The 223,080-nt window shown below is 40.3% G+C and overlaps 11 protein-coding genes and 1 long non-coding RNA gene across 22 annotated transcripts; 6 read left to right on the forward strand and 6 right to left on the reverse strand.

The window, feature by feature from the left end:
- Positions 1 to 15,741: 15,741 nt before the first annotated feature.
- ccdc30 (coiled-coil domain containing 30) lies at positions 15,742 to 29,518 on the reverse strand. Of its 4 annotated transcripts, none has more exons than XM_026154238.1 (28): positions 29,426 to 29,518; positions 28,506 to 28,705; positions 27,658 to 27,840; positions 27,348 to 27,468; positions 26,964 to 27,154; positions 26,661 to 26,741; positions 26,496 to 26,570; positions 25,731 to 25,887; positions 25,403 to 25,474; positions 24,233 to 24,348; positions 24,016 to 24,119; positions 23,732 to 23,924; positions 22,611 to 22,709; positions 22,278 to 22,406; positions 21,948 to 22,085; positions 20,793 to 20,971; positions 20,282 to 20,549; positions 20,072 to 20,176; positions 19,523 to 19,693; positions 18,847 to 19,056; positions 18,289 to 18,446; positions 18,015 to 18,180; positions 17,401 to 17,522; positions 17,154 to 17,295; positions 16,896 to 17,032; positions 16,467 to 16,584; positions 16,184 to 16,248; positions 15,742 to 16,088 (listed from the first exon to the last, which is right to left on the reverse strand). In XM_026154238.1, the coding sequence occupies exons 2-28, from the start codon at positions 28,518 to 28,520 to the stop codon at positions 15,878 to 15,880; spliced, it is 3,726 nt and encodes a 1,241-aa protein (XP_026010023.1). In that variant the 5' UTR covers positions 28,521 to 28,705; positions 29,426 to 29,518; the 3' UTR covers positions 15,742 to 15,877. The 4 variants fall into 4 exon arrangements, with proteins under 4 accessions (XP_026010023.1, XP_026010024.1, XP_026010025.1 ...); XM_026154239.1 differs by lacking the exon at positions 29,426 to 29,518 and adding an exon at positions 29,251 to 29,400; XM_026154240.1 differs by lacking the exon at positions 26,496 to 26,570.
- Positions 29,519 to 34,326: 4,808 nt separating this feature from the next.
- LOC113013382 (waprin-Phi1-like) lies at positions 34,327 to 47,519 on the forward strand. Its single transcript, XM_026154242.1, has 6 exons — positions 34,327 to 34,554; positions 34,896 to 35,033; positions 35,228 to 35,368; positions 35,864 to 36,004; positions 37,771 to 37,908; positions 47,231 to 47,519. The coding sequence occupies exons 1-6, from the start codon at positions 34,443 to 34,445 to the stop codon at positions 47,251 to 47,253; spliced, it is 693 nt and encodes a 230-aa protein (XP_026010027.1). The 5' UTR covers positions 34,327 to 34,442; the 3' UTR covers positions 47,254 to 47,519.
- A 9,094-nt stretch (positions 47,520 to 56,613) lies between these two features.
- Positions 56,614 to 66,718, forward strand: LOC113013383 (WAP four-disulfide core domain protein 3-like). The gene is made up of 9 exons (XM_026154243.1): positions 56,614 to 56,756; positions 57,471 to 57,584; positions 57,761 to 57,898; positions 59,249 to 59,386; positions 60,828 to 60,965; positions 61,540 to 61,653; positions 62,763 to 62,900; positions 66,170 to 66,307; positions 66,406 to 66,718. Exons 1-9 carry the CDS (start codon positions 56,651 to 56,653, stop codon positions 66,537 to 66,539), a joined length of 1,158 nt encoding a protein of 385 aa, XP_026010028.1. The 5' UTR covers positions 56,614 to 56,650; the 3' UTR covers positions 66,540 to 66,718.
- A 2,896-nt stretch (positions 66,719 to 69,614) lies between these two features.
- Positions 69,615 to 82,050, reverse strand: pigt (phosphatidylinositol glycan anchor biosynthesis, class T). The gene is made up of 11 exons (XM_026153802.1): positions 81,594 to 82,050; positions 80,915 to 81,092; positions 79,901 to 80,028; positions 77,381 to 77,481; positions 77,062 to 77,236; positions 76,867 to 76,964; positions 76,484 to 76,640; positions 76,084 to 76,284; positions 71,078 to 71,243; positions 70,864 to 70,947; positions 69,615 to 70,728 (listed from the first exon to the last, which is right to left on the reverse strand). Exons 1-11 carry the CDS (start codon positions 81,985 to 81,987, stop codon positions 70,479 to 70,481), a joined length of 1,932 nt encoding a protein of 643 aa, XP_026009587.1. The 5' UTR covers positions 81,988 to 82,050; the 3' UTR covers positions 69,615 to 70,478.
- Positions 82,051 to 82,822: 772 nt separating this feature from the next.
- On the forward strand, positions 82,823 to 116,977 carry phactr3a (phosphatase and actin regulator 3a). Of its 2 annotated transcripts, none has more exons than XM_026153803.1 (12): positions 82,823 to 83,123; positions 104,666 to 104,830; positions 106,331 to 106,498; positions 107,318 to 107,533; positions 109,723 to 109,951; positions 110,198 to 110,448; positions 110,838 to 110,991; positions 114,933 to 114,988; positions 115,170 to 115,231; positions 115,331 to 115,471; positions 115,796 to 115,872; positions 116,323 to 116,977. In XM_026153803.1, the coding sequence occupies exons 1-12, from the start codon at positions 83,021 to 83,023 to the stop codon at positions 116,336 to 116,338; spliced, it is 1,638 nt and encodes a 545-aa protein (XP_026009588.1). In that variant the 5' UTR covers positions 82,823 to 83,020; the 3' UTR covers positions 116,339 to 116,977. The 2 variants fall into 2 exon arrangements, with proteins under 2 accessions (XP_026009588.1, XP_026009589.1); XM_026153804.1 differs by having other exon boundaries at positions 107,321 to 107,533.
- A 56-nt stretch (positions 116,978 to 117,033) lies between these two features.
- On the reverse strand, positions 117,034 to 134,426 carry sycp2 (synaptonemal complex protein 2). 4 transcript variants are annotated; one of them, XM_026155073.1, is made up of 47 exons: positions 134,299 to 134,426; positions 133,844 to 133,902; positions 133,599 to 133,739; positions 133,382 to 133,513; positions 133,190 to 133,294; positions 133,074 to 133,098; positions 132,774 to 132,859; positions 132,583 to 132,677; positions 132,415 to 132,449; positions 132,187 to 132,329; positions 132,010 to 132,062; positions 131,723 to 131,768; positions 131,416 to 131,514; positions 131,227 to 131,287; positions 130,957 to 131,105; positions 130,692 to 130,745; positions 130,227 to 130,313; positions 129,373 to 129,469; positions 128,907 to 128,953; positions 128,605 to 128,655; positions 128,085 to 128,148; positions 127,918 to 127,963; positions 127,722 to 127,801; positions 127,163 to 127,563; positions 126,922 to 127,049; positions 126,804 to 126,840; positions 126,600 to 126,664; positions 126,465 to 126,510; positions 126,321 to 126,355; positions 126,162 to 126,219; positions 125,912 to 126,077; positions 125,730 to 125,794; positions 125,457 to 125,645; positions 124,876 to 124,998; positions 124,668 to 124,784; positions 123,977 to 124,118; positions 122,403 to 122,689; positions 121,008 to 121,292; positions 120,829 to 120,880; positions 120,540 to 120,668; positions 119,913 to 120,088; positions 119,613 to 119,707; positions 119,061 to 119,160; positions 118,847 to 118,905; positions 118,059 to 118,137; positions 117,713 to 117,769; positions 117,034 to 117,496 (listed from the first exon to the last, which is right to left on the reverse strand). In XM_026155073.1, exons 2-47 carry the CDS (start codon positions 133,865 to 133,867, stop codon positions 117,440 to 117,442), a joined length of 4,668 nt encoding a protein of 1,555 aa, XP_026010858.1. In that variant the 5' UTR covers positions 133,868 to 133,902; positions 134,299 to 134,426; the 3' UTR covers positions 117,034 to 117,439. The 4 variants fall into 4 exon arrangements, with proteins under 4 accessions (XP_026010858.1, XP_026010859.1, XP_026010856.1 ...); XM_026155074.1 differs by having other exon boundaries at positions 125,912 to 126,074; positions 126,804 to 126,843; XM_026155071.1 differs by having other exon boundaries at positions 126,804 to 126,843.
- Positions 134,427 to 135,835: 1,409 nt separating this feature from the next.
- ppp1r3da (protein phosphatase 1, regulatory subunit 3Da) lies at positions 135,836 to 138,333 on the reverse strand. The gene is made up of 2 exons (XM_026154541.1): positions 138,010 to 138,333; positions 135,836 to 137,770 (listed from the first exon to the last, which is right to left on the reverse strand). The coding sequence occupies exon 2, from the start codon at positions 137,740 to 137,742 to the stop codon at positions 136,849 to 136,851; it is 894 nt and encodes a 297-aa protein (XP_026010326.1). The 5' UTR covers positions 137,743 to 137,770; positions 138,010 to 138,333; the 3' UTR covers positions 135,836 to 136,848.
- Positions 138,334 to 138,461: 128 nt separating this feature from the next.
- fam217ba (family with sequence similarity 217 member Ba) lies at positions 138,462 to 142,346 on the forward strand. Its single transcript, XM_026154539.1, has 4 exons — positions 138,462 to 139,000; positions 139,114 to 139,213; positions 139,360 to 139,424; positions 139,515 to 142,346. Exons 1-4 carry the CDS (start codon positions 138,894 to 138,896, stop codon positions 140,947 to 140,949), a joined length of 1,707 nt encoding a protein of 568 aa, XP_026010324.1. The 5' UTR covers positions 138,462 to 138,893; the 3' UTR covers positions 140,950 to 142,346.
- A 74-nt stretch (positions 142,347 to 142,420) lies between these two features.
- ttll9 (tubulin tyrosine ligase-like family, member 9) lies at positions 142,421 to 146,486 on the reverse strand. Its single transcript, XM_026154540.1, has 14 exons — positions 146,289 to 146,486; positions 145,833 to 145,864; positions 145,670 to 145,765; positions 145,404 to 145,515; positions 145,122 to 145,307; positions 144,913 to 144,981; positions 144,740 to 144,830; positions 144,542 to 144,582; positions 144,369 to 144,456; positions 144,049 to 144,107; positions 143,732 to 143,928; positions 143,217 to 143,330; positions 142,883 to 143,007; positions 142,421 to 142,790 (listed from the first exon to the last, which is right to left on the reverse strand). Exons 1-14 carry the CDS (start codon positions 146,301 to 146,303, stop codon positions 142,720 to 142,722), a joined length of 1,296 nt encoding a protein of 431 aa, XP_026010325.1. The 5' UTR covers positions 146,304 to 146,486; the 3' UTR covers positions 142,421 to 142,719.
- An 11,875-nt stretch (positions 146,487 to 158,361) lies between these two features.
- On the forward strand, positions 158,362 to 167,611 carry edn3b (endothelin 3b). Its single transcript, XM_026155079.1, has 4 exons — positions 158,362 to 158,761; positions 158,890 to 159,094; positions 162,076 to 162,228; positions 164,008 to 167,611. Exons 1-4 carry the CDS (start codon positions 158,692 to 158,694, stop codon positions 164,060 to 164,062), a joined length of 483 nt encoding a protein of 160 aa, XP_026010864.1. The 5' UTR covers positions 158,362 to 158,691; the 3' UTR covers positions 164,063 to 167,611.
- A 6,772-nt stretch (positions 167,612 to 174,383) lies between these two features.
- On the reverse strand, positions 174,384 to 178,918 carry LOC113013087 (uncharacterized). The gene is made up of 3 exons (XR_003270788.1): positions 178,872 to 178,918; positions 175,048 to 175,916; positions 174,384 to 174,947 (listed from the first exon to the last, which is right to left on the reverse strand). It is a non-coding gene; the product is annotated as an uncharacterized LOC113013087 (long non-coding RNA).
- LOC113013086 (band 4.1-like protein 1) lies at positions 175,925 to 221,677 on the forward strand. 4 transcript variants are annotated; one of them, XM_026153688.1, is made up of 24 exons: positions 175,925 to 179,111; positions 194,762 to 194,850; positions 195,133 to 195,282; positions 203,706 to 203,810; positions 204,741 to 204,783; positions 204,934 to 205,009; positions 205,276 to 205,494; positions 205,604 to 205,691; positions 205,787 to 205,939; positions 207,056 to 207,153; positions 209,814 to 209,989; positions 210,248 to 210,474; positions 211,098 to 211,136; positions 212,232 to 212,261; positions 212,687 to 212,842; positions 213,205 to 214,272; positions 215,449 to 215,499; positions 215,904 to 216,302; positions 217,192 to 217,413; positions 217,502 to 217,561; positions 217,743 to 217,832; positions 217,948 to 218,028; positions 218,873 to 218,989; positions 219,098 to 221,677. In XM_026153688.1, the coding sequence occupies exons 2-24, from the start codon at positions 194,779 to 194,781 to the stop codon at positions 219,101 to 219,103; spliced, it is 3,726 nt and encodes a 1,241-aa protein (XP_026009473.1). In that variant the 5' UTR covers positions 175,925 to 179,111; positions 194,762 to 194,778; the 3' UTR covers positions 219,104 to 221,677. The 4 variants fall into 4 exon arrangements, with proteins under 4 accessions (XP_026009473.1, XP_026009474.1, XP_026009475.1 ...); XM_026153689.1 differs by lacking the exon at positions 212,232 to 212,261; XM_026153691.1 differs by lacking the exon at positions 213,205 to 214,272 and having other exon boundaries at positions 178,460 to 179,111.
- Positions 221,678 to 223,080: the final 1,403 nt, after the last annotated feature.

Raw genomic sequence — 223,080 nt, forward strand, 5'->3', positions numbered from 1 at the left:
TGATGCTTTTGTCAAATATATGTTACTTAAAAATATGGCAAAAATGAGTGAAAGAAAAGAATTGTATGCCTAGTTAATTTCCTGCTTTTAAAGCTGACATCACTGAAAATGGGTACATATGAAAAACAAATAACATTTTGAATTGATAATTATCTTTTATAAATAATAAGTAAATGCCTGAACTCATTGCACGATGTCTTCTCTTTTGGTCATGTTTGTTAAAATTATTACCAGCATGGGGCAGTCTTGCCAGGGTGGGCCACTGTTGGGTTCCAGCATTTTTTCCTGGGTGGGGGTCAGTGCCCCCCCTGGCCCCCAGCTTGAAGGTGCCCCTGAAGCAAAATTCAGTAACCATAAGTAACCTTGACCTACAAAAAATTCCTCTGAGGAACCACCCACTAAACAGGAAGCACATGGTTGTACAGTGTGCCCTTAGAAACTTGATGATGATGATTCAAATGATCCAAATCTAAAGAGTTTGTGTTTTTTTCCCCTAGCAGCGGGGTTACGGTATTTTTATTTTTACACTAACTTTCAATTTTAATATTCAGTTTAAATTATAGTGTACCCTACTGGCAAAAGTTCTAAACTTTGCTGTAGCCGCTGATTGCATTCATGTAAAACATAGCACAGCAAATTATGAATTTTTAACCATGAAGCAGAAAAATTATGTCAGGGTCTAGATACTCTTGAAACTGGGAACATGCACCATTAAGCATAAAGTTGTGGTTGCAATACAGCGCACATTATTCACATTGTCCGTGCTTGGTGATCATTTCAGCCTACACACATCAATACTCAGTCACTGTCACAGTACCCCCCTACAGTTAACAGGAAGTCATCTGATTTGACTGTGGATGACATGCCTCAAAGGACCCGGCCACAATTGAATCTTGGCCGTGCAGGGACATTGCCTTGATTTGCTCATTCGATCATCTGACTTAGTAGGCAAACATATTACACCTCTGTGTAACATTGATAAAAGCCCAAGCCTGAAGACATCTACATGACCCCCCCACCCACCCTGCCTGCTACTAGCTGTGTAGCACCCTAGCACAAAAGGTAAAAGGGCCCGATCATAGCTGCGTGCCATTTTTACTTTTTTTCTGAGCATGTAGCTGAATCCTTGCTGATTAAATTCTACCATAAATGCTTCTGCTCAATGAAATGCAAGCAATTAAAGTAAAAGCCTGATCAAATGGTGGCTCACCGTCAGTCAAATAAGGTGACATGTAATTGAAAATGCTGCCGTTCTCTTGCTCTCTACTGCCCCTGTAATATGAATCCGTTTAAAAACAGATCAAGTTTCCCTACTGCAGGGGAGTAGATGATACTTAATCAACTAATTGACACAACAAAGACCTTTTCAAATGTGTGCGTTCAGTAACATCTGGTCCTTCTCATGTTTAAGGCTAAATTATTTACCAGCCATAGAATTCAGTGTTTGGCATCCAAACTAGTAACAACTCAACATTTCAGCTACTGATGTGAGTGTCAGGCAGCAAAGGTTAAAAGGTTAAACTGAAGTAAACCAAAGTAAAGACCCTGGTAGTACAGCTGATGTAAAATACAACTTCACTTTGTAAGTGTGATAATAAACATGCTGGCACCTTCTGCAAAACTGATCTTTGCGACAAAAAGAAGAAAAGGCCAAAGACTTCGTTTCATTGATCGGCTATAGTATTAAACGTTATTACTCGTCAGGCTTTGCAGATCAAAGGTAATTATTCATAATTCACCTTTCCAAAATCCGTTGGTGTCGCTCTGCACTACAACAGGAGCAAAGAACACAGAATACAATTTAATGGATTACCATTTTTCCTGTGCTTTATGACACAATGACACAATTACCTTAAAGCTTATTTTCAAGGCGGGCAAAAGAGGATTGGGTGACAGAAAAATAAGGCGAGTAATACTCCCAGCTGCATTTAACTCTGACAAACTTACAGGCTCAAGGCATTAACTGTTACCTACTCGTTTGTGTCGTGCTGCAGAGAGTGGGAAGGGCCTTGCATGCTGTAGCTACAGGTCATTGTTGGCCCACAGATGAACTAAGTGACAATAATTGAGTTAAGAGGGGAAACAAATGATGTCACGAGCGCATGAAGTGGAACGAGTCGACTGATTTATTTTTCAAAACAATACATGCCAAAGCAAATCAGTTTTATTAGGAGGTATACGGGGGTGGGGAGTCAAACTGTAGCTTTAATTCACTCAGCTTCAGTGTAGCTCCAGCATAAGCAAAAAGTTTCTTTATGCGTGATTGTAGGAGGGCAAAGATTGCAAAATGAGAGAGTGAATACTTAAGAGGCAGGAATATGATTATCTGTGACTTTTACTTAAGCATGGCAGTATTATCTGCACATCTTTTAAAAACAAAGGTATTTTTTTATGCCAAGCATGCTCTTTTAGAATATTACATTCTATTATTGTATTGTTACTGATGCCTTAACATTAATCAGGTCCAGATGTTTTTCTATTAATTAATCAATAAATACAGATAAATACGCCTTCCTTGGAATTAGTTAAAGTGTTCTTGAGCTGTAGTTCTCCAGGTTTCCTTTGGAAGTGCTTTTTCACTCTTTTGACCATTTCAATGGGAATGTTTTTTGAATGAATCACTCAAGTATAAAAAAGGCACCTAGCTTAAGGGTTAAACCAGCATTGTGTCAACACATAACAGATAAATTAGCATAAAATTAACTCTAAATTCTACTTTTAGGCTGTTACTACCATTTGTAAAATGCATTATTTGTTCCCCACAGAAAGTGCCGAAGATTACACAGTTTGACAAGCATCAGCGAGTATTTTTGGAAATATTTTTGAATCCCAAAGAGCTCTTAGATGAAAACTTGGCCTATCTCAGCAAGTGCATCCTTAAAAAATACAATGAAACTGGACAATTGGAAGACAATAGAACACATTGCAGGCCATCTCCTGTTCACTGAAGCCTCATCAGAAATGATCTCAAGGTGGCTGTCAAGAAGCCATTCTTAAGGAAGGAAACAATGAGAAACAGTTGTGGTACTGGATGGTAAATTAGCAACAGGTCTTATGGAGTGATGAATCCAAATTAGTATGTATATGGAGGAGGTCAGGAGAGAAGTACAACAGTGTGTGTCTACAACCATCATCATTGTAAAACACGGCGGAGGCTCTGTCATGGTTAGTAGTTGCATTTCAGCCAGTGGTGTTGAGGATCTTGTCAAAAATAAAGAGATTGTGAATGCAGCAAAGTTAGATTTCGATCCACCATGCAGTACCACCTGGAAAGCATCTGATTGACAATGGCTTAATTTTTCAGCATGTCAGTAATCCCGAAACAAATACCATATATCTGGACTGAAAAAAAAACAACCAAACATAATGGTAGACTGTCTCCATCAGTCATAGATTGAACTCATGACAGAAGTCATTTTGACAGAGAACAAAACAAAAGGCAGTAAATATCCAAAGAAGAGCTTTGAATGTCTTTCAGGAAGCCCGAAGAACTATTCCTGAAGACTACTTAAAGAAATTACATGAAAGTTTACCTAAGAAAGTTCAGGCTGTGTTGAAGAATGAAGGTGGTTATGCCAAATACTGACTTCTAAGCTTAGTATTTAGTATTTATTTATTTATTGTCATTGTCAAGAACAATGAAATTGCGTTTGGGGCTTCCATACAACCCAAAAAAAAAAGAAAAAAAAAAAAAAAGAAAAAAAGAAGAAAATAATAAATACCCCTTAAAACCCAAGTGTACATATTTAACCCAGTGTGACTCCAATGCAATAAGACAATCCTTAGCAATAATGTTCGTAGAAATTCAGACAAAGACCTGAGAAACATGACAAAATACAACAATGCAACCCATTCAATATTATTGTACTGTGAGATATGATATCAGATATGATAGTTATCTATTTAAGAAAGAGGGGGGGGGGGGCAGGAGTGGGAAGAGAATAAAGATATGATGCACCAATGCAGACCAGTTCATTGCTATTAAGAAGTTGGATATGGTTATTGTCCGTGAGAGGGGGGCAGAGAGTTCAGGAGCCTCACAGCCTGTGGATACAGGCTGTTGGCCAGTCTGGATGTTCTGGCCTGTATAGACCTGTACCTTCTCCCTGAGGGCAGCAGATGGAAAAGGTGGCGCGCAGGGTGATGTTGGTCCCGCAGGATACTGTGCACCCTCCTCAGACAGCGAGTGGGGAAGATATTACTGATCTCTGGCAGACTTGTTCCAATAATTCTGCCAGCTTCTTTCACCACCCGCTGGAGTGCTTGCTGATCGGCCTTGGTGCAGCTGGGGAACCACACTAGAAATCCATACGTCAGAACGCTGCTGATGGCACAGTTGTAGAAGTTCAACATCAGAGATCTGGGAATGTGTGCGCTCCGCAGTCTCCTCAGGTAGTAGAGGCGCTGTTGGGCCTTCCGTACAACTGAGGTGATATGGTTGCCCCAGGACAGGTCCTCGGTCACAGTTACCCCCAAGAATTTAAAACTGCTCACCCTCTCCACCGCCTCACTGCCAATGAAGAGAGGCAGATGGTTGTTATGACCCCTCTTCCGGAAATCTACAATGATCTCCTTGGTCTTTTTGGTGTTTAAGACCAAGTTATTGTCGTGGCACCATGACTCTAGTTGTTGCACCTCTGTCCTAAAGTTTGTCTCATCATTGTTGGATATAAGTCCGAGCACTGTAGTGTCATCTGCAAACTTAACAATGAGATTGGACGCGCAGGAGGAAATACAGTCATGGGTGAAGAGAGTGTATAGCAGAGGGCTCAGAACACACCCCTGAGGGGCACCGGTGTTGACCACAAGGGTGGAAGAGGTGTTCTTACCCACTCTGACACTCTGTCTACGGTTAGTGAGGAAGTCCACAATCCAGTTGCACAGAGAGGAGTTAAGTCCCAGTTGGTGGAGTTTGGGACGGAGTTTGTATGGCCGGATGGTATTAAAAGCCGAGCTGTAGTCTACAAAGAGGAGCCGTGCATAGGTGTTCCTGTGTTCCAAGTGCTTCAGTAATGTGTGCAGCACTGTGGCGATCGCATCCTCGGTTGACCGGTTCTCCCTGTATGCAAACTGGTGCGAGTCCAGGGATGGTGGAAAAGCAGCTCTGATGTGTTTAATGACCAGTCTCTCCAGGCATTTGGCGGGAATGGGGGTGAGTGCCACAGGTCTGAAATCGTTCAGACATGTGACATTTGACTGTTTTGGGATGGGAACGATGGTTGCTGCTTTGAAACAGGATGGTACCAGTGAACAGGACAACGAGGTGTTATATATAGAGGTGAAGACGTCCGCCAGGTCCGCAGCACAGTCTTTTAGCACCCGGCCCAGCACTCCATCCGGCCCGGCCGCCTTCCTGGTGTTAATGCTCCGGAACACACGCCTCAGCTCATGAGTGCTCAGGACCGGAGCAGGGTCGGTTGAGGGGAGAGGGGACAGGACAGGGTCGGTGTTCTCCCTGTCAAAACGGGCATAAAAGAGATTTAGATCCTCAGCCAGAGTAGAACTGTCGGCTGAGGGTGATGGTGTTCTCCTTTTGTAGTCCGTGATAGCCCTGATGCCCTCCCAGACCTGCCTTGGGTTTGTGTTGTTGGGTTTGTGTTGTTCTCAAAGCTTCTTAGCTTCTTACAATGTTTCCATGTATTTATTTATTTATTTATTTATTTATTTAATTCCATTTATGTTTGCACATGTTTCAAAAAAAAAAAATGCTGCACCTATTTCCAGTTTTCCTAGCAAGACTTTTGCTCAAGACTTTTGCACAGTGTGGTATATTATCCTATCTTCCCTGCATCACTAAGTCTGATTCTGGTAACTGTGCTGAGATTAACTTAGTTTACTTCATATACTGTGTGTTTTCATGGTGATCAGACAACGTGACCGCTGTTTCAGGAAATACAACAGACACAGTGCACACTCTTTCTAAATACACTAATATACAGCACAGGTTGATGGTGTCACAACATCATCTGAAAGAAGAGCACTAATGATGTGAAATAGGACTGAAGGACATTTTGAGTTGTTGACATTCAGCTGCAGGAAACTCAGTCCACTCCAGCGATGGGGGGAAAAAACAGAGGAATGATTAAAGTGATAAAGGTTCTGTCTGCTCTTGTGCTTTATCTGACTGATAACTTCACAGAAGAGATACTAATTGCGCTCAGGATGAAAGTGGCCACAATTATATCCATATAATGGCACAGATGCATCCATTTCAAAGAGAGGTTGCAACTTCATATGAAGTTTGGCTGATGAAGCGCGAGTGTAGGGCTTTTTGTTCCTGCATGTTTACATTTGACTGTTTGAGATTTCACATGCAACTATTTTGGTTTTATGAATTTGTATGCAACAATGATTTAATTTAGGTCATTGACGCTGTTTCTATATATGCCTGTAACGATCTAAAAAGCCTATCAACTTTTGGGATTTTGCACATCTGGGATTAAAAAAAAAAAACGAATGAAAATTTTGAAATATATTTTGAAAGGTCAACTGCTACACGTCAGTCATGGTTGTTTTCACAGCTGAAGGGGATGTTTACCTTCCAACATCAGTTTAAACCGGATCTAATCACTTCTGTTGAAATTTTAGGCTGCACCACATTAAAAAAAAAGAAGCTATTGCCCCAGTTTTAGTGCGTCAACAGTCACAGGCATGCTGCAGTGGTAACTACTGTGAAAAGTTTTCCTGTCTGTAGGAGTGCGGTAAGGCTCTTCTTGTACTCAGGTAAAATATGACTCACAATCCCAGATGACTCATGTGGTGAGCTGAAGTCACACCAAGGTTTGCAATATACAGGATGGGTATAGTTTTGACAAGATTGGAGCTTCTTCCTTTTGTTCTACTTTTTAACTCTTGTCTGGGGGATGGCTGTGTTGGGTGGTGTGTGTGTGTGTGTGTGTGTGTGTGTGTGTGTGTGTGTGTGTGTGTGTGTGTGTGTGTGTGTGTGTGTGTGTAAGACTCGCTTATCTCTGGAAAAGCTTGATATGAATAACTGTGCAGAAGAAACTAGAAAGTCTGTTAAATATGCATTTAACAGCAACAAGAAATACAGACAGTTAAACTAGCTTAAAGGGATATTGTAGCTTTAGATATCACAGCAAATGATGCGCTGTGAATGCACCCCAAATGCCTGGGGCCAGCACAGTGACTAATGCATTTAGCTGTGATTAAACAGGCTATACTGTATATGTAATGTGAAAACTGGTCACATTTTCCAAGAAATAAAAGGAAAAACATGGGGGAAAAGGGTAGTTATATAACTAATATTTATAACTATTATTTTGGGTCTACTTAAAAAAAAAATTGATGTATTCTCTTTAAAATTCATCAAATAGCTCACACCATTTAAAATGCTCCTACTTACTCTTACTTTTGTTTTCAGGGCAGGGTGTTACAGGAAAAGGGCGATACACTAACTTGTTATTTACTTGTTATTGTGGACTAAGCTGTTTCCATTGTTTGTCACAATGCAATCATACAGAAGAACAAAGGGATGCCATCTAAAACAGGCTTGAGCTCAGGAAAATGTACGGCCAGCACAAAAGGTACCCTAATTGTGTGCTGCAGCTAAACACACACACAAATATGTGAGCACACGCCACAATTTAAAAAGAAATGAATGCATTAGTGTTTCTTTGCACTTTTCAAACGCTGCAGTTTCTGGGTCACAGCAGGGGGAAGAAAAGAGCCGTGTATAACTGCATTTAATACAGTAAATTTATAATTTTTCATGGACACATGCATACCCTGTAAAAGCATTGCATTGTGGTGTCAAAAACACCCTATGCCACCCTATGGCTTATTACTCACAAGCCATCTCTGTGTGCAACGGTTTGTTACAATTCAGATTTGGTAACTGAATATCAGATAGCCGCAAATACATGACACTTCTTCTGTTCTTTTAAAAGGAACTATAAATGCTCATTCTATTTGAGATGATGTTACACTTCTTCACAGAAGCAGAAGTTGGAAGTTCTGGTCAGTCTCATATTCCCATGAGCACGAGCAGAAAGGACATCAGATCCCAGCGTTGACACTGGATTCTCTCACTGATGTTTACGAGGTAACGGAAACAATCCCGATGCCATAGTTGTAGAAACTCATTCCTTCTGTGTTTTCGGGTCAGTGGCTTTCATTAAATGTAATGGGGTGGCAGTAAATTATGAATGAAGAACCACTCTGTGGGCGAAGAGGATGATGCAGATTATTCATCCCTGCTTCCTTCGATGCCACTTCTCAGCAGAGGGATTTCACGCCAAAGGGATGAGGACTGTATTACTCAGTAGTGTAAAGTAAGTAGATTACAGGCTGCAGACAGCGACTGGTATCACCATCTGGATTATGGTGCGGATCAGGGGGTCCCCAAACTTTTTTATAATGTCAAAGACTACTATCGATATACGGTGGATTCAATCTTCAGTTGTTTAATCTGAAAAAACTTCTCCTGAGGGCTTTCTTTTAGTCACTGTTGAATCACTAATGTGTGTGTATTTCAAATGTATTTATGTAACTTTTGATCTTTGACCGAATATATTTTGGGGGGTTTTCTTTTAAGACAGGCTTCTGATCAAAGTGACGGTTCAGTTTATAGAAAAACGGGAAGGCTACATGGATGCTCGGCTTTGCTTAAAGATGATGATAATAATGATGCGTGGGTGGAGGAACTGAAACAGCCTGGGAGTGATGGCGATGGAGAGAACAATCAGACGGACAGAGGATCCTGAACTTCACCATTACTTCCTTCCTCCTTACTTCCTCTGTTTGCCATGACTACAAGCGAGCTTAGCATGAGAATAAATGTTTTTAATTTACTTTTAAAACACAGCCGTGCCTGGCAGTTTGTGGGCCCTAGGCTAAATATCAGCAGCGTGGCAGGGAAGAATGATTGCTGCTGATCATGCAGTATGCAGGCTGCTGATGACTTTATCGGAACAGATCAAGTTATGGATGATTAATTTAGAAACTGAATCAATGCTTGCCGTTGGCTTCATTGGAGGCCTTGCTGACCTTACAAACCTTCATTATGTAGTGCGAGGCGACATGCTAAAGCCAATTCCCCCCTTCCCAGCATCCTCGCTTTTTAGCAAATTATCTTGGAATTTCCTTTAATTTCCTAGATGAACTATGCTTCCTTTTTCATTTGACTTTATTTACCTTTGTCCAGCTTACTGAAGTCACATGTGTCTGTCCCAATTCCCGATCTCATGATTATAAAATGTTATCAGTGAGCAGCCAGCTGCGCACGACCCGGATAGGAAACACTGATGTGATCTTGAGTGTTAAAAAGATACCATACTGTTTCCTGTCTGCTGTCTGGCAGAGGTATAGGTGGAGAGCAAACCACATGCAGAAGGAGAGAAGAGTAGGGAGGGGCCCCTAGAGGAGAAATGAGGTTGGGCTCTGACGAGGAGGAATAGTGAAAAGAGAGGAAGAGAAGGGGGGAAGCAGAGGGTGGGGTAAAGAGGAAAGGGGTGGATTGAGAGGAAGGAGGAGAAAAGAGGGGAACCGATATTGGGGGGAAAAAGGTAAGGTGAGGAGGGGGAGAAGGGTGCTTAGAGGGGTCTAACTCTGGCATAAAAGTAAATTCAAATACATTATTCATGGATCTCTGTGTCAAAATATCATTTACGTGTGCTGTGTTGACTCATGGCTCGTAAAATGAGAAGGACATGAAAAGAAAGAAAAGGAGGAAGGAAATAAACAACTCAGGAGGCTTTCTCTATTCTTGGCCAGAAATAAAGAAAAATAATAATAATAATAAAAGGAACCTCAGTGCAGTCGCCTCAACTTATTAGGCATCAATAATTTATCGTACCCTTTGTTTACTATTCTTTATCCATGTAATAAGCAGCACCCCTTGTCAGCTGAAGTCTCAAATGTGTTGTCAGAGTTTCTAGGTTTGAAAGGGACGTTGTATTTGCGAATGTTGCATAAACAATATAAAGAAGAATAAAATAATATTATTTAGGACTGTAAAACTTGGCAAACGAAGCCACGGATTTGTGAGGGTGGCAATTTTAAAATCAACCATACTCGCCCTCTCAATACATTTTTGAGTCTTCAATCATCTGATTAAAATATGGGCCAGCTGTTTGTGAGGTTTGTTTTTTTTTTTCTTCCCCCCACATTTTAATTTTCTGGATTTCCTGTATAATGAGTGCTGCTGCTGCTGCTACTGTAACCATCATCAACCTTCCAGTTGATACAGTACACCAACACCACAGCAGCCCCTACAGGTACACAGCGGCGCTGCCATCAGCTCCAGTCAGGTTTAATTACAGTAATAGAGGTTTCCAAACTGCAGGTTGATTGCAAGATAAATTCAAAAGGTCACGAGACGATTAACGGGATAGGGAAGCAGACAAAACGTTTATACTGCGCAAAATTAAATTCATGATTCCGGGCGCTTCTATTAATCTTTGCTTGTGAATTACTGGCTAATTTTACCTCTTTAGACATCTAAAAATAAGATGGGCAGGGCAGGAAAATAAACTTGCACATTAAAATAAAAAATAGAAAAGAAAAAATCTCTTTGTAGGTCGTGAATGACGTACGACCAAAACAATGGGCCACAAATACTTTGTTGTAAAGGTTTTAAAAAAAAGAAGCTACGATCTTGTTTTGGTGATTAAGTGTAAAGGAGAAAAATCCAAGAACAACTGGGCTTCGTTTTCTGTGTGGAGAATAAATACAACCTTGTATTCTGATTTAATAGAATGAAAATGAATAAAACAATGTTCCACAGACTTTTCCTCTGATTTCTTCTCTTCTTACCCCAGGTTTTCGTACACATGTGTGCCTATACACACACACACACATATATATGTATATACATACACATACAATATATATATATATGTGTGTGTATGGGGGGATGTGGGTGTATCCACTGACGGTAGGGGCACATATGACCTGCTCCACTTTTATTTTGATTTATAAGGCTAGTAGAGAGCATCATCACAGAATCGCTTCATCTTCTCTCCTTTATTACACCACATTTGTTTTCATTTTACTCCCAAGGCCTGGCTGAATACATTACAGATATCCCATGGGGCCGTGGGGGCCAGCATCTTCACCACAGGAGACAATGGGATGACGGGAAGGGATTTGCGAGCATGCTTCATCATTACAGGCATTAGTATTATTTTGACTTCAAAACACTATCTGAGGGATTATCATTATTCTTGGTATTAGCACAGCAAGCGGACACGTGGGTCAAACACATTGATCGTAATAAGAAAAGTAATTATTTGTCAAGCCTGCTGGCAATAATTGGAGACATTAGTGTCAGGTGTCCGTCAGAGAGGCCAGCGCTAAAGAGCTAAATTCTGTTTCTAATCAGAAAATGATGCTTTACATGCTCACCTGAAATTTCCCCTTTCATTTGGAGCTCTTCAGTGTGTGCTTTTACCTGACTTTTTGGTGAGTCAGGGTCCAACCCCTCACACCCCACAACCCCCAATTCTTCTCGCTCATTCAAGACTTTTCTTCTTCTTCTTTTTTTAAGCCCGGGGGTAAAGTGGGAGACAAAATCTGATTCACTGGGAGTGGGACATTACAGTGGAGATAATATGGCAATTGGGTTTAGCATAGAGAGGTCAATGGCAGGTTAATGCACAATGCAATACATCATTCAGTAGCAGATCTTAGAGGGGAGGGGCCTAGAGGTCAAGAGGTGGCTCCGAGTCTTGTTTTGGGGCACAAGAGCACAAGATGAGTTGAATTATGTCCATTTATCACGTTTGTCATTTGATTTTGTCATGATGCTGGAGAAAGGAAACCTAGGTTGTACAAGCTTTTTATATCTTTGTTACAACATCAACATTTTCTTTAATAGTTCATGAAACAGGTCCATATTTAATTTCAGAAAGCTAGACATCCTTAAAAAAATAAAAAAATAAAATCCCCCCTGTCCACGTTGTGCATATATCAATTTGCTGTTGTTCATAGCTACATGGCCACATCTATAAGCCTGTGTTTGAGGACAGTAGAAAAGGAATAATACGGCCATAAACGTGGGCAGATGACCTTATTTGAAGCTCTCACAACTCCAGTCATCACCACCGTCACCTGCTCGATTACAGTCGCACCGAACCATCTTTTTTTCCACCTCATTCACACGTTCAACATTCACAGCCAGCAGTGAAACTGATAGCATCTACATCATTTCAAGGACATACAATAACACCCACCAGCCAAGCCTTGTTACATGAATACATAGAGGAAAGGTTTCCAGCAACACTATTCCATGATTGAATTCCCAAGGACGAGAGGAAGAGGGAATAAAAGGGGAAGCAATGGAGATGAAAGAAGGTTCGGATGGCTGAGAATGCAAAGTGAAACATACCTCAATTTTCTTTTAATAAAACCAATTTATGAAAATATTTATTTCTAATCTTGTTTATGGGTTTGAAACATGCATGTGCAAAAGTATTCAGCATACAAACCTTTCAAACTGTCCAGTATTCCACACAACATTTGAAACCAGCTGACAGTAAGAACAAATGTCAGATCTTGAAAAGCCCACCGATGAAATCCCACTGGCTACTAAGCTTGCTATAGGCATGACGGCTGGACATGTAAATTGCACGGCCTTTCCACTCCTGGGGGTAAAATTAGTCCTCTCTACTCACTGCACCCCGTATAATAACCCATATATAATATCTCTCCTTGTTTGAGGATTCAGGGGATGCCTGTCAATCATCTCAAAGGAACACAGAATATATTTACATAGTTATACCACAGTGTAGCATCTCAGAGACACTGACAAGAAATATTGTCTGAATAATGCCATTTTTATGAACAAGATTTATGAGACTATCAGATTTCCTAATTTTGATCTAAACATTAAAGCAATCTAATGAAACACTTAATCTTGGCTATTGTTAGGAAGTGATCCATCTTAAGCAGCAATTATGTTTCTCTAATAAACTTATTTGACTGGAGGATGATTTAAAAAAAAAAGGTTTCGTTTGCTGAGATCCTCGAATGGAGATAGCCACCCAGAGGATAAAAGAGGTACTACAGTTCATGCATGTCTATTACTCTAATACCAAACTATTCCTGTGCATGTCTGCCTGCACTGCCATGCACTTTAAGGAATCACTATTACTTTAAAAGCATTTGTCAAAACCTTTATCAGCATATTTCATATCAACACTGAGGTTCTTTTTCCTATTAAGTAAACCAGTTATGACAGATCCTTTCTTTAACTGTTATTACAGCCCATCTGTGGCCTGCAGGATGCTCACCAGCTACTAAGGCTTCCTGTTTACAGCCCTCTTCCTGTTACTGCGATGGCCGAAATGTCACTAAAACCGCTGACAGAGCTGCTGACACAAGAGCCTCGCTATATAATACTTAGTTAAAACACTTTGGGAAGCATTTCACATCATTTAGGTTGTGCTTGTTAATACTTTATTTAACATTAATGCTCCTTTTATTTGTACTTTTTAGATCATTTATTTAGATCAGATTGTTCATTTGATTTTAGTTTCAACTACTTTTTCTTTTTTTCAGTTTCATTTTTATTGTGTAACATGCATTTCGGTATCTGTTTAGTGCTATTTGGAGGAAAGATTTAAGAACTTAAAACAGGTATTGCAATACAGTTTATTCACTATCATGTCAACATAAAACCTCCACACATGCATAATACTAAATAGGATTCTGTGCATTTTATTTATATATATTTTTTTTTAAGGGAAAGAGTTTTGAAAAGGACCACACCCACCCTAAACAGTAACTTTAGAACTCTTTCATCCAAACAATAAAAATATAAAATTATTATTTTGTTCTCATTTACAAAACTGAGTTCAAAACATATCATAATTTAAGGATTATGACAGAATTTCTTCTCCAATGATAAAACGACAAACAGCTTTAAATTGATTTGAATGGAAAATTTCCAAGAGACCCTCTTAAAGTTATTTCTATATCTTTATAAATTATAAAAATACTGGCATCTGCCAGTGCTACCCCCTCAGCCTCCTAGTAGACACACCTATTATATTTCAAAATCCTACATCGCCTTGTTCTCAAGTTTTTGCAATCACAAGATTTTCAGAACACTTGACCTCTGACCTTTAAGGGGGAAGATACTGAGATTCAACGATTTTCTAGTAGATACACCTATGGTATCAATTTGATACCATACTTCGCCTTGTTGTCGAGTTACAGCAAAAAAACATAAAGCAAACCACAATAAAAAATCCAAATATGATTGATATGCTTTTTGAGTTTTTTTTTCCTGTTTTTGGTTTTTACACTGATACCCACACAGATGAGAAGTGTGAAATGCATAATATGCAGTTATAATAATATTGTTGCTCAACGAGGATTTAAAGCTAATGCATGTCAGGCAACAATTACAGTGAAAACTCTCCTGAGCAACTTTATTAAAAAGCAGATGGTAATAGCAGTAATTTCATTCTAAAATATTTCATATATTTTCATTCATTACAAATACAAAAAAACAACTCCAGAGATGTTAAACTCAATGTTATCAGTGTAAAATTAAAGCAGCTTTGCATCCTTCGCTAAGTCACAACAGTGCACATTGAGATGTAGGGGAAATAAAAAAAACAAACAAAAAGCATTGTTTATTTATCAGTCTTTATTTATGAAAATAGCTTTTTTTAAAAATGCATTTGTACAAATACAACAGGAGTGAAAGTTTCTTATTGACTACATCTCATTGTTCCCATGTCGTTTTTGTTATCAGATGTATTCACACTTCGTCATTTCAGGCACGTTGAAGACAAAACCAAAGACACTGTATAACGGTGGATACAAAACCTGTATTTAATACCATGTGCAAATGGCTAAAGTCTTACTGCTGATCGTCTTTGTGACTAAAGCACAAATACCTTAAACAGCGGGTCCTTGGAGAACAGAAAAAAAGTGTAAAAAAAGAGGAAAAAAATGCCTGGAATTGTGTGACTTTGCAGACTAAAATAAAACTATAAATAGTAAATAAAGCACTGATTGTAGCAAGTACTCATCTCTGAACAGAGTCCAGTATTTACTTTCAGTGTATGGCAATCTCTTATTAAACGAAAAAGTGAGTCCGCCTTGTCTATCTTGAGTCTGTCTTTATGGTTGATATGAAATGAGTACGATTTTTTTACATTTGTAAAAATGCTTATTCTTTTTAAAATGTCTTTGAAACATTCATTACTATCACCTCTGTGCCTTTGGTAGAGACTAGAGGAATCAATGTGGAAGAGAGACTCGGGTATCCCTGATGGTTGGTGTGTGGAGAAAAGTGTCCGGGCACCATCCACCAGCACACGCTCGCACTCACCGGCATCAGAACACTGCCATGGTTAAATTTAATTGGGGAAAATGCATACCTTTAATATCCCACACTTTCCCCAAATGTAAACACGAGTTAAACATCTTGTAAAGTGCTCAGTTTAAACTAGTACCATTCAAATATTCCTCATGAAGAGACATTCACTGCATTAGCATGAAAAGCACTAATGTGATTTTAAATATTTAGACGGCTTAAGATTTTTTTACAAAATCGATTCACTTCTTCAGCTACCAAGTCAAATCTCCTTTTAGATAATGCCCCTTGAAAATATGTAATAAAAATATCGTATTGACACTAGCACAGGCATTTTTTGTTTTTTTACAAACCCCCCAAATTTTCCCTCGTCCAAAATCTGACTTGATATATACACATGTACCTCCCAGCCAAAGAAGAACCTGCTAACACATCAAACGTAGACACCGTCCTGAGCAGAAATGTAGTGGAAGCTCCCTTTCATTATTACTCTTTTAACAAGGATAATTTGGATTCTATATATAATATATATTCATTACTTCTACACAGATTTTTCCCTGTAGATGAAGACAGACATCGTACCATTTCTTATACCGGGTCACTGCTTTTAGAGCTCTCCTCCGCCCCTTTGGCAGAGGCTAGAGGAATCAATGGGGAAGTGAGATTCAGGTATCCCTGCTCTGAAGGTTGGTGTATGGTGAAAGGTGTCCGGGTGCCATCTGCCAGCACACCATCGTCCACCTTCACCCGACAGATTGCATCCAGGACGCCCAGTTTGTTACCAGAACCTGACGTCAAACTGATGACAAACCACAGATGATATGAAAATTGCCCAAATTACAAATATCAATCAATATTTTAGGTCAGCAAGCTGTTCTCTTAAAGTTGTCTTACCTTAGTGCAGACGTATGTAGGATGCTGTCAGTGAGAGCATCAGTGGGAAGCATTTTTCTGGCATTCTGTTGATCATTTAAAATGTATTAGCAAGCATGCCAACATATTTTTTTTAATACAGTGAGATGAGAAACATTTTTACAGTTTTTTTATTCTTCTTTTATTAAAAAAAACAAAAAAACAAAACAAAAAACACCAGTCATTTAGTGAAATGGCAATCCTGTCATTTTTAATATGAGTATAGAAAAATATTGCAACAACATAAAGATGTATAAAGAGCTACCTCCATGCTGTAGAGTGACTGGACATTCCTCAGAGCACGCTCTAAAGAACTGACTTGATTGGAGAGTTTCAAGGTTTCGTCCTGCAGTTGTTTGTTTTCCACTTCTAAGAGGTTAACCCTTGAACACAATAATGTTCACAGCATTCACTCACAACTTCACAATAATTTTTCCAACATATTCTTCACATCTTTAGTTACAAAAACATTCAGGCTAACAACTAAAAAACATGATTCTGTTGTGTTAAATACTAAATATAAAGCTTTCCAACCATCTCAATATATGTACAAGTAAATGTGATTTCTTAGCACTGCATTATGCAACTAATGAAGTTAACAAATAGTATTTTATACTTCTGGTTGAAATAATTAAAAGAGTAATATTCATACTGTTCTGCATCATGTACATGTGTAAACAGTGACTGAGGATACCTATATTGGACTGTTGAGGCGGTCTTCGTGGCCTTGCTGCCCATCTCCTCGGCCTCAATTATCTTCTGCACCAGTTCTCTCTTCTCCTCCAAAAGCTTCTCATTGACTTCCATCACTAACTGGATCCTCTCTTTGTCCTATCACAATTCAGAAGACAAGAGAAAAATGAATGAAAACAGATTTTGAAGAACACTTTTCTACAGTGCTTCACATCTCTTCAGGAATATTTAGGAGTCAGCATTCTGCTTCATGTGTGACCTTCTGAGAAAGCATGGAAGCAAGCTCGAGATCATTCTCCAGTTTCTGGATGGTGCTGTCTCTCTGTTCGGTTGACTTTAGAAACACCAGCTTAGCCTGACGCAGTTTGGTCTTGTGTTGACTCTGTTTTTCATTGTACTTTCTGGTTGGTGGAGCAGAGGCGATTGAGAGCAAGAAAGGCAAAAGGTTAATGTAACCTAATTACCATTTACTTTATTTTATATTATGGTTGTTAGATGCATCTAACCTGACATGCACGTCGAGTTGGAGGAGAACCTGCTGCAGCTCATCCTGCAGTCCTTTACAATCCTGCTGACTGGCCAACAGCTCCTCCTGCAGCTTTTGACGTGACGCCTGGCTGTCCTTTCCCTACAGAACATATACATTTCAACAGATATTACAAGTGCATAAAATGTACAATCGTGTTAAACACAGTGAAGCGCTGACAGCAAACTTCTTGCAATATGATAGATTTTTTTTGTATATCTGTCAGCAATTAAGCAATCTTAAATAATGTACTTAATAGGTTAAATGTGCCCTGTATAGCAGCTTACTGTCAAAACTGAGTACGCATTCCTCTGAAAAACTTTCTGGTTTGCAGCAAAGGATTGAAATCTTAGCTCGAAAACAGAGGAAGTGACAGAAGATACATACTGCGCAAACAATGTTTGATTTGGGCTGTCAGCAGGGCGCCTTAAAAAACAAACAAACAAGACACTTAATAACACACTCCTTTTAAGGCGTGTAGCAAACTTGGAATGGGTGTATGTTTTGACTGTCACTTTTCAGGGAAAACTTTCAGTTCAATGAGACCTCAAGTGCCACAGCAGATCTTAGGAAGCACGGTACACCATTCCTCACCTCCTCTCTAGCATTGCTAAGCTCAGCCTCCAGGACGGATAGACGGGTGTCCAGCTGCTGGACACGGTGGCTGAGCTCTGCATTTGTCCTGGTCAATGAGGCCTCCTTATGCCTCAAGGAGCGAACCTGTTGCTGCAGCTCCTCCTCGCGCTGTTCTAACAGCTTCCTGAGAGGAGACCGGAAGAAGAAGAAGAAAAAAAAAAAGACTATTCAAAGCTCTTAAAAAGCAGGTGAAGAAAAAGGACAGTGTCAGCTGTGCTGCACTTTGTGGAACCTGGTGATGTGCTCTTCCTGCTGCTGGGCTCTCAGAGCTAACAAGGCGTCAGATAGATCCCTGCTTTCCCTCTCCAAGCGGTTGGTCTCGCCTGCACGAGCTTCCTCCACACGCAGCTGGTGCTGGACAGACTTAAGCTGCTGTTGTAGTTCCAGGACCTTCCAAACCACAACAGAACCACAGGTTTTGCTCAAAAACACAAGCTCCTAACTTTACACCCATCAACAAAATATGTCAGGATTTCCTTATGATGTCAAACAAACAAAAAATACTCCACAATGTTCGCAAATAATGTTGACTGCAACCGCTTCTTCATCTTACTCAATGTTCAGAAAAGCATTAACTTCATTTGCTTAGGACCAAAACATGTCATAGACTGGATATTCCATTAAGCGCTCAGTATGGTGTCACTGGTTATTTCACTGATAAGAACAACTACAGCAAGAATAACATAACTGTTGAATAAAACCACTTGGAGCCTTTAATAACAGTTGACACACTGACAAACCAGGCGATCCAGATTTCACACCGGACTAGAGTCTTTACAGTTATGCTAACCTTCTTGTCAGCAGCGATGAGTCGTGCCCTCTCAGCCTGGAGGTCCCCCTGCAGACTAGTAGTGGCATTGCGGTTTGCGGAGCTACGAGCCAGTTCCAGCTCCAATTGCCTGATTTTCTGCTGCTGATGTTCACACTCGGCCGCCTGACCAGTGACTTTCTGCTCCATCTGTACCAGCTTTGTCTGGACCTGCTTCACTTCTGCACTAAGCTGAGAAAACATGTGGGAGGACAGCAGATGTAAAAAAACAAACAAACAAAAAAAAGATGTTGAGTGTTCATTTACATGTTGATTGCAGTTACACATTTGTTCATAAGTTAATATAAGTATCTAGTAGCTCAAGTGAGGGTTGTCCACACAGAAAGTGATCTGCATGTCGCGCATCACCTTGCTGCTGATGGTTGGTTGATAACGAAGATTTCAGGTTATGATCGCCCAAGTAACACTCCTATGTAGTTACCAGTTTCATATGTCAATCTACAGTATTATTTGCTAACACAGTAGTCACTTCATTTGTGGTTATTTTTCCCATCATCACTTTAAAATCATCCAGCGGTCTTTGGCCGTCATGTTGCTGTGAATCGCTTCCTATTTAGACATCTCTTAACAGTGGAATGAAGATGAGGAAGTGCTAAGTAAATTAAGTGATAAACCGAGGGTTTCAGGGAATACTCACCTTGAGTTTTTCCTGATCCAGCAGCGTGTTGTGTCTCTTCAGGTCCAAGTTCTTCTCTTTCTCATAGCGTAACTCTTTCTCCGCTGAGGTAAACAGGCTCTGGGCCCTCTGCAGGTCTTGCTTCATTTGTTTAGCTTCTTCTGTCTTCTGCTTCAGCACCGAATCTTGGGACTAAAGATGGACACTGTTGTCAGTGTTCATGTTTATGCTGATTTAGCAAATGAACAGAGATAGTCAACTTCTGTAATTTTAATGGAACATTAGTGAAAGAAGGCCATCTGAAGCTTCTGTGTTAATGATGAAAATAATTACAACATTATTACTTTTATCATTATTAATACTACAATACAAAAGAGAGGTAGACTGCCATAAAATTCCGGCTTTCTGTCTTTCAGTAAGATTGCTGAAGTTGCTAATTAATAAGAATATTAAGATGTCAGCTGCTTAAAGCATAAAGGCTAATGCAGCTGCTACAGTATGACAATTATAGCAATAAAGAGCCAGTTACATAATAAACCTACAGAATAGATTTTTGTTTTTCATATGTACCTTAATATGTGCCTGGGCTTCATTGACCTGAGCCTCGAGGGCCATTTTGTGCTCAAGACCCTGCTGCCGCTCCTTCTCTAGCTTATTCTGTAGATCACTCAGCTCCTGCCCCAAAGAAGGCAGTGAAAACATTTATATCCATCTTCTATAGTTCTGGCATAAGAAATACCCCATTTACCCTAACCCACCTAAAGAAACCAATCCAGTTACCTGAGCCACGCACTCTTCTCTGCGGTTTTCCACTGGACTGACTCTAGGTTCAAAATGAGCTATGTGCAGTTCAGGCTTCTGGCTGCTGCCAAGCACTTCCTTCGTGGTGGATAGTTGGTCTTGGTGCCACTGAAGCTGCTTAACGAGGCGCTGGATCTCCAGCTCCAATCTCTCCTGTTTGCCCTCTGCTGCTAGCTTCTCCTGAACACTAGAGCTTAGCCTGGCCTGTAGCTCTGCAGTCTGCATCCGCTCAGAAGCCATCTCATCTCTGGGAAATATTCACATATATGCAAAGTAAGTAAGCTACAATGTTCCAGTCTTATCTCATCACTGACTATGAAAAAAGGTACAAGTAACAACTGAGGCAGTGATATCAGTTCTCATCCAACAATGATCCACTTCAATCCACATCTCATAAATACCATACATGTACTATATATTATTTGAATTTCCCAAATATGCAATGAATAAAATATCTTATCTTATTGTAGGACTGGAACTAAAAAACAACCTCAGGCTGTTGTGTGCTGTCTGGAGGCTGCTAAGTTCAGCAGTAAGCCGGTCAGCTTGTTCCTGCAGCTGGCTGACGTGTAGCATGTTTTCCTTCATCTCTTCTTGGGTCTGCTTACTGTCTTTGTAGCACTGCAGCTCTCCCTGGAGTCTGCTATAGGCACGCTCCATCTGGGAGACCTGACAGCCACAGAGTTAAAGACAGTAAGGTGATGAGAAACTCAAGTTGGGGGGTGTAAATGTCAAACTAATGCATGCTATAAATTCATACTGACATATTTATACTGACACGTAATGTACAGCCCTGCACGAAAGTCTTGTAAAATAAGTACATTATTTGGAGAATAGTTAATAAATGTACTTCTAATTTTCAGTGTCAGAAATACCTTATGTTAATGCTAAGAGTCTGAAGTTTGTTTAATATGCTATAATTTTGTATTACCTAATAATCATGAACCAGTCAATTTGAAGCTGGAAAATCTTTTGTTTCATATGATAACCAGTGGAATTCTAGTCAAGAAATGTTCTCTTTTTAATAGAGTAAATACAAAGAACACAAATATCAGTTTGTTATTTTATCATATGCATAATAGCCTGCATATACAGTGGTTATCATCCTGCAAGGGTGTAAAGAGCTAGTTCATAAAGTCAGATTTGAAAGAGAAGGGTGTCTTTCAGAAATCCCAAAGCCGCTTCAAGTTTCTCTGTTTATGCTTCCAAATTTTCTCCTTCATTTCTTGCCCCCAATGAATGTCCCATATATCCATAATCATAAATAAAACTTGAATAATTAAATAAAGAAATCTCCAGTCTCTCTGTAGTGCTTTTTAAAATTTCTGTCCATTCACCACTTAAACACAGTGAAGACGCCTACAAACTTAACAGCACACTTGCACTTGAGCTTTTTGATTTTATCTGGGATTTATTAGACTCATTGGTAAACTTATTTAATTAATTAGGAGTCAAGATATTTTAGTATTATACACACACCTGTTTTCATATACTCTAAAGCTGTATTGTGTGCAAGGTATTTTTACTTTTTAAACCATTTACACCAAAGGCCTATTTCTGCCAAAATGTTTCTAGTCTATAACCATTTTCCTCTGAAGAAAGACTGTGACCGTTTCATTATGTTTAAAATGAAAAATTAACAAACCTTTTCTTCCAGAAGTGTTTTTTCCACCTTGACTTGAGTGAGACTCTTGATGAGTGTTTTCCCCTGTTGGCATTCTATATGAAGGCTGTTGTTCTCAAGTCTCAGTTTGTTTCGCTCTCGCTCACTTATCTGCAAAGCCTTTGGTGTAAAGAACCAAAGAATAACACCCAAAGAATACACGTGGTAACTGTGTGGCATTTAGTTTGTAACATTGTTAAAAACATTCTGAAAATACAACCATAACTCTTTGCATCAGTCCTAAATTGAATTTCTGTGTACGTGTGGCGTTTCTGTTCTGTATTTCACACAAAGCGAAAGTCTAGTTTTTACCTCTTTCTCTTTCTTCAGGGCAGCCTGTGCAGCACTGAGGTCCAACTCCAGCTGTTTCCTCCAGTCTTTCTCCTCAGTCAGACGAGCCTCAAGCATAGCCAGGCTCTCTTGACCACTGTTCCTTAGGTGCTTCATATATGGTGGGACAAGAACACAGAAACAGACATACTGCATAAAAACAAACAAAAAAGTTATTCATGTCACATCATAACTCGCACCCCCTTTGTACTTTGTAGTGAGCTTTACCTTAGTTACTCATTTAAATTTGTGACCTCCACGGCTACTGCATTCTTACCGCACATTGTTGTGTAATGATTAAAGGGCATTTCTTACCAACTTTAAGTAGGATTCGGTGGTTTTGACCTCTTCTCCATTCTGCAACATTTTCTCTTGGGTTTTCTGCTTCTTTATCTCTGCCTCCAGGTTTGTGATCTGCATAGAAATGTAAGACTATTAGTCATTAGGTAAATCTGTAACTAAACTATAGTAAACTGCCATTAGTAATTAATGACTGTGAAAACAGCTTTCTTTAGAGTTTCTGGTGCAGGGGTGTCAAACATAAGGTCTGGAGCCAGAACTGGTGTGGCAAAGACAGACAGACAAATAGACACACACACACACACACACACACACACACACACACACACACACACACACACAACCCCTTTCAGCTATCTTAGTGAGGACCTTCATTGACATAATGCTTTCCCTAGCCCAGGGGTGGGCAACTTCAGGCCTCGAGGGCCGGTGTCCCTGCAGGTTTTAGATGTGTCCTTGAACCAACACAGCTGATCTAAATTAGCTCCTCAACATGTCCAGAAGTTCTCCAGAGGCCTGGTAACGAACTAATCATGTGCTTCAGGTGTGTTGACCCAAGGTGAGATCTAAAACCTGCAGGACACCGGCCCTCGAGGCCTGGAATTGCCCACCCCTGCCCTAGCCCCTTACCCTAAACCTAACCATAACCTAATTGTAACCCTGACACTAAAACCACATTTTGAGCCTCAAAAATGCCTTTAAATGCCTTCAAATTTGTGAGGACCGGGTTGTGTGTCCTCACAAGTGACTGTTGGTTCTCACAAGTACGGTAGAATGCAGATTTCAGTCCTCACAAAGACAGCTAGACAGGAACACACACACACACACACACACACACACACACACACACACACACACACACACACACACACACACACACACACACACACACACACTATTATAGAAGCATATGTTTTTTTTTGTTGGTTTGTTTGTTTGTTTTTTTACAACAGGTCCATGGTTAAAAAAAATTCTGTGAATTAACAAAAAATGTGTTTTATAATTACATGACAGTCTGGACAATGGGCTACCAGAACTTTTTCTGTAATTTTACACATTTGTTTTTACAGGCTGTTTGTGGCCCACAATGTAAAATGAGTTTGATATTTGATATTTGAACCAGTTCTGATAAGTACCCTTCTTCGCAGGCCCTCGAGTTCTCCCTCATGTCGATGCCTCTCCTCTTTGCTAGCATTCTGGGCTTCCCCCAGCAAGGCCTCCAGCTCCTCGTTCCTCTCCTCCAGCTCTTCATGTTCCTTGCGTAGCCTCTGCAGTTGTCGCTGCAGGTCTTTCACCTGCACAAGCCCATCTTCCACAGCCTCTTGACACCTAACCGTCAATAAATTACAATTAAACAGCCAGAGAGAGCAGATTGTGAATACCCATCATAATGTAATTATCCAGGAATTCAAGTTTTTACCGTTTGTGAATGTGGTCTTTTTCTTGAGCTGATAAAGCAGACAGATTGTTTTGTTGGTCACTGCAAACACTTTTATCTTTTCTATCTTCTTTGGCTGCATCATTCTTTGCCAAGTGAAAAAAAAAAATACAACACCAGTCAGTGCCAAGCTTCTATCATAACTTATTTTATTCATTTTGTTATAATAAATTAATAGGTATGTTCTGTAAATACTAACCTGGTCAAGGAGATTTTTCTTCTCTGACTCCAAAATACGCACTCTGTCCCTCAGAGCTCTGTTCTCAGCATCTAGTTTGTCATTTTGCTCTTTAGCCTGCTGCAACTTCATCACATCTGTGGAGTGAAAAATGTATTAATGTGAGATTAAAATGCCGGTGATCAGCAAATGTGATCATCCCTATAAAAGCAGAAGGTTTTGGCAGTTTGCAGTATAGCCATAGTAATAGTGGTTTACATATTTGTCTAACAAGTCATAGATGCCCAGTTTGATCTAAGGAGAGGATACAAATCCCCTGAGGGTTGCATGAGGAGCGGTATAAAAATCTGCCAAATCAAATATGCAGAGGCACAGATTGTGGAAACCTCTTGAGACAAGGAAGCAGCAAGAGTAGCTGTTTTTTCTGCTCTGGAGCAGGTATGTGTTAAAACAATGCCAGTCATTCACCCCGAGGTCTGACCATGCAATGTTCTGAGAAATTCAAAAGAACCCAAGAGCTACAACTCAGACTCTACAGGCCTCATTTAGCATTTTAAATGTTAAAGTTCATGACAGCACAGTTAAAAAAATGGCTGAACATGATATGGTGATTTAGAAGGACTGCCAAGAGAAAGTCTCTTCTATCTAAAAAAGAAAAGGGCACGGCTTAGGTTTGCAAACAGCGCAAAACTTCTGAAAAAACTGCCCAGATGAGACTAAAGTAAAGATGCCTGGCCATAATGCATGGCACCCCGTTTGGTGAAAAGCAACACAGCAGACCAGCACAAACACCTCATAGCAACTGTCAAGCATAGTGGTGTACGAATTATGTTGCAGTCACTGAACTGAATATCAGGCAAAGGGGAAATATTTGTAACATTTATATAATGATTTTTTTTTTACTCCAGTGTTGTAGAATTACAAGTAGCTTCTCTCTAACAGTGACTAAAGTCTTAAAATGTATTAAATCTAAAAGAATAAAAAATAAACAATTTACTAGATGAGTAAAGTTTTTACATTATCCTTATTTTTCCTATGAATACAGATTAAATACAAGCAAAACTAAACAAGCACAGTTTATACTGAGATACAAAATATCTACATAGTGATTTTTTTGTCCACCTAAATTTAAAAATAGTTAAAAAAAAAAAAAAAAAAAACATCTGAAAAGTTTCCATCAATCTGTCTCACCAGAGTGTTTAAGATTTTCCACTTCCTTCCTCAGGTTCTCTACTTCTTGGACGGTTCCCTGAAGCTCAGATCCTGAGATTAAAAGCACATTTTTAATTCTGTGGACCACAAATATGCTTGGTGCCAATTTGTGTCTATTCATATTAACATTCAGTAAAGTCAAAGATGAGGTATGTTACCAAAATCTATGGGTATAAATAACAGGTAACTGACATTTCATTAGGGGAAGACATCAAAGCTACTGTTATGCTGACTTTAAACACTGGAAAGGTTAATAGGATGTGTGTGCAGGGCAGAAATTTAGGACCATACTGTAACTGCAACATACCGCTTGGGTCTGGGTTGTTGTTTTTGGCAGCATCCAGTTCATTAGTGAGTCTGCGGATATCCTGATGAGCCATCGCCAGCCTCCGGGATGCTTCTTCTAAGTCCCGTTCCAGTCGCTGACGCTCATTTCGCTCTTGGGAAATCTCCTCACTGTGGGCCTGATGTACAGGAAATAAGGGATTAACAACTGGAGTAGGAGAAAGGGGAGGAAAGAAAAATGGTAGGAATGGTAGACTGGAGATGCATGGACCCAACATGCAATTGTTAGAGACATGCATTTTCAGACTGCGAGTAATCATCTCTGCAGGCCTGGAACAAAGCAGGGGAAATTAAGTATATATTTATATCCCAGCATTCACCTGCACAGAGAGACCAGGAAGACCAAAAGTGCACATGCTGTTACCTGTGTTATGCCATCACTGCCCTATGATAAATTATGTTCTTTAAATCAGTTTTTTTTTGTGACAGCCACAGTAGACAGGAAATTGTTGAGGTGAGAGGAGGGTATGACATGCAGCAAAGGTCCACGCAGACAGTCAAATGTTTTGTAACCATTAAGAACCAGGGACACCCTTAAAAAATGCATTTATAGATGTATTAGTGAAATGCTCTGCAGCACAGCAGTCATGCAGATAACAAGGTATATTATTAATGTGGAAAACATTTCAAAAAGCAGTGGCCCTCTGAAACAAGCCGGTGAAGTTTGGCTCTTTATCATGATACCACTGTTAAATTACTTAGCATAAGCTATAAAGTGGAGACCTACAGGGTTAATACTGTGCTTGCTCTGACCAGACCTGCGAAGGCCAAACAGCTTCTTCCACGGACTCTGGGATGAGCACTGCTGAGAGGAAAAACCACTGTATACACACTCACAACAAACACTATTCGGACATGGATCTCAGCCAGGGCAAAATGAACGCCACTTCACCTTCACTGCGTTATTGAAGGTCTTCTGGAGATCCTCCTTTTGCTGTCTCAGGTCATCCCCTCTCATATGGCAAATAAACTCCTGTCCAAATGTCACAAAGAGACAAGGCCTTACTTAGCATTTTACATACACATACAGTCTTTGCACGTGTTAGCTTTAACCATTGCTTTTCACTACAAGCATGAAGCCTTTGGGCATACTATTTTACTCTATTAGCTCTCAAAACATTTCAAAATTACGTTGGTCCCACGAGATAACTGACATCCAAATAAAGCCTTTGATTTACGTAGGTCAGCTCTTTACCTGGTGGTCAACTTCCTTCAAGTTAACACTGAGACTCTGACTTTCCAGTCTCCTCTCAGTAGCCTCCAACCTTTCCAGCAGTGTGGCCCTCTCCACCAGTAAATAGGCCACTATCTCACTGGGGCTGGTCAATCCCATCTCCACCAGGTCCTCCTGAGCCAGCATCTCTGCCAACTCCTTGCTCTGACTCTCTAGAAGAAAGGAGGGTTTTCTTCTGGTCAGCAGTTTGTCATGTACAATTATAAAAAACCCCCACATACGAACAAATGATGCTCTACAGCAACATAGTAATTACAAAGTACATTTCCACTGGTAAGCAAAGCTAGGGTATAGCCCAAAGGAAAAAATGCCCAACACATTGTACTACAGTTGTGAAAAATTCACCCAGCTGGTGTTGAATCTGGTGAAGTTCATGCTGCAGCTGTTCATTGTGTCTTTCATATTCTGCAGCCAGGCCCTCTCGCTCTTCTAACAGCCCACGAATATGTGCAACATAGCTCTCCAGCTGATAGACAAAAAGAATTGCAGTGTAATTTAGCTGTGACACTGATGTGTCCCGCACATGTTCATGATTGTACTTCATGTGAAAAGTGACACGTTCTTTTTAGACTGTTTTTTTGGGCGTTTCATTACACATCATTGGCTCACTCTATGATGAAAGTTGGTCAAATAAAACAACAAAGGAGAGTCTCACCTCCTTCATCTCATTGGCTTGCTGCACACGTAGGGTCTGCACCTCTTGGGTAGCTGCATGAAGCTTCGCCTCACTGTTGAGAAGCTGCTGCCAAAGGTGGCACTGCTTCTCTTCTCCACTGGCCCCTGGCGATAAGCCATCCTCCTGGAGCCGCCTAGAAATCTTGTCCAGCTCCGTCAACACCTGAAGGTCCAGAGAAGGTCCAGTTATCATATTTTTTAATGCAATGTTTACCTGCAGCTTTTAAGAATTTATACATGTACACTCCTTCCAGTCATCTTGCCGTTGCATATGCAGCTTTGGGTATTATAATTCTTTGTTTGCTAATGTTTATTCAACTCCAGTGTTATTTAAGTAAGAGTGAAAAGGTTTTACATTTTGAGTATTTTTCTATACAGTTTTCCTGCTAGCTAACTACAAGACTAAGCATAATGAACAATGGTATATCTTTTTGCAGTGGCACACGGTTCAATGATGTGACATTGAACACATGTTGCAGAATTCAACACTGTACGTTGTAGGGCTGGTAACTGGAGCCAGCGGTCATGCAAACTGCATACTACTCTGGGAGCTGTCACGGCTCCAACAACATCTTGCATATTGTCACAGGTTGGGTATCAGGTCTCATGTACTTGTTGTAGTCAAACATTGCACCACCTGGTCTATGCTATCGCGGACTAAATGGTTAAAAGATCAGAAATTTGGTGATTGTGCGTGCAAGATTTATTCGCCACCAAAACCAGTTTAGGTACAGTGTTTTCATAGTTGAAGAAAAGTTACATTGGCCAGCACATAGGAGCATAGCAGATAGGTCTAGTGTATCTCAAAAGTAGCCAATGCTGTGTTACCTCTTTATTATCCATCGTTACAAATTAAGTTTGGCACAGCAGCGTCTGTAAGGGATGAATTTTATCTCCATCAGTCGAAGTACTGATCCCACACAACATTTCTGCTAACTCAGGCTCCAACGATGCGCCAGAGATCAGCAGATCCTCAAACTTCAGCACTCACATTGCTGGAGTAATCCATCCAGTATCTCATGTCCGCTCTGTGAAAGACGCGATTCTTTAGAACAGTGCTGCCAGGTAGGACAGGCAGTCATAAGCTTAGAGATTATCTACCTACTACAGGCACATGCATTTTAACAGCTGACACACATTGCATCACCCGAGGCTATGCAAAACTCCAAACTGGTGAGCTATTTTATCTGCCGTTTCCTTAAATGGTAAGGATAACACATCTAGCCCTAAGCTTCCTCTCCAACATTTAGGAAGATTTCATGGAGCAGGGAGATCTATGAAAATTCCCTGCAATAAAAACAATGCAAGTGTCTTCTCAATAATAGACAAGGATCATTTAATTTTGTTAAAAAAAACATCTTTTTTTCCCGGCTAACCTTTCTTTCCAAAATGTCTGACGACGAGGAGCAAACGGGGATTTTTATATTTCTTTTGGCAAGATCTCCAGTCAGAGATATGTAACAATCACAGATGTGTTAACCAAGACAAGCTGTTTTAGTAAGATATTACACAACGAAAACAGACAGATGTGACTTCCCACGATGCTAGTTAGCAAAGTTCTTTCCAAACTTACCAAGGCATACTTCACATTGAGCTAACGCTAGCTCGCTAACGGTAGCCATAGCTTTTACCACTGGCCGCTTGGCAGCAAAAGATAGACTCTGTGATATCTTAAGACTCCTACTTAACCCTAACTTCTCCGAGGCGGTAAAGCTGAGCACATAATGCAAAGTTAAAGTTCTACGAACCTTTTAGAGTAAATACGGACGGCTGTGGACAGGCTTGGCAGTGTAAATTGGCTTCTACCAGCACCTAGGCAACGGACCGTACCATTAAAAGGATGCAGAGGGGACAATCGATCACGAAACGTCACCACCAACACAACACTTAGGCTTTTAGAAGATTAGCTATTAGGGATCTTGCTGATCTAGAATGAAAAGAGAATGACGTTTATCGTCATTATACGGCCGTACAGATTGACTTTGTACTTGACAATCTGGCAAGTCAATAACCATGAATACAGAAGAATCCCACTCTTTCCAGCTATATTAGTTCATAGCGTCTTTAAGGATTTCTCATTTCTCAGGTCATACTCGAAAACTGTAGAGGGCGACAAATGTTTGACAACTCGAAGACTCCTTATCGAACAACTTCATTGCTTGAGACTAGGGTTAAAGTATTTGCACATCAAAAATTACTCTAGTAGTATGTCCATCCACATTTTCTTTGACGCACATTTCAGAGTTTTCTGCAGTGTTATAAATGATATGACTTGATATCATGATTACTTAATAAACTTTATACAGTAGTTCAAGTAGATCATCCAAAAGAACTAAGAAACATGTCAAATAGGAACACTGAAACATGTTCTCCACCTGCTGGTGAAAAGAAGCAGCTGCATGAACCCGGTGCAGCTGTGGTGCTGTGAAGGTGCTGTGAAGCTCACCTTCACAGCACCTTTAAGCTAACAAGCATAACTGACAGAAGGCTACAAAATGAAAGCTCAAGTTCAAGGTTCAAGGTTCTTTATTTGTCACATGCATAGTTATACAAGTATAACACACAGTGAAATGTAGCCTGACACGCTCCTCGACATGTGCAAAAATTTTGGGGGGGGGGGGGGGGGGGTGTAGAGGAAGAACATTATATATATATATATATATATATATATATATATATATATATATATATATATACACACTGGGTGAATGTGCAGTAGTAGCAGCAAGCAGGTGAATTCTGTACATTAATATGAATAGATATCTGACTATTTTACAGGATAGACAATATAAACATATTTAAAATTAAAGGAATTGAAATGTACATTGTGCCTTGGTTTAGAGTTAAACACAGACAAGTTCAGCTGAAGTGGGAGACTTGTTATCATGCAACTTTAAAGACTGCAAAGAAAGGTCTGTGTATTCATTTGGAGGTCAATATATGTAATGCAAGGAAGAAAAAAAATAAAGATTTATTACTTTACCTTTAAATCAGGACGTGTTTTGTTATATTTAATATCTCATTCTACCAGTGGCTCCCAAATCAAGCTTGTTAAAACAGGTTGCTGTGAGGTGGCTGTATGATAGCCTTCTTGCTGAATATATGATATGCTAATTTTGCTTGACTAAATGGTATAAAGCCTAAGAAGTTCTTTTGATGACTGTTTGGCTGAGGGTTGTGTGTGAGCCACACTGTACATGCAAAAGCTACATGAGACATATATTTTTGATGAAATTAAACTATATAAGACAACCCCTTCATTTTATTTATTTATTTATTTATTTTCCAGAATGGCCTTTAGTGAATTCGATCCAATACAGAAATGTGTGCTCATGGTTGGCTGTCAGATAGGCAGATGTGTTATTCAGACTATACACCAAAACATTGTGCATCAGAAAAAAACCATTTTGCTGTGAGACAAAACTGCACATTCCAGGGTGGCCTTTTGTTGTGGGCAGTCTGAGGTACACCTGTGCACTACTCATGATGTCAGATCAGCATCCTGATGTGGCACACCTGTGAGGTGGGATGGATTATCTCAATATAGCAGATGTGCCCACTACCACACATTTTGACTGATTTGTGACCACTGTTTGGGAGGGATGGTTATATTGTGTATCTGGAATGAATTTTAGGTCTCTACGTCCATCCCATGGGGAATGGGAGCAAAAACAAAAGTGTTGCGTTTATATTTTTGTTCAGTGTATAATACAATCTCTACTCTTCTTGTTCGCGCTCACCTATGCTGATGTGGACTAAATGTAATGAAGAGGGAAAAGGAGAAGAAAGAGAGAGGTCCTTTTCCATCTGCTGGAGAGGAGCTAAAATAAAAGGTAGCCAAGGAGTACAAAACACATGAGCAGCAGTAATTTATTTACAATAAAACAGGCCCAGGGAATTTAAAAAGCAATAAAAGACAAACAAGAAGCCCCACTTATATATTATATGCACAGGTGTAACAGTCTTGAAACAGATGCTCTAGCACCAACCATCACAGAAATCACACTTTTCACTGGTTCTGTCTCACTGGGAAAGGCCTTCTACAGGGTTCCAACACTGGTTCCACAGACAATTCCAGTCCCATCTTCTTAGTATCCTTCTGACCTATCCATCCTGTTGCTGCTGATGCTCCGCTGTGGCTTGCACTCCTTCTGTACAAGCTCCTTGACTGTCCTCACCTCTTATCTTTATGCAGAGTGAGCAGGTGTGGATAATTTCTTTGAATAGTCACTGGTAGGTACATGTAACAACCTCAAAATAAATGCAAAAAATATACAAACATGCATAAAACTATATTATAAAACCAAACCAACAAAGCACACAGTATAAAAACATGAAAACTACTTCCACCCTGTAACACAAAGATACTGATTTAGTACCTGACAATCTGGCAAGTCAGAAAGAATGAATACATAAAAAACCCTGTCAGTGTCATGCTTTATTTACTGTTCTCAGGTCATAGTTTTCTTTGTTTCTCATTAGTCCATAAACACTAGAAGGCAACAAATTGACTGGATTTCTTTCATTCATCCTAAAATGTGAACTACAATAACAAAAAGGTGTTGGTGACTGTATTTGTTCTGAGGACATTTTTATTTCTGATCATCAGTTTTCTTTTTCACTTGTCCTTTGTTGTGTCTCTGTCTCCTGTTTGCTACATGGTTCGCTCTTCTTCTACTACTGTTAAATATTCTGACACTTTTAATGCATTTTTATTCCCTCAAGATAATGTTGATGTCTCAACAAAATGGGGTATTTTTGTTTTACAAAATATATTTTTTAACAAAAAGTGTGTCTTGTTATAGCCAGGTAAGCTGCTGTTTTGAACTCCTCTCCCTGGATAATTGCCAGTACTTGCTGTTTAATGTATTCTTGCTGAAAAGTTGAGTGCTTGCAGAAATAATATTAATAATGGATTGGATTTATATAGCACTATTCAAGGCACTCAAAGCGCTTTACAATGCCACTATTCATTCACTCTCGCATTCACACACTGGTGAAGGTAAGCTACGGTTGTAGCCACAGCTGCCTTGGGGAAGACTGACAGAAGCGAGGCTGCCATATCGCGCCATCAGCCCCTCTGGCCAACACCAGTAGGAGGCAGGGTAAAGGACACAACGACCAGGACAGAGAGCCCAGGGATCGAACTGGCGACCTTCCGGTTACAGATACGCTTCCCAACCCCCTGAGCCAGGATCCAGACATCCAAGACATCCAAGAAAGGTTCTCCACTATAAAGAACTGGTCATGATTTATGCCTACTGGCTGAAGAAGCTGACTGCACTCCATGAGCGTCTGGCAGCACAAATGAACCAACTGCCAGATCCCCAGTATTCCCCCCAAGTATCCCCAGAAAGGACCGGTCTCATCAAACTACCGGCCAGTAATCTCCCTCAGTACCACACTGAAGCTTGTGTCAGGCGTTAAAGGACTGGTGAGTGTCAGAACACCTGTCCAGAATGAGATATCAAACATCCATGAGTGCATCAGGACGATGGCCCCAACCGACTGCGTGCTTAGTGAATACCTCAGGCAGCAGAAAGCAGAGTAAGAAAAGGACCAAGAGGAGGAACCATCATGGAATGAAAGGCCCCTGCACAGTATGTACCACCGGTAGATAGAAGTGGCTGACATCCATAAATCCTACCAGTGGGTGGACAAAGCTGGACTGAAAGACAGCACAGAGGAACTGACCATGGCGGCACAGTAACAAGCTCTAAGTACAAGATCCGTAGAGGCTGGGGTCTACCACACCAGGCAAGACCCAAGATGCAGGCTGCGTAAAGACGAGGTCAAAATAGGACAAACCCCACAGGGTGGGCGAGAATGACCGAGCTAAGATCCTGTGGGACTTCCAGATACAGACAAAAAAACTGGTGATGGCTAACCAACCAAAGATAATAGAAGTGGACAAGCAGAGGAAGTCGGCTGTAGTAATAGATGTAGTGATTCAGAGAAACAGAGGAAGAAGGAACATGAGCTTGAGAAGTACAAAGGGCTAAAAAAAAGGGCTTGAGAATATGTGGAGGGTGAAGGCAAAAGTAGTCCCACTGTCCCACTGTCCCTCTCCCCTTCTGTTTTTCTTTTCCTTCCTCTTCTTTCTCCCTTTCCTATCCCTCACTCATGTCTGTCCCGTCTGTAACATCTGAAAATAAAATATAATAAATAATAAAAACAAAGGTCGATCAAATGGACCAATACGGCAAGGCCATGATGATCCGTTTGGCAAAGTAAATCCATTGGGTATCCTTGTTGGTCTTCAGACAACAATTCTGATGACTAAAGAACCAAATGGGACAGGCAAAAAAACAAACAAAAAAACAAAACAAAAAACCCCCCCAAAAAACAAATGATTTTAAAAACATTAACAAGGACATATGGTACTGAACAAGAGATTAACAATTAGATTTCAGAGTACAAGCAAAAATATGTTATTTCTAAGAAACGATAAACCTTGGGTGCCAACAAGGTCTATTGCTATGAAAAAAAGTTAACATTGAAGCGGTGTTAATCTTCTTTATGACCATGTGGTTGTCGTCATGCTGGATAAAGAAGATACTGAAGTCTGTCTTGTTGCATTACTAATATGTAAACACAAGACTCATATCATCATGTGAGCAAAAAGAACAAAAAAATCAACCTTAAATGTGCCTGATATGACACCTTATTAGAGAGAATAAAACTCTAAACACACAAGGATCTGGCATCCTTTAACTGGCCTGTTCAGTCAGTGGTTGTGCACAATCTTTGGAGCAAGAGGTGAACATGGACAAACTGTCATCTACAGTTTATGTGTTGATTGTAGCACTTTGTGCATTTCCGCACTTTGGCACTGTTTTTCACGCACATGCTTTGAGAAGAGGTGGCATTTCGACAGGTGAGTTTCCTTTGTCTTTGTTTGCAATCTGTCTACTTATTGATTGTTTCTAAAATCAGGAGAATGCCCATGGCACCTTAATCTTGCTCTGTAATGTATGGGAATGACAACTATTGTAGAGACCAAATATGCTGTAACTATGATGGTGGAAAAGTCTGTGTCCCTCCTGTTTTCAGCACGTGTTACAATGTTTAATGTCTTCTTAAGAGTGTGTGTGAACAATCTCATTAAATAAAAGCACTCGAAGTAGTACAAAAATTACGTTTCTTCTAATAAAAGCCACATTTGCATTTTCGAGAGCTCCTTGTCTAAATGGATGTTCTTGTTTTTTTTTTAAATAGCAAAGCCAGGAGTGTGTCCTGTCAGGTACTACATACATGCAGATTGTACCAAATCTTGCTCTAAAGACAGTGACTGCCACGATAATGAGAAGTGCTGCTCCAACGGATGTGGACATGAGTGCATGGCTCCAGTCATAGGTGAGAAATGAACAAAGTAGCTTTGTATTATATCTAAATATGTAGATTTTTTTCTCATTTGCTTTCTGTTCAGCAACCAATTTGGCAACCACAAATCACAGACTTCACACCTCATTTCCTACAGCTGATCACACTTCTTTCTCACTTTACAGCGTCAAGTCCATATTTTCTGACTGACTTTGTTTTCCTTTCAGTGAAGCCAGGATTGTGTCCTCACAGGCTTCCCGCAGCCCTTGGACCATGTGTTGAGTCTTGCTCGACAGACAGTGACTGCCACGATAGTGAGAAGTGCTGCTCCAACGGATGTGGACATGAGTGCATGGTCCCAGATATAGGTGAAAAAACAACAAAGCAGCAAAGACCACCCCAAAGTGAAAATGACCTACAGGATATCTGTTTATTATATCATCTGTATCATGTATATGAAGAATAAATTGTAAATTTGACTTAAAACTACAGTTTAATCATGATGGTACCTCATCACCAGTATGAGGTACAGTAGCCTCCCACTGGGAAACAGAATCAGGGCAAAACAGAGAGCTAAGAACTTGAACTAAAGATCACTAGGGTGAAAAAAAAGTTAAATAATGAGTCGCAGGGTAGAAATGATTATTGAATCAGACGACAGTGCTGAGTACACATCATCTTAAAAAGACAATAAAATGTTTCATATTTGTCACACACTCTTAGATAAGATTTTGGTTCATTTTTTAATCACAAATCACAGACTTCATACCTCATTTCCTACAGCTGATCACACTTCTTTCTGGCTTTACAGCTTCAAGTCCATATTTCCAAATATCTTTATACTGACTTTGTTTTCCTTTCAGTGAAGCCAGGAGTGTGTCCTCTCGGGCATCCCCCAACCTTTGGACCATGTGTAGAATCTTGCTCTAAAGACAGCGACTGCACTGATAAAAAGAAGTGCTGCTCCAATGGATGTGGACATGAATGCATGGCACCTTACATAGGTGAGAAATGAACAAAGTGACTGTTTACAGCATATCTTTTGTATCACATCATATAAAACAGCTCGACATACACTTTATTTAATCCCACACTGGGGAAATTCAAAAGTTACAGCAGTAACTTAGTTACAGTATTTTTATTTTAAGAAATTTTTAAGAAAAAAGAGAAGATAAAAGATGATGAGTTGTGGATCATGTTGTGAAAAGTAGTTCTTCTTTATGACCATGCGGTTGTTTGGATGCTGCAAACAACCACGTGGTCACTGGGGTTCAATGTTGGGCAAGTTACTTTAAAAAGTAATTAATTATAGTTACTAGTTACTTCTTCAAAAAAGTAACTGAGTTAGTAACTGAGTTACAATATTCTAAAAGTAATTAATTACTTGAAAAGTAACTATTGCGTTACTTTAAAAAAACGTTTAACCCTCTGGGGTCCAGGGTATAATTGGCCATTTTTAACTACTTTTGATTTTACCTCGACATTTTACCTTTAAAAACTATTTACTTTGTCTTGTTTGGTATTATTCTTTTTAGCACAACCTCACGTGTCTGAATTTACAGTTATGTTTTTATTTTGACATACTGTATTAACACAACTGATCTAAAATCAGACAAAAACATAAAATCAGAGTAGAAAAGTTATATTTTTTACTGTAACAACCACAAACATGAATCATATCTCATAACTTTAAATGCAAATATAAATTGTCAGTTTTAAAATCCTATGCACAAGTTTTGCAAACAACAAAGTTATTTGCATCCATTTACCTTTTACCTTGATTTTTCAAATAACCATTTCAAACTATTTACAGAACAATCAGCTGTTCTGCATTCAATAAGATGCCACACAAATTATTTGTGCCACTCCAAAAAAATAATTTGTTTGTTTTTTTGCTCATAAGCAGAGAGTGCTTGCTAGCGCTGCCCTTAGACCAGGGGTGTCGAACTCCAGGCCTCGAGGGCCGGTGTCCTGCAGGTTTTAGATCTCACCCTGGGTCATCACACCTGAGTTCATTACCAGGCCTCTGGAGAACTGCAAGACATGTTGAGGAGGTCATTTAGCCATTTAAATCAGCTGTGTTGGATCAAGGACACATCTAAAACCTGCAGGACACCGGCCCCCGAGGCCTGGAGTTCGACACCTGTGCCTTAGACAGTAAACGTGACGAAACTATTGAGGAAAAAACGCCGCGTATATATTGTTTATCATGACTCTGGTTTTACGTGGCCCATCGACACAATTTAAAAACTGGTATATATCACCTTGTTGCTTTGTCTTTAAGTGGTCGTGTGATTGGCTCACCACGACTACTTTATTCTTCCTCAGTCAAACAGCAGCACTCATGCAATTGTTTTGCCCCCTTAGCTCCAGGTGTTGTGCTAGACAGTGATTGTGATTACCGTCCGCGGGAGCGCGCGCAGCTGCTTAAAGCTGTAGCGTCCAGATTACTTACGTAGTCAGCTACTTCCGTGCAATTGATATAAAATGCGGTAAGCTGAACACAGCTTCAACCGTCTGCTTGTTGAAAAATAGTAACGGACCGCGTTTTCTTGTTAGTAACTGTAACGGCGTTGTAACGATAGGAATAGTAATTAGTTAGATTACTCGTTACTAAAAAAAGTAACGCCGTTACTAACACCGTTACTTGTAACGCTGTTATTCCCATCACTGCTGGGGTTTAATAGCCTCATGGGATATTTTGCAGAGGGAAAGTGTAACACTCTCTGGTTAAAGTTCTTTGTCTTTAATGTTTTCTTATTTTTTTCAGTGAAGCCGGGAGTGTGTCCTCTCAGACTGTTGGATGACAGAAGGTGTGCTGAATCTTGCTCTAATGATAGTGACTGCCCCGATAATGAGAAGTGCTGCTTCAGTGGATGTGGTCATCAGTGCATGGCGCCTTACACGGGTGAGATATGAACAATGATAAGTAGCTAACACTCCCTAAACACTTTTTAAGTGGTTAAAGGCATTTTGTAGCAAATCATATTCTCTATTTTGGTGTATCTGTAAAGTCCCCCGAGCGGTGGTCACTTGAGGCCTCCACATGTGTGCCAAGTAGTACTATCATGATGGTCAGGGTGAGGGTGAGCTCTGCTGATTAGAAATCCCTTTTTTCTTTCGTTAACGTTATTAAGACTTTCTGTTTCTGATGATAATCATGTCTCTTACAAAGAAAAAGTGGTCTGTTTGCATTATTTTCTTGTTTTCTTATTTACATCATGCAATCTTACCTTAGTGTAAAAACACTGTATTCAAGAAACAGTGTTTCACAATGAGTAGTATATCTGTTCCACTTCTAATAAAAGAGTTATAGAATGATGCATTGTGTGTTGTTTCTTTATGTAAAACAATATAAATTGCCCCTCACCTGTTGATTTGCTACACATTTGTAATAGGCCTCTGATTTCAAAAGTCTGTGAGGTTCAACAGATCAAATGCAAACGTTTATGATGCTTAAATATTTGTATTTAACATTCAAAATGTAACTAAAATCAGTGCAAAATAAATTTTTGGTAAAGGGCTAAAAAACACACACAGATACAAAAAAAACAGAACCAAAAATAAGATAAAAGTCTGATAGAAACACTGAAACATGTTCTCCACCTGGTGGTGAGGACAATAGGTCATGCATTCAGGCCATGCCCTGTATGCACACTCGCCACACCAGACTCCATTGCTGCCAAGCATGCTGAAGAATGTTTAATGTCTACTGAAAAACATTTTAGACAAGCCTGTGAAATATTGGAAGAAGAATATTCTGTGGTAAGATGAGCCCAAAACAGAAATTTCTGTAGACCATAATACACACCATGGAGTTCAAAAAGCACTGCATTTCACCCCAAACAGTTTGGAGTTGGGAACATCCTAGTGTGGGGCTGTTTTTCATGCTTCCTATAACTAAAGGAAGGATGAATAGAAAAATGTAATGACACATTCTTGATTTTAAGAAAATCTGCTGTCATCTATCAGTAGACGATTTGCCTAAAATCCCACCTGAGCAATGCATGTGACTAGTTTCTCCACACAGGAGGCGTCTTGAAGCTATCATCACCAAGAAAGGCGTTTGCATGAAGTATTAAATACATTTCCAGCAAGGATGCTCCCCTGTGTCATTTCTCATTATTACATGTAATTTATGGACATATATGGGTTGATGTCTTTGCATGTGTGAATTGGATGGGTTGTTGACGACATCGGGTGAGAATTTCATGTCAATAACACCTTTAGAAATGAGCCTTGTTACATGCTCAATTATCCAGGTAAAGAAATCCCCAAAATTTGATTTTATTCATCTGGACGTAACGTTTTCAGTGGGAGAAGCAAATCTACTTGTAAACAGTATGTTTACATAGTGACTGAAAGTTTCTCATTTCAGTCACTCGAAGTCAAGAAGTCAATTGGTTGAATGACGTAACATTTCTCCGACTGAGAATGATACTGTTCATTCTGTCTAGATGAATAAAACCAACTTTTGGGGGCTATTTATTTAGAAAATTGATGACACATTGTCACAAACGGCAGCAAGACTGCCCCCGTGCTCACTTGGTTGGCATCCACCAGGATTGTAAATGCACTATCAAAATATGGAGCTGCTAAAACAGGAGGGAAGCACAACAAAGGCTTTACATTGTCAAACGCTAGCTGACATTGTTGAGATGAAATTATTTCAAGTGCCTTAATTCTATGCTTTATATGAACTAAAATGCCATATAACCATATAGTGTAGTATTAAGTGGACACGGCCCTGAAATAAAGGCATTAGACTACATGTCCTTGGGGCGTAGAATGCTGTAGACTCTCACCTACGCTTGCCTGGGAAAAAGTAGATAACAGGGGACCATCTTCTAGGGGAAAGTTACTGAGACACTGTTGTTTAGACCTGCATATGGCCAATAAAGCATTCATTCATTCATTAATCACTGAAATGCTGCCAGAGCATTTCTTAAACCAAATGGTATGACTTTATGAGAATAAGGAACTAAAGGGGTGGTGAAAGGTGATATTTCCTGTTCCCGTGCCTACAATGGCACCTGCCAATAACCTTTAAGCAAATCAAATTTACTTGAAAATGTGGCCGATCCAACCTGGTCAATACAGTCATCCATTCGTGGGAACAGAAAAGAGTTTGTTACAGAATTGACTTTTAAATCTATACAAAATGTTTTATCTGGCTTTGGCACCAGGATAGATGGAAAAGCAATGTCATTTCAGAGCATAAAAGAAACTTCAGCACCCATTTGTTTAAGCTTTTCCAGTGACCTGCGATAGAATCACTTCTTAACTGGCTGTACATCTCCAACATCAATATCATGTTCAACCCAGTCAGTGCAAAATGGTACATCACCAAACAAACAGGTATACTTTAACCACTAAGAAACAGACAAAACAGGGTGCACAATGTCCTTAACACTCTGACTAGAATTTTGGTCACTTATATGATACAGTTTGAGTTTGTTTATAAGACAAAGCTGAACTGACTTTGTCCAACAAACCAATTTGAGCCTGAAAAATAATGCATGAAAGGCAATTCTGTTCATGTATTAATCACCAGGAGATGTGGCATGTCCATTTGACAGCTGGTACTTTTTTCACTTTTACTTGAGTGAAGAAGCTTAATCGGTACTTCAACTTTTACTAGAGTAGTTTTTTTTAGTAGTTTTTTTTTAACAATAGCATCTGTAATTCTACTTAAGTACAGAATATCTGTACTTTTGCCAACTCTGGTCATGAGATGGTAAGGACTACAGATGAATTTAAAAATAAAAAAAAGAAAGAAAGAAGGAGCACAGGAAAATAGTGAAGTGCCAGGGGTTGAAGGAACAACTGAGCAGATGTGGATGTCACTTATATGATACAGTTTGAGTTTGTTAATAAGACAAAGCTGAACTGACTTTGTCCATTTTGATGTTGAAACTAAATAGTTCAGATCAGAAAGCTTCTCTGACCATATGAAGGTCTGTATATCAGGCCTGAAGTGGAGATCCCACAATTGGAGACGGCACCACAACTTGATCCCCAGGATTAAACTGACGATGTTTTGTGCCACAATCATTCACACTCTTCATTCCAGTCTGTGCCTTTTGCCATAAAACCAACTACAAACAATTGGCGTCTAAATCCATTCACAATGACAGCCAAGGTTTTAAGTGGTTCTGAATCAACCCCATTATCCTTTAATGCAGCCAAGGGTCCATGTGCACTATGTCTGAACACAAGCTCATTAGGGCTCAAGCCTGTGCTCTCCTGGACTGCCTGTGTGTGTAATGTTTATGAGAACTCCTTACTGAAACTGGATGTAAATATTTGACTCTGTTTCTCATCTTAATATAATACCTCTCATAATGCATTCTTGAATGATTTTTTCATCGTTTAAGGTGAACAAAACCGATTGCTTGGTAGACCTGTCTTAAATTGTTTCACCACAGAAGACTGTTCCTTTTCTCAAATACAGGTTATCAGCTTAAAGCATTAATTTTTGTCAAAAGCATTAGTTAAAAAATGTACAATCGCTAAAGAAGATAAGTTTTAATAAATGATAAAAAAATATATATATATACACATCTTGCTACTTGGTCCTTTGATCTTAAGAATTTAAAAATATCGTCAATTTCTAATGCATTTTGGCCAAAATCATCCAACATGTAAACACATAGTGCAATAAATTGTAAAGAGAACTGTTAGTAACAGTTTCTTATGCTTTTTAAGGTGAGGATTAAGGATCCTTTTTACTGCGCTGTGTTGTATTGTCCTCCCTGACTAATAACAGTTTGTTATGAGTCTTTCCTTTTAAGTCAACGTTTGCGCCCGTTTTTAAACTTTCATCCCTGGATAAATGCCAGTACTCGCTGTTTAAAGTGTTCTTTGAAAAGTTGATCTCTTGTGGAGATCAACTCGTTTACACATCCATCTCCATCCTTTAAAGGAACTTTTGTTTTGTTTTTGTCAGGGCTCTGTGTGCGGGCAGGCGGAGGTGAGGATCCAAATGCAGGACTCGGAGGCTGAATACAACTCAAAAACCTCAGCTTTCTTGCTGGCAGAAAACAAAACGCGAACTGAACAATGAATACTGAGAACAGAAACACACAGGCACAATCTGAGAGTACAACACGACACTGAGCAAAGGCAAACACAGGGCTAATATACACAGGGGAGTAATCAGGGAATGGGAAACAGGAGAGAGACACAGCTGGGAGAGGTTAGGGCTAACGAGACAGGGGAGCGAAGCTGGACACACTGACATAAGACATAATCTTTCAAAATAAAACAGGAACCAATAAACAAAGACGCAGACTAAGAAACATGGACTTCACACGGGCAGAATTAAACCTAACCCAGAATAAGCTGGAACATACTAAATATCATCATCATCATCACCTGACAATAGATCAAGACAATAACCAAAAATACAAAATCAAACCAAAACATGAGAACTCAAAATGCTGGGTCAGAACTGACGCAGAACCATGACAGTTTTTTTCAACATTTCAGTAATACATGTGAGGGACGCCTATTTTTTTTAAAACCTGGCTTCAAAGAGCAGAGGTAATCCTGAGGTATTTATTCAGCAACCTTACATTATGTACTCCTTCTTAACCAGCTGTATCAATTCTTTCAAATTAGGCTGTAAAAGCCTTCTTGTTGTTTGTTTATCGTTGTTGTACTCCAGCTTTTTACCTGTTTGGTTACCTGAGTTGTCAGTGTTAGCTGACTGGATGAAAGCATCCTTCTGTTCTCACAAAATTTGACCTGCACCTTTGCTCAAAAATGTGTTTCACTCTATCTGACTCTGTGTGCTCAATATAATCAAGGATCCACTAGAATCTGCTTGTTTTAAGAATCTTATATATCCACTCACTTAAAAAGAACAAAAAACAAACAAACAAAAAACCATTTAGCTAACCTTAAACATTACCATTTACTTTTAAGAGTTTAGAAAAGGTTACAGCTGTGCAGCGTACAGCTGTTTTACACAAATACAGCGTTTGTGAAAATGAGCTCATTTCAGTGAAACAGCTCTTCTCAGTGAAGTTATGAGAGACAGTGTTCTGCTTTTCTGACGATGGACCTGACCTCTGCCTTTTATACTAGTGAACACCACATTACTTAAAGTATTATTTATAAGTGTTCATTTGTCTCATCATAAGTACATTTACTTGTTTTTGTTAGGAATGTTTCCCCACTTTTGATCACTTTGGACTATTTCTTATGCCATAAAAGAACTGCTTAAACACTCAAACCTTACATGTAGTACAAACATATTGTGTTTTGGGCTGGTACTGTACATCCTGACAGAGTACAGTAGATTATGTGTTCTGGCACCACCTTATCACAATCAGGGGACCGAATCAGATAGTCTGGCCGTCCAGTCTCCCAGCAGAGTGATCTGAAATCTAATACAGACTAAACTGTGTATCACCTCATGCTCATGCAGAAGGAAAATACAGTTGTGCAGACTCATATTATCTCACTAAGTTGTCCCTATCACGTCTCTCATGGTGAATGGACCTCACGCAGTGATGTTTCTGATGTCTCATAGAAACAGACGAATCATCAACAACAGATAGAAGAAGAAAAGTTTGTGCAAGAAATGAAAGAAAAAAAAACCTTAAAACGCATTGATGGTAATGTGATCAAATATAGTGCATTAATTTGTTATCCTAAAAAAACAGCAAAATCACTTAGACTATTAGAGACTGAATGGAATTCTAGTAAGAGGTGAACAAAAACAAGGGATATCTATACAACCCTGAGAAAGAACAAGGAGAAAAAACAACAATAAAAAGACGATAAAGAACACTTTACAGCTAAGGATAATTTTGTTATATGAATGTCATAGTGAGTTGACTCCTCCTTATCTAAAGGCACATTCTGGTCCTATCTGAACCACAGGAACAGAAAAAATAAAAATAAAATAAACAAGGATACAAAGCACATAAAGAAACAAAAGATATTGTGATTGTGTTGTCCAGTTCTCTTTCTAAGAACTTTTAAAAATCTTGGTTACCAACAAGGTTCAGCAGTATAAAAATAAAGTTAACATTGGGATAAAGTGGTGTTAATTTCTCTATGACTATGTGGTTGTTGTCATGCTGGATAATAAAGATAATGAAAACTGCCTAGTGGTTTGACTAAGATGTAAACACAAAATTTGTATCATCATTTGAGCAACAAGGAACATAAAAAAACTAAATGTGTGTGATATGAAACCTTATCAGACAGAATATAAGACCACAAGCACAGTGATCCATCATCCTTTAACTGGCTGCTCAGTCAGTGGTTGCGGACAGTCTTTTTTTTAAAAAAAAAAAGAGGTGAACATGGACAAAAGCTCGTCTACAGTTTGTATATTGATTGTAGCACTTTGTGCATTGGTGCACTTTGGCACGGCTTTTTCTAAGGTGGAACCTAAACCTGACGTTTTAATAAGTGAGTTTCTTTTGAGTATTGTTTCTTTCTGAAATGTGCATGTTTGTCACCTCAGCTGTCACCTGATTTACCACAGCTGATCCATATCCTTTTTTGCCTCACTGCCTCGGGCTACTGTGGCTCAAGAGTTGGCAGTTTGTCCTGTGATCTGATGGTTGCCGGTTCAAGCCCCAGCTCGGACAGTCTTGGTCGTTGTGTACTTGGGCAAGACACTTCACCTGTTGCCTACTGGTGGTGGTCAGAGTGCCCGGTGGTGCCAGTGTCCAGCGGCCTCAAGACATTTTGATTCATTTGCTGCAGGGTTCAATAAGATTTTTCAGAGGGACAACCTAACGCACACTCTGGTTAGAGTTCTTGGTCACTTTTGATTTCTCATTTCTTTCAGCAAAGCCAGGAGTGTGTGCCATCGCAAACGACTGGACTTTGATAGGGTGATAATTTGCATGAATTTTGCTCTAATAAGCAAGATGCATAACTGAAGATGAGTTACTGCCTCAGCATGTTCAGTTAAATCTCTGACTGAAGTGCATGTTTGGTTCTGTTTTATTAAAACAGCCAAAACTGGCAATCACACAGCATCAGAACTCTTATCTCATTTACCACTTTACCACAGCTGATCTATGTCCTTTTCTGCTTTGTGCCTCCTCCCAAACCAGAATGTCCACCGCATCTTAATCTTGCTCTGTCACGTAAGGGGTTGTAATGACTGTCCTAGAGACCACACATGCTGCGTCTATAATGGTGATGAATCTGCGTCCTCCTGTTTCAGTACGTCTCACAATGTTTGATTTCTCTTAAGAGGCTGTGTATTTAATTAAATCTTTTAAAATATAAGAAGTATTTAAAATAACATTTAGGCTACATTTACTGACTCTCTAGTTGAGTCTTTGTTTGTATAATTTATTTTTCTATCAGCAAGCCAGGAGAAAGTCGGCCGACTGACTGTTGACTGTGCATTTATTATATCTGCTCTGGAGAGTGCATGGCTCCTGTCGGAGGTGAGAGATAAACAAAGTAGCAAAGATCACTCCAAAGTGAAAATTATCTGCAAGATATTTCATTTATTATATCATCTACAATAGAAAGAAGAGAAAAAGAATGATTGCAAAGGATGTCTCTACCTGACTTATTTAATTGAACTATAAAAAAAACATTTACTTGCAACTTCATGAAACTTGAGAGGTCAAGAGGTCAGTTTTAAATATGTACGTTGTATATACATACATATATGTGTGTGTGTGTGTGTGTGTGTGTGTGTGTGTGTGTGTGTGTGTGTGTGTGTGTGTGTGTGTGTGTGTACGCACATAGGACAAAAAGTATGAGATGGAGGTCCAGCACTGTGACAATCAGAGCAAAACAGAAAGACACGAATTTGAAGTCAGATAGGGTGAAAAAGAAAATTAAATCTTGAGTCAATAGACAGAAATGTCATTGAGACGACAGGGAAAGAGGATGAGTGAAAAGACGGCTGGAGCTAATTAAGCGTTTAAAGACATATTTGCAATTAACTTGAAGATATTTTTACAAGCAAGTTTATTTTGCCTCAGACATGTTCAGTTTATAATCTGCTGCTTACTGTTTATTACTAAAATGTGCATGTTTGGTTTGTTTTATTAAACAGCCAAACTGGCAATCACACAGCATCAGAACTCTTATCTCATTTACCACTTTACCACAGCTGATCTATGTCCTTTTCTGCTTTAGTGCCTCCTCCCAAACCAGAATGTCCACCGCATCTTAATCTTGCTCTGTCACGTAAGGGGTGTAATGACTGTCCTAGAGACCACACATGCTGCGTCTATAATGGTTATGAAGTCTGCGTCCCTCCTGTTCTCAGTACGTCTCACAATGTTTGATTTCTTCTTAAGAGGCTGTGTATTTAATTAAATCTTTTTAAAATATAAGAAGTAGTTTAAAAATAACATTTAGGCTACATTTACTGCACTCTCTAGTTGGAGTTCTTTGTTTGTACTAATTTATTTTTCCTATCAGCAAAGCCAGGAGAATGTCCTCGCACGCACCTGACTGTTGGACTGTGTGGTGAACCTTGCTCTAATGACAGTGACTGTCGCGGTAATGAGAAGTGCTGCTCTACCAAATGTGGACATGATTGCATGGCACCATACATAGGTGAGAGATGAGCAAAGTATTCTTGCACACTTAACCCATGTGGGTTAAGACCCAAACGGGTCCCTTTTTTTACGAGGGTCACACATGGGTTAATGAATCAAACTGAGAAAAAAACTGAAAAAATAAATAATTTGATATACATTGCATGGCACATACTTGGGAGATTGCGTTGACACTTCCCATGTGGGGACCCAAGGGAGGGTACCTGGTTAAGAATCCGAGGAAAAAATAAAGTTGATATACATTTGCTTGGGACTGCGTGGAACTTGAGAGGGCAAGAGGTGGTTATTTCCCAGGAAATTGTGTTCACATGATGTTTGTTGTTTCACTGCAACACCCTCATGGTCATTAATTCATTTGAGGGTTTAGTAATCTAATGAGATCATATCTAGAGGGAGAGTTTTTCTTTAATGTTTTCTTATTCTTTTCAGTGAAACCAGGAGTGTGTCCTCACAGACGCTTCGATAACATAATGTGTGGTGAATTTTGCTCTAATGATAGTGACTGCCCCGATAATGAGAAGTGCTGCCTTCAGTGGATGTGGTCATCAGTGCATGGCACCTTACACGGGTGAGATATGAACAAAGTACCAAACACTCCCTAAACACTTTTCAAGTGGTTTAAGGAATTGTGTAACTAAGCCTATTCTTGACTTTGGTGTGTCTGTAAAGACTGGGATCTGTACCTTGTCTGAGGCCTCCATGTGTGTGCCGAGTACTACTATCGTGATGGTCAGGGTCCAGGACATCAGACGTGCTGCAGGACAACCTGTGATTACACCTGCAGTGAGCTCTGCTGCCAATCTATAAAAAAACATCATTAAACTTACTGTGACCATCTCTGCAAATGAATCCAAAGTGCGATAAGCACTTCCTGTTTCTGATGATAATCATGTCTCTCTGATTTTTTTCAAACTGACATATTTGTCTTACAAATAAAAAACGGTGTGTTGGCATTTTATTCTTGTTCTCTTATTTACAACATGCGAGCTTACTTCAGTGTGAAAATATTGAAGAAACAGTGTTTCACTATGAATAGTATATCTGTTCCATTTCTAATTACATAGTTATAGCATGATGCCTCGTGTGTTTCTTCTTTAAATATATACCAATAAAAATTGCCCCTCACCTGTTGAAATGTAGCAAGAACGGAAAGTGCTTATTGTCAGAACACAAAATTATCCAGATGGATTATCAAATCATTCTGTTTCTCACTTGTGTCTCAAACTGGATTTTAAAAGCATTCATTCTTTCACAAATCTTTGTAAAAGCAGACTGCATGACTAGGTGCTTAATTTTATGCACCTGCAATAACTGGACTGAAAACCCCTTAATTCAGAAAGAAAGTGTGGCCCCATACTTTCATCAACATAGTGTACCTGCTTGAAAGTGCTTAAAATTGACACGTCACTAATGTAATGAGTCAACAAATCAAATGCAACACTTTATGACACTCAAGTAATTGTATTTACCTTAAAAAGTGTAACTAAAATTAGTGCAAAAAATGGTAAAGGGCTTCCCCTTTTATCTACAATCACTAGAATCACTTGGAAAACAAGTGATTTCCTGCTTTGAAATGTAAGAAAAAGTTCCCTCTAAGCCTGAAGGGAAAAAGAAGAAATACACACATGTAAAGGAAGCTCTTAAAACATGTGATTATCCTAATTGGGCTTTCATCAAGTAAGCAAAGATGCACAGAAAAGAAGATCAGAGACCAACTAGGGAGGATAAGAAAGACAAACGCAACAACATTGTCATCCACTATGTAACCGTTTTATCAGAAAAACTCAGGAGAGTCTTCTCCAAGCACGACATCACAGTTTACTTCAGACCCAGCAACACACTCAGACAAAAACTGGTTCATCCCAAACACAAAACTCCTAAACACAATCTTAACAATGTAGTATATGCTGTACAGTGTAGTGAGAAATGCCTAGACCTCTACATTGGAGAGACCAAACAGCCACTTCATAAACGCATGTCACAACATAGAAGAGCCACCTCAAGACTCAGCTGTCCATCTACATCTAAAGGACAAAGGCCACTCCTTCGAGGACACCAGTGTTCACATTTGGGACAGAGAAGAAAGATGGTTTGAAAGAGGCGTGAAAGAAGCCATTTATGTCCACTGTGAGCGACCATCTTTGAACAGAGGCGGTGGTTTACGACACCAACTGTCAGACGCCAATACAGTTTTAAGATCACCTCCCAGACGCCTTAACACCCACTCACCTGATGAGAGGTGTAACATCTTCAAGCAACTTAAAGAAGTCCAGACGCTTTTCTTTCCAAGCTCCTTAGCCATATTGTGAAAAATGCAAAACAAATTGAGGTAGACTAAGTATATTAGTTAAAGACTGATATTCCGCTATTTAGCGCAAGATAAACAAGTTAGTTTGCTGTAATGTCACAGGTTTAAAGCCATAGTTCGGTTATATCAACTAGATATAGTTGATATGTGTGACCCCCCTTTTGTGAGTGTGGACGTTTCCTCTCGTTGCTCTTTAAATGCTTTGCTTCTTTTATTGTTTTTTATCGATTTTTATGCTTATTTTTTCCCTTTTTTCCATATGAGCTTACCTGCGATAGCTTCTGGACACTTATAGATCATTAGGACTAAAGCGTTCTTAACAGAAACAGCAACATTTTTATAGTTACCGTATCTTCAGCGCTCCGTGTGTCTGTGGCCTACACACAGCTAAAGCCTGATTACAGCGTCTGGTCACCGAACAGCCTCAATAGCCTGGAAAGGTGCTAACCGCTAGGCTAACTAGCAACAAGATGCCTTCCCTCTACACAGATGACTACCACAGCCTCCTGCAGAAGATTGCAGTACTGGAGACAAAAATTCATCGCTTAGAAGTAAACGTGGAGGTAAATGGGCTGTGTGGAGATGAAACAACCTTGCTTTTGATTCAAAACAATGGCGATGAGCAAGCTAGTACACAGCTAAGGAGCACAGATAACATGACCAAGAAAGTAGACTCTGTGCATTATAAAAAATCCTCAAGCAATAATCCCCCCTTGGACTGTCTTGGTGCAAAACCAAGACATAAATCATGTCTCCTGGAAGGGGGAGGACGTATCACAGGCAGGGCACAGCGAGCTGAAATCTCTGAAACCGACTGGCCTTCACTTCCTACGAGACAGAAGCTCTTCTACCCCTGTATACGGGAGGAAACAGGACTGGACAACCGTGAATAGGAAGGTTAACAACAAACCTCCAAAACAACTGAATGTGAAACTGCAGAACAGATTTGCTCCACTATCAAAGGACCCTGGATCTATATCGGACAACCATCCATCTAAAAGTAGCGAAGTAAGGTCTGAAAATCTGTTGAAAAGTAAAAGGCCACAGGGAAAGCTAAAGGCTAGGCCTGAAACTCTGATTGTGGGTGACTCTGCCGTAAAGGATGTACAAAGGATGTGCGGTAAGAACACTAAAGTCCTCTGCTTTCCTAAGGATATGGTCAACAACCTGAAGGAGAGAATTCTTCAAATTGCAGATGAATATCCAACTGTGACAAACATTGTTCTGCATACAGGGTCAAACGATGTGTCCAAACAACAGACGGAGGTTCTGAAACCGGACTTTACTGGATTATTAAATACAGTAAACTCTCTGAATGCAGCTGTATTCATCAGTGGACCTTGTCAGGTTTATATTGTTGATTGTCATTTATGCTTAGAGTTGTATAATCAATGTCATGTTGGTAGAGGTTTGATCCTTAATAGTCTGTGGAGACTCTGTGTGCCTCCCAGATCACTCTGGCATGCAAACACAACTTAAGGTCAGGAGAGAGGTTATATCTGCTTTGTTACGTCCCCACAGGAAAGCCAGGCGAAGAGGGTGGGGGACAGTAACAGTTGGATCCGGGTTGAAATGAAAAGAACGCCAGGCAGAGGTAGTTACCACAAAATATATCTTTATCATAATCAATTAATTCAAAAGAACTTTGCCTACTCGTGTCTTGCTTTTGCTGTGTAGTAAATTGTCTTGAACGTTCCAGCGAATAGGTTTAAGCTACAAACCTATCAGACCTGTACCGCTCGTCAGAGGAGGAGACGAGCGATTCGGCAGGTTGTTTGCACTGAATAAATGGCTTATATCAGCATGTACTGACCACTCAGTGCATTTTATCAACAATTTTAATATTTTTTGGGAATGCAGGCATCTGTTTAAAGCAAATGGATTTAATTTTAACAAGTCAGGGGTGAAACTGTTCACCTCCAACTTGTTTTATTCCATACGTCATCCATCTGTGCTTGGTGCCAAGGCTGAGATAAACAAGGAGTTATCTCATAAAGAGGAACAAACAGTACTCCAAGAACAGACAAAGCCCAGCAGAAACCTTGAGGAGGAGCCTCATCTGCCCCCACCTGGGATGAGCTTCAGAAAGGAGAGACATCAGAGGGGTCCCTATTTGCCTCCAACTCTCTCAACAACACCAACAACCAGGACCAGGGACCATGACCTTCCCTAGTCCCCCAAACCCCTGACAGGCCATCAGCCTCCTCCTGCTCCCTTTCGACCTCCTCGCCACACCTGAAATTCACTGAGGAGATGATGGAGCGGGTCAATGCTGGGCTCAGATCTACCCCCCAGCCCAATCCCTTTTTGTCCCCCATGAACCCCCCACCAGAGCAACCAAAGGTTCGCCATCGAGCCCCGCCTTCAACAGAGCAATCGAAGTTACATTGCCCAGCCTCGCAAATATGGCACAGCCTTTTTTAATGATCTCAGTGAACTGCTGTCTGTGATCTGTGTTGACTGTGTAATTATTGTTGGGGATTTTAACATCCATGTGGACAACCCTCAGGACAAAGGGACTAAAGACCTGAGTAACATTCTGGGCAACTTTGGGCTGACTCAGCATGTAACAGAGGCCACACATAATAGAGGACACACTCTTGACCTACTGATCTCCAAGGGCCTGAGCATTTCGAAGGTTACTGTGTCTGATGTGGGCCTGTCTGATCATTACTGTGTTTTCTTTGAAAGTAAAATTTCAGCCCACACAAATATATCAACAACAGTAATCACAAAACGGTGTATAACTGAATACAGTAGTGAGATATTTAACCATGTCTTCCCCTTAACACCTGGCCTGTCCAGAGGTTCAGTCAATGAGCTCGTCAATAGCTTCAATGCTAAAATGTTAAATGTAATGGACACTATTGCTCCCATTAAGGTGAAGGTTATCTCTGGAAGGAAAAAGTCTCCCTGGAGAAACTCCACACTGGTGAAAAATGAAAAAAGAGATTGTAGGAAAGCTGAGCACAGATGGAGAAAAACAAACCTCCAGGTTCATCCATCCATCCATTCGCTTCTGCTTATCCTCCTCCAGGTTCATTCCAGTTATAATTGTGAAGTTTCTCTTTATAGATGTCAATCTATAAAGAGAAACTTCGCAATTATAATTTACAACTGAGGAGTGCAAGGAGGTCCTACTTCTCTGACATCATCACCAAAAACAGTCATAATGCTCGGGTCTTTTTTTCTACAGTTGACAGGCTAACAAACCCTCCTGTGTCAGTGACAGCTGAACTTCATTTGACATGGCCTGCAATGACTTCGCCAAATTCTTCACAGACAAAATCCAAAAGATTAGACAAGCAATTGGTACATCAACAGCATATTCAGGATATGTACCGTGTCCACCGAAAAACTGTTTAAACACCATGAAACAGTTTCACCCTATTAACAGCAAAGACCTGGAGGACATCTTAGGTCAACTGAACTCCTCTTGCTGTTTAGATGTCCTGCCAACACGTTTTTTCAAAAAGGTCTCAAAGACTTTGGAGTCAGACCTGTTACAGATCGTCAACTTTTCTTTAATATCAGGTGTGTTTCCAGAACCACTAAAAACTGCTGTAATTAAACCTATACTGAAAAAGGACAATCTTGACAAGACACAAATGAACAACTACAGGCCGATCTCAAATCTCCCGTTTTTAAGTAAGATCATTGAAAAAGCAGTTTCTCAGCAGCTCAGTTACTTCTTAAAACAGAATAACTGCTATGATGCCTTCGAGTCAGGTTTTAGACAGAACCACAGCACTGAAACCGCTCTGACCAAAGTGTTTAATGACATATGTCTGAATACAGACAGTGGAAAAATGTCAGTCTTAGTTTTACTGGATCTCAGTGCAGCATTTGATACAGTTGACCACAACATATTACTCAAACGACTGGAGAACTGGGCAGGTCTTTCAGGAACTGTACTAAACTGGTTCAAAACATACTTAGAAAACAGGAAATACTTTGTATCAATAGGTAACTTCACATCTGAGCAGACAAGCATCACATGTGGAGTTCCCCAAGGTTCCATCTTGGGACCCCCTCTGTTTAACATTTACATGCTCCCACTGGCACAGATTATAAAGAACAACAAAATAAACTATCATAGCTATGCAGATGACACAAAAATATATATCACAATGTCACCAGGAGACCAAGGCCCTGTACAGGCTCTTGGTAAATGCATTGAGGAAATTAATGACTGGTTGTGCCACAATTTTCTCCAGCTAAACAAAAACAGAACTGAAGTAATAGTCTTTGGTGCCAAAGAAAAACGATTACAGATCACCAGAGAACTTCAATCTATACACCTAAAAACCACAAACCAGGCGAGAAATTTGGGTGTAGTGATGGATGCAGACCTAAACTTAGAAAAACACATTAAGACAATAACAAAATCAGCTTACTACCCCTTCAAGAATATTTCAAGGATAAAAGATCTGATGTCTCAACAGGACCTACCTGTCCGTCAGAGGATAGACTTTAAAGTTCTGATGCTGGTCTATAAAGCTCTGAATGGTTTAGGACCAAAATACATCAGTGACCTCCTGACCCAGTATGAACCTTCCAGATCCCTCAGGTCATCTGGATCCGTTTTTTTATCAGTTCCCAGAGTCAGAACCAGACACGGAGAAGCTGCATTCAGCTTTTATGCTCCTTATATCTGGAACAAACTCCCAGAAAGCCTCAGATCAGCTGAAACACTCATTTTGTTTAAATCCAGGTTGAAGACTCACCTATTCTCAGCTGCGTTTGAATAAAGCACCAAATCCACACTTTTAAGCTTAAATTTCAAAACTTATATTTTAACTACTGATTTTATCTATTGTTCTGATTTTATCTACTGTTTTTTTAAATCAATTTTAAATCATGCTTTTGTTGTTTTTGTTTTTTAATGTCTCTGTAAAGCACTTTGAATTACCTTGTTGTTGAATTGTGCTATATAAATAAACTTGCCTTGCCTTGCCTTGCCTAGAGGTGAATCTGAAGTTAAGTTGATGATGCTGAGATTTATTCACCAAATTGCACCTTCATACCAACTTTATAGTGTCTAATATAAAGACAGCAGTCTAGAGGATTGAAATCAGCCAGGACAACTCATGAAACATCTGTTAAATTAAGGTGTGTAAATCCACAAAGAGGAGTGAACCTCAGTAGGCCAGCTGATTATAGCCCGTACACTAAGAAAATTAACTGGAGCTCTCAATAGAAGTTATTGTGAACTGAGCCACTACAACTGATTCCTCCACCTACTGAATCCCAGTTTAACCTCTTCCCTACTCATTTTCCTGTTTACAGGTAAAGGCACCCTCTACGTGGTAGCCAAAAGAAAATAGAGCTATTTTTTTCTTCTTTGCTAATGTCTTACTTTACTGATTCAAGCTGAGTGCATTCTTTAGAATTAAAATACAGACTAACATAAAGTTTGTATTCCCATAAAATAATATTATTTCATCATTACATTAATGTAGAGCAAGGTTCTGTTGGCATGCCATAAAAATGGGTGGTAGAAAGGTTCTTCAAAGAGCTACTTTTACTTTCTTGTTTTGAGTGCATTTCACAGCTGGTACTTTTTCACTTTTACTTGAGTGAAGAAGCTGAATCAGTACTTCAACTTTTACTGGAGTATTTTTTAACAATAGTATCTGTAATTCTACTTCAGTACAGGATGTCTGTACTTTTGCCAACTCTGGTCATGAGATGGTAAGGACTACAGATTAATTTTGTTAAAAAAGAAAGAAAGAGGGAGCACAGGAAAATAGTGAAGAGCCAAGGGGCTGAAGGAACAACTGAGCAGATGTGGAAAGAATAAAGAAAGAGCAGGACACAGCACAGCAAGCAAAGCCACATGAATGGTCCTGTCCACTGTAAACGAGACAAACTGATCCCTGATCTGAATGCACTCTAGATCATTTTTTTCTTGTGCCATGACTGAAAATTATGTATGTTTTTTTTCCTGTCAAATATCTGGATTGTTTCAAACAGGTGTTAGTTCACATGGGATAAGTGAAGACTTTTTAAAAAAAATTCCCATATGGTTGTCAGAAAGGTGTTTATGGCTTTTAAGCAGCTTTGATGCTTTGAGCTGGTTCTAGGCCCAGCCATGAGTTGCCCATACCACTTGGTCTGATCCATTTTGAAACACGTAGCAACCTATAATAATGGATTGGATTTATATAGCGCTTTTCAAGGCACCCAAAGCGCTTTACAATACCACTATTCATTCACTCTCACATTCACACACTGGTGAAGGCAAGCTACAGTTGTAGCCACAGCTGCCCTGGGGCAGGCTGACAAAAGCGGGGCTGCCATATCGCGCCATCGGCCCCTCTGGCCATCACCAGTAGGCGGCAGGTGAAGTGTCTTGCCCAAGGACACAACGACCGAGACTGCCTGAGCCGGGGCTCGAACCAGCAACCTTCCAGTTACAAGACGAACTGCCAACTCTTTGAGCCACGATCGCCAATTATGTGAATATTTTGTTATTCACATAATTATCATATGGAGCAGTTGGAGAAATGCTGGGTTTCCCAGCAAAGGGAATAAGGAGGCCCTGGACGGAACGCCCACAGCCAACTGAGGACGTGTTCAGGGCCTGCTGATGCCACAGCATACAAGGCCAAAAATTTAAAGAGACTACTTTTTGTTTTTATGTTTTCGAAATTTTTTCTGAATCATTTGTGATATTTATCTTGAAAGGTGCTATATAAATACAATTTTACTGACTTACTTAATGTATTCATTTTGTCTCATGATGGCTTTTCATTAGAGCTATTTCCTTACTTCTAATTAGTTTGGAATACTTTTTACAATTGATCTACAAATGCAATAAAAACATGTTGGGTGTTACATCACGAGACAGCAGTAAATTTTGTGTGCTGGCACCATTTTATCAGAGTCAGGGGACCCAATCTCATACTCAGGCAGAAGGAGCTCAGTGAGACTTATCTGAAGATCTGAAATCTAACACACACTAAGCTGTGTGTCAGCTCATGCAGAAACAAATTGTAATTGTGCAGACAATCTCACGAATTTCTCACTGTTCCTACTGTCACAGATATGACATAGTGATGTTTCGTTGGTATCATCTACAACAGATAAAAGAAGAAAAAAGTGACAAATTTGCAAAAAGCCTGTCTGGAACTTGGTAGAAAGGCTAAACAGACAAGAAATGAAAAAAAAAATTCAAATGCAGGTATATGGATTTGTTTAGAGTCAAAATATTAATTTGTTATCCTACAAAACAATAATGTCATATACATTAGGTGAGACTGAACAAAATTCTGGTATCAGAAATAATGGATATGCGTACAATAAATACTCGTTGTTAAATGTGATTTAGATAACTTCATAGCTTCATCTGAAGAACAGGAACAATCAAAAAATAAACAAGGACACAGTGTACACAAGGAAGCAGGGGACTGAACAAGATAGTAACAATTATATATGAGAGAACAAGGAGAAATATGTGATTCATTTGATACTTTTAGAAATCGTAGGTACCAACAAGATATAGCAATATAAGAAAGTCAATTGTGGGAAAAATCTTCTTAATGTTCTTCATGAGCATGTCGTTGTTGTCTTGCTATATGAAGAAGATATTAAATACTGTGTAGATGTTTTACTAAGATTCATATTATCATTTCAGCAACAAGGAACGTAAAAAACTAAATGTTTCTGATATGACACCTTATCAGAGAGAATATAAGACTACAAGCACAACGATCCAGCATCATTCAACTGGCCACTCAGTCAGTGGTTGTGCACATTCTTTTGAGCAAGAGGTGAACATGGACAAAGGCTGTTCTACAGTTTGCGTATTGATTGTAGCACTTTGTGCATTGGTGCACTTTGGCACTGTTTTTGCCACAGTGAAAACTGGTGGCATTTTCACAGGTGAGTTTGGGTTTTTCTTTTTTACTTAGACGTGTTCAGCTCATAACTGTCTTCTTAACAATTCTTTCTGAAATGTGCATGTTTGTTAGTTACTTATATGGTCTGTTTGGGGACCACACAGCATCATAACTTTTGGCCCAATTACCACACCTCATTCATATCCTTTTCTGCTTCACTGCTTCTTCTAAAACCAGAATGCCCACGCCATCTTAAGCTTGATCAGTCATGTAAGGGGTGTGAGCACTGTCCTAGAGACAGACTTCTTGAGAGAGGGTGTGGAGTAAATTTTTGGTCAAACATTCTCAGTTTATAAAATGAGAGATAAAAAAGTTTCTTCAAGTTAAATCCACATTTACCACCCTCATTCCGTGAAACAGAATTCAAGAAAAACAGAAGAGGAAGAGGAGAGAGGAATTTGCTGCACTTCAGGAATAGCTGCTGCACAACAAAATACTGTGATAGTGACTGGCAGGGTCAATGCATGCAGACAATATAACAGCATGCAATCTTTGACCACAAAAATGAAACACAGCACTAAAGTAAAGTGAAAGGAAAGGAAAGGAAAGTGAGATCAAACACAAACACTGCCTGCTTACGGATCCTTTCTGAAATGTGCATGTTTGATTTTGTCAAACAGCCAATTTGGCATCACAACTCTTATTCCTCACAGCTCATCCATGTCCTTTTTTGCTTTTCTGCTTCTTTCAAACCCAGAATGTCCACGCCATCTTAATCTTGCTCTGTCACGTAAGGGGTATGAGGACTGTCCTAGAGACCACATATGCTGTGTCTACGATGGTGAAGAAGTCTGTGTCCCTCCTGTTTCCAGTATGTGTCACAATGTTTAATTTCTTCTTAAGAGGGTGTGGTAAATTTTTCATTGAGTCTTCTCAGTCAGTAGAATGAGAGAGAGTCTAAAAATCAAATAAATTCCAGTAAAATCCACATTTACTGCACTTTCTGATTAGAGTTCTTTGTCTGCACTAATTTCTCTTTCCTTCCAGCAAAGCCAGGAGTGTGTCCTCGCCGGCGCTTGCACAACAGGCGTTGTACTAAATCTTGCTCTAAAGACAGAGACTGCCCCAATAATGAGAAGTGCTGCTCAAACGGATGTGGACATGAGTGCATGGCTCCATTGTCAGGTGAGATTGAACAAAGTGACATTTTAACAACCAAGTTTCTTTTGACTCAGATTTGTTCAGCTTATAATCTACTGCTCACGGTTTCTTTCTAAAATGTGCATGTTTGTTTTGTTTTGTTAAACAGCCAAACTGGCAATCAGACAGCTTTATAAGACTGACTTCATTTACCACAGCTCATCCATGTCCTTTTCTACTTTACTGCTTCCTCCAAAACCAGAATGCCCAAGCCATCTTAATCTTGCTCTGTCACGTAAGGGGTGTAATGGCTGTCCTAGAGGCCACATATGCTGTATCTGTGATGGTGAAGAAGTCTGCGTCCCTCCTGCTCCCAGTACGTGTCACAATGTTTAATTTCTTCTTGGTGTGTGTGGCAAATCTTTGGTTAAACCTTCTCAGTTAATAAAATGACAGATAATAAAATTTCTTCAAGTTAAATCCACATTTACCACCCTCTCTGGTTAGAGTTCTTTGTCTGCACTAATTTCTCTTTCCTTCCAGCAAAGCCAGGAGTGTGTCCTCGCCAGCGCTTACACTTTGGACATGGACTGCTCATTATAACATTTTTCAGTTGTCTGGTTTCATTACTAATATTAAACACAAGCTATGTACCATACACGCCACTATTGGAGCATGGTTGAAAATGAAAGTGTGTCTTAATTGACATGTTATTAGAGAGACTGCAAATCTGTGAGCACAAAGACCCGGCATCCACTAACTGGCCTTCTCAGCCTGTGGTTGTGCACTAGTACACAGACAGTATTTTTGCACACAGCAGCACATTCCTTTGAGCAAAAGATGAACGTGGACAAACACTGATCGACTTTGTCAGTTTTTTGTTTGTTCTGCTAGAACTTACTGCAAATTAACAGGCAAATTTTCTTTTGGGGGGGGGGGGGCTCAGATGTGCTCAATTTATAATCTGCCTGCTTACGGATCCTTTCTGAAATGTGCATGTTTGATTTTGTCAAACAGCCAATTTGGCGACTGCAAAGCATCACAACTCTTATTCCTCACAGCTCATCCATGTCCTTTTTTGCTTTTCTGCTTCTTTCAAACCCAGAATGTCCACGCCATCTTAATCTTGCTCTGTCACGTAAGGGGTATGAGGACTGTCCTAGAGACCACATATGCTGTGTCTATGATGGTGAAGAAGTCTGTGTCCCTCCTGTTTCCAGTACGTGTCACAATGTTTAATTTCTTCTTAATAGGGTGTGGTAAATTTTTCATTGAGTCTTCTCAGTCAGTAGAATGAGAGAGAGTCTAAAAATTTAATAAATTCCAGTAAAATCCACATTTACTGCACTTTCTGATTAGAGTTCTTTGTCTGCACTAATTTCTCTTTCCTTCCAGCAAAGCCAGGAGTGTGTCCTCGTCGGCGCTTAGACTTTGGACATTGTGCTGAAATTTGCTCTAATGACAGAGACTGTCCCAATAACGAGAAGTGCTGCCCCAATGGATGTGGAAGTGAGTGCATGGCTCCTGTCATAGGTGAGATATAAACAACATGACAGTTATCCACAGGATATCAACTGCTGCAACACATATCACGTTGCAAGTTGCAAAAAGGCTGTCACTGACCATTAATTTGTGCAGACATAATTAAATATAGGAAAATATATATACTAAGATTAATAATTTAATATATGTATACTTGGGACTGCACGAAATTTGAGAAGGTGAAAACTTGTGTTAATCTCCTTTTTTTGCTTGGGGGTAAGTTGGGTACTGAACAACAAAAACCATTAAGACTCTTGTAATGATGCAGTATCAGACTGCACAAGTCTTGTCTGATATATGGGAATTAGAGTGTAAATGTGGGGTGGTAATATGAATTTAAACTAGACTTCTCCAGGAAACTCATTCCTTAGCAGGAAGAAAGAGGTCCAATAGCATCATTCCGTGAAACAGAATTCAAGAAAAACAGAAGAGGAAGAGGAGAGAGGAATTTGCTGCACTTCAGGAATAGCTGCTGCACAACAAAATACTGTGATAGTGACTGGCAGGGTCAATGCATGCAGACAATATAACAGCATGCAATCTTTGACCACAAAAATGAAACACAGCACTAAAGTAAAGTGAAAGGAAAGTGAGATCAAACACAAACACTGCTGCTCATTATAACATTTTTCAGTTGTCTGGTTTCATTACTAATATTAAACACAAGCTATGTACCATACACGCCACTATTGGAGCATGGTTGAAAATGAAAGTGTGTCTTAATTGACATGTTATCAGAGAGACTGCAAATCTGTGAGCACAAAGACCCGGCATCCACTAACTGGCCTTCTCAGCCTGTGGTTGTGCACTAGTACACAGACAGTATTTTTGCACACAGGAGCACATTCCTTTGAGCAAAAGATGAACATGGACAAACACTGATCGACTTTGTCAGTTTTTTGTTTGTTCTGCTAGAACTTACTGCAAATTAACAGTCAAGTTTTTTGTTTTTTTTTTGGGGGGGGGGGGGGGGGGGAGCTCAGATGTGCTCAATTTATAATCTGCCTGCTTACGGATCCTTTCTGAAATGTGCATGTTTGATTTTGTCAAACAGCCAATTTGGCGACTGCAAAGCATCACAACTCTTATTCCTCACAGCTCATCCATGTCCTTTTTTGCTTTTCTGCTTCTTTCAAACCCAGAATGTCCACGCCATCTTAATCTTGCTCTGTCACATAAGGGGTATGAGGACTGTCCTAGAGACCACATATGCTGTGTCTATGATGGTGAAGAAGTCTGTGTCCCTCCTGTTTCCAGTACGTGTCACAATGTTTAATTTCTTCTTAATAGGGTGTGGTAAATTTTTCATTGAGACTTCTCAGTCAGTAGAATGAGAGAGAGTCTAAAAATTTAATAAATTCCAGTAAAATCCACATTTACTGCACTTTCTGATTAGAGTTCTTTGTCTGCACTAATTTCTCTTTCCTTCCAGCAAAGCCAGGAGTGTGTCCTCGCCGGCGCTTAGACTTTGGACATTGTGCTGAAATTTGCTCTAATGACAGAGACTGTCCTAATAATGAGAAGTGCTGCTCCAACGGATGTGGACATGAGTGCATGGCTCCATTGTCAGGTGAGATTGAACAAAGTGACAGTTATCCACAGGATATCAACTGCTGCAACACATATCATGTTGCAAGTTGCAAAGAGGCTGTCACTGACCATCAATTTGTGCAGACATAATTAAATATAGGAAAATATATATACTAAGATTAATAATTTAATATATGTATACTTGGGACTGCACGAAATTTGAGAAGGTGAAAACTTGTGTTAATCTCCTTTTTTTTGATTGGGGGTAAGTTGGGTACTGAAGAACAAAAACCAACCGCACAGGAGCACATTCCTTTGAGCAAAAGATGAACGTGGACAAACACTGATCGACTTTGTCAGTTTTTTGTTTGTTCTGCTAGAACTTACTGCAAATTAACAGGCAAGTTTTTTGCTTTTGTTTTTTTTTTGGGGGGGGGGGGGGGGGGGGGGCTCAGATGTGCTCAATTTATAATCTGCCTGCTTACGGATCCTTTCTGAAATGTGCATGTTTGATTTTGTCAAACAGCCAATTTGGCGACTGCAAAGCATCATAACTCTTATTCCTCACAGCTCATCCATGTCCTTTTTTGCTTTTCTGCTTCTTTCAACCCCAGAATGTCCACGCCATCTTAATCTTGCTCTGTCACGTAAGGGGTATGAGGACTGTCCTAGAGGCCACATATGCTGTGTCTATGATGGTGAAGAAGTCTGCGTCCCTCCTGCTCCCAGTACGTGTCACTATGTTTAATGTCTTCTGAAAAGGGTGTGGATTAAATATTTGGTTAAATCTTCTCAGTTAATAAAATGACAAGTAGTTTAAAAATAAAGTTTGCACATACAAATTGTGCTAGATCTTGCTTTGATGACAGAGACTGTCCCTTTATTCTGAAGTGTTGCTACAATGGATGCGGACATGAGTGCATGGTACCAGACATAGGTGAGATACGAACAAAGTGGCAGTTATCTAAAGCAGCGGCCCCCAACCTTTTTTGCCCCACGGACCGGTTTATGTCTGACAGTATTTTCACGGACCAGCCTTTAAGGTGCCGCGGATAAATACAACAAAATAAAACCAGTACCAGTACCCAAAAAAGAAAATTTATTCATAACACACTGGAAAAGAGCCAGGGAAACCGATTTAATGATAAAAACGATAAAAAATAACGAAACCCTAAAAAAACTCTAAATTTCACAACCGAGCTTCAACTCTCGCAGCCCGGAACCAAACGACTCACGGGCCTGTACCAGTCTGTGGCCCAGGGGTTGGGGACCGCTGATCTACAGGTTATCTGTTATCATGTCATCTACAATAGGTAGAAGTCAGAAAAGGCTGTCTCTAACAATTGTGCACAAAAAAGAGAAAATGTTTACTTTCATACACATTTCCTTGAGATTGTATGAAACATGAAAGAGTGAGAACTTTAAAAAAAAGCTTGTTAGTCTTCTTTATGACCATGTGTTTCTTTGTGTACTGCAGACCAGAGACTTACTGCTGTCATTTTGTGTGAGACTGTATAAGTTTTGCCTGATATTTGGGAACTGGAGTGTACACGTTGGGTGGAATCTAACTTGAAAAGAGAGATTAATCAACTGGATCTCCATGAGACTCATACCTTAGTCGAGAAGAAGGAAGCGCAGTAAGCATCCTTCAGAGAAACAGGGTGGCCACAGCCTAAAACACAATCAAATGTTTCACAATTTCCAGAAACTCTTAGAAGAGATTTTTATTAATTTACTGCAATTCAGGGTTCAATAAGGTCAAAGGATATCTTTCAGAGGGACAACCCACCACACTCTCTGGAGTTCTTGGTCTATACTCATTTCTCTTTCATTTCAGTAAAGCCAGGAGTGTGTCCTCACAGACACTTGGGCCACGGACGTTGCCTTGAATCTTGCTTTAATGACAGAGATTGTCCCTTTTTTGAGAAGTGTTGCTCCAATGGATGCGGACATGAGTGCATGGCTCCCTACAAAGGTAATAGATGCACAAAGCAGCCAAGACCCTTTAAATAATTCACCAAGTGGTTAACGGTATTTTGTAACTAATCATATTTTTGGGTTTGGTGTATCTGTGAAGGCTGGCTGCTGCCCCCTGCCTGAAACCACCTCCATGTGTGCTGGTCAGTGTCCAGGAGAGCAGAAGTGCTGCAGGACATCCTGCGGTCATGCGTGCAATGAGCCCCGCTGATTAGAAAGTACCAAGTCAATCTACATTAAACATCTTTACAAATTTACTGTGGCCTTCTCTTTAATGCAATACTTTTTTTCTTTCTGTAATATTATTAAGACTTTCTTTTTCTGATGATGACAAATGTTTTTGTAAAGGCAGACTGCGTGGCTAGGCACTTGATTATATGCGTCTGTGACAACGGGACTGAAAAAAACACCTCAATTCAGAGAACAGGGAGTGTGGCTCCAGACCTGCTGCTTTTACTTAAATCTACTTCAAAACAAGTGATTTCCTGTCCCATTAAAGATAATATTCATTACTTTTAGGTATCTTTCTTTGTATTTGTTTGTTTGTGAGAGTATTTGGGTATCGTGTTTTGGACAAAGTTTGCATTTAAAAACAAAAAAGAAACCATGTTGAATTCACTCTGACATAATTTATCTCTGTATCTGATTGTTCCTAGTAGGGAGATTGAAAAGAAGCAATAATCTCTCCATGTGAGCTCAGAGGCTTCAGAGGGCAGTGAGATATCAAATCAGAACAACCTGATTTGTATTTTATTACAGTTTCCTCACAGTAACATCATGCACTATGATTTAATGGAGTTACAGTTTCAAACTTCCAGAAAACAAATCTATGTTCAAACTAGAGCTGCAAAAAATAAAAACAAAAATAAAAACGCCGACACTGCTATCAACAAAAATGGTATTTTAAGCACAGCTATCGAGTTTTTATAGTCAGTGCATGCCTGGTTTAGACACTGCCCATTGGTTTACATAAACAGATATAATATGATGATATTCCATTTATAGTCGCATATAACGTTTGAGCATAAGCTAAGAAACAAGTCAAGATAGGAACACGAAAATATGTATCTGACAACCTCCTTTCTTACAGAAAACATGACTCATGTTCGTCACTTTGTGGTGAAAGGAAGCAGCGGCATCAACCCTTACTATACCGTTCTTGTGTGATTCCTCTGGGAAGTAAAGTATCTTAAATTAGGCTGTGAGTGATATGGATTTTGGCCCGTCAAGCTGTGGGCCCTCCTCCACAGCAGCCTCAAGCTAACAAGCTAATTAATAGGAGGCAACAAGATAGAAAGCTTAAGTGGGAGACTGACTATGGTGCACCTTTACACCACAGATAAAATACATTATTAACACATTCAATGCAAATGTAACATTTTTTCTTCTGTAATTGGCAGCAGTTAACAGCATCCAACATTATTAAGGGTAATTTTGTGCTGAGGATGTTTAACAATGTCATAGATTTGTATAAATGATACCTGCTGCTAAAGCAAAACACACGGCTGTTTCCATTATTGCTCCCCATTCTGTGCAGGGGAGGAATTTAAGTGCTAAAAGCGGAAAATCAGAAGTAAATAGCATGAACATTTCACAGTTTGTGAGCACACAAAAACTGCAGAAAAATGAGTTTGTCAGAGTGGCCATATGTAGGATTTCACACACTCAATTTGGAAAGCTCTGTTGAAACAACCAGTTAAAATCAATCGTTGACATCTTTCAGTCCTATTTCCAAATAAAAAATATTTCAGTTTTAATCAAATGTAATGATTTGTTTTTATCAAGCCAAATCTTCATTTATTTATTCTTTACTTTGTTTATCATTTCATTTTATCAGTGCATCCCTAGTTTTAGCACAGCCTACTAATTTACATAAATATGATACTATGTGACAATATTCAGTCAATAACAGCATGTAATGTTGGAACAAAAACTAATAAACAAGTTAGATTGGAAGACTAAGACATGTTCTCCACCTTGTGGAGAAAAGAAGAAGTAGCTGCTTGAGACTTACCAACACTTCTTGTAGAATTTCTGTGGGAAGTAAAATATTCTGCAATGGACTGTGTGGTCTGCACAGTGGTGTACACGCCAAGCACACACCCAACTAAACTGAACAGAGAGGCCATCCTCCACATCACCCTTAAGCTAACACGCTAAACAATAGTTATTTTGTAGAGTCATAAAGTCATCTCATCCAGTAAATGCTGTAAATCATCACCAGAGCATAAATTATTAGTCTTAAACAGAATCATTATTAATATTGTGGACACCTTATGTATGTAATTGATGTGTGATTTAAACAATCTAGGGCCCAACACTGACCCCTGGGGGACACCAGAAGCATAACTTCCTTCTCTAATATATGAGCAAGAATTCATTTAACTTCACAAACTGGTGCCAGTCTCTTTAAAAAAACAACAACTCTGAAATTACTTTAAAACTCCTCATCTGATCTATTGTATCAAATTTGTTTCTGAAGTGTGTAAATAATCCAACCGCATATTGTTTTTGTTTTTTTGTCTATGGAGTCTAATAATGCTAGATGGAAATGCGGGCTGGTTCACTGGTTAAAAAGAAAATAAACCGCTTCGCACATGTCAGATACTGTTGGAGGAGAAATTGATTCATTTGCTGGAAGCACTAAAATAAAGTGAAGGTAAAATTAGGTCACATGACAAAAACTATTGTTCATCATAACATTTTTCAGCTGTCTAGTTTTATTACTAACATGTAAACAACATTAGAAGATTCATACCACAGTACATGCCATATTTTATCTGTAACTCTACAGGCACAAGGACCCAGCATCCTCTAAGTGGCCTGCTCAGCATGTGGCTATGGACTAGTGTACAGTATTTTTTGCACACAGCAGTACATGTTTTGAGCAAGAAGTGAACATGGACAAACACTGGTGGACAATTTGCGCATTGGTTTTAGCATTTTGCGCATTAGCGCACTTTGACACTGTTCTTTCAGCGAGCGCTTGTTGCAAAATAACAGGCAAGTTTCTTTTGACTCAAATTTCTTCAACGCATTATCTGACTGCTTACGGATTCTTTTTGAAATGCGCGTGATTGTTTGTTTAGCAACCAAATTGGTAACCACTCAAAATCATAACTCATGTCTCCTTTGGCACGGCTGATCCGTAATGCTTTTCTGCTCTTTTCTTTCAAGTCTCAGCTGTCTAAAAGTCAGTCAAAAGGCCCGTGTACCACACTCTCCCGTTCTATCTCTTTGTCTATACTGATTTCTCTTTTCTTTCAGTAAAGCCAGGAGTGTGTCCTCGCAGGCGCCTGGGCTACGGACGGTGTGCTGAATTTTGCTCTAATGACAGTGACTGCCCCGACAAGGAAAAGTGCTGCTCCAACGGGTGTGGACATGAGTGCATGGCACCGTACGTAGGTGAGAGATCAACAAAGTAGAAAACACCCCCATGTACATCCCAAGTGTTTAAAGGTATTTTATAACTAATCATATTTTTTTGACTTCGCTGTGATCAGTGAAGCCTGGCGGCTGCCCCCTGCCTGAGACCACCCCCATGTGTGCTGAGTACTGCTATCACGATGGTCAGTGTCCAGGAGATCAAAAGTGCTGCAGGACTACCTGTGGTCATGCATGCAGTGAGCCCTGCTAAGGAAGTCCATCATCTACATTAAACATCTCTCCTTTTTAAACGGACACATTTTTCCCACAAAGAAAAAGTGGCCTGTTTGCATTTATTCCTTGTTCTCTTTTTTTTTACCGCCTGTATTCTTACTTCAGTGTGAAAAACAGTATATCTGTTCCATTTCTAATTAAAGCCTTAGAGTATGATGCATTGTTTTTGTTGTTTTTGTATGACCAATAAAAATAGCCCAATCCTGTATAACCTTGCTATAAATGTGTTTTTAATAGATCCTGGAATTCACAAGCCTGTCGCGTTTTTTGAGTCCGTTTCCCTGCAAAAACAAATGATGAAATGTAGCAAGAATGGAAAGTGTTTCCTGGCAGAACACAAAATGATTCAGATGGACAATGAAAACGTTCTTAGTTTTCAGCATTGTTGCACACTTGTGTCTCAAAATGTATTTTGCGGTTTGTTATTTAAAGAACATTTTAGTTTGTTTTTTTATAAATTACTAGTTTGACCAAAGAAAGTTGCAACAATCAGTGACAAGTTCCTTTACTATATCATGTCCGAGGAGAAAACTTGCAGTTTGTAGCAGATCACATATGAACATCAAATTCTACATGTGGAAAGCTGCTTTTCGCTTTGTTTTTGTTCCACACTGTTGGCAAACACACAGGGGTAAGAACTGCTGACCTGGCAAATACAGAGAGACCTCTGTGTTTGTTCCTTCAGAGTCTGTCATCAGTGAGGCCAACTATGTTTACACAAAAATGTGGGCACTCAATAGGAAGTAATAATGTTCCAACTCCTGTTTAATTTAGAGTTGGGAACTTTCATGTCTAGTAATTTGAAAAATGATGTTTGGCAGTTTATTGAAAAGGCAGTGACAGTAATAACAATACAGAACATAGTCAAATATTCAAATGGAGCTCACTGTTTTACAGAAATATTTTTCTAGGAAGGAAAACAAACAAAAATGTGTGTAAAAGGCTTAAACAAAAGTAAATGCATGGCAGTATTTTATTTAGTATTTAACATCTACAGGAGCTGCTCAGCCATAGAACCCAGGACCACAAAGCTCCAGGCACAGTTTTAGTGCTGATGTTAATCCCAGCGGTGTTTGGAGTTCTGCAGTTGAGTCAGCAGTTTTGGTGACTTTTAGACTGTATCACCTCAGCCCTTGGTGAAACCCCTCTGAAGATCTACATGTCCAACAAGTTGTGGCCAAGTTGTTGTGGCTCCTAGATGCCTCCACTTTGCTATATCACCACTTCACCTGATCATTAAATATCTTAAGAGGGAAAAAATTTCATGAACTGACTTGTTGCGGTGGTGGCATCCTATTACACTACCATACTCAAATTTAGTGAGCTCTTTAGAACAACCTTTAACAAATAAAGGCAGACTGCTTGGCTGTTACCTGCAGCAACAGGAGTGAAAGCACCTGAATTTAGAGAAGAGGAAGTGTGGCTCTGTAGTTTTGTCCATAGTGTATTTGTTGTAAGACAACGAAAGTGCTTAATCAGAATCAGAATCAGAATGGGTTTATTGCCAGATGTTGAGGTTTACAACATTAGGAAATTGCTGCGGTGCTTCAGTGCAAACAATAAGAATTAAAGTGCTATGTAGAAAGAAAGATATGTGCATGAGATATACATGAGATATATACATGAGAATAAGAATTATGAGTGCTACGTAGAAAGATATATACATGAGTGCAGGTGGTGATCAGTGCCAGACATGAAATGATGCAGTGACACAGCGTAGGGTCATGTGTTAGTGGCGGGGACAGTCATGTGGTTATTGTTCATGTGTCCAACAGCAGAGGGGAAGAAACTGTTCTTGTGGCGAGAGGTTCTGGTGCGAATGGACCGGAGCCTCCTGCCTGAGGGGAGCAGGTCAAACAGACTGTGTCCAGGGTGAGAAGGGTCAGCTGAGATCCGGGCTGCACGCCGCAGTGTCCTGGAGGTGTACAGGTCCTGCAGAGATGGGAGTCTGCAGCCAATCACCTTCTCAGCAGAGCGCACAACACGCTGCAGTCTCTGTTTGTCCCTGATAGTGGCTCCAGCGTACCACACGGTGATGGAGGAGGTGAGGATGGACTCGATGATTGCAGTGTAGAATTGCATCATCGTCCGTGTTGGCAGGTTGAATTTCTTCAGCTGCCTCAGGAAGTACATCCTCTGCTGGGCTTTCTTGATGACGGAGGTGATGGTGGGCTCCCACTTCAGGTCCTGGGTGATGGTGGTACCCAGGAAGCGGAATGAGTCCACAGAGGTGATGGGGGTGTCAGTCAGGATGATGGGGGGGAGTGGGGCTGTGTGCTTCCTGAAGTCCACAATAATCTCCACTGTCTTCTGGGCATTCAGCACCAGGTTGTTGTGGCTGCACCAGGACACCAGACGTTCAACCTCCCTCCTGTAGGCAGACTCATCCCCGTCAGAGATGAGCCCAATGACGGTGGTGTCATCTGCGAACTTGATTAGCTTGAAAGACTGGTGGGTGGAGGTGCAGCAGTTGGTGTACAGGGAGAAGAGCAGAGGAGAAAGAACACAGCCCTGAGGGGAGCCGGTGCTGATGGTCCGGGAGTCCGAGACATTCTTCCCCAGCCTCACGTGCTGCTTCCTGTCCGTCAGGAAGTCAGTGATCCACCGGCAGATGGGATCAGGCACATTCATCTGGGAAAGCTTGCCTCGGAGATGGTCTGGAAGGATGGTGTTGGAGGCAGAGCTGAAGTCCACAAACAGGATCCTGGCGTAGGTTCCTGGGGAGTCCAGATGCTGCAGGATGAAGTGTAGGGCCATGTTGATGGCGTCGTCTACAGACCTGTTGGCTCTATATGCAAACTGCAGGGGGTCCAGGAGGGGGGCCGTGAGGGTCTTGAGATGGGAGAGAACTAGGCGCTCAAATGACTTCATGACCACAGATGTCAGAGCCACGGGTCTGTAGTCATTTAGTCCAGTGATCCTAGGTTTCTTGGGGACAGGGATTATGGTGGAGGACTTGAAGCAGGCAGGCACATGACATGCCTGCAGTGAGGAGTTGAAGATGCCAGAAAACACTGGGGCCAGCTCGTTTGCACAGTGTCTGATGACTTAATAATTCAACAAATAAAAGGTTTTTATTATGCTCAGACAATTGCATTCAACATTCAAAACTGTAACCAAAATCAGTGCCAAATAAATATTTGGTAAAGGGCAGCTCGGTTTTACTTGACAACGATTGATATCCTGTGTAGAAACATGAAAAAAGTTCATTTTATCACTTTTAAGTCTATACTTTTTAGAATTCGTTTCACACAATATACGACATCATACTGGAATGAGTTTTAGAGTTTTTAATGCGCTGTCATGAATGAAGTTTCAATTAAGATAAGCAGCCTAAAAAGAAAAACGTTAGGACATCCTGAAGTGACTTTGACTTGGTGTATCTCATAGTGGCGGAGATGCCAAATAAGTCTTAAGACCACTTAGAGACCAAAAGCGATTATATTTCTGAGTCCAGAGGCTTCAGAGTGCAGTGAGATATGAAATCACTGTTTCCTCAAAGTATCAGTATGCCTTAATGACAGTGTGGCATTATGTTGTAATGGGTTATAGTTTTAAAAATCCAGAAAACAAACAAACAAACAAAAAAAAAAACCCTACCCCAAATCCCCCAAAACGAAGGGGTATTAAAACACTGCAGCCCATTGCTCAGCTTTGGTTCCTCATATTTATCAAACAAGAACAAATCTTCAACTTCCCGTCTACTTTTTTTGTCCTTAGGCAGCAAGAAATTGCTTTAAAACACAAATGTATCCATCTTATTCAATTCAACAACAAAATCCTCAAGTTGACAGGTTTTAAAACATTCATAGCAGTATTTGTCCCAGTTCTTCCCTGTATATTATATATTTTCCAGTAGTTCAACAAAAGGAAAACTTCCTTTCTAAAAGATGCCACTTGGCATGCTCACAAAGCCTCAGAGTGGCGGGACGCCCCTCATCCTTCGGATGACGTTAGCGATCCGCTTGGCCAGTCCTGGGTTGGGCTCTTCGATCTGGAAGCTCCGCGTTAGTAAGTTGTATAGAGAGCCGTAGCCCACAGCCACTACAGTGCATGTGAGGCAGATGACATTGTAAGGCATGCTGAAGTCTGGAGTGGGCAGATTGACAAGCAGAGGCTCTGTGTAGATGCGGACAAAGTAGCTGGACTCTTCTTTACAGGGAAAACTGGTGAGAGAGGAAAATTTGATCATCCCATTTTCTAGATAAACGTGTCTGTGCAGAAACTCAAACAGTCCGTGAATAAAACACAATAAATGTCATTTTCATCAAGGTGGGTGGGAGATGGGGCTGTGTACTTACAAGCTGCTGAAAAGTGGTCGTTCCCGAGTGCTGTTTGTATGCATGGCGACAGTGCTTGGTACAAGAGAACTAATAACTGAAGATCTAAATGTTAAAGACAAGGACAAGGACTTTAGACAATAAAAGTCTGAAATTAATTTAAAATCCTAAAAAATAAAAAGCAAAAATCATTTGAGAAGCAACACATGTCACACATGCAATCCTACGTGCATACCCGACATAGAAACCGTGGTTGGGATCGGGTGGGTATTCAGTCCATTTGAGCAGAGCCCTCTCAAACTGCACTGTAACCTCAGTCACAGAGTTTGGAGGAAGCTGGATCAGCATCTCCAGCAGGTGGGGCTTCACACGGTCCTTAGATGGCTCGTAGTGGATGTAGCCTAGCAGAGGAAGAAAAAAAAACAAGTGACCAATAATACACTGATTAAATGTTCAAACTAGAACTGCACAAACACAAAGGCTCTGGCATCTGCTGTCAAGAAAATTGTATTTTAAACAGCTATCAACCCAGAGTTTTTACAGTCAGTGAATCCCTAGTTTAGACACAGATCACTGGTTTATATAAATTACATAATGGGACAATATTTAATCAATAACAGCATGTTATTCAAGTTAGAAATGAACACCAACATATGTATTTGATAACTGTTTCTTACAGAAAACATGACTCATATTCTCCACCTTGTGGCAAAAAGAGGCAGCTGCATGAACCTTTACTAACCATTCCTGTGGGTTAATGTGGGAAGTCAAGTATCTTACAGTGGGCTGTGAACAGCATGACCGACTTACCCCTGTAAGGTCAAATGTATCATATTTGAAACATGAGTTTTTGAGACCTTTACATCATTAGTGTGATTTCTTTAACCTTAAACCCTTTACACATTTTTGCTGAAGATGAATAGTCATCAATAAATTGCACAGAAATGCTGGTGTAGCAAAAATCATACAAGTCAAAACTCATAATTCATGACAGGTTCAATAAAAACTCCAGCTTCAAGAAAATTAGATTTTTCTGGCAATTATTTCATGGTTCAGATTTTACAGGGTTAAGTAAAAGACTGAATAATAATATCCATCGTTGAAGAAGTCAACATCAAAAATCAAAGCCTGCAAAGATGCTCACATGTCCACAGGACATTTAAGCTAACTAACAGAAGGCAACAAAAATGAAAATGAAATCAAGTTGAAGGCACACAAGTTCAGCTCAAGTGGGAGTCTGACTATCGTGCACCTCTACAAAGTGTAAAGAGAAGGCTGTGTATTCATTTGCCACTGGCAATTTGTGCTTTTAAAGAACATAATTAGCATCATCATGTTGATGTTTGAATCAAGGTATGGGGGTCAGAGGCAGGGGACAGCACCTTCAGAAAGCCACTAAACTGAAAAGATGCACTCATGGACTGTTTCTTTGAGCTGTAAGTGCAACTTTCATTTTTATGTGCAGGTGTTTCATGGCAATAGACAAAGCTGCAAGAATCAACTAAACAACATGATGTAAGATCTACTTTTCTTCTTTTATTTAATTAAACCTCCTAAGAAATGATTCAGTGGTCATATTCAGATCCATGAAACAGTCCCAGTAAGACTTGCAGACATAGAAACAAAAAAATAAAGATGTATTGCTTTACCTTTATATCAGATCTATTCTACCAAAGCAGGCTTGTTAAATAGGTTGCGGGGAGGTGGCTGAGTGATAGTCTTCTAGTTGAATTTGTGATATGCTAATGCTAAACAGCGCAAAGGCTAATAAGATTTTTTTGTAGACTGGTTGAGGTCCTCTCCGTGAATCGCGACCTTATCGTGGTGGAGGGGTTTGTGTGTCCCAGGGATCCCAAGGTCGATGTTGTCTGGGGGCTTTTGCCCCCTGGTAGGGTCTCCTGTGGCAAATTGGTCCTGGGTGAGGGACCAGACAAAGAGCGATTCAGAAGACCCTTATGAAGAAAACATTGAGGGAACAGTTTACCCTGCCTGGGATAGGGTTACCGGGGCCCCGCCCTGGAGCCAGGCCCGGGGAGGGTGCCCGACGGGCGAGTGTCTGGTGGCTGGGCCTTAGTCCATGGGGCCCAGCCGGGCACAGCCCGAAAAGGGGACATGGGCCCATCCTCCCGCAGGCCCACCACCCGCAGGAGGGGTCGGGTCCATTGTGTGCCGGGCAGCGGCCAGGAGCGGAGGCCCTGGCGGACTGATCCCCGGCTGCCAAGACTGGCAATTGGGACATGGAATGTCACCTCTCTGGTGGGGAAGGAGCCTGAGTTAGCGCGTGAGGTTGAGAGGTACCGGCTAGATATAGTCGGGCTCACCTCTACGCATGGCTTGGGCTCTGGAACCAGTCTCCTGGAGAGGGGCTGGACTCTCAGTCTGGAGTTGCCCCTGGTGAGAGGCGGCGGGCTGGGGTGGGTATTCTAATATCCCCTCGGCTTGCTGCCGGTACGTTGGGGTTTTCCCCGGTGGATGAGAGGGTTTGTTCCCTGCACCTTAGGGTCGGGTAACGGGTCCTGACTGTCATCTGCACTTATGCGCCGAGTAGCAGTTCAGAGTACCCTGCCTTCTTAGAGTCCCTGGGTGGGGTGCTGGAAGGTGCTCCACCTGGAGACTCTGTTGTCCTGCTGGGGAAACTTCAATGCTCACGTGGGTAATGACAGCGAGACCTGGAGGGGCGTGATTGGGAGGAACGGCCTCTCTGATCTGAACCCGAGTGGTGTTTTGTTATTGGACTTCTGTGCAAATCACACTTTGGCCATAATGAACGCCTTGTTCGAACATAAGAGTGCCCATAAGTGCACGTGGCACCAGGATGCTCTAGGTCGCAGGTCGATGATTGATTTTGTAATCGTATCACCAGACCTGCGACCATATGTTCTGAACACTCGGGTAAAGAGAGGGGTTGAGCTGTCAACTGATCACCACCTGGTGGTGAGTTGGATCAGGTGGTGGGGGAGGATGCTGGACAGACCTGGTACACCTAAACGCGTAGTGAGGGTGTGCTGGGAACGTCTAGCAGAGGCCCCAGTCCGCGAGATCTTCAACGCACACCTCCGGCAGAGCTTCAACAGCATTCCGAGGGAGACTGGGGACATTGAGTCTGTGGGACTCCAGAGGCAGCCGACAGGTATCGACAGGCCAAGCGGAATGCGGCTCGGGCAGTGGCTGAAGCAAAAACTCAGGTGTGGACGGAGTTCGTAGAGGCCATGGAAAAAGACTTTCGGACTGCCTTGAAGAGATTCTGGCAAACTGTCAGGCATCTCAGCAGGGGAAAGCGGTGCTCTACCTGCACTGTGTATAGTGCTGGCGGAGCGCTGATGACTTCGACTGACAAAATTGTCAGGCGGTGGAAGGAATACTTCGAGGACCTCCTTAATCCCACTGACATGTCTTCCGAGGAGGAAGCAAAGTCTGGGGATGAGGGGAATGACCCGCCAATTTCTGGAGGCGAGGTCACTGAGGCAGTTAAACAACTCCTTGGTGGCAGAGCCCCTGGTATTGATGAGGTCCGCCCAGAGGTCCTGAAGGCTCTGGACGTTTTAGGGCTGTCCTGGTTGACACGCCTCTACAATGTTGCGTGGAAATCAGGGGCAGTACCCCTGGAGTGGCAGACCGGGGTGGTGGTCCCCATCTTTAAGAAGGGGGACTGGAGGGTGTGTTCCAACTACAGGGGGATCACACTCCTCAGCCTCCCTGGGAAAGTCTATGCCAGGGTGCTGGAAAGGAGAGTTAGTCTGCTAGTCAAACCTCGGATACAGGAGGAACAATGCGGTTTTCGTTCTGGTCGCGGAACACTGGACCAGCTCTTTATCCCCTCAAGGATACTTGAGGGTGCATGGGAGTTTGCCGAACCAGTCTACATGTGTTTTGTGGACTTGGAGAAGGCATTTGACCGTGTCCCTCGGGGTGTCCTATGGGAGGTGCTGCGGGAGTATGGGGTGTCTGGCCAATTGCTACAGGCCATTCGATCCCTATACAACCGTTGCAAGAGCTTGGTTCGCACCCGGTGGGTGATGGGCTCCGCCAGGACTGCCCTTTGTCACCGATTCTGTTCATAATTTTTATGGACAGGATTTCTAGGCGCAGCCAAGTGGCGGAGGGCTTTCACTTCGGTGGCCTCAGAATCTCATCTCTGCTTTTCGCGGATGATGTGGTTCTGTTGGCTTCATCGGGTGAAGGCCTCCAGCTCGCACTGCAACGGTTCGCAGCCGAGTGTAAAGCAGCGGGAATGAGGATCAGCACCTCCAAATCTGAGGCCATGGTTCTCAGCCGGAAAAGGGTGGAGTGCCCACTCGGGGATGAGTTCCTGCCCCAAGTGGAGGAGGTCAAGTACCTCGGGGTCTTGTTCGCGAGTGATGGGAGAAGGGAGCCGGAGATCGACAGACGGATTGGTGCGGAGGCTGCAGTGATGCGGACGCTGCACCGGTCCGTCGTGGTGAAGAGGGAGCTGATTGTAAAAGCGAAGCTCTCAATTTACCGGTCAATCTACGTCCCTACCCTCACCTATGGCCACGAGCTGTGGGTAGTGACCGAAAGAACGAGATCACGGATACAAGCGGCGGAAATTAGCTTCCTCCGAAGGGTGGCTGGCCTCTCCCTTTGAGATAGGGTGAGAAGTTCGGCCATCCAGGAGGGACTCAGAGTAGAGCTGCTGCTCCTCCACATCGAAAGGAGCCAGCTGAGGTGGTTCGGGCATCTGACAAGGATGCCTCCTGGGTGCCTCCTGGGGTTGGTGTTCCAGGCATGTCCCACCGGGAGGAGGCCCCGGGGCAGACCCAGGACACGCTGGAGAGATTATATCTCTCGGCTGGCCTAGTAACGCCTTGGTGTTCCCCCGGATAAGCTGGAGGAGGTGGCTGGGGAGAGGGAGGTCTGGGCTTCTCTGCTTAGGCTCCTACCCCCGCGACTCGGCCCCGGATAAAGCGGATGAAGATGGATGGATGGATGAGGCTCATATGTGGACCAAACTGTACATGTGAAGGCCATATAAGACATACATTTTTGATTGAATTAATAATTCATAAGTCAGCTGCTCCATGATATTCTTATTTCCACAGTGGCCTTAAGTGAAGTTAAGGACATTGTACCGGACCAATATCCTGTACTACACTGTGTACTCACTGTACAGGATATTGGTCATCTTTCAAAGGTAAATTGTTTTTGGGACAATGTAAATTTATTATTCTGATTGCAAATGAACAGTGCACACATCCTTTACTGCTTTCTAAAAATACTCACTGGGCTTGTTGTCCTTTCCCTTGCTCGTCACACTGAGCGTGTGGATGTAGAGACGAAGATACCAAGGTACCGAGTCCAGCAGCAGTACAGGGAAAGACCTGTATGGGTGGTTGTTGTACATTAATGTGTGAATCTCTCCTGTCTGCAGCCCGTATCCAGCCACATAACGCTCAGCATGGAGCAAGGGACGCAGCATTTCACCTGAGGACAGAAAGTCAGACTGATTTTAATAATTCACTGGGTGTAAAACAAATGTGACAATCAAAAAAATGCCTTAAAATTGTGTGAAGTGTGTGCATTTTATTATCTTGTTCTTGTTTCATCATACATTCTTCAAGACAATATTCTGACTATTATACACAGCTTTATACATTATACAGTCTCTACTCTTCTGGCTCACCCTCATTGGACTTCCATCGAATCAGCAGGTTGAGGGAGCGCACAGTGCCAAAGGTGGTTTCTTGGGTCAGATCGTACACAGAGAAGGTCCGTCTGTCTCCCAGCACCACTGCCTGGCTCAGCAGGGAAGTGGCTGGGCTGAGCTCAAACTGCTCCCCCTGCAAAATAAAAACAGGTTTGTTCCAATCATAACTCTTACAGAGCTTCAATAATAAATTTGACATTATCTATACATACAAGTAGTGCCGTTTATCAACAGATAATCCACTAGATCAGCAACACCTCCATGTTCATATAGCTGTCACAATTCGATGTTTTGTATTCTAAGGTTTGAATTATCTAATGATTTAGATTTGCATATTTTATATTAAAGGAAAAGCTAACCTGAGGGTTGTCTGTGATGTCGATATATAATTTACTGGAGGAGGCCAACGGACAAGCTTCTGTCAGGGTCCGAGAGAACATCTTGAACAAAGACCACTCTGAGGGAAGAGACAGCTTGAATTAACAAAAGCCAGGGGAATGTTACCAAAACCCAAATATGGGACAGAGAACAAAAAAAAACGTGCTTTCGCTCACCTCGTTTGGTCTGTCCAGAGTTGTGCAGGTCAAAGACTGAATTCAACGTCTGTCTCAGCTCCCAGGATGTGGTTTTGCACTGCCAGTCCTGACACACGGACCTGATGTGCACTGCCTGGGAATGAAAACTGCTGTGGAAGAGTTTCTCTGACTTCAAAAGGACAGCGAGACCAGCCTGTTCGGAAAACATAGTGAGGAGAAAACTTAATACGCTAACAGATGGCATTGATGTCCCGCGCTTTTTTTAGGAAGAAAAATGCACATGTAAAGGGGGGGGGGGGGGGGGGGGAGAGGGAGAGAGAGAGAGAGGGACATTTACCTTGGATCCACATGGCAAGAGTTTCTTCCAGGGTGTCAAATTCTCTGTGCAAACAATTTCTCGTGGGAGGGTGGCATAGCGAAGGAAGCTGTGGTCTGTCACTTTAACACACACACACACACAAATATTGCATATGCAGTACAGTGAGTCCTGGGGCATCTGCAGTGCTGTAATGGGTATTCAACTGTCTAACATGCACCTCAGAATAAGAATATCACATGCCCAAATAAAATCTAATATATATATATATTAAAAAACGAGGCACCTGAGTACAGGTAAAGCACTCATTTTATTGCAAAAGGTTTCTTTAATGCAAACAGGACCTGTGTAAAAAGTGTTCATCTGTTTACTTATTCCCAAACAACAACAACAACAACAAAAAAACACAACTAAACCAAGTTTCTAACGGGGTGCAGCACACCTGACAAGCCTGACAATCATATCACCTGTAAAGTCGACCATTTGCAGTAACATGAGGTGTAAAATCACTAGAAACTAGGGCTGGGCCATATTATACCGTTGACAGTAATACCGGTACAATGCTAGGCAACGATAAGAAAATAAAATATCGCGATAGAATATGGGTAAAACGCGCATGCGCAGTGCCTTTGTTTTCGCACATGGCAGAAAAAGCATGGCGGCAACAGAGAATGAGAAGGGAGAAAGCGGATCGTTGAGTGAAACGGATGAACCACAATTGGTTTGTAAAAAATGGTGCAACTTCAGTGGTGTGGAACTGGTTTGGCGTTTGTCCATCAGATACCCACCAAAGCACATTTTTTTTGTAGAACATGGAAGCGGGCCGTCGTTTTTGCCGTATTTGTCGGACTAAGGTGCTCGTAAATCTGGGAGTAATCTGTGTCCTAAACTCCGCTCCCTTCAGGTCCCAAAGTCAAACGAACACTGCAGCATCACTAAGAGTTAAAAACTGTCTAAATTCTTTCATCTTTAATAAAACGATCAGAATTGCTGCTTTACCAGGTGTAACTATGAAGTTTAACATCCAGGCATCCATGAAAACAGAATTTATTACATTTAACGGAGTTAGAAGTTAGCAGGAAGTTAGCGGAAGTTAGCTCGCTAGTTTTGCTAGTTACCTAAGCATGATATAGCATGTTCTGACTGAGAGATTTCTGAAAAAATTCAAAAGTACAGCTCTGCTATCATTTCCAACATAAATGAAGACAGGAAGCTACACAGCAGTGAGGTTTGTAAGGTTACTGAAGTTGGGCTAGGTGGTATTTAATGATGTGCTAGGTGATCGCTAGCGACACAGCTATGTTAGCATAACATAAACAGTGAAGCTGGAGGATGAACGCTAACACTTTTCCACTCGTGAAGGTTCCTGATGGTTAGAGACAAATGCAATCGCATGGCAGGATGCTGTAAACGGACCAAACTTCAGTCAGGAGAACAACTGAGATAATCCATCCACAATAGAAGGTTAGTCGTTAACATACTGCAACAACATGGGAATAGAGCAGCTGTGATAGAATACAGCATTAATGAATCAATGGTACAGAAGTGGAGGAAGAAGAAGATGAGTTGAATAAAGTTTGATTTATCTGACTGCTTTGTTTCGCTTAATGTGTCTTATAATCCCGTGCACCTTATGGTCCGAAAAATACGTATTTGACTTTTTTATTTGGCACACTGCAGTTTAATGTTGCAAAGCATCTCTTTTTAACTTCAGTGGATATTATACATGGTTATGCTCAGGATATGTCAGCCCATTTCTACTGGAAATGCCTTTTGGTTAAACTTTCAACAGGGAATTTGCATTTGCACTGTTAAATTTTTTATACAGCTTTAATGCACATAAAAAACAGCTGCTTGTTTAAGTGAAAATAAATGGATGGGGGTTTTTTTGCGCTAGTAAAGTTGTGGAGTTGTATTTTGTCTTGCATCAATTATATCGTCAGTTATATCGTTATCGCAAATTTTCAAATCTATATCGTGATTAATATTTTTGGCCATATCGCCCTGCTCTACTAGAAACAATAGTTTAAAAAACAAAACTAAAAACAGAGCACATGTCTAGGTTAGATGAGGAAGAAGGTTATTGCACTAAATCTCTGAGACTCAATTGAAATTGAAAGAAATTTGCTACACATGGTCGTTTGGAACAAATGAGAATCTTCCTAGAGGTTGCCAACCTTTCAGAATTCCTCTAAGAGCACTTTGAACAGTCATCAGTGAGGTTAACAAAGTTTTGAGCAAAATATTCAAGCTACCACAGTGTTTGTGACTCTGACAGACACAAGGTAAAAATGACAGACTGATCTCCAGTAATCTGAAGCACTTTATCGCAGCTGATGCTGTTAAAGTTGTATGAATCATAACTGACCAGTGATGGAACAAGTTGAGAAGAGGATTACTGCAAGAGGATTTTCTCTAGCACTAATTCTGTATAATAACGTGATATTAGACAGTTCAATGGTGGCTGATGACACAATTAGCTTTTGCAGAGGTTCATTACTAGAGATGTTTCTCTAAATGCAAAAAGGAGACTGACTGTACCGTTGCCTAGTCCCAGGGGTTTGAAGGAGGCACTGGGCTGAACAGTGTTGGTGGAGTCAATGAAGTTCAGTGATGCACAGAAGATGCCTGACAAAACATTGGTTAGCTCCTTCCATGTAGCATCGACACTGGGAAAGGCAGAAAAAAGGCATGTGGAAATGTTAACATGATTTAGCAAAGGTAGGTTAGGCAGCAACTATATCAAAACAAACAGTAGTCAAAAGTTGTGGGAGTAGAATTTCTGGCAGTTTTACATGGGTGGGGGGAAAAAAATCAATACAGCAAACCATTACGATACTTTGTATGGTGATATTGTATCGATACAGGGTCACCAAATATTGATACTCTGGGAATATAACGAACAAGAGGGTTCATCACATGCACCACCATCCTGAGATTATGTTAGCTGAGCAAACTTGCATTAAATTCAATGAAATTCACATTTAATTGATGTATCATCTGAAACAGATTGCATGTAATTCAATCGCAGACTGATGACAGATTATCTCCGTCTTAATGCAACAAGTTTATGGCCAGTTTTTACTGAGAGTTATTTTACTGCATAACTTTTTACTGCAGCAAAAAAACTACCTGAACTGTCTGCTAGTTCGGCAAATGCTTGAGAAACATCACTGTCATTATAAGAACTAAAGGAAAAACACAAAAGCAAAAAACAGCAAGGACGGTTATGGATGAGCAAAACTGGTAGGTTGGTGGTTCAATCCTCTACTTGTCTAGTCTGCATGTCAATGTATCCTTGGTCCACATACTGAACTCCTAGTTGTCGTTGATGCCACCATTGGAGTGTCATGTGTGCATGGTAGATTAAAAATGCTAAGGCATAGAAAAAATGTTTACGAAAGCAGGTTAATGAATGTGTTTGTGAATAAGTGAATGAGGCTCATAGTAAGAAGGGGCTTTAAATGCTCAGAGTACAAAAACACTATATAAGTACGGGTCTGTCTCCCCTCCCCTTATTAATCCACACATTCATTTCATCTCTGTTGTACTCACTCTGTCACTGAGTCTTGGAACCAGACCCAGAGCTCAGCTCCAGGTGGGGATGGTATAAAGGGTTGCCCCCACTGCATGGTCCTCCAGTAACCTTGTGTAAAAGAGATGTGCAGTTCTCTGACTGAGAACTTGGAGATGACCTGGCCCAGAGACTTGGGGAAAAGCCGGTAGTGGGACACTGAGAAATGCAACAACGTGGTTTAGAGTTAGAAAGACCAAACATTGTTGTAATTTTGAGAACAGGAGAAAGAAAATCTTATTGAATGAATGTGGGGTGTATTAAACTCGTATAATATTTCCAATAATGTATAAATACTCCTGAAACCAACTAAAAAGGAACAGACGCAGATTTTAACAGGAAGGGGATATCAATAAATGAACAAAAATATGGTGATTTATAAAAGAAAGTCAACTGACGGAAAATGCAGATGCCCTATCACGTGGTATTTTTAATGTTTCAATCTGACAGATTATAGGAGCATCGAGAAGCAAAAAATGAACCCTCATTCCGAAACATTTAAATGCGTATCATTTTATACATTTACAGCTTTTCTGTCAGCTATTCGACAGACTCAAGTATATTCAAAAGTTACTTCTATAAGAAGATAAAACATTTACATGTGTGTATTTTCTTATTCGTGCCTAACAAGTGTTATCTCCCTACTAGCAGTTAGCTTACCTTTGTTTTCTCTCATGAAGTCTGTGTCCCACAGGGTGCGGAACTGGAAGCTGGCATAAATATCTCCGGAGTGCAGAGGTCTGATGACCAGCTCTTCTTGGAAGTCGTCTTTAGGCTGTGGTACCGACGAAGGTACCACTGTTTCAGGTGCAGAAGTGCCCTGAATGTCGGCTGCAGCATCAACCGTAGCGGCTTCTTTAACCTCGGTTGCTTCCCACCGTCTCTCCTCCACCGCGGGCTGGTCAGCCGTTTGTTCCGCTGTTTGTGCATTATGGTCAACCCCACCGTGGTGGTCATTAACTGGCGTCGTTTCATGAATGTCTGCGACAACAAACACGGACAAACTAAAAAGAATAAGCAGCCAAGACCAGCAGCTGCACCTGTGAGCAGCCATTTTTCTCGAGGCGGTGGTTGACTTCCGCGTTAACGCGTCATGAGTAGAATCAGCCAATGAGCTGCTTCCATATGGAGTCATTCTTGGCACTGACACGAGGCTGCTTTGTTTTAAGCCAAAATATTTTCTTAAAAATAAAAACATAAAAATAAATTTTATATATATATATATATATATATATATATATATATATATATATATATATATATATATATATATATATATATATATATACATGCTAATATGTAATATGTTTCTGATTTATTTTAAGCAAATTCTAAAATAAAATAAAGAAATACATTTTAAAAGCGATCAGTTACATGTGAAGGCGGTATGGAAGCGGTATGGCAAATTATAATTTATATGTAGATTAGATAAATTATATTTATATCCATGTGAAGACAATAAATGAATCCATAGATAAATGTAAACTACAGTAAATGCACATAATGTGTCATATGTCAATTTGTGAATTGTAACCAATTAAACAATTACAGGCCTGAAAATTCTCAATTAATTTAGCCTATCAAACGTCTGCCCATCTTAATCTGTCATTTTACAGCATTACCAATGCTGCTTGCAAATATATTGAACCTTATAGACCCTGAATAAATGGTGCTACTGGTGTGTTGCCAAAACTCATAAAAAAGCTACATTAATAATTAATAAAGGCCATAAATTCAGGTTATCGGTGTGCGAATAAGCATGGTGCTCTGTTGAATATTTGGTCGCGTTGCTGGACAGGGATGGGCATCATCAACCCGTTGGCATCATCGGGGGCAAATCACCCCTCCCTCATCCACACATCATCGCGCACACAGCCCAGACTCACACGCACACACACACACGCACATACACGCACATACACAAACACACACGGAATTTCGGCTCAGCCATGGCTCCCTGTTAGGTACTCAAAGCGGCTGTTGTCAGAGCGAATTAAATCTACTCTCGCTCGTTGCTTTCCTCCTGACCTTGCCTGCCTCCGGTTGGGTTTTTAATATTTTATTTAGGATTCCTGCGCTGCCTCCCCATGGCTACATCGGATGGACTAGACGGCTGTCTGCAGCGAGGCAGATCTCAAAGTGACCCGAACATACTCACCGAACCGGGCATCGAGTTGGCTCACAGCACAGGTAAGATAGGCGTTATTTTGTCTACATTCATCCGCTCCATATGCGAGTTTTTATTTTTATTTTATTTTATTTTTCTAAGGTTGCCGCTTCTTTGGCGTTGCAGACCTCCTTGTTTGCTTAGTGGGATGTCAGAACACTAAGGCACAATTAGCGCATATGCTCCCGACACTGGATGTAGAATATGACTGTAACGCTGAATCGTGGAGCTGCATGTTGAAGACGAATGCCATCTCAGCGTCTGTGAATGGCTGCATTCCCCACCAGATTTGCGCCTTACAAAGACGCCTGTAGCCCTTTTGGCTGATATGGATGCAAGTAGTATTTGGGAATCCGCGTGTTGGCCGTTTAATGTGATATTACCGTGTGCAACTTTTACTCTATCGCCTATCTATTCCCTTCCATGCTATCCCAGCCCCTTTATAGTGAACCCATGCTATTTAGCATCACAAAATCTGCATGCATGTGTGGTCCATGATCCAAGCTTAACGAATGTGTTGTCCTGTCTGATCCACTGCTATAGCGTTGTTATTAAGAGAGATCCATGGAGGGATTCATGTTTTGACGTGTTGCATTAAAAAAGAAAGAAAAAAAAGCACATGCTTCTCTTATTGTAGGCCTATGCCTAGAGCTCTGTCCCTGTATTGACAGCACTGAATCCCCACCCCATACCGAACTGATCACTGCTGCGATCAATAGCCGACAATCCACGTGATATAGGCTATAGGTGGAAATGTACCCAACTTATCATCACAGCCTTGTACTGGTACAATCGGACTGGCCAGTTATTGATCCTTCAGGTGATCTTTCCAATATGGTGTCCTTGTTTGTTTCTCTGTGGGTTAGTCATCTAATGTTACTCATCTTTCTGCTTTATGGAAGAGGATAATGAATTAAACTTTCATTAATGACAGAACACCAGGGAGCACTCATGCCGTGCTCTCCTCTGGTGAGCTCCTGGAAGTGAATTTGGTTGTTATTGTGCTGGAAGAACTAGTAGCCTATGCATTCACCTGAAATACACTGATTTATTTTATTTTCTTTTTTTTACGTAAGTGAGACTATTTATGGTCATACTGTGTGGGTTTAGAAAGAGTCATTGCTTACACCCACACATGGCGAGTTTTACGCACATGAATGCTTGACTGAATGATTCAGAAAAAAAAGCAGAGTAGTTCACCTTTCAACTTATCACTAACGAGACTCGCTTTTTCACATTTCCAAAATCACACCTGCCTGCACTCATCAACTGGCCATAGCACGTTTATAATGGAGCCTTGCTGAATTCAACCCTCCCAGGGATGATTTAATTCACACGTAGGTGAATGTGATGATGTCACACTGGGTCTTTGACACACCTGAATAAACAACGCAGCAGTTTGGCGGATCAGCCAGGCCAGTGATGAGAGCTAAAGCTGTCAGGGAACGCTGAACGTCAGCCTACATCCCTGGAGTATGCACAACTGCATCACAGTTTCAGACACGAGTTTGCTACATGAAAGACGGAGTAAATAAAGTTGTAACAGCAAAGACAATATCGGTGTCTGGTGGCCCAAAGTACACAGCATCGCCCACCCCTTCTCTGCGTGGATCACCACTGCACTAATGTCTGGGGCACTAGTCTTTGCCAAAGTAATCCTTTGGCAGAGACTGCCTTTTTTTTCTCCTCCCAATACAGTAGATCTCGCAGCTGCAGAGGCTTACAATGTGTTCATACACTTACTCAATACTGGGAGGAGAGTCAATAGAGACAACAGTTACAGCTGACCATCTCAGAAAATCAGAGTAGTGTTTCCTTTTGAATGAGGCTGCAGTAATACTACAATACAGACTCACCCTCTCAGAGAAGGGCAAGTCGATCAGTCACATTGCAAGTGTCCAACAATGCAAATCCTACTGTCTTTTAATAAGGCGCAGAGAGTGACATTGCATTGCTCTGTTGGGAGTTTATCTAAATTAAGGCAACCTCTTTGAACAGCAGATTTACAAGAATGATTCAGAGTTACAGGAACATAAGTCCAGGAACAGGAGCAGCAGTATAAACACGTTTAATCAGTTCATTTGGACAAGGAGCCCTTAGATTCCCCTGCTAATAAAATGTCACTTTCGCTCAAAGTTCCACTTAGTCATTGCAGAATGTCGACCAAGGTAATGGTGTGGAGAGGACACCTTGACGCTTTGCGGACAGGGAGCTTGTCCAAGCAGGGTTATCCCTATGGCTTCGTTCCTCAAAATAATTCTTTTCCCCTGTAGAAAGACGCAAAGCTGGAGAAACAGTGGAGATGAGTTGAATCACACAAATATCAGCACAAGCAGATTTATAGTGCACATAAATCTGCAGTTAGAGACTATTTCTATTATTGATTAAGTTTCACTTTTTTATTACTTTTTTATTACATAGAATACAATGCACATTACAGTTTCCAAAGTAGTTATCTTCAGACTGTTAAATTCAGTTCACAAAGTTACAAAACACAGAAAAGAAGAATATCCTCCTCATGAAGAAATCACGTCATATATCCACAGTAAATTCTAAAAATAAAAAAATATATTCAGATATTTTTAATCTTTTAAATAATTTCTCAGTTTGTTTGACATTTCATTGATTAGTTGCAACACTTTATAAAGATGGCCAACTGCCCCTTCACTAAACACCATCTTTGGCAAAAGACTGTAATAATTCATGATGAAATCACTTTCACTTGCAACCCCTCCCCACCTGCAGCTATAGACCACATTGCTCAAGACCACTTCTGTTCTCCGCTCACATGACGACTTATCCAATAAGTACCTGCTGATCTGTGTTTTTTTTTCTCTCGTTTTGTTTTATCATTCTCTCCTGGTCTTACTGGTACAAGAATAATCCTCTCAGATCTGTCAAAAAAAAAGAACAACTGAAGAATTCAGGTAAAAGGCGGGGACCTGCCTAATGAACAAGAAGATATGTCAAACCCTGCGGAAGCTGATATTTAGCCATGACAATGACTCACCCCAAACCCGAGCGCTGTGTCGTACATAATCCCTCTTATATTCAGGGCTTGGTGAGAAAATATGGGAAATTATGAGTCAGCAGGTCTTATATAATGTTCCCGCAATTAACACAACATTGTTTGAAAGTAATAATGTAAACAAAAAGGTATTTGTGCCACAGGAATTCCTTACATAACAATGGTTTAAGACCCAGTTTCAGATTTCAGCGAGTTGCGGCGGAATAAAGAAACTGTAATTACGTAACAAACAGAGATATATATGACCCTACCTTAAGAAACAGCCCTGCTTCAATTTAAAAAAAGGAACTTTGACATTTTCAGGTGAAGAGAGGGTTAAAGATGCAAGAACATGGACTCCTTAGAAGTTTAAAAGGCACTCTTAAAAGGAGACAACCCGGTGCTGGCAGGCGGCACATTTGAAGAATGGTTTTCGTTCAACTGTAATGAGGCAGTCAAGTATCTTGATGCTGTGGAAGAGGGAGATAAAGAAACGCTGGATGTGGCACAGCATTTGGTGTGGCCTTCAACTGGCGCTGGCTCTAAACAGATAATTACACTGCACACAGTAACTATCTAGCTATCAATCCAAACTACTGGCAGTTCATCAAGTTGTTGGGACGAGTTGTTGGGCTTGCCCGTGTTGACGGGTTTTGTGATGAGCAAAACTCCACCAGTATCTGGGGCAGTTTTATAATTATTTTCTATTCCGAGTAATTAACTGTAAATTAAACTGTTTGAAATTGCAGTTTTCATTTAAGACAGATTAAGAGGCAGGCGTTCAGCGGTATGTGATGCCATTACAGCCACACATTCTGTCTTCCTGTGAGTCTATTTTTTCCCCACCGAGTGATTGTCAACATCCTCAAGAGTGCAGAGAAAAGGGTGTGAAGTTGTTGTATTCTGCTGCGGGTCGTACGTGTTAAGTGGTTAAAACAAAAGAGAGAGCGACGGTGACCGTGAAGTGGATACAAGTGAGAAAACAGAAAACGATCCCTCTGTTACAGTTTAGCCCGTGACACCATGCTGTCTGTGCTTAGATAGGTCGCCAGTATGCAAAACACAGCCTCGAGTTTTTATTCATGTGGATGGTTTTTTTGGAGACTTTTAATTTAAACAGGACATAAACTTCATCATACACATGCAGCTCAATACTGGTCTCTCATTTTTGATTTTTGTTTGTTTATTTGTTTGTTTTTTAGCTGCGGTCAAGTTGAAAACTGTAAAACCTGAGGATCTATCAAGCTACATGCACACGTATGGCTGACATAAACAATTTTAGAGATCTGGATGAACAACGAGAACATATTGTATATAGATTTGCACTTTGTTTAGAACCTGCAACTTTATCAGACTCAGCCAAGAAAGCTGTAATTCACGCTGAAGTCACAACTCATTCATCACGGTGAGCCTTAAGGGACTGTGAGTCAGTCAAGGCTACCTGTTAGTAGTAGCCACTGGAGAGCTATTCATTCTTCCCTCCACGATGCACAGAGGTCCCTTCAGAGGCCAAGAGAAAAAGTACATCTAATGTCAAGTTGAGAGGAGCGTTCTGGTTGCCATAAAAGGTATTTGTCATATTCAGAAACATATGAATCTCAACAAATATTGAGTCAGACTTTCACCCAGGAGCCAGGGGTGCACTGTTAGTGCCCACATGTCATATATATATATATATATATATATATATATATATATATATATATATATATATATATATATGTATTGTCACAGTAACATGCTAACATGCCAAGTTCTGAAGTTTTCAGGCAGAACGCCCTCAAGGCTAACTTATCCTTTGTGTGTAAAATGTTCAGACATTTCTGATTGTCAAACCTAATGGATCATGTCCACTGTTAATGTGATGAACTACTCTGCTAGGGGCACTTGTGTGAACTTGAGCGTAACTGGCTTTTCATTTTCTATAAATTACTTCAGAACAAGTTAGTCATAGGCAACTGCAACATGCCAAATACAAGTGAAATGAGCTCAGGGGAAAGGGTCAAGCATCATTTGGCTGTACAAAAAGAAAAGTTAACATTCCACAATTTTGTTTTAAAAACAATAAAAAGGGAAGAATTTGTCTTGAGTAAAATGAAAACTAACGGGTACACACACCCCTGTTCTCTGCTGGCCATCGGGGCGGGGGGGGCTGGGAGGAGGTGTTGGCCATCCGATTGGGATCTGGGATGCGGGGCCTCCCTGTTGCTGCAGAGTCTAGGGCGGTCTGCTTGCCTCCACCCCGGGGGAAAGGGTGACATCTCCTGGGTCTAGGTGCTGTTTCCCCCTCCAGGGGCGAGGGTACCTGGACCTGGGGTATAGAGTTTGTTTGGGGAGTGTGATTGTGTGTACAGTGTCCATGTATGTCTATCCCTACGTTGGGTGAGTGCTGAGTGTGCATGAGGGTGGGAATGCATGTTTGTGTCTGTGTGTGCCTGTTTGTCTGTGTCTATATGTCAGGTCGGGTCTTACACTCCACCTCTCTGGGAACTCCCAGGCCCTCCAAAGGCCTATCTCCCCTCACCACACTCCCTGCCAGTAACTGATGCCCTCAGGGGTTGGTGTGTTGGTGGTTCTTGGTGTCCGGGGCTGGGCGCTCAGGTATGTACCAACTCACTCCTGGTGACTACTTGGCGGGGCCTGGTGCCTGTTGCTCGGTCAGGCCTCTTCTGGGGCAAAGGGGGCAGAGCCGGCGGGCACGCCACTGCAGCCCCCTCTGGCTTCTGCTCCGTGGCTACTGGGTGACCCCTCATCTGGGGCTCTCCTCAGCTCTTCCCAGGAGGGTGGCACGGATGCCCCTCCGGTGGTCCTCCTTGGGCTCTCGCACTCTGGGGCCTCTGGATGTCTGGGGCCTGGATCTCCTCCATGCCTGCTTCATGCCCTGGGGGACAGGGCTATGGCTCTCTACATCCTCTAGCAGACCATTACACGGGGAAACCTTTTGAATACAAGCGCGCTGATCCACACAGGTGTGCACACGGGTGTTCACTGTTCATAGACATAAACTACACCTTTATTGGCTGCTATTTCCAAGCACATTGTGCGCTGTCGGTCCTGCTTGCTATACAACAACATTCAATATTTAGTATTTACTGCTGTTTACACTTAGGTAGATTAACGTGATGGTGTTGTGTTTAGTATGTTGCTCTGTTTTGTTTTTTTTTGCTTGTTTTCTCTTCTTTTTCTCTCAACAGGTGATTCAGGAGATTTTTTTCTCTTCTTTCTCTTTTTAAGTGCCCTTTCTCACTGTCCCTCTTCCCTTCTGTTTTTCTTTTCCTTCATCTTTCTTTCTCCCTTTCCTATCCCTCAGTCATGTCTGTCCCGTCTGTAACAACTGAAAAAATAAAAATAAAATAAAATAAATAATAACAACAAAGGTCGATCAAATGGACCGATACGGCAAGGCCATGATGATCCATTTGGCAAAGTAAATCCATTCAAAGAATGAGACATAATTAGATTTTCAAAGAAACATCTACAGAATGATAGCGGTTCTTGAGATCCATCTTTGTCAAATAATAATTCAACTGACATGGATCTAATGGCATCAAATCTGTGTAAATAAAACCACGGGAAAATTCCAACCAGACTGCACTGAGCATAAAGTAAAGATCAGATGTGGGAACATCAAAGTCGGGAGCTGTTTTTTACTTACAGTGGCAACATCCACCTATTGAAAGAAACTTTGTACATCAGAAATCTGAAGACCTGTGGCCCTCACAAAGATTTCACTATAAATCCCTATGGAGGGGGGAAAAAAAGCTTTGCTGCCTTAAACACAGAAAACTCTCAGGCTCTCAGCACAGTCACTGTAGAAACCATGGGCTTCAAATATTCAAATCTTTTCCACCAGTTTTAAAATTAAAATAATGATTCTTACTATCATGAATTACTATCATTAACATTTAGTATTGGGTATCATTAAGGATGGGAATTCATAAGAATTTAGCGATTGCGACTCCGTTATCAGAGTCACCTATCGATTCTCTTTGGGATATCATTAGCTCGGCTTTGAGAGTCAACACAATCTCTAAGCAGAATATCAAAGACATTACATCTGTTCACATTAATGTATGCTGTGTGGTCTGATATTTGCGCAGGTATTTCCCCTCTTTGTTGTGATCAGTGTTGGGGTCATTACTCAAGAAAGTAACTCAACACAAATCCCTATCCCAACAAGGACACACACATGATCTTTCTCTTAGTAGAACACAAAGCTGACAGCAAAAAGCAAAGATGAAAACCAGCAAAAAGACACTTTAAAACAATTGCCACAGTGATTCTACTGAAACATGAGTTTATTACCTGTTAAAGTTCAGGGCCTGGTTGCTGGGCTGGGGTCAGCCTTTACTGAGCTTTATCAGCACTCTGGGTTCTTGGCTAGCTTAGTCTTAGCTTGCTGTTTGGCTAGCTTAGTGTTAGCATGCTGTCTGTGCAGGTGCTTGCGAAGTGCTGACGTTATGTTAGCAACATAATGCAGCTGTTTCTGTCCTAGATGCAGTTTACACTTTACCATCACGCTCTTGTCCATGTGTAAGATAAAAATAAAAGTAATGTCCATAATGGCTACCAAGAACCGGTTCTCAATTCCCATCCCTAGGTATCATATCACTCAACACTGCCGCTTAAAAAACTGAGAAGTCTATTAGTCATTTAGTCTCTTCGTGTTAAAAAACGGTGATGATGGGATCTCATGCTTATACCAAGTCATCACAGTATACCAACTAAATTCATTGCTTTTTCTCCTTCAAACCAAATCAGGCCACAAAAAAGTCATGTTAGCCTTATGTAAAAGAAAAAAAAGTCCTTTCTTCATTTGGAACCAAAATGAACACTGTGCTAACAATTCTGTCACATTTAGGATCCACAACTGCTGAGTGGTGAGCTAAGGAGATATGTTGCATGCAGATGCTTTGTTGAGCTCTGCTCTCCATAGATGCCTTTACAGTCTCCCAGTTCCCCCCGAAAATGGAGCGCATTAAATGACGACAGCAGCAGAAGTCCTACATCATGCATGCTCCCTGTGGATGCGGGAGCAGATTAGGCATTTGACAATGTTTGAGCCATGTGTTAGTGCGGCTGTTGTTTGGGCCATGTGTTGCTACGGCTGACACCCGTGCGCCTGTGTGGTTTTTTTTTGGCAATTCAATCCATGTATGCATTCATTTGCAGAAGATGTAGCAGGTTTGCGCAGACGTGGAAAGAAAAAAAATCACAGTGTGTGCTAGAAAAGACAGTCACCCTTTTGAGAACAAAGAGTCGAAAAGCCCCGTGCACCTATCAGAGACCCCAGGGTAAAGGCAGCATGTGATGGAGCTATTAAGCCTCTAAAGGCCGGGGTTAAATTGAGTTCAGGAAGTTGCATGCACTATGTTGTGAAGGGTAAAAAATTTAAGAGAGAGAACTCCTTTTGGCATCGACTCTGTGGAGCAGTGGAAATACATTTCGCAAGAAAGCAGAAAAAGGAAAAAAAATGCCGGGGAGAAAAGGAGAAGGAGGCTAAACTAGTGAGGCAGAGAGGAGATGGAGGAGAGAGAAAGAAAGGAGGAGGTGGCAGCTTTTATTGAAAGAAAGCCAAGATGTTATCCTAATTGCAAACTGGCCACAGCGAGATGATGGATAGGCTGTAAGAGACCAGTTGCAGGCAGTGACTGTGTGGCTCTGGCTGGAAGACCTCTACAGCGTTCCACAGATCCTATACAGACCCTATACAGACCCTAAAGTGATGCAGTTAAACCAAGAATGCTGATATGCCAGATTTTTTTTCCTCTATCATTTTCCTCATTGATAATTACCTCAGATGTTTAAGCCAATTTAGTTAATTGAACTGTTCCTTTTAGTTAAATGTTCATTTCGACAAACATAAAAATGAACTTGCAAAGACTTCAAGGCAAGGCAAGTTTATTTGTATAGCACAATTCAACAACAAGGTGATTCAAAGTGCTTTACAGAGACATTAGAAACAAGAACAAATAAAAAGCATGATTTAAAATTGATTAAAACAAGCAAATAAACTAACTAACTAATTAACAAACAAACAAACAAACAAACAAAACAGTATATAAAATCAGAACAGATAAAATCAGAACAGTAGATAAAATCAGTAGTTAAAAGTAAGTTTTGAAATTTAAGCTTAAAAGTGTGGATTTGGTGCTTTATTCAAATGCAGCTGAGAACAGGTGAGTCTTCAACCTGGATTTAAATAAACTGAGTGTTTCAGCTGATCTGAGGCTTTCTGGGAGTTTGTTCCAGATATAAGGAGCATAAAAGCTGAATGCAGCTTCTCCGTGTCTGGTTCTGACTCTGGGAACTGATAAAAGACCGGATCCAGATGACCTGAGGGATCTGGATGGTTCATACTGGGTCAGGAGGTCATTGATGTATTTTGGTCCTAAACCATTCAGAGCTTTATAGACCAGCATCAGAACTTTAAAGTCTATCCTCTGACGGACAGGTAGGTCCTGTTGAGACATCAGATCTTTTATCCTTGAAATATTCTTGAAGGGGTAGTAAGCTGACTTTGTTATTGTCTTAATGTGTTTTTCTAAGTTTAGGTCTGCATCCATCACTACACCCAAATTTCTCGCCTGGTTTGTGGTTTTTAGATGTATAGATTGAAGTTCTCTGGTGATCTGTAATCGTTTTTCTTTGGCACCAAAGACTATTACTTCAGTTCTGTTTTTGTTTAGCTGGAGAAAATTGTGGCACAACCAGTCATTAATTTCCTCAATGCATTTACCAAGAGCCTGTACAGGGCCTCGGTCTCCTGGTGACATTGTGATATATATTTTTGTGTCATCTGCATAGCTGTGATAGTTTATTTTGTTGTTGTTTATAATCTGTGCCAGTGGGAGCATGTAGATGTTAAACAGAGGGGGTCCCAAGATGGAACCTTGGGGAACTCCACATGTGATACTTGTCTGCTCAGATGTGAAGTTACCTATTGATACAAAGTATTTCCTGTTTTCTAAGTATGTTTTGAACCAGTTTAGTACAGTTCCTGAAAGACCTGTCCAGTTCTCCAGTCGTTTGAGTAATATGTTGTGGTCAACTGTATCAAATGCTGCACTGAGATCCAGTAAAACTAGGACTGACATTTTTCCGCTGTCTGTATTCAGACATATGTCATTAAACACTTTGGTCAGAGCGGTTTCAGTGCTGTGGTTCTGTCTAAAACCTGACTGGAAGGCATCGTAGCAATTATTCTGTTTTAAGAAGTAACTGAGCTGTTGAACTTCAAAAGCTTTTGACAGAATTTATTAAATCTAGTTACAGTTACTTGTCTGGAAACTCTTTGCCAGTATGTTCAGTTATCAAGCTCGAAAATCAAAAATGTAATTTAGGTTTCATCTTTCTTCAGGACTGCGGCTAATGGTTCTCATCACTGATCTTAATCTATTTTTCAATCATTTTTTTAAATGAATAAAATTTAACAAAACACTAAAAATCATTCTCATTGTTGCTTCCCAGAGCCCACAATGGCAAATATAAAGTTGATTGTTTAGTGTGAGAAGCCATTGAAAACCTAAAAACATTTATATTAAAGACACAAAATAAGAGGAGTGTCGGGTTTAAGGCTTTATAAATGTTTATATTGTCTCATCAATTGATAATTGATTGATGTGGTGAACTTGAAACTTCTCTGCTTTGAGGAATGATCAGTAGTAGTAACGTGGACATGCGTCACCCCTGATAGAGGATAAAAGTGAAGATCTATTGGACTACTCATCAGTCAGATCTGTTCTTTTAAAAGTCTGTCTCACACTGTTGTCAGCCATGTCAGGAAGTGAGTGATTAAATTGTTAGGGTGTCCCTTTTAAGTAACACTGGATGACACAAAAAAGAAAGCTGCTCTATAAAGTCTTGTCTGGCTTGTTTCAGCATCACTGAATTGGCAGCATTCACATCAGAGCCCCCTCTCTCTCTTACACACACGCAGACATAAAGTCATGCATTGCACCCGTCACACCTGCTCATATCCCCAGCTTCTTTCTTCCCTATCAAATTTGCCAGACTCAGTCTGAGATCAGTGAAGTGAGAAGAGGCGAGTCCTGGGCCCCGTCAACAACACAAAAAAGCTCTTGTCTGTGACAGAGAAGCACAGAAAGCAGGAAGAAACTAAGCACATGTGATGGAGTAGGGAAGTACAAAGATAAACTAAAAGTAGGTAAAGCTCGTGTACCTAACACAATGGAGGTATGATGTTATGGCAAAGTGACAGACATTGAACCACCACAGAGAGGAGGGAAAGTGGTTTGAGGCTGTTTGATAGCCACTTACAGTACAGCATTATTGAACACTCTCTGCCAGGGCCACTCAGGAGATGGTAAATTAAATGCATAGCCAGATCAGATAACTGTACTAGAAGGAATACAGTCATAAAAAGAAAATGAATTAAAGCATTTCATTGTGCTGTCAGTCAGACAGTGAGTGAGTATAAAAAAAGCGAGTGGAGGTTAGAGAGTCTGACTGTATATTTATCCACTTTGGTACTTTGGTTCACAGGTTACTCGCTTTTCCGTTTGTCACTTTTTAATACCACGGTGTTGAACTTTACCTTGTTTCTGTGATGGGCTTTAATACAAATACATAAACATACCAGATGAAACACAAAATGAAAGTTTCATAAGTCAATGATTAGTCTTTATAATTTGTTTTAAATTGGGCTAAAGCTAAAGAAGATCCCATTTATACTCTGCTTTGAGTTCCAGTGAACAAAAAGTTTCACACATTTATTTATACTGAGGTTATCTGTCAGGGATTGAGGTAAATTCAAGTTTTGGTTATTTTGAAAAGGTTTGAAGTTCAGAAACTGCACCCTGTGACTTTGAGCAAAGCCGTATATATAAGTGACACTCGTCACGCAGTCAAAATCCAACATATTTACTATTTTCTATTCCGTACTGTGACAACTTTTTGGAGTGTGTAAATTAACTACTTGAGAAGCCGCTCAGGTCTGCACCCTCGCATTGGGAAGCCATCTAAATGTAGACGTAACTAAGATGACATGTAATCTAGCTGATAGTGACAGTAGACGTCACGCCTTAAACGTCTACCTTCTAGAAATTTCCAAAGCCCATGGTTACACATTTTCTAGCCAATCGTCATCATGAATGAAAATATCAGCAGCCCAAAGCAGCATGAGCAGTTTATAGTTTAGCGCTTATGCGTGATCATAATTGTTGTCATTATTGACTGATGAGTCTCGCAAAACTGTCATTTCCATCTATGACACAGAAAGGTTTAATCGGTTAGTCAACTGGCAGGCGTTTATTCTGGCAAACTGATTAAATAAGAAAAAAAAATGGAAATCATTTGTTGAGTGACAGCTGAAAACAAGGCTTTCTACTTTTGTTACAGTGTTAGTGATTTTGACGGGATAGCGGTGACTAATTTTCAGACTAAGAATTCAAACTGTCAAACAGTATGATGCAAAAAGACAAATGGCGAGAGATCTCAAACTTGACTCTGATGTATTACACCAGGGTGAGTTTCAGCACCACGGACAGAGCCAGTCTTTGCATTGCGGCAGGCTGCTGAACTGAGCAGAGCCGTGTTCTGTGTGCTGATAAGTCTGTCCTGGATCTCAAATGCTTTGACTCAACTGAGCCCTTGATCTGCTGGGAAAGAAGCCCAGCATGTTTTTGGTTTTTTTTACCAGTTTTTCTTTCTTTCCTCTTTTTTAAAATTTTATATATATACTTTTTGCAGCGACACATTAATGAGGAAAGCACATTGTGCAGTTTGAGGCACAAATTCCACTTAATGTAATCATCGGATACATCTACAGTTTGCAAGCCAAAAGCTCAAATCCAATCCCATTAAAACTACTATTAGAACTGTGGCCAGCCCAGTACGGTGACTTGGCTGTTATTGATAACTGAGTGGCTTCTAGCAATTTCTTAATAAACACAGATTCGTCATTGAGCCCACACCTTTTTTAGCTACCAGATACAGTAATGCCTTTTTTACACCACCACAGCGTCCCTGTGGCACAGAGCAACTGCTGTGAAGCTTGTGTGATCACACTAATGAATGTGTTTCAGTAACTGGACAAAATCTTTTGTTGACAATTTTCCTATGTTGCCAGTCCCATACAACTCTCTGACCAGACTGTACTGCAGATTTGATTACTTTTTGCTACAACCATGCTGCTTTTTTCTTCTTGTATTATATCATAGGAAATTTAGAAACTATCTTTCTATATGGTGAGCCTGCAAAACAAAACAACCCATGAAATCTTCTCAAAAACCAAGAAAGGAGTAGAGGTTTAATCTGCTAAGGTTATAGGGTTGCTGTTTAATTATTATTTTAATGTGCATATTTCATACCCTCATCTCTCTCTTCACAACCAAAAGGCAATGCATTTATTGAATCTTGTGCCCTTGAATAGTTTTCCATAACATGCATGAGATGATTGTTGACATGGCTATTTCTTGGAATAATGAAAAATGTGAACATGTCTGGCCTGTTTAAGTAGTCCATATGTCCATGGCAAATGGGGCTACAGGACAGTTAGCGCATTGACTCGTGTCTGCACAATCTGTCGTCACAAAAAAGTGCTGTTTTTCTACTGTTGATCCTTTGCCTGCAAAACCCTTTATGAAGTCCAGGACATGGGATGTAAACCTGCTGTCCCATCAATAACATGGTAGGAAGTGTTGTATGTTTAATTTGGTTTTGTGCTTCCCTTGAAAAGTTGCTGCTTTGGGCAAACTATTGTATACTGTGGTTCCCTGTTCTGCTTTCCATTTAAGCCCAAACCATCCCACACACACACGAGGGGATCCAAATGCGAGGTGTATCCTTGCTGTGGGACGTGTTTGGGAATTACAGTGCTACCAGTGGTGAATTGTGCTGTTCTTCTGTGCACCTCCCATTGTCTTTCATGCTTGTGCTCTCCTCCCAGCAGAGCAATGAGAGCCCAGCGGAGACGGGCTAACAGCAAGTGCAGATAGAAAAACTTTGGGCTCTCCATCTCAATGACACACTCGACATGCTTTGTATTACATTTTCATGAACAGAGCCCAAATCTGTGGAAATAATGGCAATAAAGTTCACCCGCCTGTGTCTGCTGCTTGAGTTACTAACTAACTGCACCTCCTCTGACACACCTGTGCAAAAACTTTTGTGGCGAAAAGTGTTACATCATTGAGTAAGCGATTACTCAAGTTATTGTTCAAGTTTGCGTAAAGCACTTGAGAGACGCACTCTGTACTGAAACTGTGATCTTTTTAAACACGAGTCTTTCTAAACGCAAGGCTGCCTGTGAATTTGAGGCATTCAGCAGGAAGGGGAAGTTTAATTTTATAATTAAATAATCACCCTGTGAAGAGGAAAGTCTTTTCCAAGCAGCACTTATGAAGATGTAAAAGGAGCTAAAGGAGTCAATATGAATCTCCCAGTTTGTTAGATTAATGTGGTAGACTGAAGGAGCAGCCCAAGGTGCAAAGGGTGAACCAAGACTTCCATTACGTGATTGGAGGGAAGCTTTCTGAACACTGAAGTGACGTTTCTTGGGATCGGTATAGGGAACGTGGCCCAAAACTTAAATATGAATGTGAAGCATGCCTGGATGGGTTCTCTTCCTTTATTTGGTAGTTCTCTGGAGTGAAGGTTGGCATGAAATTTTCTGAGGCTCCCCCTGTTGTGTGGGCAACAGGAAACACACTTTTAGCAGGGACATTTCCAGCCCACTGGGTGGATGCGATAGATACATGGAGGTTTTCACAGTCAAAGATAGCCTGGTTTGTTTTTTTGGGTTGCAGTTTCTACATTCTCTCTAACTTTACTCCTCAGTGACAACAAATATGTTCAAGCTTGATGATTGTCAGTGTATGTTGTGTCATTTGCTTGTGTTCTCAGAACATGGGACACAGTTTCAAAGGCGTGTTATAGTGATACAATATTTTAGTAAAGTTTTCAGCCCTGTGTACACTGATTTTATTGGAAATGCTCAGCTACACAGCAGAGTCTCAGATACTGTTAAAATGAACTAGGCATCACTGACACACATCGCTTTTGAGGCTCCAAGCTGAATCCACATAACCCTGATGATGTCACTAGGAGTCTTTATTTTCACACTTGACAAAGGTTCCTGTGGGACAATTAAAAGACGATATATGACAGAGTTTATGCTTAGTAGTCCTAACACTGAGGGAATGCACCTTTATTTAAAGGGTTTTTTTAAATAATATAATGTCACACAGATATTAGCATATACTCACTGGTAATCAGACGCGACAGGGAACCTTACAGCAATCAGCACCAAAATGCCAGTACGTTTGTGCCCGGTCTAACATCTGTGCGCCTGATAGCGCTCGTGTAAATCTAAACAGATGGAAGTAGAAACAGTGAAAACAGAGGAGCAGCCTTTCATCAGAAAGTGAAAATAAACTAAACTCTTAGTTCCTTGTTGATGATGCAGCAACGGCTTACAAGCAAAGCCACCCACCAGTCCCCATTCTCAGCTCTAACATATGGTAATAAAGAAGGGCCTCGGGCATTTTCTATTGGCTCCCGGACTCACTGACATCATTTCGCTCGCTTGATGCCCACACGCTGGTGTTTCACACTTTGGCTATAATTGCTTTGATGATCTAGAGACTTGACCTTTGCAGCTTTGCACCACGATACCCCGTTTCCCCAGACACGTTATATTCCCAAACAAGTTACAGTACACCACATACGCGTCAGACTGACGCTTTTATCTAATTAAACCTTTAGGCCAGAACTTATTTACCAGGGTTAAAATGGATCAATCAGTAGAGCATAAACATGCTAAAAATGTATTAGTTGGTAAAAATGAGAATACTGCTTCTTAGATATGGCTTTCATTACGGAAATGATGACTCTGTCATGTCTAATGAAGTGTATTGTATGAAAAATGAAAAAGGGCAAACAAGGAAAGAAGATAACAAAGACATGACCTCTGTGTCCTTAGTGGTGGTCGGGGTGCAAAATGTGCTCACTGTTGAAGCTATCGGCAAAACAAGAATGCTGTTTTGATCATTTCTAAATGTATTATTTAGTACTGCTGTAGGTCAATCAGGAGGATACTAATGTTGTAAATCTGCACATTGTGCCATTTCCTTTGAGTCAGGGGTCAATGTAGACGCAAAATATGTTTCTTAGAATAAAGAGAGCTAAGAAATAATCTGTCTGTGGCATGCCTGGGGAAGCATGAATAGAGTCATCTTCTGGACATGTTCATAATTCTTTCCTTTTTTCCTCTTTAAGTATAGCTGACCGCTGCCATTCTTGGTCTCAGCCTTTCCCTCTCATTCACACTCTGGTCATTGTATGTTGCTTCAGCCCTTCTGCTCCTCACTTTCTCCCTGCGAGATGATAGCTGTGTGCCCTGACTGTGGCCGGGCCCCTGAGGCAGAGGGGCTACAAACAGATGGCAGCACAGTTGTAAAGCCAGGGGGGTAAAGCGATGAGGTTAGCTGGCGTGGTAAGGAGGTGCTCCATTCAAGGGCACACTGTCCGTTCACAATGAGACTCTGTATGGTCTGCAGGGATGATAGACACCAAGGGGGAGGTTTGATGTATGTGATAAGGCCAGTGAAGCTCACATATATTATAGCTGTGTGGTGACAACCAATGCTAAAGATTTGGTTCTGAGATGTTCACAGTATTTTGAGCAGTGTACTAATGAGAGTCATAATGTTTCAATCATAAACATGCCAACATACTAAAATGCAGACTATCAAGTTTTTCTAATTAAAATAGCATTTGGTGGGGCAGGTATTGGGCCTTTAGTCATTGTATTGTACACTCAAAGGACTCTTTTTTTAAGCACACGTGTTTAGCTTCTCATTAGTGCAAGTATTTAAACAGCCAATCACATGGCAGGAGCATTTATGCATGTAGACATGGTCAAGACAACCTGTTTAAGTTATAATTGAGAATCAGAAATGGGGAAGAAACTTGATTTAAGCGACTTTGAATGTTGTTGGTTCTAGTCAGGTTAGTCTGAGTGTTTCAGAAGCTGCTGATCTACTGGGATTTTCATGCACAACCATGTCTGGGATTTACAGAGGAAAAAAAATTCTAGTGAGCAGCAGTTCTCGGGGTGAAAAGTTCTTGTTGATGTTGGCGGTCAAAGGAGAATGACTAGACTGCTTTGAGGTTATAGGAAGGCAAATATAACAAAAATAACCACTTACAACCAAGGTATGCAGAACAGCATCCCTGAATGCACAACGCAGTGAACCCTTAGCACATATGTTACAGCAGCAGATGACCTTACCGGATACCTTTTGTTGCCTGGTCTGATGAGCCTCGAGTTCTGCTGCAACATTCAGATGGTAGTGTCAGCATTTACCGTCAGCAACATGAAAGCATGGATCTATCTTTCTTGAATGAACGGTTCAGGCTAGTGGTGGTTGTGTAATGGGTTCGGGGATATTATCTTGACATACTTTGGGTCAAAAATGGGCATCATTTAAATGTCACAGCTGACCTGGTTATTGTTGCTGACCACGTATATCCAATTATGAGCACAGTGTATCTATCTTCTGATGGATACATGGTAAAAAAAATTCTGATTCTGATGTAGTGTGGACCAACATTGTGTCCCAAATATTAGACACACACATTTTGCTGTTTGAGTTGTAACTTAAAATTGTAACATGATGGACAAACCGTATTTTCTCCCTCACTTCAAGGCCTTTTCAGCATTGGCATTCCAGGTTTAAACACCTGCCTGTAAAATAAGCAGTCTTAGCTGTAACACAGTGAATAAACACAAACTATTATTGGCACAGTTTGATTCTTAGTTACTGTTGCCTTAATTGTGCAGTGCACTTCTATTTTGATTTGTGTCAGTGTCAGTGTCACTGAGTGAGCAGATCGGGTGTATTTAGCAAAGCAAGGCTTTGCCTCATGTAACCTCACTGCCGAAACTATGTCATTGATATTATCTTACTACCCAGAATGAATCAGTTTCATTCAATAGCTCACAAAAAGCTTCAGAGTTGTATTTATTGCTCACTGATGCTCTTTTGCTTCGTGGTTATCAGTGTGAGAGCATAACATTAAATGTTTGGGATTTATTTATAGTTGCACTTTAATTTTTTACTTTCTATTTTAAAATAATTGGTTCTTCTCAACTAGGGACTCTATATGTGTGTACACATAGAGATGTGTGTGTGTGTGTGTGTGTGTGTGTGTGTGTGTGTGTGTGTGTGTGTGTGTGTGTGTGTGTGTGTGTGGGTGGGTGGGTGGGTGGGTGATATCTTTTGCTCCAGAATGTGCTGACAAACTGGTTAAGTGGGGTGTAGTCCCCAGTGGCACACTAAAGCGCTGTTTTTTAGTTTCCTTTCCAAGTGACATTATCATATTGCCTTCCTTTTCCCACTCCTAAATCATTTCTGAGTTCAGACTTCACTGATGCTGTTTAGAGTCTACCATTTGTAGGTTATATTTACCTGTACTCCTAAGGTCAGGAGGTTTATGAGATGCCGGCACATGATTGGAATTACACTGTGTGCAGCCTCGCGTTGAAGTTGCAGGCAGGCGCACAGCAAACGACTGACTGGTCCCCTGCATGAGCATGACACATGGATTTAATAAATCCTATTTACATTAGCATAGTAATTAAAATTGCGCATCATCCCCACACGGTGCATGTCGTCCATTCATGCTTATCTGACACACATTTCGATGCATTCCCATTCAGCGGATAAAGGAAATCTCAACGTGCACGCATGTGTTTTCACCTAATTCTCGCGCTTTCGCCAGACTCCTGTCATTTTCCCTGAATAACCACCCCCTCTATGAAAAATGAACAGTTACTTGATATGCATTATAAATAGCTGCTCTGTGATTGGACGAGGCCGGGTTCTACTGCAAGCTCTTCCGTATAGCAACAGACCCCCCTCTCCCCCCTCCCATCTCTTCTTTTCGCCTCTTCTTCTCCCTGGAATCCCCACCCCCCACCACCCCTCTCTCCTCCTCCCCTCATCTCCTTCCCTCTTTCAAAATGCAGACACATCTCGTCCTCCATGTGGCTTCACCATCTACCCACAATGCACTGGGTGCCGCCACTGGCTTTAGATGTGGCAGTGTCTGTATAGGGGGCTCCTCTCCCCTCTTCTCTCTCCTCCTCTCCTCTGCTTCGGCCTGACTCGCTCCTCCCCCGTCCACCCGGCACCCACTGCTGCGGCAGCATCTGGATGTGGTCGCCATAGCAACAGCAGCGGGCCTGACCCCACCTCCTCTCCCCTTCTCTTCTCTCTCCTCAAACACACACACACTCTCCCCCTAACGCAGACATACCCCTCCTACTCCCCCTCTCCTTCTCTTAAGCTTTTTTTCTCTCTCTCTGAGCGACTGGGTGCATTTCCTTCCAGCTTGACCTGGATTTTGCGTGCGGCACCACATTTGCAACGCTGCATGTGTGACAGTGGTGATGATGAGACGCCGAGATGGATGGTCAACTGACCTGTTTCCAGGAACTTTTAGGGACAAGATGCCAAACTAGAAATTTGCTTCTTTCATATGTCCCTCACCATTGCCTTTTTACGACCCCTGTTCTGTCAGTGTTCAGTTTTTAAATTTGTTCTTTTACTGTTTTTCTAACCTCCTTCTCTTCTTTTTCTTTTTTTATTGGTCTTCTCTTGCTTCTTATTCTCCTTATTTTGCCTCTCCTCTTCTATTTTCCTTCCCCCAACCACTGCCTGCTTTTCACTTTCTTCTCCCTACCCATGTGCTTCAAGAAAGAAGCAAGGGCTGCAAAAAAAAAAAGAGGGTTGAAACAGAGTCAGCTGTATCCACCCTCCTCCATCACTGTACTCCACATCACACCCTGAGCCACTCTCCAAATCCCCCCCTCTTCCCCCCAAACCTCCTTTATCACAAATCCTTGCCTCCTCCTCAGCTGATTGTTTGAACAACGCTCCCGGCATTGCGAAGGCAGATATTGCTTCATTTTTGTCACAATGACGCATGTAGCTCTTAAACACGTAGCACATATAGCATATTTCTGCTTTCTTGGCTCTCTTTGTAAAAAATTGCAGGCAAGCCAGCAGCAATATGCGCACATGAATCTGTAGACCCACACTTTTCCAGACATGAGTCATAGCCGCCGCCGTTCATTCAAAATACAAACTTCCTTTAAGAAGGATGCGCAGAGCGCCACAGTCAATAGGGACAACTCATTTACCACAATAAATAAATCGTTACAGTCATGGACTGTGTCGATTGCTACCATATGTTTTAATTTGTTTCTAAAACTGTTTTTTTTTTTTTATCTTTTAAAAATTAGATGTTTGTTTGTTTGTTTCATTCAGTATCATTTTTTGCTTGCAGAACTCAACACAAACACACAAGCACATGGTTCACCAGCCTCAGACACAATGTAAACAGACAAGAGTCTACATAGTATTAAAGTATCATGTCTTTATAGGACGATCAAGACAAAATACAGATGTACAAAATACAAATGAAGCATTTTTTTAAAATGCAACTGAAATATATAAAATCAAAGGAAAATGTGCTTGGTATAAATTAAATGTACACCATCCATCCATTCTCATTCATTTTCTCCTTATCAGGGTTGCGAGGGGTGCTGGAGCATATCCCAGCTACCATAGGGTGAGAGGCGGGGTACACCCTGGACAGATCGCCAATCTGACTCAGAGCTGACACAGAGAGAAAGAAACCATTCACACTCACAGTCACACCTATTGGTCAATTTAGAAAAACACCAATTGACCCAATCCTACTAACTGCATGAGGAAGCTGGAGTGCTTAGAGAGAACTCCACCCAGAAAGGCCACGGCCAGATGAGGCAACAGTGCTACCAAATGTACACCAATCAAGTTCATTTCACTTGACCATATCTTATAAAATGTAAAATTTTACACTGTACTTGTATAATAGAATTACATGGAAATTTTACATGTAATTAAATTAGGAGAAGCCTGTATTTTGGGTAGTAACAAAAAACATAATATACTGCATCTCAGCTGTATTTTGGACATTATGGAACATTTTGCAGGTATATACATACAGTGTGAGATACAACAAGTGACATATCAACATGAAGCACAGGAGTGGTTAAAAGGCATCTGATACTATTGTTGTTTTTGGGAAAAGAGCAAAACTGGCACACCTGTTGGTCTTTGGGGAAATGCTTCTTTTGTAGTTTTGTGAGGCTGTCTGTGTCTCTGTGCTTTCATATTTTGCCATATCTTGGACTGTGAGAGAGATTTATTTTGATGCATGACGTACGGCTGGGTGGGAGGGGATTCACAGGGAAATAGCAGCCATCAGGGAGCGTGCCTTGATCAAATTAGTCTTTCTAATTCAATCTGTTCACAGCACTTGGACTCTATCATGGTTTATTCACTAAGGTGAGCATACTAATTGGGCCCTTGCTCCTCTCTTTCCCTCTCTCTCTCTGTTTCATCTCTCACCTCCACCCCTTTTCCCCTTTGACTTTTCTTTGCCTTCTTTTTTTCTGTTTCATTCACCTTCAAATCCCCACCCACTCTGTCCTCAACTCATTTCGCTTGCTGTAAAACCTCTCCACCCTCTGTCATCATGCAGTAGATGTGGTGGACCAGCAGAGGGTGCTGAGGACCGGTTGCTTGGTGACTGGGGTGCACACACCGCCAATCCGACGTAACAGCAAGCTGGCCACCCTGGGGCGCATCTTCAAGCCCTGGAAGTGGAGGAAAAAGAAAAACGAGAAGCTCAAGCAGAGTTCCACAGGTAAGATGAGAACATGTGTTTGTATTTCCAGGTTTCGTACACGATGAAACCTGCAAAAAATGCATAATTTTTTTTTTTTTTTATTTAAGCCACATAGATGAGAAGCACAACATGGTTCATACTAATGAAAGACCTGATACATGTCTTTTAATCTTACTCTCACTGAATCAGATGATTGTTATAAGAGCAAAGCTGTAGGTGTGACATAATGTCAATTAGAATATTTTTTCTTGCATTGCATCACATATCAAAGTTGAATGTTTTAAACTATGTTTCAGTGTTTCGCATCAATAATCTCCTGTTTTTTACATCATATTTTTTACTTTTACATTTCAGTTAGTCACAGTGGTAAACATCAGATGTTGTTATTAGAAAACATATTACCAGAGTCCCCAAAGACTTGTAGCCATCTGGCTGGAATATTTTGCCTGCTGTACAAGAGAAAGGATTTTAAACTTTTTCATAATTGAATATATTGATTTGTTAGTAGAGTTATAGTTTCTATCTTTTAAAATCATTCATTTTAGTTTAGTTTTTATTACTCTCAATATTTGTTCAAGTCTCTTTTTAATAACACGGACAAGAATTTTTCAGCGGCCAGTTAAAAGTTCAGGGCAGACATTACAATTATAAACACTTTATGAAAGCAAATCACTTACAGTCATGTAGACATCCCGGTCTTACAACAATCCCAAAAGCTAAATACAAAATGTATAAAATTTCATTTATTAAACAATATTTAATATTTATTATATTTTGATTTATTATTTCTAAATTTTAAAAAAAATGATACCCACTTTTAATTTTATTTAACTATTTTAAACTTCTTTTTCCGTTTCCTTAAAAAAAGTTAATTATAAACATTGTATTTTGTTTTAAAATATAAGCAGAGTGAGCAAAATCTGTATAGGGCAAATTAATAGCTGCATGACAACCATCTTCAAATTTCGAGGCTAAAATGTAATGGCTACGATATCAGATTGCTGCTGCTGCAAAAATGCATTTAATGTTTATTTTCTATTAATTTTATTAATTTAATTTTTTTTAGATGCGATCATAATGTTAGGATCCACTCAAAGTATACGGACCTTAATATTGATTTATCCCGAGTCACCTTGTGTGTCTACTTTTAAAAGCAGCATAATATTTGCTGAAGACAAGACTAAATGTGATGGCCTTGCTGTAATGGAGACTGATGTTGAATGAAGGTGACAGAAAGAGTGAATGTCATTTAAGGAAATCACAGTTGGTCACATCAGAGGTGTGCAGCAGTGTTTTTCAGCCCATCCTGCTGATAACTGCTCTCTGATAACTGTTCTTATCTGGACACAATGTCCAGTTAAGAGCTGCAATCTGATTGGTTATTCTATAAATTCAAAGCTAATTTGGAAGAACTTAAAAACGAATTCTATCTAGCTTTATATCACGTGTGTGTATTCTTATGGGTGAACTACTCTCACCAACAAATGAACTACATTCAGTTTCATTCTCCATTCACAGATGTAGCATTATCGAGTGGCCTTCTATGCCACGACCCAAACTCCACCACCCAAGGCTGCTGCTCCGATGGTGCGGTCTTACTTGGAGGATTTGGGGGACCACTGAATCCAAACCTCACAGTAAGCAGTGTGGAATACCTTGGTCCTGAGGAGGAGCATCCCCCTTCAGGTAGGACAATCTCCTGCTGTACTCAATGAAAACTAATCAATGGATATTATGGAACTGCAAAAGCAACAGATGAGGGGGAAATGGATTTGTGAAGTGGACGTGGCTGGATGTCTTTAACCCAGCATCAAAAGATCAATATGGTATAATGTTGCCGCAATTTGATAAAATGCTGTTTGGAGGGAAAAACAAAAGGAAGAGAGGAACTTTATTTTGTTACTTTCTCGCAAAAGCTCACAAATGTATGTTGACTTTAGAATTAAATTATTGGTTTATGTATTGCAAGATATCATAAGGAAAGCCTTGAGTTGGATGTAAACATTTTGCAATGCAAGTGTAATCCACTGTGCTGGCTTTCTCAAATGAAACTGAGATGCTTGTTTATGAACCCGTTTTTGGCACTTTGTACCAGTAGAGGGCAGCAAAGGCAAAGGGATTTTAATCGTCATGCTCGGCTGGAATAATTACAAAACTAGGGAATTTGTGAATGCTTGGATGTGTTTGGAACTGGTGCAGCAAATAAGTACATTTTGTTAATTTTTTAAAGAGAGGCTTTGGCAGATTTTAAGTGTCAAGTTTTTAAATCAGGCGGAAACTGAGGAATTTTCATTTACTTTGTATTTAGCCAAAGTAAATGAGAGTTTGCATGGTTTCACCACACATATTAAGTATGATTTCTCTGTAACAAAAGTCCATAAACGAGCTGTCTCCAGCTTTTGGAATCAATCAAAATGACATTTTATAGATTATGTGCTGTGAAACTCTTTGATTGAGACTATTTGAATAAATGCCTTTTTTTCCTCCTTCTTTAATGTTCTTCAGTAGCCGCTCCTTTCCAAGACTGTGATCGGGTGGAGGAAAATGTGCGACTACAGGAGGAGGAGGGAAATGAGGAGGTGCACCCTGCAGGGGATTTACCTGAGGGACTGCAAGACATGGGAGAACAGATGGAAGAGAGATCAGAGGAAGAGATTCCTCCAGGAACTTCCCCACCACAAGTACCTCCAAAACTTTTGCCCCAGCTGAGTACTGGAGATGGTGAGTGCTGAGTAAATAACTGTCATTTTCATCCACATGTAGTGGCGTGAAAACATATTTACCCTCTTCTTGATTTCAGAATTTGTTTTAGATGATCAAATACATTTTAATATTAGACAAATATACCCTGAGCAAATACAAAATGCAGTTTTTAAAGGATAATTTAATTTATTAAGGGAGAAAGGCGATCCAGCCTGTGTGAAAAAGTAATTGCCCCCTAAACAACCTTTGTTGCAAGAACTGCAGCAATCGAGCATTTGCGACAACTACTAGTCTCTCACGGTGGAGTGGAGCATTTAGCCACGTTGGAGGGTTTTTGGGTGGCTCGTTTAAGGTCATGCCAAAGCATCTCAATCTGATTTAAATCTGGACTTTGACTAGGTCAGTGTTTTTTGAGCCATCCAGAGGTACACTGGTGTGTTTCAGGTCATTGTCCTGCTGCATAGCCCAAAGTGTTTTAGCCTCAGGGCATGAACCGATGGCTGGATATTCTCCTTCAGGATTTCCTGTACAGAACAGAGTTCATGGTTCCATCCATTAGAACAAGTCATCCAGGTCCTGAAGCAGCAAAGCCGCCCCAGACCATCACTCTACCACCCCCATGTTTGAATACTGTTATGATGTTCTTTTTATGAAATGCTGTCATAGGTTCACACCAGATTTTACTGAAAAAATAATTCAAAAAGTTCAGCTTTTGTCTCATCAGCCCAGAGAATATTTTCCCAAAAGTCCTAGGGGATCATCGAGATGTTTTCAGCAAATGTGAGACGAGCCTTTGTGTTCTTTTTGGGCAGCACTGGTTTTTTCCTCAGCACACTTTTGCCAGTTTTGCCTATTTTCTTATTGTTGAATCGTGAATACTGACATTAACTGAGGCAAGTGAGGCCTGCAGGTCTTCAGATGTTGTTGTGGGTTGTTTTGTGACCTTCCGCATAAGTTGTCGATGGGCTTTTGAAGTAATTTTGGTAGGCTAGTCACTCCTGGGAAGGTTCTCCACTGTTCCAGGTTTTCTCCATTTGTGGATCATGCCTCTCAATGGAATCCCAAAGCCTTAGAAATAACATTGTAACCCTTTTCAGTCTGATGGATGTCAATTACTTTCTCATCTGTTTCCAGATCACAGCATGATGGGTTGCTTTTTGAAGTCTTTTAGCCAACCTCACTTTGTCAGACATGTTCTATTTAAGTGATTTCTCGATTCAGCAGGTCAGGGTATGGCTCATATTTTTAGTATTTACTTAAGTTATATTTGTCTAATATTAAAATATAAAAATTGTTTGGTGATCTGAAACATTCAAGTGCAACAAATATCCAGAAAATTATGAAAATAAGAAAGGGTGCAAATACTTTTTTGCAGCACTGTAAGAGCTGTATAAAGCATATCTCTATCTGAACTGTATGCTGGTAAATACAATTGAAGCAAGATAACAAGCAAAGACATTTATTTTTAATAAGTGTAAATGTGATGTGAATGTACCCTTTAGAGTCAACACAGTGCAATGCAATTAAACACCAATGGACTATTTTTGGAAGATGTGCTTGACAGTGTTTCCTCCACCATCAATACCACTCAGTGGTGGAGGAACTGTTTCCTTTCCTTAAGTAAAAGTACCAGTACCACAGTTATAAAATACTGCGTTAAAAGTAATAGTCCTAGATCTTTAAATTAAGTAGTAAGGCGTACTGAATTCAAACTTATACTTTTGTCATAAAATATAATTCCATACAAGAGAGGTGCTCACATTTACTGATGGTCAGTTAATCAAATGCATGTGACTAGCAAAACCTAGCTGCTACTTATATTAATCAGTAAAAGTGTTTTTCACACACTGCTTCTGGATTTATGCATGTATTGTGCAGCTTTTGGTAAATGAATAATAACACACTATACCTGCCTGCTAAGGACCATATGAATTTTTTATTATGTCCTGATAAATTAAACCTTAGCACTGAAAGAGAGTGTACTTTCTTTTTCACATCACTGTGTGGTTCAATAAAAACTGCAGAGCACAAATATCAATCTCATTTCTTTGCACGAAATCCTTGCAAAAACCTCATTTCCTTCACACACGCCATTCTCTTGTCATATTTAGCAGATGTCAAGAAATAAACAAATAATAGAGAAATAAAATAATATGCTAAAGATAGATAAGAAGACATTAATTAACCTGCTCATCTTCATTTGTCAGATTCAGGTCCTCTATCACTCCCTATTCATCTGCCCAACTCCTACCTCCCCAAGGAGCCTCTACCCAGGGCCACAGAAAGTCTGGCCTCAATGACCCTGCCACTAAGAGGGCCTCTGGCCAACCCCTCAGGGTCCCCACATCTAGGCAATATGATACACCCTCCCATGCCCCCTAGCTGCATAATGGAGGAACTGCAAAGAGCTTTCGCTTCTAAGAACAGACAGGAGAGGTGAGTCTGAAGTGAACCCATACAGCTGTTTACATGTGATTTTGCCTTTTACCATTGCCACTGGATTGCTACAGAGCTCTTTTGTTGGTTTATCACTATTCTACTACGTCAATTTATGACTTCATCGTAATATAGTCTGCGTCTAATATACTGTGATAGTATTTTGTAAATTATAATGGCCTATAATTTCCTCAACTAAAATGTTGCCTTTAAATCCACTGTCCACATCCGCATCATGTTCCTCAGTGTCCACGATGGGTGTGAGCAGGGCTCACCCCCACGGATGTGGTGCTCCGACGGACGGCTCTCTCGCTCCTGCAGCTCGGACAACCAACACACATCGTCTCTGGGGGGAAGTTGTGTGGGGTTTGGAGGGTCTGACTGGCCCAAGAAGGAGGCAGAGGAGAACAAGGAGAATGTGCGGCTGGACCAGTGCTTCTCCAACACCTCAGGCCTCCCCACCGACTTGGACGGCTGGAACGAGTCTGTTATCTCTGGTGGGTTGGCCAATGTAAAAGTGCATGCAGAGTTTGCACATTCTGGTTTTGAACAGGGTGCACTTGTTTTACAAATGAAACATTTACACTCAACGGGATGAAAGTCTTGCATTTGCATCAATTTTAGGATTTTTGAGTAAGCTTACACTCATTATGGGCACAAATGTTTTGCTCATTTCAGGCTTTTAATGATTTCATTTAATTGTTCTTTTCTAGAGTGGAGTGATTGTACAGTATACATCTTTAATCGCTTTAAAAACAAGAATTAGATGCACAAGTTTGAATTCATTGTTAGGATATGAATAGGAAGAAATCCCTTACAAAGTTCTCCAAAGTTTAAAAATAAGTGACAGCGCTCTGTGTTTTAATGCTTGCATGCGTGGTTGTAGGCACACTTCCTCGCAGGCTAAGGAAGGAGTTGCTGGCTTTCAAACTACGAAACAGGCCCAGCAAGCAGGAGCTGGAAGACAGGAATATCTTCCCAGCAAGGAGTGATCAGGAGCGCCAGGAAATTCGCCAGCAGATTGAGATGAAACTCGCCAAGTAAGCTATGAAATATTCTTTTGACTGCTGTCTGTGTATTAGTGATTAATTTGTCATAATACCTGCAACAAAACCTTGGTCATTTTAGAAAAAGCAGTTTAGGTTATGTAGGTTGCCTTGTGAAGATATCTTTTAACTCAGTAACATCAACTTTGCTGGGGGGTTTTAAAGCCATGGTTCCATATTAGTGTCGTGTAGTCTCCATGTAATTCATTATGTAACAATGCACTGTAAGCCCAAAAAACATCTGGGCAGTGTCTTTCCAGGGTAAACGTATATTCTTAATTGCCTGGGTTACACAACAGCTAAGAGTAGGTGGAGGTGTGAGATAAACATTGGCTCTAACTGGATTATCCGAGTCTTTTGCACAGACTTGATTTATCTTGCACAATCTGCTCAGATTGCTTATGTGTAGTTCTTTTTTTTTTTCTTACTAAAGGTCAGTTCTTAGTTTTGGAATGTTTTGTTATGTTCTTAGTTTTAAACTTAGAAGTTACCCATTGTGGTAATAGTACATCTATTCAAACAAGGCCAAACTGAATAAAACAATTTAATATATTCCGCAGAATAAAAAATGTACCAGAAATTCTTAGATGCCTTTAAAAACTTGCCACTCTTCAGCTTTCTGGAATACAACGGGTACAGACAGACAGTTCTTCCAGGAAATGTCTCTGTACAAAAGCGCTGCCAGGACATTAATTTTTTTTTTCTTTTCTTTTCTAATGTAAGTGAGAAACTTGATGTTCAAAGACTAACAGCGGAGGTCTCGTGTCACAAGACTGGGGCTCTTTAACACAGCCGTATCAAACAGGGGCACAGCACAGTGTTGCATAACCCACTATGCAATAACTCCCAGCCAAGCGCAGAGTGCCACCCACACTTTCTAAAGAACAAGATCTACAGTCTGTCTGCGGGAGAACTAATAATACTCCCGCCTCCTCATTTTCTTAGATTTACTGGAGGAAAATATATTATTATTTGGGGGAGAGGAAAACAGGTTTAAAGCATTCTCGAGCAAAAACACTCTACTCAAAGGTGAGGATGGAGCATGGCTGTAGCTTACATAAGCGCTTCAGGGTCTATATTTCAAGACAGAGAAGTTCCACTTGTAGCACAGCGGTTGTTACATAAAGACGTATATACAGAGCACTGGCTTTTGCTGAACTACTCCTTCTTGATTTCATTTTGTAAAGAATTTAGACAGCCATAAATCAAAGGAGCATCAGTGGGGATACCCAAAGCAGTCTTATTTGGGTGAACCTCTGCACTGCCCAGGTTTGTAGAATGATCTGGGTTCAATACAATTCATATGAGTTAAGCGGCAGAGAAAAAAAATCTACCTCTCTGTACTCATGCTGAATGATCATCCATCCTGTCAGTGATAAATGACCTTTCTATCTTTAGAATCGCACCACCTGGCACTTGTGCTGCAGTCATACTGTGCTGTTTCCAATCTTAGCTCCTGACACTGTTCAATAATGCATCTCCCCATGCGCTCCCTCCTCTCCATAAATGTCGGGGAGTTATAGCAGCAGAAATAATAGCAGGAGGGGGTGGGGGGTTTGCTACTGTACTTGAAACATGAAGGAAGCTTGGAATGGCCAATTTCGTCTCCTTGTTGCAGTTGGCAGCTGAAACAAAAGATCGAGCGCCTCCATCAACCACACATGGGCGTTTCTATTGTTTTGATTTTTTTTGTATTCCTCCCCCGGCAGGCATAGTTTGGTTTTCTATTTTAACTCATTTTCCTGCGAACATCTCAACTCAAGTGTCTAATGGAGATCCCTAAACCGATGGGCGTTTATGCGTCATTGCAGTATTCTGGGGGATCCCTTTTAAACATCTTACTTCTTCTCGTTCAGAAAGCGGTGGGTGATGTAGTGTTACAGTTATGAGTCAGAGTGTGGATATTCAGGGTTCCCCAAAATATAAAATCTCCTCACTTGAGAGCAGAGGGGTAATGTAGCTTTCGTGATTCATACATCTCACAAGGAAATCTCATTTGCCCACCAAAATAGCATCCAATCTTGACAGTAATGTGTTATTTATTCAACTCACCCACAAAGACCAAAAAAATATAATTAAGGGGCTGTTTCTAAAAATAGCCACAGCTTCTGCATAAAGCGCATAGGGCTCTTTCTGGAGTAGTGAAATCCCCTCCCCTGTGTTACTAGGCAGAAGACAGAATTTGTGCAGGAAGACTGTATTGTCTTAAGGATACCAAGTATCGTTGCTAAGCAACAAGGCGATCAGGTCAATAATAGTGTGGCTGGTGGCATCCACTAGGGCATTGGAAGCGATATTCCTGTTCCATGTGTTTAAAATGTAATATCCTCGGAGCTGTGGGAACACTTTGTCTTTGTTTATCGAAGAGTCATGAGGCAAAGAAAAGCAGCACGTTGGGCTGTTTCCCCCCAATGAGGTTTTAAGATATTGGCATTCACACAAATATACATAAAAAAATTAAGTAAGGCTTAATAAATACATATGTGTGCATGTATATGTTTATAAAGATGGGATCCTCATATTCTGATGGAACAAAATGCTGTAATCATTGTAGACACCCTTCTGCTTTTTGTTCCATTTCTAATCACACGTCTCAGAGGAGACCTCACCAAGGGAGCCAAGCTATTGAATAATTCCTCATGCGACTCCACGTGCTGTGTCTGGTCACACATGTTAATTAACAAAGACTTGTTGCTTGAATGTACTCATTATCCTATGCAGCGTTGAGTAAAAACACAGAGAGCATCTGAAAAAATAAAAATCACACACCAGATTTTTCCGCTATCTTTTTTTTCTGCCAGTTTTGTGTCCCTTAATTAAAAGGCATGTCAAGAAAATGAGTTTGAGCTTAATGCTCATTACACAGTGCAACAGAGACCTGCATAGTTTGTGCATGGATGGTGAAAACAGCTCTCTCACAGATGTGGTTTTCTATTGTATTAACAGACTTTTAGAATACAACAATTTAATTGGCTGCTATGTGCCCGTCTATCCAGCGATAAACATACAAAACCTCATTCAGCTCGTTCTATGTGACTTAACTTTGATCTGTTACAGAACAAGAACTATAAAGAGTCCAAATATTGGTTTGGTCAAAAGGATAAAGAGAGCCCTGCTGTGCTCTACCCTCTCTGTCCTTTCCACCTGTAGAGGTGCACTGTGATGTGTGCCGCACGCTGTCTGAAGCTGAGCCCTTTGTATAAATAATAAATGTCAGCAGCAGCAAAAGATATTGAACTTTGAAGACCTTTTGGGCTCTTTGATGGTGATGGGTCAGCATGTGGGAGCCTAAATTCAGTCATTTGAGCACCACCACTGAGAGATTGTATTATATCACAAAGTAAATTATGTTTTTTATAACAATATTTCCTCATTTAAAAAACAAAAACAAAATAGGAAAAACTGAATTCAACTGGTGCAACAAAGAGGGTGAGAGATGACTGTGGCAGTAGTCCAGCGCACATCAGGAGGAGGCTGGGGATGCCTTTAGCGAGAGCCCGCTATGCCCCGCCTCCATTAATTCGGCATGCAGTAACCAGGGAGACTGGGGGGAGTCGCGCACCAGCAGCTCATCACGACCCAGTTGAAAAGCGCGTGTAGCGAGTAGTAGAGAGGAGAGCCTTCACTGCTGCAGCGTTGTGCAGCAGATACTACCGCATCTGAGATGCAGCACACAGTACCCGAGAAATAATTAGCAGACTTCTCAAAATAATAATAACAACAACAAAAAAGGAGAATTAGCTTCGCTGATTGTTCCAGATGTGGGGAGCGCCTCCGCTGAAGTCTCACAGCCGCGGTTTGGATGCGAGATGGAAACATAGGGGATTCCTCTCGAGAACGCGCACAGCGAAGAAGCTGCAGCCCGTTTAAAGAGGACCGGACAGGTTATCTGAAGATACGATGGTTCAAAACGTGGTTTTGGTGTTTCTCCGCAGGAGGCTGAGCCAGAGACCGAATGTGGAGGAGCTGGAGAGTCGGAACATTTTGAAACGTGAGTTCAAACACCGCAAAACTACTCCCGAATATTTCACTCACAGCGAAGTATCTCACAGAGAGGCATGCCATATACATCATGCATTAATCAGCGCAGTAAACAACGCATGAGTACACTTTTTTCATTTTTTAAAAATTTAATTATGAATTTTTAAAAGGAGCTGTTTTTACTTTCTTAGAGAGAAACGACCAGACAGAACAAGAGGAGAGGAGGGAGATCAAACAGCGGCTAAACAGAAAGGTGAGACTCCGTTTCTATTAAATACACTGTTCTGATGCTCTGGTTACTTCAATGTAAACAACAGACGGTGACAAATGTTTGGCACCTTGTCTCTTCCAGCTCAACCAGCGGCCCACGGTAGATGAACTGCGGGACAGAAAGATCCTCATCCGCTTCAGTGACTATGTGGAGGTAGCTAAAGCTCAGGACTACGACAGGAGAGCAGACAAGCCCTGGACTCGTCTGTCAGCAGCAGACAAGGTATGTATTGGATAGTGCAGTCACATCACGTTGATCTCTATGTCTTATTGCCACCACTCACTCAGGACTTATCGCCAAAATCAATTTCACTATGTAAGTCAGTTGGATTAAACAAATACCCAACATCTTTTCCCAAATTCCCCATTGACCTATTACTCAGGCTATCCAGCATTGCAAGTTGCTGTTATCAGCTTATCTCACAAAATCCCCTGTCCTCTTTAAACTTTTTAGCCTGATTTTATACACAAATATATATATTTCTTTCTTCCTGTTGTTGCTTTGCTGCTTGATGCACTGATGCATTTTTTTTCCTCTTCCCAACAGGCTGCAATCCGGAAAGAGCTGAACGAGTTTAAGAGCACCGAGATGGAAGTGCATGCCTCAAGCAAACATCTAACGAGGTCAGCATTTGGAAACGCCTGCCTGTGTTTGGAAGAACATGCATGCATGGGTTGATGCTCTATTCTAAGCTGCAGCAGTCTAAATTTAGCTCTCCTTGAGCATACAGAGGTGCATGCAGGAGCTAAAGATAGATGGGAGTGCTATAATGGGGAGGGGGAGGTTGTCCTCCAGAGAGTTCTCACTACCAGGTAGCAAAGCATGATGAAAGGCCACCGTGTCCTTGGCTTAATCATGTTTGAAAAGCACGAGACCTCGTGAGTTGTAACAGTGACCTAGAGGGAGGGTAGGAGTGTAGGTGCCTGGCTTCTCAGCACTGTAAATGGCTGTGCTAAAAATAGAGCCACAGAACTGATTAATGGCTGCAATAACAGAAGGGCATCTGGTAACAAAGGCACCCTCTTGCTCTCACCATTTATTTCTATTCCCTTTCTTTCTATTTGTCTCTCCAGGTTCCACCGACCGTGAAAGTGTGGAGTTTCTTCTGTGAAGAAATGCTGAGCTTTGACATTTCCTGAAGCTGCTAGAAGCTGCTCAGTGGCGACAGTTCAAAGAGCCCGGAGCCTTTCTGTCTTCGGCGCGCCTTTTTTAAAGAATCTTCCGCCACCCTTGACCATCATATTATCAGTATGAAGTCACGGGTATGGGAGAGATGATGATGGTAATGTTAGCACTGGCGTGTCCTGGAGACTGCTGAGTGCCAAACGTGGAAACTGGCAGGTGGAAGAGACTTTGGTGGAGCCTCTGACTCTCAGGACAAGAGCAGAGTATTAAAAAAACAAAAACAAAACAATCTTGTCATTCAGTCATTGTTTTTTTTTCTTTTTTTTGTACTAATTCATGGACTCCTGACAAGATTGTGTGAATCTGTGTAGTGGGAAGAAGTTGTGCATGTGACCAGCTTCACCTTTTCTTAACTGATGAATAATGTGTCAAGACTGTGTAAAGACTGTGCAGCGTGGGGGAGGTGGCATTGGGGGTTGAATTTGATATTAACTGTACATACAGTATGTCAATCAGAATGGGACCGTCGACGTCTTCACTGAAAAGAGAAATACCTTTGTAAGCACTTACTTGTCTTCAAAATACAAGGCCTTTTTTTTAAACTGTGCTGCCTCATTTATTTTTAAAACAACTTTATTTTCATTTAACAATATGGTAGAGGAGTTATTAAAAAACAATCAATACAATTAAGATCTTGAAAGTTTACTTGACCATTTCTAGTACTTAACAAGCTTCAATGAATAAATCAAGAATTAGGGTTAAAAATAGAGTCAAGTCAATGAATAGCATGGGAGAGCTTACAATAACACCAAAACTTATTCAATTTATAAAAGCCATAAAATAACACCAGAACACAACATTTCCAATCAAATCCCAAACACTGGAACAAAGCACCATTAGAATAAACCAAAGACATCTGCATGGAATCAAAGCAGAATCCAGAAAAACAAACACTGCATGAAAATACTTTGACTGAGCACAGCAGAACTGCCTAGGACAGCACGAAACACACAACCTGCTTTATTGCGTTCCGGGACAGTGTTGAACTCAAACCCGGCTCCCTCATCAGGGGAAGAACAAAGCATGCAGTCCTTTCTTGACTCTCTGGAGCTCTCCCTCCAGCTATAAAGGACACAAAGAAACATTCGAGAAAGACGCTTAATTTGAGATCTTACACAACATCATCTGACTCATACTTTTCTTTCAATGGTACGTGCTTATGCACAAGCTTTCACAGAACCATTGTTCTTTTGACAGAGTGATGGACACAACATTAAAGACACACAATGCAAGCCCAGCTCTTCTCTGTTTCCTGAAGTTTCACCTGTTCATACTCACCATCTCACTGAGGAATTTGTCCTGAACTGACTTCATGTCTTTTCTGATCGTGCACATCTGAAAACAGCACAAACAGCAGCAGGGTTTTTGGGAGTGGTAATAAAGAACATGACACAGTCAGGACACACAGGGGGAGAATAAAAGAGATAGCAAAATGTCACAAAGGCCACTCAGCAAAAGTCATATTTGATAGACAGCTTGACAGGCAGATGACCTCTTCTAAATTAAAACACATAAACACTGATTATTCAAAGCTGAATTTTGAGTTACAGCTACAGACTGCACTCAAGCAACACAATGAAGCAAATATTAGATATACTGTGAAGTCTATGCATGAGGATCACACCTCAGATGTGAATATTCTCTCCTCATACTCCAAGCTGTTGCACGTGTTACTCTGAAGCGCTCTCTTCAGGAGCTCATTTCTGGAAATAAGGAGACAGACAACCATGGAGCTGTATATCTGATTTCTTTTACACATTTTTAAATATTTTCGTGGCTATCGTGTCACTCAGGATGGAACTACCAAGATAACAAAGAACAAACGACAAATTAGTGACACAAGTATGGACTGCAGAGTATTGTGGCTAAAGGACCCATTTAATACAATCCCTTCTCAGATTCGAGGAGTTAGCAGCATAATAAACTGCATATGGAATTTTTTTAAAACAGAGGGCATAAATGGCAATTAATAAAATATATGTTTATCAAAGGAATAATACTGATATTGGTTTCTCATATACTCACTGAGTGACGAAGTCAGACATATCTGAAACGACTGTATAGATTATGTGTGTTAATTACCATATGGGGGAAGTTGATAAATGGGGGTGCTTTATTTTTATTTTCAGCTACTAGCAGTGTAACTATGGAGGGAATGCTTACGATAACCCCAGCTAAATGATAGTAGGAAGAATAGGATGTATAGGACGTGTATTTAGTTGATGATTTCAAGCTTAATGAAAAAAGCTTTTTTCAAATCAAAAGTTTTAATCTTTCTTCCAACAGAAAAATTTGATAATTCTGTGTATTCTTCTTTAAACCTGAAAGGACACCATTGATCAGAGTGTGGAAAACAGAATTATAAGACTCTTTTAGTACTCAAACACACACAAACACACGCTTTAATTTCACCTTGTGATTTCCTGCTTCTGGTAAGAATGGAAAGCCGTCATCTGTTTTTTCCAGTACATCTGTATAAGGAAAAACCATTGGCACTGGTCAAATCTACAACAGATCATCCTGGCGGCAGGTATTATTCAACAGAACATTGTATGGCTGGATATTTTGTTTTTAATATCGCTTTCTGCATTTTCTCTATGTGGCAGACAGAGTCAGAATAACCTACAGTGAGGTCATTATCCATGTTTTTCAGCACAGTGTCATCCTGCTCCAATTTGTGTATCTCCTCCAGGAGGACCTTCTGAATCTGTTTAAGCCTCTGAGTCCTGTAGAGAGGACAGACAATTAACCAGAAAAGTAGAAATCTACAAGGAAATACAAACAAAGATTACAGTGTCCTATCACACTCATGAAAGACCACTGTAGGGTTGTAGCCAATAAAACATAAAAAGGATTTATTAACACAGCAAACTGACTTCTAACTAGATTTCACATTTGCTAAGGACCCCTGTGTGAAGAAGCCCAGATACACATTTTTTTTTGAATAGATTATTCTGCCAAATCTTTCTTTTTCATATTCTCCAGTTATGAACACACAAGAGAAAATAATTTAGGTTAAAATAAAATGATCACTATAGATTCTCACTTGCCTTTCAGGACTTCTCTGTTAGTGTGCTATCGGCCATCAAATTAATTAAAGGTTGGCGATAACAAATGTTGCATATTAACCGAAAAGATCAGACTTATAGTTCATTTACACACTGACAAACTAACTGACCTGCATTTGGTAATTTGCATATTAATGGAAGAGACGTGTTGCTGGACGGTCTTCAAAGACTGCTTGTTGTAAAGCTCCATCATGCTGTAACGTTTCTGAACATGAACATATATGGTTATGTAGCAGTTTTGTAAGTAATCATTCAACAGCAGTACACACTGCTGTCTCAAATACATGTTTACCACATACTAGATTTCTCACAACATTAAGTGTTCCTTTAAATTGTGAACACAGCACAGATGCAATGTAGTGTGCAGCACTATTCTCTAACTATGTTGTATGTCTGGACACATTTCCAACCTGGAACTTCTTCTTGAGCTCCGAGCTCAACTGCTGACACATGTTTCTTGGGTTTACAGCAATTTCTGGCAAATCTAAACCTTCATCAATGTCCACGTCTCCATCTGTTACTTCACCCTCCCAATGACCAGAGGAAGACTTCACCTGGCTCAACTCATCCACAGCAGGCACCTCAACTGTAGGTAACAAACAGGAACATTAACATATTAGAAAGGACAACATTAGAGTCAAATTCTGATTCAAGAATGTTTCATAGTTTTTTTTTACCAGATCTTTTAAAGATGCCACTGATATCTTAAATATCCTCACTACATCCTAAATCATATAGTTATAAAAAAACAAAGATGTTTTGACTGTGCTGCAAGGAATATTTTGACTTCCTGTGTATCTCTTTTACATCACATATAATTTAACAACGTCAATTTAACAAAATAGTTCCAAAAAATACATTCAGTGGATCACCTTAGATTAGATTTGGATGTAGTAAAATCCTGATCTAAAAAAAAAAAACACATGAAGAAACTTCCTGTGCCAAAGTTGAAACACATATTAGCTTGTCTGATTAAGGCATGTGTAGTTAAGGTTTTCCTGTGCTTATCTATGTAAGAGACTCTGAATATGTCTTACACGACTTGAATAATTTCCGTGGCTTCAAATGAGGAGAGTGATTCCCTCTCATCTTGCTTCTCACACTCTCTTCTGTCTCCTCGTCCTCTGAATCACTAGACAAGGAAATGTGGCGCTTGCGGCTGGGCCCTGTTTCAAAAATCAGATGTGACAATTAGATAGGATGCCATTTTATAATGAAGCGCAACTTTAATTTGGTGCAGAGTGGACCTAACGGTGGAATTAAACTGTAGCAACCAGGAAATTTATGGCAAACCCCCCCAAAAAACAAGTTAAACGTTTATTTTACCTGAAACATGAGACTGTGCGAGTTTTGAGTCTTGGTCTGACAGTGGCGTCATCTATCAGGAGGACAGTAATGAGTTAGTTAGTTTGAGTGATTTAGTGTTCTTAAAGTTTTTTTTGTTCTTCAGCTGTAAAGTTACATTAATCAAAAAAAGAAACCAAAAATCAGTAAAGAGCCAATACCTCTGCTTTAACAGATAGAGCCAGGGCAACAGTGGGACCGTCCTTAACTTTGCTGGTGAGTACTGATGAGTTAATAGATGATGAGCTTAGTGAAATCTGGGATACTGAAGACACATTACTCAAACTACAGCAGTGGCCATGGCTAATTGTGTCATTTGGAAATGGTGACTGAGCAGGAGAAGGCAAGGGTGGTTTGTCCAGCTCAAGGAGTGTGGATGTCAGCAGGGGTCGAGTGGACAAAGGAGAATGAGGTGCTGAAGAAAGATGCTGTTCAATTGTACTAATCTGGAAACAAATAGAAGATTGAAGGCGGCAGAAAGTGATGAGAAATAATGTCAAAAAAAAAAAAAATATGGTAACTCGTTTTGTGGTTAGCTAATGATCATGTCTGCCATAGATAAGTGACAATAAATGAAAAAGACATTTCACACAATGCATGAAGAAGCACAGATTAAGTGCTGCAAAGCCATCATCTGCTCTGTACGGCATTAAGTAGGTCATTTCAATCATCATGTGCATTTCCCCATAATTAAAAGATCTATTTATTAGGAATTCCTCACATGGCTAACTCATAAGAATGGCTTCGTTTAGCCGTAGCCATCTCATGTTAGAGAAAATAACTGTCTGGAGTAGAATTTAGCAGTTTGCAAATCAAACTTTCCAGTTGCTTATAAAGGACAAGGTTCAAAATAAGGTTTTTAAGGGGAGGGAGTTATATTTTCAGTCATCCCTATCCACATTTTTCTCGGACAGTCTGGGAATTTCAGCTTAAGTCATGCTTAAGTCAGTGGCCTACGTTTTTACTTCAGTGAAATAATAACTCACACTACGATTCAAGTTGTGCTACTGATTCTCACAAGACTGTTGACTGACATCAATAACATCTATGCAGAGTTAGTGCATGAATAGCTTAAAGACCTGACAAAGATGCCAAAATGAGTGTATAAACATCTTTATGGTGAGTCCAGATGAATTTAACAACTCAGCCCACGGCAGATCGCTACAGATGTGCAGTATACTGGACTAACTTTATACAAAGAGGAGCAAAGACAAAATTAAATCAATAAGGCCTCCTCACTCTTTCCCTTCTGGCCTTTTTGCTGAGTTAGATGTGACTACCCTTTCCATCTTACTTTGTTATTTATTTTCTTTAATAACAGAACACCACCCACACTGGAATACTCCACTATTTGCTGAAGCAATGTTCAGAAATAAAAAAAATATGCATTCAACTCAACAAATTAGAAAAAACCCATACTCATATATTTTGCACTGTGCCGTTTTTTAGGGTGAATGTGAAACAAGTATTTTTCTACCCTAAAACACTTTCTTTCTGTTTTAACCCTTGACAGATACCTTACCACAGTGCCATAATATGTCAGAAAGGTGATGTACCTTTGCTGCACTAAGTTCAGTCGGAGGTGCAGGGATTTGTCCTCCAAGTGAAGTGAGAGAAGGGACAGACTGCTTAGAATGAGTCTTGGATGAGCCATGATTCTTTTCTGCAGTGTAGAAAGAAGACTTGCACATTTCTTTACTTCTGACTTTAGGTTTGGGTAGCAGCAGGACTGGCGAGGGGGTGTCTTGGCAAGAAGGCTTAGGGGAGGCAGGCAGCGGGGATCCCCGCGGGGTGAGAAGAGGGGAGCAGGTCAAATCCAAGGTTGGGACTGACCTATCAGCAGCTGCGGGGATCCAAAATAAGCACAGATGTTCAAACAGCTGGCTTCAGAAGTTGGACAAAGAGTAGAAGGTCAATATACACAAGTTCCTCTACATAGAGGTTGGAGAGCAAAAGGTTTCTTTATGCAATGCTTTACATAAAGTGTTTAGAGTGAAAAGGTTTCACTGCCATGGAAACACACATTGCCGGCACCAAATTGTTTCACAGGGGTTTATACAAATATCTAACAGCTGATAAAGAACCAGCGTTACAAAAAGGGGGTTTTGTGTGAAGAGTATAATTTTTTACAAATATAAATGTTAAGAAAGATAACGAGACTCATCATTATGACTCGGAGTAATACGTTAAGTTAGCATTTCTGACGATCTCACCTTTTGAGAGTCAATGTTTCTACACAATAATGAAAATCAAAGATTACCATCCACTCTTCTGCTGAAGAAAAAATATGTGTCACTAAAGGAAAACTTTTTTTTTTCAATGTTAAAATGACTATTAAGTACAACCTGAATTCTGAAAAAATTGCGATGCAGTGAAAAATAACAACATAATCCAATGATTTGAAAAGTTCATAAACTTTTCAAATCATTTGTGGCTGTGGCTACAATGTAGCTTGCCATCACCAGTGTGTGAATGTGTGTGTGAATGGGTGGATGACTGGATATGTGAAGCGCTTTGGGGTCCTTAGGGACTAGTAAAGCGCTATATAAATACAGGCCATTTACCATTTTACCATAAACCCATATTTAATTCAGAATAGAAAGAAGTGAAAAATGTATCATTTTAAGAAAAAATTCAAGTTCATTTTGAAATGAATTTCAGGTGAACCTGTCATCTTTACTTCTGAGAAATGCACTTTTTACCCCCAAATCACGTTACTAACCTGTGCCAATCAATCTAATTAAGTGCATAATCTTTCTCCAGTGGTTTCATTTTAAGCACACTTAGTTTACCAGCCTTTTATTGCTTCCATCAAATCCAAAATGAGCTATTATTTTTCATGAAATAGTAAAATATCTCCGTTTAAACATTTAATATGTTATTTTCTGTGTTCTATTGTGAACAAAATATGGGTTAATATGATTTACAAATCACTGCATTCTGTTTTTATTGACAGTGTCTAAGGTTGTCAGGGGGGAATTGGGGTCATGATACATGTCACCACTGTGATGGAATTAACAAACCATTTGATCAAACATTAAACATTAAATAGACATTAGCAGCTGTCAGAGGGATCAAATGGCTCTTATCTAACTCTGACGCTAGAGAGTCGTTTTTTATTGTATCTTACATCTCATCTTTTCCATGAGAGGAGGGGATGGACAGAAAGAGGTCTGGCAAGTCACCCAGGAATCCTTCAATGAACTCATCTGTTCTTGGGCATTTGTCTTTTTCAATTTTGAAGTTTCTTGAGGAACATTTTCAGGCCTCTGCTGGAGAACAAAGTATGTTATTTATGACAACATATTATACTGTGAAATCCATTCAGAAACACAATCTGCAGGTGAAGATTTAAGACCACAGCATATTCTCAGCTAAATACAGCCAAAAAAAATTAAATTTCTCCTTTTGACGTTAAATAATAAACTACTGAAATATATTCAGATCAAAGACTGTATAAATATGATAAACATAGCTGCCAGGTCTGATAAAAAAAAAAATCTGGGGTTTTTCTAGTGAGTTTCTGGTCTCAGCTGATAGTTTAACGTCTTTATAAATTGCTTTCCCCTGTTGAGTCAAAGGGGTAAAGCAGGGCATGGTTTAGGGAAGTTCTACCTTGTAACTGAGAAGCTGTTAGCCCATGGATGTCATCGTTTTTCATTTAAATTTACCACTTGTTCGTGATACATGTGCTGTGTAAATTCTGAATTACCCATCTATAACATATAAGTGTATAAACACTTAGTATCTGCAAAGATATAAAGCTGTGAGTTGAAGACAACAAGTAATAAGAACATTTCTGTGCAGAACTGATGTCCTACCTTAAGTACAGAAGGTTTTTTAAAATCTGACTGGTTGTTGTTGCGTTTTCTCCTGTAGGTAGCAGCTGCTCGCTCAGAGGTTTTCTCATGCTTCCTCTGCTGGTCTATAAAATATTTCTGTTGAAATTCAGAAGAAAAATAAATATGATATTGCTCCAGCCATTTCTCACATAACCACTTAGTAAAGATGACATTAAACACAAATGACCTTGGAAGTGGCTGGCTTCTTTGCGCATGGGTTTATATTGTTTTCCATTTGCTGGGTGCTGTCAGTCTTTTTCTTCTTTTTTTGAGTTGCATGAACTTCCACGGTTTTCGCAGAGAATGAGTACTATTTATAAAGAAAAGAAAGGTACAAAATATACATTATTATTGTTGCACTGGCTTGAAAGTTAGTTTTTTTGTCTTTTCACCAGATGAAATGTGTATTTTTAAAACTCACTATGGTTTAGTGAGTAGTTTATTAACACTGTGACTGAGCAATATATTTTCTACACCTGAGCTTAAAATTGTATACCTTTAGAGTATTGAAAGGACGGCCATGAAAGTCCATGAAAAAAGGCATTTTGATATTCAATATAATGTGTGGAGGCAGGATGAAGTTTGCCTTTTTACACTATATATATTTACAAAATGTTTTAATAAACATGTCTGCTTCATCTTTTGTTTACTCTTGACACTGTTGCCAATAGGATTACTTAAAAAAGAAAAGTGGTACCTGTTAACCGTTTAAAAAAACAAAAACAAAAAGCAGTAACAATGCTTAAGAAAAAGAAGTCTGTCTCCTGCCTTGGTAGCAGGAGGATCCTCAGGTTCTTCTGGCTGACTGTCATCAGTATCTGGCTCTTTGTAGCTTCTGGTAGAGGCGGCTGCAACTCTCTTGGGCCTCTTAGTAGCTGCATGTTGTCTGCTAGGTGCTGCTGCTAGCTTTACTCTCTCCTTTGGCTGACCAAGGTCCCTTTTCATGCGCCGGTTTTTCTGATACAACAGTGACACACTGTGGTTACTTAAAATAGTGCAGCTTGTAGCACACAATTTACAAAAACATTAATCATTCCTTACCTGAGTTGGTTTGTTATTACCCAATCCAGCTCTTGGAAAGGTTGGGACTAAATCTGGAGATTCAACTGTAATTAAACAAAACCTGTATGCAATTACTGATGTTTTCAAATAATTTTATTGGCATACAGTCGTGATGCAACAATTTTCAGACTTTGAGTCTGAATGTAACTTTAATGGCCTACCAGAAGCATGGTGTGGGACAGGTCTAGGTTTGATGGGCGCCTGCCTGGAGTATTTGATAACCTTGGGCTTGGACTTTGTGGCTGACTCTCTCAGCCAGCTGAGATCTGTTGTGGCATTTTCTGTGTCTGTGTCACTAAACAGGTGCTTTTTTACATGCCCCTTCTTCTGTAACACAGAATACAGCAGAGGACAGACATGAGTACACAAGCATGAAGAAAATGTTTCCACAAACATACAATGAATGCCTACTTTCGCCATAGGCTGCTCTTTCTTGGTTGTGCTGAGGAGTACCGAGGAGTGGATGCCACTGTCAAACAATATGGGAAGTATAGATTTAAGAAAGATTTGTAACAAAATATTAATATTTAAGACAAATAAAAGTCACAGAACATTCTCAATGGGGCCTACTTGCTCTGTATGCCACAGGTGTTTATGTTCTCCTTCTAAAATGAAATAAGTGAAACAAGACTGTTAACTTTAATCCTGAATTTTCTAAGTTCTCATGCTGATACATGTCAATACATAAAACTGACTCACATTAGTAACACTTACCTCAGAACTGAGGGGTGTATTGGTCCTGAATGCAAAAACGTCATCTCTATACAACAGGGGAAAAAACTATTACATTCACTGAAAGACAAATCTATCTTCAAATATCTTTGAAATGTTTTAATCGACTTAGATTACCTCCGCCTCACAGAGTTTGTTTTGGTTCTGCTGTAGGATGTAATTGGGTTTTTGGATGTTTCTCTCTAAAATACATCAAATGAATCAATAAATTATCTTTAGTAAAATAAATACAGAAAAGTGCTTTCAATGTTTTTTTTAAAAACTATATTTTAAAAATTACTCAAATTAATCCTAGACATAATTCAAATATTGATCACTTACTTTTCCAGTTGATAACCAGCTCATATTGAAGATTGTTCTACTACAAAAACAACTCCATTAATGACATTATTGAAGTGGAAATTTAAAATGGAAAAATTACAGCCCTAAATGTTCATACCTGTTGACAAGAGAAGGAAACCAGTTCTGAGTGAGCTTTTCAGAAGTGTGTTTTTCTTTAGATTGGCCATTATCCTTATAGCGGCTAGAGATGAGCTTCACCATGCTGCCTGCAGCCTCTGAGTCTCTCTGAGAGCAGAAATTTGAAGGAATAAAAAAACCAAAGAAACAAAAAAAACCTTAATTCTTAACAAGAATTTTGGACTTGACATTAAGCTGCATAAACTTCACAGAAGTCATACCTTTTCTTTGTCTAATTGAGCCCTCTTACTTTCAGTTTCAGATTTGAGTGTTTTTTTCTCCTTTAGAGTTTTAGTTGTGGAGGTCTGGAGAACAGCACTAGTCTCCAGTGACGTCTGGCCCTTGCTCTTCCTTTTTGCACGGCCATTGCTCTGGGCATGTTGCGGCTTGGAAGTACATAATGAGGAAACATACTGGTCTTCTGCATTTGTTTCATTCGAGTCCCTTCTGATATCAGATGCTTCAGGAGGTGGAGAGTCTTTGTTCCTCTCCTTAAGGACCTGCTGCAGTCGCTCGCTGAGCTGGATATGCAGTTGCTTTTGGCAGACTGAGCTCGAGGCTGAAACTGACCACTTCGATGATAAGGAGCGCTCCTGAGGACGCAGCATAGCTGAACAAGGTTCTAAAGAGAGGAAAATAACTGTAATCAAAACCCTGATAATTGTTAATGGCATTAACATTTAACTAGCTTGTTTTTTGTATATTTTACTAGCTGTAATGTACAATGACAGTTTCATAATTTTAGCGATACTGAAGATATTTTTTGCTGCCTTAGTTTACCAGATCTTGGCAGGGAACTCGTTTTCTGTGTTGGCATCATCAGCATTTTTGAAACTGAAAATTTGTGCCAATTAGAAGCCCTGTAATTTAAATAAAAACATAAATATACTCAGATAGACCCATTACATACAGATATCAATCAGAACACTGGCTATGCAGCTATGCAAACAGACTGGAGGTTCTTCATGATACTTGCATGTTACTCCCAGTTTGGGGTTGGGTGTCAGGCACAAAATTCTCCTCTGCAAGTGAAAAGGCCAGTAATGGGTTGAGTCTTTAAACAAATAAAGCTGTATGTAACAAAGATAATACAGTTTATTTCTGAGTTAAGCAAAAAACAATGAAAATATATTTATATCATACCTCTGGATTTTTCTCCTCCTTGTTCAGCCAGAACCATGTTCACAGCATCTTTCAGTGGTATGCTCTGCAAATGACAGCAAATGAAACTGTATGATATTTCATATTTAGCAGAACACAGTTATTTACTTTGTGCCTCATACTAAATCCTCTGTTGCTTATAATTGCTGCACTGACTGCATTGTTAAGAACCCAACAGCAACGATTTTTACATCACTTTATTCTGACTGTGTGGAAATTATGTCTTTACATCAGGCTATGAGCATTAACCAAACAAACAAAAAAAAGAACAAACCAGTACCCTGATGGAAATTCAATGGTTAGGTGACCAGAGGAGGTCTAGATAAGTCTAGGTAGTTAAAACATCGAATTATTAAGAAACGTGAAAAGCAAAACCCCTTTTTACACAGCTGGATCATATTATGGTCTCCTTTAATCAAAAAGGTTAAAAAGATCATGCAAAAGTAGCAACAGTAGTAAAAAAAAAAATTAAAAAATTAAATCATTTATAGATAGACTGTACCTTTTTGTATTTGTCACCTTTATTCTTGATGGCCGGTTTAGAGGCTGTGCTCTGTAGAGATGCATCACATCGATAGTAACTGAATAACTGAATTTCCTGGATCTGGTGTATAACTACTCCTAACTTGGCTAAACAGTACACATTACAAAAACATGAACATTTACTTTACACTATTTGTGCGGTATGCAAGGACTTACAGTATAAAGCAATATAATCAGAGTATAACTAAAACTTAATACTGAATACATTAAAGAGTAGCTGCTATGACTGCAGTTCTTAACAGTGGTGATATGTGAACTAACCACTTCAAGAGGTGACTTTTCTGTTCCAATGCCATTGGCTGGAGTGTCTAAAAAGGAGGACAAAAAATATCATACTCATTCAGGATTTATTCAGTGGTTGAGAATGATACAACTGAGCACAAATGAAACAACTGGACACATAATAACTACTTAGTATTTACATACGAACTAAACTAACCCCAAAGGACATGAGGAATCTGATTCAGCTCTAGTATCTTTACATGTTTACTCTATCCATACTCTAAAGAGTTATAATACAGTCTATTAAAAAAAAGCAAAAATTACTTGTATAGGGTGTTCTTTTTGTCTTCTTTCACAACTTGTATATTTAGTTGTTTTTGTGATTATGTTTATTCTTGTGATGTAGCCCATTTATTTCTCTCACCAATAAAATAAAGCCTGTAACTTAGTACAATTGCTGGAATTGGTGTGGCTGCAGTTCTTCACACTTTGTACTGTCACCTACTTGATGCAAGAGAGAAGGAACGATGCACACTTCCAGCTCCGCTGCTGCTAAAAAAGGCAGTGGCCTCAGAAATCTTCATCTTGGCTGGGGTGACCACCTGGAGGGAAAATCAGATGTCTATAAATCTTTATGATGGTCTGTTTTGTAGATTTTATTTCACATCAATAATAACACAGAAGTCTTTACAGAATAACTTCTGTGTTTAAGAGGAATTTAGTGTTTAATCCATGGTGAGGAAAATACTGCTCAATATTTATTTGGTGGCTTGTGTACTCCCTCTGCTGTTAAGTTTCAGGTGTGCCTTTCTATTGAAGTATCACAACCAAGAGTTGTCTTACACTTTCATTATATAACTGATGCCAGCCTTAAAAAAGATGTTAGAGTGTAGCTGTTAACATTTATATTAATAAATGGATAAATATTTGCAAATACTGACTTTAGCTGAGGAATTGTTTGTTGTATCAATCTTCGTTAACTTCCAACTTGTGTTTTGACTCATTCGTTTTCTCTGAACTGATCTTTTTCTGCTTTCCTTCTTATTTTGCAGGTAGTTGCATGTGCTGTATGTGTTGCATTGCTACATTAAATAATATTATACACATTACAGGGATTTTCCTGCATATCTCTAGAAGCAGCTAGTATTTTAACCGTTTTCAGTGGGGTTTAATTTATAAAGCAGAATTTTGTTCATACCCAGAAATACCAGGAAAAATATGCACACTTCTGTAAAGTAGGCTAAAACACTGCCTTCACTGACTTAACTTTATGTTGATATCAATCATGGTATGCCCCTGCTCCCACTCCATTTTCCTGTCTAGTCTAAACTGTCTGTAATTTAAAATTTAAATCTCTACCTGTGCTGGTGCAGCTGTAGCAGGTAAAACGTAGTTGACAGTACTTTTTTCACTTTCACCAAGAGACACCTGGCTCTCTGGAACAACCTAAAAAAAGATGAACATACAGGATGAAAAATCTTTTTAGACATTAACAAAAGATTTCTGATACAATAAAACCACATGAATAAAAAACCCCACACACAAAAGCTTGCACCCATTATAATTTCGATTTAAATTAATAATAAATATTATACATTTCAATATATTACACTACCAAATGTCCTTGGAGAAGATACAGAAAGCACTGAAGCATAAAGCGCTTTGAGAATCAGAGGACAAAAGCGCTATAGGAACCAGTCAATTTACCATTTAAACCCAACTCCAGCTCAAATATTGACAGTTTAATAAACACTGGAATCTGAGATGACAACTAATTATTACAGAAGTACAATAAGAGCATTACGTTGACAAACCAATGTTTACCTGAGTGTTGTTCTCCATTAAAGATCTAGCTGTAGCTTTCACTACAGATGAGCCCTGACGGAAGAAGAAAGTCTTAATCCAAATACTTAAATTCATCATGACCACAGTTTAGCTTCTGTTTGGAGCCCCATTCTATCAGTGGAAAATATAGACTTTTCCACTTGTTGTGAAAGTCTTTTTAACATTAATGTATACCTTAGAATTTACTTGTCATGTATCTATTGTGGTGTAGCAAGAAAATTCAGTAAAGACAGATAGACTCTACTTTATTTTTGCTGTGTCCATAGACATTTTGCACAGCCTGCAGGATGTCCAGCGAGGAGCTGAAATGGATCGTAAGAGTGGATCCTTCAGCTGCACCAACAATGACCACCTCTGACAGCTTGATCTGCAAGACCTGCCTCTTACCCTCCTCTGGACATTAAGAAATTTTTTATTAGAGCAAATACTTATACGAAATGGCAAAGTCGCATGCAAATAAAAATTCAGTGAATGCGAGCAGGCACATATGCATTGGCCTTTGTGTATACATTACCTTTTACAGTGTAGCTTTGGACTTCATGCTCATTGAGACATATAGTTTCCCAGTGGCTATCCTTTGAGGGTAAACCAAAGTTTGTTAAGCAGATGTTGACTGTGCTAAGCAAAAGTTGAGATTTTTTAATGTGTATATTACTATGTATATTGTATATGTGTGTATATTACTGATTTGAGGTATCTGTACCTCTTCATCAGCCAAGGAGAAGTAAAAAGAGATGCTGTGGCTGCCGAGGTTGAAGTCAATCCAGAATTCCTCAAGTTTCTCATCCGAGGGCATCAGCAACTGACAACATAACCACAACCTTATTATAACAGCAACTTATAGTATTAACAATACAGCATGAATTTGGACATAAGCTGTTATTAGATTAAACAGACTAGGACTGTGTGGTGAGAGATACCTTATGTGTGTTCAGACAATTAATAACTGAGTTGTTTCAAATTCAGTTTTGTTTTTCACATTTTAGAACAGAATCCCTGTTGATACTGACCTCACTGCTGTCCAGATAAGCTTCCAAACAAGGGTAGGAATACACCCTACAGTGCACAAAGAATTGTGTCATCAGAACTTTCAGTAAATCTTTCCAGTCAATATGGCCCAAATACAGAATGTAATTAGAGATTTTTATTAAAAGAGCTTGGCGAAAGAATTTGTAAAATGCAATATTCTTAGAGAAATAGACAAACATATGAAAATTCATATTAACTCAGGTTTAGAATGAAAGTTACAAATGAAACCACATGTGTTGTATAGCACTGAGCTCTGTTATGTATGTACCTTCTCTTGTCTCCCTGCATCCCATTCACCATGTTTAGAAATGTACGACAAGCCTGAAATCACACACACTTGCATTCAATTTTATGCAGCCTTTCAGCATAAACAACATCAGCAACAGCACCAGTACATCAAAAATCAAAAGCAAATATAAAATAAACCAAAACAGACTAATGTTACCGTCTCAAATTCAGAATCACGTATTTTGGCAAATGCACTGGCCACAAGGCTCATTCTGAACCATTTATATGCAAGTTCCTTCCTCTGGTCAGTTGTGGCCATTCTGCACAATGCCTCCATCAAGGATGACTGAAAGTCATAGTCTGAGGGGGAAACAGAAACAGTGTTTTACATATTTTATTTTTAATAGTAATTCTGGGTAAAGAGAAACGTATAAAGAAAGCTTACCACCAACATCCATTATATGATCAGCCAGTTTGATCCTGTAATCAAATGAGCAATCTACTTCTTAATAATTAGTAAATGTGGTAATTCATTCTTGATTGTGATCATTCATGTTTCCAATTGTATTACATTTAATGTTAATAATCATTTAAGAAAACTACAGTGACATACATGATATCAGAGGCCTCTTGTGACATTAGGATCTTCGTGTCTTTTTTAAGTTCCACTGGGATTTTATCCAGAATTAAGTTGAATTTCCGAATTGCCTGTTAAAACATTATTAGGCAGTTAATCAACTGTACCAAACAGAGGTCTTTCAGGTTCAGTGTTACTCTAAAAAAATTAGATAAACTATTGTACACCTCTTTCTGGATCAGGACGTAGATTCTAGGGTCAACAGCCAACTGGCCAATAGGATACAGAAAGGACTCAGTGATTTTGTATGTCCCTGCAAAAATAAAATAAAACATGGTATAGCAGACAAAGTCAATACTTTCTTCTTGTATACAGAGTCATCATTAAATTGCTGTAAACTTATTAGAAACCTCTTTTAAGTTAGAAACTCTTATCCATCTTACACTTAAATATGTCCCCATTCACTTTTTTAAACAGTATAAAAAGATGTCATTATCTACAGTACATAGAGATATGTAAATCCATACCCTCTTCGCATGCCTGATGAACCACCTTTAACATAGAGAAAGTAAAAACAAACCAAATTAAGAATACTGAAACAGTTGACTTTACAAAGTGTGTTTCTTATTAGAAGTTAGCTCACCGTTAAAGCATTTAAAAAGTCTTCAGAGAGGTTTATTAAGTTCTCATCCCACTGCAGCCCACACTGAATCCACAGTTGTCTGCATTTTTCAAACCACTCCACCATCTGCACAAAAAAGGGTTCAATCAGACTACATAAGTTTACAGAACCCACATAGTATGTACCTTTATGTATTATTACGTGTGTACTCATCTTTTTTATTAGACCCTGTGCTATTAACCCCAAAAGTCCTTGGTCACCACCAGGTAGTATTAGGTGTTTTCCACACTTGTAAAGACTGGCAAATCCCAGACTGGCCAATTTGGGGTCTTTTTGAGCCAAACCCTATGGAACATAAATATGGTTTCATTAATTCCACTGATAACGCAGCATCATATTGTGTAACTGGGTGTTTTGAGTTTTATCTCACCCTGCAGATAAGTTTATCCAATTTGCTGAGAAACTGTTGAGAGCATTTCATGGGAGTCTCTTCATAAATCTCCCTCTGCAAGAACACATCCAGTGCTCGGACATCTCCGGACTTTACCGCCTCACTGATTATGTGCTCCAACTAAAAGGTTGAAGTATACAATTTACTTTTCACCATTAGGCCTGAATATTGATTAATTAAGTGATAGGAATATTTACAAAGGGAGAAAGTGTATGCATTCCCACCTGCGTGTTCTGTGCAGGTGCCATCCTTGTGAGAAAAGGTTTTAGCCTCTTTAAATTGACTGTAAACAAAAACAGCAGACATAAACCTACCAATCATAGGCCTATCTTAAAAGGCCTCACTTTATATAAATTATGTATTGACATGTAATTTTCAGAAGTTTAATTAATTTGCCATCAAAAAGCTAAACACTAAGTTATCTGTTATCTTCACATGAGCCTACATGAGATGCTTTATATAAATGTATTGCAGTACATGCAATCTGAGCTATGTCATGAGATATGCTGCTAACCTTTATGACCTCATCAGGCTTTATTGAAGTTAGCTAGCTTAACTTTGATGCTAATAGAAGCTAAACTTTCTCCGAGCCAACAATAATTTCAGACCATAACCATCAGCTAGCCCGGGATTACTACATACCTTAGGGAGATAATATTATATACACAGCTCTACTTACTGTGCTGTCAAATTTGGCACAAAAAGAGGACATGACAGGTTGCTTCTTATTTTAAGTTTTTCAGTTGATCCCCACAACGCGCGCGAAGTCTTTGCATTCTTTGCGCACGCGCGAGAGGGTTTACGTCCAGCCGGAACTGTCGACTCCGTTCATAATACAGTAAGACAACATTAAATACATTTTTAAAAAATCCTGTATACAGGCACTGTTGCTCAGCAGCTCTTTAGTCTGATTGATTTGAAATAGATCTGCTTATTCACCAGGGACAAGAGAACCATGTTTAGATTTTTTTTTCTGTTTTGCGGTATAGTAAGTAATATTAAAGGGTAAACTGTAAGTATTTGTACTTAATTTTGTTTACATTTTTAAACTTTCTTTTCTACTACAGTTGTCTGACTGCTTTATTTATCAGTTACTTTTCAGGATCTTGCCTTTCTGTCCAGTTATACTATCCTCCCCATGTGATTTTTAACTTGATATCTTCCTGATAAACTACACCTACAGGAGATGCTTGGCCATGAAACCCATATCAAGAAGCGCCTGGTGTTATGTTAGTGCGAGAGGAGTTTTGGAGTTCTGCACTTACTGAGTCAGCAGAGCGTTGCCAGCTTTTAGGGACCATGTGCCTCAAGTCTCAGCAACCCCGGTGTGTAACTTTATATGGTCTGCCACTTCGTGGGTGGCTGTGGTTTCTAAATACTTCCACTTTTCAAAAATACCTCTTACGGTTAATGTTGGAATATCTAGGTGGGAAAAATTTCCAGGAAATGACTCTTTAAAAATGTGGCATTCTATTACAATACAACGCTCAAATTCAAATTGAGCTCTTCAAACCTACCAATTATTTTACAAATGTTTGCTAAGCTTGAACACATGGCTATAGATGCTTGGTTTTATACACATGAATTCAAAGAGTGAGACATGCGACCCAATACTTTTGTCCTCATAGTGTATTTAAACACCTTTAAAAAAGAAAAAAAAACTTACAAAGCTAAAAACATGGTTGTTTTTCTGACAAGACAACAACACTACTAACTGAAAACGCTACGTCTAGATGAACAGAATCAATTTTTGGGGAACCCTACTAACATCTTCCTATAGAACCCATTGTTCTGCAATAAACTACACAGCAGCAATTAAACTTAGCCCCATTTTCAACATTACAGCATCCATCCATTCGCTTCCGCTTATCCTTTTCAGGGTCGCGGGGGGGCGCTGGAGCCTATCCCAGCTGTCATAGGGCGAAAGGCGGGGTACACCCTGGACAGGTCGCCAGTCTGTCGCAGGGCCAACACATAGGGACAGACAACCATTCACACCTAGTGACAATTTAGATTAATCAATTAACTTATCCCCACAAGCTGCATGTCTTTGGACGGTGGGAGGAAGCCGGAGTACCCGGAGAGAACCCACGCAAACACGGGGAGAACATGCAAACTCCACACAGAAAGACCCCGGCCTGATGGTGGAATTGAACTCAGGACCTTCTTGCTGTGCGGCAACAGTGCTAACCACCGTGCTGCCAACATTACAGCAGTGAAATGCAATACACACAGGTATCAGGGCAACAGCAATTCAACAACAACAACACATATAAAAGGAAAACACAATCAGGAAGCATGTTTCCCGCGATAATACTTGCATATTCACACCTAAGTAAGATTTAGAATACAGGATTTTAGCTGGTAGTGGGTATTTTCACAGTGTGGTAGGCCTACTGCTACTTAGAATCTGCCACTTTTGCAAATATAAAACATTACATTTCCCTTGAGAGTAAAGTCATTTATTCTCTTATAGCTGAAATATTTACAAAATATGTTTGTTCGAGTATTCTGTAATTAGGAATATACATAACAGCTTTTTTTTAGAAAGGCATCTTCAAGCCCATTTGAGATGCAGGACTCCTGCATTTCAAGAGTATGGCTTAGCACATGAGAAACATGTACACTGTATCTATGGCATGTTTTGACAACATTTGACTTCCAAATACAGATCCTAAAAACTCAGCAAACTGGTCCAGAAGACCAACATCCAGCTGGTAGAAAGCCTGGACTGTGAAGTCCATTAATTTCATTTTAACCCAAAAATTTTGTATGGGATGTTCCCACACTGAAGTGCAACGTTTATTAGGAAAATATAACAATTCAGTGCAATTTTTACAAACAAAAATACAAGTGGCAGTAAAGCTGGCACCAGGTGTAAGTGCACTTGTGTGTGTGTGTGTTTTATTCAAACTGCTATTATGCCAGCACTACTAAGAGCATCAACAGTTTCCTGCGTGTGGTTATGCCTCCATCAGTGCATTTTATCTTATTGCCATTAACATTACACATAAAATACCCCCCAAAAAGACAAATCCCAAAGGATTTTATGGCAAGCTATAGCACGCTCAAAAACGTATTTTTTATGCAGATTGGTTAAAAATTGCAAAAATGACCCCAAACGGCCTTGACGGATGTGTTTACCGAGTGTTTTTTGTATAGATATTGCTACATGTAATCATTAAGTGTTCTAATGCTCAAACTCTTCTCCCTTTTGTGTGCATACTAACTAAGTGAAGTGCACCATGCTATCCTCGCATTCTTTGGGCACAGCGAGCTTGTAGTTCTTGCAAATTAATTTATAATTCTTTCCATCGTTGTTGTCCCAGTACTCAGCACCACAGACTTTGTACTGAATGGCAAACTCTAACACTGCTTCTGGTTGCAGGAATGGAGGTACAGGCAGATGAAAACGAAATGTATCGCAGCTGATTTGGCCCATTCTGCCCTCACAGTTCTTAGTGATGCTGGACACCCAAGAGGCCTTAGCTTCTGCACAACTCTTCCATCCTGTAAAAGAATAACGAGCCGTCACATCTTTCTCAAAGTCCAAATTGAGGACTTGGGTGATTCCGATGACCCCCAACTCAAAACACAAGACTCTTTCAAGACAAACTTTCTGCTCATGGAGACGATGCAGGAATCCTGGATGGTCTCCAGGTTGCTGGGCAAATGCTGGCTTCAGGTATGGCAAAGAAATCTCCATATGCCTTCCATCTGCCATCTCTGCACTCATCAACAGTCTAAAGGTAACATGATGGGGCACAAGTGGATCCTCTCCCGATTTAAAAATCTTGACGTCTTCCAGGTCCAGTCCCAAAGAGTCAACAAACCGTACGCCAACACTTCTGCACTGCTTCTTCTTGTCAGTGGCAGAAGGCAGCGAGTGCGACCGCTGACGGATGATGGGTTTAGGCGTAGGTTCACAGGAGAGACTGCGGTGAAACTGTTGTTTTGGGAACGAAACTCTGGGGCTCGGGGGACGGATTGGAACTGGCTTCTTCTGCACATTAGGCTTGTCAGCCCGGAGCATTTCAGTCAGGTTAATAGTAACACATGACCTCCTCTGTTCAGACTGTGCTGGAGGAATCCTCTCAAGTCCAATAAACCACCCTTTATCCATGTGTGGTGAGAGCAGGGGTTCAGTTCACCTGTAAAGTTGGGAAGTAAAAGCATAAGCTTCAGCGTCAGCTTACTAAATGCAACAAGCCATGAAGCAACTTTCAACAGAGCAACTTTGACGTTTAAACAGTAGAGAGTGGGCGTGTACTCGGGGAGTACGTGCCCGCATGCATGCATACGGTCTTTTTCTGCCTCTCTAAATGACTGCAGTATTCCTGAAACTGCCTTTAACATCACTTGCTGCAATCAGACGTTGACATCACCTCACCATGTGAAGATGCGAAGAGTCAGTCACGTATAAGCTGTAGGAAGCAGCCCAATCTCGATCCTCCATGTAGAGTAGTATTATCAGTGCTGCGTGTAGTGCCTGTTATTGGTTGCAACCGCGTAGCCTGATTTGTAACTGCTAACTGCCTTCATCGCTCTCCAACATCCCATACATGCATTCAACGTGAGGTATATACAGATCAGCTGACGTGCTCGCAGTTAACAGGAAACTACACACGGACCAGAATGACGTCGCATGGGTGATTGAGTACTTTAAATGAAGCGGGTGCGAGTTCACGCTGTTTAACTCCTTCTCTGGGACACGGTCCTCATCGGATCCCATCTTGTGCACTCCATTTGCTTATCGACTGCAAGCAAGACTCTGCAAAAAAGGGGCTTCAGCAAACGCTTTAAAATGAAGCCAGCGCGCTTTTAACTGCAACTCCCATGATGCACCGCTGACGCTCGCTTCGACACGAACAGGCGAGCCAGTCAGCAGCAGGTAAACAAACCTATCTGACTGGGACGGCGAGCCAAACAAAGCGTTTGCGCCGTGTCACCGTCTCGCATTTGTAATGGTGATGAGGACGACATCGGGGAAGGAGACGCGCCAGCTGTCAGCAAGCGATTCAAATAAAAGCTGATCTGCGATCGAGCAGCGGGGCCATACGACGGAGATTAGGAGGACGCGTTTCAACCTGCGGATACAGGGGACGCTTGACATCTACGCACGATGCACTGCAGCATTTTTGAGAAAATGGGTGTTTTTAGCCTAATTATCAGACTGGAATATGTGATCCGAGATGTCGGTTGGGTTCTTTAGCTACCGTGTGATCTAACTGCGTCGGACTCGAAAGCAACAATCATCCCCCACTGTGCTGCAACATGGGGCCCATCATGCAGGAGCGCACAGCATCCACGACACTGAAACGCGTCGTTTCCAAAGAGAAGATTCGGGTGAAAAATACCGAAAATAGCGGGACAGTAACCAGGTAGGCCTCGTTTACGCTGACGGGTATTGCACGTTTTTTTTTTCTTTTTTTTCGTTTTATTTGTATCCTTGACGCGAAGGCGATCCTAACAAACCCGTGTTGTGTTTTTGCAGTTCAAAGAAGGGTAACAAGACGAAGAAATCTGTGGGCCAAATGAAAAATGGTCTCCCAGGACCAGGTCAAGATAAGGACACGGTGACAACAGTGCACAGAGTATGTAAATGATAGCCTGATAAATTAAAGGGATGTAAATGTATACAACGTCATTATTATTTTTATTATTTGATAGCAAGATAGTGTTGCCTCATGAGTTCCTACCTGTGTACAAAAAGCAGAAGTAATGAGAGATTGTTTTACAGGGTGCACAATCAAAAGGTGCCAGAGTTAAGCCTTGCACTACACGCAATACAAGCAAAGTGTCCAGGTAAGAGTGGAGTTGGGGGTGTGCATGCTTTGCGATTACTTTGTAAATCCCTAAATCCCCAACAGCTTTTCCCCGTCTGTCTCCTTACAGCCCCGAAGAAGAAGGGGATTTGAGACCTCAGCTCCGCAAGCAATCTTATGCACACAGGAAGGAGGAAAAGCGAGAAAATCAACGTGTGTCCCAATGCACCAGCGAGCTCCAGCAAAACCGTGGGGGGATGGGAAAAAATCGGCGAGCCCTCTCGCTGCCTCTCTCTCCGATATCAGGAGTACGGCAAGTGCCGGCTCAGCCCCTGATGCACTCCCCAGCTCCCACCCCCGAGGCACTCCAGCAGCACTACAACCACAAAGATGATGACACAGACAGTGCAAGTGATCTGTCGGACTCTGAGAGGCTTCCAGTTCTGCCCTCCCCATGCACTCCCTGTACCCCTCCCCATCTCAACCTCCGGGCAGAGATCATCAACTCTAGCGACTTTCCCCCAGACTTTCCGGGACCCCATGGGGCAGTGGGTGATGAAGATGAGAATGAGAAACCCAGCTACAGTTACCCAGACTTTCTTCCTCCTCCCTTTAACAGTTGGAGTCTGAGACAGCTGGCAGTGTTTCTGCATACAGAGGGTCGTGGTGCCCCCCGGCCTAAGCCAGTAGGGTCCTTAGAGAAGTACCTGGAGAAGCTCCTCCAGCTGGAGTGGCTCCAGATTCAAACGGTGCAAGCAGAGAGCAGCCGTCTGCCTGGGAGCCGCCCAAGGCCACAGGGCTTCTCCTCTGCTACTACAGCTCATCAACCTAGGCCTCACACAGCTCCACCATCCCGACTCAACTCCCCAAAAGGGCTGCGGCACACCCAGCGAGCATTCCCATTTGCACCTGTCAACAACCCCCCATCACCTGCCTCAACCCAGCACCAAGTCTCCCGCCTTCCAGTCTGTCCTCACTGTCACATTCGCTACCCATTGTGCAATGGAAGCTGCTCTGCTTATGTCTACCAGCGCCACTCACGACTCAGCCCACTGCTTGAGCGCAGAGCCAGACCCAGTGCACCGACAAAAAGGAGCAGCAGTGAGACCCGAGCTCCCTCCACAGAAGGTAGGAGCCCAGGAGGGCAAGGTGGAAGTGTGGGAGGGGCTCACACCCCAGTTAGCCCCTCAGCTGGAAAGAGTCACCACAGGCAAATGCAGGCTGCAGGCAATGCCCGTAAGCTACCCCAGGAATCTGGCACTAACCCAAACAGCAGAGGTCAGGCGAGGAAAAGCCGTGTCAGAGCTAACTCTGAGACAGATGTTAAAAAGGAGGCTGGTGGCATGAAAGCAACCGGTGCAGAGAAACGTGCTTTTGCTGCAAGTAAGAGAGAGACCATGACATCCAAGAAAGAGGAGAGGGACTGGCAGAAGACAGAGGCAGTAGGCCAGGCCTCTAAAACAGCCATGAAAAGAGCTGCTAAAGACCTGTCCTCTCTCCCCAAAGCCCCAGTCAGTAGTAAGCAGTGCGGCAAAATGAAAAATGTGCACTTTGTCGCAAAGTAACCCCTGTAGACTTGCAATATAGTGCTTTCCTTAGAGGTTACTCGGTACAGGAGCTTGAATCTATGCTTGCTTTCTGTGTAAACTGTGTAATACTAACATGTTCTAACTGTTGTACAGCTAAATCAGTAAGTGGTGTACAGCCTTTAAAGGTCGAAACCATCAGCAATCGTGCAGCTAGAATACAGAAAATAAACAGCAAAGATAACTCGACATTTAAATAGAGCAGAACTATATACGCTGCATTTAATTCCGAATGTACAGTTATAGTTATATGGCTCACTATGAGCCTGAACACTGCTATTATTCAAAAAAGTAAAGCTTTTGTGTACAATAAATAAATAAGTAAAACTATTGCACTGCACAGTCATTGCTCAGTAATCCTCTAATGTTAAAATAAGCATTTACTGTCCCGCTGGCCAGTTTTCAGCATAAGTAATTCACAGTGAAGATAAACAGAGGTCACTATGTTTCAACCATCAAATACGACCATAGCTGTTTCAGTGCAATTTTTGAATGTTGGAATGTATTTGTTTTCAATGTTCTTATTTTTTTTTCCTCAATGTTGCTTTTTATTGTTCCTTTGGTGCCTCCATGTTTTAAGACACATTTTAAGTTAAAGCAAGTTTAGGTGAAAAGGAGGCAAAGTAAGTGGTGGGGTACTGCAGTAATGTGGTCTGTTCCAGATATATTTGTGATATGGTTTTAAATTTTTGGTTACAAGGGCTTTTCATGTTTGAACAGCTTGAATTGTAGTTATGATAATATACTGTATTTTGCATAGAGCTGAGCTCTTTCTATCATTGAAGACGGTGTAATGTTTGCTACGAATGTAAATGCATATTTTTCCAAATTTTATATGCCATAGTTATATTTATCAGAAGTGCTGTGGTTGACTTGTACTTTCTTCTTCTTCTTCTTCTTCTTCTTCTTTTTTCCCCCCATCATCATTGCTGTTTACACTGTCACGCACAAAAACAAAAACGCAAAGAAAAAGAGCTGAATGTAACTTTGTGTCATTCCCAGGATTCAATGGAAGTTCAGAGGATCATAGCTACTAAGCTGTAATGTTCTACATATCACCTCCATATCCCATACTTGATGTCTGTAGGACACTGTGTTTACATGAGTATTTTATCTGTTTCTTGTGATTACTATGTGCACTTGATTCATGAAAACACGACACCACTGTAAATGTGCTACTTATTCTGACTGCACCTCTTAACTTAAATATCTATGTAAACTATCAAAGCCATAGATAAGGGGCCTGGAGTGGCAGTGTTGTTCTAAATGTGTACATTACATCGACATGCACGCAGAAAGATTGTGGTATGTACAGTATTTTCTCAATGTTGAATGCGAGTATTTGTAAGGCATAGAAATAAATGTTTTGCACACAAGCGGCACTGGTCTGTTGGTCATTCTTTGAAGCACCTGAAGAAATGGTGCCAGATTCACAAGTGTTTTTGTCATTGACATTGTGCATGCAAACATGCAAACACACGCTGCCATTCAAGCACATTGATTACAGTATTGGATTCAAAAGAAAAACCCTCTGTACTGGTGTATTTCTTGTTGAATGTAATGTAGGGTTGTTACATGGTTTGTAGTAGATTTTAAGCATCAGATCTGCACAGATAACTGTATAAAGCATTAGAGATGTATTTCCCCATAGCTGGCCGCTTAATTAGACCCCTCAATGCCACCCTGATTATTCAATCTTTAACACTAAGTACTGGAGTAGCAGCATTGTAGTAGAAAATCTCAATCTGATTATGCCTTCCTTTGGCATGGAAATGGTTTTAGAAGCTGGCGGAGCTGTTTCTCTCTGTCGTTTACACACCCTGCAACAAAGAAGAGGTTCTTAGAATGGGAATTACTGTTGCCTCGAAAAGAAAAGGAAAAAAAAAAACCAGGAGCAGCACATTTAGGCTACCTAGGTGTGTGTTGGCTGTGAAACCTGAGCTGCCAAATGTTTGTAGGTTGGCATCCTCTCTGTAGACAGGACCATCATTCCACATGAGATCATAGCCACCCACTCTTTTCTCCTTCCCAGTGAGCCTAAGGAGAAAACAGTCCATTAGAACACAGTATGCAAAAAAAGGAAATGGAAGTAAGCTTTTCAAAAGTGCTTCTTCACACTCACATTCTTAACTTTTAAATGTGCTATAATCCAGGCTCAGACCATATAAAATGACTGCAGGGAGGGGAAGTCCTCGAACTCTGCTCCCTAATGACAAAACGGAAAAACATATGAATGAGGTCTTTACCTTCCCTCCATATCCACAACATTCAAAGTGTCTTCCAGCAGTCTGCATTTCATCTCGTAATCCTCCTGACAGCTGGGCGTGTGTGATGGAGAGGCATTCACCTCAATTAACCACCTGTGGAAAGATGAAGGGTTGATTATGTTCAGCAAACATTTACTTTCATGCCACTGTGGGCCAATCCACGAGTACAGCAGACAGTTCATTAAGGATGGCTAGTATTTGCAGTGGACAGAGGTGCTTTAATTAATCCGTGCGCTGTAATTTAGCACAGCCCAGCTCTCAGCTTATCAGATATGCTGAGCATTTCGTTTGTGGTTATTCATGCATTTCTAGTGAATTCTCCTACCTTAGGTATTTATTTCAGTTTTATTTTATAAATATGTAATACAAGTTATTTCAGGCCATTGAGAAACCCAAAAATTCTTAAGCATAGACATGCATGGTTTAGTAGTGTATGTTTAGAAATACACGTAAATATGATAGTGCACTGTGTTGGCATGTGTTTATAGACTTACGGTTTGAGGTTCTGATCCAGTAGTATGTCATAACCATAGAGCTCAAAGCAGTGTTTGTCATTAATAATGACCTTTTGTACACTCTGCAGACTGCGGACAAAGATGTTGTCCATCTCTTTAAACAGGGTTTCTACCATCTCTCTGCCGTGTTTTGCAGTCAGGTATCTTCGAAGCTGTTGCATCTGCCACTTGCATCCCTGCTTATCATTGGATGAAACAATGCAGCAATAAAGAGATAAAAGCTGTTTAAAACAGACATGTTTCAGAACATAAAAGTAACATGAGCTCTTTTTCTTTGAGGTTCCTGAATTACACACCTTCTCGTGATCATAGTCAGGTGCTGTTTTTTGAACAGACACATTGGTGAGATGCATATCTGAAAATAGGTGCTAAGGAGAAAACTTTACTGATGGGATTCAACATGGACAAAAGCAAAAAAAAAAAAAAAATTAGGATGTGACAGTCTCGGAAATGTGGCCAAACTGAGCTATTTAAAATTTATTTTTACATGACAATTCATTAGACAGAGCCTAAATTTATTATGCTGATAACCCAGGGCTAAATGTATATTAGTAAATGTATCAGCATTCAATTTAATGCAAAAAAAACCCAACAACAATAGTAGAAAAAGGGATACACTTGTCATCAATACTGCTGAGGGAAAAGCGAATGCCTGAGAAGCGCGCAAAGCCGTCTCGATACAGCCAGGCTTTCAGGGGTACATACTGAAAGAGAGACAAACTGATTTTAACATGCAGCAGATTTTTCATTTTATATAAAACTATGCAAGCTACAGGGATCAGTACATACTGATGTGACCAGCACATAGACCCTCATATCAAACTTTCTGCCTGTTGGGGAAAAAAGCATAAAAGGTAATGAAGCAAGGATATTTTCTCATCGACAACAGTCAACATTGCTAAACAAAGTATTGTCAATTTTCATTGTATGTTAAATGAAACTGTAAATTAATTATATTAAATTGTATTATTTTAGCATGCTCATTACCATTGATTAAATAAGGGTTCTCTATATAGCGCTGTGCCACATAGCTTTTCACTTGAACTCCGTCCTTCTGTTCCTCTGAGCGGGAACCATCCTGTGTGAGTATTATCAATCAGACTCTCAAAATGTCTCCTTTTAGCAGTTTAACTTACAACCAGTTCTTTACATAACCCCACCTTCTTCCACTCTATGATGTCTTTCAGTTTTCGAAACAGAAAAATGCCTTTGCCTTGAGATTTTCCAACCTAGACAAAAGAGATATATTTTCATGGTATCGGAGCAGCATGGTTATAACTTATTTTTACTTTCTGAGGTCATAAAAACTTTTTTTTGTTGTTTTTGCACCTGGTTACTTGTTTTTTTCTTTGCTTGTTTTTTAACTAACCGGCTTCATGATCCAGGTGTTGCCAGGGCTTCGATTGAATTCCTCTACAAAGAGATGATACTCACTGGGCATTGCAAAAGTGCAAGGGAAAAAATCACAGTTGGATGCTTCTATGCGACCAACCTCCCTTTCAAGCTGTTTCTGGTATCTCTTGAGGTTTTTCACCATAAGATTTTTGCGAGTCAGCTGTAGTGCAAAACATAGAAACAAAGGAAATGACTTGTTTACCACTAAAATGTCCATTTAACAGTTACATGAAACCACAGGCTGATGATAACTCACCTCATAATGGTTGCGAAAGTGGTTTATCCTTACGTGCTCCTCCATGTATGTATGATCAAAATTCTCCCTCAGCCATCCCACATCACACCAGTTGAAGTCCCACTCACCATCACTGTGAGGAGGAGAAAAGAAAGCTGCAGGATCAAAGACACCGCTGCCATCCATCCCTGGTGTAGCATTCTCTGGGGAATGTTCCTGATTTCCTTCTATATATGCAATCCTGCACATAATTCCACAGAGTCTTTCTAAAATATCAATCTACTCACTCTTTAACTTCAATCCAGTTTGGTCTTTGGTGCAAGACATCCTGTATGGTGTTACAAGGCAGGCCACATTTGTAGCGCACACAGCTTCTTCCTTCCCTGAGGAAACATTGCATCACAGTACATGTATTTTTAAATGTACAATCAAATTACGAACAACACTTACCGCTCTTCATATGAGCCTTTGTATCCATATGCCTGTAAAGGTAAAGGAAGCAAAAAGAACTCAGTGGCTGTGAGGAGTGAAAAAAGTTAGCTTTACAAACACTTGACAACTTCCAGCTTAATTGGTAATTGAGTGTGAAGTTGTAAGATGTTGAAAAATGTTGTCAATAAGCAATTTTTCAGAATTGGCAAATTGCTGCTTAACCCCAACTTCCTCCTAATTTGTGGCTCTCATGTGTTACTATTTTATTTCAGTTTTAACACCACAAAGTTGGGATAACCCAAGGTCAACGAGTGTGTTTTTCAGACAACTGAATACTACGCTGAACAGCACTCTTCTGCTTTGATTATTAAATTATTAGCATGTGTATCCCGTAAGTAAGTTATAACTCTAGCAGCTAGGCAATGCCACATCCACATCTTTGTTATGGGAACAATGTCGCTTCTTTCTTTTTACCTTATACTTTGACATGGATGCCCTGACCGCGAAAAACAGAGGAAATTGTCGAAATTACTATTATTACAAAAGTATTTTTAAAAACACGTGAAAGTAACGCGTACTGGCTACAATAGCAAAAGTTAGCTACTGTTCAACAGTGTTTAACAACTGCTACCATGGCAACCTTGCCCCGTACTGTCGGAAGAATGTCCTAGTGTACTTCCCGTAGAAGACGGAGACTTATTTTTCAAGCAGAAGCGCGAGACATGTAACGAGACATAAAACGCTCACAAACGTTATAATAATGTGAGGTTTTCATCCAGCTCATTTAAATCACAATCATGCACCAGCATCTATGACAGGGTCTCATGAGCTGCTTGTTAACCCGATAATATGGAGAACATATTAAAAATAACAGGCATACAAAAGCTTCTAAAGAATGATGGAAACAGTAATCATTATTATCTTTATTATTAGGAATCTGTTCTATCAATTCACCACTTAGTGGCGCCAAAACTCCAATGAGTTGGCCAAATGATGCATTTGTAGCATATGCTAATCAATAATAGTATTTTGTTTAACAGCATTTAACATTTATTTTTCCCTGCTAAATTAAATGAATTAATGTGTAATTGCATTATTTACATATTTGTATTATCTATCTGTCAACAAATATATAAATGGAAGCTAATACTGCTATATTATTATTATTATTATTATTATTATTATTATTATTATTATTATTATTAGTGTATATATAATCCTGCCATTAATAAAAACCAGAGACAGGAATTGCACTTAGTGAACTGTCATCACTATGGATTGATCTTTAATCCCTTGCTTCTTAAATTGACAGAACACAATGCTCTGTCAATGGTTAATTGAGCTCAGTTCAGTTCGATTTAATTTATATAACGCTAACCAACAATAACAGTCACCTCATCGTGCATATACACTGCAAAGTAAAGACCTACAATATTAGAGAGCAAAACACCAAGCAGAGGATTCATGGATTGTATCTATTATGCATATTTTTCTTTGTGATCGAAGCCTGCTCATTTAAGTGGTCATTACTTTCCTCGAATTTTTTTTAATGTCTCTGTGATATGATCAGGACCCACACTGTGTTCAACACCCACACCTTTAAAAATAAAAGTTCTCAAAGTGACACACTCTGAGCACCTTTATTTTTAAATATAGCATCACTGCTTCGGCACCGAATATATTTTCCAGCTCCTTCCCACAGAAAGCACACCGCTCGTTCCTGAGTCCGGGCACTAGAAAGGGGCCGAGTTCATTAGTTGTAATCCATCTCACCTGTCCTCTCCGTCCTCCCGGCACAGCCCCGTGATCTTACCGTACCACCCCTCCATTGCAGCTGAGCCAGAGTCCACACCGCTGCCACAGTCTCATTGATCCTTTGCTTATTGTTAATGTTCATTTAAAAAAAATCCGTGGTGGGTTGGGGTTACAGTACGTGGAAAGTATCTCTTTTTAAGCTATAGCCAGTTTGCAAAAACATTGACATTTGTTGTTTTTCAGCGTACTGTCAACAAAGTGAGGGGAGCTTTTGCTGGACTCACATTTCTGTGAAAAGTTAAATAAACTGGCACATTACTTGTTACCTCAAACAATCATCCATACTTTAGACTCTGGCTTATATGTATATGTAAATAAAATTTGATCAGGCTATTTAAGAAGACTTTAAGATGAATGTTGATAACCTCTCAAATTGTAAAATGAATGGCACTCAAGCTAAACCAAAACCCAGCCTCAAAGCCTCATTGAAATGACAGCTGTTACAAAACGCAATGAATGATTTAAGGAACACATTAGACTGTGAGCCATTATGAGTTTTATTGTAATTATTGGGTCCTTTTTTTATCACAAAGATGAAGGCCAGATCAAATCTGCTCAAATGGCAAATTTTTATGTTTCAAATCCAAAACAGATGGCTATAAAATGGCATCAGTTTTCTTTTAACCTTCATCTGCTTGGCTGAGGCACAGAAGTAAAAACATGCACGTATTAATTTGGTCTCCAAATGGCAATAAATATTTGGAGCACCCCCGACCGACTGTGCATGCCATGTGTAATAATTAAATGAGAGTGTGATTATACCGCAATTACATGTAGGATGACTGAAAACTGACAAATTGCTTAAACAGAAATCCTAACGTGATTTAGCGTTTTCAACCTTCCTCTGTGAAAAGTAAGCGCAGATACTGAAAGCTGTATGAAACTTGAGCCATCTAAGATTTCAATGTTTCCTGCTTTAGGTTACTTCTAATGCCTTTTTACATTTTTCCTACAACCAGCAACCTTACTGTTTTTAAACAACACTAAATTATAGTGTTCTGTTGTCCGTTTTAGTTCTTTGTGTTTCTTAAGAAACATCCAAGCTTTACTCTTTCTCCTTGCTTTTCAAAACCCAGTGTGTGCAAAAAACTTTGTTTCCTTATCCCTGATAATAAGTTAAGCAGTAGATGCCAATCAGAGGGCAGTGTTTCAGCAAGCTTTTATTCTGAGACACATTTCCTGCATTTGTGTCTGTCCAACAGTTTTGGTTTGGCACTCACTGTAGAGAGACTTTCTATCAGTCTCCAATAGTAGCTGTATGCATGTTGCCTGTAATTGTGGCTAACCGCTTATGTTTAAGTCTTTATGCAACAAGAAAAAAAACAGCTCCATCACAAGTGTCTTGGAATGCAAATTGTATTTGGGGGTGAATCCACATGGGTTTCTCTCTTTTAAACGTGCACCCTGTGTCTTCTGTGGATATAAAGTTAAATTCCAACTTTATTTTCCAATTTAAACTGTCATCTCAAATTTAGGTCATTCTTTCACAGGCCCTCTGTGACTGTTTTAGTTTGACAATATTGATTCAACCACTCTGTGGGTTTTGCATACCCACAATACCGCCAACTTAATGTGAAGCATCACGGAGGTCATACAATTTCCAGCAAGTGCTAGTCATCAGTCATGGTAAACCATATGCTCTTCAACAACAATACCGCAAAGCAGGAAATCTCTGGGGTAGACGGGATCAGCTGCTACTCATTTGAGCGCTATCTTGCTGTGTTTAGTGTTATAATCCTCACCTTGGAAGGATGTTCCGTTCATGGAAAGTTCAGCACAGCCATACATATTTCTGCAGAGTCTTACAAAAATTGGTTGAAACCCTTGTCTGCATCCAGACGAAACATCTTAAGTAAGTCACCATGACCGGTCAGAGGTGATGGGAGAGACACAGGACAAAAATTACCCCGTGGAAGTGAACCAGACATTAATAATAGCTAATAATTAAATGCAGAGTAGGCTACATAAGCACTGTTATGCCTTTTGGTCAGAAGTCAATAGTTAATGCATAGTCTGATTAAGTTACATAAGCAAAGTGATAAATAAGTTCAAAGTTAAGAAATATTATAAGTAACTCATGCTAAAAACAGTTAAAATGTCTGGGTTCGAAATTTGCTCAGAGTGAGACATCGTTATCACAAGCAATCTTTGTATTGTACGTGCGGAAACGGGAGCGAGGGAGCGCTCTGATTATTCGCATATCTTTGACGTGTTTTCTCCGTTAATGCTGTGAAAAGTGCTTCGGCAGTATTAAAAGAGTGAACGAGTTCATGTACACGCTAAGAGTGCCCTACACGCTTGTACCTTGGGAAACGTTCGTCTTTGGAGTATTAATATGTTCAGAAACAACCTTTATATGTGTTTACCTGGAGTGAACTGCGATGCTAATGTAACGCACGTGTTAAGCTAGGCTAAGTTTGTCATTAAGATGTGTATTAGCTAGCAATTTATTTTCATTTTCTGTATATTTCAGTTACAAATAAGAAATAGCAAGGAGAAGCCTTGAGAGAGATAAGGCTTTAAAGGATCTTCATTAAAAGCAAGAAAAGCAAGCCTTGTGTGGAAGATCTCCTCTATTTTGTTCGCTTGCTGTCTAGCTTCACATGGTCACGTGTCGTGAGGGCAGGATAAGCACATAGAGAGAAAAAGGTGAGTGAACAAGAAACAGTAGATCAATGGAAGCCCCTCGTAGCCTAGGGTTATAGCAACATAACTAAGGGAGGATTCAGGGTCACCTTATCCAGGTCTAAGCATTCGCCAAAAGGAAGGTTTTAGGTCTAATCTTAAAAGTAAAGAGGGCGTCTTTCTCCCGAATTCAAACTGGGAGATGGTTCCACAGAACAATGAAGGCTCTACCTCCCATTCTACTTTTAAAGAATCTAGGAACCCAAAGTAAACCACCAGTTTGAGCCTGAAGTGCTCTTCTAGAGTAACGTGGTACTATGAGGTCTTTTGGATAAGATGGGGATTCAAGACCCCTCTTAGACTTGATTCTTAAACTTGATTCTGAATTTAACAGGGAGCCAATGAAGAGAAGCCAATATGGGAGAAATATTCTCTATTTCTAGTTCCTGTCAGTATTCCCGCTGCAGCATTTTGGATCAGCTGAAGGCTTTTCAGGGAGTTTTAAGGATTGTCACAAATTACTTGTCAGTTTTCTCACACATATGGCTAAAGATTCACCAGTTAACATAACATGCATGTCTTTGGACTGTGGGTGCAAAACCAGAGCGCTCCAGGGATATCCATGCAAAAAACTGGGAGAAACCCTTGAAAGGCCCTTAAATCTATAAAAGAACCTCCCTGTTGTGAGATGATAGTGCTAACCACTGCACCACAGCGGCACTGCTCATTTTACATGAGTTCATCAGATTCATTTCAATAGGCTTACATATCCCTATCCATCTTAATACCACCTGTTTATTGTTTTTTCCACTCCTTACCTTAGGAGCTCCACAGGATAATGAGCGTGGAAATCCCCAGATTTAGCACACACAAAATGTTTTCTAATAAAACATAAGAGGGCAAGAAAAACAGGACAAAGTGTTAGCTGGAATGCTTCTTTAATGTATTATGCTCCCTCATGTCTCCCAGGTCAGGCTAGAATGTGCTGCAAAGAGATTCCCTCTGCCAAAAGCACAGCTATAATAAACACTTTTGGCAGGCTGAAAGTGAACATAAGAATACACGTGTTATAATATGTAACTATATGCATGATTTCTTGAGTCAAAGCGAAGAGAAAATAGATGTATTATTTACAATTGCTACAACAATTTGGGAAATAACAGAAATTTCCAATTGGGAAAACGGGGTAGGTTCGGGGTGGATTTTTAGAATGGTATTGGTAATAGACTGTTATGTTTCATGAGTAAAATTAGAAAAGTTTAATTAAATAAGGCCTGCTATTAGGTTTCACACTCCACAGCTTCAGTTTAATATCCATGATCAGCTATGCCAAACCAAGGTATCCAAGGAGATTTTGTAACATGCTTATTCTGTTTTGACTGCCTAGTTCTTGGTACATAATCAGCATCATGAAGCCAGAGTGCAACATCAGATTCATCCACCCAGATTGCAGAGATCCTTCACAGAAAACCCAAAATGATACCTTGAAATCATGGGTACATTATGTGACTCCTAAACCACATATTCAGTTTTCTGATAGCTTTCTGTCTCCATAACACTGGTCAGGAAAAAGAAAACAGAATATGGTCTTAATTAATCTGGAATTCTTTCTGTTTCCCAGCTTGGGGATTGTGCCAGAGAACTGGGATATGGCACAAAACCTTAGCCTTGGGGAATTTGGGAAGGAACCAGAGGGCACTCAAGAGTCAGACAGATTTAAGTTTGCTTGGATGCTTCAGTAGGAAAGTTCTAATCCAGAATACTTAATGCAGACTATCCAGAGAATTAGAAGGTAAACATTATATACTTTGGATCATTACACCAATGTATCTAAGTAAGTTTTTCAGTAGTGTTCATATAAATGTGGATGCATTTTCTAGGTTTAATGACACCAATTCCAGGAAGAACTTTTAAATCAAGCCTAATCATAATCTACACTTTATCTTATAGTTTATTTTTAGACAGCTATTTCTGCAAATAGGAAAAAAGCACTTCCATATTTGAGAAATGAGCATTTCTTTGCGCTCCTTTTTGATATGTAATCTGATTCAGAACAGGTGAAGTGATACTTGCTTTATTTTGTATTTCCTTTTTTTTTTCTCTTTTTCCTAAATGAATCATCTGTGTATTGTTTATATGATAGAAAGAAACTGAACAATACAAAACAACATTGATACACACCGTAATGTTTAAGAAACTATGAAGATATTAGCAGGTTTGCTCATGAATGATCGCTGCCTCAAGATGGAAAGCCAGTTGAAAGGAAATTGGAGTTGGAGCCTCAGCGAGATATGTTTGTTTTTATTCACTTGAGCACCCTCATTCACAAACCCCTTTGTGGTCTGTGGGGTTGATTTGGTTGGGTTTGCAATTTTTCAGCATCCAACATCTTAACTGACTATTTCTGTATATGATGTACATCAGTAATCCATTGTTGGGATGGGAGAGGTCCATCATAATCTTCCTAGCTTTGGACTTGCACCGCTTGGTGTAGATGGACAGCAGGACAGGGAGCTCTGATTGAATGATGCGTTCTGCCGAGCACACCACCCTTTGCAGATCTCGTCTGTCCTGCTTGGTGCTGTTCCCAAACCAGGTGCAGATGTTTGACGTCAGGACGCTCTCGATGGTGCAGGAGTAGAAGTTCTTGAGCACCTTCAGTGGCAGATGGAAGTCTCTAAGTCTTCTGAGGAAGAAGAGACGCTGACGGGCTTTCTTAACCAGGGTGTTGATGTGACAGGACCATGACAGGTCCTGAGTGATGTGGACACCCAGGTATCGGAAACTGTCCACTCTCTCCACTGGCGTGCCACTGATGATGAGGGGTAGAGCAGGGCGATATGGCCAAAAATATTTATCACAATATATATTTGAAAATTTGCGATAACGATATAACTGACGATATAATTGATGCGAGACAAAATACAACTCCACAACATTACTAGCGCAAAAAGACAACCTTCCATTTATTTTCACGTAAACAAGAAGCTGGTTTTTATGTACATTAAAGCTTTATAAAAATGTAACAGTGCAAATGCAAATTCCTTGCTGAAAGTTTAACCCAAAGGCATTTCCAGTAGAAATGGGCTGACATATCCTGAGCATAACCATGTATAATATCCACTGAAGTTAAAAAGAGGTGCTTTGCAACATTAAACTGCAGTGTGCAGTACGCATTTTTCGGACCATAAGGTGCACGGGATTATAAGGCACATTAAGCGAAACAAAGCAGTCAGATAAATCAAACTTTATTAAACTCATTCTTCTTGCTTCCTCCACTTCTGTACCATTGATTCATTAATGTTGAATTCTCTGGCAGCTGCTCTATTCCCATGTTGTTGCAGTATATTAATGACTAACCTCGTATTGTGGATGGATTATCTCAGTTGTTCTCCTGACTGAAGTTTGGTCCGTTTACAGCATCCTGCCATGCGATTGCATTTGTCTCTAACCATGAGGAACCTTCACGTTAACTTTTATAAGTGGAAAAGTGTTAGTGTTCGTCCTCCAGCTTCACTGTTTATGTTATGCTAACATAGCTGTGTCGCTAGCGATCACGTAGCACATCATTATATACCAGCTAGCCCAACTTCAGTAACCCTACAAACGTCACTGCTGTTTAGTTTCCTGTCTTCATTTATGTTGGAAGTGATAGCAGAGCTGTACGTTTGAATTTTTTCAGAAATCTCTCAGTCAGAACATGCTATATCATGCTTAGGTAACTAGCGAAACTAGCGAGCTAACTTCCGCTAGCTTCCTGCTAACTTCTAACTCCGTTAAATGTAATAACTTTTGTTTTCATGGATGCCTGGAAGTTAAACTTTATAGTTACACCTGGTAAAGCAGCAATGCTGATCGTTTTATTAAAGATCAAAGAATTTAGACAGTTTTCAACTCTCAGTGATGCTGCAGTGTTGTTTGACCTGAAGTCAAATATACGGAGTTTGGGACCCAGATTACTCCCAGATTTAAGAGCATCTTAGTCTGACAAATACGACAATAACAACGGCCGCTTGCATGTTCTGCAAAAAAATGTGCTTTGTTGTGTATCTGACGGACAAACACCAAACCAGTTCCACATCACGGAAGTTGCACCATTTTTACAAACCAACAATCGGCCATGTGCGTATGAAAACAAAGGCACTGCGCATGCGCGTTTTACTCCCATTCTATCGCGATATTTCATTTTCCTATCGTTGCCTAACATTATACCGGTATTACCGTGAACGGTATAATATGGCCCAGCCCTAATGAGGGGTTTGTAATTCCTCGCCTGCTTTGTAGTGAAGTCCACGATCAGCTCCTTAGTCTTGCTGATGTTTAGGAGGAGGTTATTCTCCTGGCACCAGGTCTCCAGGTTCCTAATCTCCTCCAGGTAGGCCGTCTCGATGTTGTCGGAGATCAGGCCCACAACAGCAGTGTCGTCAGCAAACTTGACAATGGAGGTGGTGTCGGATGTGGCTACACAGTCATAAGTGTACAGTGAGTACAGCAGGGGGCTTAAAACACAGCCCTGAGGCACTCCAGTGCTGAGTGAGATGGAGGGGGAGACTTGTTTTCCTACCCTCACTGATTGGGGTCTGTCTGTGAGGAAGTTGAGGATCCACTGACACAGTGATGAGCTGAGTCCTAGATCCGTCAACTTGGTGAAAAGCTTAGAGGGAATTATTGTGTTGAATGCTGAACTGTAGTCCACGAACAGCATCCTAACATAATTCCCTCTGCCAGTGTCCAGGTGACTCAGGGATGTGTGGAGCAGGTGAGATATGGCATCGTCTGTGGAACGATTAGTCCGGTAAGCAAACTGAAGTGAGTCGATGGTGGGAGGAAGTGAAGAAGTGATGTGATCTCTCATCAGTCTTTCAAAACACTTCATCACAATTGAAGTCAGTGCTACTGGACGGTAGTCATTGTGGCAAGGGGGCTGTTGTTTCTTTGGAACAGGGACAATAATGGACCGTTTGAAGCACGTGGGAACCACAGCTTGGGCCAGGGAGAGGTTGAAGATCTCCGTGAACACCGGTGCTAGTTGATCAGCGCAGGCTCTAAGGACCCGGCCAGGGATTGCATCTGGTCCTGCTGCCTTCCTGGTGTTCACCCTCCTGAAGGTGTTCCTCACGGCATGCTCTGTGATGACGAATGCATTTTCTTCACTGGTGCACTCCGAGCGCGCGCAGCCGTTTGTTGTTTTAATTGCTGCGGCGTCGAAGCGAGCATAAAACGTGTTCAGCTCATCAGCCAGTGAAGCATCGGCATTCATCATTGAAGAAGCTGGTCGTTTATAGTCCGTTATAGTCCGCAGTCCTTTCCACAGGCTCCTAGAGTCGCACTGTCGTAGCTGTGACTCTAGTTTTTCCCGCTTTGCCTTTCGGACCGCGCTGTGCACGTTGTAGGACGCAGCCTTGTATAGGTCCATATTACCGGAGACGAGCCCTTCATTGTAGGCAGCGGTGCGTGATCTCAGAGCGTCGCGGATGTTTTTATCCACCCACGGCTTCTGGTTGGGAAACGTTCGGATGATAGTTCTTTCTGCTGTGTCGTCCGCTAGTTTCCCGATAAATCCCACAACCGCTTCCGTAAACATGTTGATGTCATCAGAGCTGCGCCGAAACATGTCCCAGTCTGCGTCATCCAGTGCGTCCTGCAGCGCGGCCACCGATTGGTCCGTCCAGCGAGCGACCTCCCTCCTGATTGGTGGTTGCTGCTTTAGCCTTTGTTTGTAAGCAGGTATGAGGAAGATGGCGGAATGGTCCGATTTTCCAAATGCCGGCAGGGGTTGAGCCTTGTAACAGTTCTTGAACGGGGTGTAGCAGTGGTCTAATGTCCTCGTGCCCCAGGTGGGGCAGTTGATGTGCTGGTGAAGGTTGTGAAATGTCCGTTTGAGATTCACTCTGTTAAAATCTCCCATAACAATGAGTGCGGCATCTCGGTGAAGTGTTTGTTGATGTGTGAGAGCCTCATGTAGCTCACATAAGGCAGTGTCCGAGTCCGCGTGAGGCGGAATGTAAACAGTGCAGGCAATGACCGCAGTGAATTCCCGAGGGAGATAGAAAGGGCGACACTTAACGATCAAAAGCTCCAGATTGGGCGAGCAAGAGCGTGTGAGTGGGGAGATGTTTGTGCTGTCGCACCATCTGTTGTTCACCATCAAACACACTCCACCACCTCTTTTCTTCCCCGACTCCATTGTCCTGTCCATGCGGTAAACCGAAAAGAACCCCGTCGGCTGCACGGCGTGGTCTGGTATCGCTGGGTTCAGCCAAGTCTCGGTGAAGCAGAGGAGGTTGCAGTCCCGAATGTCTCTCTGGAACTTGATTCTGGCTCTGAGGTCATCAAGCTTGTTCTCGATGGATTGAACATTGGCTAGCAGGATACTGGGCATGGGTGCGCGGTGTGCGCGAGCCCGTGGCCTGTTCCTGAAGCCGGCTCTTTTACCTTGAGGCCGTCGCTTAGGGTCGTGTCCTTTGTTCTCTCTCAGGATCTCCTTTGGCCAGGTTGGGTCCGGAGTTAAACATGGTGAAATGTTCGTGTACTGCAGACCAATAGAAACCAAAGTGTCTCTACTGTAGCGGATTTGTGTGTTTTGCATGATGCCCATGCAAGATTATCGCAGATATAGCAAAAAGTGACGAAAAACTGCAAAAAGTGGAGAAGTTAGGGCAGAGCATCCAGCACGGCAGCCGACCTCACCAGCGCCATTTAATGATTTATGCTGCTGCTTGAATTTTCAGTGTTAGTTCCATGTGTCTATTACTACTTCATGACTTAGAAATGTAACTTATTCCTCCCTCATTGTTCAGAGCTGGGCTGGAACTGGCTCTCACTGAAATATGACTGATATTTTCGATTTGGTTGTAAATCAGTCACTAAATGCTTGATATGTTTGTCTTACATTCATCACCAGACAAGTTCTGATGATTAATTGGATCAGTCAACAACATTCCTGTGTAAAACACCTTTGTTGCTTTGGCTGTCTCTTCCAAGTCTCTTCATTCTGGCTTGTGTTCTTGATAGGTGGTGGCCACGTAACTGATCCAGTTTTGTATGGGGTCCCAGGTCGTTTGCAAACTGCTAAGTTTACTTTATTTGCACGCCAAACACCAGCAACTCTAGCATAAACCTTTTATCTGGTCTGGAAGTTGAGAGGAAATTGCTACATTCAAAGGCAAATCTTTTTACTGTAACTCCTTTTTTGCAAAAATGCACAGAAGGAAAGCTGTGTAAAAAAAAATTGCAACCTACACAGGTCTCCAGTCTATTGCAGTGTAAACACTGAAAGACAGACAATCCTTCACGCTCACATCTACGGACAATTTAGAATTGTCAGTCAACTTAACATGTGTGTCTTTGGACTGTGGGAGAAAGTCAGAAACAACTTAGAACATAGGAACTCAATCCTTGGGTGGCAGGTGGATTTGAGCCCATGATCTTCTAGTTGTGAGGTGACAATGCTAACCACACACACGTTAAATACACTAAAATGAAATCATAAATAGGCTTGAATGAATTAAAACACTGACTTTAATGATATTTATATATTAAAAAAGTGTTTACAGCTGACTTAGTAACAAGCTCTACCCATAAAATTAAAAGGCCTATCAAGGGGGAAATACACTTCCTGTGTGGCAGCAACACCAAGATGGCCTAGAAGTGGGTTTGTTTAAATCAGCTGTACTATAAACTTGAAAATAGCAAAAAGTGATAAGTGGTTCTGGGCAGCACACCAAGAAAGCTCCTGGCTTCAGTCTCCTAGTTGGGGTGCGGTCTCTGTGTGTTGAGTTCATACCCTCAACTTATGGATAATATGCGCCAGTCAGTGGGTGGCAACAGGACAGCACTGATTAGTGCAGCTGAAGGACTTATTTCACTATCAAGACCACGTTTGTCTCTTTTATCCATCACTGAGCAATACCTTTTTATGGGTTATAAGAGCATTACTATTCAAGAGTATTAATATTCATTCATTGATTTATTCATAAAGGTGTCCAGTAAAAACGAGTAAAAGCATTAAATAAATAAGTATGAATAGGCATATATGTAAATACATACACTGCTGCTGCATCTGACAGAGGGTGGGTGCTAGGAGAGGTGTGGGCGTGTACCCTCCGAAGTCCCGCATGTCTTAGAAGGCAAAGCGACTTCAAGGGTTTGTTCCTCGCCTCGCTCCAAAGACCGCACTTGTTTTGCGACTGCGGCAGTCTGAAGCTTGGATTAGAATAAACACGTTCCCTTCACCTCAGTGTAAAAATTGCAGGTGCAGGATTTACGGGATGAAGTCATTAGAATGAAAGACGACGTCATCCGACACTTGTTTTTTCATCTGCGGACCACATGAACTGCACACGGACACGCGCCAAAGTTAATGGATCGATGATGGTTGGAGATTAATTTGCTTCCTCGTCAGGCGTTTGCTTTATTTTGTGGAATATATTGAGACATGGCAAAGATGCTGTCCATCCTCGCAAGAGTCGTGCTTTTCAAGATACTGGCAGTTATTGTCTTGCAAGGTAGGCAATAAGATATATTTATTTTTTAAGGTTGTTTATGAATGCACTCAGTACCTTTTTTATTTATGAAGAACTTCTGATTTAGCTGTTTACTATTATTTTTTATTGTTTTGTTTTTTTAAACATAGCTGCTTCTAATAACGGTATCTTGGCGTCCCGCGCCATGGTCCAATTGGACTCAAAGGTGTCTGGCTCCCGGGGTTCCGCTGACTCACAGCTGTCTGAGACAACAGAAGCAAAGTCCAGACAAAAGCGCTGCACCTGCTATTCCTACAAGGATAAAGAGTGCGTCTACTACTGCCACTTGGATATCATCTGGATCAACACCCCCGAGTAAGGCACGCTTTATTAAGTTCAATCCGCTTTTGTGCAAGAATCCCAGAGGTTGCACAACGTCTCCTCGTTTGTCAGGAGTTATAAGAAGTAGCAATTTAGTCTTTCAGACGAAGATTGGCACGTGGCTTTTTTTGCAACTGAAATAGGAGCCGTGCACTAGAGGCACCACACATTGCAGTTACACCCAGTTACCCACCCCGAGGCACCAGATTCAAGTGATGGCAGGCCCAACAGATTGCCAGTGTTCCTGCAAGAGTTTGGAATCAGGCAGGTGGAGGATATTATTTACCAAAGTTAGTGCATTTATTGTGTTTTCCGTGCACGCCATGAGTCATAGCCTAAGTCTGTCTATTGATAAAATGCAATGACAGATTTCTTCATTGCGCTGGCTGAAATGGTTTGACAGATATATTTAGGATTGGGTAGTAACAGATTATGTGGGAACAATTAAGTAAGTATTGTTACATCTTTAATGATTATTTGATTCTATGTTAATTAAGTTATGTATTTAGCTTTATATAGCTATAGCCTTTACTATTGTTATTAACTGGTGAAAAACACTTGATAAGGGGTGTTTCTTAGACAAGTTGTCAAAGTTATGGCAGGAGAAAAAAAGGAGTCGAGTTGATGTTTGCTGTCAGCAGCAAACATCTCAACTACAAATACAAAAAGGGGCAGTCTAAGATGCTATACGTCTACCAAGGATTTGGTTTAGTTTCAGATTTTTTTTTTTGTTGAAAAAATCTGACGTGAAGACATGGTGTAAAGCAGACCTTCCCTAAGTGTGGGGCCCGCCCCCTAGGGGGGGCGCAGAGCCATTGCAGGGGGAGCGCGGCATGAAAAGGGAAACAACAAAACAACGCTTGGACACTGCTAGTACGGGGCGCCCACACAAACGCAAAGCAGGAGATGAAGCATCGCTGAATATGTTTCCAAACCAACTTCATTCTAAGCCAAAGACTAGAAAATATGGTGAAGCATATCTTCTCTTTGGTTTCACCTGCACAAGTGCCAAGGTAGGTCTCCCCTGCAGAATTGGTTTTCCCTGCCTCGAGAGCATGCGCTGGGCTCTTCAAATCACGGACAAACAGTATCCCACATTCTTGATTTTTAGTTCACAAACACTTGTTGTAATAAATACCTACTCCTGACATTTTGGCGATATTAGCTCTTTATACAGTAAAGTTACAGTGGGATACAAATAATATCAGGCCGTACCTGCCACGATTTGTTCCCTCGGTTCAAATCATGGACAAACAGTATCCCACAGTTGTTCATGTTTTTAAACCCATTTTGCACAGAGAGGCATTTTTTGAAAAATGTATTGATAGCAATGTTGAATATTATTACACAGGACAAAAAAACAACTACAAAAAAAGTTTGGGAACCACTGGTGTAAAGTGTCTGATCTCGCAACAGTATCAAATTCTGCACATCAAATTCAGATTTCCTTTTAAGTTAGGCCAAGCACCACATTTAGTAAGATTTTCATAACTTTTTATAACTTTTAAATAATCCTGCTCAGGAACGGACAAACAGTCAAACCAATCTAGTCACAAATCCTCTTTGGCTGAAGTCTTACAGATAAATATTCTTCTCAGTTAGTTAGCTGGCTTTTTATTTCCAGCTATAGGACTCATCATCTAACTTGTGGCTGCCACTTGCAGTTTGAGTTCAGCTAAAGATCTGTAAAGTAAGGTAAAGGCAGATGCCCAAACACCTGCCAAAGTTCTAAAACCTTTTTGTTATGTCAGTTTCTCCTATAGTGGGTGTGTCCTTACACACATATTTACATGGACACGCACACACACAAAGGTGAAAATAATACCAGTAACTCTATTGCAGCAAGTATTAGGTGCATTATGTGCGTGTTGAAAACTTGTTCTTACATGGTTGGAGCACTGCACTGAAACAGAAGATTCCCAAAAGGATTCGATGCTTTTGAAACAAAAACATAGCAAACCCTTAGTTAGAGGAGAAATCCCAAATGTTCCATCCTTTTGTTCTTGCTTACAAGACTAACTTTGAAGTATTTGTGTGTACAAGTTTGATCAAAAAGATCCTACACATTGTAAGAGTGTTTAAAGTAAAGCTTTCCTCAAATCCCTTCTTCACTTTGGAATAACTGCCCCAGCTGACAACAGCATTTCGCTACATTGAGCGTGATCTCTGACTCACAGCCCCGACTTTAGATTGAACAGGTATTAGGTTCAAATGCATTTCACCCTGAAGTTAATTACACAGGCTGAAGTTCCAGTGGAAAAAGACACAGTAAAGGCAGCCCAGCAAGATGCCAGCAACACTGTAGGTACTCAGTCAGTTATAAGTAGCAGGCAGTCTGACATAATCTGTCAAATCTACAAAAGAAAGGCTTTTATCTGTCAATTCAACGAATCTTTTATTTGTCATACAGAAATGCCCAGACAATAAAATGTTGACATTGTCAGCAGACCCCCCCCCCCCCCCCCCCCTTCCCCAGAACCTCGTAGGTCCTAAAGATATAAAGGCCTCTATATAGATCCTTATTTTTCACAGAATCAATCACACATGGTTGAAAAGAGATGAGTGGAAAGAGAAAGAAAAGAAGTGATGCCTACCTGGCACTTGGAATCTAAATGTTATCCAGATGCGAGGATTAGGGCCAGAATAGACAATATGGTGATGGATGCTGACATTATGTGATATATCGAAGTCATATGTCAGGTTTGTTTTTTATTCAGTTTCACTGACCTTTCTGGCTGCATTTTCCATTGTCAAAAGAACAAATGTTCCCTGGTTCACTGGAGAACATAAAAATGTAGTTGTTTAAAAATTGCTTTAAAATGAATAATTAAAACTTAAAACAAATTTTTTTCTGCGTAGGGTTTGAGCACTGACAGTGTGAAGGTCCTGATGTATCTGCTCCATTTATTATTTTTGCTTTGTTTTGCTCATCTGTTGCTAAATGCTGAAAAAAGGCCTCTCTCTGTCCTTCTAAGGCGCACTGTGCCGTACGGAATGTCGAACTACAGAGGACGTCAGCGAAAACGACGTGGTGTTCAGCCGTCCCAACACGAGGGGGCAGAGACACCGCGCTGCCGTTGTGTTGTGACCGATGCAGACCCGGAGTGTCGTGATTTTTGTCTGTCAAGGTCAGTCTGATTATTTCTGTAAAAATGATATTGAGACAATCCTTTTTCTCTCTCTACTTTTGTGAATTTTGATTGCATCCATAAATGAGCCTAAAGAGTGACAGAAGTAAACCTTGTGCTGACAAGAGGCTTATAATAAATTTAACATGAACTTCAGAAAATGCCCGGACAGAAATGTTGACATTGTCAGCAGTTCTACTTTCTGACAAGCCAGATCCTGCACTTGAATTACTCTGGTTTATCTGTACGGTGCTGCCTTTAGAGCCCACAGGACAAAAAATATGTCCGCACAGTTGCTTTGGACAGCTGTGCTATTCTCACATGGACACAGTTTGAGAAAAACACCCAGACTTTTCGCTTCGTGTAAAATATGTTTTCAGCAATGGCTTGCACTACCTAACAAGAAAACCAGTATTGAGTTAGGTTCTTCTAGGTGGACATCTTCTAGCATGTTGGCAAGGTGGTTAGCACAGTTGCCTCACAGCAAAAAGACCCTGGGCTTAACTCCACCCTCTGACTGGGGCCTTTCTGTGTGGAGTTTGCATGTTCTCCCCGGGTCTATGGGTTCTCCGACGTGCAATTATTGGAGTTAGGTTAACTGGGAATTCGAAATTGATCCTAGATGTGAATGTGAGTAGTTGTCAGTCTCTCTGTGTTAGAGATTGGCGACGTGTCCAGGTGTACCCCGCCTCTCAAGCTATGACACCTCCAGCCCCCTCCAGGCTCCAGCCCCCCTCTCAACCCTGAATTAGATGGAAGAAAATAGATGGATGGTTTCTCTAGAGCAGTGGTGTGACTGGTACTTTTTTTCTTATAAATATAACTGATAGGCACATCGTCTAGCCTGTTATCAGACAGAATAGGTAACTTTTTCTTCCAGTGGTTCGTCATTGACATTTAATTTATTTTGGGCTTACCTTACGTTTGTTTTTTACGTAGTGATAGAAATCGATTTTCTCCTGCTGATGATTCAAGACCAGCTAACACAATTTCAAGTCAGCTCTGATGAATAGCAGTTTGTTCAATAGCTGTGCGGAAAACATCCCATGATAAATCACTGGGCGAAAAGCCTGAACTTCAGCAGCATGCAGCACTTTAAATCGCCACATAAGTGCAGGGTAATAGCTGTTCATAAGTTTCGTAGGCTGCACAAACAAGTGCTATCAGCTGCTTCTTGGAACTGCCCGTAATTGTTAGGGAGCTGAAATTTCCTTCAGTTTGACAAGCCTGGACAGTCAAAAGTTAACTTTCAAGCATGAGGGAGGTTCTCATACTGAAAGGAAAATGCTGTGACATTTACAAATCTAAATTAGGATTGTAGTGGGCCACCACAAATCCAGAGCAAGCACTTTTCTCTAACAAACTGTAGCTTGAATAGATTCCTGGTGTTTAAATATGCTGTGATCAATGGACAGTGTGCTAATTTATAAAATAGACACAAAACATATACACAAGTGTTTGACTCTTCCTACTTATTTTAAGCAGAAACTTGTAGTATATTTTTAGTAAATTGGGCATTTGTTTAAAATGGGAAGAAAGAGGTTGGTGAATAAATCTGTCAAGTATCTGATTTTACTGTACTGTGTGCTTCTGGATACAGCACATTTGTCTAAATAAGGGCAATTTGTATTACTGTATAATCCCACACTGGGGACCATGAAGTGAAGCCACAATGACACAGTCTCTTTTGAGTCTCCTAACTTTATGGATCTGCAGCACTGAATTGCAATATTTGCTTCTTCAGTATTACTAATTTAGTCTGATATGTTCTCTTCAAAGCTCCATACAGATCCTCCCAACCCGAAGTCGTCATAAAATTCCTGGACTTGGATGACAGTTTGATGCACCTCCATCTTCTTCTCTTCTTCTTGGGTGAATGGACCCTTCATTTCTTTCCGTTTGGCACTTTGCCTTCCCAGGTACGCACAGGGAAAGAACTTTGGAGTTTAACACTGCCGACATTCCTCAGCATCATAACTCTTGGAGCAAGTTGGTTTCAAGAACTCAGAAACTTCAGCAAATGTGATACAGACCGCGGAGCCTATCCCCTTTCGATCCCATCTGAGAGCCTCATGAGGAGAACTTTAACCACAGCATACTAGCTGGTGACCTTTTGTTATGCAAAGCTCGTTTAGACCCACCCTTTGCGTTCATATGTAGTTTTATGAACTGCCTTTGACTCAGTCTTTAAAAATAATGAGATCATATCAATGTATATAGGAAGACGGAGGCATTTTTGCAAAAATGCTGTAGAGGGAAAAGCGCCAGGAGGAGCTATGTAAAGCAGGGTGAAGCCATGATATTTTGATGTTTTGCCTGATACTTTGCCATTAAAACACCATTCCACAATGGAGAATACCACTTGTGTTATGAGGCATATTACTGAGTTTTGGTTTATAATATTATGTAGCCTGTATGGAGGGCATTTAATTATATTATTTGTTAAAACCATTATTGATGTTCATCAAGCTTTCATCTCAGTTCCACAGCAAACTCAGATTAATAGCAACTTCAGAGCCAGTGAACTGCTTTATGGTGTATAGCTAGGATTCATGTAAAAAACAACTATGCGATGCATCTTATTATATCATTAACCGTCAGCTGAGCAATAAATACATTTATTCAGTGTCCTCTAACAGATTCTGAGCAAGCAAACTTTGCTTATTTATTCTCTAAAATGTTTGCACCTTTCAGAATTTAGAGTAAAAGTAACAAAAATATTCTCACAGCAGAAAAACTGCGGTTAGTATAAACTAAAGCCAAGTCAGATTACGCAGACTGCTCTAGAAAATCAAACAGGAAAATTACAGGAGTAAATGTTAGTGTCTGTTGCTTAATTTATGGAGTTTAAAATGAGGAAGCTCTAATAACTGACTTATATTAGGCCCTCGAGCTTAAACTAGCATTACAGTGTTTTTCACATATTTCATGTGTAGTCACAGGTTCAGGAATGCAGCTCCTAAATTAAACTTGTCACAATTGGCATCTGTGTGCAAGAAAGATAAGAAAAAGGATGAGAGGCCGTGAACATTAAGCAATGTGATAATATTGATTGTGGGGAAAAAAGTAGTATTGTTACACTTAAAGAGCTACTTTTTAATGTGAGGAGAACAAGACCGTGTCTATAGTTTTATAGTTTAGTTTTGTTAAAGAATCCAGTGTTGAAAGCAAGCATATGATATGTAACATATTGGATGCACAGAGTCAAAACTATGCATACATTTTCCAAATTACACATAGACTTTCAAAAATCTCCTCACTTTGTGTTGTATGTACAGTGTGTGAGTGTGTGTGAATTGTATTTACATTTAAAAGCTCATATTCCCATTCCTTAATCAACCGTTAAACATAGCAGGTCAATAAAAAAGAAGCTTACTCGAAATAGAGGTGGGAGCCAGGATTTCCTTTAACAGTATGACAAAACATCATTAACACTGGCAGTAACAGTGGTTTATTATAGAGATGAAATAACTTTTCTTCCTGTAAGACTGGTAACTTTATATAATCTGTTAGCCAGTAATAGTGACTATTTTCATGCTATTTACTTGTTGTACGCTTTTTATTAAAACAGGTGTGACTCTTAATCTTTGGACAAGATTTCAGGAGATATGAGGAGCAGTAAACAGAGTCATTTACATGTAAATCCTTACAGTTATATAAGTGAACCTTTTTATATGGTGTGACAAAATTTCGCACTTCTTTTTCACCATTATGTAAATCCTGCTTTTTCTTTAAATTCTCTTTCTGTGTATTTGGTCCTCACACCATACAAATACTTCATTACACACATACAACTGCCTCAGACTGCGTAAATGTACAATAAGTACCCAGACCCGGTGAAGTGAAATTCTTTCATCAGAAATGGAGCTTCTCTGGTCTAGAAAAGTGGTTTGATGTGGGGAAGTACTGAGAACAGCACAGCTGAGTAGCCTCAGGGTTTATTGTCTGTTTATTGTCTGCACAAGGTCAATCACAGTGCTTTAACTCTTTTCACCAAAAATTACTCACTCGTAGCGATCACATGTGCTGAGTTGAATTTATGATATCTACGCTGTAGCCCAACTCATGCTCAGATTGTGAGATGGGAACTGCCGCCACATGTATACAAATATTTTATCTCTCTAAGCCAGCCCACCATTGTACAGTATTTAATACATTTAAAATCTAAAACTTGATATTATTAATTATACAAGTTTCATTACCTGCTTTTTTCCCTTGTGCTAAAAAAAAGATGAGCAATAAATAAAGCGAATACCAGGAGTTACAAAGTTTTTCAGCAGATACTGTGAGAAGCTGATATAAGCTGTGGTTTGTGACGCTTTCTTTCAATCTTGATATCTTGAAATAACAAAGTTATCCAGATAATAGGATAATGTCCTTGTAATCTATGCAAAAGAAAATATTTCTCCATGTGATCACGAGATAATTTTCTAATTAATTTGAGTCTTTGTTTTCTCAAGAACAGGAGGAAAATGTCTTTTCATTATAAGAAAACATGTTGGCTATCCTGAGATTGTGAGATAATTTGCCTTGTGATAACATATTTTTAAAAATCGCGACCATGGTCACTTTTTGCTGTTGTTGTTGTTTTTACATTTTTGTTTTACATTTTATCCATTAAGGCATTATTTTGTGTGAAATTTCTATCACACAACACCTTTCCCTTGTAGACAGACTGAGGTCATATGGACCCTCTGAAACACTAATACCACCTATCGTCTTGGAATGTCACTCTAAGTCCACCCTAAATAAGCCTACCCTGGAGCCTCAGTGTAAACCTACAGTGAGCAAGGTCTTATTCCCACAGTATACCATGGGAAATATTTCCGAGCAGACATCCTAACTATTCAACAGCAGGTCCAGGGCCCCTGTGTGGTTTACAGTTTGCTGTTTGTGTTCTGGCTCATTAAATAAATGAGCCCGGTGTGTCGTAGAGTGAACTTACCGGTCCTAATCACTGATAATAAAGATTGCTCCTTTCACAACAGATTATCCAGATATGATAAAATCATCAGGATGTTTAATTACATTTATTGTTTGTTTATGTTCAATTTATTTTGATCATGTAAACAACATACAGAAGCTCATTAAGGAAAGAAAAGAAAAAAGAAATGCTTCACAAAACGCACGTCAATATTGCTTCACCTATTCTGATTCAGTTACATGTAGAAAAGTACGGCATCTTATCAAATATGATATGATAATTATGATATTATGTTGCTCAAATGCACACTAACTGAGTCTAATGGAGCCCACCTTCCACATCGAACATGATATTTGTTGTCATTTTACAGTTGTTTGTAAACAAAATGTAATGTATTGTGATGTGAATATGCATTAAAGTCTTTTATGCTTTGATTAAATAATAACCAGCTTTTTAAAATGCTGTTATTTCATTGTTCATGAGACGACAGCATATTTATTATTATTATTATAATAGTAATAATGTTATGAGCAGGCACCATTTGGATGCCAACATCGGTATATCAGAGTATTTCAACTGCTGCTGAAAAATGAATTATTAATGCCAGAGGTCAAAGGAGAATAACCAGACTGTGTTAAGCTGTAAAAAAGGCAACAGTAACTCAAATCAACACTTGTTACAAGGTATGCAGAAGAGCACAACACAATACAAGGAAAGTTAAAGCAGATGGGCTACAGCAGCAGAATGGCACCAGGTGCCATTTCTGTCAGCTAAGATTGGGAAACTGAGCCACAATTCAAATGGGATCATCGAAATTGGACTGAAAAACCTTGGACAAACATTGCCTGGCCTGATGAGTCTCACTTAAAGGTGCAACATTCAGATGGTAGGGTCAGAATTTGGTGTAAACAACATGAAAGCATGGATCTTTTTTTGGCATACTTTGAACTCCTTAGTACCAACTGAGCATTGTTTAAATGCCAAGCCTAGTGAGCTTGTTGTTGACCATGTTCATCCCTTTCACTGTACCCAAATGACCCCCACAGTCTCACACATAGCTCAGTCCAACAGAGCATCTATGGGATATGTTGGAATGAGAGACTGGCATCATGGATGTACAGCCAACAGATCTGCACCCACTGTGTGATGCTATCATTTTAACATGGGCCAAAATCTCTGAGGAACGTTTCCAGCACCTTGTTGAATCTATGCCATGAAGAATGAAAGCAGTTCTGAAGGCAAAAAGGGTGTTCAACCCAGTCCTAGCAACGTGTAACAAAGGAAGTATCTGAATGTATTTGTGTAATTAAAAAAAGCACGTATAATATTTTAAAAAATGACGAAATGCTTCTCTACTTTCCAGAGCAAGTTTAAAACTACATTCTTTCTTGATACTTCACACTGAGGGGGCTTTATTTCTTTATTTCTTTTATTTATTTCTTTTTTAAAGTTTTTTGCGTTCCACTTAAACCTCAACCTGATGTTTCTAGATCTGAAAAATCACTCTAAGATGAAGTCAGCATAAAAGAGGTTGAAGCCAAAGTGTGAAACATTTGGAATCAATTCCTTGATTTATGATGAAGTGGTCTACTGAATCATGCCTGACATAAAGGCCTCCTGGCATGTTTATGAGTCACACTGTATTCCAAATGATACTTATAAGGTATTGGGGTTCTAAAGATTGTAAGTCATCTCTGTAAACCGGTACAAAGCTCAGCGCTTACAAAGTTCTTATGTGCCACCTGAAATTTAACTCAGAGTTTTAAACTTTCATCAAGTATTTGTATGTTTTTTGTTTGACCCCTTTAAAATATCTAAACATTGATTTAATTCATCCTGTGAAAATGAATTAAAAGCAGAAGATAAAATTGTGAATCTAATGTTATTGCTATGTGCCAGTTTAGTTTTGTTGTTAATCATAAATAAAATAATAAAAAAAAATGTACAAGACATAAAATTAAATGATAATAATATAATAATACATGTGGCATGCAATTAAAAGCAGTTACCTAACTATATATATGTATGCATATAAAAATTCATATGAAATAACCTTTGGCTTTTGCAGTCACCAGATCCTAAGCTAAAAGGACAGCTGTGGGAGATTTTAATCGCCCTCGTCATCACCAATATTAAAACACCAAGTGCAGGAATATGTTTTGTTCAGTGGATTTTTGCTAAGGTCCAATGAAGCTTTTCTGTAGAGACATGGTGCAGCCAACACCTCAACGCCGCAACTTAACTTTAATTTCTATATTAAAAAAAAAAAATCGATTGTGATTCTCCAGTTGTTTTAAAGACCACTGAGTACTAACAGCCAACATTTTCTGTGTGTCTGACCTTTTGTCGCGCACTTTTTTGCTAATGTGAACTGTGAACTTTAATCTTGTTCCATAACATGCAACTGTACATTATGGATGGTAAATACATACATAACACTGGGGAACAAAGTCAGTCAGGCCTTTACAACAAAGGTTTGTGTTTCAACTTGAAAGACAAGGGGAACATTACCATGCTGCAGACAACCAGTACCTGCAATTTATTTGCACTGCGGAAATCAGAAGTTAAAATACAAAGAACAAAAACCAACAACCCAAAGCATTTAAATACTTTTTATTTACCCTTTTTCTATCTTTGAGTGTACATTTAAGCTCCTTTAAACAACATCTGGCCAGTTGGGGGACAGAGAGATTCATGGCCTATAAGCAGTCATTTCCCTATTAAAATATTAAAACTGAGCAATGTGTTATTAATCTAGAACAAGGACAAATATCTTCACAAAATGGCACTGTCCATGAAATCTAACTACAAGCGAAATAATTCAGAGCAGCTGCAGCGACATCAGACCTTAGTATTTTAGTTAGCTTTATTGTTTTGGTTTACTGCCTCCGCAGCAGTGTAAAAATAACAAATTTAGGGAAGAAGCTCTAAAAATGTAGACTGTCTGCCCAGCGCCAAACTGCAGGATATTAGCAGAGAGCCAAGTGAACATATTAAAGCGTAGCATCTGAATAACAATGAATTTATTAATATGTAAGATCCAGCTGTGGTGCAAATCTACACTAAAGAGAATGTCTTTAAACAACTGGCAGTAAACTGAAACCAGCACTTGATTTACTTAAAGAGAACATACATCACACATACAGAATATGATCTCTTGGTATTCAAGGATGAGGAAGTTTTTCTCATACGTCTTAAGAAAAATATACTGCTACCCAGAGGGCATGATTATGTAGAATTTTCCTTTCTTCTTTAAACCGCAAGGTAAATCATGGGAGGAAAAGTCTTTCATAACATTTGACTTCTTATGCAGCTGAGAGTCAAATCTCACCTCGAGGAAGAAAGTAACATGCAAACACTGGTTTGTTCTACTGAGGAATGTGAGGAGTGTTCCCAATTGAACTGTTGTTCCCAGTGGATGACCTCAACATTCAACTGTTGCTTTAGTAACATTATTATAAACAAACTAATGAAGCAATCCGTTGTTTGGTGATTAAACCTGTTTTGTACATGTATAGTTAGCTTATATGCTAACTACAGTTTTTCTGGCTTTTTTGTTTTTGTTCAAATTGAAAAGTTTCCTAAATAAATCAACTTACTTCTGGTTGTGTCAAATATGAGAAATCTTTATTTTATCAATTTGAGTGGGCTCAAGCTCACCTAGGGAAGGCTGATGTATAAAAAAATCTTGCGCTTTGTAGTCATGATCAATTAGATTGTGTGTGTGTGCTTCACTGAACTTCTCATAAATTGACTTTTATTATATTTCTAAATACTTGTTGTTAAAAAAATAATAAAAGGAATATTTCCAAAGAACTGCTTTGCAGCCTGCTGTTAAATAAATTGTCTTCTGTTTTCCAAATTATTAGTCGATGTCACAGAAGAGAAAGTGTCTGTTGTGTGAAAGAGAAATGGGCACAACAGAAGCAGCAGGAGTCTTCAGTCTGTTCACTTTAGTGTGAATTTGTTTATTTAACCATGGACGTTAAACTGCACTATTGAACAATGAAGTTAATTATCTTTCAGAAATACCATCGATTTTGGTCCTTTCTGTGTTTTTTATTTTCACTTTTTGCTTTTGGATTAAATAAAATGCGCTCTGATCAGTGATCACTGCAGATACCTGCAGAACTTACATAACTGAAGCAAGCATCTCATTAATTGGCCTAAATAACACCTCAAAGTGAAAACATGTTTATTAGCTTGAGTAAAAATGCTAAATGTTTGTACCTGTAAAAAAGCAGGCCGCTTTGGAGGATGATTACTTTCTCATTTATCAGAATAAAGCTGTCTGTCAGAGCTTTATTTGATGATGTGCCCACAGGGAGCCAAGAAGTGCAGTGTATGAGTACAGGCTGTAGCACCACACCAGGTGCACGTAGATGTAATTATGTGTGAAGATTCCTTCAGGAATTTAATAACATGAATGAACAAACTATTGGCCTCTGGGCTTGATTACTGCTCCCCTCTGACAACTCAATTTTTAGAACACGACATTTTACGATGTAGAGTTAACACCTACAGTACTGATCGGAGAAATGATTGTTCCATTTCACTGATCCCCATTTTCATTCCAATGTGGTTAATTTCATAGGGGTTTTCACAATTTTGTCAAAGAATGATAACTATAATTATTGCAGAGAAAGACTTTATTTATTTATTTATTTTTACTGTTTTTCTTAATAAAAGCCAAAAGCGGCGAGCTGGCTGCAGACCTGCAGTTTTCACTCTGAGTGACATTGATGGGACATACTGAGTACTGTATGTGGTTATGTGCAAATGCACATTAAGTGCAGTAAAAATGATGTGGCCTGTAATTTTAGCCTCAAGGGTTTATTTCTGCTTTCAACACCTTTGGAAATTTGCAACATTAATCATTTAGTTAATGCACTTGCAGTAGCGTCATACTTTTCTGTGTGGGTTTTCTCAGGATTTAGTGCAAACTCATTGCCCTGGTCCCTCACGAACCTCTTCATGCCTCCCCACAACTCTTACGATTAATTAAAACTAATTTAATAAAGTACATTTATCCAAGTTTTAAAGCCTAATGCGAGTGCTGTACTTTAGGCTTGCACAATAATTTTCAATTTGGCTAACTTTTTACATTAGCTTTACAACATTTCATATGGAAATATTGCACTTGTTACTTAACTGTATTAATATTTCAGCAGTATATTTTGTAATATACTACTTGGGATTGATTCTACATATAGCTGAATCCATCTTGATCGACTACAGTAGCTACACATTAATCCATCACAAGCAATTGCCAGACATGGTTAGAGTGCATGACTGGGTAGGTATTGGTAACATACCTATATGTGCATCACTAATGACACATGCATGATTGATTTGTTTGTCTTTTGAATTTTTGAGTCAGACTTTATATTGGCACCTACAGTCAAGCCTCAAGGATGAATTTTCCCATCAGAAGTGAAGTGATTATGTGCAGCCGTGTATTGCACATCAAAACGTTTCACACTTCTTGACATCAAGATTACCAACTTGACTGATTTCAACTTGTCACATAGTTTCCAAGCTGTCTATCCGTGACACAACAACAACATCATTCCATGGCGCAGTGGAGCAATTTGGCTTTTTCTTCCTTCTTTGCTGTGTAAATCTGAGCAACAGTGATCAAACCAAATGGCAGATTTATGCTTCTCCAGACAATACAGATGTTTGTCTGCAGCGTGATATGGTAAGGTTGTTGCAGCTTGCAGATCGGTTTAAATGAACACCTTCCAGATCTCAATAACAGGTTGTGTGTCAAGGCCCCGGGATGTTTGAGCCATACTGAGCATTCTAACAAGCTGATGTTTAGCAGGTATAATGTTTTCCACGTTTACCAAAGCGAGACCCTATAGATGGATGGGTTAAAAAAAAAGCAGAACAAATCATTTCCCCTAATTATTGTAAGTACAAAGTTATTGTGTCATTTCATTGACATGTTAGAGTCAAACATTTTTAATAGAGAGCAGTTTGGAAACTTCCAAACTGGAGAAAACTGCCACCAAAAGTCATTTTAAAATGTGATATTTGGGTTTTTGTCATATAAATTAATGTCTGAATAACACATGAACAAACTCCCCACAGAGACAACATAGAAACACTACTAAAGTTTTCAGGGTCATAGTACAAGAAGCAGCTGTTTTAAGTTAAAGGGGTTTAAATAAAAATAAGTATTTTATGATTTTACACATTTTTATTGAAAAGCACCATTTAATCACATTTAAGATAAGATAAGATAACCTTTATTAGTCCCACACGTGGGAAATTTGTTTTGTCACAGCAGGAAGTGGACAGTGCAAAAGTTATGAGGCAAAAATTAGAATACAATAAGAATAAATACAGTACACAACTGTACAGAATAGAATAAAATAAAATACTATATACAGTAGAATAAAATAAAATAAATATACAATAAGATAAAAATAGAATACAAATACAAATACTATATACAACTGAGTAAAATACAACGATGACAGAAAGGATTATTGCACTTAGTATTATTGCATATGTATGGATGTGTGTGCTTGATCAGTTAAAGTCTTTATTATGGAGTCTGACAGCAGTGGGGAGGAAAGACCTGCGAAATCTCTCCGTCCCACACCGTGGGTGCCGCAGTCTCCCACTGAAGGAGCTGCTCAGTGCTGTCACAGTCTGCTTCATGGGGTGGGAGATGTTGTCCATCAGGGATGACAGCTTAGCCGCCGTTCTCCTGTCACTCACCACCTCCACTGGGTCCAGAGGGCATCCTAGAACAGAGCTGGCCCTTCGGATCACCCTGTTCAGTCTCTTCCTGTCCCCAGCAGAGATGCTGCCGCCCCAGCAGACCACGCCATAAAAGATAGCAGAAGCCACCACAGAGTCATAGAAGGTCTTCAGGAGTGGGCCCTCCACTCCAAACGACCTGAGTCTCCGCAGCAGGTACAACCTGCTCTGCCCTTTCCTGTAGAGGGCGTCTGAGTTATGAGTCCAGTCCAGTCTATTGTTCAGATGAACACCAAGGTACCTGTAGCTGTCCACAGCCTCAATGTCCATACCTTGGATGTTCAGTGGTTGCAGTGGAGAATGCTTGTGCCTGCGGAAGTCTACCACCAGTTCCTTGGTTTTACTGGCGTTGATCTGGAGGTAGTTCAGCTGGCACCAGTCCACAAAGTCTTGAGTCAGTCCTCTGTACTCCTTGTCGTCCCCATCAGTGATGAGGCCGACTATTGCAGAGTCATCAGAGAACTTCTGCAGGAAGCACTGGGTGAAATTTAAATTTAAATCAAAAGCTAATAAAATTTAAACTTCCCAAGTTGATTTCTTACATAAAGACAATTATTATTATTTTAATTATATGTTTATGTACATAAATAGTTCTAATATAATTAAACATACAAAAATGTGCATAAATTTCCCAAACAGTATTTTAGAATACTTGGAAAGCAAACACAATACCAAAGCCCAGAATCTCAATGATGATCAGTACATCAAAAAAACAACAAAACAAAACAAAAAAACAACAACACTAGTTTACTTTGAAAGCTTGTAAAATCATGTTTGCTTTTAAACAAGAGATGCTGACAGAAATCTTCTCAGTGTTTATTTGGTCACAAGTCAAACAAACTGCAGACAAACAAAAAATCATGACAACCATCTCACTGTATAAAACCTTATTTATTACTGTGTCCAGCAATGAGCTAGATTTAGATCATATTAAAGAAAACAAGAGCTCTGTTATTTCTGGGTTATAGAAAATCAATTAAATCCTTTTTTTCCTTTCAGTGTTTGAAGGCAGTGATCAAAGCTGAACAAGATGAAGACAGAATGAGTGGAAGAGTTAGTGCAACTTCCCTTTTCACTCGATATGTGTAAACCACAGCAACCAAGATTGTAAATTCACTCACCATTGTGGATCGGCAGAGAGATGAAGAGAATAAGCTCATGACTCTCACACCCACGGGGAATTTTATGGGAACAGCAATGCCCTGTGCACCTGCGCTAGAGTTTTGCTTTTATTCCTTCATAACCATTTTCTTTTTTAGTTCACCCAGAATCTAGCAAAGCAGAAAAAGACACTCTGTAAATGCAAAAATGTTTAAAAAACAGTGATGTTACAGTCTTTTTTCTTCTTCTTCTTTTTTGTACAAGGTATAGCCTGTAGAGCTGTCTGATTTGACTTAAAACATCTGGAGGCCAAGGACGTGCCTCACAGAGGACGGTGGAAGGTACACTGACTTTGATGTTTACAGTTAACAGCTAATTAGATCCAGGCAAGAAACTTGGCTGCCCGTCATTGCCTAAATATTATTTCTCTGTCTCTTGTAATTTTCTGCAGTGCCGTCACTTTCATACTATCCCATAAAACAGAAATGCCATGTCAAGCATTCGTGGCCCGACAGCAAAGCAACGTTAATTTTTAGTTTTTTACATTAGTAATGAAAAAACGAATCTTGTAGACTAATTTTTCATTCATGTTAAAAATTTTGTCAACAACCAAATAAAAAAATGGGAATGTAATGATCTAATAGCGGCCACTGTATTTTCACTTGAGTCTATGTTAACATATGGAGAATATAGACATGCACCACTTCAGTATATTTAAATTATTTGTTTTTTTTAAAGAATGCATGCTGGGGAAAAATCAGTTTATGAAGTTCTTTGGAAAGTATGAAAAAAGGAGTGCACTTAATTTAGTTTCATGGCTTTACTGTGATTTTGTTCACCCCTTCTTCAGGATCTTTCAGATGGCTTCTCATCCTGTTTCCTTCCCATGCTGCAGAAAACAATATGCAAGGGTATTAACAATGGTAAAGAATACACACCAGACAGACTTTTAGGTGAAGACCAGCTGTGTCCAAAACACAGCATTGCTTCAAGCAACCATACATTTTGGTTCACCCACCAAATGCCTTATCACGAATAATTTATCTTCCAGCGTTTTCAGATGCCAACACATGCCAAGCATCTGCTTCTCACACTTACTTTAATTGCTGCATTCCTGAACTATCTCAATCCCTGTCATTGAGGCTGAATGTGAGGACTGCTCTGTGGTTACGTGACACAGTTGAAATTTCCCATTTTCCATTTTCTGGTCTAGTTATTTATCAAATCCTCACTTGGGTCAAACTTGGCAAAGAGCACGGATTCGAGGCTATTTCTGCTCAAGATGTTTTCAGTAACATATTGTAGGAACAGCAGATGTTTGGAGCACTGCGAGCCTAAGCTGAATCCTCCTTTCTGTTACCACATTACTTCAATAAACTAAAAAAGGAAGAAAACATTTGTTATTGTAGTAGCAGTTTCAGAGTTATATGAGGACATTTATATTAGCTTAATCCATAAATGCTTATTAAAGAGTTTATGATGTATTATTCAGAATGTATACAAATACTTATGCAATCAGCCTTTGAGCTTACATGTACAGTTCACATGTATGACCTGAGAAAGCCCTTTAACAAAAAAATGGCCCTCAGTAGAAGCACATTATTGCCAAAATGGAGCCATATGGGAATGAGCCATAGTGTAGTCTTTTTTTGTTTGTAATTTAACATTTTAAATTACTGGCAATTCACTGTGGGATTGTCCCCTGTGAGATACATGAGTCTGAGAGCTCTGGAGAAAGAAAGAAAAAAAAAAAACCCACTAGAATAATCGCTGGCTCCTGTTTTTAACTTATTTTCATTTCAGGGTCTACTGTCACCAGTAGGTCAATGCAGCAGTGACAGGAACTTAAATTGCAGTACAATGAAAATAAAAGTTATGTTAAAAATGTATTTGCTTTAAAGTTGGATATTGGCCCATAATCATTTTTTATATTACTAAAATACAATAAATGTTTCCATTTGTCGGTTTATTGAATTACATGGATAATGCAACTTTTATAATGTGAAGACAGACATGTGCAGTTATTATATTAATACTGGTTGGAAAGTGTGTATTTACAAGATTGCAAGAAACATTTTGAGGTTTACATTTTTGTTTGCAGTTTTTTCTTTGAAGAAAAATATACTGAGCTGTGTGTATTATATTTTCACAAAAGAAACTCGTAAAGTTGGCTGCCTAATATTAAAACAATCCAGTAAATATATAATACATATAACTGTACAGGGACATGGTCATGAAAGGATTTTATATTTCTCATTTATACCTTTTGATTTGTCAATCAGGGAATGTCATATAAAGGAATGTTGGGACGCGGTAACTTCCAGAGAAAACGGTGAGTAAGAGTGCGCAACCAGGCCATTAAAGCATGGCACATGCCAGAATACGTGTGGTTTTACAGAAAAACTGCAGGTGCAGAGCAAATGAAATAGTTTTAGGAGTTTGATCTGTTTTATATGCACCTTGTTTATAGGGGAGCGTTTAAATTTTTATAGTAAATTCCAACCATTGTGGCGGCTGTGACAAGAGTAAAGCTGGTAAATGACTGCCACCAAGTGGAGGAATATTATCCTAACCACTCTGTATGACTTAAGCTTATTATAAAGACAGGTAAATAATCCTCTGATAGCCAATAAATGTTGATGCGGGTACTTGGTCACTGTAGAGACCACAGACAAACTTGGCAATGAAGCATCAAGACATATCCTATAGCATTAGTTTTTCCTCCAGAAATCTTACCCCTCCTTTATGCATATCCTGTAAACAGCTGAAGCAGACCCAGCGAAGCGTGAAAGGAATTGATTTTCCTGTATGCATATTTGCATTTCAACAGAACACACTTGTGCATGAAGCCAAAGAGGGCGTTCAGCACAGAAGGTTCCTATGACTCACCATTGCAATACATCACCCACAGAGCCTCCATCCATTCAGCACAGTGCTTGCTTTGCACAGAACAGTGTGGCAGTTTTTACTTAACCTTGTGAGATATGGGCTTTGAAAAACTCCTGAATATAAAATAATATGAGGGGTTAAACCTTGTCACATATGTTTGTAATTGTATCATGCAAAGATTAAGGGAGCTGTATTTGCAGGTAATGATGAAAAAGGAAAGGCAGCTCTCTTCAGTGGAATGACGCCTGCCAGAGAAAATTCTGGGATCATCTTGTGAAGATTGCTTCCCATCAGTATTGCCTTTACACTTAAACCTGATCTCAAACTAATCTTAACACAGTGGCTCAAACAGAGGCGCCCTCTGATGGGCCACAGAGTCACTGCAGATTGGGCGTGGACGACCAGCATAAAAACGCTAAGTCCAATTAAGTCGAACGAATATGATTTTTGAAAGGAAACAGCAGCATTTACTATGTTACTGACTTTGAACAATATTCAACTTGGTTTCTTTTTCTTTATTATTATCTGTTATTGACTTATTTAAAAAACAAAACAAAACTGGAGGGCTTGGGCCATTAACTTTTTTCAGCTGCTGAAGGGAAGAATTGAATCCGTTTCTTATTAAGCCTAAACTGACCCATAGTGTTGGTATTTCCAGCTTTTAAGTGATCGTTAAGTGTGATAACATATGACTAGACAACACGCATATAATTCCTCCCTATAATGCAGTAAGCATCTATATTAACTGCACTCAATTCTTTTATAATCTTCCAAATTTACTAATGGCTTTTGTAATTTATTAGATTACAGTGAAATTAGGCTATAGAATTAATTCTTTTCCAGCCAGCAGCCCCCCACCCCCCATTACTGAGCCTTACAGCGGGATAAGATGACCCGAAAACCAGTAAAGCAAGTGATAAGACACGCTGCGTGTCACGAGCAGAGCGGTCCTCACATTACGCACGACGTTAGGAGTTCCCTTGCTTACACCGCCTCTCCTCTGTCCTCCTAGCCGTTCCGACTGCTAGCCATCCCTGCCGGCTTGTGCCTATCTTCCGTCCCAGCCTGCAGGGCTGCATCTCCCGAGGCAGAGAAAAAGGCTCTCCGGGGCGGTGGCGGCGTCCGTCTTCCAGTTCCCTTCATCTCAATGATCAGAATCTGGGCTGAAGCCTGACACCCAGCTCTGACAGGACAGGTATGCATGTTTATTTGTTTGTCTCATACGACGCGGATGACAGCGGAACAGGTGCATGCTGCATTTACCGGGTATTACGAAGTGACATTGGAGGCGAGAAGCATCACACACACCGGTGATTATAGCTTTGCGCGAATACGCGTCCTGCATGCTCCGTAAAGACACTGCTTTTGTTCCTCAAGTGTCATGGGCGGATGAAGAGGGTGTTGCCACATTAGCCTTAATACGACCAATATGGTCGGCAGGCTGGTTTAATAAGCTGCATGGAATGAGGGCACCCTTTATTCCATGCATATCAAGGCCCAGCAAGAAGCAAGTGCACCTTTATCGGCTTACTGAATCATATAACGTCTGGTCAGCTCCCTCGCTAAAAACATACAACCCACGTACAATTGTTCAGACCTATTCTTGGAAATGCCGGTGTGTGTGTGTGTGTGTGTGTGTGAGAGAGAGGATTATTATTTCTCTATGTCTATGGAGCTAACAGCTGATGCTCAAGATAATGAGCTAATTGAAGTGTATTGTCGCGGGTGTGGCAGAGGGGGCAGGCGTGGGCGCCGAGGCAAGGGAAAGGTCTCCTGAATATGTCAACTGCACTGTTTAAAAGTGGGCTATTTAATGAAAATGCTCGGAAAGTAGAAGGACGGCAGTTGTTACTTTTTTCGATTGAAACGGCACATTTATAACAATGAATAAAGAAAAAAGGTGCAAAGTGGCACTGATTCAAATTGCGTTTTCAGAAAAAGGCAACAGGTGTAGGGGGTAATTGTCCATTTTTATGCCATTATTTTGAAAATTTGGTTTTTAAAATTTGCTCACTTTCGCAAGGTGAATCTGTAAACTGCACATCAGAGCTAAAGATTGATTAAAACAATGAGTTATTACATCACCCCTCCCCCTTCCCGTCTCCTTTTCATAGAGAACTTAATAGCTCAGCTGCTACAGTAAAAGTTTGCCAAGCAGAGGAACAACAAAGAGAATTCACCGAGGCAAACAGTAAAAAAGAAAGGAAAGCAAAATACACACAAAAACATAAAATAACCACAACACAAGCTTTATTTTAACACTTCCAAAAAGTTATCATCATAAGTAATGCCTCCTTCTGTTCACCCACATACTCAAACAGACTGCCAGTCCTTGTGTCTCTGGCTTGTTTGCAGCCACACCGCAGGCTACAGTATCTCCGAGACTCAGAATTTCAGAAACTGAGAAGGCAGAGTGAAGAAGGGGGGGAAAATAGATCTAAAATCCATCCATCTGTCCATCACACCTCTGTCCCTTCATGCATCCTCCAATCTCATTTTCCTTTCACCTGATCCACTTTTGGTCTCCCTGGTGCATATAACAATCGTAACTATACGCAGTCATAGTGGTGCTCCTCGCGTCCCTCATTTAGAGCAATGCCTCTTTGTGTAGATGTATGTTTAGGTGAACACTTACAGGAAAAAAATATTGAATAACTGTTATATAGGTTTTTGTCATGGTGCTGCTAGAAGTTTGACTGCAAGCAGTACAGTAAGAGAATTACATGGTACATTTTCCACAGAGCAACTTCCTCTAATGTGTGACAGGTAGCAGATATTCAAGCGAACTCCGAAACTAAGAGTGTGAGACTTGCAAGGTTATATGCAAGTCTCACACTTTCTGGTTAATGTGCAGCTTCTGTGCAGTCTGTCACCAATCAATACACACGCACGCACGCACGCACGCACACACAAACATGCACGCACGCACGCACGCACACACACACACACACACACACACACACACACCCTTTTAGGTCATCATGTGATAGACTGACGGGAAACACCTTCGTATGTGTCTTTTTATGCACCTAAATTCAGCAAGAGTGCTTGTTTAGACTAGCACACATTGATGCAATTCTCCCTTGAGTCCTATTTTAAGTCATCCTATGATCGATTTGTAATAGCTCATTGAAGCATAGCCAGTGGTCTTTTCACAGCCAACGGGGAATTCTCCACAGGATAAACTCATATTGCTTCGAAGTAACAGGAGCTTTCAAAGACATATTATGGATAACAAGCAGCATGTAATAAGCTGTCACTGTATTATCATCACAAATGATGTGCGACAGTAGACAATGCCCGATCTAGGAAGACATCACATCATTTGTTTTTCTTTTGGAGATCCCTCCTTTAACAATTGGTTGCACAGTTTGACACAGGTACAAAAAAATCAATAATCATCATAATAATCTTAGAACCTGCATAAATGCATTTTCTGAGGTAAAGCATTGTAACTTCTAAAACCTAACAGACACTGTAAAGGTAATTCAGTTCAGTTCAATTTTATCTATATAGCACCAAGTCGCAACAAGTCACCCCAAAGTGATTTATATTGTAAGGTAAAGATCTACAATGAGCAAGCACCTGGTGACAGTGGGAAGGAAAAACTCCCTTTTAACAGGAAGAAACCTCTGGCAGAACCAGGCTTAGGGAGGGGCTATGACCTGCTAGGAGTGAGGGGAGGGAGACGAGACAAAAGAAACACTTGCAGAGAGCCAGAGTTTAGTAATAATGATTAAGTACAGAGTGGGGTATGAAGACAAAGAGAGTGAAAAGAGGTGAAGAAGAAATGCTCAGTGAAACATGTGATGTTCACAGCAACCTAGGCCTGTAGGGGGGTTTTAGGATCACCTGATCCAGCTCTAACCATACGCTTCATCAATAACAAAAGCTTCAAGTTTAATCTTAAAAGTAGAGTGGCTTGCTCGATTTTGCTTGGGCTGAAAAAGTGCTGTACAGCTTTATTATAATCATGAAAGTGAATTTTCAAACTACTCATAAAGACAGACATTTATTTTGAGGTATGATCAGATGAGAAGCTTGAAGACCTATGACATGTACTGAGAATACCATGTTGCCATTTACAGTGTATTGAAAGCCATAAAATAACCACTTTAACAGCTGCGTTGTATATCACATTTGATATGGTTAGATCAGATTTGTAAAGCAAAAATATTCTCTTCCCCAAGGGTGTAACGCGATTAAACACTAGTCTAACTTATTTCTGTGTCTTGTATGATCAAACACAAACATAATCCCTCCAAAGCGATACACTGCCATATATCTACATCTTGTTCGGCTGACCTCCTGTGTTCACGACAGGCATTTGAATGCAGACTACAAGCCTGACATCCAACTTGAAACTGTTGGTCATCCTCTTCCACCCACCACTTCAGCATGCCTACCTCTACACGAGCTGTCACAATCTTGAGCTCAGTGCCATGTGATGGTTCACCTCTTCTTCCCTCTCACGCATTGTGTATGTGTCAACTAGCAAAATAATGCCTACAGGCTGTTCTCTCATTTTTTGTCATTTTCTTTATCTTATTTTGATACGCTTGACAGACGATGTTAGGCTAGGGTTCCCATGGTAACTGAATTTTAAACAGGCACGCCTGATGCCTCAGTGTTAACTATCGTTAGTGGAGACACGCTCCTTTGTGGTCAATTAGGAAAAAAAAGATTGTGCTGTGTACAGCGTGCCTGTCATTTTCCTGTGACAGTGAAGAATGAAGCTGTGTCTTGTTTTTATCCGTTTAACCTTTTTAGTAAAGGTTGCTAAAATACATGTGAATACATGAAATGGGGAAAAGATTTAATTTGGGTGGTGAAGGGGCTACATGCGTATGGATTAAGTTGCACATAATTAAATAATTACTTTATTCAGAACTGTAGTTATCACGATGCCCACACTGCTTAATTATACGGAAGGTAAACATAATGAACATACTCACAGGAATACCTACAGCATATGAAGTCATGCACTCAGCAACCTGGGAAAACAATCAGCTTCTCTGCTGACCTATCCCTCTAGGAGCAACAGTCAGTATTTCTGGTGAAAGCAGTCAATATCTGGAATAATGGATACTGAGGCGCAGACTTCCAATTTTCTCAACCAGCCATTGTTTACTAAAAAAGGTATTTTAAAAAAATAATAATAGAAAGATGAAGATCCAGTTTGCATTTTGGCAATTAGACTTTAAGTATAAAACAAAAACCAAGTACGTTCCTGCAGATCTGCATACAACATATAGTCATGTGAAAATGAAAGTTTTCACAAGACTCCATTCAATTATGTGGAAAAACTAAGCACACCCCTACTGCTTTCATAGGAATTCAGAGGGTAAGTAGCACCCTGGCATGGCACTTTATAAAACTGATATATCAGCAAGTAAAAACTGTTCTTTGGTCCTGACCTCTTGAGGTGGGCACTAACACAGTGCTGCAGTCTTCCCAGAAGCAGACATCCCAGCAAATTCGCTCCAGACAGTTAGATCATGCAGTTTTATAGGAACTGCATAAAACAGAAGAGCCGCAATTTAGGTTCTGCAGGCCTCTGTTAGCATGTTAACGTAAAAAAATTAATGACAGCACAAATAGAAAAAGAGAAAAAGACTAACAACTATGTCTTGCTTGGAAGATTTGCCAAGAGCCTCTTTTCTCTAAAAAAAAACATGGAAGTTCTGCTTAGGTTTGTAAACTTGCATCTGGACAAACCACAAGATTTTGGAAGAATGTCCTTTGAACAGACGAGACCAAAGTAGAGATGTTTGGGCAGAACGCACAGGCGCCGTTTTTGGTGAAAACCAAACAAGGCGCCTGTGTATCAGCACAAACACCTCATACCAGCTGTCAAGCATGGTGTTAGAGGTTTGATGATTCGGACTTATTTTGCAGCCACATGAATTGGGCAACTTAAGTTGACCAAGAACAACTCTGTAGACCAAAATGTTCCAGAGCCAGAAGTGAGGCCATCTGTTCAACAGCTAAAGCTTGGCTTGTATCGCTTCACGGAGGAGGACAATGATCCAGTATTTAATGGTCCAGTCAAGGTCCAGGAGAGCTGTGCATAAACAAATGCCCACAAACCTCAATGAACTGAAGCAATGTTGTAAGGGAGAGGGGGACAAAATACTTCCAAAATGATGTGCGAGACTGATAAAGACAGGAAAATTATTGTTTGCGTATATTTTGGCGTCTGTTAAGTGCAGAGAAGATAGGAAAGCTAGGGAGAGATAACAAGGGGAGGTACACAGCAAATGGGATCAGGTCAGATTTGAACCCAGTTCTTTGTATTAGCCTTACAGCAGATGGGTCACCTGCTCAACCTAGTGAGCTAAACTGGCAGCCTCTCAAGTGACTACTTCAAGTTATTGCTGCCAAATGTGGTTCTAAAAGCTACTAAATCATGGGGTGTACTTAGTTTTTCATAGGACTGCATAGAGGGCTGTGAAAGCTTTATTTTCCACATAACTGTATATCTTCAGTGGAGGTGTGTTATCAGTTGAGAGATCCAGCATTTAGAGGGAGTAAATGATATGCTGCTAAAAACGAGCTATTTCATACTCTACACATTCTGTAGAAAGCTACATAAAAATGATACGTAGAGTCTGCAATCTTCCTTTCTCTGTCTTGTTGTGAATGTGAACCAGGGCAGCATGCTTGATTGTTTGGACAATTTGTATGAATCAATGGGATGTCAACATGCCTAACAGTAGGTGTCACCTACATAAGCATCTGTTCAGTCATGTTTTTTTTTTTCTCAAAATAATGTTTATCTAGTAGGTTAGCAGTAAGAATTTCTAGGTTAGCAAGAAATATTTTATTCCTGTTCTAGGAATTCAAACAGCGTTTGACCTTAAAACTATTCCCAAGTTATGTTAAGTACATTGACCTCCTTTACTGAGTATACATAAGAGTACATATTAGTGTTGAATGGTAGGCGGTGCCTGTTTTACTCATGTAAACTGATTAATCTCTAAGCTAGTCATCGCATAAATCAAATGATGCATTTTGACAGCTCATTTTGAGAGATTTCCCTGCTTGATTTGTTTTAATCAGCGAGGATTAACTTTACAGTGACCCGCCCCAAACCCCCTGCTCTAATAATTTTGCTACGCACATTCGCCACCTTCTTTGACTCCAAGTGATAATGAAGCACACACAGATGAGTTTCCAATCACACAGTCTGTCTTTTTGCATCAGCTCAAGAAAGTGGAACTCTGCACTGAAGCACAGCATCTGTGCTAAACCCTGTAATTCCCTTTGTTAACTCTTCCCAAAAGAGAGTGCTTATGCTATGTAGATGCAGGTAGCATCACTCCCTCTGGGCTTGCTTTCTCTTTGGGAGGATGAACTTGCTGCCTCATTGATTTGGATGTCGTATCATTTATCTCGGCTGTGGTGTGACATGATTTGCAGCAGACTTAACAGTCGTGCTACGCAATCTGCCTCCAAGACTGCTGAGTGCCAAAGGTTTGGAGAATGTGTGTATGTGGTTTCTCCTGAACAAGGACATCTTGCCACTCCCTCTTTCCCAACCCCCACTGTCCTATACCTGGTTTCCCAGAGCCAGCCTCTGCCCTTAAGGATTGATGGACTGGCTGTGTATGCCATTAGAAGAGAGCCACTGATTATAAAGCCGAGATGTGGAGGGAGCAGCTTGAAAAAAAAAAAAAGGCGAAGCTCAGTGAGGAATGAACGGTGATTGGGTAATACAGTGGGTGGCTTCTCTGGATTCCTGTGTAGATACAGTACTTTAGTTTATGCTACTACAGTGCATATTTTTTACAAGTGAGTGTGTAGATGCACATTGTTAACATAAAAGGCAGTTATATTGTGGGTACACTGTTCATTATACACTACACGAGGAAGCATAGAGAGTTTTTTTTTTTTTTTTTTTTAAAGCATGCAAAACGTATTTTATTTTATAAATGGTCTAGCAGCTGGAGGCATTTTCTACACGGTAAAAATTACCGAGCTTCTTGTGGCTAAGTAATGATTTCCAGATCTAAATATGTAAAAAGAAAAAAGAAAGATGTATGAACTCATGTTTCCTTACAGCCAGACCACTAACATGGACATCACCTAAATTAAATACGAAGTCCATAAACCCAACAGAGAAGTAACAGTGGGGTGTCACTTTTATTTTCCAAGAATCCTCACGCTATTAGCTGCAGGTGTGTCACCATGGTGAATTACCGGTCCCTCTGCACGGGTGACATCTAATAATAAGCACTGAGTGGTTTGCTGTTGTTGTTTGGTTTTTTTTGTTTTTTTTTTGGGGGGGGATTACCTCCAAAAAAGTGCCAGAAAACCATTAAGCTAGCAGCACAATCCAGTTTACTCCCTGAGGATTTCTTGCACACTTGAACAAAAGAAGAGACCTGAATTCATATTAATAGGCGAGAAAATGTTTCTCCTAAAACACTGCACAAACAGACAGGTTGTATTTGTTTTAGCAAAATAATATTTCATCTCAACTCTAAATTGATGTATTAAAAAATGAGTTAATAACTCATATCTAACAATCAGTGAATTCAATTAATTGAAGTGTTGCCCATCCCTGCCTTTCATTTATATAATTTCTATTAATCTTTCTAGTATCTATGCAAATGTTTTCATATGTATTCTAGAAGGACATCTTTAAATGCTTTTAAGTACCACCGATGAAATTCAAGGTCAGTTTCTGTGTAGGCTGCAGGCCACATGCTACAATGCTGGAGTTTTTTTTTTTTCTGTTTAGACAACCTTTTAAGCATCTGTGGTCAATTTTTTTTTCATGCCGCTAAATCACTGGTCTGTATGGAAACACATTACATTTGCAAATAAGGCCGTCAGTGCAAAGAAGTAAAGTCTGAACCCCTCGGGGGATGTTGCAAGAAATGCTTGAGAGGATGGTGCATTTCTTCCAGAGACAGCGACACCGGATTTGATTAAATTGAACTGGGCGACTAGGCCTCTTTACTTATTCAAGTAGGCAGGTCTGAGCTACATATTTAAATGCTACCTTGGTCTAAAACTTGAAAAACAGAGCCGTTGGCGGCATTCAATCCGCTGTCACAGGCAAACCTTATGTTTTTGGAAGTATTTCTTATCACAGTCTATTGTTTTGGTTAAAACCACAAGCATGAATTTAAAAATGTGTTTTTTTTTAGTACAGGATTGTGAAACTTCCTTGAGCTTCTTTGTTGCAAAAGAAAAAAAAAATCCCAAATCCCAAAACAAGTTTCTTGCAGAGCTTTGATATTGTAAGCAAAAGAAGTGCTGATGACACTGTTTGCTGCTTTTGTCACTGATTTGTTCACACACTAGACTTATTTTTTCCCCAGTATACTCTGGAGGAAGGCAAACACTTGACGCTGTTAGCACATGCACAATTTCCTGACAGCATACTGTGCTTGAGAAGTGAAAGGAATCCACAAGCTGTCATTCCTGTGCTTCCCCTGCTCTGCTGTGACATATTTTTGAGACGCTATATTTGACAAATTTCTTCTGCCCATCTGCAAGTGAAGGATGGGCCTGTGGGCAACTAATGCCTGCCTGAAGACATCAGTTTTGGGGCGCTTCTAAATTGACAAGCTTTTTGAAAAACTGGCATGAAGACAAATGAACTCAGTCAGGTTGCAGTAAATGGCGCATTGTGGACATCATTTTGCCCTAGATGATCAGCCATCATGTGTTTTACTATCTGGCAATTTATCTGAGCTGCCCTGCTGCAGATGATGAGTGCTCGGACTGTCACGTTGTCTGCTTTTTGCTTCTTTTTGTTGGCGTGAAGTTAATACTCTGCAGTTTGAGACTTTTTTCAGCTGAGTGAGTTTGAAACGCTTGCAGTTGATCCAAGCATTCGCTAACACATTTGAGGTGCTCAGTAATGATTCCTGTGTGGACTGGAATGTAGCACAGAGGAAGTAGTCTCCAGAGATACAAAGACATGGTGAGTGAATTCTGTCTGTGTATGTGTACGTGGGACTGTGAAGATCGTGAGTTTGACTGTGTGAATTTTGCTTGTCTGTCTTGTGAAAGAAAAGAATTTCAATAACTGACTGATAAGCTAAATGCAGCTAATCTTATTGATACGTGCTGTGTTTTGGAACACATTTAAGCTGGCAGTGTTTCTTGTGCAGACAAAGCATATTTCATTTGAAGATAAGATCCTTTCTTTTTGGCAGTCAGCGCTACACTTAATCATAGATGTTAGATGTTTCTCATCTTTAATTTGTTAGCCAAAAAGAAAAAGTATTTCACAGACATGTCAAATGTGATTTTAAAAAAGAAACAACAAAAGAAGAAAAAAAAAAACACAAAAAATAACACAGAAATGCAGAAGCAAGAACAATTAAAGTCAACTGTCTTGGACCATATATAACATCTAATGCCGTAAGAGCTACCCTTGGAGGTATTACTGAAACTGAGTTATGGTTCCCAAATTATTTGAAATTTTACTTAGAGTTAACAGTTACGAGTCAGCCGGATAAAGATGTAGCTTCATCCTTATCAGAGGATAAGGATGAAGCTACATTCTGCAAATCAAATACATAAGGTCTATAAATCAGACTCACTTTGTATTGACAACAGTAAAATGCAAATAGTATGCAACTAAACTGAATCAAAACATCCCATAGCTAATGTTTTAAGGCAAATACCTAATAATATACTGTACCTTTATGAAGGTCAACAATTCTTACTGACATTATTCACCTTTAATGGTCATTAAAATAAATATTGTTACATATTTATGTTACCTGTTAAAGTTCATAACAGTACAATTAGAAAAAGGCTGGAAGATTTGCCAGGAAAAAGCTTCTTCCCTCTAAAAAGATCCTGGCAGCTAATCTTAGGTTTGCAAAGTTGCATCTGAAAAAACCACAAGACTTCTGGAACAATGCCATTTAGACAGAAGAGACCAAAATGTGCAGCTCTACGTTAGGAGAAACCCAAACATAGCGTATCAGTGCAAACACGTAATGATGAAACTGACAGCTAGACCGGCTGAAACCAGGTCATGCAACAGGGCAGTGATAACAAGCACAGCAGCAAATCTGCAACAGAGTGGCTCAAAAAGAAAAGAATCAAAGTGTTGCAATGACCCAGTCAAAGTCCAGACCTCAGCCTAATTGAAATGCTGTGATGGGACCTTAAGAGAGCTGTGCATAAACAAACCTCTGCAAACTTGCTGCTAAAGGGTTTTCTACTTGCTTTTGAAACTTGTCTTCGCCAGGCGACTAAAGACAGAAACATCAGAAGACTCATTTTAGACATTTTTAAGATTATTTTCTTTTTACACGACACTCTCAAGAGAAAGGGAATGAAAGGAAGTGTGAGATGGATTTGATGTGTTTATTATAGCAAAAACTCAAGTTACTACTAGCAGTGTAAAAAAAGTCATTATTAGTGACAAACCCATGGAGATCATTTTACCATTTTATACTTATGTTACCTGCAGAGCTGTGGAGCTGAAGGTAAAAGCACCTCATTCTTTTTAGTGTTTGGTTGACAGGTTTATTCTAACTTTCATCACTTTTATAATGATATACAATCCAGTTTACACTGCCTGCCTTGCAAATAGCAAACGTGGTCATGAAACAGAGAGTTTTTACAGAACTTTGACAGCAAAAACTTGAAGCAATCATGTTTTGTTTTTTTTATCAGTTGCTTAAATTGTGGAGGAATTTTGGCCCACAATGTTACTTCAGTTAACGGAAGTTCGCAGACATCCATTTATGCACAGCTCTCTTAAGGTCCACCACAGCATTTGATTTAGGCTGAGGTCTGAATTTTGATTGGTCCGTTGCAACACTTACATCCTTTGGCAGATTTGTAGTTGTGCTTGGTTTCATTGTACTGTTGCATCACCAAAGTTTAGCCAAACTTCAGGTGTCAGATTCATCTAGAAAAGTATACAGAGGAATTAATAGTTCAACAGCAACATGCTCAGCAACATGCTCATGTTCTGTGGCTGCAACAACAACAAAGCCCACATCATGACCCTTCTATCAGCAGAGGTTTGGGATAAAACAATTGTGAGACCTTGCTTCACCTTATCATGTGACCTGTTGAGATCACCTGAAGCGAGATGTGAGTGGTGTTTGAGGTGCCTGGGGAGGCAAACTGGATTGTAGATGGCAGACAGATGGTATTGTAAGAAACCCCTTCTATTCAAAGATTGCTGCTCACAGTAGACATAGATGGCCTCTTTAACTCTTCTTTCAAACCATCTGTCTCCTCTGTCGATTTTTGGGCACAATTGAATGAGGCAAGGTCTCACAGTGCTTTTACCCGAAACCTCTGCTGATAATGATCCATGCTTTTTTTTCACGCTTTGACTCATGTGATGCAGCACATAATCAATAGTGGGTCAACGACCCCCCTAAGGGACAGCTCCCACTTAGGTTTAAATACCTGGGACTCTCCACCATTTGGTTTTAGGACTAAAGAAGCTTCTCAGATGAGGGGTGAAACATCTTCAAGAAACTTGAAGATGTTCAGTCGCTTTCTTTCCAAGCTCCTTAGATTATGTCCAGACATTTCCACCACTTTCATTGTTCCAGATGTTCCAAACCTAAGCCATACTGCCATGTTCTTTTTAGAGCAGGGGTGGGCAATTCCCGGCCTCGAGGGCCGGTGTCCTGCAGGTTTTAGATCTCACCTTGGGTCAACACACCTGAATCACATGATTAGTTCGTTACCAGGCCTCTGGAGAACTGCAGGACATGTTGAGGAGCTAATTTAGTCATTTAAATCAGCTGTGTTGGTTCAAGGACACATCTAAAACCTGCAGGTCCTCGAGGCCTGGAGTTGCCCACCCCTGTTTTAGAGAGAAGAGGTTTTTATCCTGGTAACCATTCCAAACAACACATACTTGTGTTTTTGTACACCGTATTGATCATGTGACTTCATGGTGATGGTGTAGGATCAAGCAAATAAGGCCCCACCCACACAGGCCTAGTGTGGGTGGGGCTTCTGTGGTGCATGACCATCTGACAGCATGTGGATCATGACTAGTATTACAAAGGTGCAACATACTTTACGGCAACATTTCTCTATTTCTGTCTTGCGCTGCACATTTTCAAGTTTTACTACAAGTACAAGCACAGTAGTTAGTGAGTATTTGTAAACAAACATGAAGCACTACAATTCAGACACCAGGAGGTTTTTGACACTGTACCTTCTATTGATGTGATTTCACTCAATAAGAGCCAGCAACCTCTAGGAACCACAAGCACCCATTTGGCAAATACAAAATTTTTCCTTGCAGCTGGTGGTTGTATTGTCCAATATGTATTACATAAGCATATCATGCTCTGACCTCTGCCAAAACATCTACTTTTATAGATGTGTTCACATTCGTTAATGATCATTTTAATTAGCAGCTCCTGGCTGCCTCTTACCCTCTCAGTTCCTATGAAAGCAGTAAGGGTGTAGAACTGCTCAGAGTCATGTGAAAACTTTCTTTTCCGCATGAAAAGAAAAATGGTGAAGATAATGAGGCATGTCAGTATCTGACAAGATCAGTAGTACAGCACTTTGGGCCTCTGCAACCTTAGTTAGTTGTAGGTGCAGTTGTTTGGTTAGCCTAGAAAAACATCTGCATCACACCCACTTCCACAGACGTGTACCACAGTGCCCACATAATGCGAGTTTAATAGATAACTGTGGAAGCAGAGAGGAAGAGCTGTCTGGGATTATTTTAGTTGTCTGACTCAAACAAATGCTAAAATCTGCAGAACAGTGATATCTGTGAGTACTAGCGTACAGTACATTAGTTATATAACCAACATAAGCACTTTTCCATATTCACTGATTTTCTGTTTTCTTTCAGATTAATTCAGTCACATGCTGTCCAGTAAATGTTAAAGTATAAATACCACAAATTATAAATAATAAAAGGTATTTCTGTAAAGACACAAGTTATGTAAATGCAACTATTTTTGGAGGCCCTCAGTCCTGAACAATGTTTTCTGAGCTTCTGAGCTTCACCTGCGACATACTGTCATAGTTCACAAAGACGTTCCCTGATGCTCGCTGTTTGAAGTTCAAGGACCAAAGAGCCCCAGATGATTTTGCAGAGAAAGACCTTTAAAAGGAGTCTGTGTGAAGATGCTGACTGTCATTGGATTTTTGTGTGTAAGAAACAGCAACGGCTCACACCTCACACACATCTCAGCCTCCATCATCTCACTCACACAGATGATTAGGTGTGCGGAGACCAGAACTGATGTGGACTTGCAGTGATTGAATCATAAAGTGACCCAAATGAAAAAATTGATTGGCCTCACAATCATGATGTGTGTGAAATGAGCGGCCTAAAGTCTCTGACACTGATCTATTAGGATTCCTCTCAAGCTCGCTTGTGATTCACAGACACATTGTTCTGACAGCTGCCTCATGGGGATGACATTCACACTGAGTGTGTGTATTACAGTGGGCAGATCTGATTGGCTCACGTGAGTGGATGTACAAGTTGGATTACATTAGAAATAGATGTGAGAGTAAAACAATGGACTTGGGGATTTGAATCGTCTTCAGTTTGTTTCTGAGTACAAAACAGCAATTGAATCTTTTTTTAAAGAAGATTGTATTTCTAATACGAAATGTCTAAGAAGCTCATCAAATAACCCTGAAGCCTCCTATTTGATTTGGAGGTGTTTGTTACATGTCATCCACCTTTCTGTCCCATATTTCCTGCCTGCACTGTCTGAACAGAATTTTTTGTTTTGTTATTTATCTGCCCGCTATGTGTATTTATGTCTGACTCTGACGTCAAGGCTTTGCATTAATATAAGTTTTACAAGGCAAATTTCACAAATATTGTAGAAAATACGTAAATCTGAACAATGATGTTGTTACCCATTAGCTATATTAAAGTTGTGTTGTGTTAACCTTGCTCACAACAAGGTTAACACGAAGAGATGACCCACACTTATACTTCGAACCAGTTTAGAAGCGCAGTGAGCTTACAGAAGTGTCTTTGGACCGGACCGTGGAAATAAAGCTGGAACTCACCGAGAACAAGTTTGAAATCAAAACCTTCCTGCTATGAGTGAAAATGCTGCCCTAATGAGAGTACATTTTGTAACCAATTATATTATTATTCATTAAATAAACTAATTAAAAACCTGCAGGCCCTTGAAAGTTGTGGAGATTCACTGCATAGAGCGCGTGACATCTGCAGCCGTCCAAGAGCCAGACTGCACTCCTCTTTGATCTGGCTTGATTATGCAGCGTGAGACTGACCTATCATGAAAGCTGAGATGTGCTGTGTTCGAGACTCCAGAATTGTAAACACAGAAGTGTCATCAGGCAGCTGGTTGAGGGAAAAAATGCAAATTAGTTCCCCCACCTCTTTTTTTTTTTTTTTTTTTTAAAGAAAAAAATGCTACTGTAAGGCAAGGCAAGTTTATTTGTATAGCACAATTCAACAACAACGTGATTCAAAGTGCTGTACTGTAATACTACCACCACTTTAATGGTTTGCAAACACTTTGCTGGCCATTATAGGGCCAAATATACTTCTCTTCTGCACCTTTATACTATTTATCAGTGCTTCACATGCCTCTTTTTCACTAATCCCTATTTTTATTTACTCTACTATAACTATACTAGTAATGAATATTAACTGCTGCATATTCTGGAGTTTCTTAAGTGGGAATTGTTACATTACAGAGTAATGTATGCACTCCTTGCTTGCAACTGCCATCTTGAGATTGAAAAATTCCAGCGCAGTACTTCAAGATAAAGTATATAAAGGGTCATCCCTAATAACTCGGCAATTATCATCATGTATGTTTGAGGACAGGGGAAAAGAGGGACATTGTTAAAACTCGGCACTGATACTGGCCCGTCGCAGTCCAAATTAGCTCAGCTTAAGAACTTAAACAGCTCGTATTTCTGTAGAAATTTTCCAATTTAATCTTCAAATTTTACCCTGAATCTAAAGCTCACATAAACCCATGACCCCGTCCTCACCTTTCAGAGAAAAGCTATAGTCTCCCTCAGGGCTTTATCTTACCTAATTCATTCTTCTTATCTGTAACACCCAATCTGAATATGAGCCATTTTCCTGTACGTCACGTGGAGAAAAAGCACTGTGCAGGAGTCAAACTGGGTATAGCACTGGTCACCTTCAAATGACAAGCTCCATCTGTCTGTAGCTCTCCCGGATATTGTAGCAGCAGTCTTGTATGTTAACTCATCTCTTTTCCTCTTTCTGGTCTCTTTTGCCTCATAACCTTTTTTCTTTGCTACTTTGTCCTGTCTCATCGTCAGACCGATATCAGTGTCCTCTTTCCCTCCTTTCACCTTATTTTCTTTCTCATTCTCCTATCACAGTGTGTCTGTTGTCCTGTGTGTTGCTGCGGGACTCTCTGGTTGATGTAATTTATGCTATCTCCTTTGCTAGCATGAGAAGGAGCGTCCTGAAGCCAAACGCTCTTCATGCAGAGTGCTCCTGTGGGAGGCTGTGAGCCAGCACTGACTGAGCTGCCCCTTTTTTATTTTTTCTCCTCCCCGTCAAGATCTCTCTGCACACAATCCAATAACCATACACATTAAAAACAATGGTCATTCTCTGCAGCCGTAAAGGATAATTAAAGATACCAAACATAGTAGCTGTCAGCTGCACAGGAAGTTGAAATGGATGCCTGTGGTTGTTCATTACACCAAAGTCCAGCTTAAGTGAAGATTCAGAATGCTCTGTGCAGTTTTGCTTACATGTCATGAGTGAAATCCATCAGGACTCTATAGGCAGTTTGGGCTTTTAATAGCAGTGAACACTTCACACTAGTTTTTGGAGCATGAAGAGATTTGATGTTGACAGAACATGTTTATGTGTGGTTGCAGGACTGTAATCCATTTCTATGACAACAGAGAAGGCTTTGGCTGGGGAAATGAAGACTGCGATGGAGGGTGACGCCAGGAGAACCAATCAGGTGGGAGCACAGCTGTAGATCATTTTATTCAAGCCTCTCAATCACTCAGGGGCCTTCCGGCTTTCTCGTTGATATGCAAGGCAGTGAGCCCATCCTGCCCGTGCCACTAACTTAACATCTTAGAGCAGCGGCTCACACGACATGCATTTGATGACTGCCTCATATGATCAAATAATTTAAGTCTTTTTTTAAGGGCAAGACTAAAAATTCAAACAGTTAAATAAAAGACAAAATGCAAATTTTAAGCTCACTCACTGAGAGATAGGATTCTCCCTCTCCCAGGTTCCAGAGGACCAGGGGGATATGGACGATAACTCAGAGAAGACCCCCAGCAAAGCCTCCAAATCCCCCCAGAAAAGCTCCAAGCGGCCCAAGACTGTCCCTGTCAAAGTCACCCTACTTGACGGCTCTGACTATGAAACCGCAGTTGAGGTATGCTACTTAATTTTTATTACTGAGAAGAAAATGATACATCAGGGGGAGAAAAACCAAGCAAATCAAATTAAAAAGAAGCCTAAATGGTAAAAATCTTTCTTTACTCAGCTTTGGTTGGTGTATCAATAGAAGCAAAACAATAATTTAGTAATGAACAAAAACACGGTGGAAAAAAATCAAGACGCACATGAAGCATCTCACTTACAAATGACTCAGCCTTTCCTTTATGGAACAGATCAACTAAAAGCATCAGATTTGTAGGAAGAGATAACGAGATTGGTAATGACATTATCTGATGTTGTCCTTGCTTTAACATACAGCGTAGCAGTCTGACTGTCTGACTACACAGTCTGCCTTCAAATGCAACGATTCCCGTATTTTGGCTAAGCTGTTGTTGTTGACTCTTAATGCAGATTTGTCATAGTAGCAAAGAGGGTTCTCATACCTGCCCTTAATAGTAGTGACCTTGCTCTACTGGAATGTATCACACTCCTGTTACTTCATTTCTGCCATTTTTGCTTATTGGTGATTATCACAAATGAAAATGCTCCCACCCTCCTCTCTACTCTAAATTCTTTCTATTTTACTTAAGTCCAGAGTACTTTACTTTGATGGGCTATTTACTGCTACATATGACCTTGCTGTTGCGGTGCTCTCAGGTATTATTTGATAGGTACAAAGTTATTATCTTTTAAACTCATCTTTTCACCTTCACAGTGAAAGACACTGCTTCCTTCCTAAACTCTTAAGTATGTGTTTCACCAGCAGTAATTCTTCAAAATATGCAGAAAACGGATCAGAAAAACGCCATTTTAAAAGGTTGCTTTGCAGCGCCGTTGACATGCAGTGTGGCTGTTTTGCCGTGCTTGAAAACACACGTGCATGCGTGATTTTTGCTGTGCAAATTATATTTTTATATATATTTAAAAAGCTAGTGTTGAAAAAGAGCTCTTGACTCAGCAGACCACACTACGTTACACCTCCATAGGATTTAGTCTCCCTTGGTAATACGTGCTACTGAGTCAGGAAATGCAGCACTGTTGCTATTCTCGCTGAGAGAAGGAGGAGACGGATGGATGGAGGTGAGACAAGCTCCGCATTGTGGGGGACAAGGCTTCCGTAAATCGTGACTCAGTAGCCTTATGTGTTGGTAAATAGATGATTCTAACTCAGTGGATCCCCATCTATTTGAATTTCACATGCTTGTCATGATCAAGTGTTGCAGAAAATTAATCTGCTCGCTGACTAAACTGACTTCTGAAGGGTGTCAGAGGAGGTGTTTTACACCAGCGGGAAACCCTGGGCAGGAATCACAAAGCTGTTTGGAGCCCCACTGGCACCTGCTGCTGATCGAGTGTGTTGCGGCTGGGAACGAGGTTCCTGTCACCCTCAGTCATGTCAACTGCATTCCTTTTAAAGCTTACTGCCTCCCACCTGACCTCACATATTTTACTTAAGAGAGCCAACGAGCAGAGAAATCTGTCAGAAATCCCGGTGTGGCACACACACACATAGATTTAACTCCAGCTTAACCCGTCCATCTTTCCTTCTGTCTTAGTTACGTGCATGCATACGCACACACACACATTTCTTCAGGTCATCTGGGCTGTGACACTAGAGGTAGTGGGCTTTGACAGGAAATCCATGCAGGTGACAAATGAGCGCTCTTATGTTTGACCGGGGAGAAAATGGAATGGGAGAAGGAAAGAGGAGGAGGAAAAGATGAAGAGTGGGGTGGGAAGTGTATAAAAAAGATGGAGAGGAGATAGATACTGAGGGTGCTGGTTGTATTGTTATATGGATAGGAGTGTGTGTATCTGTGTGTTAGCAGTGCATAAAAGGCAAACAGGGACAGAATGATGAATGCTGGGAGACTTCTTCTGTAATTAGAGTCACGATGTCCACCAAGCAAACCGACCGTGATAATAAAAAATAAAAAAAACAGAGAAATAAAAGGGAAGCAATTTTAACTTCCTATTCATAGTGATGTTGACTAAGCTCAGTTATATAGTCCTGCTTTAACCAAAGCTGTACTATTAAAGCAAGAACTCCACCACCCGCTTATAACACTTCACTGCCTTCAAGATCTCAAAGCCATCTCAAACAGCTAGGTTTTGGAATAAAAATCCAGTTTTACTCAGATTTTAACCACTTAAAATTCCGCTATACAGAATACTCTCTGCTGTTCCAACCCAACAAATACTGTTAATTTTCACGGTCAACTGCATGAGATTGTGAGTTTGAAAAGCTGCTCAGGGATTGCTTTCCTGTACTCGGTGCAGTCTCTGCTGACATTTCAAGAGCTCATGCTGCTCAGATTTGCCTTGTTTTTGCATTATCTGAATGACTGCAATATTTTTAAAAAGTCTTCCATTCAATTATCCCATACTTCCACTGTAGAAATGTAGTTCTTGTTCACATTAGCAAAACTAAACTCTCATCCAAATCACTTCAATTCAATTCAATTTTTTATAACGCCAAATCACAACAACAGTAGCCTCAAGGCTGCCTGTATCATAAGGTAAAGACCATACAATAACACAAAGAAAACACAAAACCCCCCAACATAATATGACCTCCTATGAGCAAGTGCTTTGGTCTCAGGGAGGGGTGGCCGGTTGGGGGTGAACCAGACGTTTCTAACTTCAGAAACGTCTGGTATAAACTGTACACCTATAGTTCAGAGTTTTCGGAAAAGAGCAACTCCAAAAAGAACCATCAGCTCATGAATGTGAGGTTCATGTGGTTGACTCGGTCAAACCAAATAAAATATTCATGACAGTAGGATCAAGCTCTGCCCCCTTTAGGAAAGCTGAAAGCTCATCTGCAGTGTATTCTCCATCGTTTCTTCTAACATGCAGCATGACACAGCCCCTCACTTGCTCTTCTAGACAGGTTGGAGTGAACTGTGGATGGATGTCACCCACATCCACCTTTTCTCTTACCACACTCTGCATTATTAACTAATTCAGTAACAGTAAATGATGAGTAACCTTTCAGAGCTTCAAAGATATCACAGCAGCAAGAACCAAAACAAAATTGGACTTTACTTTGGTTCTTGCTCAGGTAATTTATGCAGCTGCACAGCAGCCTTGCTTAGAAGTATGAGCAGTAGTGCAGGAACAGTCATTTTAGAGATGGGTAGACTTTACAGCACACAGGAGGCTCTGGAAGTGATCGTGCACTATGAGTGTGAAGATGGCACCTCATCCTCTTCTGAGGACTCTGAGGCTGACATCGAGGAGGCTTCAGAGGTAGAAACTTTGGATGGTATTTACAGGCTAAAAAAGGAATCAGTTCAAATCTGCAGGGTGCTGCAATGTTAAGGCAGTGTGACTTTTGCATGGTTAGAAAGAGAAGTGCTGACAGCACCATGTGGGAAACCTATATGCAAAGACCACAGTCTGTCCATTTGCACCTTCTCCTGTATCTCAGCTGGAGACCCTCTTCTTTAAAAGGGGTATAATCTAAAAACTATAATTAATAGTTGCTATTTATATTTCCGGCTGAAGTAGTCTTAAACAACTGTGTGATTTAACCTCCTACGACCTGGCATCCACATATGTGGACATCACATTGTGGGTTGTCTAGACCACAATACTAAATTTTGCTCTGCAAAGGCCTGATATCTTCTTCTCAGAAACTACATCAGGTAAAAAGATAATTCTTTGTTCTTACATTCAGGTCCCAATCAGCCCAAATAGCAAAGAGAAATTAAAAATGCATGCCATGAAAAAATTCAAGTCTCAGCAGGTTAAAGTGGGAAAAAATATTACTATATAATACTTTTAAAGTATTGTGAGAAGGTGGCATTTTTGGGAGGTAGGACCTCAAATATCAATTTTTGAAAAAAAAAAAAATCTGACACTGTACAAAAAATAAAAATGCATGAAAATTAATGTTGCTGACAATCACTGACCCATCTGAGGGCCTAATAAAAATAACAATTAAAGTTAAAAAATAATTACTATATAATATTTTGTATATTTTGGCAGTAAGGTTGAGGGTGAATTGTGGAAATTCACTTTGCATGTTTGAAAGTTCTCACATGTGATATTTGTTCAAATAAGCTGTTATATTCACAAACAAGAATTGTGTACATGTGTTTGTTACAACAAAATGTTACATGCTGAATTAGGTTACATAACTGCTGGCAGCGTGATGGTGCAGCAGATACACTGTTTCCTCACAAAGAGAAGATCCTGGGTTCGAGGCTGGTTAAAGACTTTTCTGTATGTAAGCAAAAAAAAAATCTTGCTTGTGTTCTCTCTGTGCCTGCATTGGTTCACTCCGAGTACTCCGGTTTCTTCGCCTTCCTGCCAAAGACAAACATGTTATGTTAACTGATGATGGTAAAATAGATAGATATGCACAAGTGGCCTGTTTAGGATGGACTCGACCTATGACATCTGGAATAATCTCCAGCCTCCCCCCAAACTGAAATTGGATAAGTGGAAGGAAATGGATGAATAATATTTAATTGTGCTCTTTGCTTCCCAGTTCAGCCGTATAGATTCCTTGGTGATTGTTAGAGCAATTTCAGTGCAATATAATGTGGGGGGACCACAGAATGCAGTAAGAGAAAGTTGGCGAGTGATGTTTTCACTGAAGTGCTCTATAAGGGTGCATAACCAGAGAACTGGAAATGATTATCTGTATTCGTGATGGAGCTGAAAAAATGTCTGAATCCTGTCTTTAGCAGTTTTTGTTCATACCTTGTGGGGGAGAAAAGAGAAGTCTGTGTCATACATGTGTGACTTTGTAGTAACCCGCAGTGTTTTACCACTTGCTTGAACTTGAAAGACTTTGAAAGACTTTCAAATACTTTCAATCTATATTATTTTGTTGCACTCACTCCACCCTCCTTCCAGGATCTTAAGGTGCAAAAATTACTTTTTATAATATTTGGCACTTTTCAAACAGTTTTATAATCTTGGCTGTGCGGCACGAAAACACTTCCACTGGAATAGTTGGAAAAATGAGCATCCAAATGGGAAAATTCATGCGAATGCCCACAAGGCATTCTTCGGGTAGGCGGACGCTTAACACATGCAGCTTTGCACCCCAATGTCAAGCATCCTGCGATCCTGCCAAGAGGCAGTCACGTGTCGGCATTACTGGTCAAACATTATCACAAGAAGACATACCATCAAGGACGAGGGATCACCATGAATGAACTTTGAGCTAAAAGATTCTGGATTCTTGGATGCAGCAAGATTGTGTCATCTTACATCTATAAATGTGTAAAATGCAGAAGGTTCAGAAGGCGCACAGAGCAGCAGAAGATGGCAGACCTCCCAGAGGATCGGATGGAGACCACACCACCATTCACCTACTGTGGGATGGACTGCTTTGGTCCTTTTTATGTCAAAGAAGGCCGCAAGGAGATAAAGCGTTATGGTTTGCTAATCACTTGCGTGTGCTCCAGAGCAGTGCATCTTGAAATGCTTGACGATCTCTCTACAGATTCCCTCATCAACTCCTTACGTGCATTCATAGCCATCAGAGGTACAGTTCACCAGATAAGATGCGATCCAGGCACGAATTTTGTCGGCACTAGAAATGAGTTTATTGGAGCATTTAAGGAAATAGATCAAGCCAAGCTAGGGAAACTGGACTGCGAGTTTCTCATGAACACCCCAGCATCTAGTCACATGGGTGGTGTCTGGGAAAGACAAATTCGCCCCATAAGAAGTGTTCTCATGTCCATTCTGGAACAATCAGCCAAACAACTCGACAGCTCCTCTTTGAGGACATTCCTGTATGAAGTCATGGCAGTGATTAATAGCAGACCATTGACTACTGACCAACTATGTGATCCATCAAACCCAGAACCTTTAACGCCGAATCACATACTAACCATAAAGTCCACAATCATCTCTCCACCTCCAGGAAGGTTTGTGAAAGAAGATCTTTATCTCCATAAGAGATGGTGTCGTGTTCAATTACTTGCCAACACTTTCTGGACAAGGTGGAAAAAGGAGTATTGGTTAAATCTTCAAGGCAGACAGAAGTGGACCAAAGAGCACAGAAATGCTAAGATCAATGATGGTGTCCTCCTGAAGGATGAGATAACTCCACGCAACCAGTAGAAGTTGGCAAGGATCAATGAAGTGTATCCTGGAAAGGATGGAAAAGTGAGGAAGGTGAAATTGCTGCTGAGTGATCCAACCCTGGATAGAGCAGGAAAACGTACCTCCAAACCTGTGCACCTGGAAAGACCCATTCAGAAAACAGTCATTCTGATGGAAGCGGAAGAAGATTCTCCACCGCACTCTGCTTAAAGGATAATTCATGATAGTTCATTCAAAAGCCGTTCGTTAGTTCATAGGCAATACTTTATTCTTTAAAATCACAAGTGATTGGTGGGAGTGTGACGGTCTTTTGCATTTGATGTTTGTTAAGCTGTATGTCTGGATTTTGTTCTTTTGCACCCTCTGGTGGTGAACTGTGTAGGGTACAGTTTTGCTGTTTGGGTCTCCTCCTAGACACTTTTTCTTTTGCTAGCGCACATGGTGTCTGCATGCTGCAGTTCACAGTTAGCTCCACACATGGAGAAAATATCGTTCAAAGAGTAGAAATAATTGAGAAAGAAAATGGAGGATAAGGCAATAAGGCCATAAAGGACTATTTAGCACCTCCTAGGTTTGTGTGTTTTAAATGTTTTATTTTCTGTAATTAAGGACTTTTGATTGATTGGCACTAAGTAAAAGAGCACATTTTAATGTGATGTTTTGTTTATTGTTTGTCCGTGAGCAGTTCTTACGGGTTGCCAAGACCAGAATAAACCCTGTTCTATAACTACATCGTGTGTACGTCAATCCTTGGTGCTACAATCAGCATTATTCTTTCTGCTTCAGCCATGGCAGCCTCAGTGCAGCAAGATCTAAATTATTATTTATTTGACTGGCAGAGAGGCAGATTAGCTTCCAATGGTTAATTCATTCCCCTCCTTAATTTTTTAAAAGTTGGCCTGATGGCACTGCCAGTTTTTTTCACAAGAGCCGAGCTAAGGTTCGTGGTGGCCTTGTAGTAACCAGAGATAGAGAACGTGTGAGGGCACCCGCGCTATTACTTCTGTTTCCATGGTAACAGCTGCTTGGTTGCTTTAGGAGCCAGGTTTCCCTAGGAGATGAAGCTGGTGTGTGTTTGTGCATTCGTTAGTGTGTGTATGTGTGCACATGTCCGTGCATGTGTGTGAAAAAGGCGTTTTTGCCAAGGCCGTCTGTGCAACCCGCAGAGGCCCTGATTTCAGCCCCGAAGGGCTGGATAGAAAATAGGTGTGGTCTGGTGTAACGCCACTGATGTGAAACGCTCTTCCTTCCCTTATAAAGGCATAAAGACTATACAGGAGCTCCTCCCACTCAGCAGAGGGGAGGACAGGCAGGGAGCGTCTCTCAGACCACAGTTGGGGTGGATTTTATGTCACTGATAATTCAGACTCCTTATCATTATCATCATCATCGTTTATTTATATAGCACTTTAAAAACACACAAGGCTGACCAAAGTGACTCCTTAGTGTAATGAAACAAGGACAAAGATGTTGCATTAAATGATATCTACTTTTAACAGATTCTCAAGTGCTTATCTTTTTTAGAATCACAAATGTCTCATTACAGTTTTACAGATTGTACATTTTGCTTACACTTTCTGAATCGTAGTTTAGATATTGATTGGAGAACAAGTTGGGCTGTGCAGTAAAGGATTCCTGATGCAATCATATCAGTAACATGTGCAAATGATATGGGATCCAAAGTAACATTTATGTGTTTTACTCTGGCCTGTAGTGCCATTTATCTGTCTATATTGTTTGCGCGTGGGTGCACCAGTTTTGGAGCTTTTGGCTGCAGAGTAACCAGGTCATGATTTCTGGAAAGAAATACTGATACTTAGTTTTTGTGACTTTTTTGGCTCCTTAAGCACCACAAGTTCTGTTATATTCAAGAGATGGCTGACATGTCTGCTCCCCAAATTGCTCACATTGGGCAACTCACAACACACTCGCAAAACATATATCTAATTTTGTCCTCCAGTTCAGCTGTCTCTTCAAACTCTAACCAGCAGATGCCACCTTAGTCTTCCACATCTTTAAAAAAAACGGTGTTTTTACACTTTTGTGTGTTTGTTTGTTTGTTTTTACACACACACACGTGTAAATGTGTGTGTGTGAATGGGTGCATGACTGGTTGTGTAAAGCGCTTTGGGGTCTTTAGGGACTAGTAAGGCGCTATACAAATACAGGCCATTTACCATTTATCCTCTTCCTTTTGTCTTTTGCAGTATTTGCTGCTCATACAACTTGGGCCTGCACCTTTATGCTGTCCCACTTACTATGTGTTCTTGTGTGTGTGTGTGTGTGTGTGTGTGTGTGTGTGTGTGTGTGTGTGTGTGTGTGTGTGTGTGTGTGTGTGCGCAACAGAAATTTGCCAAGGGCCAGACTCTGTTGGACATGGTGTGTGGCCATCTGAACCTGCTGGAGAGGGACTACTTTGGCTTGACTTTCCAGGACACAGACAACACCAAGGTCAGACACACAAACACACACCCACCCACACAGATATGCATAGATGGGCACAGCAGGACATCTTACTTGTGCGTTTATTTATTCACTTTTACAGTTTTACATGTGTAACTGAAACTCTGTAATGATCGCCAGATGCAGCTGCAGTTAAATGAAATGCAGACTTCATACACACACACATGCACGTGTACACTGGGTGTTTATTACACACTTTATTTCCTAAAGTTTGAGCTGGTGATTTTTGATAGAAAGACTAACTTTAAATAGAAACCCCCCCATTTCTGGTTTCTCCACAGTCTTCTGCTATTGTCAAGCTATTATACTGAGCTTTAATGTCATTTAATTACATTTTCATTACCACAGTGACCGTTAATTTGGGGGTTTAATTTGGGCTTTTTTGTGGATAGTTTTCAAGTGTTTTTTTTGTGGTTGCTTTTTATGGAGTATTTACTGTTTTGTTTGGGTTTTTGTCACTGACTTCAGAAGAAATGTCAGCCAGTCCTTTAGTCCATTTAACTCCTGCTTCAATGGTTTTTCCAGGTGTTATAAAGCAGTGAACCTCTGGCTGCCCTTTTAACTTTGCTTAACCACTTACAGCCTGAAAGTGGCACACATGGCCTTTAATATTTTAGAATGTGATTAGATAGTATGGCCTTTGAAAAATAGTGCAGAGGGTCTGCAGTCCACCATGAAAGCTCTAGTGGCATTAAGCAGACAGAACTGAATTCAACTGGCATTTATCAGCCTTAATATTAATGCTTTCTGTGTTTATAGAAGCCTTCATCGAGTTTCATGAATACAGTTGAATCCAACAAGGGAACAGAGTTATAAAAGGGAGAGCAATCAGCGAGGTCCAGTTCTTTAAAGGGCTCTTAAACATGAATATGGAGATGGAATTTCTCAAAGGGGATTGTCTCTTTCTTTCTTTATCAGAATTGGCTGGATCCCTCTAAAGAGATTAAGAAGCAAATCCGGAGTAAGTGCAGCAGATGCACGCATACTGTACACACATGCACACATATGCACACACATGCACACGCACACACAGTCGAACAAGTCCGCGCAAAAAACAGCAGAGGCACAGAAATCCTTCACTAAACAACCTTTGCTGGGGCTTCGTCCACAGTTGGTCCCTGGAATTTCGGGTTTGCTGTCAAGTTCTACCCTCCAGACCCATCTGTGCTCATTGAAGACATTACCAGGTAGGTCTGACTGCTTCTGTTAAGCTTGCTTGTCAAATCAACCATCAACTATATCAACCACTGCACTCAAAAAATAGTGTTCTGGTCATTGTTAACTTCTCTTGAACCTTTGACCTAAATTGTTTAATAGGACTATAGTAGCCTGCTATCAAAGAATTGAGGCTGAGACTCATTACAGTACTCGATTCCTTCAGATGTTCCAGTTAGGCTGACACTTAGATCTTGAAGAGAAGTATTACCAGCATCTCTGCCTCTGTTTTTTTTAGGTACTATTTGTGCCTGCAGCTGAGGGATGACATCCTGTCTGGTCGTCTCCCATGCTCATTTGTCACGCACGCCCTTCTGGGCTCCTACACAGTCCAGGCGGAACTGGGAGACTATGAGCCCGAGGAACATGGTCCAGACTACGTCAGCGATTTCCACTTTGCCCCCAACCAGACGCGCGAGCTTGAGGAGAGAGTGATGGAACTACACCATAACTACAGGTCATAGAAAATATGACTTCATTAGTAAACTCAATGCTCTTGTTTGCGATCTGAGGAATTAATATGAATAATAAGAAGTGAAGGATCGGTTGTGGCATTTGCACTGTAGGGGAATGAGTCCAGCAGAAGCAGAGATGAACTTTCTAGAAAATGCCAAGAAGCTCTCGATGTATGGAGTTGACCTGCACCACGCTAAGGTACAGGGATGCTCTCTTTATTGTTTCTCAGTCTTTTTTTATCTGTCAGTACCTCTTCTTCTGGCTCTTTGATACTCTGTGAATTTGTTTAATAGGATTCAGAGGGAATCGACATAATGCTTGGTGTCAGTGCCAACGGTCTGCTCATCTACCGTGACCGCCTCAGGATCAATCGGTTCGCCTGGCCAAAAATCCTGAAAATCTCCTATAAGAGAAGCAACTTTTACATCAAGATCCGCCCTGGAGAGGTTAATAAAAAACGTTTTGTTATCTGTTCTTTAGTATTTTGCTTGGAAGAGCTGGAGTTCACAAGTACTGCATGCACAACCCCACCAGAGCAGCTCCTTGTCACTTTGCCAGAACTGAGGCGAGTGAAATAAAGAGTCGTTTGGTAAAGAGCTAGCTTCACATTTCTATTTCATGGTTTCACAGTTGTTAAAATTATATCACCGCCTCTCTTGACTCGTCCAAAGCAGCGCAAATAGTCATTTCATGGTTTGATAAAAGTGTTACTTCTGAGATGTATCTTGCTGCACACCATGTGACAACTGCAGAGAGTATTTTATCAGGCATTATTTATAGACTTTAGAGATGCCGTTCTTAAAGATTTGGCTGATAGGTCATGTTTTTATTCTTGTCCTTCTCTCTTTCTCGACTTTCGAGTGTGATTAGCCAGTCGGGAGGATTTGCATTTTCATAAAGGATTTTACTTACAAGTGTAGCAGTCACGTTATGCTCGCTCTGGTTTTTCAACTCCCTAAAGTTATTATGATTTCCCTTCATTCTTTGGCCTTGAGGGTATCTGCAGTGCTTTATATCCACAGTTAAACTGACTTTGATATCTTAATAGTGAATACCAAGTCCATTCTGTGCATACACTTTGTTCTGCAGATGTATCCTCTTAAGTCAGCTGTCACTTTAAATTTGCCTGGAGGGTCATCATTGTGGTTTAAAACCACTTTTATTCTTATCTGTCCCCATAGTGTTTTTGTGTGGAACTAAAGTGCTTCCTTTTGTGAATGGACTCCTCCCAATGTTTAAGGACCTGTTATATTGCTAATAACCTATTGATCTGAAAGCATTTTCCTCCCTGTTCACACAACTGAATGTCTGATGGACTGAGTGCATGAACAACTAATTTATAGGTTGGTTAGAGATGGAAAATCTACCTGTCATGGTAGCAGGAGACACAAGGCGAGTAAACAGAAAACACTGATTTTTCCATTGCTGCAGAGTAAACACATTTCACCCTGCCGCCCTCCCTCCATCTTCCACTTCACTTGCTTCCCTCACTCTCTTTTTCTTCTTCACCTCCCCGCCGCCTCCTCCTTTCACCACCTCCACTCATGTCCCTCATCACTCAGTATGAACAGTTTGAGAGCACCATAGGCTTCAAGCTGCCCAACCATCGGGCCTCGAAGCGATTGTGGAAGGTCTGCATTGAGCACCACACCTTCTTCAGGTAGGCCTTAATGCTCACAGATACAAACAGCACGTTTTCTGCACTGTGCTCACTCTGACCTGCATGAACCTTGGCACAGTAGACGTAGAGTATCCCTAAAGTGTTGATTTTCTAACTATTGATTGTAACAGTTTTCTTAAAGAGTCTGTAGATGAGTGATAAAAAAAATGCTCTCAAAAGAGTTTGGAAAATTTCTTTGATGGTTTGGAGGTAGGAAGAAGAAAACAAGTCTTGCAGCAAATACATCAAAATGAATCATAGGAAAGTAATTTGATATAGGTCATACAGTGTGAACACGGACCTTATTTGTAGGATTTGTACTGAAAAATTGGATATTTTTAAGGGTTTACACTGATTTTTTTAAAACTTTGTTAGTTCCTAGAGTCAGCAAATATATGATAGAAGAGAGAGCTTTCTTGTCTGCATGGTACAGTTGTGGTCATAATTTTAAATGCACTCATGATGGGCATTAATTTCATGGTAATTTTGACCTTTTAATGAACTGTTCTTTTTTTCAAGAACAGCATATATCTTAAATGAATAAAATGAAATAAAATAAAAAAAACCAAGTATTTGGTTCCCAGGTTTACATTTATTTTAGATTTTCTCTAATCCAGATAGGATTAAAAGTATACATGCAGGCTCAAATATATAGATAATTGGTTAAATGTCTCTTAGCAAGCAGCACCTAAACCAGATGCTTTTGGTAGCCATCAACATCTTCTTGTATAACTCTGGCGGAATACTGAGCACTGTTCATGGCAGAACTGGTAGAGTTCATTTACACTGGTTGGTGTCCAGACACACACACACACACACACACACACACACACACACACACACACACACACACACACACACACACACAGAGAGAGCGAGAGTAGTAAACAACTTTATAATATGGTTGTGGTCAGTGCATTGGAAAGGGGATTCCAGAGGTTTAATGTTAGCCTACTTTATCAGTTCCAAAACTAGTTTGGGATCATTTTCTTGTTTTTTCCAAGTTTTGATCATCTAGCTGTTGAGATTAAGTTGAAAACTTTGGAGGTAATCCTCCTTCTTCATTTTTGACATTCACTTTGTACCACATACCATTACCACTGGTAGCAAAACAGCCCCAGAGCATGATGCTACTGCCACCAGGCTTAACAGCTGGTGTAGTGTTCTCAGATTTGCAAGCCTCACCTTTACTCCTCCAAAGATATGTCTTGTCATTTTGGCCAGATAGTTCAATCCTTGTCTGACCATAAAAAGAAGGCATTTGTCCATGTGGGCAGCTGCAAATTTCTGTTGAGTTTTTGTTGTCAATTTAGGAGCTGGAGCGTCTCTCTTTGTCACCACCCTCTCAGTCCATAGAGATGAAAAACTGTGGACAGTGATGGTGGCGTTACAGTGGTATCCAGTTCATGGCAAGCTTGAGCTTTGGTAGTTTCTGAACATCCTAACCAATTTCCTCTCATCTGAGGGTGGCAGTTTGGGTCTTCTTCCAGATCTCGCATGCAAAGTGGGGGACACATCTCAATAACTTGTACGCACGTGCAAGTGTCTAAATGGAAGATCCTGAAATCTGCAATTGTTTAGAAATGGTCCATCATGCTTCTGGAATGGCCTTCATAAAGACCTTACCTCAATCCTATTGATGATTTGTGCACTATGCTTAAAGGCCATGTCTGTGTCAGGAAACCAACCAATTTACGTGAATTCTATCAACTGTGCCAAGGTCAGATATCCAGCCTGGATTATGTCAGAAACTTGTTGATGGCTACCAAAATCATCTGGTTGAGGTACAACTTGCTGAGAAACATTTAATCAAATATTTGTGTGGATTTATGTATACTTTTGAGCCTGTTTGGATTAGATAAAATCCAAAGCAATTTCAGACTTGTGCACCTAATTCTAGGTTTTTAAAATCTGAACTATAAAATAATTGCTGGAAAATTCTATTTTTTTTTTACTTTCTGATTTAAAAAAATATGTATCAATTTGCATTGCTTTTTTCTACAACCAGTATTTTCTTTTACAATCTATTGCTTAAATTTAGTCTGCAATTTCAGGTTTTTCAGGAAAAAAAAAAAGACTGATGACGTAGAGGTCTCAGAAATTCATTAAGATTCATGTAACATTGTAACTCATAATACACTTAGTGTTAAAGGGTTAAAGATGTATCCAGTGCAATCATTCCATCCTAGAAACAGAACACTTTAAAGAAATCACTAGAAAGTCCAAAATTACCACAACAAAAATGCCCATGATAAGTATAGGTAAACTCATCAGACAGGATATGATTAGCTTAGATGAAGAGAAACTGTTATGAGAGTCAAAAGTTATGATTTAAAGACTTTAGACATGCTGTTAATGAAACACAGGTGGGCTTTGATGAAATCATGAAAACTCATGAAAACATACGAATGTTGGGAAAACGGGAAACACAACGAGGTCAGACTGGATGTCAGTCAGACAAACTGATAAAAGACTGAGAGAAGGGCAGGACTAAATAAAGCACAGAGTGCTAATTGGGTAGCAAGACACAGGTGGAGGCAGGAGATTCTTTAGTTAATTCCAGTAAATTTCCAGAGAAATCAATAAATAATGGTTCCGCAAAGCCCTATCGAATATGTGCCACATATATTCATTTTTAAGTGAACTGAACCTTCCTGCAGGTTGGTTTCCCCAGAGCCACCTCCCAAGGGCTTCCTGGTGATTGGCTCCAAGTTCCGCTACAGCGGGCGGACCCAAGCCCAGACCAGACAGGCTAGCGCTCTGATTGACAGGCCCGCTCCACAGTTCGATCGTTCTGTTAGCAAGAGGTACCTGCTGCCTCGAAGCATTGACGGAGGTAAGAACCCAGACTCTTTCACTGTCGGTATGGACATTTGCCGTGAGGCAGTTTGTTCTCTCCACAGAGTAAAAATATTTCAGCAAGAATGTTTGTTGATTTTGTGTTGCAGCCCTCAAAGTGAAAGAGGCCAGACGTTCCTTGTCAAAAACAAGAATTAACATTAGATTTAGATATTATTTTATGCGCAGCGCATTCAAAAGCTTAACCTAAAAACTCCTGGTGTTTTATGGTTACCCTCCACTTGCTTTCAACCAGCCTCGGCTCTTGGTGACAGTATGGACCAGCTGTCCCAACGAAGCTCCAGTGAGCGCACACAGTTCATGTCTAGAGAAGATCTGGACCAAGAGGGCAGCCTAGACCTGGACCACGATCAATATCATTATCAAGACCAAGATCAGGACCACTACACAGATCAGGAAGACGATCAGAAGCCGACACTGGGTGCCAATATCTCACCACCGACCAAGACTTTGGAGCTGAAGGTACCAGATGAGAGGACAGACTTGAAATGCACAGAAATCCGACTTCATTCATGCTCTGATTTTCATAGTTCAAAGCTGTACAAACAAATTACATGTCATTGTTAAGAAGAAGAGAGTTTCTATTTAGCCACAACCGATCAATCAGCAGTGCAAATGAAATCAACACATCTGTTAAATAGGATGCTGTAAATGTAAAAGCTACATCGCAGTTTTGAGGACACTGCAGAGAAATAAACAAAAAGCAATTAATCTGATTCATTGGGAAAGGTAAACAGCACACTGTGCATCACAACTGAAAAATATCTCACATTAACTCATCTTCTCTTTCCTCGTTCCTTTTTTATTTAAGAATGTAATCACCTTTCCTATTTTTCTCTCCTTGGCTTAATTAACCTGATTCCCGCTCTTCCGGTTATGAGACTTCTCAGTATGCACCTTCTTTTCTCATCATTTTTCTTAAATCATCTCCTCAAATCTAACTCGACCTCTTTGTAGTACATAAAACGTCTCTAACCGAGCATCCTGCCTTTAACCAGTAACATTCTCTTTGTATCACCGTAAACTTAACAATCTTAGCTAACCTCTTCTTACATTTCTGTCCTGTGCCTTGTGCTTTCCTTCAGGGTGAGGAAGCAGGCTCGCCTGTAGACTCAAAGCCAGAGGTATTTTGGTATTGGACTTTGGTGTCTGTATACGTGCTTTTTTTTGGTCGTTCAAGGTCATGTGCTCGTGCACTGTGTTTGTTAAGCACGACCTGTCTTATGCCTGTGTTGTTTGTCTGTAAAAGAAATGTTATTTCTTTTGATTTCATGGTTTCCAGGATTTCGCTAGGTATAATCCGTGGAAAATGCATGAATTGATTTTCAAGAAAAGACGAGAAATGTTATATATAGATTTAATCAAGCTTTTTGTTTTATTTCGTATTTTCCTGCTGGAAATAGTTGTTTCACTGGAAAGAATGATTAAACTGTAATAAGCATTTTGATGCTAAAAAGAGTAAGACGTCTATTGAAGAACTGACTTATTTTTCTCGACTTGCAGCACAGTTTCACCAGCATGCCTCTGCAACAGTGTCCCCGTATGACATTAGAGGGATTGTTTGTCACCAGCAGGATAAACAGATGGCCTTTAGGCACTGTAGACGATTCAGTGAATCGGTGTTTCCCCACTTTGCAAATCTACCGATCCACCAATTAAACTGCCCCAAAATCTACATCTTTGTTTAATTTAGAAATATATTTATTTAAAAGCCATCTTTCTCTATGCTCTTATTTGTTTTGTAAAAGTCCTGTGCAGGTAGTTGTGGTGCTGTTTTCTTGACTACTGCAGGAAATATTGGCATCACATTAGTGGCTTAATGGACTCTTTGTTTGTGGTTTTGTAATGCCTTCCCATCAAATCTTTGGATCAAGAAGTATGGGAATAATCCTCCTCCAAACCCTTAAGTTCAGTCAATAAATGTCTTCATTAATTACCAGTTGGCTGACACTGAAATGGATTGTCCCTCTCTTCTTGGCAGAACATTAAGTGGCTTAACAATCACAGTCCAAAGCCTCAGTGGTGTCAACTGTTTCTGTTTGTCAGTCTGGCTGCCTGCCTGCCTTTTTTGACTCACCTGCAGCATTTTACCTCTTTGTCTCTGCACGCATCTGCTCTCTTTCCCCACCTCCACCCCCCCAAACTCCTAACCCTTCCGCTTTGCTCGAAAAAAAACCTTTCACTTCATGTCGCTTGCCCCACCTCATCTGTCGGACAAGGAACTGGTCACCCTTCGGCCTAAACAGGAGGTACAGCTTGTCATCTCTTTTTGGCATGAGACGTGTGTGACTCTCATCAGGTGTTCAGTGTTTGTTTGTTTTGTTTTTTGTATTCATAACTGTACCACTCGCAGTTTGAAAACAGGAGTCAGCAGTGGAGCTCCTGAAAACAGATATATTTTCCTACAGAGCACATAATCTTTTATGCGCTTTGTACATTTTCTGGTCATATCTAAAGCCTTTATTGGCCATCCACGTGGTACAGTTTTTACTTCATAAAGAAAACAATCCGTCATGCTACCTACCTGATCAGACAGAGCTTGGTTACGATTGTTCATTTTCCAGTTAAATCCAAATCGACTTCATTGTGCTGTGAACCAGAAATAGACTTAGAAGCTTTCTATTTATGCTGTCTTTTTTTTTTTTTTCTGTTTTTCCTTTCACTGTGTGAGTAGCAGTTCTTGGACAAACCAGAAGACGTTATACAAAAGCACCAGGCCAGCATCAACGAGCTGAAGAGGGCTTTGAGGCAGCCTAACAGCAAAATGGCCCAGAGAGAGAAACGCATCTCTTCAGCTACTCCTCCTGGAGGGACTCCGGAGCGGAAACCAGTAAGAATGACATTCTGTTTCCAAGTTATGGCACATACTATCATTGTTGAAATATATATATTACCATTTTCTAAACAGGTTGTATTGGTCCTAGGCCAACATATATATATCTTCACAGAGTATGCCAAAATTTGGATTCCATTAAACCAATTCACAGAAAAAAAAACCTAAAAATGCTTTAAAATTTACACAGTGATAACCCCCAGTTGTTTTTCTTTGGGATTTTTTTTTTTTTTGTGTGTGTGTGTGTTTTTTTTTTTTTACAATTCTTCTTTACAATAGCAATGTGGGGTAACAGTAATGAATGGAAGAGCCGTTTATCTAGTTAGGCTAATGAAACTGTCTACTCTATGTTAACATAGGCGACCACTGACGCCAAATTGATTGACAAGCAGGATGCTTATGAAGGAACACTGGACTCTTACTCTTACGTGGAAAAGAGTAAGACCTCTTCAGAGGGTAGAGACACATTTGCAGTGACATCTTGGACTGAAGCGAATATGAACAATTGCCAGACACGCCCAGACTCTGGAAGAAGTCGACATGGAACATCTCCAAAGCGGGAAACTGAGTTTATTGCAGCAGGACTAAGAGATATGAACCCCATGGCTGGTACAGTAGCAGCTAATGGGCATCATGAATCTGTTCAAATTCGGAGAGCCATTCAGGAAAATGGATATGAGTCTCCACCTGAGAAACAGGCAAGAGAACTGAAGAAGGATTTAAGACATGGCCACTTTGAGCATCGAGAGAGGCCCAAGAACTTTGAAACTCCAGTGGCTTGGGATTCTGTCCCAAAGGGCAGTGCTTCAAGATACAGTGAGGCTTGGAAAATAAAAGACCCAAGCCCTGTGGGAGAAAAGGATTGCAACAAAACGGGGAACTCACACACAGAAGTAACAAAAATAGTTCCTCTCAAGCCGCAGAGATCAAAGAAGTCTATAAATAAAGAGAACAAAGATTTAAACCCTCAAACGCACAGCCAGCCTGACAGAGGCGTCTTTGGTGCTGCCGGGGATGTACAGATGACAAAATCTTCCTGTGAGTCAGGAAGGAGACTGGATGATAATGCTGTACCACTGTCTGCCACAGATGTTGTCAAGGAAAACACAATGGACACCAAACACCAGGGTGAATCTACAGCGTTGTATCAGCAGCAAAGTCAAACACATCAGCAGATTAGGAATGAGTTTTTCGGACAACAGGAGCTCAGGGACTGCAGGGACTCTGCAGGCCAGTGGACGAGAGGAGGCGTTGCATTTGAAGAAAATTCTCAAATCACCTCAGAGTTTAGCGCCAAATTTCCAGCAGCTCCCCCACGCACTCTCCCCCTGAAAACACAGTGGTCCCGAGACAGACTGAGCAACATGGACAACAGCCACATCCACCACAGGACGCCCAACCAAGAAACAGCCAAGAGGAAGCAAGCGGTAAACCATCTGCCCCCCTTCCCCCCCCAACCTGTTTGTCAGTCATCGGAAAGTAAAGCATTGCATGAGCTTCAGGCGATGTGGTGCAAATTGTTTTTTGCCATCTAAAAACAAACCTTCCAAAAAAAATAAAAAATCACACACACGCATAAACTTCAGAATTCATGTGGCTGTGTATGAGAAAGCAAAAGTTCACGTTCCTTCGCATCGCCTCATTGACCGACTCAGTTCACGTCCATGGCCTAGGGGGCATTTTGCTTTCCCTTCTTCCCCTCCGCAAATCTTGACATCTGCTTGGCCATTTCAGAACGCTGTGGGCCTTTAAGCAAACTTCCCATTGCTTAAGCTTCAGGCGTCCCTTCTATCCCACCTTAACTTGTCACGTTAATACCTGGTCTCTCCTTCCAACACTCAGAGCGAGGGTGACTGCGGTTGCAAGGAGCGCAAGACCTTTTTCCACCATTTTTTTCTTTGAAACCTCTTTTTCTACATAATTTGAATCCTTTGTGTAAATGGCTGAGGAGGCCATTTGAACCAAATGTTCTACCTTGGCACCTCTGCAGCAAAGCAGAAAAATGAAAAAGACGATTAGATGTAATCACTGGCTGCAGAGCTGCCAAACCTCTTCAGGGTTCAGGCTTTCATATGCCGCATTTAAAAATATGAATACCTTTTCCCTGAAAGGGAATTTTGAAAAATCAAACCTTTCAGTGCATGGCATTACCATTGCACTTGCAGTCATTTTTAATGATGTCAGCCTGTGAAATATACCCAGTTTGCATGCTTTTGACTGCAGCTTAAAGGCTTTGGAGTTTGGGGGATCTCTCACATTGTGTGTTTATCGTGCAGGTTTAGGAAAAGCCCCAAAGTTTATGAATGACTTAGACATGTTTGCTTACAGATAAGAACTCAACAGTGCTAAAGCGACATGCTTAATAGCGGTGAAGGAAGAACACTGCAAACTCGGGCTCTCCAGATATCAATTCTTTCATCATGTGCAAAAAGCAGAACTCGACATCAAAGCAGTTTCAAAGAAAACTTTTTCTAACTTTTATTTTTGGATATGCTTACACACATTAGCTATAGGGAGACGGTATAACTTCTGGCTGCATTTCGGTGAATTCACGCATGCTTTCATATCGTTGTTTGCTCTTTGTTTGTTTGCCTTTTCCATAGGAGACACCTCCCACCCCTGCTATCCATGAGGAGCCTCTCAGTGAAGCTTCAGTGAGTCATCCCTCGGCTCCTCTCATATTTATTATGTAGTCACACCTTGGGAAAAGAGTAAATAAACTACAATTAGATATTTGACAGATTTTATTCAAGCTGCTCTTTGAGGCGTGTTTGTTTTTGTATCCAAAGCGTGGAGATAAACGCACAAAAGCACAGCCCATAAATTCATATTTAATCAAACGGGGAAACTGAATATTTTAAAGTGCCAGCTCGACATCATGCCTAAATCTGATATCTAATATTTTGTGCCGCTGTTAAATGTTCAATAAGCATGTTTCCATGTTTAATTGTGATCAGAGATCAGAGTAGAGAAGCTAATGTATGTACTTTACATGCTGTACATTGTCTAAAAGTGCAGGAGATAAACCACATCGAATTATCATCTGTCTCCTCTATAGAGGGAACCATGGGAGAGGCGCCTGGGCTCCGTATCAGAGGATGATCAGGACCACGAGATCCTTTACTTGAAGGAAACCCACCTGGGCATTGAACGAAAATGTTCCAGCATCACAGTCAGCTCTACATCCAGCCTGGAAGCTGAAGTAGATTTCACCGTCCTCACGGACCTGTACACAGGCATGGAAGAGTTCTCCAGGGGTATGTCGGAGCTGGGAGAGAGGGATCTGTCACCTGATGGGGGTCTGCGCTTTGGCATCGACATGCTCCAGCAGCAACCCTCTGAGCCACCTCCTCCCTTAGTATCGGCTCCTCTGTCCAGAAGAACCAGCAGCAGTCCTCCAGCCAAACAAATCCAGGCTGAAGAAGTCCGACCAGAAGTCAAACGGTCCGATGTCCAGGTAGATCAAAGTTTTCAGATCAGCTGTGTAGAACCACTGAGAAGTGTCTACTTCTTTGGTTTGTTTTGTTTTCACACTGCGCTATTTTTAGGCAGCTGAAAATATGCATCTTGGCTCCTTTTTAAATTCAGATGCCAGTGCAGGAAAGAATGGGTGTTAATTTGATCTGAAAGCAAGTAGCATGAAATCATTACTCTACAGTTTTATCTCTCTGCATGTTTGTAACCGGGCACTTGAGAAATAAATAAAGCCAAGCGTGAATGCAATGGAAATAACAGGAAGAAAAGAGCTGAATTCCTCTCCTCCCCAGCACTTTTCCCATAACACCAACCACATCCACGCTCTGCGTCTTTCCCAAGTTTCCCAACAAAGTGTGATGACAAGGTAGTTGTGGGTGAATTCATGCAAGTTTATTCACAAGGCTGTGGTTTGCCTGTGCAGTGGGTGGTCAGAGGGAATGTAACAAAACAGAAAATTATGGGTTCATGATTTGAGTTGTAAAAAAGCTGGGCGGCTAAAAGTATTCAAGCTTCTGACACCTCTAATGCACTAAAATCCACAAATGAGCAGATGAAGTGACTGTCATGAAATATGCAGGAAAGGGATGTGCTTTTAGTTTGAAGTTTTAAAGAAGGTAAACGAAAGAAAACCCACTTTGTTCTTTTCCTCGTTTTTTATGTTTAACTTTTTACTAAAGTAAGATATCTCTTAAGCTTCCAAACTTCAGACTCTCAGGTTGTCTTTTGCTTTCTGTTCTGATTAAATTATGTTCCTTTTCGCAAACAGGGGGCTTTCAAGCCTTTTAAAAACCTCCGTTTCTGCACAGAGTCTCAGAACAACACTACGAACTATACACACTCTTAATAATATAAACATTCCTTCTCTTAAGCCTGTAGTTCCCAAAAAACCAAAGAGATCAGTCCCCGTGTCTTCATCAGTGGACCGAGATCAGTCACACAGAGAAGGCAGTCGTGTCTCTGCCGCCGCACCACTGAGCAGGGAGGGCAGCGATATCAGGCCCACGCCAACAGTCAGAAAGACGGACATCAGGACGGAGACTCAACCCAATGGGTCAGAGGTCACCACGACCATCGTGGAGTTCACGGATCAGGTTAACTTCATATTTCACTGCTAAAAATGTACAGAAAGGTAGACCTGTAAAATATCTGGACATAATCCAATCAATCTGTCTGTTTCAGGATCACGGCATCACTGGACTAAGTGAAGTTTCTTACTCTACAAGACAGAGCGTTTCTCCTGTGAGTACAGACAGGGGGACCTCTCCAATTTTAACTCAATCTGCAGCACACTCCTTCTTGTTCTCCAGGGTTCAAACCTACTTACAAAGCCCAAAGACACGAATTCAGGAACACACATCTGACTGAATGTCATAAAATATGGTTCATGTGTCTTTGTAATATTTGCCTCATGCCTCCTCAGGTGCACAAAGGCAGTCTTGGCAGAGAGACATCAGGCTCTCCCATCCTCGTCTCTGAAAATGTTACCTCAGCTACCACTCATGTTACAAAGGTAGAGAAGCTCAAGTAAAACTCACAAAGTGCACATTTAATTTATAATTTAGTGCCGCTCATCTCCTTTAAATGTTAAGGCTGTTAAAAGAAAAGCTGTTGTCTGTATGCTGCAGACAGTGAAAGGAGGATACTCAGAGACCAGGATCGAGAAGAGGATCATAATCACAGGAGACGATGATGTAGACCAGGAACAGGTGAGCAGAAATTGACAAATGAGCTTTGTTACCTTGGCACCCCAGTACGGTTCAGTCTTTATATTAAAGTGGTGTGATTAGCTCGCCTGAGAACAGTGCAAGAGACTAATCAATTTGTACATGACTGAAGCAGAGGAGTAGCTAACTTCCTGGCTACGTTTTCATAGTGTATGCATCCCTCATTGTTCATCAGCTATAAAAGCTTTTTGGTTAAAGACGGGCCCTTCTGAGTTGCTAGACAGTTTTTAAGTGTGTTTTGTGATTTTATTACAGCAAATCAACTTTTTAGCTGATTTTTATATAAGAACTCACAAAGCCTAAGGCTAAAATGTTAGATTCTTTAAGTGGGCAAATACATTTACTGACTAGATAAAATATAAAATGAGCATTTGGGTATCTAAAGACCAATTTTTAAAATGAATTGTAATTCCAGCTCCCTTTGCGAGCACAAATCAGTATTCAAAGGAGCTTGCAAAGAAAAGCGTCTGGACTGTCCTGACGCTTTTCTTTGCAAGCTCCTTTGACTACGATGACCTGGATTACTGAGAACCTTCTTCCTGCTCCTTTTTGAACATGGACGTTATTTGGAGTTGTGGTTGCTCGTTTTCCTTTTGTTTGCTTTGTTCATTTGTCTCTTTTAATTCTATTTTTTTTTATACTTTTTCAACATGTTCAAAATAAAGATTCAATCAATCAATCAATCAAAAACCTTCACAGACACAAATTGGTATCTGAACCTGTGTTCTGCTTTTGTAAGATACAGAAAAGTTCCATGAGGTACTTGGGTGGAGGGGTTTAAGCAATTCATTTCATTCAGGACACACACTTCACTCTTTCCTTTCAGGCTCTGGCTATTGCCATACAGGAGGCCAAGCAGCAGCATCCAGACATGCAGGTGACTAAGGCAGTTGTTGTCAGGGAAACAGAATCATCCACTGAGGACCGACACGGTGCATCAGAGGTACAGCTGGCATCTTGACGCCATGCAACAATGGATGAGATTTTTACATCCTCTAAACTCTTTTGAGGTTAAGGGATTTAACATCCACGTCTCCTTTCTTTGCTGCAGTCCTGATTTCCTGAGACGAGAGTGCCCCCCTTTGGACAAGAAGCGTCAGTGCCCGACTTGAAATTGCCGCCCACCATCCCAGTCGATTAAGGACTACTGCCTGAGGCGCTCTGCCAGAGCCTCTTATACAAGTTCACACACAAACCTGAAACAGGACTCTTCAAACGATTTAATTTGTATTTGAACGTTTCATTATAGAAATCGTCATCATGTTCAACAGAGTGACCTTTTTTTGCAGTCAGGCTTCACAAGTAAGAGAAAAAGAAAAAAAAACCATTTATTAATTTTACATGGTTGATAACATGCCACAAGAATTCCAAACATGTGGAAAAATTTCAGACATAATTCAAGTAAATTCCCTGCAAAAAATCTCAGGGTCTATATGTTCAAATCACTCGCTTTGGTATTTCTAAACAAAAACAGAGAACACAGGGAATTCATTGGGAAAGGGTTTTATTTAGATATGAGTGGCTTATACTCTCATCATGTAATTCCTGCTGTGTGCTAAAAAAAAAAAAAATGTGTTCACATTGTGTCACTGAGTAATAGAATCTAGTACATGTAGCTCCAGTACTGTTAAAGCATCCAGTCAATCGCAGGGTTTAGTGAAAACTGTTTAGTTTTCATAGCTAGTCAAATAAACAAATATCATCCCATCGCACTGAATGATGAAGATGCACTGATTAGAGACGACTGCGGTCCTCTGGAGGCGTTTATTCGAGTATTTAGCGAGGACCAGTGTTAGCTATCTAGTAATATTTGACTTCCTTTAAACATATCTCACCTCGACGTGTGGGTGGTAAGTATGCATATCTGCATTTATGTCTTGACATTAGGAGCTGTTGATACACAGTGTACCTGTTGTATTTATTCAAACAGTGGCAATGTAGTTTCTGAGCATGCTGATGTTTCAGAATGAGCCCAGTCTCTCTCCTCTCCCAGCCTTTAGATACGCGCTCAGAACTCACCTGGATTTAAATCCTCATTGGCCGTTGTGTGTGTAGTAAGTAAGTAAGTACATAGAGTAGGCTTACATTCCTTGTTCAAGTCACAGAACGGGCTCCTGCATCAGTAAAAGTAGTGTCTGAGATAACTTTTGCATGATGATGATTTCTTTTGGATGAATGGACTGTAAATGACTTCAGTGGATATTAACTCATCATAAGGAGCGATGATTCTGTCAACGACGGGAACACCCTGAGAAATTACAAAGCTGCAGAGACTGAATTGTTAATAATCTAAAATCTTGAAGAGAAATGATGCGTGTTGGCGAGGGTGGGAAAAAAGTGGGAAATGTCAAGTACACAGTACACAGTTATGACAGCACACTCGATTATTCTGTTGCAGCCCTCTTACATTCTCATCTCTTCTCAAACCGCTGGTGATGTTCATCTGGTCCTAACCTAGCCGTTTTCTACTTATTTGCCAGTGAATGAACATAATGTGGCCCACATAATGTGAGCTTACGTTCTGCAACCAAGCTGAAATGGCATTATGCATCAGAGCTCTGCCGACGCTCTTTCGTGTAAAGTACCATGTTAGAAATAAGATACACAGTAGGAGACGCATCTTTGGACTTTTAGTTGTGTGTGATTTGGTACATGGATGTTAGAAGGATGCTGTAGAGATGTAACGTGCCAACTGAGGTAGCAGTCAAACTGTACAAACCCTGGTTTTGTATGAAATAACTTTATATGAGCAACTTTTAATTACAAAGTGTCAGAAGGTCAAATGCACACATTTTTTGGTATGACATGGTTTCCCTTTAAGTATACTGTCTTTAGCGTTAAAAACAATATATAACTTCTGTATCTTTTTCAGAACTCATATTTTATATATAGACCAATACATGCAGCAGAAAATTCAAACAATTGATAAAAGAAATGTCAAAAGCTGCCACTCAAGGTTTATGAGGAAATTAACAGGCTTTCAGACACTAAACTATACCGTCTATGTTCACGTGTCTAGTGTAACTCCTTTTGTGTTCCTTATTTTGGTTCCAAAGTGATGCTTAGTCATGGATGTGGGTGTCAAACTGAAAGGTGGAAAAAAGAATAATGCAACCACACATACCTTGTACTGTATATTTGGTGCTGTTTAGTGGATCGTGAAGATGTATAGTAGTTAATGGAAATGGGCTTGATGTACACTAGGGGGCACCGGTTACCTAAAAGAAGCCAGCTTAGCTGCAACATCAAGCATACCCAGCTGAAGTCCTTCTCACCATCCTTCACTGGATCGACCAGCATGGTCTGACTTACCTCTCTCTGTCCAGAAAAGGCCCACTCACGGACATGTGACAATGACCAGACTGTAATAACCAGACTGTGAATAATCGCAGACCCTCGACTGTGGCTGAGACACCTGGTGCCGAAGTCTGATTGAATGACCTCTGGCAGACCCTTAAACCTAACCTTGTCCTTCTGTACAGAGTTCTCCTTCTTCTCCTCCTCCTCCTCTGCAGCTTCATCTCTTCTGCTCTGCTGCTTTCCACTGCTTAGTGCTGTATCCTTGCTGTACATTGTACTTGCATTCATTTGAAAATGAATAAAGACAAGAGAAAAAAAACAAGGAGAACAAGATAAATGACAATCCCTCTGTTTGATCTGTGTCTCTAATACTATACTAGTGCTGTAAATGATTAGAAAGACACGGTTCAGGCATGCGTTTCTTTTTCAGGCAGTGAATATTGCATATTTACCTTTTTTGCATTTAAGTAGTTTCTAAGTTTTAGTGAGGAGTTTAATGAGGAGACACAATTCAAATTTTAGTTTCTGCAAAAAACACCTGTATTTGGAAATCTGGGAAAGTTATCCATAAAACAGTTTCAGGAACATGCTTGCACACACGCGCGCACGCACACACACACTAATATAAATATATATTCTCTTTGTTTTTTACTCACCCAACACACATACATATACCTTGCTTATACCAGGTTGGATCCCCTTTTGCCTTCAGACCTTCACATCCATGTTGACATGATAAAATGGTATAGATCTCTCGGCTGCACATTCATAATGTGAATCTCCTATTTCACATCCTGAAGGTGCTCTATTTATTTGGGAATCGGTGTTACGGCCCTAGCAGGGCCTCCTCCTGAAGGTGCCTGTGTGGGCGTGTCCCACTACCTCTTCTGCCTGAGGTGTCACCTTTCCCTTTTGTGCAGCTGACTCTCGTCAGTAGTTAAGGAGATTTAAGCCCAGGGAAAGGTGAGCTCTGTGCCAGAGTGCGGTTACAGCTAGTGAGCTGAGTGTTTGTGGTGTTTGCAGCTAGTGAGCTGTGTGTGTGTTTTTGGTGGTTTTCAGCTAGTGAGCTCCTCTTTTTGTCTTACTTTGTGCTTTATTGACCAACGCCTGAGAGTTGTTTGTTTCTTAAATGGTGATAGCGGCTTGTCCGTCTCTTTTAGTTAGTATTAATAGAAACTTTAATAAAGCACTTTAATTTAACCCTTTTTCCTCCTTGACTCCTTTTTCTGACCCGGTCACTTTTTGTTACTTCCCCCTCACCGCCTAGACCCCCCCCCCCCCCGGGGGAACGTAACATCGGTGACTGGAGGCCGTTTGAGTACAGTGAACTCACTTTCATATGTAAGAAACCAGGCTGAGATGACTTGATGTTTGTCACATGGCACATGCTGGAAGCCGCCATGATTAGATGGGTACACTGTACATAACAGGATGGAAATTGTCAGTAAAATTGTTCATGTAATCATACAAAAGTCAAAAGAATGCAAATAGAAAATGAATGGAGCTTAAGAACTTTTTTAAGTTCCTTTTTTTGTTTTTGTTATTTTTTTTGCTACTCTTTTATTCAGCTTTGACAGATGTGGTTGCCAGCATCTCATCTAAGTTTCAGATTCCACTTGGTGGAACATAACAAGTGGAGGTTTCCAACCTAACTTTTATTAGTGGAACAACACTAGAAAATAAACCTAACACTCTGATAAAGGCTTGCATTGCACAAGAACACCATTGTTCTTG

This window comes from Astatotilapia calliptera, chromosome 20, assembly GCF_900246225.1.
Source record: "Astatotilapia calliptera chromosome 20, fAstCal1.2, whole genome shotgun sequence".
In the NCBI taxonomy this organism is placed as follows: domain Eukaryota; kingdom Metazoa; phylum Chordata; class Actinopteri; order Cichliformes; family Cichlidae; genus Astatotilapia; species Astatotilapia calliptera.

Bases quoted from the DNA above. Each gene is read 5' to 3' on its own strand.
- ccdc30 (XM_026154238.1), bottom strand. The intron at 20,177-20,281 runs GTAACTGGATTG...TCTTTGGGGCAG, and splicing joins GAGAAGAGTGCGTGGCTCAG to GAGCTGAGTGATCTACAGAA. The intron at 18,447-18,846 runs GTTAGCATAACT...GTGGTTTGGAAG, and splicing joins TCATCGCTGCTGACAAGAAG to GTCCTGGAACTACAACAGCA.
- LOC113013382 (XM_026154242.1), top strand. From the start codon at position 34,443: ATGGACAAACTGTCATCTACAGTTTATGTGTTGATTGTAGCACTTTGT. The intron at 35,369-35,863 runs GTGAAAAAACAA...TTTTCCTTTCAG, and splicing joins GTGCATGGTCCCAGATATAG to TGAAGCCAGGAGTGTGTCCT. The intron at 37,909-47,230 runs GTGAGATATGAA...GTGTCTGTAAAG, and splicing joins GTGCATGGCGCCTTACACGG to ACTGGGATCTGTACCTTGTC.
- LOC113013383 (XM_026154243.1), top strand. From the start codon at position 56,651: ATGGACAAAGGCTGTTCTACAGTTTGCGTATTGATTGTAGCACTTTGT. The intron at 56,757-57,470 runs GTGAGTTTGGGT...TTTCAAACCCAG, and splicing joins AACTGGTGGCATTTTCACAG to AATGTCCACGCCATCTTAAT. The intron at 66,308-66,405 runs GTGAGAGATCAA...CGCTGTGATCAG, and splicing joins GTGCATGGCACCGTACGTAG to TGAAGCCTGGCGGCTGCCCC.
- pigt (XM_026153802.1), bottom strand. From the start codon at position 81,987: ATGGCTGCTCACAGGTGCAGCTGCTGGTCTTGGCTGCTTATTCTTTTT. The intron at 76,965-77,061 runs GTGAGCGAAAGC...CTCTTCCCTCAG, and splicing joins CTCTGGACAGACCAAACGAG to AGTGGTCTTTGTTCAAGATG. The intron at 71,244-76,083 runs GTGAGTATTTTT...TTCCTCTGCTAG, and splicing joins GGGAAAGGACAACAAGCCCA to GCTACATCCACTACGAGCCA.
- phactr3a (XM_026153803.1), top strand. From the start codon at position 83,021: ATGGCTACATCGGATGGACTAGACGGCTGTCTGCAGCGAGGCAGATCT. The intron at 104,831-106,330 runs GTAAGATGAGAA...CTCCATTCACAG, and splicing joins GCTCAAGCAGAGTTCCACAG to ATGTAGCATTATCGAGTGGC. The intron at 107,534-109,722 runs GTGAGTGCTGAG...TTCATTTGTCAG, and splicing joins CCAGCTGAGTACTGGAGATG to ATTCAGGTCCTCTATCACTC.
- sycp2 (XM_026155071.1), bottom strand. From the start codon at position 133,867: ATGGCACCTGCACAGAACACGCAG. The intron at 130,746-130,956 runs GTAGAGTCTATC...TTCTTCCGTCAG, and splicing joins ATGGACACAGCAAAAATAAA to GGCTCATCTGTAGTGAAAGC. The intron at 128,954-129,372 runs GTAGGTGACAGT...CCTCCTTTTTAG, and splicing joins TTCCTTCTCTCTTGCATCAA to ACACTCCAGCCAATGGCATT.
- ppp1r3da (XM_026154541.1), bottom strand. From the start codon at position 137,742: ATGGATAAAGGGTGGTTTATTGGACTTGAGAGGATTCCTCCAGCACAG.
- fam217ba (XM_026154539.1), top strand. From the start codon at position 138,894: ATGGGGCCCATCATGCAGGAGCGCACAGCATCCACGACACTGAAACGC. The intron at 139,001-139,113 runs GTAGGCCTCGTT...GTGTTTTTGCAG, and splicing joins AATAGCGGGACAGTAACCAG to TTCAAAGAAGGGTAACAAGA. The intron at 139,214-139,359 runs GTATGTAAATGA...ATTGTTTTACAG, and splicing joins CGGTGACAACAGTGCACAGA to GGTGCACAATCAAAAGGTGC.
- ttll9 (XM_026154540.1), bottom strand. The intron at 145,766-145,832 runs GTAAGTGTTGTT...ATGTTTCCTCAG, and splicing joins AAAGGCTCATATGAAGAGCG to GGAAGGAAGAAGCTGTGTGC. The intron at 144,831-144,912 runs GTGGGGTTATGT...ATACTCACACAG, and splicing joins ACATCATAGAGTGGAAGAAG to GATGGTTCCCGCTCAGAGGA.
- edn3b (XM_026155079.1), top strand. From the start codon at position 158,692: ATGGCAAAGATGCTGTCCATCCTCGCAAGAGTCGTGCTTTTCAAGATA. The intron at 159,095-162,075 runs GTAAGGCACGCT...TGTCCTTCTAAG, and splicing joins ATCTGGATCAACACCCCCGA to GCGCACTGTGCCGTACGGAA. The intron at 162,229-164,007 runs GTCAGTCTGATT...TTCTCTTCAAAG, and splicing joins CGTGATTTTTGTCTGTCAAG to CTCCATACAGATCCTCCCAA.
- LOC113013086 (XM_026153688.1), top strand. From the start codon at position 194,779: ATGACAACAGAGAAGGCTTTGGCTGGGGAAATGAAGACTGCGATGGAG. The intron at 204,784-204,933 runs GTAAGTGCAGCA...CTTCGTCCACAG, and splicing joins GATTAAGAAGCAAATCCGGA to TTGGTCCCTGGAATTTCGGG. The intron at 218,029-218,872 runs GTGAGCAGAAAT...CTTTCCTTTCAG, and splicing joins ATGATGTAGACCAGGAACAG to GCTCTGGCTATTGCCATACA.